This window comes from Apium graveolens, chromosome 8 (genome assembly GCF_009905375.1).
Source record: "Apium graveolens cultivar Ventura chromosome 8, ASM990537v1, whole genome shotgun sequence".
In the NCBI taxonomy this organism is placed as follows: Eukaryota; Viridiplantae; Streptophyta; class Magnoliopsida; order Apiales; family Apiaceae; genus Apium; species Apium graveolens.
The window spans coordinates 41,446,534-41,734,891 of record NC_133654.1 but is presented as its reverse complement, the minus strand read 5'-3'; the positions used below and the strand labels follow the sequence as shown (position 1 = coordinate 41,734,891).

The 288,358-nt window shown below is 36.5% G+C and overlaps 1 protein-coding gene and 1 non-coding gene across 2 annotated transcripts; one reads left to right on the top strand and one right to left on the bottom strand.

Moving 5' to 3' along the window:
- The first annotated feature begins 89,205 nt into the window (after positions 1–89,205).
- Positions 89,206–197,112, top strand: LOC141679514 (uncharacterized). Its single transcript, XM_074485996.1, has 5 exons — positions 89,206–89,212; positions 93,539–93,921; positions 94,003–94,254; positions 196,816–196,887; positions 197,065–197,112. Exons 1-5 carry the CDS (start codon positions 89,206–89,208, stop codon positions 197,110–197,112), a joined length of 762 nt encoding a protein of 253 aa, XP_074342097.1.
- Positions 134,595–134,701, bottom strand: LOC141681799 (small nucleolar RNA R71). The gene has a single exon (XR_012559222.1). It is a non-coding gene; the product is annotated as a small nucleolar RNA R71 (small nucleolar RNA).
- Positions 197,113–288,358: the final 91,246 nt, after the last annotated feature.

Sequence of the window (288,358 nt, the reverse complement as noted above, 5' to 3'; positions counted from 1 at the left end):
ACCGACTGACAAAGTCAGCTCATTTCATTCCTATCAATGAGAGATACACAGTCGATAGACTGGTGGACGTTTACCTTAAGGAAATAGTGACGCGACATGGAGTCTCAGCGTCCATTGTCTCAGACCGAGACCCCAGGTTCAACTCCAGATTTTGGAGGAGCTTTCAGGAGTGTGCGGGGACCAAGTTAAATATGAGTACCGCGTACCATCCCCAGACGGATGGGCAGAGTGAAAGGATCATCCAGACACTAGAGGATATGTTGAGAGTCTGTGCAATAGACTTTAAGGGGAGTTGGGATGATCACTTGCCGTTGATCGAGTTTTCTTATAACAATAGCTTTCATGCTAGCATCGGAATGCCGCCTTATGAGGCCCTGTACGGAAGAAGGTGTCGATCTCCCTTATACTGGGATGAAGTAGGAGAGCGGAAGATGCTCGGACCCGAAATGGTCCAAAGGACCAAAGATATAGTGGATCTTATCAGAGGGCGACTTGTAGCAGCCCAAGACAGACAGAAGAAATATGCAGACCTAGCCCGAAAGGACAAGGAATATGAAGTAGGGGACTTAGTACTGCTAAAGGTATCCCCTTGGAAGGGATTAATGAGGTTCGGAAGGAAAGGAAAACTAAGCCCAAGATACATTGGACCTTTTGAGATATTAAGACGGATTGGAAAGTTAGCTTACGAGCTAGCCTTACCCCCTAACTTGCAACAAGTTCATAATGTGTTCCATGTGTCAATGCTAAGGAAGTATCATCGGGATGCCAGACACATAGTGGAGTACGAGCAGGTGGATATGCAGCCAGATCTAACTTACGTGGAGAAGCCAGTAAGGATTATAGATAAGAAGGAGCAGGTGCTTCGGAACAAAGTGATCAAGCTAGTCAGAGTACTATGGCAGAATCATAATGTGGAAGAATCAACTTGGGAACTAGAGAGCACAATGCTAGAAAAGTACCCCCATTTGTTTTCTGTTTGATTCCGGGACGGAATCCTTTTAAGGAGGGGAGACTATAATAACCCCCAAAATTTTTAACTTTTTGTAACCCTTGTGAATAGTGTTTTAGCTGAATGAGAAAACTTTTCACGCCACACTATGTAGGGGTTCTGTTATGGATATTCTAGGATATAATTAGTACTCTATGTAGTATATAAGTGTATGTAAAGATCGTCAGAATCCAATTCCGAACACTTTGGTTTTTCCCGGAAATCCACTAGATACGGAGAGAATTGAGTATAAGGTAACGGGATAAAAAAGATTTAAATTAAAGGATTATGATAGAGGATCATAAAAAGAAATATAATGTATTGAGAAAGGTTAAGGGAACCTAAGTAATAAGATCCCGGGTACGATCCTTCAAACGATAAACGAAAATAAAAGTTAAGCGAACCGTATAACAGATCAGCGGTCATTAGGCAAACAATTAGGAAGTTAATCAAAGGGATTAGAGAGGATGATGTCACCCAACCAATGAGAAGGGGACAAGGAGGGGAGGATGACATCATGAGGATGACACAAGCATGACATGGGAAGGAAGGAGGTGTGGTTGAATGAGAACCACACAAGTTCAAGGGCAACAAGGTAATTGACTAAATCAAACACAAAAACAAATCAACCAAGCCAAGCAAAATCATTTTTTCATCAAAATCAAAAAGAACCAAGGCTTTGTTCTTGAGAGCTCTCGGCTTTTTACTATTCAAAAGGGCAAGAATTTCAAAATCAAAGATCCAAGCTTCCTAAATTGGTGAGTTAATTCCCTAATCATCTTCATGCTTAGTTAGGGCTATATCATGAGTTTAAGCCATCAATTCCTTCTCCATCTTCTTCATTTAATCAAAGAAGAAGACTATGAATAGTGTTTTCATGTTTTTAACTTGAAATTTTTCTTGTTTTCCTTGAAGATCCAAGCATTCCTAAGACTTCTCAAAGCTTCTTAAGGCTTCCTAGCTCCTCCCACCACTTCAAGGAAGGTATACCATCTCCAAACCCTAGATTCCTATGTATTATAAGATGATTTTGATTAGTAGGGTGATATTGTAGCTTGTTGTTGTGATTAGAGTTTGGGATTTGAAATGGTAGTGAAATGGAATGATAAATGTTGTTGTTTTGATTAAAAGAACTTAAGTATGATTAAAGTTAAGCTTAGGCATAAGTATGAATGTTAAAAATTGAATTGGTTGGGGTTGTTATGATGTGATAAGGATGGATGTTGGTTGTATGTTGGATTTGAGGTTGAATTGGGATGGTTTTGAATGGTTTAAAATTTGGAAATCGCGTAAACATAGCCGTCGTAACGTCCGATTTTCTTTAGACTGTTTTTGTGCATAACATTAGGACCCCAGAACCCCCTGCTATATTATGACCACTGCCATGTTTAGATAGCTCATGTTACGAGCTTCGTTTTGATATGTAGTTCGTTCGATTCCGATGCACGGTTTAGGAGAAACGACCGTTTCAAGTAACGGCATTTCGCGAACGAAACTTTTCCCCTCGCCTTACTTTGAAACATAGGTTAAAGACCAAAAAGGGTTAATTAATGCATGAAACATTTATGGTAAGTGTGTTAGGCAGTTGGTAAGACACTCGCGAAGGAATCGCCTTAAAACTCATAAAGGTTAAATTATTAAAAATGGTGGAGCCGAGGGTACCCGAGTGACTTAAGAGAATCAATAAGCGCAAAATAAGCGGTAGAGTCTAAGTTAGTTAAAGTATAGATTTACAAGTGACTTTGGTTTAATTCCAACTTACTTGTTGTTTATAGGTTACCAGACTCGTCCCGAGCCTTTTTCACCCCCAAGTCGCTCAGGCAAGTTTTCTACCCGTTATAACTGTTGTTGTGATGAATATATGTATTTGCATTATCTTGCGATAGATGCATGTTGGTTAATTAGCAAATGTTGCAATATATTGAAGCATGCTGCTATGGTATATATATATGCATGCCTGTTTCGCATTCTTTCCATATATATCTGTTGATTCAGTTGATAATACCTATGCTAGAGGATAGCGGTAATTTGCATATACCCTTAGTACAGGGACCCAAATGTGAAAACATTTTCTAAAACCGGGAGTCGAGGATCCCGAGTAGATTTTGTATATATGGATATAAATATATATATATATATACTTATATATATATATATGGTCATAGTTTTCAAAACTATTAATCGAATAAGGTTTATTCGATAACTTTAACTTTATTTTATTTATTGAATATTATTTGAATATTCATTCGAGGGCTTATGACTCTTTTATATTAAATGAATATTATTTTCAATATTCATTCGAGGGCTTATGACTCTTTTATATTATTTATTGAATATTATTTGAATATTCATTCGAGGGCTTATGACTCCTTTATATTATTTATTGAATATTATTTGAATATTCATTCGAGGGCTTATGACTCAGTTTATATTATTTAATGAATATTTTTGAATATTCATTTGAGGATCTATGACTCCGATTATTTGCTGAGATTGTTCTTTATTTTATTAAAGAATAAGGTGTAAATAATCAAACTTATTTTCGATTATTCAAATAAAGATAGTACTTTCGTATAAGTATATCTTTGGTTATTTGATATCCATTTCAAATATAAGTTTTAATACTTCTACTTTGATTATTTTTATAAAGAATATTCTTTATGGGAATATTATTTAAATAATAATATTCAGACATTTTCTAAATATACTGGGGACTGATTTACTTCATTTAATCAGCTTTACTCTAAACACTCTTTAAAGTGTTTTCGAGTCTTCAAAATGATTTTTAAAAGTTAGAGCGGATCCCAAAACTCATTTTTATATTTAAGATCTTCCTTTTTAAGGGGATTTAAATACTCGCTCAAAACCTGAGGGATCCGGCTCTGTGGTGTATTTTATATTCGCAACAAGGTTGCAGTTTTGGTTAATGAATTGATTACTTACCCAACGTTCGGGAAGTAAGTCCATCTATTGAGTCGGCATAAGTAACATGGGCTCAGTGGGCGTCCATGATAGTGTAAGTGGCTCAGTGGGAGTCCATCAAATGCATAAGTGGCTGAGTGGCAGTCCAGCATAAGGTCCTATTACGACCAGGGTGATGACCAGTGGGGAATTCGTCCATCTACTAGTAGAAAAGGTTACTTATGGGTATCTTTGCCTGATCAGCAAGATATCTGGTTTATGCCAAATTCTTTTCCTTTCCAAATTTATTGGATATTGCAATTCTGTTCGTACTTTACATGACAGAGGTTTTCAGGAAATTGTATAAAGAAGATGTATATAAGGATATATATATATATCAGAACTTAATGAAGTATATCATAACTTCATCTCCTTTAATAATATTTCAAAGGTTTAATCTATTCAAATCTTGTCTTGTAGTCTCATCTATGTGATGAACTGGTAAAAGCTCATTATTCTTTGAACAGTGGTAGTTCAAGTAGCTTTATAAATGATATAAGTATAGTGAAGTATTTGGTAACTTCATCCCTTGTTTTTACTTATATCTAGTAAGTAATTATCTTACGCATGATAAAAGATTCTAGTAAGTATCCATTTAGATACTTATATTATTGTTATCACTATATATTATCTTGCGAGCTGTAAGGCTCACTCTTGCTTTATTTCTTCATCACACAACAACAGTTAGGAAAGATGGCCAGACTCCAGCAGACCCAGCGCAAGCGCGTGGGAAGCGTCCCGCGTCTTCCCGATGATGTTGTAGCTGCTATAGCTGCAAAGGTAGATCTATTGTAGACCAGACCATCTACTTTTGAGAATAAATTATGTATATTTATAACTTGTGGCAGATAATGGCAATTAACTGTAAATTATCAAGTAATCATTTTGGGTTGTAATAACTTTTAAATTGTGGATTCAAAGACTTGTACTTATTTCAATTTCATCTCTGAGACTATAACAGGTTGTGGTGTGTGTTAGTGTGGGGTCACAGCATGAGGTTATTTATTATTGATTAAGTGAAGTGATATTGTGGAAAGAAAGACCGTGACGACCCGGATCCCCGACCCCGGATCTGGGGGTGTTACAGTCTCAAAACAGTCTTCTTATTATCAGTAGATAATAAGTCAGTAAAGGCCCTCTTAGCAAGTTTAAATGGTGAAATCAACTCACTTGCTAATTGGGGTGCATCAGAGTTACAAAAGCTATAAATAAGTTGACAGATTCTAGCAAAATATACAGTATTTCTATCTTCTGTCATCCTATCCCCTATGAATCCTAGTACAACAGTAGCATAATCAAAGTGAGATTGAGTAATCAGAGCATACCCAATTTGCTAACTGAGGATAGAAATTGCATCAAAGTTTGAACACTTGTTTGCAAAAGTTCTGATGATGCAGTCAAAGAAGAAACTCCATTCCCTCCTAATGTTGGGTCTCTTCAACTGTCCCAGCTTTGCCAAGGTCTTCTCATAGCCCAGAGTTGCCATTAGCTGTTGAAGAGCTGGCTCCTCAAATGTTGAATATGTGCAATTTTCTGGCAGATGGAGTGCTTGTCGAACTGTGGCCAAAGTAACTACATGCTCATCCTCCCCTATTGAAAAGATAATACTTGGAGACCCATGAGCACCACCATCATCATACATGCCACTTCAGTATATCTTAAAATAAGGCATAACTAAGAAAAGTACTTAAAATATGTCATTAATAATGAAGTCTACTATAGAATAAATTTATGTAAGAATCCACCTCAACTGTTTGTGCTCATTTTATGCATCTTTTAACATTCTTTTTCACAGTGGCTTCTCAGTGTACGTGAGTCACAACTGTTATCATAATTTATGCTATTATCAGAGTATTTCTTCAGTAATCAGAGAATGTGAAAAGTCACCAAAAATAAATTTATTTGCTTTTCTAAAGCATATAACTTAAAACCAGCAATGCACTTGGATCTTCCCTTCCATATATTTACTCTAGATCTCAAAGGAGTACCTGACTTCAATTTTCTTTTCTTTTCTTTTGATAAGTGAGGTTTATCAAGCATGTGGTTCATCCTTAAGATTTACTGACATCAGAATTTGACAGATAAGAAGCAAGAATCTAGTTTATGACTTAGTAATAATGTTAGATATATTTGAGATGTCATGTCTAATATGTTTCATGTTTAGTTTTCAGATCTTAACAAACAGGAAATATCAGTACTTACTGGAATCAGTACTTACTGGAAGTCAGAGCTTAAGGGTATCAGGAATTAGATTATCAGAAGATAATATCAGAAGATTGATATCCGAACTTAAGTACTGGAGGACTAACAGTTAAGGAAGAAAGCTAATTTACAGGAAAGAAGATCGGGACTAATACAAAAAGAAGATATGCATGGAAATAGTTAGAGGACTTAAAGAATTGTATAAGATATCTGATTGATATATTTTAGGAGACAGAATTATATTCCATATCAGTTAGAAGTAATCTTGTAACTGTGTACTATATAAACACAGACATAGGTTTATACTATATGTGTTATCATTATCGATAAGATCATACATTGTAACCTAGCAGCTCTCGTGATATTTTTTCATCACTGAGAGAGAACAGCTCCATTATAACAGAGTTTATTATATCCTATATATATGTTTACTGTTACTTGTGTTCGGAATCGGTTTGATTGTATTCTATACTGTATTCAACCCCCTTCTACAGTGTTGTGTGACCTAACAAGTGGTATCAGAGCATATCTGTTAACACACATACAGTAAAGATCCAAAACAATCATGTCTGAAGAAGCAGAAAATCCAACCAAGCCCGCCAAAACTGAAGAAACTCAAAAGACTCAAATCCACGGTCAATATGAGACTATAAGGGTTCCCATACTAAGACTTTCCGAGTACCCCATATAGAAAGTAAAGATGGCTATGTTTCTGGAAGCAACAGATTCAGAATACCTTGACAGAATTAATGAAGCACCGCATAAGCCAACCAAGCTCTCTGTTGTAGTTGAAGATCAGCCAGCAAAGACCATACTAAAGGAGAAAAGTGAGTACACAGCTGAAGATATCTCATCCATTGCCAATGATGCAAAGGTAAGGCATTTTCTGCATAGTGCCATTGATAATGTCATGTCAAACAGGGTAATTCACTACAAGAATGCAAAGGAGATATGGGATGCTTTGGAGACAAGATGTCAGGGAACTGATGCAATAAAGAAGAACATGAGGACTATACTCACTCAAGAGTATGATCACTTTGACTCAAAAAGTGATGAGTCATTAACTGACTTATATGACAGGTTTGTCAAACTCTTGAATGATCTGTCACTGGTGGACAAGGAATATGATCTTGAAGATTCAAATCTAAAATTCCTTTTAGCTCTTCCTGAAAGTTGGGATTTGAAGGCTACTATTATAAGAGACAACTATGCTCTTGATGAAACTACACTTGATGAAATTTATGGTATGCTGAAGACTTATGAACTTGAGATGGATCAATGAACCAAGGGACAAGGGAGAAAGTCAAGGACGGTTTCTCTTAAGGCTGATGAGGAATTCTCAAAAGTGGTTGTCTCAAAGAAAGGCAAAGGAAAAGCTCTCATCACAAAGTCTGATTCAGAATCATCAAGTTCTGATGATGATGATTTAGAAACTGAAAGTTTACCTGAAGTAGATGCTGATGAAGAGATGATGAAATTGTGTGCTCTTATGGTGAAGGGTATCACAAAGATAGCCTACAGGAAATTCAGAAGGGGAAAGAAGTTTTTCAAGAAAGGTGGAAGTACTGATAAGAAGGGTTTCATAAAATCTGAAGGCAGAGGAGGAAAGTCTGACCTAGGAGATTACTCAAATGTCAAATGCTACAATTGTGGTGAAAGAGGCCACATATCTCCTGACTACAAGAAAGGAAAAAGTGACAAAGACAAGGCACTTGTCACAAAGAAGAAAAGCTGGACAGACTCTTCAGATTCTGAAGATGAGGTGAACTATGCCTTGATGGCAAATGCTGATGGCAGCCCTGAAACTGCTGAATTAAAGGTACCTCAAACAACTTATGCCTTTCATACTGATAGTATTACTGAGTTGAGATTATATCTTAAAAACCATGTTTATTACCTATAGAGATAAAACTTTAACATGTGAAAGATTAACTTCTGAAAATCTTGCTTAGAAGAAAAGGAATGATTATTTAGAAAAAGAGTTAGTTGTGTTCCATCAAACTCAGAAAGAGAGAGATGATGCTTTTTATGTTAGAGATGAATTGCTTAAATTGAATAAATCTCTCAAAACTGAGTTAGAAAAAGAAAAAGAGATTATTAGGACTTGGACTAACTCTGGCAGAACAACTCAGAATTTATTAAGTAGTGGAAACTGGAAAGAGGGCTTAGGTTATGGAGATGACAAAAGTGAAAAAGAAACTAAACAAATTGAGCCAATAGTTGTTAAGCAAAATGTTAAGCCAAAGGTAAATCTTGTTAAGTTTGTAGCTAAAACTGTAAAGTCTGATTCTGAAAACATGAAATAGTCCGTGACAGAAGTTAAGGAGAAGTCAACTTCTGACAAATTAGAACAGGATAAACCAGCTGAAGTCAACATAGGCTTAATGAGAAAGAAGCAGCTTAAGCATAAGCTGAAAGAAATAAGGAATGTCAACAAGATTAAGGCAGCTAGGAAAAATAGGAATGGAAAGGAAGGTGTGAATAAAAGCAATAATTATATGCCTGTTCCTAATGCTCCTAGAAAAAAATATTATAACTGTGGAAAATCTAACCATCTTGCTTCTTTTTGCAGGAAGAATAAGAATATAAACTCTTTATCTCCAAAGTCAGGAGTTAAGAGTCAGTCTGTTAGGTTTAAGCCACAAAATCATTGTTTTTATTGTGGTAGTTTATGGCATTCCATTTATACTTGTAAGGAATATCATAGTTTATACTATGATTATTATCAAATAAAACCTTCTTTGAAGAAAGTTACTTTAATTCCTTCTAGTGTAAAATCCGATGCAAAGTCTGATATAAGTTCTGATAAACAGCATGTTAGCATAAATGCTGATATTAAATCCGCTGCAAATGCTAACAAACTTAAAAAGGCCAAAGGATCCAAGCAAGTCTGGGTCCTTAAAACTAACCATTAGTGGTCTTTGTGATTGCAGGGCAATAGGAGAAACATCCTAGTACTGGATAGTGGATGTTCAGGACATATAACTGGAAATAAAGCCCTGGTCTCAAACTTTATGGAGAAAGATGGCCCAGAAGTTTTTTATGGAGATGGAAACATGGGAAAAACTCTAAGATATGGAAATATTAATCTTGGGAATGTCATCATTGCAACAGTAGCTCTTGTCTCAGGACTTAAACACAACCTGCTAAGTGTGAGTCAAATCTGTGACAGAGGTTATCATGTGGATTTCTTTGAAGAACACTGTGAAGTTGTAAGCTATTCTACAGGCAAAGTGGTTCTGAAAGGTTACAGGCATGATAACATTTATGAAGCCATACTTTCAACAAGTACTGATGGTTCTGTAATCTGTCTGTTGAGTAGAGCATCAATTGAAGAAAGCTGGAATTGGCACAAAAGACTCTCTCATTTAAACTTCAACAACATAAATGAGCTTGTAAAGAAAGATCTTGTGAGAGGACTTCTAAAGTCAGTATTTGCTCCTGATCGCCTTTGTGATTCATGTTAAAAGGCAAAACAAAGAAAATCTTCTTTCAAGAGCAAAACTGAGTCATCAATTCTTGAGTCTTATCACCTATTGCATGTTGATCTATTTGGTCCAGTCAATGTCATATCTATTGCAAAGAAGAAATATGCTATGGTTATAGTGGATGAGTTCACAAGGTACACTTGGGTGTACTTCTTACACAAAAAGAATGAAACTACATTTACTCTAACTGATCATGTCAAACAGCTGGATAAGTTGGTCAAAGATTCTGTTAAAATTATAAGAAGTGATAATGGCACTGAGTTCAAGAATTCAATCATGGAAGAGTTCTTCAAAGAGCATGGAATCAAACAGGAATTTTCTGTACCTGGAACTCCACAACAAAATGGAGTTGTAGAAAGAAAGAACAGGACTCTCATTGAAGCTGCACGAACTATGCTTGATGAAGCAAAGCTGCCAACCTACTTTTGGGCTGAAGCTGTTGAGAATGCTTATTTTACATAAAATGTAACACTAATAAACAAGCATGGAAAAACACCATATGAGATGGCGAAGAAAAAGAAGCCAAATCTGAAATACTTTCATGTATTTGGATGTAAGTGTTTTGTTCTTAAGACTCATCCTGAACAGCTGTCAAAATTTGATCTAAAAGCTGATGAAGGAATTTTTGTTGGATATCCACTTTCCACAAAAGCCTTCAGAGTCTACAATTTAAGAACAAGAGTTGTCATGGAATCTATCAGTTTTTTTTATGACAAGAAGATTACCAGACTTGAAGATTTCAATGATCACGATCAGCTGAGACTTGAAAATGAAGACTTATATTCTGATTCTATAAATTCTAATGACTTAAACTCTGAACCTGTAACTACTGATGTCATTGAATCTGTGGTAACAAATCCAAAGGAAAATGCACCTGTCCAGGGGGAGCAAGCTGAAGATCCTATCACATCTCAAGACTCTAAAGAAGCATCAGAACCTGATACTAGCTCTTCAAACTCTGATTTATCTAGTTCTGATGAGTTAAATTCTGATAATTCTGGAAGCTCTGATACTTCAAATCTTGAAGGATCCAAGTAAAATTCTGAAGTCTCAGAGAGCATAACTACAGGGGGAGCATCTGATGAAGACAACATGGATCATGGGGGACGATTCAGTTCTAGAAGTCAAACTAAATCTGCAAGGAAGTGGACCAAATCACATACACCTGACTTAATTATTGGAGATCCTAAAGCAGGTATCAGAACTAGAACTGCAACATCAAATAAATGTCTCTATCATTCCTTTCATTCTCAAACTGAACCAAAGAAAATGGAAGAAGCTCTTCAAGATGTTGATTGGGTGCAAGCAATGGAGGAAGAGTTAAATGAATTTGAAAGAAATAAAGTCTGGACCCTAGTTCCAAGACCAAAGAATAGATCAGTTGTTGGCACAAAATGGGTGTTCAGAAACAAAACTGACAGTGATGACATAATTATAAGAAACAAAGCATGGCTGGTTGCCAAAGGCTATTCTCAACAAGAGGGCATTGATTATGATGAAACATTTGCACCAGTTACTAGATTGGAATCCATAAGAATCTTTTTGGCTTATGCTGCTCACAAAAAGTTTAAAGTCTTTCAAATGGATGTGAAAAGTGCTTTTCTTAATGGATAATTGGAAGAAGAGGTCTATATTGAACAACCTTCAGGCTTTGTAGATTAAAAATTTCCAAATCATGTCTACAGGCTTGACAAAGCACTTTATGGCCTTAAACAAGCTCCTAAAGCATGGTATGAGACTTTAGCTCAATTCCTTCTGGAAAGTGGATTTTACAGAGGCACAATTGATAAAACATTGTTCTACCTCAACCATGGAAAGGACTTACTTTTGGTACAGATATATGTTGATGATATCATATTTGGTTCTACAAATGACAAACTCTGTGAGAGGTTTGCAAAGCTAATACAGTCAAGATATCAAATGAGTATGATGGGAGAACTCGGCTATTTTCTGGGCCTTCAAGTCAAGCAGAATGAAGAAGGTACTTTTATCTGTCAATCCAAGTAAACCAAAAACTTACTGAAGAAATTTGGAATGCAAGATTATTCAACTGCATCCACTCCCATGGCCACTGAAACCAAGTTAGATAAAGATACTAGTTCATCAGTAGATATTACTAACTACAGAGGTATGATTGGCTTTTTACTCAATTTAACTACAAGTAGACCTAATATCATGTATGCTACCTGTCTTTGTACAAGATTTCAGGCTGATCCAAGAGAACCTCACTTAATAGTTGTGAAAAGAATTTTCAAGTACCTTAAGGGTATAGCTGATCTGGGATTGTGGTATCCTAGAGAATCAGATTTTAAGCTAATAGGTTACTCATATGCAGATTTTGCAGGATGCAAAATAGATAGGAAAAGCACTAGTGGAAGCTGCCAATTTCTTGAAGGAAGATTGGTTTCTTGGTTTAGCAAGAAACAGAAGTCAATTTCCACATCAACTGCAACGGAAAAATATATTGTTGTAGGAAGCTGTTTTGCATAGATTCTTTGGATGAAGAATCAGTTACTGGATTATGGGTTAGAATTTTCTAAAATCCCTATTTACTGTGATAATCAAAGTGCTATTGCTACGACAGGTAATCCAGTTTAACACTCAATGATAAAGCACATCAGTATTAGGTACCATTTCATAAGGGAACATGTGATGGAAGGTACAGTGGAATTGCATTTTGTTCCAACAGATTAACAACTAGCAGATATCTTCACAAAACCACTATGTGAAGCTACCTTTACAAGACTGGTAAATGAACTTGCAATGGTTTCAGGTTCTTTCTCTAAATCTGCTTTTTTTTTGTTCTCATACATCAGACTTTATGATCAGTATTTGCAGATTATTTTATTTTCATATAATCTGTGCTTAAAATTGAAATTCATTAAATGCTGATTGTTATCTGATGTGGATCTTTAAACTCTGATAATGTTTTGAATGTTCTGTGACTATTCAATCCAATGAGGATAATTGTGCTAGATGTTGACCTAGTAGTCTTTAACATACTAAAAATCCCATGTTTGAATTAGTTGTTTATGTGGAAACTCATTAACACAAGCAAATTCTGATTTTGAGCTTAGTCAAGTTTACTTTGTTTATGTTGGAATGATAGAGACATTCATTTGATGTTGCAGTTCTAGTTCTAACACCTGCTTCAGGATCTCCAATTATTAAGTCAGGTGTATGTGATTTGGTCCACTTCCTTGCAGATGGAAGTTGATTTCTAGAACTGGATCCTCCCCCATTGTTACAACCGGCATTTTCGTGTAATACTATTTGTAAATTTGGTGCAATTTTAAAACCGAATGCCAATATATTCAACTATTGTATGCTTGTGTGAATGAGAATTTCCGCGTCCTAAATTTGCGTTATGTGGTATATGATTTTTCAAAGCAAAAGTTTATTTATTTCTTTTATTTTTGATTTATAAGGAATATTTTAAACCTTGAATAAATTTCTTTTTAAAAGTTATTTTGTTCACAAATTTCAAAAGTGATCTTATAAAATTTCTAAAAATCCAAGTTATTTTATGGTATAAATTTTATAATTTCTGAACTTGTATTTTATTTTATAAAAATAAATCTTTATAAATTATAGTTGTCATAATTAGCAAATTACATGGTTACCCTTGCATGCAAATCCTTTTCTATTCAATTTAAAGGGCTAAAGAGACAATTCCAACCCCACTACCTCTTATTTTACTAGCCAAATTCCTTCTTCGCCCTTGCATGCAAAATAATCCAAGTATAATTAGACGGTTAGTCTTGTCAATTCTCATTCCCACTCATATTTTGTCAAATCAAAAACCATAAAACAAGCAAATGACATGATCATTCACTCCACTCACACCACACTTTCTCCTCCCTCCATCCTCCCTCTCTCACTCTCGGCCCTCCTCTCTCTCACTCTCGGGTTTTAGCCGAGAATCACCCCCCTCCCCATTTTCTTCATTCCTTAACCAAGCTCCCACCTTCTATACAAGTAAATACTACTTCCCATATCATGATCACATATATTTCAAGGAATTTTGAGTAAAAAGTTTAAGTTTTAAGGTTGCATGTTAAGGTTCTAGTTGGAACTTAAAGTACAATCTTGATTCTTATGGATTTAAGGTTGTTTTTTAAAGGACTACAAGGAATGGTGAAGTGCCAAGTCTTGAGAAGGAAACTCTTGATGTTGAATAGCCATTTCCCTTCCATTTCATTCGGTCATGACCTCAAGGGAGCCGAATGAATGGTCCTTGAGATCATTCTTGTTGCTTTGTTCAATCTTTGTATATTTATGTGATAATGGCATGAATCTTGTAGTGAAAATTTGATGAAACTCTTTGCATGCTAAATGATCATCTAGATATAGCTTATGCTAGGCTTGCATGTCAATTTCATGGTGAAATATATTTAGAAACCATGTTGCTTTGGTTGGTAAAACTCGAAGACATGCATGCATGTGGATTTCTCTTAGAATGTTATAAGATTTTGATCATTTGGAAAGATTTTGTTAGTAAGCTTTAATTTCAGTAGGAATAAGGTGTTAATATTGATTAGTGTTCCTTGATGTATGGTAATAATTCGGGTATATTTTATAAAAAAAACATAACTTGTTATTTTCAAAAACTTGATGATTTGTGAGTTGTGAAATGTGGTTTCTTTGGTTTTGCCATGATTGCACCTTAGGTAAGGATGATCTCCACCAAGATTATTTTGAGTATAAGGGAGTTAGTTCAGTAGATCACCATATTTAAGTCTTGGTTTGGGTATTGGGTTGTTGGTGGTTGAGTTTGTCAAGTTAAAACCTTGGAGAAAGGAGAGTTATAGTCTCTGCAGAAAATTAGTTTAGTACTCTGAGGTTAAGAGTGAGTTTTGACCATGTCATTGATGTGCACTTTGAGGCCCAAGCCATCAGAAGTTAGTATTGGGAGTATATAAAGGGTTCTAGGTGTTGGTTGGAGGTTTGCATGTCGTTTGGTTAGGTGCACAAGTAGAATAACAAAATATGTCCAGCAGGGGACAGTTTTGTTGCAACTTAGAAATAGGGAGATTTGACCATGCCATAGGTAGGCCCTCATTAGGCCCTGTTGGGCCTTAGTTAGAGGGAGTGTCAGAGAAGTTTTTCCAACCATAGTTCATAGGATATGAGTTATAACCATGTGTCACAAGTTAATTCAAGTCAGGGCGTTTTCTGCCCAGAAAAACAGAGGAACCTTGGACCTTTAGCTTAGGCCCAAGAAGGCCCAAACCAGGCCCTTGAGCCACATCAAGTTTGGGAGATGCCCTAAGGTCAGGAGAGTCTTGTGTAAAAGTTTTGAAGGAAAACCTATAGTTTAAGGGTGTCTAATGCACTCAAGAAACCATAGATGTCATTCTGAAATTTGCACCAGTGAGCACGTTGACTTATCACATAGTTTTAGAACACTTAGGAGTGAGATTTAGGTTGACCACCGTAGTTGTAAGATAGTATAAGGTCAGTAGAGAAAAAGGCCCAAGTGAGGGTCAATAGGTCTTGAATAGTTTAGTAAAGGCACATCGAGTTAGGAAGCCAAAATTTGAAGACTTTGTCTAGTTTAGCGACCAAGTGACTTAAGTTGTGAGTCGAGATCATCCAAGCCTAGTGTTGCATTATGGTGTATATGGTGTTTTTTGGTATTAATATATGATATGTGATTACGTGGCTATGTGTGTGCAATTATAATTTAAAGGTGAATATAAATTAAATGCATATAGGCCTAAGTGCCATCCGTGTTTAAATTCGGGTTGTACATAGGTTAAGTTGGTGAGAATATATTATAATGAGGATTATTATTATTGTTGATGTAGGATCTCGAGACGAGGGTAAACTTGCCATAAAAGTCGAGTGAAGCTTCCAGTTGCTCCTACCAGTCAGACCAGACCAGCCTTTCTCAAGGCAAGTGATTCAACTTGTCTTTCGTATTCACTATAAATAGTTCATATATATCGATGCAACTATCCTGAGTCATTTTGATATATTTAAATCAAGCATATCTTATGTTCATCTTTGAATCATATAGAAATGCCATGAACCCTCGAGTACGTATTGCAAAGTAGTCTTATCATGATAGTATATTAAAGTAAGATGAATGCCATGATAAAATAAAGGGTTGTTATAATACTTGATTGATCCTCTTGATTACCATGCTAATGATTCCTAAGTATTGATATCTCATCCTGCTACTTGAACCCCTATAGAACCTCACCTTGAACCCCTATAGAACCTCACCTTGAACCCTGAAAGCCAGATATTTATCAAAGTGATTCCTCATTGATTGATACCCCTCTTTCCTATCTTAAAGCTTGACAATTCTGATATAACCTGAGTTAAAGATCATTTCTTCATACCTTATATCACACCCCCAACTTAAATAGCAAAATAAATATAGCTATTACATCATTTTAATGAAGAATACACAACCAAAACCAAGATCTTACAGTTTAGGGTTTGGAACAGCCCAACACTACCAACTATTACATCTGATTACAAATACCGAGTCCTCACACAACTATTATTACTTATTCTACCTGCGCTCGAACGTAAGCATCAGCATCACAGGTCTTACGGGCAGCCTGCTTGAATCTAACCATAGCTGCTAGCTGTAATATCTGGGTAAAGTAAGAAGTGAGCCAAATGCTCAACAAGTGCTAACAGTACGACACAAAACATAAATTGAGATATACTTTTAATAATGACAATGGAAAGTCATAACCAAAGGTAACGAGAGATGAAAACTATGTGAGATGGCATCATTTTGCTTGCATCAAAACAATTTTAAAATCATGTCTTAATCAAAATCATTTTATGACGCTACGGAGTACAGCCGGTGATCAGCCGCGAAGTAATCCCGAACCTCGCTGGGTTCTAAAACATTAATGGAAATCCCTAGGCAACTTTTAAGCCTAATATAAGTGTGGAAAGGACTCGCGTCTCAGTCCAGATCCACCATTCAAAAAACATTTATCCCCCTTTGGGACTGAAAAATCCACATTTTAATCATTTTAAAAACTGATGCCGATTTATGATAAAATCTCTTTTGACTGTAAACATTTTTATCAAGGGATTATAGATCAACTTGAAACACTGGAAATATGACACTAAATCTCAGGGCCATGATCCACTAGACTTTACTATATTAGGGTAATTGAGAGGTTTCCATAAACAAGAACTTTGACAAGGAAATTGAGCAAGGCTATTGGATAATATGAAAGAATAATGCCAAACTAGGCTTAAAGCAATGGTTGTAGACAAGGTATAGGTATTAGAACATCAAGAAGATAAGCATCACTGGTTCCAAATAGGATAGAGGTGTTAAAATATAAAGAAAGTGATCATCAGCTCAAGATATAACAGGGTATCAAGCTTTAGGGTAAGGATAGGGTTATCAAATAATCATGAATGAATTTAAGAAATGATTGGCTTTTAGGTATCAAGATAAAGTTTCCATCGAGGTTATTTCAAGAGTTGAATCAAAGCATCAGGGTGCAATATCAAGATTTCTCAGGGATCAATAGCATGATAATCAAAAGGATCAATAAAGTATTATAACAAATCTCTATTTTATCATGGCATCCCATTACTTTGGTATACTAGCATGGTATGACTTTTGATCTACTTGCAATAAGTACTTGAGGGTTCATGGCATTTCTATATAATTCGAAGATAAACATAAGATACGCTTGATTTAAATATATCAAAATGACTCAGGATAGTTGCATCGATATATATATATGAACTGATTTTAGTAAATACGAAGGTCAAGTTGAATCACTTGCCTTGAGATAGGCTTGTCTGGTCTGACTGGTAGGAGCAACAACTGGAGCTTCACTCGACTTTTATGGCAAGTTTTCCCTCGTCTCGAGATCCTACATAAATAATAATAATCCTCATTATAATATATTCTTACCATCTCAATCCTATTTACAACCCGAAATTAAACACGGATGGCACTTAGGCCTATATGCACTTTAATTTATATTCACTTTTAAATTATAATTGCACACACATAGCCACATATTCACATATCATATATTAACACCAAATAACACCATATATACCATAATGCAACACTAGGCTTGGATGATCTCGACTCACCACTTTAAGTCACTTGGTCGCTAAACTAGACAAAGTCTTCTAATTTTGGCTTCCTAACTCGATGTGCCTTTCCTAAATTATCCAAAACCTATTGACCCTCACTTGTGCCTTTTGCTCTACTGACCTTATACTATCTTAAAACTATGGTGTCGACCTAATACTCACTTCTAAGTGTTCTAAAACTATGTGATAAGTGATAGTGCTCACTGGTCCAAATTTCAGAATGACAACTATGGATTCTTCAGTACATTAGACACTCTTAAACTACAGGTTTTCCTTCAAAACTTTTACACAAGACTCTCCTGACCTAAGGGCATCTCACAAACTTGATGTGGCTCAAGGGCCTGGCTTGGGCCTTCTTGGGCCTAAGCTAAAAGTCCAAGGTTCCCCTGCTTTTCTGGGCAGAAAATGCCCTGACTTGAATTAACTTGTGACACATGGTTCTAGCTCATATCCAATGAACTATGGTTGGAAAAACTTCTCTAACATACCCTCTAACTAAGGCCCAATTGGGCCTAATGAGGGCCTACCCATGACATGGTCAAATCTCCCTATTTCTAAGTTGCAACAAAACTGTCCCCTGCTGGAAAGATTTTGTGATTCTACTTGTGCACCTAATCAAATGACATGGAAACCTCCAACCAACTCCTAAAACCTTATATATACTCCCAATACTAACTTCTGGTAGCTTGGGCCTCAAAGTGCACACCAATGACATGGTCAAAACTCACTCTAAACCTCAGGGTGCTATACTGATTTTTCTGCAGAAACTATAACTCTCATTTTCCAAGGTTTTGACTTGACAAACTCAACTAACAACAACTCAATACTTAAACCAAGACTTATACATGGTGATCTACTGAAATAACTCCCTTATTCTCAAAATAAACTTGGGTGAGATCATCCATGCCCAAAAACAACAACATGCAACCAAAAATATAACATGCAACTCATGGAAAGCACATAACAAGATTTCGGCTAGGCATAAAGTTTTAAATGCTTGCAAAATCGACTTGCACCTAATACTCATCCTTAATAATCATGAAATATAACTTCTTTTAAGTATTAATAAGAAATTTATCATGAAAACAATCTATTTTAAGCACACATATTTCGAATTTATAGATTTTTAAACATAACTACATGATTTCGAATAGAGTAGCATGCAAAACATGGTTGATCATCATTTTAATGTCTTAAAACTAACATGCATGGCTAAACATAAATATATAATGAAATTTCAGTAGCATGCAAAGGATTTTAAAGCATGATATCTCTATAAAACACTTAGTTAGCACATATACATAATATATCTCATAGAGAGCTATTGAATTCACAAGAATCAAGAGTTTCTCTTTGGAGATCACATAAGAACTACACATGCATCCATGGAACTTCAACTTCCAAGTCACAAAACACTTGGAAAGTATATAAGATGAATGTAGGTAAAAGATTTACACTTGGAAAGATGAAGAATGAATTGAAAAATGGAAGGGGGGTGGGGAATTGGCCTTCGGCCGAGAGCAATGTGGGAGGGGGAGGAGAGAAAATTTGTGGGGTGTTGGAGTGTGGAATGAGAATGACTTCTCCCACTTTGATTTCTTTGTTTTATGCTATTTGGTTTACAAATGATGAGTGGAAGTGAGAACTTACAAAAATGTCCCTTGGTTAAAGTTAGGCCATTTTGCATGCAAGGCTAATGTAGTAATTTGGTAATAATCAAATGAGTTAGTGGGGTTGGAAAAGTCTTGTTTGCCCTTTGAGAGAATAGATGGGTGATTTGCGTGCATGGTCTATTATGTAATTTGATAAATATGAGAACTAAAATTTATAATGATTTATTTTTATAAAATAAAATACAAGTTCAAAAATTATAAAATTTATATCATAAAATAACTTGGATTTTTAGAGACTTTATAAAATCATTTTCAAAATTTGTGAACAAAATACCTTTTAAAAGAAAAGTTTTCCAAAACTTAGAATATTCCTTATAAATCAAAAATAAAGAAATTAAATAAACTCTTGCTTTGAAAAATCATATACTACACAAAGCAAATTTATAATGCAGAAACTTTCACTCATACTAGCGTACAATCATTGAATATATTTTTATTTGACTTTAATATTATACCCAATCCATAAATAATATTACATAAAATGCCGGTCGTAACATCCTCTCCCCCTTAAGGGATTCTGTCCCCAGAATCTAAGAGAAAAGATGAGGATGCTGGGAACGCATATCAGACTCTAACTCCCAAGTCGACTCTTCGACCTTAGGGTTCCTCCAAAGTACTTTTACTAACTTTACTGACTTATTTCTAAGACTCTTTACTTGCCAGTCGAGTATTTTAACCGGTTGCTTCACAAATGACAGGTCTGCCTGAATTTCTACAGGTTCATATTCTATCACATGGCTAGCGTCAGGATTGTACTTCTTAAGCAACGACACATGGAACACATTATGCACATGCCGATACTGAGGTGGTAAGGCCAACTCATAGGCCACCTTTCCCACTTGACTCAAAATCTCAAAAGGACCTATGTATCTAGGTGCTAACTTCCCTTTCTTGCCAAATCTTATCAACCCTTTTCTAGGTGCACCTTCAGCAACACAGCTTCGCCAATTTAGAATTGAACGTCCTTACGCGCTGGATCCGCATACTTCCTCTGTCTATCTTGAGCAGCAAGCAACCTTTTCTGAATTAACTTGACCGAGTCATGCAACTGTTGTACCAAATCCGAGCCGAGAATTCTTCCTTCTCCTACTTCATCCCAACTTGTTGGTGATCTACATTTTCGCCCGTACAAAGCTTCGTATGGTGGCATGCCGATACTGGAATGATAGCTGTTGTTATAAGAGAATTCAATCAACGGCAAATGGTCGTCCCAACTTCTTGCAAAATCGATTGCACAACTGCGCAACATATCTTCAATTGTTTGAATCGTCCTTTTACTCTGGCCATCAGTCTGCGGGTGGTACGCCGTGCTCATATTCAATTTTGTGCCAAGACATTCCTGAAATTGCTTCCAGAATCTCCAGTTAAATCGGGGATCTCTGTCTGAAACTATTGATATGGGTACTCCATGCCTTAGTACGATTTCACGCACATACAGATGAACCAACTTGTCCAGTGACGACTTCTCATTTATTGGAAGGAAATGCGCCGACTTCGTAAGACGATCAACTATAACCCATATTGCGTCATGTCCGGATTTCGTTCGCGGTAGTCCTACTATAAAGTCCATAGCGATATTGTCCCATTTCCATTCTGGAATCTTCAGGGGCTGAATTAATCCGCTTGGTCGTTGATGTTCTACCTTTACTTTCTGACAAGTATAGCACTTCGCAACCCATTCTGCCACGTCTCGCTTCATATTTGGCCACCAAAAGTTCTTCTTTAAGTCTCGATACATCTTGGTGCTTCACGGGTGGATTGAAAATTTCGAATTGTGGGCTTCATGAAAGATCTCATTCTTTAATTCAGGTACATGGGGAATCCATATTCTGGATGAAAACCTTAGTATCCCTTGCTCATCCCTTTGAGTATTAATCTCCTCTCCAGATAACTGTTTCTTCTCTTTTTCCATTACTTCCTCTTGACACTTCTTTATCTTTTCCACTAGTGTTGGCTGAAAGGTCATTGCACGACAAACTTTCTCGACTTTTCCATAAGCACAAAGTTCCAATTCCAATTTTTCGATTTCTCCAGTTAACTCTTTTGATGTTATCATCATATTCAATCTCTCCTTCCTACTCAGAGCATCGGCCACTACGTTCGCCTTTCCAGGATGGTAATTTATCGAGCAGTCATAGTCCTTGATCAATTCCAGCCATCTCTTCTGCCTCATATTGAGCTCTTTCTGAGTAAAAATGTACTTTAAACTCTTGTGATCCGTGTAGATTTCACACTTCTCTCCATAGAGGTAATGTCTCCAAATCTTAAGTGCGAACACTATGGCGGCTAGTTCCAAGTCATGCGTCGGGTACTTTAACTCATGCGGCTTCAACTGTCTTGACGCATATGCGATCACTTTACTGTGTTGCATCAACACACAACCCAAACCCTTATGTGAAGCGTCGCTGAATATTACAAAATTCCCTTGGTCATCTGGAAGTACCAACACCGGAGCTGTTACCAACTTCCGCTTTAACTCTTGAAAGCTATCTTCACATTCTGCACTCCATTCAAACTTTTGATTCTTTCTGGTTAACTTGGTCAATGGCGTGGTAATCTTCGAGAAATCCTTGACGAATCTTCTATAGTATCCGGCCAATACTAGAAAACTTCGCACTTCCGTAGGAGTCTTTGGCCTCTCCCAACTCATAACTGCCTCAATCTTTTCCGGATCCACTTTAACTCCCTCATTTCCAATAACATGCCCCAAAAATTGAACTTCCTTTAACCAAAACTCACATTTGGTGAACTTGGCATACAACTTCTCTTGTCGGAGTATCTCCAATGCTATCCAGAGGTGCTGCTTATGTTCTTCTTCTGACTTAGAATAAATAAGGATGTCATCAATAAATACCATGACAAATTTGTCCAAATACTTCTTAAATACTCGATTCATCAGATCCATAAATGCGGCCGGAATGTTGGTCAATCCAAACGGCATTACTAGGAATTCATAATGCCCATATCTGGTCCTGAATGCGGTCTTAGGAATATCTTCTTCTTTGATCTTTAATTGATGGTATCCCGATCTCAAATCAATCTTCGAAAAGCATTTTGCTCCCTTCAACTGATCGAAAAGGTCATCTATCCTTGGTAGCGGGTAGCGGTTCTTGATCGTCACCTTATTCAACTCCCGGTAATCTATGCATAGACGCATACTCCCATCTTTCTTCTTTACAAACAGAACAGGTGCTCTCCATGGCGACGTACTTGGTCGTATCACTCCTTTATCCAATAATTCTTGTAGCTGGCTCGCCAACTCTTTCATTTCTGCTGGTGCCATCCTATATGGGGCCTTTGAAACTGGTTCCGTGCCTGGAGCAAGGTTGATCTCAAACTCAATTTGTCGATCTGGTGGTAAGCCTGGTAGTTCGTCGGGAAACACATCGGGGAACTCACTAACTACAGGAATATCTTTCATGCTGAGGCTGCCTCTCTCTGAATCCACTACATATGCTAGGAACGACTCACAACCTTTTCTAAGCAACTTCTTAGCCTGAACGATTATAAGAAATAGTTGCTCTTGCCTCTGCCCCTTAAATACTACCTTCTCTCCACTCTTCGTCTTTAAATACACTCTCTTGGTCTTATAATTAATCTGAGCGCTATTCTCTCCTAACCAATCCATTCCTAAAATTATGTCAAACTCTCCCAACTTGAAGAGTATCAAGTCGGCTGAAAACTTATATCCCGAAATATCGATCTCACACTTTGGACAAAATTGATTCACATGAATCTTCTCTTGGTTCGCAATTACCACATTTACTACCTCACTCATAACCATTTTATCACATTGGAGCTTATCAACAAAAGATTCTGATATGAAAGATCTTGTTGCTCCCGAATCAATCAATACTTTAGCTTTGACATTATTGAGTAAAAGTGTACCTGCTATCACCTCAGAATTCTGAACAGCATCTTTCATCTTTAGATCAAATGTCCTTGCTGTTGCTTGCGGGGTTGGTGCGGGTGGTGGAGGTAATGCCAATACCTCAGCTGGCACGCTTGCACTGGTACTTGCCACGTTCATCAGAGCTTTGACTGGTCCTGTTGCCTTACACTCCCTAGCCATGTGTCCAGTCTTCCCACACTTGTAGCACGTAACTCCTGGCTTCGGCATCTTGCACTCATTTGCCAAATGTCCCTTCTGATTGCACCTATAACAGGTCATGCTCAGCTTATTGCATACTCCGGGGTGCCTTCTTCCACAGTGCTTGCATTCCGGTCTTTGGTACCTGTCTTCTCCAACTTGCCCTTGGCTTGCCTGATTGTTCCCTTTTGATTCTTGCCTTTTGCCCAAATTTCCCTTCTTTTGAAAATCCGCCCTTCTGAAAACCAATCCTCTTTACATTCCGATCTTGCGAACTTCCAGCTTCAGACTTTTCTCCATAAAATGGAACCTTCCTCTTCTTGTTATCCCTCTCTTTCCTTGACTGCATCCCATTATTCTCAATCAGAGTAGCTTTCTGTACTACTCCCGCATAAGTTTCAAGCTCAAACATAGCCACCCTATCTCTGATCCAAGGCTCCAATCCTTGCTGAAATTTCTTTGCTTTTTCCTCCTCAGTGCTGGTATACTTTATCACAAACCTTGACAACTCAGTGAACTTCTTCTCATATTCCAATACGGTCATGTTCCCTTACTTCAACTCAAGAAATTTTAGCTCCATCTGATTCTGCATTTACTTAGGGTAATACTTGTCCAGAAATAACTTCTTAAATCTCTCCCAAGAAACCTGCTGAGTGACTTCCATAGCCTTTCCTGATTCCCACCAATAGATAACTTCTCCCTTCAAGAAGTAAGTAGCATACGGCGTCTTCTGATCGTCTCCTAACTATACCAACTCAAAATCCCTTTCCATCTCCTTGATCCATGTGTTAGCTATCACTGGATCAGTGGTATCATGAAATACAGGTGGATTCACATTCTGAAAAGCTTTGAAAGTGACAATTTGTCTAGGTGGTACTGGTGGTTCAGGTGGTTGGTGTGGCTCACGGTTATCTTGGTTTTCAATTCGTTATTGAAGAGTTAGTTGTTGTTGAGCTATAGCATTAGTTTGTTGTTGCAAGGTTTCCAGTAGTCGAAGAATATTTGGGTCTGTGGTGAAGGTGGTTGTTGGGTTCTTCTTTTTGGGAGGCATGATCCTGAAATAAGAGTTGTGTCAAAACAGATATGAATGATAAAATGATTCGAGGGTATCGCATGGCATTCTCATTTTCATATGGGGTCAAGTTTCCAAATTAAGCAGATATGATGATAAAAACATAAAATAACAGTTGAGAGCAAATGGAACAATAGCACATAATTATTGAAATTTTAAAGGTCACAGTACATAGGATTGGGACATAGTCTGATTCTAGGAATAACAGGCTTATTTAAAGGAAAAACGGAAACAACTGGGGATTCCATAGAGTCTGATAGTACAACAACATGAAAGGTAAATGGAAAGAACTAAGGCTCCACTCCATCTGAATGGGGCTTGGTAGTCTTTTCCTCTCGAAGCGTCTTCACAATGCTCTGGAGCTCATCCGCCACCATCTGAATCACATACTGGCTGGTACGGTCCCGGTGCGCTGGCATCTCCTCAAGCTTAGTGTTGACGTACTGAACCAAGGTCTCAAGTCTCGCAGTCATCTGCTCCTTGGGCTTCCCTTCGTAGTTTCGGCTGTCCGGATACACGTTCTTCAGTCGGTCTATCAGTCGGTCGTACTTGCCCTGAAGCATGTCGAACTCGCGCCTCAACTCAGCATACACGGAGAAAGCAATAGTGTCGTCCGACCCAGAGGATGACGAGGAATGCGCCCTTTGCTGACAACCAATAAGAGGAGTATTAATAATAATTTACTTAACCTACTCTCTCGCATAATATCTATAACCTACACACAAATCCTATAACCTATTTGGGTTGTCCAGGGACTCTAAACCGTGGCTCTGATACCAAAACCTGTCACACCCCCAACTTAAATAGCAAAATAAATATAGCTATTACATCATTTTAATGAAGAATACATAACCAAAACCAAGACCTTACAGTTTAGGGTTTGGAACAGCCCAACACTACCAACTATTACATCTGATTACAAATACCGAGTCCTCACACAACTATTATTACTTATTCTACCTGCGCTCGAACGTAAGCATCAGCATCACAGGTCTTACGGGCAGCCTGCTTGAATCTAACCATAGCTGCTAGCTGTAATATCAGGGTAAAGCAAGAAGTGAGCCAAATGCTCAACAAGTGCTAACAGTACGACACAAAACATAAATTGAGATATACTTTTAATAATGACAATGGAAAGTTATAACCAAAGGTAACGAGAGATGAAAACTATGTGAGATGGCATCATTTTGCTTGCATCAAAACAATTTTAAAATCATGTCTTAATCAAAATCATTTTATGACGCTATGGATTACAGCCGGTGATCAGCCGCGAAGTAATCCCGAACCTCGCTGGGTTCTAAAACATTAATGGGAATCCCTAGGCAACTTTTAAGCCTAATATAAGTGTGGAAAGGACTCGCGTCTCAGTCCAGATCCACCATTCAAAAAACATTTATCCCCCTTTGGGACTGAAAAATCCACATTTTAATCATTTTAAAAACTGATGCCGATTTATGACAAAATCTCTTTTGACTGTAAACATTTTTATCAAGGGATTATAGATCAACTTGAAACACTGGAAATATGACACTAAATCTCAGGGCCATGATCCACTAGACTTTACTATATTAGGGTAATTGAGAGGTTTCCATAAACAAGAACTTTGACAAGGAAATTGAGCAAGGCTATTGGATAATATGAAAGAATAATGCCAAACTAGGCTTAAAGCAATGGTTGTAGACAAGGTATAGGTATTAGAACATCAAGAAGATAAGCATCACTGGTTCCAAATAGGATAGAGGTGTTAAAATATAAAGAAAGTGATCATCAGCTCAAGATATAACAGGGTATCAAGCTTTAGGGTAAGGATAGGGTTATCAAACAATCATGAATGAATTTAAGAAATGATTGGCTTTTAGGTATCAAGATAAAGTTTCCATCGAGGTTATTTCAAGAGTTGAATCAAAGCATCAGGGTGCAATATCAAGATTTCTCAGGTATCAATAGCATGATAATCAAAAGGATCAATAAAGTATTATAATAAATCTCTATTTTATCATGGCATCCCATTACTTTGGTATACTAGCATGGTATGACTTTTGATCTACTTGCAATAAGTACTTGAGGGTTCATGGCATTTCTATATAATTCGAAGATAAACATAAGATACGCTTGATTTAAATATATCAAAATAACTCAGGATAGTTACATCGATATATATATGAACTGATTTTAGTAAATACGAAGGTCAAGTTGAATCACTTGCCTTGAGATAGGCTGGTCTGGTCTGACTGGTAGGAGCAACAACTGGAGCTTCACTCGACTTTTATGGCAAATTTTCCCTCGTCTCGAGATCCTACATAAATAATAATAATCCTCATTATAATATATTCTTACCATCTCAATCCTATTTACAAACCGAAATTAAACACGGATGGCACTTAGGCCTATATGCACTTTAATTTATATTCACTTTTAAATTATAATTGCACACACATAGCCACATATTCACATATCATATATTAACACCAAATAACACCATATATACCATAATGCAACACTAGGCTTGGATGATCTCGACTCACCACTTTAAGTCACTTGGTCGCTAAACTAGACAAGGTCTTCTAATTTTGGCTTCCTAACTCGATGTGCCTTTCCTAAATTATCCAAAACCTATTGACCCTCACTTGTGACTTTTGCTCTACTGACCTTATACTATCTTACAACTATGGTGGTCGACCTAATACTCACTTCTAAGTGTTCTAAAACTATGTGATAAGTGATAGTGCTCACTGGTGCAAATTTCAGAATGACAACTATGGTTTCTTGAGTACATTAGACACTCTTAAACTACAAGTTTTCCTTCAAAACTTTTACACAAGACTCTCCTGACCTAAGGGCATCTCACAAACTTGATGTGGCTCAAGGGCCTGGCTTGGGCCTTCTTGGGCCTAAGCTAAAAGTCCAAGGTTCCCCTGCTTTTCTGGGCAGAAAATGCCCTGACTTGAATTAACTTGTGACACATGGTTCTAGCTCATATCCTATGAACTATGGTTGGAAAAACTTCTCTGACATACCCTCTAACTAAGGCCCAATTGGGCCTAATGAGGGCCTACCCATGACATGGTCAAATCTCCCTATTTCTAAGTTGCAACAAAACTGTCCCCTGCTGGACAGATTTTGTGATTCTACTTGTGCACCTAATCAAATGACATGCAAACCTCTAACCAACTCCTAAAACCTTATATATACTCCCAATACTAACTTCTGGTAGCTTGGACCTCAAAGTGCACACCAATGACATGGTCAAAACTCACTCTAAACCTCAGGGTGCTATACTGATTTTTCTGCAGAAACTATAACTCTCATTTTCCAAGGTTTTGACTTGACAAACTCAACTAACAACAACTCAATACTTAAACCAAGACTTATACATGGTGATCTACTGAAATAACTCCCTTATTCTCAAAATAAACTTGGGTGAGATCATCCATGTCCAAAAACAACAACATGCAACCAAAAATATAACATGCAACTCATGGAAAGCACATAACAAGATTTCGGCTAGGCATAAAGTTTTAAATGCTTGCAAAATCGACTTGCACCTAATACTCATCCTTAATAATCATGAAATATAACTTCTTTTAAGTATTAATAAGAAATTTATCATGAAAACAATCTATTTTAAGCACACATATTTCGAATTTATAGATTTTTAAACATAACTACATGATTTCGAAAAGAGTAGCATGCAAAACATGGTTGATCATCATTTTAATGTCTTAAAACTAACATGCATGGCTAAACATAAATATATAATGAAATTTCAGTAGCATGCAAAGGATTTTAAAGCATTATATCTCCATAAAACACTTAGTTAGCATATATACATAATATATCTCATAGAGAGCTCTTGAATTCACAAGAATCAAGAGTTTCTCTTTGGAGATCACATAAGAACTACACATGCATCCATGGAACTTCAACTTCCAAGTCACAAAACACTTGGAAAGTATATAAGATGAATGTAGGTAAAAGATTTACACTTGGAAAGATGAAGAATGAATTGAAAAATGGAAGGGGGGTGGGGAATTGGCCTTCGGCCGAGAGCAATGTGGGAGGGGGAGGAGAGAAAATTTGTGGGGTGTTGGAGTGTGGAATGAGAATGACTTCTCCCACTTTGATTTCTTTGTTTTATGCTATTTGGTTTACAAATGATGAGTGGAAGTGAGAACTTACAAAAATGTCCCTTGGTTAAAGTTAGGCCATTTTGCATGCAAGGCTAAGGTAGTAATTTGGTAATAATCAAATGAGTTAGTGGGGTTGGAAAAGTCTTGTTTGCCCTTTGAGAGAATAGATGGGTGATTTGCATGCATGGTCTCTTATGTAATTTGATAAATATGACAACTAAAATTTATAATGATTTATTTTTATAAAATAAAATATAAGTTCAAAAATTATAAAATTTATATCATAAAATAACTTGGATTTTTAGAGACTTTATAAAATCATTTTCAAAATTTGTGAACAAAATACCTTTTAAAAGAAAATTTTTCCAAAGCTTAAAATATTCCTTATAAATCAAAAATAAAGAAATTAAATAAACTCTTGCTTTGAAAAATCATATACTACACAAAGCAAATTTATAATGCAGAAACTTTCACTCATACTAGCGTACAATCATTGAATATATTTTCATTTGACTTTAATATTATACCCAATCCACAAATAATATTACATAAAATGCCGGTCGTAACACCTTAACACCCTTAATATTCATGAAGCTTATCTTCTTGATGATCCAACACCTGTACCTTGACGAGAAACCATTGCTTTAAGCCCAGTTTGGCATTAGCCCTACATAATATCCAATAGCCTCACTAAATTTTCTTGTCCAAGTTTTATATATGAAAACCTTTCTGTTACCCTAATGGAGTAAAGTTTAGTGGATCATGGCCCTGAGATTTAGTACCATAATTCCCGTGTTTCGAGTTGATCTATAATTCCATGATAAAACTGTTTACTGTTAAAAGAGATTTTCTTATAATTTGGCATCAGTTTTTGAAATAAATAAAATGTGGGTTTTCAGTCCCAAAGGGGGATAAATGTTTTCTTTGAATAGTGGATCTGGTCTGAGACGTGAGTCCTTTCCACACTTATATTAGGCTTAAAAGTTGCCTAGGGATTCCCATTAATGTTCTAAAACCCAGCGAGGTTCGGGATTACTTCGCGGCTGATCACCGACTGTAATCCGTAGCATCATAAAATGATTTTTGATTTAGATATGGTTTTGAAATTGTTTTGATACAAGCAAAATGATGCCATCACCCAAAGTTCTATCTCTTGTTATCATTGGTTATGTCTTTCCATTGTCATTCTTTAATGTATATCTCGATTTATGTTTTGTATCGTACTGTTTAGCACTTGTTGAGCATTTGGCTCACTCCTTGCTTTACCCTGATATTACAGCTAGCAGCTATGGTTAGATTCAAGTAGACCGCCCGTAAGACCTGTGATGCTGATGCTTATGTTCGAGCTCAGGTAGAATAAGAGATAGTAGTTTTGTGTGAGGACTCGATATTAAATCAGTTGTAATAGATGGTAGTGTTGGGCTGTTCGAAACCCTAAACTGTAAGATCTTGGATTTGGTTATGTTTATTTATTTTTAAATAATGTAATAGTTATATTTAATTTTGCTGGTTAAGTTGGGGGCGTGATAGGTTTTGGTATCAGAGCTACGGTTTAGAGACCCTGGACAACCCAAATAGGTTATAGGGTATATATATAGGCTATAGATAGTACGCGAGAGAGTGGGTTAAGTAAATTTATTATTAATACTCCTCTTATTGGTTGTTAGCAAAGGGCGCATTCCTCGACACCCTCTGGGTCAGACTACACTATTGCTTTCTCCGTGTATGCTGAGTTGAGGCGCGAGTTTGACATGCTTCAGGGCAATACGACCGACTGATAGACCGACTGAAGAACGTGTACCCGGACAGCCGAAACTATGAAGGCAAGCCCAAGGAGCAGATGACTGCGAGACTTGAGACCTTGGTTCAGTACGTCAACACTAAGCTTGAGGAGATGCCAGTGCACCGGGACTACACCAGCCAGTATGTCATTCAGATGGTGGCGGATGAGCTCCAGAGCATTGTGAAGACGCTTTGAGAGGAAAAGACTACCAAGCCCCGTTCAGATGGAGTGGAGCCTTAGTTCTTTCCATTTACCTTTTTATGTTGTTGTCATATCAGACTCTGTAGAATTCCCAGTTGTTTCTGTTATTTCCTTTAAATAAGCCTGTTGTTCCTAGAATCAAACTTTGTCCTAATCCTATGTATTGTGACCTTTAAATTTCAATAATCATGCTCTATTGTTCCATTTGCTCTCAACTATTATTTTATGTTTTTATATGCATCGCCATATCTGCTTAACTTGAAACTTGACCTCATAAGTAAACAAGAATGTCATGCGATACCCTCAAATTATTTTATCATTCATATCTGTTTTGACATAACTCTTATTTTAGGATCATGCCTCCCAAAAAGAAGAACCCAACAACCACATCTACCACAGACCCAAATATTCTTCGAATACTGGAAGCTTTGCAACAACAAACCAATGCTATAGCTCAATAACAACTAACTCTACAACAACGAATTGAAAACCAAGATAACCATGAACCACACCAACAACCTGAACCACCAGTACCACCCAGACAAGTTGTCACTTTCAAGGCTTTTCAGAATATGAATCCACCTGCATTCCATGATACCACTGATCCAGTAATAGCTAACACATGGATTAAGGAAATGGAAAGGGCTTTTGAGTTGGTACAGTTAGGAGACGATCAGAAGACGTTGTATGCTACTTACTTCTTGAAGGGCGAAGTCATCTATTGGTGGGAATCAGTAAAAGCTATGGAAGCAACCCATCAAGTTTCTTGGGAGAGATTTAAGAAGTTATTTCTGGACAAGTATTACCCTAAGTACATGCAGAATCAGATGGAGCTTAAATTTTTGGAGTTGAAGTAAGGGAACATGACGATACTGGAGTATGAGAAGAAGTTCACTGAGTTGTCAAGGTTTGTGACAAAGTATACCAGCACTGAGGAGGAAAAAGTGAAGAAGTTTCAGCAAGGATTGGAGCCTTGGATCAGAGATAGAGTAGCTATGTTTGAGCTTGAAACTTATGCGGGAATAGTACAGAAAGCTGCTCTGATTGAAAATAATGGGATGCAGTCAAGGAAGGAAAGGGATAACAGGAAGAGGAAGGTTCCATTGTATAGAGAAAAGTCTGGAGAAAAGTCTAAAGCTGGAAGTTCACAAGATCGGAATGTAAAGAGGATCGGATTTCATAAGGAATTGGGCTGTGTGTTAATGCAACATAGTAAGGTGATTGCGTATGCGTCAAGACAGTTGAAACTGCATGAGTTGAAGTACCCGACGCATGACTTGGAACTAGCCGCCATAGTGTTTGCACTTAAGATTTGGAGACATTACCTCTACGGAGAAAAGTGTGAAATCTACACAGATCATAAGAGTTTAAAGTACATTTTCACTCAGAAGGAGCTCAATATGAGGCGGAGGAGATGGCTGGAATTGATCAAGGACTATGACTGCTCGATAAATTACCATCCTGGAAAGGCGAATGTTGTGGCCGATGCTCTAAGTAGGAAAGAGAGACGGAATATGATGGCAACACCAAAGGAATTATCGGAAGCAATCAAGAGATTTGAACTGGAACTCTGTGATTGTGGAAAAGTTGAAGAAGTTTGTTGTGCAATGACTTTTCAACCAACACTAGTGGAAAAGATAAAGAAATGTCAGGAAGAAGTAATGGGGAATGAAAAGAATCAGCTAACTAGAGAAGAGATTGGTACTCAAAGGGATGAACAAAGGATACTAAGGTTTTCTTCCAGAATTTGGATTCCTCATATACCTGAATTAAAGAATGAGATCCTACACGAAGCCAATAATTCGAAATTTTCAATCCACCCAGGAAGCACCAAGATGTATCGGGACTTAAAGCAGAACTTTTGGTGGCCAAATATGAAGCGGGACGTGGCAAAATGGGTTGCGAAGTGTTATACTTGTCAGAAGGTGAAGGCAGAACATCAACGACCAAGCGGATTAATTCAGCCCCTAAAGATTCCAGAATGGAAGTGGGAAAATATTGCTATGGACTTTATAGTAGGACTATCACGAACGAAATCCGGGCATGACGCTATATGGGTTATAGTTGATCGTCTTACGAAGTCAGCGCATTTCCTTCCAATTAACGAGAAGTCATCACTGGACAAATTGGTTCATCTGTATGTGCGCGAAATCGTACTAAGGCATGGAGTACCCGTATCAATAGTTTCAGACAGAGATCCCCGATTTAACTCAAGATTTTGGAAGCAATTTCAAGAATGTCTTGGCACGAAGTTGAATATGAGCACGGCGTACCACCCGTAGACTAATGGTCGGAGCGAAAGGATAATTCAAACAATCGAAGACATGTTGCGCAGTTGTGCAATCAATTTTGCAGGAAGTTGGGACGACCACTTGCCGTTGATTGAATTCTCTTACAACAATAGCTATCATTTCAGTATTGGCATGCCACCATACGAAGCTTTGTACGGGCGAAAATGTAGATCACCAACAAGTTGGGATGAAGTAGGAGAAGGAAGGATTCTCGGCTCAGAATTGGTACAACAGTTACATGACACAGTCAAGTTAATTCAGAAAAGGTTGCTTGCTGCTCAAGATAGACTGAGGAAGTATGCGGATCCAGCACGTAAGGATGTTCGATTCCAAATTGGCGAAGCTGTTTTGTTGAAGGTGTCACCTAGAAAAGGGTTGTCTAGATTTGGCAAGAAAGGGAAGTTAGCACCTAGATATATAGGTCCTTTTGAAATTTTGAGTCAAGTGGGGAAGATGGCCTACGAGTTGGCCTTACCACCTTAGTATCTGCATGTGCATAATGTGTTCCATGTGTCTTTGCTTAAGAAGTATAATCCTGACACTAGCCATGTGATAGAATATGAACTTGTAGAAATTCAGGCAGACCTGTCATTTGTGGAGCAACCTGTCAAAATACTCGACTGGCAAGAGAAGAGTCTTAGGAATAAGACAGTAAAGTTAGTAAAAGTACTTTGGAGAAACCCTAAGGTCGAAGAATCGACTTGGGAGTTAGAGTCTGATATGCGTTCCCAGTATCCTCATCTTTTCTCTTAGATTCTGGGGACAGAATCCCTTAAGGGGGAGAGGATGTTACAACCGACATTTTCGTGTAATACTATTTGTAAATTTGGTGCAATTTTAAAACCGAATGCCAATATATTCAACTATTGTATGCTTGTGTGAATGAGAATTTCTGCATCCTAAATTTGCGTTATGTGGTATATGATTTTTCAAAGCAAAAGTTTATTTATTTCTTTTATTTTTGATTTATAAGGAATATTTTAAACCTTGAATAAATTTCTTTTTAAAAGTTATTTTGTTCACAAATTTTAAAAGTGGTTTTATAAAATTTCTAAAAATCCAAGTTATTTTATGGTATAAATTTTACAATTTTTCAACTTGTATTTTATTTTATAAAAAAAATAAATCGTTATAAATTTTAGTTGTCATAATTAGCAAATTACATGGTTGCCCTTGCATGCAAATCCTTTTCTATTCAATTTAAAGGGCTAAAGAGACAATTCCAACCCCACTAACTCTTATTTTACTAGCCAAATTCCTTCTTTGCCCTTACATGCAAAATAATCCATGTATAATTGGACGGTTAGTCTTGTCAATTATCATTCCCACTCACATTTTTTCAAATCAAAAACCATAAAACAAGCAAATGACATGATCATTTACTCCACTCACACCACACTTTCTCCTCCCTCCCTCCTCCCTCTCTCACTCTCGGCCCTCCTCTCTCTCACTCTCGGGTTTTAGCCGAGAATCACCCCCTCCCCATTTTCTTCATTCCTCAACCAAGCTCCCACCTTCTATACAAGTAAATACTACTTCCCATATCATGATCACATATATTTCAAGGAGTTTTGAGTAAAAAGTTTAAGTTTTAAGGTTGCATGTTAAGGTTGTAGTTGGAACTCAAAGTACAATCTTGATTCTTATGGATTTAAGGTTGTTTTTGAGAGGACTACAAGGAATGGTGAAGTGCCAAGTCTTGAGAAGGAAACTCTTGATGTTGAATGGCCATTTCCCTTCCATTTCATTCGTCCATGACCTCAAGGGAGCCGAATCAATGGTCCTTGAGATCATTCTTGTTGCTTTGTTCAATCTTTGTATGTTTATGTGATAATGGCATGAATCTTGTAGTGAAAATTTGATGAAACTCTTTGCATGCTAAGTGATCATCTAGATATAGCTTATTCTAGGCTTGCATGTCAATTTCATGGTGAAATATATTTAGAAAACATGTTGCTTTGGTTGGTAAAACTCGAAGACATGCATGCATGTGGATTTCTCTTAGAATGTTATAAGATTTTGATCATTTGGAAAGATTTTGTTAGTAAGCTTTAATTTCAGTAGAAGTAAGGAGTTAATATTGATTATTGTTCCTTGATGCATGGTAATAATTCGGGTATATTTTATAAAAAAAACATAACTTGTTATTTTCAAAAACTTGATGATTTGTGAGTTGTGAAATGTGGTTTCTTTTGTTTTGCCATGATTGCACCTTAGGTAAGGATGATCTCCACCAAGATTATTTTGAGTATAAGGGAGTTAGTTCAGTAGATCACCATGTTTAAGTCTTTGTTTGGGTATTGGGTTGTTGGTGGTTGAGTTTTTCAAGTCAAAACCTTGGAGAAAGGAGTTATAGCCTCTGCAGAAAATCAGTTTAGTACCCTGAGGTTTAGAGTGAGTTTTGACCATGTCATTGATGTGCAATTTGAGGCCCAACCCACCAGAGGTTAGTATTGGGAGTATATAAAAGGTTTTAGGTGTTGGTTGGAGGTTTGCATGTCGTTTGGTGAGGTGCACAAGTAGAATAACAAAATCTGTCCAGCAGGGGACAGTTTTGTTGCATCTTAGAAATAGGGAGATTTGACCATGCCATGGGTAGGCCCTCATTACGCCCTGTTGGGCCTTAGTTAGAGGGAGTGTCAGAGAAGTTTTTCCAACCATAGTTCATAGGATATGAGTTAGAACCAATTGTCACAAGTTAATTCAAGTAGGGGCATTTTCTGCCCAGAAAAACAGGGGAAGCTTGGACCTTTAGCTTAGGCCCAAGAAGGCCCAAGCCAGGCCCTTGAGCCACATCAAGTTTGGGAGATGCCATAAGGTCAGGAGAGTCTTGTGTAAAAGTTTTGAAGGAAAACCTATAGTTTAAGGGTGTCTAATGCACTCAAGAAACCATAGATGTCATTCTGAAATTTGCACCAGTAAGCACTTTCACTTATCACATAGTTTTAGAACACTTAGGAGTGAGATTTAGGATAACCACCATAGTTGTAAGATATTATAAGGTCAGTAGAGAAAAAGTCCCAAGTGAGGGTCAATAGGTCTTGGATAGTTTATTAAAGGCATATCGAGTTAGGAAGCCAAAATTTGAAGATTTTGTCTAGTTTAGCGACCAAGTGACTTAAGTTGTGAGTCGAGATCATCCAAGCCTAGTGTTGTATTATGGTGTATATGGTGTTATTTGGTATTAATATATGATATGTGATTACGTGGCTATTTGTGTGCAATTATAATTTAAAGGTGAATATAAATTAAGTGCATATAGGCCTAAGTGCCATCCGTGTTTAAATTTGGGTTTCAAATAGGTTAAGTTGGTGAGAATATATTATAATGAGGATTATTATTATTATTGATGTAAGTTCTCGAGACGAGGGTAAACTTGCCATAAAAGTCGAGCGAAACTTCCAGTTGCTCCTACCAGTCAGACCAGACCAGCATTTCTCAAGGCAAGTGATTCAACCTGTCTTTCGTATTCACTGTAAATAGTTCATATATATCGATGCAACTATCCTGAGTCATATTGATATATTTAAATCAAACATATCTTATGTTTATCTTTGAATCATATAGAAATGCCATGAACCCTCGAGTACGTATTGCAAAGTAGTCTTATCATGATAGTATATTAAAGTAAGATGAATGCCATGATAAAATAAAGGGTTGTTATAATACTTGATTGATCCTCTTGATTACTATGCTAATGATTCCTAAGTATTGATATCTCATCCTGCTACTTGAACCCCTATAGAACCTCACCTTGAACCCTGAAAGCCAGATATTTATCAAAGTGATTCCTCATTGATTGATACCCCTCTTTCCTATCTTAAAGCTTGACAATTCTGATATAACCTGAGTTAAAGATCATTTCTTCATACCTTAACACCCTTAGTATTCATGAAGCTTATCTTCTTGATGATCCAAAACCTGTACCTTGATGAGAAACCATTGCTTTAAGCCCAGTTTGGCATTACCCCTACATAATATCCAATAGCCTCACTAAATTTTCTTGTCCAAGTTTTATATATGAAAACCTTTCTGTTACCCTAATGGAGTAAAGTTTAGTGGATCATGGCCCTGAGATTTAGTACCATAATTCCCGTGTTTCGAGTTGATCTATAATTCCTTGATAAAAATGTTTACTGTTAAAAAAGATTTTGTTATAATTCGGCATCAGTTTTTGAAATAAATAAAATGTGGGTTTTCAGTCCCAAAGGGGGATAAATGTTTTCTTTGAATAGTGGATCTGTACTGAGACGCGAGTCCTTTCCACACTTATATTAGGCTTATAAGTTGCCTAGGGATTCCCATTAATGTTCTAGAACCCAGCGAGATTCGGGATTACTTCGCGGATGATCACCGGCTGTAATCTGTAGCGTCATAAAATGATTTTTGATTTAGATATGGTTTTGAAATTGTTTTGATACAAGCAAAATGATGCCATCACCCAAAGTTCTATCTCTCGTTATCATTGGTTATATCTTTCCATTGTCATTCTTTAATGTATATCTCGATTTATGTTTTGTATCGTACTGTTTAGCACTTGTTGAGCATGTGGCTCACTCCTTGCTTTACCCTGATATTACAGCTAGCAGCTATGGTTAGATTCAAGCAGACCGCCCGTAAGACCTATGATGCTGATGCTTATGTTCGAGCTCAGGTAGAATAAGAGATTGTAGTTTTGTGTGAGGACTCGATATTAAATCAGCTGTAATAGATGGTAGTGTTGGGATGTTCCAAACCCTAAACTATAAGATCTTGGATTTGGTTATGTTTATTTATTTTTAAATAATGTAATAGTTATATTTAATTTTTCTGGTTAAGTTGGGGGTGTGACACCTATGATCCATGCTGTCTCCATCAGCATTTTCTGATGCTCCCCCTGTAGTTATGCTCTCTAAGACTTCAGAATTTGAGTTGGAACATTCAGGATTTCAAGTATCAGAATTTCTAGAATTATCAGAACTTGATAAATCAGAACTTGGCTCGTCAGAACTTGATGAATCAGAACCTGAAGGGCCAGTGACAGGTTCTGATGCTTCTTGAGAGTCTTGAGTTGTGGTAGGATCTTCAGCTTGCTCCCCCTGGACAGGTGCATTTTCCCTTGGAGTAGTTATCACAGTTGCAATGACATCAGAATTTAACCCGTCAGAACTTACAGGATCAGGATTTAAACCATCAGAATTTATAGAATCATAACTTAAATCTTTATTTTCAAATCTCAGCTGATCTTGATCATTGAAATCTTCAAGTCCAGTAATCTTCTTATAATCAAAAGATACATTGATAGATTCCATGACAACCCTTGTTCTTAAATTGTAGACTCTGAAGGCTTTTGTGGAAAGTGGATATCCGACAAAAATTCCTTCTTCAGCTTTTAGATCAAATTTTGACAGCTATTCAGGATGAGTTCTTAAGAACAAAACACTTACAACCAAATACACGAAAGTATTTCAGATTTGGCTTCTTTTTCTTCACCATCTCATATGGTGTTTTTCCATGCTTGTTTATGAGTGTAGCATTCTATGTAAAACAAGCAGTCTGCACAGCTTCAGTCCAAAAGTAGGTTGGTAGCTTTGCTTCATCAAGCATAGTTCGTACAACTTCAATGAGAGTCCTGTTCTTTCTTTCTACAACTCCATTTTACTGTGGAGTTCCAGGTGCAGAAAATTCCTGTGTGATTCCATGCTCTTTGCAGAATTCTTCCATGATTAAATTCTTGAACTCAGTGCCATTATCACTTCTTATTATTTTACAGAATCTTTGACCAATTTATCCAGCTGTTTGACATAATTAGTTAGAGTAGATGCAGTTTCATTCTTCTTGTGCAAGTAATACACCCAAGTGTATCTTGTGAACTCATCCACTATAATCATAGCATATTTCTTCTTTGCAATAGACATGACATTGACTGGACCAAATAGATCAACATGTAGTAGGTGATAAGGCTCAAGAATTGAAGATTTAGTTTTGCTCTTAAATGAAGATTTTCTTTGTTTTGCCTTTTGACATGAATCACAAAGGCCATCAGGAGCAAAAACTGATTTTGGGAGTCCTCTCACAAGATCTTTCCTTACAAGCTCATTTATGTTGTTGAAATTTAAATGAGAGAGTCTTTTGTGCCAATTCCAGCTTCCTTCAATTTATGATCTAATCAACAGACAGATTGCAGAACCATCAGAACTTGTTGAAAGTATGGCTTCATAAATGTTACCATGCCTGTTACCTTTTAGAACCACTTTTCTTGTAGAATTGCTTACAACTTCACAGTGTTCTTCAAAGAAATCCACATGATAACCTCTGTCATAGATTAGACTCACACTTAGCAGATTGTGTTTAATTCCTGGGACAAGAGCTACTGTTTCAATGATGACATTCCCAAGATTGATATTGCCATATCCCAGAGTTTTTCCCATGTTGTCATCTCCATAAGAAACTCCTGGGACAGCTTTCTCCACAAAGTCTGATAGCATGGCTTTATTTCCAGTCATATGTCCTGAACATCCACTGTCCAACACTAGGATATTTTTCCTGTTGCCCTGCAATTACAAAGACCACTAATGGTTAGTTTTAAGGACCCAGACTTGCTTGGATCATTTGGCCTTTTTAAGTTAGTTAGCATTTGTAGCGGATTTAGTTTCAGAGTTTATGCTAACATGCCGTTTATCAAGATTTATATCAGACTTTGCATCAGACTTTACATTAGAAGGAACAATACGAACTTTCTTCAAATAAGGTTTTATTTGATAATAATCATAGTAGAAACTATGATATTCCTTAAAAATATAAATAGAATGCCATAAACTACCACAATGAAAATAAGGATTTTGTGGTTTAAACCTAACAGACCGACTCTTGATTCCTGATTTAGGAGGTAAAGAGTTTATATCTTTATTTTTCCTGGAAAAAGAAGCAAGTTGGTTAGAGTTTCCACAGTTATAATATTTCTTTCTAGGAGCATTAGGAATAGGCATATACTTATTGATTTTATTCACACCTTCCTTTACATTCCTATTTTTCCTAGGCGGCTTTACCTTGTTTACGTTCTTGATCTCTTTCAGCTTATACTTAAGCTGCTTCTTTGTCATTAAGCCTATGTTAACTTCAGCTGGTTTATCCTGTTTTAATTTATCAGAAGTTGACTCTACCTTAACTTCTGTCTCAATATCTTTCATCTGTTCAGAATCAGACTTAACAGGTTTAGCTACAAACTTAATAGGATTTACCTTTGGCTTAGTAGTCTGTTTAACAATAATTGGCTTAATTTGTTCAGTTCCTATTTCACTTTTATCAACTCCATAACCTAAGCCCTCTTTCCAGTTTCCACTACTTAGCAAATTCTGAGTTGTTCTGCCAGAGTTAGTCCAAGTCCTGATAATCTCTCTTTACTTTTCTAACTCAGTTTTTAGAGATTGATTCAATTTTAACACTTCATCTCTAACATAAAAAGCATCATATCTTTCTTTCTGAGTTTGATGGAACATAACTAACTCTTTTTCTAAATAGTCATTCCTTTTCTTAAAAGCCAGATTTTCAGAAGTTAACCTATCACATGTTAAAATCTGATCTCTATAGCTAATGAATATGGTTTTAAGATAAGATCTCAACTCAGTAATATCATCAGTATGAAAAGCATAAGTTGTTTGAGGTACTTTTAACTCAGCAGCATCAGAACTGCTTTCAGCATTTGCCATCAAGGCATAGATCACCTCATCTTCAGAATCTGAAGTGTATGTCCAGCTTTTCTTCTTTGTGACAAGGGCCTTGCCTTTGTCTCTCTTTCCTTTCTTGCAGTCAGGAGATATGTGGCATCTTTCACCATAATTGTAGCATTTGACATTTGAGTAGTCCCCTCTGTTAGACTTTCCTTCTTTGCCTTCAGATTTTCTGAAACTTTTCTTATCAGAACTTCCACTTTTCCTGTAAACCTTCTTTCCCTTTCTGAATTTCCTGTAGGCTATCTTTGTGATACCCTTCACCATAAGAGCACACAATTTCATCATCTCTTCATCAACATCCATCTCAGATAGACTTTCAGTTTCTTAATCCTTATCATTATCAGAACTTGATGAATCTGAATTAGACTTTGTGATGAGAGCCTTTCCTTTGCCTTTCTATGAGACAACCACTTTGGGGAATTCCTCCTCAGCCTTAAGAGCACCTGTCCTTGACTTTCTCCCATGCCTCTTGCTTCTTTGATCCATCTTAAGTTCATGAGTCTTTAGCATACTATAAATTTCATCAAGAGTAGTTTCATCAAGAGCATAGTTGTCTCTTATAGTAGTAGACTTCAAATCCCAACTTTCAGGAAGAGCTAACAGGAATTTTAGATTTGAATCTTCAAGATCATATTCCTTGTCCACCAGTGACAGATCATTCAAGAGTTTGACAAACCTGTCATATAATCCAGTTAATGACTCATCAGCTTTTGAATCAAAGTGCTCATGCTCTTGAGTGAGTATAGTCTTCCTGTTCTTCTTGATTGCATCAGTTCCTTGACAGCTTGTTTCCAAAGCATCCCATATCTCCTTTGCAGTCTTGCAATTAATTACCCTGTTTGACATGACATTATCAATGGCACTATGCAGCAAATGCCTTACCTTTGCGTCCTTGGCAATAGATGAGATATCTTCTACCGTATACTCCTTTTTCTCCTTTGGTATGGTCTTTGTTGGCTGATCTGCAACTACAACAGAGAGTTTGGTTGGCTTATGTGGTCCTTCATAAATTCTGTCAAGGTATTCTGGATCTATAGCTTCCAGAAACATAGCCATCTTTACTTTCCATGTGGGATACTCAGAAGGTCTCAGAATGGGAACCCTAATAGTCTCATATCGACTGTGGATTTGAGTCTTTGGAGTTTCTTCAGTTTTGGTGGGCTTGGTTGGAGTTTGTTCTTCTTCAGACATGATTGTTTTGGATTTTTACTGTATGTGTGTTAACAGATAGGCTCTGATACCACTTGTAAGGTCATACACACTGTAGAAGGGGGTTGAATACAGTGTATAATACAATCAAATCAAATTAAGAACATAAGTGTGTAACAAAGAATAATCTTATTAATAAAACAGTATTGAACTGGAACTGTTCTCTCTCAGTGATGAACAGTATCACTAAGAGCTGCTAGGGTTACAATGAATAATATTCTCGATAATGATAATACTTCTAGTGTAAACCCTATGTTATGTTTAGATACCACACAGTTACAAGATAATCTCTAATTGATATTGAATATAATTCGGTATCCTAAAATATATCAATTAGTTATATTTTCTTCCAAGTCTTCTATTATTCATGGAATTCTTCTCCATGTATATCTCTTCTTGTTTTAGTCTTGATCTTCTTTCCCTTCAATCAGCCGCCTTCCTTATCTGAAAGTCTTCTTAAGTCCTTATATTATCTTCTGATGAATATCTTTTGATATTGTAAGTTTTGATTTCAGTATATGTACTGATTTCCAGTTAAGTCCTGATTTGTCCTGTTAGTCAAGATCTGAAAACTAAACACAAATCATTATTAGACATAACATCACAAATATATCTAACATGGAATCTATGATGATGGAGGTGAAACTGGATCTCAAGCATCATCTTCTCATCAGGAGAAGATGAGTATCTGGTAACTGTTACTACAGTGAGGCAGGCTCTTCATCTGCCTGAAAACTGCACTTATAACTCAACACCTAGAGAATCTGTTCTTCAGAACATGATGGCAAGCTTGGGATATGAGAAAAGCTTGTCCAAGCTAGGACAGTTGAAGAGGCCTTACATCAGAAGGGAATGGAGCTTCTTTTTTGATTGTATCATAAAGACTTTTGCTAACAAATGCTCCAATTTCGATGCCATTCCAATCATGAGTCAATAAATAGGGTATGCACTTCTTAATCAGACTCATTTTGATTATGCATCTGCTGTGTTAGGCTATATTGGTGACAGAATGAAGGAAGATGCAAATGTAGTATCTTTTTCTATGTCCAGTCAATTAATTTATAGTTATTGTTATTCTGATAAGCCACATGTAACAACCCAAATCCGGGGTCAAGATTTGGTGTCACGAAACAATCTTTACATAAAATAAAAGAATATTCAATTAACCCCTTGAATCCGGATCGTTTACAGGTTATGGTATGAAATAAGAATCTAACCATTTATAACTTAAAATAACTAGAATACAAGTGGAAATACCTTTGACCTAATGCTCTTTCCATATTCTTCTAACTTCTTCAACCTCTCGCAACGGAGATTTCTTCACACCTTCCTTTCCATTCCTATTTTTCCTATCTTCCTTTACCTTATTGACATTCCTAATCTCTTTCAGCTTATGCTTAAGCTACTTCTTTGTCATTAAGCCTATGTTTAATTCAACTGGTTTATCCTATTCTAATTTGTCAGAAGTTGATTTTTCTTTTACTTCTGTCCTAGATTCTTTCATCTTTTCAGGATCAGACTTTACGGTTTTTGCTACAAACTTAACATGATTTACCTTTGGCTTAACAGTCTGTTTGACAATAATTGGCTCAATTTGTTCAGTTCTTTTCTCACCTTTATCATCTTCATAACCTAAGCCCTCTTTCCAGTTTCCACTACTTAATAAATTTTGAGTTGTTTTGCCAGAGTTAGTCCAAGTTCTGATAATTTCTCTTTCCTTTTCTGACTCAGTTTTTAGAGATTCATTCAATTTTAGCACTTCATCTCTAACATACAAAACATCATCTCTTTCTTTCTGAGTTTGATGGAACATAACTAAATCTTTTTCTAAATAGTCATTCCTTTTCTTAAAAGCCAGATTTTCAGAAGTTAACCTATCACATGTTAAAGTCTGATCTCTATAACTAGTGAACATGGTTTTAAGATATAATCTCAACTCAGTAATATCATCAGTATGAAAGGCATAAGTTGTTTGAGGTACCTTTAATTCAGCAGTTTCAGGGCTTCCATCAGCATTTTCCATCAAGGCATAGTTCACCTCATCTTCAGAATCTGAAGAGTCTGTGCAGCTTTTCTTCTTTGTGATAAGTGCCTTGCCTTTGTCACTTTTTCCTTTCTTGAAGTCTGGAGATATGTGGCCTCTTTCACCACAATTGTAGCATTTGACATTTGAGTAATCTCCTATGTCAGACTTTCCTTTACCTTCAGACTTTCTGAATCCTTTCTTATAAGAACTTCCCCTTTTCCTGGAAAACTTCTTGCTTTTCCTGAATTTCCTGTAGGCTATCTTTGTGATACCTTTCACCATAAGAGCACACAATTTCATCATCTCTTCATCAGCATCCATTTCAGGTGAACTTCCAATTTCTGAATAATCATCATCAGAATATGATGACTCTGAATCAGACTTAATGATGAGAGCCTTTCATTTGCCCCTCTTTGAGACAACAACTTTACGAGATTCCTGGTCATCTTTAAGAGCAACTGTCCTTGACTTTCTTCCATGCCTCTTGCTCCTTTGATCCATCTCAAGTTCATAAGTCTTGAGCATACCATAAATTTCATCAAGAGTACTTTCAGTAGGATCAAAGTTGTCACTTATGGTATTAGACTTCAAATCCCAACTTTCAGGAAGAGCTAAAAGGAATTTTAGATTTGAATCTTCAAGATCATATTCCTTGTCCACCAATGAAAGATCATTCAAGAGTTTGACAAACCTGTCATATAGGTCAGTTAATGACTCATCATCTTTTAAGTCAAAGTGCTCATACTCTTGAGTGAGTATAGTCAACCTGTTCTTCTTGATTGCATCAGTTCCCTGGCATCTTGTCTCCAAAGCATCCGATATCTCTTTTACAGTCTTGCAATGAATTACCCTATTTGACATGACATTATCAATGGCACTATGCAGCAAACGCCTTACCCTTGCATCCTTGGAAATAGATGAGATGTCTTCAGTTGTGTACTCACCTTTCTCCTTTGGTATGGTCTTTGTTAGTTGATTAGCAACTACAACAGAGAGCTCGGTAGGCTTATGTGGTCCTTCATTAATTCTGTCAAGGTATTCTGGATCTGTAGCTTCCAGAAACATAGCCATCTTTACTTTCCATATGGGATACTCAGAAGGTCTCAGTATGGGAACCCTAATAGTCTCATATCGACTGTGGGTTTGAGTGTTTTGAGTTTCTTGAGTTTTGGTGGGCTTGGTTGGAGTTTGTACTTCTTCAGACATGATTGTTTAGATCTTTACTGTATATGTGTTAACAGATAAGCTTTGATACCACTTGTTAGGTCACACAACACTGTAGAAGGGGGTTGAATACAGTATTTATACAATCAAATCGATTTAACACAAGTATGTAACAAAGATCAAATATATTGAATAAACTCTATTATAATAAAAACTGTTGTTCTCTCTCAGTGATGAACAAATATCACCAAGAGCTGCTAGGTTACAATGTATAATCTTCTCGATAATGAAAACACATATAGTGTAAACCCTAATTCCGTGTTTATATAGTACACAGTGACAAGATAACTTATAGTTGATATGGAATACCATTCTGTCTCCTAAAATATATCAATCAGATATCTTCTACAAGTCTTCCAGTCTTCTAACTCTTTCCCAACTCTTTCCATGCATATCTTCTTTTGTTTTAGACTCGATCTTCTCCTTTAAATCAGCTTCCTTCCTTAACTGTAAGTCTTCCCGCACTTAAGTTCTGATATAACCTTAAGTTCTGATATTAAGTTCTGACTTCCAGTAAGTCCTAATTTCAGTAAGTCCTGGTATGTCTTGTTTTTTAAGATCTAAAAACTAAACATGAATCATATTAGACATGACATCTCAAATATATCTAACATAGAGTATGGTATGAGACTCTGGCTCAATTCCTTCTGGAAAGTGGATTTTACAGAGGCACAATTGACAAGACTTTATTCTACCTCAACCATGGAAAGGACTTCATTTTGGTACAAATATTTGTTGATGATATCATCTTTGGCTCTGCAAATATAAAACTTTGTGAAAGATTTTCCAAGTTAATGCAGTTAAGATATCAAATGAGTATGATGGGAGAGTTGAGTTATTTTCTGGGACTTCAAGTCAAACAAACTGAAGAAGGTACTTTTATCAGTCAATCCAAGTACACCAGAAATCTACTCAAGAAATTTGGAATGCAAGACAGTTCTACTGCGTCAACTCCCAAGGCCACTGCCACCAAGTTAGATAAAGATAATGGAGCATCAGTAGATATTAATAACTATAGAGGTATGATTGGCTCTTTACTCTATTTAACTGCAAGTAGACCAGATATAATCTATGCTACCTGTCTTTGTGCAAGATTTCAGGATGATCCAAGAGAACCTCATCTAATAGCTGTGAAAAGAATTTTCAAGTACCTCAAGGGTACAGATGATCTAGGATTGTGGTATCCTAGGGAATCAGATTTTAAGCTAATAGGTTACTCAGATGCAGATTTTGCAGGATGCAAAATAGACAGGAAAATCACTAGTGGAAGGTGCCAATTTCTTGGAGGCAAATTGGTTTGTTAGTTTAGCAAGAAACAGAAATCAATTTCCACATCAACTGCAGAAGCAGAATATATTGCTGCAGGAAGCTGTTATGCACAGATTCTGTGGATGAAGAATCAGTTACTGGACTATGGGTTAGAATTTTCTAAAATACCCATTTACTGTGATAAATAAAGTGCTATTGCTATGACAGGAAATCCAGTTCAACACTGAATGACAAAGCACATCAGCATTAGGTACCATTTCATAAGGGAACATGTGATGGAAGGTACAGTGTAATTGCATTTTATTCCAACAGATCAACAACTAGCGGATATCTTCACAAAACCACTATGTGAAGCTACTTTTACAAGACTGGTAAATGAACTTGGAATAGTTTCAATTTCTTTCTCAAAATCTGTTTAGATTTGTTCTCATATATCAGACTTTACAATCAGTGTTTACAGATTTTCCTATCTCAATGTAATATATGATTAAATTGTAACATCTTAAACACTACTTATTATCTGATGTGTTTCCATAAACTCTGAAAGTGTTTTGAATGTTCTATGACTATTTAATCCAATGAGGATTATCTTGTTATGTCCTGACTAAGTAGTCTTTAACAAACTATGTATCCCATGTTTGAATTAGTTATTTATGTGGAAATCAGTAACAAAAGCAAGTTTTGATTTTGATCTTAGTCAAATTTACTTCATGTATCTTATTACTAAGTCACAAACTAGATTATTACTTCTTATCTGTGAAATTCTGATGTCAGTAAAACTTAAGAATGAACTACATGCTTCATAAGCCTCACTTATCTGAATAAAATAAAAGAAAAGAAAAAAATTGAAATCAGGTTCTCCTTTGAGATCTAGAGTAATTTATGTTAGATATATTTGTGATGTCATGTCTAATCTGATTTGTTTAGTTTCAGAACTTACTATCAGAACTTTAACTGGAAATCAGAACTTAACTGGAAATCAGAACTTACTGAAGATAGAAAGTTATCATATACGGATAATATTAACTTAATTTTGGATACGGATAATATCCGCTTTTTCTCGGATACGAATGCGGATATTTCGGACGGATGTCGGAGACATATATGCCCCTACCGTATTGACAATGATTTTAGAACAATTTTTTTTACGAATAAAGCTCAAACGTTATTTTTATATATTTAAAGTGGTAGATATATTTGTGATATCATGTCTAATCTGATTTGTTTAATTTCAGAACTTACTATTAGTACATAACTAGAAATCACAACTTACTGAAGACAGGAAGTTATCAGAATTTAAGCCATCAGGACTTACATCAGAACTTAAGTGCAGATACACTTCAGGGATGAAAAGCGGTTGATTTACAGGAGAGAATCTGGATTAAACAAAAGAAGATATGCTTGGAGAGTTATACAGCTAAAAGAGTACAGTAGATAATCTCTGATTGATGTATTTTAGGAAATATAACATATCATATCAATTAGGAGATATCTTGTAACTGTATAGTATATAAATACAGATTAGGGTTTACACTATATGTGTTATCATTCACGAGCATATTATTCATTGTAACCCTAGTAGCTCTTAGTGATATCATACATCACTGAGAGAGTAGATTAAACCTACTATAACAGAGTTTGATATATTGAATAAACTTATTTTTTGTTACATACTTGTGTTCATAATCGAATTGATTGTAGACACTATATTCAACCCCCTTCTATAGTATCATTGAGGCCTAACAAGTGGTATCATAGCCAATCTGTTAAGCTTACAAACAGTTAAGATCCAAATAAACAATCAATCATGTCTGATCAATCAAAAACACAAGACCCTCAAGAACCTGCAAAGGTTCAACCCATTCAAAATACCAGTAGATATGTAACCATCAGGGTTCCTATGGTCAAGGTGTCTGAATACCCTGTATAAAGTATGAAGATGGCCATATTTCTGGAAGCTACAGATCCAGAATATTTAGACAAAATTTATAATGGTCCACACAAACCGACAAAGCTTTCTGTTGTAGTTGGGAATGAGCCACATAAGATGATTCCCAAAGAAAAGAGAGAACTCACCACTGAAGACATCTCTTCACTAGGAAATGATGCAAAATTAAGACACTTGCTTCATAGTGCACTTGACAATGTCATGTCAAATAGGGTGATTGGATGTAAGACTGCAAAAGAAATCTGGGATGCATTGGAAGTAAGATGTTAAGGAACCAATGCCATCAAAAAGAATAGGAAGACAATACTCACACAGGAGTATGAGCACTTTGACTCAAAATCTGATGAGTCACTAACTGATACATATGACAGATTCACAAAGCTGTTGAATGATCTATCACTAGTGGATAAGGAATATGATCCAGAAGATTTAAATCTGAAATTCCTACTAGATCTTCCTGAAAAGTGGGATTTGAAAGCTACTACAATAAGAGACAACTATGAACTTGCTGATATGTCTCTTGATGAAATCTATGGGATGCTCAAGACTCATGAACTTGAGATGGGGCAAAGAAAGAAGAGGCATGGAGGGAAGTCTAAGACAGTTGCTTTAAAGACTGAAGAAAAGCCAATTGTCTCTAGGAAGGAATAAGGAAAGGCTCTCATCATACAGTCCGATTCAGAGTCATCAGATTCTGATGATAATGATTTATAACCTGAAAATTTATCTGAAGTGGATGTTGATGCATAGATGATGCAATTGTGTGCTCTTATGGTGAAGGGTATCACAAAGATAGCCTACAAGAAATTCAGAAAGGGTAAGAAGTTATCCAGGAAAGGTGGAAGTTCTGACAAGAAAGGGTTCAGAAAGACTAAAGGCAAAGGAGCAAAGTCTGACAGAGGAGACAACTCAAATGTCAAATGCTAAAATTGTGGTGAAAGAGGCCACATCTCTCATGATTGCAAGAAAGGAAAAGGTGATAAAGCCCAGGCACTTATCACAAAGAAGAAAAACTGGGTAGACACTTCAGAGTCTGAAGAAGAGGTGAACTATGCCTTAATGGCAAATGCTGATAGCAGTTCTGATGTTGCTGAACTAAAGGTACCTCTATCAACTCTTGCTTTAGATACGGAAGATATTACTGAGTTGAGACTATTTCTGAAAAACATTTATACTAGCTATAGAGATCAGATTTTAGAGAATGAAAGATTAAAATCTGAAAGTCTAAAGTACAAAAACAGAAATAGCTATCTTGAAGAACAGTTAGTCAAGATGAACACTATTCAGACAGAGAGAGATAATGCTGTGTATGTTAAGAATGAACTGCTTAAACAGAATGATTATCTAAAAACTGAATTAGAAAAAGAAAGAGAAATCATCAGGACTTGGACTAACTCAGGTAGAACAACTCAGAATATTCTAAGTAGTGGAAACTGGAAAGAGGGGTTAGGTTATAAAGATGGTAAAAGTAAGAAAGGGACTTTGCCAATTAAGCCAATTACTATCAAATAGATTGAAAAGTCAAAGGTAAATCATGTTAAATATGTTGCAAAATCTGTTGTGTCCGATTCTGAAGAGATGAAAGACTCTAAAACAGAAGTCAAAGAAAAGTCAACTTCTGACGAATTAAAACTAGATAAACCAGCTTGGGTAAACATTGGCTTAATGACAAAGAAGCAGCTTAAGTATAAGCTAAAAGAGATTAAAAATATGAACAAGGTAAAGGAAGCTAGAAAAAATAGGAATGGAAAGGAAGGTGTGAATAAAAGTAATAATTATATACCTGTTCCTAATGCTCCTAGAAAGAAATGCTATAATTGTGGAAACTCTAACCATCTTGCTTCTTTTTGCAGGAAAAATAAAGATATAAACTCTTTACCTCCTAGATCAAGAGTTAAGATTCAGTCTGTTAGGTTTAAACCACAAAATCCTTGTTTTCATTATGGTAGTTTATGGCACTTTATTTATACTTGTAAGGAATATCATAGTTTGTACTATGATTATTATGAAATAAAACCTTCTTTAAAGAAAATTAGTATAATTCCTTGTAGTGTAAATTCTGATGCAAAGTCTGATATAAAGTCTGATAAAAAGCATGTTAGCATAAACACTGAAACTAAATCCGCTGCAAATGCTAACAAACTTAACAAGACAAAAGGATCCAAGCAAGTCTGGGTCCTTAAAACTAATCAATAGTGGTCTTTGTGATTGCAGGGCAACAGGAAAAACATCCTGGTTCTGGACAGTGGATGTTCATGACATATGACTGGAAATAAAGCCCTGCTATCAAACTTTGTGGAGAAAGCTGGCCCAGGAGTTTCTTATGGAGATAGTAACATGGGAAAGACTCTGGGATATGGCAATATCAATCTTGGGAATGTCATAATTGGAACAGTAGCTCTTGTCTCAGGACTTAAACAAAATCTGCTAAGTGTGAGTCGAATATGTGACATAGGTTATCATGTGGATTTCTTTGAAGAACACTGTGAAGTTGTAAGTAATTCTACAGGCAAAGTGTTTCTGAAAGGTTACATACATGGTAACATATATGAAGCCATACTTTCAACAAATTCTGATGGTTCTGCAATCTGTCTGTTAAGCAGAGCATCAACTGAAGAAAGCTTAACTTGGCACAAGAGACTCTCATTTAAATTTTAATAATATAAATGAGTTAGTTAAGAAAGATCATGTGAGAGGACTGCCAAAATCAATATTTTCTCCTAATGGTCTTTGTGACTCATGTCAAAAGGCAAAACAAAGAAAATCTTCATTCAAGAGCAAAATTGAATCATCGATTCTTGAGCCTTATCACTTACTGCATGTTGATCTATTTTGTCCAGTCAATGTCATGTCTATTGCAAAGAACAAATATTCTATGGTTATAGTGGATGAGTTCACAAGATACACTTGGGTGTATTTCTTGCACAAGAAGAATGAAACTGCATCTACTCTAACTAATCATGTCAGACAGTTGGATAAGTTAGTCAAAGATTCTGTTAAAATGATAAGAAGTGATAATGGCACTGAGTTCAAGAATTCAATCATGGAAGAATTCTGCAAAGAGCAAGGAATAAAGTAAAAATTTTCTGCACCTGGAACTTCACAGCAGAATGGAGTTGTAGAAAGAAAGAACATGACTCTCATTGAAGTTGCACGAACTATGCTTGATGAAGCAAAGCTACCAACCTATTTTTGGGCTGAAGTTGTGTAGACTGCTTGTTTTACACAGAATGCTACACTCATAAACAAGCATGGAAAAACACCATATGAGATGGTGAAGAAAAAGAAGCCGAATCTGAAATACTTTCATGTATTTGGATGCAAGTGTTTTGTTCTTAAGACTCATCCCGAACAGCTGTCAAAATTTGATCTAATAGCTAATGAAGGAATTTTTGTTGGATACAAAAGCTTTCAGAGTCTACAATTTAAGAACAAGGGTTGTCATGGAATCTATCAATGTATCTTTTGATGATAAAAAGATTACTGGACTTGAAGATTTCAATGGTCATGATCAATTGAGATTTGAAAATGAAGATGTAAATTCTGATTTTGTAAATTCTGATGACCTAAATCCTGATCCTGTAAGTTCTGACGGGTTAAATTCTGATGTCATTGAAACTGTGGTAACTGCTCCAAAGGAAAATACACCTGTTCAGGGGGAGCAAGCTTATGATCATACCACATCTCAAGACTCTCAAGAAGCATCAGAACCAGTCACTAGCTCTTCAACTTCTGATTCATCAAGTTCTGATGAGCCAAATTCTGACAATTCTGGAAACTCTAATTCTTCAATTCCTGAAGGATCCAACTTAAATTCTGGAATCTCAGTGAGCATAACTTCAGGGGGAGCATCAGAAAATGCTGATGGAGACAGCATGGATCATGGAGGAGGATCCAGTTCTAGAGATCAACTTCCCTCTGCAAGGAAGTGGATTAATCACACACACCTGACTTAATAATTGGAGATCCTAAAGCAGGTGTCAGAACTAGAACATCAACAACAAATGAATGTCTCTATTATTCCTTTCTATCTCAGACTGAACCAAAGAAAGTGGAAGAAGCTCTTCAAGATGCTGATTGGGTGCAAGCAATGAAGGAAGAGTTAAATGAATTTGAAAGAAATAAAGTCTAGACCCTAGTACCAAGACCAAAGGACAGATCAATTGTTGGTACAAAATGGGTGTTAAAAAATAAAATTGACAGTCATGGCATAATTACAAGAAACAAAGTAAGGCTGGTTGCTAAAGGTTACTCTCAACAAGAGGGTATTGACTATGATGAAACATTTACTCCAGTTACTAGATTGGAAGCCATAAGAATCTTTTTGGCTTATGCTGCTCACAAGAAGTTTAAAGTCTTTCAAATGGATGTGAAAAGTGCTTTTCTCAATGGAGAATTGGAAGAAGAGGTATATGTTGAACAACCTCCAGGCTTTATAGATCCAAAATTTCCAAATCATGTCTACAGGCTTGACAAAGCACTTTATGGCCTTAAGCAAGCTCCAAGAGCATGGTATAAGATTTTAGATCAATTCCTTCTGGAAAGTGGATTTCATAGAGGCACAATTGACAAGACTTTATTCTACCTCAACCATGGAAATGACTTACTTTTGGTACAGATATATGTTGATGATATCATCTTTGGCTCTACAAATACAAAACTTTGTGAAAGATTTTCTAAGTTAATGCAGTCAAGATATCAAATGAGTATGATGGGAGAGTTGAGTTATTTTATGGGATTTCAAGTCAAACAAACTGAAGAAGGTAATTTTATCAGTCAATCCAAGTACACCAGAAATCTACTCAAGAAATTTGGAATGCAAGAAAGTTCTACTGCATCAACTCCCATGGCCATTTCCACCATGTTAGATAAAGATACTGGAGCATCAGTAGATATTAACTGCAAGTAGACCAGATATCATGTATGCTACCTGTCTTTGTGCAAGATTTTAGGTTGATCCAAGAGAACCTCATATAATAGCTGTGAAAAGAATTTTCAAGTATCTCAAGGGTACAGCTGATCTAGGATTGTGGTATCCTAGGGAATCAGATTTTAAGCTAATAGTTTACTCAGATCCAGATTTTGCAGGATGCAAAATAGACAGGAAAAGCACTAGTGGAAGCTGCCAATTTCTTGGAGGCAGATTGGTTTCTTGGTTTAGCAAGAAACAGAAATCAATTTCCACATCAACTGCAGAAGCAAAATATATTACTGCAGGAAGCTATTGTGCACAGATTCTTTGGATGAAGAATCAGTTACTGGACTATTAAGGTTAGAATTTTCTAAAATACCTATTTACTGTGATAATCAAAGTGTTATTGCTATGACAGGAAATCCAGTTCATTACTCAATGACAAAGCACATCAGCATTAGGTACCATTTCATAAGGGAACATGTGATGTTAGGTACAATGGAATTGCATTTTGTTCCAACAGATCAACAACTAGTAGATATCTTCACAAAACCATTATATGAAGCTACTTTTACAGGACTGGTAAATGAACTTGGAATGGTTTCAGGTTCTTTCTCAAAATCTGTTTAGTTTTTGTTCTCATAGATCAAACTTTATGATCAGTGTTTACATATTTTCTTATCACGATGTTATATGTGCTTAAATTGTAACATATTAAACACTGCTTATTATCTGATGTGATTCTATAAACTCTGAAAGTGTTTTGAATGTTCTGTGACTATTCAATCCAATGAGGATTATCTTGTTAGATGCTGACTTAGTAGTCTTTAACAAACTATGTATCCCATGTTTGAATTATTTATTTATGTGGAAATTAATAATACAAGCAAATTCTGATTTTGATCTAAGTCAAATTTACTTCCTGTATCTTATTACTAAATCACAAACTAGATTATTGCTTCTTATCTGTCAAATTCTGATATTAGTAAATCTTAAGGATGAACTACATGCTTGATAAGCCTCACTTATCTGAAGAAAATAAAAGAAAAAAATTAAATCAGGTACTCTTTTGAGATCTAGAGTAAATATGTGGAAGGGAAGATCCAAGTGCATTTCTGGTATTAAGTTATATGCATTAAAAAATCAAATAAATTTTTCTTGGTGACTTTTCACATTCTCTGATTACTGGAGAAATACTCTGATATTAGCATAGATTCTGATATCAGTTTTGACTCACTTACACTCAAAAGCCCTTGTCAAAAGAATTTCAAAAGATGCATAAAATAAGCACAAACAGTTGAGGTGGATTCTTGCATAACTTTATTCTACAGTAGACTTTACAATTCAAGACAGATTTTAAGCATTTTTCTTAGTTATGCCTTATTTCTAAGATATACAGAAGTTTATCAAACTTTAATCTTTATCTGATCATTTGCACATACACACACTATCACTCCATATGAATTATAAAAATTACTGTGGTGATTAAGTTGTTTCTGATAAACAGTTAAGTTTTATTTGCATAAATTCTGAGGAAAGTGCTGATAATGTTCTGATGATTAAACTCTGAAGAAACCAGTCAGTATTTGTGTGAAGAAACACAGAAACAGTCATTCACTTTTTGAGTACAGAAGCCATGTTCTGATGACCGTTAAATTCTGATAATAGTCAAGTTCTGATGCAAATCCTCATGCTTGTGTGGCATTATTTATTTACTTGACTTCTTTTTGGTATTTACTGTAACGGTTATATTTCTCAGAAAAATAATTAGGTGAGATAAAAACAGTCATAATTATTTGTTAGTGGGTTGCATGTTGGTTTTGGTATGTGCAGGTGTGCAATAATTACTGTATGTTTACTGTGCCCACTATTTATGTTTTGACTGATTACACGCTGCCAGGTGTAAAAACTACCGGTTCTAATTCAAAAGAGACGTTACCATATGCAGAGTATAAATATCAGAGATAAAAGATTATACAATATTTTACCCACTCTTTTACTCTATTCTCTCTCGCTCTCTTATTTTCCTACTCTCTTCTTTTGTGACGTTCTCTTACAGGCATTTTATCAAACACTTTGCAAACACAAAATTTTTCACTTGATTTTTCAACAGAAATGGCACCAAAGGATGTTATTTTTAATGGAGCTAAGTTTGTCCCAAACAACTACTCTGCTATCTTGAACAAGGATGAAGCTCCTTCAGAACTTCACTTTGTTCAGGATTTCTTGGCTCACAGTGAGATTGGGTATGTTTTGACCCAACCTCAAGCAATCTCTGGTAAACAAGTGCTGGAGTTCTGGAAGACTGGAATGTTAGGTCACACACACTATAGAAGGGGGTTAAATATAGTGTATAATACAATCACATCGAATTAAGAACACAAGTATGTAACAAAGAATAATCTTACTAATAAAACAGTATTGCAATGGAACTGTTCTCTCTCAGTGATGAACAATATCACTAAGAGCTGCTAGGGTTACAATGAATAATATTCTCGACAATGATAACACTTCTAGTGTAAACCCTATGATGTGTTTATATACCACACAATTACAAGATAATCTCTAATTGATATCGAATATAATTATGTATCCTAAAATATATCAATTAGTTATCTTTTCCTCCAAGTCTTTTATTCTTCATAGAATTCTTCTTCATGCATATCTCTTCTTATTTTAGTCTTGATCTTCTTTCCCTTCAATCAACCACCTTCCTTATCTGAAAGTCTTCTTAAGTCCTGATATTATCTTCTGATGAATATCTTCTGATATCGTAAGTCCTGATTTCAGTATAAGTATTGATTTCCAGTTAAGTCATGATTTGTCCTGTTAGTCAAGATCTAAAAACTAAACACAAATCATTATTAGACATGACATCACAAATATATCTAACAATCTCCCCAACTTGTAAATTAGCATAATATACAAGTTCAATAGATATTTGATGATGTCAAAAACATTAAGTACAAATGCATATAAGAATTTGACTAGATAACTATAACTCACAGTCCTTGTAGCTTTTACCATCCTTAAACTCTGATATCAGCTTTAGCCTGTATATCCTTCAAAATTTAACAGTTTTAGTCCTCGACCTGGCTTCAGTGTGTAGTCTCTTGAATGTCAGGAGTTGTTCTGAGATAGTTCTTCAGAAGAGTTCTCTCAGCATATTCAAGTTCATTTATCATCCTCATTTTTGCATCTTTAAGTTCAACTGTATCTTCTCCTGTCTGAAAGATAACAGCCCTGAGATCATTAATCTTTGCTTTCCTTATTTCCTGATTCAGTTTGATCAGATTAGCTTTGTCAAACTCCAGATTAAATTCAACACCCTTAATACCCAGAAAAATAGTGATCTTGGCGGTATTGGGCTTCATCTCAACTAAATCACCATTGTGAGCTCTGTACTTTGGATAGTATGTTATGTCAGACTTTACAGAGTAAAGTTTCTTCTGCCTATGAATATCAGATATTAAGTATCTGGAAGCACCATCTGTTGACTTGTTCTTCACTTGAAGTAGAAATAAAACATGTTGCAGTTCTTCATAATACTTCAACCGAATTTCATCATTTCTTATCTGGAATACTCTCCCATCTATCATAAAATAAAGCATTATGTCTTCTTTCATCTTGGAGTTGTAGACCATCTGTACAGACTATAATTGATTTAGTCTTTCTGGAGTTATCCCTACTCCTGGTTTAGTAAGAGATGTAGGATCTGAGGTAGAGTTGTTTATTCTTTTCTCATCAGCATTACCCAGTCCTTTTTTATCTCTAGCTTCCTTCCCTTGGATCAATCTACCTTAAAAAACATTTGTTGAAGTCTTCATAGGTTGAGCAAATTGTTGAGCTTTAGTAAACCCAGGTAGTAGAACTGTTGAAGGTTTAACATGAGCAATGTCAGAGGTTTCCTTTTCTTCTGATGTCAAGATAACTTGAGCTCTGTCAGAGGTTTCTTGAATATTCCTTCTCTCCTTCAAAATCATACTTGTACCTTTATCAGCATTTACTTCCAGATCCATGGTTGGCAGATATATCTTTACAGATTTATCAGCTTTTGCCTTACCCTTGAATCTAGGATCAACTTCCACCTGTGATTTGGATTTGGCCTTAGATGCCTCAGTATTTGTCCTCTCTTTGATCACAATACCCTTAGGCTTAGGTGGTTTCTTTGTTGTGACTTGAGTTTTAGACTTTGACTTAGATTTGTCATTTTCAGCTTTCAGTCTAATCTCTTCTTCCTTCAGACTTTCAATATCCATGCCTGGATTGTCCTTTAGGAACAACCTTTTGGAGATCTCTTCATCAAGTTTCAGAGTTTGTTCATCAGAACTTATCCTTTTAGTATCAGAACTTGTTCTTTGACTTATAGTTCCGGCTTCCCTTGATAAAGACCCCTGCCTTGACTTAGACCTCTACTCCTTTCAGAGTTTCCCTGGTCTTTATTATCATCATCCTTACCCTTCAGTGGTTGATCAGTTGTGCATTTGGACTTAATTACTTTCTCCCCCTTTTTGGAATCATCTGGTAGAAGCAGGGAGACAAGCAATTTCATAGAGTTTTGGATTTCATTGAGTTGGTTTTGTTGAGCATCTTGATTCTTTAAAATATCAGATAGTTGAGCTTGCTGCTTTTCTTGAGTCTTTTCTATATACTCAATGCGGTCAAAGGCTGGCTTAAAAAACTTTTTCTTGTCCAATGTGACATTCATGGTTTTCTTAGTCACTGTATCTTAAAGTTTGTCCACCTTGGCTTGAGTTATTGAGTGTTGACCTTGAAGGTTCCTAGTACTCAATGCAGTAACTCTGAGCTGTGCTTTGAAGTCATCATTCATCAGCATCTCATCAGCTTTAGCCAGGTGCTCAGCAAGAACATCTGCAGTAGGAACAAAATCAACTTTGTTCCACTCCTTGATCCACTCTCTTCCTCTGTGAGTTTCACTCCAAGGAACTGGTGCATCCTTTCTCACAAACTTCTTAATCAAATCAGCTTTACCAACTGTTTGTGGAGGTGCATGTCCAGAAGGACCGGCTGCATCAGCATTTATATTTGTAGCAGCTTCACCAGTATTTTCTTCAACAGAACTTGTAGAATCTTCAGTATCAGCATCTTTTAATAGAATGATTGTATGTGAAGAAATAGAAGATTCATCTGCATAGACGTCAGCATCTAGCAATGCAGTTGTTGGTGGAGTGTGCTGAGAAAGATGTGAAGTAGATGGAGCTTCCAGATACAAGACCATAGGCACATCCAAGTTGTTGATATCAATTTCAGCACTTGTTCCTGGGTTGTCAGCATGTACTGGAAAGTTTATTGGAGACACGGGAGGTGTAGGCATTGAAGTAGTCTCTGGCTCTTAGATTTGAGATTTGTGAGCTTCATGAAATTCTGGCTCAGTACTTGGAAGAGATTCAACTACAATAGGTTCTTGTGGGAACAGAGATTCCTGACCCCCTTCCACAGCTGCTGCTTCCATTCCTTCTTCAGAGATTGATTCTTCTATAGCCCTCCTTGCTCTTTGCTTTTTAAGTCTCTTAGCTAGTGGAGAGACTCTGGGAGCTTGATCATCAGAGTTTAGCTTTATAATCCTCTTTAGGGGCCTAAAACTCCCAGTTTCTTGAGCGGTCTGAGAAGAGACCTTCTCAGCTACTTCAGCAACAAGTTCTGATGGTTGAACCTATACCTCATTATCAGAATCATCTCTTAAAATCATCTTCCTTCTTTTCTGCTGTGACTGAGGTATTGTCTTAGTCCTCTTTGCTCTAGAAGAAGAAGGCTTCACCTGATTATGTGATGATGGGTGGTTGGCATGTTATGATATGTGTGTTTATTGAGTGGCAGTAGTAGGTTCTGATGGCTGTTGTGGTTGTGGTTGTTGTTGGTGTGGAACATCAGGATATAATACAGAGTAAGTATCAGCATCAGCATTTACAAGGGCTTGCTTTACTGTTAAAGAAATTCTAAGGGGCCTCAGAACTTTCTTTTTGTTATCAGCAGTTAAAAGATCAGTAAAAGCCCTTTTTGCTAACCGAAAAGGTTCTATGTGAGACTGGTTTAGGAGAGCATACCCAATTTGTTGAGTTAGAATCAGAATGGCGTCAAAATTTGAGCATTTGTTTGCGAACACCTTGGTGATGCAATCGAAGAAAAAGCTTCATTCTCTTTGAATATGTGGGCGTTTAAGTTGGCCCAACTTTGCCAAACTCTCCTCATACCCTAAATTAACCATCATTTGCTGTAGCAATGGCTCCTCAACAGCGGAACTGAACTGGCAGTTCTCAGGTAGATGTAGAGCTTTCCTGACTATTGCTGGAGTAACAACGTACTCCACCTCCTTTGCTGTAAAAACAATGCTTGGAGTCCCATCCTTACCCCCATCATCATAAAGTCACCTTCGCCAGTACGTCAGAACTTGAGTTCCAGATAAAGTGGATGGTTGCGTCAAAGCGAACCCTATTTCACTGTGAGCCAAGAAGTCCTGAACAAAATGAAGTTCCGATGGAGCGTTACTCTTGGTTAGAATGGTAGTGTAGTTGTTGGGGACGAACTTTGCTCCATTAAATATTAGATCATTGGGTGTCATTGAAAAAGAACTGAGAAATAAGAATGCCTGGAAGGTGTTTGGTAAAATGCCTGTGTAAAAATCGTCAGAGAATATAAAGAGAATAAGAGAAAAGAGAGAGAGTATAGAATACAAAAGTAGATAAAAGATTTAAAATCTTTTCTTTCTTTTACTTATACACGCCACTTGACAGCAGTTAAGATGAATTGGAACAGTCTTTACACCTGTCAGCCATTCAGTAGTTAAGACAATAGTTAATGGGCACGGGAAATAAGTAATGATTACTATGCACATACAGTTTTTCAATAAAAAAATTGTTCCCACTAAACAAATGATTATGACTATCGTTATCTCACTTAAACCAATATTCTGATAAAATAGAACCGTTCAAGTATTGACCAAAAATAAATCAAGTAAATAAATACTGCCACGTAAGCATCAGAACTTGATTATTATCAGAATTTAAAAGTAATCGGAATATGGCTTCTGTACTCAAAAAGTGAATGTTTATTTCTGTAATTCTTCACACAAATACTGATATGGTTTCCGCAGAACTTAATCAACAGAACTTCCATCAGAACTTGTCCTCAGAATTTATGCAACTAACACTTAAATTGTTCATCTAAAACAACATTGATCACCACAGTAATTTTCATCATTCATATAAAGTGTAAGTGTGTGCTTTAAGCTAAATATCAGACAAAGAGTAAAGTCTGATTCACTTCTGTACATCTTAGAAATAAGGCATAACTAAGAACTTTGCTCAAAATCTGTCATTAGTCTGAAGTCTACTGTAGAATGAGTTCATGCACGAGTCCACCTCAACTGTCTTGTGCTCATTTTATGCATCTTTTGATATTATTTTTCACAGGAGCTCCTCAGTGTAATTGAGTCACAACTGCTTATCAGAATTTATACTATTATCAGAGTATTTCTCCAGTAATCAGAGAATGTGAAAAGTCACCAAGAAATTTTTATTTTGCTTTTCTAATGCATATTACTTAATACCAGTAATACACTTGGGTCTTCCCTTCCATATATATTTTTCTCTAGATCTCAAAGGAGTACCTGATATTTTTTCTTTTCTTTACTTTTTCTTTTGATAAGTGGGGCTTATCAGCACTTAGTACATCCATAAGATTTACCAACATCAGAACTTAAAAGATAAGAAGCACTATTCTAGTTTTTGACTTAGTAATAAGATACACAAAGTAAACCTAACCAAGCTCAATATCAGAATTTTCTTGTGTTAAAAGATTTCCACATAAAAATTAGGGTTAATTGCACTTTGCACCCTCCTACTATGTTTTAAAAACAAATTTATACCAGAACTTTAAGAAATTCAGTTTGCACCCTCATACTTCAACTTTGGGATTCATTATGCACCCCTTTCCAGAATTTTGTTGAATTGGATAGGGGCAAAATCGGAAATTCAGCAAAAATATTAAGTAAATTAATTTCATATCTTTTAAAATAATGTTAAAAATTGAATTTTGATACAAAATTGTAAGTTTTTAAATTTTTAAATGATAATAGTAATTTGAGTTTTGATTTCATTTTTATATTATTAATTCTAGTATTTTGTAATTCAAAAAAAAATATATTAACAACTAATTTTGATTATATAACTAAATTTAATTAAGTAGAGTAATAAAAGATTTTGAAATTGATATTAAAAAAATGATAATCGAATGTAAAATTAATAGTGTTATTTAAAAATTAGAAATTTATTATTTTATAGTTGCTATAAAATAATATACAATTTTTAATAATATTTGAACAAGCTAACTTTTATTTTGATCAAGTATATTGTTGAATTTCCGGTTTTACCCCTACCCAATTCAACAAAATTCTGAAAAGGGGTGCATAATGAATCCCAAAGTTGAAGTATGAGGGTGCAAACTGAATTTCTTAAAGTTTTGGTACAAATTTGTTTTTGAAACATAGTAGTAGGGTGCAAAGTGCAATTAACCCTAAAAATTACTTCAAACATGGGATCTTTAGTATATTAGAGACTACTAGGTCAACATCTAGCACAATTATCCTCATTAGATTGAATAGTCACAGAAACATTCATATCACTATCAGAGTTTAGAAATTCACATCAGACAACAATTAGTACTTAGGTAAATTTCAATTTAAGCACAGATTACATAAAGATGGTAATATCTGTAAATACTGATCATAAGGTCTGAAGTATCAGAACAGAAACTAAACAGATTTAGAGAAAGAACCTGAAACCATTCCAAGTTCATTTACCAATCTTGTAAAAGTAGCTTCACATAGTGGTTTTGTGAAGATATCTGCTAGTTGTTGATCTGTTGGCACAAAATGCAATTCCACTGTACCCTCCATCACATGTTCCCTTATGAAGTGGTACCTAATGCTGATGTGCTTTGTCATTGAGTGTTGAACTGTATTACCTGTCATAGCAATAGCACTTTGATTATCACAGTAAATGGGTATTTTAGAATATGTTAACCCATAATCCAGTAACTGATTCTTCATCCAAAGAATTTGTGCACAACAGCTTCCTGCAGCAAAGTACTTTGCCTCTGCAGTTGATGTGAAAATTGACTTTTGTTTCTTGCTAAACAAAGAAACTAATCTGCCTCCAAGAAATTGGTAGCTACCACTTGTGCTTTTCCTGTCAATTTTGCACCCTGCAAAATCTGCATGTGAGTAACCTATTTGCTTAAAGTCTGATTCCCTAGGATACCACAATCCTAGATCAGCTGTACCCTTAAGGTACTTGAAAATTCTTTTCACAGCTGTTAAGTGAGGTTCTCTTGGATCTGCTTGAAATCTTGCACAAAGACAGGTAGCATACATAATATCAGGTCTACTTGCAGTTAGATAGAGTAGTGAGCCTATCATACCTCTGTAATCAGTAATATCTACTGATGTACCAGTATCCTTATCAAATTTTATTGCAGTGGCCATATGAGTGGATGCACTTGAACAGTCTTGCATTCCAAATATCTTCAACAAATTTCTGGTGTACTTAGATTGACAAATAAAAGTTCCTTCTTCATTCTGCTTGACTTGAAGGCCCATAAAATAGCTAAGTTCTCCCATCATACTCATTTGATATCTTGACTGCACTAGCTTGGCAAACCTTTTACAAAGTCTATCATTTGTAGAACCAAAAATAATATCATCAACATATATCTGCACCAAAAGTAAGTCATTTCCATGGTTGAGATAGAATAAAGTTTTGTCAATAGTCCCTCTGTTAAATCCACTTTCCAGAAGAAACTGAGCTAATGTCTCATACCATGCTCTTGGAGCTTCCTTAAGGCCATAAAGTGCTTTATCAAGTCTGTAGACATGATTAGGAAATTTTGAATCTACAAAACCTGAAGGGTGGTTCAACATATACTTCTTCTTCCAATTCTCCATTAAGAAAAACACTTTTTATATCCATTTGAAAGACTTTAAACTTTTTGTGAGCAGCATAAGCCAGAAATATCCTTATGGCTTCCAATCTAGCAACTAGTGCAAATGTTTCATCATAATCAATTCCCTCCTGTTAAGAATATCCTTTTGCAACCAGCCTTGCTTTATTTCTTGTAATTATGCCATCACTATCAGTTTTATTTCTGAACACCCACTTTGTACCAACAACAGATCTATTCTTTGGTCTTGGCACTAGGGTCAATACTTTATTTCTTTCAAATTCATTTAACTCTTCTTGCATTGCTTGCACCCAATCAACATCTTGAAGAGCTTCTTCCACTTTCTTTGGTTCAGTCTGAGAAAGAAAAGAATGATAGAGACATTCATTTGATGTTGATGTTCTAGTTCTAACACCTGCTTCAGGATTTCTAATAATCAAGTCAGGTGTATGTGCTTTAGTCCACTTTCTTGCAGATGGAAGGTGATCTCTAGAACTGGATGCTCCCCCATGATCCATGTTGTCTCCATCAACATTTTCTAATACTCCCCCTGAAATTATGCTCTCTGAGTTTGATCCTTCAGAATTTGAGTTTCCAGAATTATCAGAACTTGGCCCATCAGAACTTGATGAATCAGAACTTGAAGAGCCTGTTCTAGGTTCTTATGCTTCTTGAGATGTGGTTGGATCTTCAATATGCTCCCCCTGCACAGGTGTATTTTCCTTTGGCGTAGTCACCACAGTTTCAATAACATCATAGTTTAACCCATCAGAGTTTGCAGTATCAGGATTTAGACTATCGGAATTTACAGAATCAGAATTTAAAACTTCATTCTCAAATCTCAGCTGATCATGATCACTGAAATCTTCAAGTCCAGTAATCTTCTTATCATCAAAAGAGACATGATAGATTCCATGACAACCCTTGTTCTTAAATTGTAGACTCTGAAGGCTTTTGTGGAAAGTGGATATCCAGTAAAAATTCCTTCATCATCTTTTAGATCAAATTTGGATAGCTTTTCAGGATGAGTCTTAAGAACAAAACACTTGCATCCAAATACATGAAAGTACTTCAGATTTGGCTTCTTTTTCTTCACCATCTCATATGGCGTCTTTCCATGCTTGTTGATAAATGTTGCATTCTGAGTAAAACAATCAGTCTGCACAGCTTCAGCCCAAAAGTAGGTTGGTAACTTTGCTTCATCAAGCATAGTTCATGCAGCTTTAATAAGAGTTCTATTCTTTCTTTTAGCAACTCCATTTTGCTGTGGAGTTCCAGGAGCAGAGAATTCCTGCTAAATTCCATGGTCTTTGCAGAACTCTTCCATGATCAAATTCTTGAACTCAGTGCCATTATCACTTCTTATAATTTTCACAGAGTCTTTGACCAATTTATCCAGTTGTTTGACATGATCAATCAAGATAGATGCAGTTTCACTTTTTGTGTGCAAGAAATATACCCATGTGTATCTGGTCAACTCATCTACTATGACCATAGCATATTTTTTCTTTGCAATAGACATGACATTCACTGGACCAAATAGATCAACATGTAGTAGGTGATAAGGCTCAAGAATTGAAGATTCAGTCTTGCTCTTGATTGAAGATTTTCTTTGTTTTTCCTTTTGACATGAATCACAAAGGCCATCAGGAGCAAATACTGATTTTGGCAGTCCTCTCACAAGATCTTTCTTGACTATTTCATTTATATTGTTAAAATTTAAATGAGAGAGTTTCTTGTGACAATCCCAGCTTTCTTCAATTGATGCTCTGCTTAACAGACAGATTGCAGAACCATCAAAACTTGTTGAAAACTTGGCTTCATAAATGTTACCATGCCTGTATCCCTTCAGAACAACTTTTCCTGTAGATTTGCTTATAATTTCACAGTGTTCTTCAAAGAAATCCACATGATAACCTCTGTCACAGACTTGACTAACACTCAGTAGATTGTGTTTAATTCCTGAGACTAGAGCTACTTTTTCAATTATGGCATTCCCAAGATTGATATTGCCATATCCCAGAGTTTTTCCCATGTTTCCATCTCCATAAGAAACTCCTGGGCCAGCTTTCTCCACAAAGTCTGATATCAGGGCTTTATTTCCAATCATATGTCCTGAACATCCACTGTCCAGAACTAGGATGTTTTTCCTGTTGCCCTGCAATCACAAAAACCAATAATGATTAGTTTTAAGGACCCAGACTTGCTTGGATCCTTTGGCCTTATTAAGTTTTTTAGCATTTGCAGTGGATTTAACTTCAGATTTTACAGTATCAGACTTTGCATCAGAACTTACACTAGAAGGAATAATACTAACTTTCTTTAAAGAAGGTTTTATTTGATTATAATCATAGTACAAACTATGATATTCCTTACAAGTATAAATGGAATGCCATAAACTACCACAATGAAAATAAGGATTTTGTGGTTTAAACCTAACAGTCTGACTCTTAACTCCTGATTTAGGAGGTAAAGAGTTTATATCCTTATTCTTCCTGCAAAAAGAATCAAGGTGGTTAGAGTTTCCATAGTTATAGCATTTCTTTCTAGGAGTATTAGGGACAGACTTATAATTATTGCTTTTATTCACACCTTCCTTTCCATTCCTATTTTTCCTAGGTGACTTTACCTTGTTCACATTCTTAATCTCTTTCATCTTATACTTAAGCTGCTTCTTTGTCATTAAGCCTATGTTAACTTCAGCTGGTTTATCCTGTTTTAATTTTTCAGAAGTTGACTCTCCCTTAACTTCTGTCTCAATATCTTTCATCTGTTCAGAATCAGACTTAACAGGTTTAGCTACAAACTTAACAGGATTTACCTTTGGCTTAGTAGTCTGTTTAACAATAATTGGCTTAATTTGTTCAGTTCCTATTTTACTTTTATCATCTCCATAACCTAAGCCCTCTTTCCAGTTTCCACTACTTAGCAAATTCTGAGTTGTTCTGCCAGAGTTAGTCCAAGTCCTGATAATCTCTCTTTCCTTTTCTAACTCAGTTTTTACAGATTGATTCAATTTTAACACTTCATCTCTAACATAAAAAGCATCATCTCTTTCTTTCTGAGTTTGATGGAACATAACTAACTCTTTTTCTAAATAGTCATTCCTTTTCTTAAAAGCCAGATTTTCAGAAGTTAACCTATCACATGGTAAAGTCTGATCTCTATAGCTAATGAATATGGTTTTAAGATAAGATCTCAACTCAGTAATATCATCAGTATGGAAAGCATAAGTTGTTTGAGGTACCTTTAACTCAGCAGCATCAGAACTGCTATCAGCATTTGCCATCAAGGCATAGATCACCTCATCTTCAGAATCTGAAGTGTCTATCCAGCTTTTCTTCTTTGTGACAAGGGCCTTGCCTTTGTCTCTCTTTCCTTTCTTGCAGTCAGGAGATATGTGGCCTCTTTCACCATAATTGTAGCATTTAACATTTGAGTAGTCCTCTATCAGACTTTCCTTCTTTGCCTTCAGATTTTCTGAAACTTTTCTTATCAGAACTTCCACTTTTCCTGGAAACCTTCTTTTCCTTTCTGAATTTCCTGTAGGCTATCTTTGTGATACCCTTCACCATAAGAGCACACAATTTCATCATCTCTTCATCAGCATCCATCTCAGATAGACTTTCAGTTTCTGAATCCTCATCATTATCAGAATTTGATGAATCTGAATTAGACTTTGTGATGAGAGCCATTCCTTTGCCTTTCTATGAGACAACCACTTTGGGGAATTCCTCCTCAGCCTTAAGAGCAACTGTCCTTGACTTTCTCCCATGCCTCTTGCTTCTTTGATCCATCTCAAGTTCATGAGTCTTTAGCATACCATAAATTTCATCAAGATTAGTTTCATCAAAAGCATAGTTGTCTCTTATACTAGTAGACTTCAAATCCCAACTTTCAGGAAGAGCTAACAGGAATTTTATATTTGAATCTTCAAGATCATATTCCTTGTCCACCAGTGATAGATCATTCAAGAGTTTGACAAACCTGTAATATAATCCAGTTAATGACTCATCAGCTTTCGAATCAAAGTGCTTATGCTCTTGAGTGAGTATAGTCTTCTTGTTCTTCTTGATTGCATCAGTTCCCTGACATCTTGTTTCCAAAGCATCCCATATCTCCTTTGTAGTCTTGCAATTAATTACCCCGTTTGACATGACATTATCAATGACACTATGCAGCAAATGCCTTACCTTTGCATCCTTGGCAATATATGAGATATTTTCTGCTGTATACTCACTTTTCTCCTTTGGTATGGTCTTTGTTGGGTGATCTGTAACTACAACAGAGAGCTTGGTTGGCTTATGTGGTCCTTCATAAATTCTGTCAAGGTATTCTCAATCTGTAGCTTCCAGAAACATAGCCATCTTTACTTTTCATATGGGATACTCAGAAGGTCTCAGCATGGAAACCCTAATAGTCTCATATCGACTGTGGATTTGAATCTTTGGAGTTTCTTCAGTTTTGGTGGGCTTGGTTAGAGTTTGTTCTTCTTGACACATGATTGTTTTGGATCTTTACTGTATGTGTGTTAACAAATAGGCTCTGATACCACTTGTTAGGTCACACACACTGTAGAAGGGGGTTGAATACAGTGTATAATACAATCAAATCGAATTAAGAACACAAGTGTGTAACAAAGAATAATCTTATTAATAAAACAGTATTGAAATGGAACTGTTCTCTCTCAGTGATGAACAATATCACTAAAAGCTGCTAGGGTTACAATGAATAATATTCTCGATAATGATAACACTTCTAGTGTAAACCCTATCCTGTGTTTATATACCACACAGTTACAAGATAAGCTCTAATTAATATCGAATATAATTCTGTATCCTAAAATATATCAATTAGTTATATTTTCCTCCAAGTCTTCTATTATTCATAGAATTTTTCTCCATGCATATCTCTTCTTGTTTTAGTCTTGATCTTCTTTCCCTTCATTCAGCCGTCTTCCTTATCTGAAAGTCTTCTTAAGTCCTTATATTATCTTCTCATAAATATCTTCTGATATCGTAAGTTCTGATTTCAGTATAAGTACTGATTTCCTGTTAAGTCGTGATTTATCCTGTTAGTCAAGATCTGAAAACTAAACAAAAATCATTATTAGACATGATATCACAAATATATCTAACATGGAATCTATGATGATGGAAGTGAAACTGGATCTCAAGCATCATCTTCTCATCAGGAGAAGATGATCTGGTAACTGTTACTACAGTAAGGCAGGCTCTTCATCTGCCTGAAAACTGCACTTACAACTCAACACCTAGAGAATCTGTTCTTCGGAACATGATGGCAAGCTTGGAATATGAGAAAAGCTTGTCCAAGCTAGGACAGTTGAAGAGGCCAAAAATGCCCAGCAAGTATATAATTTGAGTTTCAAGCATTAATACCAAAGGAAATTTCCAGAAAAAATCTTTAAACAATTCTATTTATTTGAGTGAGTTGAGCGAATAAACGTTGGCTGTCACCAGCCTTTAACTATAAATCCAAAAGTGACAAGCGATTCCCAGATTCATCCCCTGAATCAGGGATTTATCCGGTTTTGGAATCATAAAACCTTTCGAGAGAGAATGTCGTTAAGGGCGATCAACAATAAATTAGACTGGACACTAGTTCACACTTATACCCTGCTGATTAGTCAGGATACAGTGTAGATCTATACCCAACCGTATAGATCCATTCAGGTACCTAGGCTCTATCGCCCAAGGGTCCGGTCCATCCCCGACCCATATGATCTAGCTCATCACTAGCCCTTACAGTAAACATCCAGCCCGTAGAGTGTTTTGATGTCAAATCATTTTGATTTCAAAACATCCCAATTCTGGGTTCGCAAATAACCCGAAAGAATGCTTATTTGCTCAAGAGAGCAATCGAATTATAGGAATAATAATGAAAAGAACATGCATAATAAGAGTAATTGCAGCGAAATGTAAAACATTTAACTATTCCGAACTTAGAATAGGAACGAAGAAATATTTGCAATATTTTAAAAGAAAGTTCAGGAATACTTGCCTCAATAAGCTTTAATCTCTATTACTAGTTGACTTTGGTTCGACTTGAACGTTCGGCCTTATCGTCAAACTATTATCCCATTCTGGACACGATCCCAACACTCAGGCCCTTCGATTGGAACTTTGTTAATCTCGACATCTAATCGCTAGATCACTCCTAGTCCAACGTCAAATCTCGGGTCTTCCGACTAGGATCTACAGGGTTAAAATACCCTAATTCAGATAATCGCTTCGCTTAACATCACATCACTATCCTATCCTACCCGTACGATTTCATAATCCAACTTATATTTATATGTATTACTTAAATACACATAACAATTATGGTTCACATCTTCGAAACTCGGTTCGGTGTTTATTTTCGGAAAGTACGTATATTCGTTTTTTGAAAATAATAGGGTAATGGATTATAAAATATTTTTATCACAACACACAACTAGGTTCGAATGATATAATTATTTACTTTCATTCGACGTCTCCGATAATTATAGGTTACGTTCCCGTATTTTCGGAATTAATTTCCCGAAAATCGGGCAGCGTCTCTTTTGTTTATAGGCCTACCCGTCGAAACAATTTTGCGTCAATCCACAACAACAATACAATCACGGCAACAACAACCAACCACCATTCGCAATCCCAATCACTGATACAATTCAGTTATTAATTATTTTTAATTCGTATTTTTTATTCGTATTTTTATGTTTTTATTCGTATTTTTATTTTATTCGTAGGATTCAGATAAAATCATCACCGTCCACCATCGGCTCTCCGAGCCTCATCGCCGACGGCGGTAAAATTCGCGGGTTCCCGTTTATTCCGGGCTTCCAATCGCGAATCACACCGATTAAATTGACATTTTCTCGCACATAAATATTTATTTCATAAGTTAATCAATTAAATAATAATAATTTCTTTTTCTGCAATAAAATTGAAATAAACCAATTAATCAGAATTATCTGAATCAAGGCAACAGAGGCAATTAGACCAACACACACGCCGACCACCACGCCGGAAAACATACGGCGGCGGCCAGAAAGAAAGAAAAACGAAGGCGGCAACAAGGCATACTAACACATACACCCACTGCTACACACACAAACAATCATACACGATATACGCACACATAAATTACACACACACAAAATCAAGCCGAAGAAGAAAACAGGGGAGCAGGGGCGGCGAGTCGCTGGAAAAGAAATTGAAGCAGCGGCGGCTTACCAGGCCGAGAAGAACGAAAGAAACGAAATACAAAGAGGAGAGAAAAGGAATTAATCGAGTGAAGATAAGACTGGAGGAAGAGAGACTACGGAGAGAGATACTCGAAAGAAGAGAAAGGAAGGAGAGGCGGTGAGGTCGAGGGAAGGGGGGTGCAGGGTAGAATTAGGTTTTTGTGTTTTATTATATACATTTTTTTCTTTTTATTCTATCCCGCTCCCGTTATTATCCCGTCTCAACAAATCATATATTTATTGATATATGTTGCCTGCGAGAACTCATTAAATAATATCAAAATAATTCTTAAATTTTATAAATATTCTGAAGCAATTAAAACATCAATTTCAAACTTTTTGTTTAAAATATTTTTGAAATACGTAACATTTCTGCAATTAATAATTTAACGAATGAACTTGCGGGTGCTTAAAGGTCAGAAAATTGTCGGAATAATTTTAAAATCTCAGAAATAATCAGAAAGTAATAAAATAAAATTTTCATAATTTTTGAAGAATTCTGAAATTAAATACTCATTTTACAATTAAATACAATCAGAAAATCATTTAAAGATAAATAATTGATAAAATATTATTTTATAAATTTTATAAACTATTAAAAACAAACATTGAAATTATAAAAGTATAAAAATAATTTTTTAAACAATTTTAATATTTATGAGAATAATTATTCAATAAAATCACTTTAAAATGAATTAAATTCATACAGCTCGATAATTAATTATAAAATTAATCTTCGCATCCAACAAATGACAAATAATTAATAATACAGCAACACATAGCCGATAGACCCATCACATATTTTATTTACTTAATAATTTCATAATTATATTTACGTATCGGATCCGAAAATAGGTTACTTAGCTGCTAAGTAACTACAAAGACGATATGATTTTAATACCAAACTTGGGTAATTATCAAAACGGAACTTCCTATAAAACATTTTATACGAAAATAAGGTAGTAATATCTCGCCTTCTGAGGATACAAATTTTAATCGGACTATAAAATGTTTTGCGTATCGAAAATTTCACGCCGGGACTCGTACAGGTCAAACCGTACCCCGGATCGAAAAAGTCAAAACATGAAAAGTGTTCAGAATTACCGAATTAGGTTAGGAAGGAATTTTTGGAAGAGTTTTGGGTTATAAAAACGCAAAAACGATTGAAGTGGGACGATTTCTGGTTCTAAAAAGTAATTTTACAATTATGTGAAATAATCAGTATTAATTCTATAAATCCTTATAAAAATCATATGATGATCCAAAAATTACCAGAAAAATACCAAAACACTCTCTATTTTATTCTGGATAATTAAAGATTAAAATATCTAAATTTTATCAGAAATAAACATCCAAATATTAATATCAATCATCAAATAATTCACCAAAATTCATATAAAATCACATAGTAATTATTTATTGATAAAATAATTACATAATATTTCTCAGACGTTACATCCTTCCCCCTTAAAAGGATTTTGTCCTCAGAATCATGCTAAGGAATAAACCATGATGTTTTCCAAGTATCTCTCTTATAATTTCTCAATTCTCATCACCTTAATCACAACTCAACGACCTCTTACCGTCATCAAATCTATTAGTTACTCACGCAATCCGACTTAAACCGTCATTTTATACATATGGAGCTAAATTACTCTTTTTAGTCATATACATTTGAACATCTTATGAACTCGTTATGCCCGTAACAACAAGGCCAACTCATTCACAATCACTCTATCTATCTCACTGTTTCAAAGGAACTAACTTAATTTACACTGACCTTCTTTTCTTTCCAATTCTAATAGTTCGTGTTCATGAAATTTCTATTTTCACTGACTGTTCTACTTTACCTTTCATGTCTCCTTCTGTTTGGTTAATCTGGCCTATGCTCATTTTTTAATCAAATTCGAGAATCTTTAATCAGTCTCTTGCACTTTCCATCCGTCTACGCCCGATATACTGAGCTCATGGCGTCTAATGCTTCAAAAGTTTCTAAATCTATTCAAAAACTAAAAATAAAGGAAAAATCTTGGAAATTACATTTAACTCATCAATTTGTAGTATATCTCAATTTCTTTCAATCACTATCAAGTTTATAATCAAGCGAGAATCTTTTACTATCTGAAAGAAGAGATATTAATTTGGAACGGAATGAACTAGAACTTTATTTAAAACCCGGTCTCTTGGTACTAATACTTATTTTGTTGTCATATCAAATTAGATATCAATACGAACTTTGATGCTCACAACGTCCCATACTGAAGTCAACATCAATCATCTGTATTATTACCACCTTTGATATCTAACAACAAAGTAAGTATCAGCATAACCCAAAAGATGAATCAAAACCTATTCTTCAATTTCTAACTTTTCTAATTCCTTTATCCACTTTCCAGCAATCTTAGTAATTTTCACTCTTTCTTTTCTACTCTAGAATCTGTCTCTAAATGGACCTTTCCTGGTTGGTAGTTAACCAAGCAATCATAGCTCATAATCAATTATAACCAGAATTCATACCTTTGAAGCTGAGAATGCAGTTGCTACTTTCCAACCCCTCGCATGCATATCTTCAGGCGTTTAACTTGATCTTCCTTAGTCCTTCAATTAGCGAGGATGTTATCAATAAATACAATTACACTATCCAAATACTCCTGGTACATTATGTTCATTTAATCTTCAGACTTACAATTTCTGATAATCGACGCGTAACTTTATACCTCCATTCTCTTTTCCCATGATCACTTTTGTGCACAGCGCAAAACACTCTTTATTTCATTATTCTTTCATTTCATATTTTTGAAGTTTTTCTTTACTAATTATTTCATCCTATTGAGTTATACGATACAGGGCTTTTGACACCAGCTTGACTCTGTGCAGTAACCGATGAGAAATTCTTACCTCATTCTCCGAGGTAACCTTGGTAAATCATTCGTTCGAACCTCCTAGACTTCACTTTAATTTTAAAGAATTCCGACATGAAATTCATTGTAACGTTCTTCTCTCACAGTTTGCCATTCATACCTTTGTTTAATCTTTCCTGGTTACACGGATCTTTGGAACGAATTCCTATTTCCAATTATCGGCATTTCACTTCATTCTACTATCAGTTTTGGCACAACTGATGTTCATGTCTTGCTTATATCCTGGATCATTTTTATCAAATTTCTTTATCATTTTTTTGATTCCACTTCTTTTCTTATTTATTTCTCCATTCTCATTATTCATTATCTCTTTTAAACATAAGAAATTTCCTTTTCTTGATAATATTAAAATGTTCATTATTAGATAAGTCATTTCTGAAGTTAACGTTAGAATGCAGGCTTTTATTTATAATATTTAAATTCTTATTAACAAAATTATTAAAATTCATCGATAGCGATTTTCTTAACCTCGTTTAAATCATCACTGATCGCATATTTGGCTTTCTCCAACTGATCAACATTTCTTTTTCTCCAGTTCACATGCGGACTTCGTCAGTCTCTGTCTTACATCAGATACTTGTATTTGGGATTTTCCCGGTACTTCACAACAACTTCTATTCAATCGTAATTCGATAAGGATGTACATTCACGTCCTTCATGGAGTATTATTACAGAAGGTAATATTTCTTTACTCTATCTTCGATCTTCAGTTCTTGCAAATGTTCTCTCCACTAATTTACAGTAGCTTCCATTAACTCGTCATTCGATATGGGTATACATCCAAGTCCTTCTTGGAACGCTATTATAGATGATAGAATCTCTCTGCTTTATCTTGAACCTTCAGTTCTTGAAAATATTCTTCTCACTAGCATGAACCAATAACTTTATGTTCCTTTTGTCTATTGAAAATGCGTATTCATTTAGATAAAATCTCGCACAGGCTTGCAGTAACATCACACTACTTTTACTAAATTTCTGCTTCTGCTGATGCCATTACTTCCTCCAAATTGCTAATTGTTTTGATTTCGTATCTGAAAATCATGTCAGAGCTTGACTCAATCTAATTAGAATCGATTTCCATTTAACTAACCATTAATTGGTAAAGTTAATCAATTAACTCTTTTAACTGATCAATTAAACCAAGTGCTAACTAGCTAACTGGAATCAAAGACCAATTATATAAAGTCGATTTGGTCATAACAACCTTTTCCAAGAATCGAGATCGCAATCATTTGGAGTACCATCGGGTATCTCAATAACATATAAAGGTATACCTCTTGATTCTTAAAAGTGGGGTAATTTATGAAAATTTGGGCATCACTTCCCTTATACAGTCAACTACCAGTCAGACTCAAGCCGACACCATTAATCAACCAAAGCATCCACAATCATATCCATCCACTTCCATCAACCAAATTCATCAATTCACCATAATTCAAACTATATCATTTTGACCAACATTTGTATGATTAACTGGCATGACATATATCTTTTTGAAATGGGACTAAGGTCTTACACCAACAAATATTAATATAACCATACCTTCCTCGGTTCTTTCAGGATATTAAAAAATGTTATTAGTGAACTTAAAATTTATCTCGTTGTTTTTCAAGGATTTTATTTCGTGATTCTGTTAACTTATTTCTTGTCATTAGCAATCGTGTATAGTTACTTTCAAGAATTATGCCGCATCAAATCTTTTATCTTTGATGATACACCATTAATTTTCTTAATTATTCTGTTTATCTTTTAATAACCACGCACGGTCTCCATTATCATCGTCATAATCTGGTGGAAACTTAATTGTTAGATCAGTATTTCTTAAAAGATTCTATAGTTGAATCACCATTCCTTCATCTCCACTTATGTTTTCGCATCGAACTTTATCGTTGGTCCGGTTATGTATATTAAATTCACCATAACTTATTTACTCATGTTAGGGAACTTCACAATTTCTTGAAGAACACGTTCGAAATTCGATTACATTTAAGATTTCTCCTATCTTGAATCTTCACGACAAATATCTTCCCGCGACGAAGGGATGCTTCACGTATTAACCGCCTATCTGAGTCATTGTTCAGAATTCCCTTGATCTTCGATTGTCATCCCGATACTCGTTCGCTTTGTCTGATGCATACGTCTTCGCCATGTCCACTTGTCGGTGTTTCCATTCTTTCTTGCTCGCAAATGTCCACCATTTATCGGTTTGCAATCATATCCTCCTTTGACACGTAATTCTACCTATCACACGGGACTATTCCATTTCTTTTGTAATCGTCAAAGAACAGACTATATGCAAGAGGAGAGTTTGTGAATAGGATTTTGATTGAAAAACTAAATAAGGAATAACAATGTAACAAACAGTTGGAAGAATCTGTAAATTAATAAATTGAAGGAAGAAGAATGAGTGAAGATTTAGATGTGAATCAGGCAACCATATTCGTATTCAAGATGGCCAGTCTTTCATACTATATGGCATACAACATATGATTTGGTGGCGTCCCACCCGACTCTTCGTCATTTCGATAAAGCGTCGTATCACAACACTGTTTGTCTCAATCAGGAATCAAGAATTTGAGAAGAGAAACAATTCAGAAGGAATACAATAAATTTTCTTTCGTTTTTGCCTCATATGATTTATCGACAGAAGAAGCTCATACGTATTCAAGAATAAAAAAGAACATATGCCATCGTGTTAGAGGAAAGAATGTCAGTGTTGATCACCTTCCACATTTCATCTACGTATGCCTTCCAGAATCATTCGAATAAAAGATTCACAATTTAGGTCACATTATAACTTCGGAATGTCGTATGGAATTGCCTCCACACTAAATGCTTTAATGATTTGATCATAATGGCGTACTTACGAAATTTATAACCACTGCTTCGTCCATTTATGCCACATAAAATAACCATTGATCACATAATGCCTCAACTTTGTCGATAAGAACATTATTATTCTCCAATCACCTAGAAAGATTCTTTCATTTCCTTCAATCACCCTCTAACTGCTCGAATCACAAATCTTATTAATTTTTAATAATTTCATAAATTAGGTAAATAATATTTTAACATGTTGATTCAATTATTAATATTATTAAACAAAATTCATGTTCGTTTTTCAAGGAACTTTAAACTTCCTACCTATTGGTGGGTCTACTTGATCCTTCGAACTAACAATACTAAGTCTAATTCCATTCTTCTTCTTAGGTCATTCTCTGTTTATAATAACAAGAACATAAATAGTAATTCGACAACCAAATTGTGAAACTTATTTATGCAAAAATCTTCTAAATGTTGATTAAGAAAATCTGTTTTGAAATCTCATTTTAAAATTTTGAAAGTCACGTATTTGGTCATCATTACTATATAAGTTACTTGCTATTCTCATAATCCGCTAATGAAATATCTGATTAAAAGAATGCTCATATAAGGGTCCCTCCACTTTGTTACATCTTCTACTTTTTCCTTGGATTTGCTCGCACTTATTAGTCTATGAAACTTCATTTACCGTTGTGTATCATTATATTCATAATTATACTGCAACGCTAACGTCTGGTACTATCTTTGACATTCTTGGCATCGTGTTTGACGTTATACTTACAACCACGCATGCGGTTTAACATTTTGTATGTAGATTGGGTCGCACATTTTTTCTAGTCTTACCTATATCTAGTAAGGTAGATATCATTCCTCGCGCAGCGCCCGATATGTGATAAGAATCTTCTAGCAACGGTGGTGCCTTTGCAACTTTGGCCCTTCATCGGCTTCCATCATCTCGTTGCGTCTGGCGTGGAGCTCTTCCTACTAATTAATTCTAAGGTAAATCTTACTAAAACTCACCTAGCTTCTCTTACACAAGTTCTCACAAGAATCAATCACAATTTATTTAAAACCACGTGAAAAATAGGGTAACATACCCAATCTCCGTCGATCTATCAATTCCTCGTTACTATAGGATCTGAGAACTCAATATATCTATAGTGTTGCTATATTCACCTTACATTTTTCTCAACAATCCTATCTTACTAGTTCCATATCGGATCTGCTAATCCTAATTCACACTCAACTCAACTTAACATGAGCATCCCTAGCTCTTTCCTGTCTTATATGGCCTATCACTCCTATCTTACCCTCACCTATTCTTATTTCAGTGACCAATAACCTGTAGCTCTGATGCACACTTGTAACAACCCAAATCCGGGGTCAAGATTTGGTGTCACGAAACAATATTTACATAAAATAAAAGAATATTCAATTAACCCCTTGAATCCGGATCGTTTAGAGGTTATGGTATGAAATAAAAATCTAACCTTTTACAACTTACAATAACTAGAATACAAGTGGAAATACCTTTGAACTAATGCTCTTGCCATATTCTTCTAACTTCTTCAACCTCTCGCAGCGAAGATTTCTCTAACTTCTGTTGTCTATCAAAGCTATTCACTTTTATCCTTATCTGTTTCTGACAGAAATAAGAATTTACAAAGTAAGAGTGAGCCAAGAATGCCCAGCAAGTATATAATTTGAGTTTCAAGCATTAATACCAAAGGAAATTTCCGGACAAAATCTTTAAACATTTTTTAAATAATTCTATTTATTTGAGTGAGTTGAGTGAATAAACGTTGGTTGTCACCAGCCTTTAACTATAAATCCAAAAGTGACAAGCGATTCCTAGATTCATCCCTTGAATTAGGTTTTTGTCCGGTTTTGGAATAATAAAACCTTTCGAGAGAGAATACCGTTAATGACGATCAACAATAAATTAGACTGGACACTAGTTCACACTTATACCCTGCTGATCAGTCAGGATACAGTGTAGATCTATACCCAACCGTATAGATCCATTCAAGTACCTAGGCTCTATCTCCCAAGGGTCCGGTCCATCCCCGACCCATAGGATCCAGCTCATCACTGGCCCTTACAGTAAACATCCAGCCCGTAGAGTGTTTTGATGTCAAATCATTTTGATTTTAAAACATCCCAATTCAGGGTTCGCAAATAACCCGAAAGAATGGGTATTTGCTCAAGAGAGCAGTCGAATTATAGGAACAATAATGAAAAGAACACGCATAATAAGAGTAATTGCAGCGAAATGTAAAATATTTAACTATTCTGAACTTAGAATAGGAACGAAGAAATATTTGCAATATTTTAAAAGAAAGTTCAGGAATACTTGCCTCAATAAGCTTTAATCGCTATTACTAGTTGACTTTGGTTCGACTTAAACGTTCAGCCTTATCGTCAAACTATTATCCCATTCTGGACATGATCCCAACACTCAGGCCCTTCGATTAGAACTTCGTTAATCTCGACATCTAATCGCTAGATCACTCCTAGTCCAACGTCAAATCTCGGGTCTTCCGACTAGGACCTACAGGGTTAAAATACCCTAATTCAGATAATCGCTTCGCTTAACATCACATCACTATCCTATCCCACCCGTACGATTTCATAATCCAACTTATATTTATATGTATTACTTAAATACACATAGAAATTATGGTTCACATCTTCGAAACTCAGTGCGGTGTTTATTTTCGGAAAGTACGTATATTCGTTGTTTGAAAATAATAGGGTAATGGATTATAAAATATTTTTATCACAACACACAACTAGGTTCGTATGATATAATTATTTACTTCCGTTCGACGTCTCCAATAATTATAGGTTACGTTCCCGTATTTTCGGAAATAATTTCCCAAAAATCGGGCAGCGTCTCCTTTGTTTATCGGCCTACTCATCGAAACAATTCGACGTCAATCCACAACAACAATCCAATCACTACAACAACAACCAACCACCATTCGCAATCCCAATCACCGATACAATTCAGTTATTAATTATTATTTTTATTCATATTTTTATTCATATTTTTATGGTTTTATTCGTATTTTTATTTTATTCGTAGGACTCAGATAAAAATCATCACCGTCCACCGTCGGCTCGCCGAGGCTCATCGCCGACGGCGGTAAAATTCGCGGGTTCCCGTTTATTTCGGGCTTCCAATCACGAATCACACCGATTAAATTGACATTTTCTCGCACATAAATATTTATTTCATAAGTTAATGAATTAAATAATAATAATTTCTTTTTATGCCATAAAATTGAAATAAACCAATTAATAAGAATTATCTGAATCAAGGCAACAGAGGCAATTCGACCAACACACACGCCGGCCACCATGCCGGAAAACACACGGCGGCGGCCAGAATGAAAGAAAAACGAAGGCGGAAACAGGGCATACTAACACATACACTCACTGCTACACACAAACAATCATACACGATATACGCACACATAAATTACACACGCACACAAAATCAAGCCGAAGAAGAAAACAGGGGAGTAGGGGTGGTGAGTCCCCGGAAAAGAAATTGAAGCAGCGGCGGCTTACCAGGCCGAGAAGAACGAAACAAACGAAATACAAAGAGGAGAGAAAAGGAATTAATCGAGTGAAGATGAGACTGGAGGAAGAGAGACTGCGGAGAGAGATAATCGAAAGAAGAGAAAGGAAAGAGAGGCGGTGAGGTCGAGGGACCGGGGGGGTCCAGGGTAGAATTAGTTTTTTGTGTTTTATTATATATATATTTTTTCTTTTTATTCTATCCCACTCCCGTTATTATCCCGTCTCAACAAATCTTAAATTTATCGATATATGTTGCGTGCGAGAACTCGTCAAATAATATCAAAATAATTCTTAAATTTTATAAATATTCTAAAGCAATTAAAACATCAATTTCAAACTTTTTGTTTAAAATATTTTTGAAATATGTAACATTTTTGCAATTAATGATTTAACGAATAAACTTGGGGGTGCTTAAAGGTCAGAAAATTGCCGGAATAATTTTAAAATCTTAGAAATAATCAGAAAGTAATAAAATAAAAATTTCATAATTTTTGAAGAATTCTGAAATTAAATACTCATTTTACAATTAAATGCAATTAGAAAATCATTTAAAGATAAATAATTGATAAAATATTAATTTATGAATTTTATAAACTATTAAAAATAAACATTGAAATTATAAAAGCATAAAAATAATTTTTGAAACAATCTTAACATTTATGAGAATAATTATTCAATAAAATTACTTTGAAATGAATTAAATTCATACAGCTCGATAATTAATTATAAAATAATCTCCGCGTCCTACAAATCACAAACAATTAATAATACAGCAACACATAGCCGACAGACCCATCACATATTTTATTTACTTAATAATTCCATAATTATATTTACGTATTGGATCCGAAAATAGTACTTAGCCGCTAAGTAACTACATAGACGATATGATTTTAATACCAAACTTGGGTAATTATCAAAACGGAACTTCCTATAAATCATTTTATACGAAAACAAGGTAGTAATATCTGGCCTTTTGAGGATGCGAATTTTTATCGGACTATATAATGATTTACGTATCGAAAATTTCACGCCGGGACTCGTACAGGACAAACCGTACCCCGGATCGAAAAAGTCAAAACATGAAAAGTGTTCAGAATTACCAGATTAGGTTAGGAATGCGTTTTTGGAAGAGTTTCGGGTTGTAAAAACGTAAAAACGATTGAAGTGGGATGATTTCTGGTTCTAAAAAGTAATTTTACAATTACGTGAAATAATCATTATTAATTCTATAAATCCTTATAAAATCATATGATGATCCAAAAATTACCAGAAAAATACCAAAACACTCTCTATTTTATTCTGGATAATTAAAGATTAAAATATCTAAATTTTATCAGAAATAAACATCCAAATATTAATATCAATCATCAAATAATTCACCAAAATTCACATAAAATCATATAGTAATTATTTATTGATAAAATAATTACATAATATTTCTCAGACGTTACACCACAAGTGTTCAGTGACCTAATGGAACCTTTAAGTTACATACAAGGGCATTTACTGATTTGTTATCTGCTGATAACAAGAAATACTAAGACCTCTCCAAATACCCCAATCTGTCAAACAGTTCTTAGTCAACACTATCCCAAACACTTACACAGCCATATTCCCAGATGTAGCACCATCACAACCATCCACTACTCAACAACCACAGTCTACCTCACAACAACCAACATTAGCACCTGTTGTTAGCACTTCATAGTCCAAACCCAAATCCAAAACCAAACCAACTCTGGTCCTTCTCAAAAGGTGCCAGTTGTAAAATCTGACACATCCTCCAGACCCAAAACTTCAAGAGCTATATCTGTTCCTCAATCTTCACCAAGGAGAAAGAGAAGGCTGATTCTGAGAGATGAATCAGATTAGGAAGAACAGGTCCAGGTTCCTGCATCAGAACCTGTGACAGAAGAAGCTGAAGAGTCAACTCTTTAGAAGGAGAAAGCACCTAAAGCTTCTGGCATTCAGAAAAGAAAGAGGACTTCACATTCTAATACAGATCATGTCACCCCTCCATCTAGAAGGTGAGCGCAGGTATGCATATTGCACAAACTCAATCTGAGGATACTGAAGATGCTGAGGAAGAGGATCAGGAATCTCTGATCTCATCAGAACCTATTGTAATTGAAGCCCTGCCAGCAGCTGAAGAAGTTCTGATTCAGGAATCTGAAATTCCTTAAGTTCACAGATCATAACCTGTACAAGAATCTGTGATTTCTCCACCTCACTCTCCAATAAAAGCTACAGATGATGTTGAAGAAAAAGAGATAAGTCCTGAAATAGATATTCATAATTTGAATATACCTACTTTTTTATATCTGGAAGCTCCAACTACAAACCAACCAACACCTATTATATCTCCAATTTTACAGGCTGAGATACCAACAACAACAATTCTTGATATTGGAACTGAAGATCAGAATTTAGACAAAGCTGATTCAAAGTCTCCTATAGCCACACACACCTTGTTGTTATCTGAAGATGAGGAGATTCTAGCAAGTTCTGGAGAGTCAGCTCCAGTAAACACTCAAGTGCCTACTGGAAAAGAGGCATTATTCAAGTTTGAGGAAGAGGCTGCTCCAGTTCCATGGGAGGAAACCTTTAGAGGGGTTGAGTGGATACATAAATGGAATGATCCTGATTTTATTCCCAGCCCACATATTGTGCAGAACATGTTTCAAAAGCTGATGAGTTGCTGACAAGTTCTGACTTCAAGCATCAACTAAAGATCACTGCTCTCAGTAAAAGAACTCTACAAGGTCAACACTTCAAGACTCATGCAAAGGTTGATAAACTTCAGGAAACAGCTGATAAGCTAGACATGATGCACAAACTAGACAAGAAGAGGTTTATCAGACCAATTCAAGAAAAAGTGGATGCTATTGAGCTTGTTCAAACCAAGCAGCAAGCCCAACTGGATGAGTTATTACAAAATCAAGCTGCTCATTAGACTCAGTTAAATGAGATCCAATCTTTAGTGGAACTCCTTCTTTCTCTACTCCTGATAAATGATGCCAAAAAGGGGGAGAAGGTCGTTAAGTCCAAATGCTCACCAAGCCAAACACTGAAGAAAAATGATGATCATGGAGATGACCAGGGAAATTCTGAAAAGAGTAGAGGTCAAAGTCAAGGGAAGCAGCTGAGCAAAATTCTCACTCAACAGACAAGTTCTCATCAGAGAATGTCTGGTAGTAAGAACTCTAATAGATCTGCTATGCAAGGGAGGAATAAGGAAGGAAAGAAGCCAACATATCAGGATGTTCCTTTGTTGATCACAAATGCTAATACTTCAAATACTGATGATCAAGTTCTGGAAACTACTTCTGATGTGATAGTCCAAGCTGGAAGCCAAGAGTTGCAGAAGTTTTTGCAGACTTTGAAATTCAAAAGAAAGAAAGCAACATTCTTCTACAAAGATCCCAAAATTCAATTTGTTGATGAAGAATTGGCAAAAAGACTATTCCTTAAGGATAATCCAGGAGTGGTTTTAGAGGAATTAAGAGAAGAAGAAGCTAAATTTGCTGCTGAGAAGAGCAAACCCAAGTCAAAAGCTCCTGATGCTAAAAAGCCACCAAGGCCAAAAGAAAAGGGGATTGTGATAAGAGAAAGATCTGCCACATAGATTCCTAGATCAAGGACTATATCTCAAACTAATACTGATCCCAAAGACAAGGGAAAAGGAAAAGTTGGGGAGACAGTCAAGAAATAGAAGATGAAGATTCCTCAAATTCTGATATATCCTGTGTGCAAGATGGTTCAAGTCTTTGATGATACTGCTACTGAAGATGAAATAGTTGAAACTTTGAAGATAAAGAGGATAATAGGAGAATCTAAGACAACCTCTGACATAGCTCAAGTTGTTCAGAGTGAAGAAGTTCAGAACTTAATAAATCCTGAAGATATTTCAGAACAGCAAGCTCTAGATGAAACTGCAAATCCTGACCAATTCATCAAGACATCAACCTCTGACACTGCTCAAGTTGACATAAACAGCTTAACATTATAAGACAAGAAGAAGCTGCTATGGAACAAGTCTATTCCAGTTCAGCCTAAGACAAATCAGATGTTGAATCAACTTGCAACATTTGGGGTAAAAGCCAAACAAGCTAGAGACACTTCTAGATTAGGTTCTGACAGAGAGAAATTCCAGACTGGGATAGAAGTTGATATTAGAGATCCATTCACATTGACTGACAAGCCATTTGAAGAGATCACATAAGCACCTTGACAAAGTGTTTCTGCCCAAGTAGTGATGGATACTCATGATGATTATGAAGTAAAAGAGAAATTGATCTTATTTCTGATTGATGGAAGAACTTATAGATTATCTGAATCTGATGTGCTGAAGAAATATGTCAAAGAGCTCCAGTATATTCATTATCTACTGGAGGTATATTCTAATGTTACCAGAAAATGGTCAGAATATATTCTGAAGACAATAAGAGATTTACTCAGAATTTCTGTTGCAAGAATGATAGAGTATACTCTAATGATGACTGAGGATGATGGAAGAGAAATTCTTATGAGGAAGAATTCTGCTAAGGTAGAAGTAATTCTGAAAAGATGATGCTTATTCTATAATGAAGATTCTACACATGCAAGGGTAATCAGACTGGGAGATGGACTTGAAAGAAATTCAATTTCTGCACTCAGAGCTTCCATATATCAGATTGGTGATACTGAAGATGAAGAACTGCAGCAAGTCAAGGCTCAGTTACTTGAACTTAAAAGAAATGCAGAGACCAAGCTGGTATTAGACTTTGTAAGGAAACATTATGGATTTAGGCTAATTCAGTGAATTTGGTAAAAGCTGCATGGACTGTAAGTTATATTTAATTGTGCATATAAACTCTCATTGCATTTGTATTTAAATGTTTTTGACATCATCAAATCTATAAACTTGTATATTTTTATAATTTACAAGTTGGGGGAGATTGTTAGATATATTTGTGATGTCATGTCTAATCTGATTTGTTTAGTTTCAGAACTTACTATCAGAACTTAACTGGAAATCAGAACTTACTGAAGACAGGAAGTTATCAGAACTTAAGCCATCAGGACTTACATCAGAACTTAAGTGCGGATATACTTCAGGGATGAAAAACGGCTGATTTACAGGAGAGGATCTGGATTAAATAAAAGAATATATGCTTGGTGAGTTATACAGCTGAAGGACTACAATAGATAATCTCTGATTGATGTATTTTAGGAAACAGAAGATATCATATCAATTAGGAGATATCTTGTAACTGTGTAGTATATAAACACACATTACGGTTTACACTATATATGTTATCATTCACGAGAATATTATTCATTGTAACCCTAGCAGCTCTTAGTGATATCATACATCACTGAGAAAGTAGATTAAACCTACTGTAACAGAGTTTGATATATTGAATGAACTTGTTTTCTGTTACATACTTGTGTTCATAATCGAATTGATTGTAGATACTATATTCAACCCCCTTCTATAGTATCATTGACGTCTAACAATTTATGTGAAAGGGAAGATCCAAGTCCATTGCTGGTATTAAGTTATATGCATTAGAAAAGAAAATTAATTTTTTTTGTGACTTTTCACATTCTCTGATTACTGGAGAAATATTCTGATAACAGCATTAATTCTGATGGCAGTTGTAACTCATTTACACTGAGAAGCCCTTGTCAAAAGAATCTCAAAAGATGCATAAAATAAGCACAAACAGTTGAGGTGAATTCTTGCATAACTTTATTCTACAGTAGACTTCACAATTTAAGACAGATTTTAAGTATTTTTCTTAGTTATGCCTTATTTCTAAGATATACCGAAGTTTATCAGACTTTAATCTTTTTCAGATCATTTGCACATACACACATTATCACTCCATATGAATGATGAAAATTACTGTGGTGATTAAGTTATTTCTGATAAACAGTTAAGTATTATTTGCATAAATTCTGAGGACAAGTTCTAATTATCTTCTGATGATTAAACTCTGAAGAAACCAGTCAGTATTTGTGTGAAGAAACACAGAAATAGTCATTCAATTTTTGAGTACAGAAGCCATGTTTTGATGATCGTTAAATTCTGATAATAGTCAAGTTCCGATGCAAATCCTGATGCTTGCGTGGCATTATTTTTTTACTTTACTTATTTTTAATATTTACTGTAATGGTTATATCACAACCATATTCCCTGATGTAGCACCATCACAACCATCCACTACTCAACAACCACAGTCTACCTCACAACCACCAACATCAGCACTTCATAGTCCAGACCCAAATCAAAAACCGAACCAACCTCTGGTACTTCTCAAAAGGTGCAAGTTGTAAAATCTGACACATCCTCCAGACCCAAAACCTCAAGAGCTAAATATGTTCCTCAATCTCCACCAAGGAGAAAGAGAAGGCTAATTCTGATAGATGAATAAGATGAGGAAGAACAGGTCCAGGTTCCTGCATTAGAACCTGTGACAGAAGAAGCCGAAGAGTCCATTCTTCAGAAGGAGAAAGTAGCTGAAGCTTCTGGCATTCCGAAAAGAAAGAGGTCTTCAGATTCTGATATAAATGATGTCACCCCTCCATCTAGAAAATCAAAATTGAGAAAGGTGAGAGCAGGTGTGCATATTGCACAAACTCAATCTGAGGATGCTGAAGATGCTGAGGAAGGGGATCAGGAATCTCTGATCTCATCAGAACCTATTGTGATTGAAGCCCTGCCAGCAGCTGAAGAAGTTCTGATTCAGGAATCTGAAATTCCTGAAGTCCATAGATCATAACTTGTACAAAAATCTGTGATTTCTCCACCTCACTCTCCAATCAAAGCTACAGATGATGTTGAAGAACAAGAGACAAGTCCTGAAATAGATATTCATAATTTGAATATACCTACTATTCTATATCTGGAAGCTCCAACTACAAAACAGCCAACTCCTGTTACTTCTCCAATTTTACAGGCTGAGATACCAACAACACCAATTCTTGATCTTGGAACTGAAGATCATAATTTAGACAAAGTTGCAACTACTTCAGAGTCTCCTACAGCCACACAGACCTTGGTATTATTTTAAGATGAGGAGATTCTAGAAAGTTTTGGAGAGTCAGCTCTAGTATACACTCCAGTGCCTACAGGAAAAAAGCATTATTCCAGTTTGAGGAAGTGGCTGCTCCAGTTCCATGGGAGGAAACCTTTAGAGGGGCTGTGTAGATGAATAAATGGAATGATACTGATTTTATTCCCAGTCCACATGTTCTGACAAAATATATTTCAAAAGCTGATGAATTGCTGACAAGTTCTGACTTCAAGCATCAACTAAAGGTCACTGCTCTCAGTACAAGAACTCTATAAGGTCAACACTCCAAGACTCATTCAAAGGTTGATAACCTTCAGGAAATTGTTGATAAGCTAGTCATGATGCAAGATGTAGACAAGACGAGGTTTATCATACCAATTCAAGAAAAAGTGGATGCTATTGAGCTTGTTTAAGCCAAGCAGCAGGCCTAACTGGATGAGGTATTACAAAATCAAGCTGCTCAACAGACTCAGTTAAATGAGATCCAATCTTCAATGGAACTCCTTCTTTCTCTACTCCTGACAGATGCTGCCAAAAAGGGGGAGAAGGTCATTAATTCCAAATGCTCACCAAGCCAAACACTGAAGAAAAAGGATGATCACGAAGATGACCAGGGAAACTCTGAAAAGAGTAGAGGTCAAAGTCAAGGGAGGCAGCTTAGCAGAATTCCCACTCAATAGACAAGTTCTCATCATAGAATGTCTGGTAGCAAGAACTCTGATAGATCTGCTATACAAGGGAGGAATAAGGAAGGAAAGAAGCCAACAAATCAAGATGTTCCTTTGTTGATCACAAATACTGATACTTCAAATACTGATGATCAAGTTCTGACAACTACTTCTGATGTGATAGTCCAAGATGGAAGCCAAGAGTCACAGATTTTTTTGCAGACATTGAAATTCAAAGGTAAGAAAGCGACATTCTTCTACAAAGATCCAAAAATTCAATCTATTGATGAAGAATTGGCCAAGAGACTATTCCTTACGGATAATCTAGGAGTGGATTTAGAGGAATTAAGAGAAGAAGCAGCTAAATTTGCTGCTGAGAAGAGCAAACCCAAGTTAAAAGCTTATGATGCTAAAAAGCCACCAAGGCCAAAAGAAAAGGGGATTGTGATAAGAGAAAGATCTTCCACAACGATTCCTAGATCAAGGACTAGATCTTAAACTACTACTGATCCCAAAGACAAGGGAAAAGGAAAAGTTGGGGAGACAGTCAAGAAACTGAAGATGAAGATTCCTCAAATTCTGATGGATCCTGTGTGCAAGATGGTTCAAGTCTTTGATGATGCTGCTTCTGAAGATGAAATAGTTGAAACTCTGAAGAGAAAGAGGATCTAAGACAACCTCTGACATAGCTCAAGTTGTTCAGAATGAAGAAGTTCAGAACTTAATAAATCCTGAAGAAATTTCAGAACAGCAAGCTACAGATAAAAATGCAAATCCTGACCAATTCATCAAGACATCAACCTCTGACACTGCTCAAGTTGACATAGACAACTTAACATTAGAAGACAAGAAGAAGATGATATAGAACAAGTCTATTCCAGTTCATCCTAAGACAAATCAGATGTTGAATCCACTTGAAGCATTTGGGGTAAAAGCCAAGCAAGCTAGAGACACTTCTGGATTAGGTTCTGACAGAGAGAAATTACATATTGGGATAGAAGTTGATATTAGAGATCCATTCACATTGACTGACAAGCCATATGAAGAGATCACACAGAAGCACCTTGACAAAGTGCTTTCTACTCAAGTAGTGATGGATACTCATGATGATTATGAAGAAAAAGAGAAATTGATTTTATTTCTGATTTGATAGCAGAACTTATAGATTATCTGACTCTGATGTGCTGAAGAAATCTGTCAAAGAGCTCCAATATATCCATTATCTACTGGAGGTAAATTCTGATGTTACCAGGAAATGGTTAGAATATATTCTGAAGAAAATAAGAGATTTACTCAGAATTTCTGGTGCAAGAATGATAGAGTATACTCCAATGATGATTGAGGATGATGGAAACGAAATTCCTATGAGAAAGAATTATGCTAAGGTAGAAGTAATTATGAAAGGAAGATGCTTATGCTATAATGAAGATTCTACACATCTAAGGGTAATCAGACTGGGAGATGGACTTGAAAGAAATCCAATTTCTGCACTCAGAGTTGCCATAGATCAGATTGGTGATACTGAAGATGATGAACTGCAGCAAGTCAAAGCTCAGTTACTTGAAGTTAAAAGAAATACAGAGACCAAGCTGGTATCATACTTTGTAAGGAATCATTATGGATTCAGACTGATTCAGTGAATTTGGTAAAAGTTGCATGGGCTGTAAGTTGTATTTAGTTGTACATACAAACTCCCATTGTATTTGTACTTAAATGATTTTGACATCATCAAATCTATAAACTTGTATATTTCTATAATTTACAAGTTGGGGGAGATTGTTAGATATATTTGTGATGTCATGTCTAATCTGATTTGTTTAGTTTCAAAACTTACTATCATAACTTAACTGGAAATCAAAACTTACGGAAGACAGGAAGTTATCAGAACTTAAGCCGCCAGGACTTACATCAGAACTTAAGTGTGGATACACTTCAGGGATGAAAAGGGGCTGACTTACAGGAGAGGATCTGGATTAAACAAAAGAAGATATGTTTGGAGAGTTGTACAGCTAAAGGACTATAGTAGATAATCTCTGATTGATGTATTTTAGGAAACAAAACATATCATATCAATTAGGAGATATCTTGTAACTTTGTAGTATATAAACACAGATTAGGGTTTACACTATATGTGTTACCATTCACGAGAATATTATTCATTGTAACCCCAGCAGCTTTTAGTGATATCATACATCACTGAGAGAGTAGATTAAACCTACTGTAACAGAGCTTGAAATATTGAATAAACTTGTTTTCTGTTACATACTTGTGTTTATAATCGAATTGATTGTATATTCTATATTCAACCCTCTTCTATATTATCATTGAGGCCTAACATAAAGTATTTGAACAATTATATAAAATTTGTATAAATATATTATTTAATTCATATACATACACTCCAAGGTAATAAAATAAATTTCTAATTATATATAATTAAATATTATATAATATAAATATCATATATGTATTTAATTTCAGATTAGAATATCATGGATTCAGATAATATCCGTTTATTTCAGATATAGATAATATCTGCTTTTCTCGCATACGAATGTGAATTTTTTGAACGAATATCAGATTTTTCAAATTGTTTTGACAGCCCTAGGTTTTGGGATAATTATCAAAACCAGGCTTCTTGTAAATACAGTCTTGGTCTCAGTGCTTTGGTTACACAAATTTTGAGAATATAATATAATAGTTTAATCAAAATATCATGTTTCTCGAAAATACGGATTTTGTCGATTTAGCGAAATGAATATTGTATCGAAAATGTACGTTGGGACCCGCACGGTTAAAACCGTACTCCGGATCTAAAAAGTGAAAACATGGAAAATGCTCGGAATATTCAATTAGGTTAGAAAGGAGTTCTTCCGAGACTTCCGGGTTGTAAAAACGTAAAAACAATCGAAGTTGGACGATTTTCGTTTATACAATATAGTTTATAATTATTTGGAAAAATAATTTATTAAATTCATAAATCCTTTATAAAATCATATAAAAACATATAAATTAATAGAAAAATATCAAAATTATCTGTTATGGATAAAAAGCTAAGGTTATTATTTGCTGTATTTATTACTAAGATTCGGGAGCTCAAGGCCTTTAATGGCTGCTCTCGTGTATCGTAGCTTAATTCTGCCTTTACGAGATGCCTACGTATCTCTGTGAATTAGAGAATCAAGCCAAAAAACGTAGTTCTGATTTGTGGGGTGAGGCCCCTTATATAGATGTGGGAGTCCTTGAATTGGACTTGGTATAGGAGACTTGGTGGACAAGCCTCTGAATTAGGATTGACTTAGGAGTCCTAGGAAGTAGGAAGCTGATTCCTTATCCTTTTAGGTCCCCTTGAGGTAATCTATAAGGATTTATATCCTTATCGGGACTCTTCTCAATAGCTGATTTTTCCCTTATTAATTAATTACGAAATTAATTAATAATTAGGGCTTTTGGGCCTTTTTTATTCCATCAGGCCTGATCTGGTCCATCAGGCTTAACCTTTCTGGTCTGAGTATCATATATCTTTTTATTGGGCCTAGCAGCCCACAGCTTGTACAATTAATGCAGTATTTAATTATACAATCATAATTTATTTATCCCTATCATTTGCCCCCCAACTTTTGGGAAACATTGATTAGGTTTCGCAGAAGTTAAGTCTATTCGTTCCCTTACAGGGTTTCATTTTTCCGTAAAGTGTGGAGCGACCTACACATTTACAATGAATTTTTCCTTTTATTCAGGAATTATCTTAATTTCCAGGAATTTTTCCCTTATTTCCGGGATTTTCCCCTAATTTTCTGGGATTTTCCCTAATTTTCTGGGATTTTTCCCTAATTTTCTGGGATTTTCCCTAATTTTCTGGAATTTTCCCTAATTTTCTGGGATTTTCCCTAATTTTCTGGGATTTATCCTTAATTTTCTGGATTTTTCCCTAATTTTCTGGGATTTATCCTAAATTTCTGGATTTTTCCCTAATTTTCTGAAAATATTAGTATTTTTCAGAAATTATTTAAGGAATTTCCTTATTTTTCTGTAATTTTCCAGGAATTTTTTCCTCCCTTTTTCTTCTTTTTTTTTCTTCCTTTTCTCTTTTCTTTTTTTTTTTATGCAGATTTTGACCAGGAATCCATTCGACCAGGATCCTGGTCGAATTAACCTCCATATTGCCCTGGTCGACAGGATTTCGGGTAGGATGGTTTCGATCAGGAATCTTGGTCGAATTTCGGCCAGGATTTTTTCCTAATTTTATATATATATATATATATATATATATATATATATATATATATATATATATATATATATATATCGAGCAGAGAATTTTCGGTCAGGATTTTGGGTCAGAATTCCTTGTTTTGACCGAATTAGCCACCTTTTGTTGCCCAGGTCGACGTAAGTTCGGGCAGGATCCATTCGACCAGGATCTTGCCTTGCTTTCTGGTCGACAGTTTTTCTGTTTTATTCATTCTCGATCAGAATTCTGACCATTTCGGTCAGGAACTAATATTTTGACCGATTTAAGTATCATTTCGTGCCTTGATCGAAGCAATTTCGACCTCCAGTATTTCGATCAGGATTTCCTCATGATTCCTGGTCGAATTGGGTCATATTTCTGATCTTTTTATCCACTTTTCCCTGGGCTTTATTTTTGGGCCACCTTCACTTAGCTGGGCCTTTATTCTTTTGGCCCATTATGACTGGATTTTGGGTTATGGGCTGTTAACCTTAAATATCTGGGCCCTTTTCTGGGCTTTTGTTTTTATTGGGCCCATATTTATTCAACTGGGCTTTTATTTTAAGCCCAAGCTCCAAATCTTTCTGGATTTTTCTGGATCCTTCCAGAAAACTCAAGTTTTCTTCTGATTTTTGCTAGAATTCTCTTGAATTTTCCAGGAATTTCCTGGATAATTCCAGAACCTTCCAACTTTTGGGCCCAAATGGGCTTTTTAAGGCCCATTACCCACTTTCTCTTCCTATATATAGGTGGGGGGAGTGTGCATTCACTTCACACTCTTCACTCTTCACCTTAAACTTTCTAAACTTCTCCTCTCTCAAATCCCCTCATTTAGCTTTCCAGGTCTTTTCCAGTCTTTACTAAATGGCTGACAAGAGTTCCGAGAGGGCGGCCAAGATAGCCTCGGCTTCAAAACGAGATAAGGATATCGAGATCCGCTCTTCTTATATGTCTTTAATTGATATGATTAACACTAGGGGGGATGAATATCCCTCCACTGCACATCTCGACTCTTTTAATCATTGTAATACTTGGCACAACATAGATTTCAATAAACTAAATGCTCGCTATAACGTCCTTCCTCCTCTTAGATTAGTTCCAGTCTCTGGTGGTGACCGTACTTGCCACTGGAGACCCGACACTCTCTTCATTTACACAGATGCCCTTAATGCTGGGCTTAGGTTTCCTTTTCACCCTTTTATTCCTCATCTTTTGGCTGATTTACAAATCAACCCGTGTCAGCTTCCTCCAAATGCCTGGAGGAACATTCTATGTTTTATGGTCTGCTGTCTTAGGGAGGGCTTTCTTCTTTCTGTAGCTATTTTAGGAAGGTCTTTCAGTGTTATAATAGTTCTTCCAGTATCTGTGGCTGGGTCTATGTCAAGCAAAGGCCCAAAAGCAAACATATCTTTAACAGCGCCTCTATTCCTGATAATAATCAAAATTGGAGGAATAGTTTCGTTGGGTTACGTTGGGAGAATGGTGACTGGGGCACACTTTTTCGATCTTCCTTCGGGAAGGTCAGTGATGGTAGCCTCAAATCCATTCACCTAACTCCTGAAGAAACTATTATCTATAATGGGCTTACTCAGGATGATGGCACTACCACCAGCTAGACTCTCTTAGAGGAGTTTTCCCTGATTCACGTGGGACTATCCTCTGTATTTTAACAGGGTATTTTTCTTCCCTTCTTTAATTTATTTTATTTCATGCATTATTAACATCACTCATTTTGTCTTTTGCTTTGTTTCGCAGCTGCCAAAGAGATTAACGAGGACAATGTTCCTCTGGTTGAAGAGACTGCTAGGATGAAGAAAGCTCGGCTCGCAGGCCTTGACACCCGGGGAAAGGCGACAGAGCCTATCTTCTTGAGAAAGCAGAAAGAGCCTATGGGGGAGGCTTCAACTGAAGGAGTTGGGGGCCATAGTGCTCCTATCACTGCTGCTGCCCCTACTGCTACTGCCACAGGCGCCTTCCAGCCTCTCTGGGGATTCCGCCGAGGGGACACCGTGGTTGGTTCCACGAAACATGCTTGGGATTGGTCCTACCATAGCGTGACTCCAAAGGACTTTACTGATGTGGTGGCCACCCCTGACCTTGAGAGGATTAAGCTCATGGGAGCCCAATCTCTGGCTTCGGTATGCCTTCTCTCTTTTAAATTTATCTTTCATTCTTGTAGCATTTTCTTGCCTTATACTTCGTTGATTGCTTTGTTTCAGTCTAACGCCTATTTTCAAGGCGCCGTGAGGCAAGCCGAGTCATGGAAGCGGGCTTCTGATAAGGCCGACAATGCCCTCAGGAGGCAACAGAAGAAGTATGCTACCCTGGAGAAGAAGCTCAAGCGCAAGGAAGAAGAACTCGGAGAGTCCAACGCCGAGCTAGTGGTACTTCGGGCGGAGAAGGATAAAGCCATAGACAACTATCTGGACTCGGAGGAGTTTGCCCAATCCATGAGGATTAGGGATGATTCAGTCTTTCCCGAGTTTTTTAGGACTGGTTGGGACACGGCCCTTGGGACCGTGAACGAGGCTTGTCCTGATATTAACCCGACGGACTATGTCTGCCCTGATGACGAGGCTTTGCTACAGAGGTTTCATACCCGAGTAGTTGTCTCGGATCATGTTTCTCAGGATCCACTCCTTCCCCCTCCCGAGTCTTCTTCCAGACCAGCTGAGGACGATAGCTCTTCCTCCTCCTCCGAGACGACAGAGACATCCAGCGAGAGCGGAGAGGACGATGATATGGATGCCGAGGGTACTTCAGCTCCTTAGAGCTTTTTCAGCCCTGCGTGGCTTGTTGTTTTTTATCCTATTTTCGAGACTTTATTTATCGAATTTTTGTAATATCTATCAGATATATTTCATTTATCACCTTCTATGCTTGCATCCATGCATTTGATTTTTATTTGTTAGGCCACAAACATACTTTGAAGAACTCATGAATTTTGTAAAATTGTCTGGGATTCGTCCCTTACACAAGTAATAATAAACTTCGTAATAAAACTAAAACATATAAATCCTAAGCAAGCAAAGCTTCAAGGTGCTTTTCAACCTACTCGCCATCCTGACGAGTGAAAATCATATCTGGCTGCCCTACACATAGTAAACCTTCAGGTTTTGTGCATGCCAAGTTCTCGGGACTTCAAATCCATCCATAGTCTCTAGCTTGTAGGTTCCTCTACCTTGAACACTCTTGACTCTGTACGGCCCTTCCCAATTCGGGGCAAGCTTCCCTTTTTGTCCTACACCAGATGCTTCTATCTTCCTCAAGACTAGATCGCCTTGTTTAAAAAACCTTTCTTTAACCCTTAGGTTGTAGTAGAATGAAGCCTTTTTCTGATATTCTACTATCTTTGCATGTGCCTTATCTCGCACTTCATCGATCAGATCCAGGGCTAACCTCTGCCCTTCCTTATTTTCTTCTGCGTTGAAAGCCTAAATCCTTGGAGAGGAATGTGATATCTCCACGGAAACTACTGCTTCTGCCCCATATGCCAACATGAAAGGAGTTGCTCCTGTCGTGACTCTACAGGTAGTCCTATAGGCCCATAATATGGGAAGTATCTCATCCACCCAATTATTTCTTGACTTCTCGATCCTCTTCTTTAGTCCATCCAGGATTATCCGATTTGCTACCTCTGCTTGCCCATTGGCTTGCGGGTGAGCCACAGAGGTGAATCGTAATTCAATTTCATTTTCTTCACAATACTTCTTGAATTTCTCATTGTTGAATTGTGCTCCATTGTCAATGACGAGGATACGAGGAATTCTATATCGGCACATAATGTTTTCCCACAGGAATTGTGCAACCTGCTTAGTTGTGATTTTGGCCAAGGGTTTGGCTTCGATCCACTTGGTGAAATAATCAATGGCTACAATCAGAAATTTCCTTTGTGCCGTGGCTATAGGAAAAGGCCCTAGAATATCCATCCCCCACATGGCAAAGGGAATAGGCGAGTTGATAGAGGTCAGCATCTCGGGGGGTTGTCTAACAACTGGTGCATGCTTCTGACAGCGATCACACTTCTTCACATATTCTTTGGCATCAGCCATCATTTCTGGCCAATAGAAGCCTAAACGGGTTATCTTATGAGCCAAGGCCCTGCCCCCCAAGTGCTGCCCACAAATACCTTCATGCACTTCCTCAAGAGCCAAGCGCGCCTCGACGGGCCTGAGACACCTCAAGTAAGGAACCACGAAAGATCTCTTATACAGAATTCCATCTATCAAGGAGTACCTTAGCGCTCGAATAGTTAACTTCCGTGCCTCAGTTGCATCACTTGGCAACCAACCGGTCTGAATGTGAGCCTTGATGGGATCAATCCATGACGTCCCCAAGCCTATGGGAGCCACAAGCTTAACATCTATGCTTCATGTCTTCAAAACACGGAAGTACACACTTCCTAAACTTTCTTCAATCTCAGATGAAGCAAACTTTGATAGCGCATCTGCTTTAGCATTTTCTTCCCTTGGAATGTGTTCAACATGGCATTCATTAAATTGGGTCATCACAGCCCTTACTAGGCGAACATACTTAGCCATCGTATCATCCCTTGCCTCAAATTCTCCCTTTACCTGGGATATGATCAGCTTCGAGTCTCCACGGACCTTTAAGTTTTTGACTCTAAGTGTCCCAGCTAGACCAAGGCCAGCAATCAGGGCTTCATACTCTGCCTCATTGTTTGTGGTTGGGAAGTCTAGCTTCATAGCATACTCAATTAAGAATCCATCAGGGCTTTGCAAAATCAACCCTGCTCCACTGGAATTTGTTTTTGATGCTCCATCAAAATAGAGAACCCAATATTCTTTCTCCTTGTCCCCATTGTCGACTCCCTTGTCTTTAGGTATGGTATCTTCCTGCCCCCCGACTTCTTGGTTGGGTATGGTACATTCCACCACGAAGTCAGCTAGTGCCTGGGCTTTTATGGCCGTACGTGGCTTATACTTGAGTTCGAACTCTCCCAACTCTATTGCCCACTTAATCAGTCTCCTACTTTCCTTGGGACTGTGAATGATGTTTCTCAGTGGCTGATTTGTTAGCACTTCAATCTGGTGAGCTTCAAAATAAGGACGCAGCTTTCTTGAAGCCATTACCAAGGCTAAAGCGAATTTCTCAATAGTTGAATAATTCAACTCTGCACCATGCAAGATTTTGCTGACATAGTATACGGGTTTCTGGACTTTCAGTTCCTCCTTAACCAACACCGCGCTCAAGGCGCTCTCTGAAACAGCCAAGTACAAGAATAAAACTTCACTCAGAACTAGCTTGGCCAACAACGGGGCCTGGCCCATATACTTCTTTAACTCTTCAAATGCCTTCTGATTTTCCTCACTCCATACAAAGTCTTTAATGTTCTTTAATGACTTGAAGAATGACAAGCACTTGTCTCCTGACTTGGAGATGAATCGTCCTAGCGCCGCAACCCTTCCTGTGAGCTTCTGTACATCCTTGACAGTTTTTGGTGGTTCCATATCCAAGATTGCCTTTATTTTATCGGGGTTGGCCTCAATTCCCCTCTTTGAGACCATCAATCCCAAGAATTTTCCAGATCCTACTCCGAAAGCACACTTCGTTGGATTCAACATCATCTTGTGGTACCTTAGGACCTCAAAAGCTTCCCTCAAATGGGTTATATGATCAGTCTTTACTAGACTCTTGACTAGCATGTCATCAACATAGACTTCCATAGTCTTCCCAATAAGATCCTTAAAAATTTTATTCACCAACCACTGATAGGTGGCTCCTGCATTCTTGAGACCAAACGCCATAACAAGATAACAATAAACACCAAAGTCAGTGATAAATAATACCTTTGGAATGTCATCCTTATGCATTTTGATCTGATTGTATTCGCTAAATCCATCCATGAAACTCAGCATCTCATGTCCAGCAGTGGCATCAATCAAAGTATCAATTCTAGGCAGCGGGAAACAGTCTTTGGGGCATGCATCATTCAGATCAGTGAAGTCTATACACATCCTCCACTTTCCATTAGCCTTCTTCACCATTACAGGGTTTGCTAACCACTCCGGAAATTGAATCTCCTCAATAAAACCAGCCTCTAAGAGCTTTTCTACTTCCTGTTTTATAGCCTCTTGTCTTTCCGGGGCAAAATTTCTTTTCTTTTGTTTCACTGTCTTCCGGCTTGGATCCACGTTTAGCTTGTGAGTAATTAACTCCGGGTCTATGCCTGGCATATCAGCTGCTGACCATGCAAATACATCACTATTTTCTTGTAAAAATTTCACTAACTTCCCTCTAAGAGGCTCCTCTAATGTGGCTCCAATGAAAGTCATCCTCTCAGGATTCTCGGGGTCTAAAGGAACCGAAACCAATTCTTCTGCTGGCCTTCCTCTATTCTCATCATTTTCTCGAACATCCATATCTTCAATAGGAAGAACCTGCCCCCCGACTCCATCTTCCCTCAAAGAGGCCACATAACAGCTTCTAGCCATTTTTTGATCTCCTCTCTCTTCTCCAATCCCGTTTCGGGTGGGAAACTTCATGACTGAATGGTAGGAAGAGGGGACTGACTTGAAGGCATGTATCCCTGTTCTCCCCATGATAGCATTATAAGTTGAACTAGCCTTTACCACCACGAAATCCAGCATCTGCGTTGCTTGCCTTGGTTCCGTACCTATGGTGGTTGGCAATTTGATTATCCCTTCCACAGGACATTCTACTCCAGCAAATCCATATATCGGCATGTCAGTTGGTGTCAACTGGGAGTCGTTATATCCCATTCTTAGAAAGGTGTCGTGGAGCAAGATATCCACAGAAGCACCATTATCCACAAGGACCCTCTTAACCGAGCTATTTCCTATTATCGGTGTTATGACCAGCGGGTCGTCATGGGGAAACTTCACACCCTCTAGGTCGGAATCATCAAAAGCCAATGTTACTTCTGTCCTGGCCCTCTTCAGGGCTTCTCCAACAATATGCATAACCTCCCTAGTATATGCCTTTCTGGAATTTTTGGACAATCCAGCAGCAGTTGGACCTCCAAAGATCGTGTTTATCACTGGCCCTCGAGGGCGTCACGGTCCTCCAAAAATTGCATTTATAACCGGCCCTCTGGGTTGGGGATTCCGCCCCTGATCATCTTGGTCCCTCCTACGATCTTCAAAGTTCTTCCTTCCATTATTATTTCTGTCCCCTCCATTTCCAGTATACTTGTTCAACCTTCCTTTTCGAATCAAAAACTCAATTTCATCTTTTAATTGCCTACACTCATCGGTGTTATGGCCAACATCCTTGTGAAACCTGCAATACTTGCTCTTATCTAGCTTGGCAGGATCAGCCTTCAAGGGCTTAGGCCAGCGAATATCTCTATCTTTCTCAATCTCCATCAAAATCTGACTTCTAGGAGCACTCAGTTTAGCGTATTCAGTGAACTTTTGCCCAGGTCCTCCCTTCTTGGGGGTTGAATCAGGGTTTTGTTCGGTTCTAGGATATTTGTCCTTAGCGATATACTCCAGATCAGTTTTTCGCTTCTTGCCTCCAGTGGGCTCATTACTCACTACGGTCTTCCTCATGCTTTCTTCAACCTTGATATACTTCCCTGCCCTCTCTTGGAGTTGCAACATGTTTTCAGGGGGACGTTTGGCCAAGGACATCTTGAAAAACTCATCCCTAGTTCCCTGTTACAGTGCTATCATGGCTACCTTATCATCAAGGTCTGGGACTTTTAAAGCCTCCTTTGTAAAACGATTCAGGTAATCTCTCAAGGATTCCTTAGCTCCCTGCACAAGACTCATAAGAGATGCCGAACTTTTCTCATGGACTCTTCCACTGATGAATTGCTTAATAAAAGCCTGACTTAATTCTCTGAATGATCCAATAGAATTTGGGGGCAGGCGACTGTACCATCTTTGAGCCATACCCGACAGGGTTTGAGGGAAGGCCCGACACTTTATAGCATCATTCACGAGTTGCAGCAGCAGTGCATTAGAGAATGTCCTAACATGATTAGCGGGATCTCCCGTGCCATCATAGGCTTTGATAGTGGGCATCTTGAATTTCCTCGAGATATGGGCATTCATTATCTCTTCTGTGAAGGGTGGAGTTGGATCATCAGGATCTCCAAGGGGAAGGAGATTGCTTGGATCAGTTCTTGGGACAGCAGCCCTTCTTCTTACCGGACCATCCAGGTCTATGACAGGAGGAGGATTTCTCCCCCTAGGAGGTATCTAGGGTCTGGTGGCCTGGTGAGCCTCCAAATCATGCCTCAGCCTTTGGATTTCAGCCTCATGAGCCCTGATCCTCTCCTGCACTTCTTGGGGATTCGCCCCTGGGGTGCTCTGGGGGCGTTGCTTTCCATCGGCCATTGGCTCTTTTCCAGGACGCCTCCTTCTCGGGGCCACTTCATCATCCGAAGATTCAGAGTCTCTCTCAGTGTATGGACCAGAAAATTCCCGATCCTCAGGGATAGGACCCAAACCTCGTATATAGGGGGGCGACCGTCCTCGTGCTTCGCTTCGCCCAGCATATCCGCTTCCTTGAATCGGGGGAGTTGTCCCTTGTAGCTGGGGTTGAGTTGCCCCTGTCTGGGCTTCCTCCTGAGTAGATGCATAAGTTGAATGGGGAGGAACCTCCACGGTTGATGAAATCACCTGGGTTGTCTCTGATGGTGTTCCTTCCTCTAGAGCTCCAATTGTTCTCCGTGTTCTCGCCATGGTTGTTGTTGTGCTTCCCACAGACGGCGCCAAATGTTATGGATAAAAAGCTAAGGTTATTATTTGCTGTATTTATTACTAAGATTCGGGAGCTCAAGGCCTTTAATGGCTGCTCTCGTGTATCGTAGCTTAATTCTGCCTTTACGAGATGCCTACGTATCTCTGTGAATTAGAGAATCAAGCCAAAAAACGTAGTTCTGATTTGTGGGGTGAGGCCCCTTATATAGATGTGGGAGTCCTTGAATTGGACTTGGTATAGGAGACTTGGTGGACAAGCCTCTGAATTAGGATAGACTGAGGAGTCCTAGGAAGTAGGAAGCTGATTCCTTATCCTTTTAGGTCCCCTTGAGGCTAATCTATAAGGATTTATATCCTTATCGGGACTCTTCTCAATAGCTGATTTTTCCCTTATTAATTAATTACAAAATTAATTAATAATTAGGGCTTTTGGGCCTTTTTTATTCCATCAGGCCTGATCTGGTCCATCAGGCTTAACCTTTCTGGTCATAGTATCATATATCTTTTTATTGGGCCTAGCAGCCCACAGCTTGTACAATTAATGCAGTATTTAATTATACAATCATAATTTATTTATCCCTATCATTATCTATACTTTATTTTGGACATATAAAAATTAAAATACTCAAATTTATCACATATAAAGATCCAAACACAAATACCAATTAACAGATAATTCACCAAAATTCACATAAAAATCGCATAATAATTATTTATTAGCAAAAATAATTACACGATATATCTCGGATATTATTGTATACATCAAAATATTGATTAATAATAAAAATATCCTCGATTCCTTGTGGGAATCCTTGTTCCCCGTTTAGGCCGGGGACCGGGGACGAGGATTGCGTTTGAAGTCGGGGACCGGGGGCGGGGATAGGACTACCCAGCCCCGAAATAACCTGACGTCCTTCCATAAAAGATATATTGGTGAATGAGTGTACTCAGGTTCGATTTCCATTAACACCGTTTTTTTTAAAATACTGTACACACGGATAAATCTGTCATTGCACGAGAATAAAAAGTCTCACTAATTTTATAGTCATGTTGCACTATTATATATAGAAGAGATGCGAGACACGAGATATTTCTAAAAATATTCCGGAATAAGTTGTATATAATTTTTGAAATTTCAGTTTACGTGAGTTTTGTTAGAAATAAAGTGTATAGTCTCCAAATAAATTAATTAAGTGTGCGAAAATTACCAATGGAAGCAGTTTGTCCTTAATAATTGTTTACATTGTCAAGTGATGGAATGTCGTGTCATGTTTACAGTTTCTTGCTGATTTTGATGATTCTGGTGATTAAATTTTTTTTGGTTATATGTGATCTCTAACTTAAAGACCCGTTGATGTTCTTAATGTAATTTATAGAAGACTTATATTTATGAGGCGTAACGTGACTGAAACTTGTTATACATAGAAACAACTTTGTTTAATTTTTTCAGTGTTCTCGTGTTAAAATGCATGTACAATATTGTTAAATTCATTATGATGACGTGTAGTTAACAAATATAGACATGTCTTTATTCAGGAGGTACATATAAAAATGTAGATCGTGCGTTGCCGTATTAATATTGGTTAGGCATAATTTTTTCTACCAGAGGGACTACCGAAATGTTATACTAATCGTTTTTGAGTTCTGTTTATGAATAATTTTTACTTTTACTAGGAATGTTATGTATTTAACATTATCTGTAAATATTTTCAGATATCTATGTATAATTTCAAATATTCATGTTTTTTAATTTTTATTCCAACCAACATTGTTCGTATGTTATTGAAATTTTATATATAATATTATGAATTAATTCATATTTTTATAGTAATTTGATATCGTTACATACCGCTTTTATAAAAAGGATTATCTCCAATTTGATTAAAATTTTAAAAATTAAATATTTTATTCAATTTCTAATATCTTTATTATTAATTTCTTTTTAATTTTTTATATATATTGTCATATCGAATTGCACAACTATGAAATATGTAATATTAGTTATAAGAATACACAAATATATATTTTTGTTAAACTAAATATTATTTAATAATTTATTTATTATTAAAGTCGGTACTAACTTACATTTATAATTTTAATATTGAACTTAAAATTTAGATAGTTTTTAATTAAAGCTGAATATTAACGACATAATATAAGTTTTATCAAACATGTCATAAATGTCATTTTATTATCAATATCATAATTGATCAGTTAAAATTATTTAATCTACCCAATTTTTATTCTATTCAAAAAAATTTAGAACTTGTTGATCATTCTCAGTTTTATTACATAAAACAAATTTGTTGCCCTATATTCGTATATCAATGATTCATAGTACAACATTTTCATTATATTTTTACTATTAACTATGATAAAGTGATACATATATGATAAAAATTTTAATGATTTGATTATATATAAGTAAATAAAATTAATTGGCCCTTTTTTTATCACATGACATCAATATAATTTCGGACAGTGTTCAACTTTATTAATCATCTCACCTTAATGTAATGTGTGACATCCCTTTCATTTCCATATTATGAATGATAGACCAACAAAGATATTATAGAAAATGATATTAAGATGTGTAAATCAATGGTTATACTCGCTGAAATTTTATTTTCTTCATGTGACATACATAGACACATAAAATTTGTATCACTAAGAACACATATATCAAAGTAATAATAATAGGTGTACAAACTAATAACTTTTTTTATAATATAGCAGGGTTGCCCAATTAATAGTTTATGTTGTTCTATAATAATATAATGGATAGATAAATAGATCAATAGATAGATAAATATATAAATTCAACTTTTTAAGATTAACTATAAAAAATAAGTTCATAATTATGTATGAGCTGAAAAATAAAGTGTCTTACTATTTATGACACTGGTATATTATCTATATTATTGAAAACTCAAGTAACAATATGGTGCAGTGGTATGAACATCTAAATGTGAATGTATAGTCTCGAGTTTGATTCTAACCAACAACAATTTTTTTAATAAATATTAAATATAGGGAAAAATAGTCATTTCAACTAATGAATAAAATGTCTCATATATGTTATAGGTATATTGGTGTATTATATAGATAACGATATCTTTAACCATTAATTATGAATATCTTCACTACTCGATATGTCATTTTGATGCATTCGTGTTCCCTCGGTCAAGGTAGTCAAAGTTTTGCATCAATGAAGTTATAAGACATCATCAAGTCTATCAGGCTTGAACCACATAAATTTGCATTTTAATCGATGTAAAGAACAAGTTAGCTGAACTATTTGTATAAGTGATATTAATAAATATTAGTAAAGATGTGGTAAATAATAAGAATAACATACATGATTAATGTAGAAACATAACCTTATCATTAAACTTGTTTACATCATTATAAATAATAATATACATGATTATTGATGACAAGATTCGAACCTAGGATGTTATTTTAATCTTTATCAGTATGCAAATACTAATATAAGTGTTTATTATTGATGGATATCGAATATGACCCTTCAGTATTGTATGAACAATAATTTAAATAGGAGCACTTCCTTTAGTTGGAAAAACCTTTTGGCTAAAAACTATTACATATATAATAAAATAACATGAGGGTTTGATGAGCAATTTATTTAATATGACGATTGTGTCCCAACATTAATATCTATATATAATATTTATTTCACCCCTATTCTCACAATTAATATATATTAAATGACGCATCATTAATTTGCTTCATTCTTATGATTATGTATTTAATTATAAATATATAATAATTTAGTTATACATGTGTTATTAATTTAACTCAATAATTCAATTATTAAAATCTATTAAATTTGCATGATTAATAAACATATATACATACATATTCACACATACATACATATGTATATGTATATGCATTTACTTGGGTCCGACTAGGGTGTCAAAAATGAGTACTCAAATTGAAAAATCGGCACGAATACTAATATTTAATTCATATGATTTTTATGCCTCTATATCAATGTCTATCTAATATTTATTTCACATTTATTCTCACAATTAATATATATTATGCTTCATTATTATGTATGTGTATTGAATCATAAATATATACTTTAATTAAAAAAAATATGTAACTCATTTATAATATGTTAAACGCTTAAGCTAATGTACATGTATTATTTATTTATTTAAATTTATTAATTTTGCATGATTAATATACATATATACATACATATTCACACTTACGTAAATGTGTATATGTACTTATTTACTTGGGTCCGACTAGGGGGTCAATAACAAGTACTCAAATTGGATACTCGACCGAGTTACTAACTTCTATAACATTAATTCAGTATGACTCATCAATCACATTTCTGACGTACAAAATATTTTCAATCATATTTCTAATACAAAAAAATATAAAATATTTTCAAAAATGAATAAATTATACATATTTAGAGCATGTCGGTGTCAGTGAGATTTAAAAATATAAATATTAATAATGCGTTAATTGAGAGAATAAGGGTAAAATAAATATTATTTAATTATGCACGGATATGAAAATATGTATAAATCATTGATTTTTTTGATTATTTTATGTGTTTGTATTATTAATGCAGTTATAATTAATTTATGTGTTAAGAATGTGATTTTGAGTAAAAATTTGTACCCCTGTCGAGTATTAAATTCGAGTATTCGCTTTTGACATTTATTTCACCCCATCATTCATTTATTAAAAATTATTAATTATTTGATAATTTGTATGTATATAATATTTATTCCACCTCATCATTCATTTTTAGAAAATTATTAATTATTTTATAAATAATACGTGTATACATACAATAATACATACATACATCCATAAATACATATAATATATATATATGTAAATAAATATATGCATACATTCATACATGGATATATATATATACATACATACATATTTACATGCATACACACATACATACATACATACATAGATACATGCATACACACATACATACATACATGCATGCATACACACATATCACACACACACATAAATATCCATACATATACACGTACATACATAAATACATACTTTTATATTATTATTTGTCATCAATTTAACATCGTCCTCCAATACAATGAAATAGCCAAATATTATATTAAATTATATAAAATAAAAATAGAATAAACTATTTATAGACATATGTATGATTTATACTTCACTATTAATAATTGTATGACATATATCATATACTCTCACCGTCCCATAGGTTGTTAACATCGTCAAGGGGTTTGTTGAGCAAATTAATTTATATTATAATTATACCCCTACATTAATATCTACATAATATTTAATTCACCTCGTCATTCATTTCTTAAAAATTATCAATTATTGTATAATTAATATATACATACATATATATATATATACATGCATGCATACACACACACACATATACACACATATACTTACACACACGTATTTGTTGAGTAAAGTAATTCATATGACAATTATACCCCTACATTAATATCTACATAATAGTTAATTCACATCGTCATTCATTTAATAAATAGTATCGATTGTTGTATAATTAATATGTGCATATATACATACAATAAATATATACATATTTAAAAATTAATACATGGACATACATACACACATACATACTCGTACATTCTTATTTTTCATCAATCTAATCTCGTTCTCCAACATAATGAAATGACAAAATGTTATATTAAATTCAATGTAATAAAAAATAAAATAAACTATTTATATATATATGTATGATTTATACTTCACTATTAATCATTCAATGAGTTATATCATATACTCTCACCATCCCATAGGTTGTTAACATCATTGTTAGACACAGAGATTGAAAAAATGAATCATGTTGGAGAAAAATTAAGAAAGTGGAGGTAAAATTTGGAGCCATTATAAAGATAATATGCTATTTTAGGAAATGTTAACAATCTGTTGAAACATCCCAAAAAAGAAAGTTATTGGGACGACGAGTATCATATGTCATTAAATGAGTAAACTTACAGTACTGACGTCAATTGCCTATATAGTATGGCTCATCAATCATATTTCTAACACATAATTAAATATTTAAAAAACAAATGAATAATTATGTTATATTTAGAGTGATTGATATACATCAGCCACACATAATCACTTGAATTTATTTTACTTTCTCAGCATTAACATATTAAAAATATCATTTTATTATTAAGTGACAAATAATATATACTAACATAATTTATTACTTCCTTCGAATGCACCATTGAAAATATACACCTCAATCACTCGTAACCACTCCTGCTCATATGCATAAACAAATAAATTATTCATACTTTAGGTAACAACATAAATATATCATTACAGCGAAAATAATTTTAATTAGCACAATCTAGAGTATGCATGTGCAATGCACGGGCTGTAAAGCTAGTTACTATTTAAAAGAACTTCAATTTTGCCAAAAATATCAAATTTACATTTGAGTGAAAAAGAGTACAAATGTCATGTTTTCATCAAATTGGACACATATCTTATTATCATTGAAAGTATATGAAAACCTCTACTAACTTATTATTAGTAAAAAAAGAATTAAATATTTCTCCACTGATTCCCTCTCCTCCTTAATTTTGTTTTCTTTCTTCAGTAATTGTCTTTTCTTTTCTCGACTAATTAGTTGTCTTCTTTATTTTTACATCTTATCAATTTCTCATTACCTCTATGTTAGATATATTTGAGATGTCATGTCTAATATGATTTGTGTTTAGTTTTCAGAACTTACCAACAGGACAAATCAGGACTTACTGAGATCAGGACTTACTGAAATCAGGACTTACTGGAAGTCAGAACTTAATATCAGAACTTAAGGTCATATCAGAACTTAAGTGCGGGAAGAATTTCAATTAAGGAATGAAGCTGATTTACAGGAGAAGATCGAGACTAAAACAAAAGAAGATATGCATGGAAAGAGTTAGAAGACTGGAAGACTTGTAGAAGATATTTGATTGATATATTTTAGGAGACAGAATTGTATTCCATATTAATTAGAAGTTATCTTGTAACTGTGTAGTATATAAACACAGACTTAGGGTTTACACTATATGTGTTATCATTATCGAGAAAATTATACATTGTAACCTAACAGCTCTTAGTGATATTTGTTCATCACTGAGAGAGAATAACAGTTCTTATTGTAACAGAGTTTATTCAATATATACTTGATATTTATTACATACTTGTGTTAAATCGATTTGATTGTATAAACACTGTATTCAACCTCCTTCTACAGTGTTGTATGACCTAAGAATTGGTATCAGAGCTTTTCTGTTAACACACACACAGTAAAGATCCAAACAATCATGTTTAAAGAAGCACAAACTCCAACCAAGCCCACCAAAACTGAAGAAACTGAAAACACTCAAACCCACGGTCGATATGAGAATATCAGGGTTCCCATACTGAGACCTTTTGAGTATCCCGTATGGAAAGTGAAGATGGCTATTGTAACGCCCCCAAATCGGGGGTCAAGGAATTTGGTCGTCACTATGAAACCTCAATCCAAATTAACCTGTTTAATCAATAAACAAATGCCAGCGAAATATATTTAGCACAAATGACTCCAAACTAATCCAAGATCTTTTAAGGTTACAGTTCTAGAAACAAGATATCCAAATTCCAAAAATAAATTTTTCACTTTCTTTTGAAACTCTTTTCAATAAATTCCAACTCAAAACTAAACCCACTAGTATAACTTCGAAATGAAGTATACTAGGCCCAAATAAAATATACAACTATAATATAATATAATATAAATAACTTTACACAATAAAACTTACACTAGTCCGCAACCCTGGACCAACCACCTTCCAAAAGCTTCTTCTTTGCTTCCTCGAATTACGCAGCTAACTAGCGCAAGCTAATCCTCACTGGAGGTTAAATTTAAAAACAGGCAAGTATGAGCGGAAGAAATGCTCAGCAAGATCATTATAGCATATATATGGTCGTTTTGATATAAAATTGACATCTGCATTAGAGCAGAACATTTTTAAAATCATAGTTGCTGAATCATAAAATTTGTTAAAGAATCGGATAATTATTAAAACCAAACTTCCTATAAAACACCCCTATGAGAAAATAATGTAAAAATATCCTTTCTCTCGAGAATACGAGTTTTATTGATCTACCGAAATGATTATCGTATCGAAAATTTTACGCCGGGACGCGCACGGGTCAAACCATAATCCGGATCAAAAATTCAAAACACAGAAAATGTCCGGAATTATTAGATTAGGTTAGGAAGGAGTTTTCGAAAGAGTTTTGGGTTGTAAAAACGCAAAAACGGTTGAAGTTGGACGATTCACGGCTTTATAAAATAATTTTATAATTACTCAGAAAATAAATATTAAATCTATAAATCCTTATAAAATCATATAACAATCCAAAAATTACCAGAAAAATATCATAATTATCTATACTTTGTTCTGGACATATAAAAATTAAAATGCTTAAACTTTATCACATATAAACACCCAAATATAAATATCAATCATCAGATGATTCACCAAAATTCCTATAATAATCATATAATAATTATTTATTGATAAAAATAATTGCACGATATTTCCAGAATATTATAAAACAATTTCAATTTACCGATATCAATAAGACCGGCTTTCAAATAACTTTTGAAAATAATATATTAAAGTAAATATTTTCAGGAATTAACAAGGATCGATATAACACTTAACTATTAGCACATTACCATTTAATAACACCAACTTGTCAAACAAGAATAAAATATCCACCATTTTATTTCTTCTAAAACATAAAAGCACATATATATATATTCAAATAATAATTATAATAATTCTAAAAATACGGAATATTACAGCTATGTTTCTGGAAGCTATAGATCCAGATTACCTTGATAGGATTAATGAAGGACCATATAAGCCTACCAAGCTCTCAGTTGCAGTTGTTGATCAACCAGCAAAGTCCATACCAAAGGAGAAAGGTGATTACACAGCTGAAGACATCTCATCTATTCCCAAGGATGCAAGGGTAAGGCATTTACTGCATAGTGCCATTAATAATATCATATCAAACAGGGTAATTCATTGCAAGACTGCAAAGGAGATATGGGATGCTTTGGAGACAAGATGCCAGGGAACTGATGCAATCAATAAGAACAGGAGGACTATACTCACTCAAGAGTATGAGCACTTTGACTCAAAAGATGATGAGTTATTAACTGACTTATATGACAGGTTTGTCAAACTCTTGAATGATCTGTCACTGGTGGACAAGGAATATGATCTTGAAGATTCAAATCTAAAATTCCTTTTAGCTCTTCCTGAAAATTGGGATTTGAAGTCTACTACCATAAGAGACAACTATGACCTTACTGAAACTACTCTTGATGAAATTTATGGTATGCTCAAGACTTATGAACTTGAGATGGATCAAAGGAGCAAGAGGCATGGAAGAAAGTCAAAGACAGTTGCTCTTAAAGCTGAGGAGGATCTCCTAAAGTAGTTGCCTCAAAAAGAGACAAAGCAAAGGCTCTCATCATAAAGTCTGATTCAGAGTCATCATATTCTGATGATGATGATTCAGAAACTGAAAGTTTACCTGAAATGGATGTTGATGAAGAGATGATGAAAATGTGTGCTCTGATGGTGAAGGGTATCACAAAGATAGCCTACAGGAAATTCAGAAAAGGCAAGACGTTTTCCAGGAAAAGTGGAAGTTCTGATAAGAAAGGATTCAAAAAGTCTGAAGGCAAAGGAGGAAAGTCTCATAGAGGAGACAACTCAAATGTAAAATGCTATAATTATGGTGAAAGAGGCCACATATCTCCTGACTGCAAGAAAGGAAAAAGTGACAAAGGCAAAGCACTTGTCACAAAGAAGAAAAGCTGGACAGACACTTCAGATTCTAAACATGAGGTGAACTATGCCTTGATGGCAAATGCTGATAGCAGTCCTGAAACTGCTAAATTGAAGGTACCTCAAATAACTTATACTTTTCATACTGATGATATTACTGAGTTGAGATTATATCTTAAAACCATGTTTATTGCTTATAAAAATAAAAATGATTATTTAGAAAAGGAGTTAGTTTTTCTTCATCAAACTAAGAAAGAAAGAGATGATGTTTTGTATGTTAGAGATGAAGTGTTAAAATTGAATGAATCACTAAAAGCTGACTTAGAAAAGGAAAAAGAGATTATCAGGACTTGGACTAACTCTGGCAGAACAACTTAGAATTTGTTAAGTAGTGGAAACTGGAAAGAAGACTTAGGTTATGGAGATGATAAAAGTGAAACATGAACTGAACAAATTAAGCCAATTATTGTTAAACAGACTAATAAGCCAAAGGTAAATCCTGTTAAGTTTGTAGCTGAAACTGTAAAGTCTGATTCTGAAAAGATAAAAGATAGTGAGACAAAAGTTAAGGCAGAGTCAACTTCTGACAAATTGAAACATGATAAGCCAATTGAAGTTAACATAGGCTTAATGACAAAGAAGCATCTTAAGTACAAGCTGAAAGAGATTAAGGATGTAAACAAGGTAAAGCCACCTAGGAAAAATAGGAATGGAAAGGAAGGTGTGAATAAAAGTAATAATTATATGCCTATTCCTAATGCTCCTAGAAAGAAATGCTATAACTGTGGAAATTCTAACCATCTGGCTTCTTTTTGCAGGAAGAATAAAAATATAAACTCCTTACCTTCTAAGTCAGGAGTTAAGAGTCAGTCTGTTAGTGTTAAGCCACAAAATCCCTGTTTTCATTGTGGTAGTCTATGGAATTCCATTTATACTTGTAAGGAATATCATAGTTTGTACTATGACTATTATCAAATAAAACCTTCTTTAAAGAAAGTTAGCATTATTCCTTCTAATGTAAATTCTGATGCAAAGTCTGATACTGTAAATTATGATAAGAAAAATGTTGACATAAACTCTGATGTTAAATCCGCTGCAAATGTTAACAAACTTAATAAGTCCAAAGGATCCAAGCAAGTCTGGGTCCTTAAAACTAATCATTAGTGGTCTTTGTTATTGCAGAGCAACAGGAAGAACATCCTAGTTCTTGATAATGGATGTTCAGGACATATGACTGGAAATAAAGCCCTGCTATCAGACTTTGTGGAGAAAGCTGGCCCAGGAGTTTCTTATGGAGATGGCAACATGGGAAAAACTCTGTGATATGGCAATATCAATTTAGAGAATGTTATCATTGAAAAAGTAGCTCTAGTCTCAGGACTTAAACATAATCTGCTAAGTGTTAGTCAAATCTGTGACAGAGGTTATCATGTGGATTTTTTTGAAGAACACTATGAAGTTGTAAGCAAATCTATAGGAAAAGTTGTTCTAAAGGGATACAGGCATGGTAACATTTATGAAGCCAAGCTTTTAATAAGTTCTGGTGGTTCTGCAATCTGTCTGTTAAGTAGAACATCAGTTGAAGAAAGCTGGGATTGGCACAAGAAACTCTCTCATTTAAATTTTAACAATATAAATGAACTAGTCAAGAAAGATCTTGTGAGAGGACTGCCAAAATCAGTATTTGCTCCTGATGGCCTTTGTGATTCATGTCAAAAGGAAAAACAAAGAAAATCTTCATTTAAGAGAAAGACTGAATCTTCAATTCTTGAGCCTTATCACCTACTACATGTTGATCTATTTGGTCCAATGAATGTCATGTCTATTGCAAAGAAGAAATATGATATGGTCATAGTAGATGAGTTTACCAGATATACATGGGTGTATTTCTTGCACACAAAAAGTGAAACTGCATCTATCTTGATTGATCATGTCAAACAACTGGATAAGTTGGTCAAAGACTCTGTGAAAATTATAAGAAGTGATAATGGCACTGAGTTCAAGAATATGATTATGGAAGAGTTCTGCAAAGACCATGGAATAAAGCAGGAATTCTCTGCTCCTGGAACTCCACAGCAAAATGGAGTTGTTGAAAGAAAGAATAGAACTCTTAGTGAAGCTGCAAGAACTATGCTTGATGAAGCAAAGTTTCCAACCTACTTTTGGGCTGAAGCTGTGCAGACTGCTTGTTTTACTCAGAATACAACATTAATCAACAAACATGGAAAGACACCATATGAGATGGTGAAGAAAAAAAAAGCCAAATCTGAAGTACTTTCATGTATTTGGATGCAAGTGTTTTGTTCTTAAGACTCATCTTGAACAAATATCCAAATTTGATCTAAAAGCTGATGAAGAAATTTTTGTTGGATATCCACTTTCCACAAAAGCCTTTAGAGTCTACAATTTAAGAACAAGGGTTGTCATGGAATCTATCAATGTCTCTGTTGATGATAAGAAGATTACTGGAGTTGAAGATTTCAATGATCATGATCAGCTGAGATTTGAGAATGAAGCTTTAAATTCTGATTCTGTAAATTCTGATAGTCTAAATCCTAATACTGCAAACTCTGATGGGTTAAACTCCGATGTTATTAAAACTGTGGTGAGTACGACAAAGGAAAATGCACCTGTGCAGGGGGAGCATATTGAAGATCCAACCACATCTTGTTGGATTTTTAACGCAGCGGGGTCATGGCAAAACACTTTTACACATATAAAATCTAAATAAAAGCATACAGATCATGAATAAAAATTCGAGGGATCGAATCTAACCTTTAAAAATAATTCGGAGACAACGATCAGAGATCCTTAGTAGTTGCTCCTCAAGTGTGAAGCACTCCACCGGTATCCACCAAGAAAACGATGTTAAGGAGGAGGAAGAAGGTGGAGAGAATTGGGTTTTCCAAACTTTTTGGGTTTTCGGGTTTCGATGGGGTTAGAATAAAATTAGGGTCTATAATAGCGTATTTATAGGCAAAATTTTCAGCTGAAATTTTCCCATAAATAATATTATTATTATCCCATTTATTATTCTCATTAATAATTAAAACACCTTTTAATTATTAATCCTTTTTCTAAACACTTTAGAAATAATTCCCTCTCTTGATTTAATTTCCAAAAATTAAATCCTTAATTAATAATATTAAGAACTTTTCTTAATTAATTTATAATCAATTAAATCTCATTTAATCAATTATTAAATTTGCCAATTAATTATTTATTTCATAAATAAATAATTATTAGCCATTATTAATTAATTCCTCCACCATTAAATCATTCTCTTTTTATGGTGTGACCCTGTAGGTTCAATATTAAGCCGGTAGTAGAAATAAATAATAATAAAACTATTTTATCATTATTTATATAAATTCTCTAATTTATTAAATATAATTAATTAATTAATCACATTTATTCTACATCGTGAGGGATACTTCTCAGCATATCACGACTATCCGGATAATATGAATTCACTGCTTAGAATACCAAGAACCTATTCAGTGAATAGTTACCGTACAATAAACTCCTTCTACCCTACAATGTCCCGATTAAATACAAGGCATAGTTCTCGTGTCAAGCCTATCTAATTCAATCACTTGCTTACCATTTACTATGTGTAGTTCTATGCAAATTAGAAACTCCTTTCTAATTTCATTCACTCTGGCCAGAGATTCCTGAACTAGCATAAGTGGATCAGCCTTGAACATTCGCTTCCTTCACTGGAAGGGGTAGATCCTTTATTGATCATACACTGTCTTCGTGTACAAATTCCTATACCCAGAAGAGCCCTAATAATTGTCCCTGGAGACTAAGAACTAAACCAAAGCATAGTTTAGTGTACACAAGATGACTATGATGACCTCAAGTCTAAGGATACTTGTACAACTATCACTATGTGAACAACTGCTGACACGTGAGTGAACTCCATCAGTTGTTCAGCTGTGCGAGTCATGTTCAGTGAACTTATTCCATAATAAGCACCTACATACTAGCTATAGTGTCACCACACAAATGTCTATGAGAACAGACATCCTTCATAATGAAGTAAGCATAGTATGTACCGATCTTTGCGGATTATTAATTACCAGTTAGTAATCCTATGACCAGAAACTATTTAAGTTTAGAGTTATCATCTTTTTAGGTCTCACTATTATGATCTCATCATAATCCATAAAAAGCTTTACTCTAAACTATGGTATATCTTATTTAAACACTTAAATAGATAAAGCCCGTAATAAAAACAAAACAAGTATTTATTAATATCAATGAAATCAAAACAGATTACATAAAAGTTATTCCTAAATCCTAATGCATGATTGGACTTAGGACATATTCCTTTCACATCTCAAGAACAACTCATAATTTACTAAGTAGTGGGAACTAGAAAGAGGACTTAGGTTATGGAGATGATAAAAGTGAGAAAGGAACTGAATAAATTGAGTCAATTGTTGTTAAACAGACTGCTAAGCCAAAGGTAAATCCTGTTAAGTTTGTAGCAAAAACTATAAAGTCTGATTCTGAAAAGAGGAAAGAGTCTAGGACAGAAGTCAAAAAAAAGTCAACTTCTGACAAATTAAAACAGGATGAACCAGCTGAAGTAAACATAGGCTTAAAGACTAAGAAGCAGCTTAAGCATAAGCTGAAAGAGATTAGAAATGTGAACAAGGTAAAGAAATCTAGGAAAAATAGGAATGGAAAGGAAGGTGTGAATAAAAGCAATAATTTTATGCCTGTTCCTAATGCTCCTAGAAAGAAATGTTATAACTGTGGAAACTCTAACCATCTTGCTTCTTTTTGCAAGAAAAATAAAGATATAAACTCTTTACCTCCTAAACCAGGAGTTAAGAGTCAGTTTGTTAGGTTTAAACCACAAAATCCTTATTTTGATTGTGGTAGTTTATGGCATTCCATTTATACTTGTAAGGAATATCATAGTTTGTACTATGATTATTATCAAATAAAACCTTCTTTGAAGAAAGTTAGTATTATTCCGTATAGTGTAAAGTCTGATGCAAAGTCTGATATAAATTTTGATTAACAGCATTTTAACATAAACTCTGTAATTAAATCCACTGCAAATGCTAACAAACTTAAAAAGGCCAAAGGATCCAAGCAAGTCCGGGACCTTAAAACTAACCAATAGTGGTCTTTGTGATTGCAGGGCAACAAGAAAAATATTCTAGTGCTGGACAATGGATGTTCGGGACATATGATTGGAAATAAAGCCCTGCTATCAGACTTTATGGAGAAAGCTGGCCCAGGAGTTTCTTATGGAGATGACAACATGGGAAAAACTCTGGGATATGACAATATCAATCTTGGGAATGTCATAATTGAAACAGTAGCTCTTGTCTCAGGACTTAAACACAATCTGCTAAGTGTGAGTCAAATCTGTGACAGAGGTTATCATGTGGATTTCTTTGAAGAACACTGTGAAGTTGTAAGCAATTCTACAGGAAAAGTCGTTCTAAGAGGTTACAGGCATGGTAACATTTATGAAGCCAGACTTTAAACAAGTTCTGATGGTTTTGCAATCTGTCTGTTGAGTAGAGCATCAATTGAAGAAAGCTGGAATTGGCACAAAAGACTCTCTCATTTAAATTTCAACAACATAAATAAGCTAGTAAAGAAAGATCTTGTGAGAGGACTGCCAAAATCAGTATTTGCTCCTGATGGCCTTTTTGATTCATGTCAAAAGGCAAAACAAATAAAATCTTCATTCAAGAGCAAAACTGAATCTTCAATTCTTGAGCCTTATCACCTACTGCATATTGATCTATTTGGTCCAGTCAATATCATGTCTATTGCAAAGAAGAAATATGCTATGGTTATAGTGGATGAGTTCACAAGGTACACTTGGGTGTATTTCTTGCACAAAAAGAATGAGACTGCATCTACTCTAACTGATCATGTCAGACAGCTGGATAAATTGGTCAAAGATTCTGTCAAGATTATAAGAAGTGATAATGGCACTGAGTTCAAGAATTCAATCCTGGAAGACTTCTGCAAAGATCATGGAATTAAACAGGAATTTTCTGCACCTGGAACTCCACAGAAAAATGGAGTTGTAGAAAGAAAGAATAGGACTCTCATTAAAGCTGCACGAACTATGCTTGATGAAGCAAAGCTACCAACCTACTTTTGGGATGAAGCTGTGCAGACTGCTTGTTTTACACAGAATGCTACACTCATAAACAAGTATGGAAAAACACCATATGAGATGGTGAAAAAAAAAGAAGCCAAATCTGAAATACTTTCACGTGTTTGGATGTAAGTGTTTTGTTCTTAAGACTCATCCTGAACAGCTGTCAAAATTTGATTTAAAAGCTGATGAAGGAATTTTTGTTGGATATTCACTTTCCACAAAAGCCTTCAAAGTCTACAATTTAAGAACAAGGGTTGTCATGGAATCTATCAATTTATCTTTTGATGATAACAAGATTACTAGACTTGAAGATTTCAATGATCATGATAAGCTGAGATTTGAAAATAAAGATTTAAATTCTGATTCTGTAATTTTGATGACTTAAATCCTGATCCTGTAAGTTCTGATGGGTTAAGTTCTGATGTCATTGAAACCTTGGTAACTACTCCAAGAGAAAATGCACCTGTCCAGGGGGAGCAAGCTGAAGATCCTACCACAACTCAAGACTCTCAAGAAGCATCAGAACCTGTCACTGGCTCTTCAACTTCTGATTCATCCACTTGTGATGAGCCAACTTCTGATAATTCTGAAACTCTGATACTTCAAATCCTGAAGGATCCAACTCAAATTCTAAAGTCTCAGAAAGTATAACTACATGGGAGCATCATAAAATGCTGATGGAAACAGCATGAATCATGAGGGAGGATCCAGTTCTAGAGAACAACTTCCATCTGCAAGGAAGTGGACCAAATCACATACACCTGACTTAATAATTGGAGATCCTGAAGCAGGTGTCAGAACTAGAACTGCAACATCAAATGAATGTCCCTATCATTCCTTTTTATCTCAGACTAAACCAAAGAAAGTGGAAGAAGCTCTTCAAGATGCTGATTGAGTGCAAGCAATGCAGGAAGAGTTAAATGAATTTGAAAGATATAAAGTCTGGACCCTAGTGCCAAGACCAAAGAACAGATCAATTGTTGGCACAAAATGGGTGTTGAGAAACAAAACTGACAGTGATGGCATAATTACAAGAAACAAAGCAAGGCTGGTTGCCAAAGGCTATTCTCAACAGGAGGGCAATGATTATGATGAAACATTTGCACCAGTTACTAGATTGGAATCCATAAGAATCTTTTTGGCTTATGCTACTCACAAAAAGTTTAAAGTCTTTCAAATGGATGTGAAAAGTACTTTTCTCAATGGAGAATTGGAAGAAGGGGTATATGTTGAACAACCTCCAAGCTTTGTTGATTCAAAATTTCCAAATCATGTCTACAGGCTTGATAAAGCACTTTATGGCCTTAAGCAAACTCCTAGAGCATGGTATGAGACTTAAGCTCAATTCCTTCTAGAAAGTGGATTTCACAGAGGTACAATTGATAAAACACTTTTCTACCTCAACCATGGAAATGACTTACTTTTGGTACATATATATGTTGATGATATCATATTTGGTTCTATAAATGCCAAACTCTGTGAAAGGTTTGCAAAGAAAATGCAGTCAAGATATCAAATGAGTATGATGGGAGAACTTAGTTATTTTTAGGGACTTCATGTCAAGCAAAATGAAGAAGGAACTTTTATCAATCAATCCAAGTACACCAGAAATTTACTGAAGAAATTTGGAATGCAAGATTGTTCAACTGCATCCACTCCCATGGCCACTGCAACCAAGTTAGATAAAGATACTGGTTCATCAGTAGATATTACTAACTACAGAGGTATGATTGGCTCTTTACTGTATTTAACTGCAAGTAGACCTCATATCATGTATGCTACATGTCTTTGTGCAAGATTTCAGGCTGATCCAAGACAACCTCATCTTATAGTTGTGAAAAGAATTTTCAAGTACCTCAAGGGTACAGCTGATTTAGGATTGTGGTATCCTAGAGATTCATACTTTAAGCTAATAGGTTACTCAGATGCAGATTTTGCATGATACAAAATAGACAGAAAAAGCACTAGTGGAAGCTGCCAATTTCTTGGAGGCAGATTGGTTTCTTGGTTTAGCAAGAAACAGAATTCAATTTCCACATAAACTGCAGAAGCAAAATATATTGTTGCAGGAAGCTGTTGTGCACAGATTCTTTGGATGAAGAATCAGTTACTGGACTATGGGTTAGAATTTTCTAAAATACCTATTTACTGTGATAATCAAAGTGCTATTGCTATGACAGGTAATCCAGTACAACACTCAATGACAAAGCACATCAGCATTAGGTACCATTTCATAAGGGAACATGTAATGGAAGGTACAGTGGAATTACATTTTGTTCCAATAGATCAATAACTAGCAGATATCTTCATAAAACCCCTATGTGAAGCTACTTTTACAAGACTCGTAAATGACCTTAGAATGGTTTCAGGTTCTTTCTTTAAATCTTCTTAGTTTTTGTTCTCATGCATCAGACTTTATGATTAGTGTTTACAGATTATCTTATCTTCATGTAATCTGTGCTTAAATTGTAATAAATTAAATGCTGATTGTTATCTGATATGGATCTATATATTCTGATAGTGATTTGAATGTTCTGTGACTATTAAATCTAATGAGGATTACTGTGCTAGATGCTGACCTAGTAGTCTTTAACATACTAGAAATCCCATGTCTGAATTAGTTGTTTATGTGGAAATTCATTAACACAAGCAAATTCTGATGTTGAGCTTAGTCAAATTTACTTTGTGTATCTTATTACTAAGTCACAAAATAGTTTCTTTCTTCTTATCTGTCAAATTCTGATGTCAGTAAATCTTAAGGATGAACTACATGCTTGATAAGCCTCACTTATCTGAAGAGAAGAAAAGAAAAGAAAAGAAAAGTCAGGTACTCCTTTGAGATCTAGAGTACATATGTGGAAGGAAAGACCCAAGTGCATTGCTGGTATTAAGTTATATTCATTAGAAAAGCAAATAATTTTTTTTGGTGACTTTTCATATTCTCTGATTACTGGATAAATACTCTGATAATAGCATAAACTCTGATAGCAGTTGTGACTCACTTATACTGAGAAGCCATTGTAAAAAGGAATTTTAAAAGATGCTTAAAATGAGCATAAACAGTTGAGGTGGATTCTTGCATAAATTTGTTCTATAGTAGACTTCATAATTAATGACAAATTTTAAGCACTTTTCTTAGTTATGCTTTATTCCTAAGATATACTGAAGTTTATCAGACTTTAATCTTTATCTGATATTTTGCTAATGCACACACTTTCACTCCATATGAATGATGAAAATTACTGTGGTGATTAAGTTGTTTTTGATAAACAGTTAAGTGTCATTTGCATAAATTCTGAGGACAAGTTCTGATGGAAGTTCTGATGATTAAACTCTGAAGAAACAAATCAGTATTTGTATAAAGAATCACAGATTCAAACATTCACTTTTTGAGTATAGAAGCCATGTTCTGATGACCGTTAAATTCTGATGTTAGTCAAGTTCTGATACAAATCCTGATGGAAACTCTGATGCTTACGTGGCATTATTTATTTACTTGACTTATTTATGGTAAATACTGAAACTGTCATATTTTATCTGAATATAAGTAGGTGAGATAAAAACAGTCATAATCATTTGGTTAAGTGGGAAACGTGTTTTCCTTGAATCACTGCATGTGCACATTAATTACTGCTTAGTTCTCGTGCCCACTAACTCCTGCTTTAACTTTTTACTGACTGTTCACATGTTGCCAGGTGTAAATTGTCTTCCATGCTTCAAAAATATAGCAGTTATCACATGGGTTGTATAAATAAGAGAGTTAAAAGATTTTCTAATCTTTTACCTACTTTTCTTATTCTCTCATCTCTCTTATTTTCTCTCACCCACTAATATTCTCTGAAGCTATTTTTTTTACAGGACTTTTATCAAACACCTTATGCGTACTCTATTTTCTCACTTAATTCTTACAGAAATGGAACCCAAAGACATCATTTTCAATGGAGCTAAGTTTGTTCCCAACAACAACTTGGCTATTCTTAGCAAGGGTGAAGCTCCATCAGAACTTCATTTCATTCAGGACTTCCTTGCTAACTCTGAGATTGGGTATGCTTTGACCCAACCAAAAGCAATCTCTCGAACTCAAGTGCTAGAGTTTTGGAGAAGTGGCATTGTTAGTCCCTAACAATGCAACAAGAATTACAGAAGAGGGGTTGAATGGAATTCTTAAAACATTTTCACAAAGATATAAAATGTTCTATCTTAATAATATATAATTGTGTGAATTGATTTGTAAACTGCGGAATAATATCTTGGAATGAATTAAGACACAAGTATTTAAAAACACAAGTCTTTAAAAACTTTCTAGTGGATTAGAATGTATCCACCAGAGATATATATTATATCAATAGAACTCTGTGTAGCAATTAGCTCACAGCTGCTTATAAATTTGAACAACTAAATCTACAGAGAAATGCTAAGAGTGCAGCTTATAAATGTTTCTCTGAGAATAATAATCTTGATTAGTTTCTTGTTCTTCTATTTGCTACTTTTTGGTTTATATAACACCAAGATTACAAAGTAATAAGACAAGATAATAAAACAAAAACTATCAAGTCTAATACTGTGCTACTTCATTACTCTATTCCAGCATCTTTGAATATCTTCATAATAGCATGGAAATGGAAATGCTTCTTTGTTCTCTAAAACCCAGTTGAATAGGCTTCCACATTCCATTTTCATACACTCGACGCATGTGATTGTGTTGTCACTGTCAACAGATGTTTTAATTCTTTATCCGTCGGGTTTATGATCGTCTGTCGGGTTGCCTTGTTGATCATCCGTCGAGTGGCATTGTTTTTTATCCGTCGGGTAGCTATCTAGCACTTGACTTCATTTCATTTATGCAGAATTACAAGACATCATTTATGTACAATTAATCAACCTATTCTGCATATCTAGTTAAAGTCAACATGACTTGAGTACTACTACTTAATCTAAACAATGTGTATGCAGAAATGTGCTACAGACTTATTGTTACACAAGCTACTCACTCGATGGATAAGAAATCATCATCCGTCGGGACTATAATCCTTATCCGTCGAGTGCTACATATTTCACTAAGTAAAATATACCAAGGTGTTTTGTTAATGAAATCATCAAGTTCATAACATATCCACAATAATCTCCCCCAATTTATGTCTACTGGAATTGTAGCCATAAATTAAGAGAAACTTGATGATAACAAAACACCCTAAAAATACAACTTTGAAAGTAAGTAGATAAAACCTTAAAGTGCTTCAATTAACAAAATGTACAAATATTTGCTCACAGTCATTTTTAAGGTGCTCCTTTAGCCTGAGCAGATTAGTCTATTTCCTTCAGGATCTGGATCTCTTTCCAAGCTTTTTGTTGTTTTCTTCTATCTGATTTTGGAGTTGTCTGTGGAATTCCAGTTCATCAGAACTAATAGATTTAGCTTTTCTTGCATTTCCAAAAGAGTCTCATTGCTAGAGATGCTCAATTGGTCTTCTAATCTGAAACATCTTCTCACTCCTTTGTCATCCATGAACTCCATCAGCAAGTAGGGCCTTAGATGCACTCTTCTCCCTGTGTAAGGAATAATTAGAGTCTTTGAAAGTGCATCTTTAGCTCTAATACTCCTCAGTTCTTCAATCTTCTTTAGAACCAGTCTTCTTACAGTTACATTGAATCCAAAGTTCTTCTTGAATGATGAATAAACCTTTATCAGTACAACTTGGCTTTCTTCAAGGATCCTGTGAAGTGGCCATTGAATCTCTTTTCCTCCCTTGTACTTGAAAACTAACCTTTCAGGTAGATTCCTGTAGGCATCAATCCCTCTCACTTCTTCTAGTTCATCTAGATAGAGATTTAGATAAGAGAATTCCTTGATGTCACACAAGTATATGTAATCTCCCTTGTTGACTTTGGATTGTGCTTTAGTTAGAGATTTGGATTTGAGAGGTGACAACTTCACTTTCTTGACTGCTTTTGACTTTGTTCTTTTTGGCTTGCTGAGGACTGGTAAATTGAAGTCAGGAATTGGTAGACTCTCCCAGTCTATTGGTTCATCCTTAGGCACAATAAGTTCACCATAAATGTTCCTGTAAGGATCCACCACTTTAATGTCTTCAAATACGACATAGGGTTTTGATGCTTCAGTTGTAGTTGGAGTGGATTCCTTGGAAAACTGATCCTCCAATTCCTTATCAACAAAGTCAAATTTCCTTTTAGTTCTTTTGGCCAATTCCTTGTATCTTTGAGGTTTCTTCTGTTGTGGTTCAACTTGCTTCTTTGGATCTTGAGATTCAGTGATTTTAGATAGCTGAGTAGGAATTTGTTGTGTTGGTTTCACAGCTTATAGCCTGGCCAAGATAGCAGCTTGCTCTTTCTTTTGTTTAGCCTTTTTAGCATCTAGAGCAGCTTGCTTCTTTTCTTACTTCAATCTTGCCTTTTCTTCTCTCTTTACTTGAGCAAATTGAGGATGTCCAGCCACCACACAAATTTCTTTCCCATTCCTGAAAACTTTAGCAATTCTCCTTTTTAAGGCTGAATCAGCTGGATCCTTGTAAAAGGCAATTGACCTTGACAACAGTTTCTTCTCATCAGGCTTAGGTGTCTCATACACTGTATCCAAAGGGTTCTTTAATGATTATTTTGGGTATTTCACCCTTGGCTTCAGAATTATTTCAGCCTTTGTAGATTTGATGCAGGATGGCTGTCCCCTTTCCAGATAGTTCATGCTCATTTCATTCACAGAGATTTGCCTGACTTGAGAGTGATGAATGGCTGACTTTTCTGGCTTCTTTACTTGCCCAAACTTCTTTTGAATGTCCTCCTCAATTTTCTCCCAGTTGATTGGACTCAATTGTTTCTTTTCAGTTGCTCTTATATTGGCTGCTGCTTCATTTATCAGATCAATGTTGTCTGTAACTGGTGGCTTGGTGAAAGCAATTATAGGCACAATTACTTTACTGATTTGAATGTTAAGTTGTTTCTCCCCTTCACGAGGTCCTTTCTCCCCCTTTTTGTTATCATCAAGTTGAGTAGAGGAGGTTTGTGCAGCCACCAGTTTCTGAAGCAAGTCTGTCTGTTGAGCTTGATGTAGATGAATTGCTGTAAGAGATGTTTCCATAGCTGTCATCCTTGTATCCAAGGCATCTATCTTTGTGGCAAGATTAGAATTTTTCCTGAGCTGTCTCTTAATATCAAGCATTGTCAGAAATAGCCTTCTTCATCTCATCAATATCTCCTTTGATGGTGTTGACATCTCTAGCATGTTGGAAGCCTTGAATTTGTTGTAGTTGCAGAGAAGCAAGATGTGCTTGAAGGAGCTTCTTGGTGTTGGCATTTGTGGTGGTTTGAAGAGCAGAATTTGTCTGATTTATGAGTTGAATCTGGGTTGTCTTGAAGTAGTGTTCATCACAATGCTTTGAAAATGCCCATGATGGCATGCCTGATCTTGAGCTAGAACCTACTTCTCCCCATATGTCCAATGTCTCTTCTTCACTATCTCCACCTTCATCTCCAAAGAAATCTGCTGAACCACCAGTCTCATAATCAACATCACCAGCTGTAGAGGGCAAAGTTGTGATGACATCCTTAGCCCTTAGCATTGACTGTGTGGTGTGCACTAAGTTGAGCATCCTTTCTGCATTGTCATTGCCCTGTTCAGCTAGAAGTTGATAAGCTGGAACAGGGTGAGTAAATGTCTCAGCATCAAGGGAGGTGGAATCTATAATAGCTTGAGGTTGCTGAGATAGTCCCTCCCTATCTGCATCCTGGGCATCCATTAACTCACTTGTAATGACATCCATCCTTATAGCTCCTATACCTGCATTTCTCTCATGTTCTCTCTTTTGTTGCATCGAGGTCTCACCTTGGCTCCCCACCCTCACACCCTCACTTTCACCATCTAAGGTGGGACTCCTCTCACTCTCTTTTGCCAATCCTAAAGAACCGGATTGCTTATTTTCACTCTTTTCCTCTCCTTTTTCCTGGGAGGAACCCAGACTCTCACTCATAACACTCTCTTCCCTCAATCCTAAGAGTGACTATACTACCACTAAGTCTTCTGCACTTGAGATAATTGATTAAATTTTAAGCTGTGCAGAGACACTCGACGGATGAGGGATATCCGTCGGGTTAGCAGTTTGACTATCCGACGGATAACTGCTGTTAAGCTTATCCGTCGGGATACAATCACTACTCGAAGGATGAAAAATATCCATCAAGAGAGTAGGAATAAATGAGTTAAGAGTGGAGACTATTGTGGACTATGTGCGTATTGATGAAAATTTTGGTACAGATGTCCAACAGTTCCTGAAAGAATTGGAAAGTGAGCCAACAAATCATCCAAAAGATGATGCTCACTTGCACTAGATTTTGGCTTCCCCAACAGAGTTAAAGAAGGGGAATCAGGAATTGATGTGTTGATCATATCCATATCCAGAGAGTTTGTGGGATAATTTGGTGTTTGGGGTGCTTCTATAACTAAAGATTTTGGCTGTGACTCCACATTTATTGGAGCCACATCAAGCTGACATTGAGAAGGTGCAGTGACTGTGTCTTTAGCACCAGTTTGCACAGTGTGTGAACCCTGTGCATCCCCAAGGGTTTTTGGTTCCTTCTTTCTTGTATAGGTTTGGGGTGAGCTTGTGTCCATTACCCTTTTGGCCTGTGCTCTTGGCTGAGAGCTTTGTTCAATAGCTACATCCTTTTGGGAGGATGCAACTAGCAATAAGCTCATTTCCTTATTAAGCACTGCAGTCTGTTGGGAAACTGCAGTTTGGCTAGGATGGGAAACACTCACCTCTCCAACCTTATCCTTAGGGTTTCTTTGATGTTCACCCTGTCCCTCACCTACCTTACCCACCTTCACACTCCCCTCTTTAGATTTGTTGGATTTTACAACTGGCACCTTTGAGAGATACCAGAGGGGGCTTTCTTTGACTTGGATTTAGAAATTTTAGATGGTTTGGTAGCTTGGGTAGGCAACTGTTGGGTCATTGACACAGTTGCCATAGCTACACTAGATTGCAAAGAAATTTGTGAGGTTGGAATAGTAGACACATATGAACTTACCTCACTTACCTGAGGTGCTTCCATTACAGCGAAATAGAAGAGTGGCACCTTGAAAGGCATATGTCATAGCCTATTTGTTTATTCGAGGATTTAACTCAACTCAAATAAGGATGTAACAAGTAAATAGTGGTTCTATCGTCAGAGAGATCTCTCAAAGTAACATATGTCAAAGGATTAAGTAACATTGTTCGTCTACAGACTTGAGGACTTAATTCACTGGAAGAAGCTCAAGAAATTGATCAAGCCTCAGTGATATAAATCAAGATTGTGGATTTAATCAAGTGACAGAGATCTCGTCAGGGTGTCAATTGATTACAGGGATTTAATCTGAAGAAAATCAAGACATGAAGAAACATCATAGAAGTTAGTCATTCATGAACCAGACAGTACATCGAGTGTCAACATTGAAGTGGTGAAATGGATTCAGTGATTTTCAGAAGATTGTTAGAAGAGTGGTTGCTTTTCAAGATTAGTATTAATTCTCTAATTAATTAATTAAGTCAAATAATTTAATTAAGAAAATAAATTATATCTGCAAAGATTAATTTATTGATTAAATGGATTAATTGATTAATTAATTCTGAATTAATATTTTGGTTTTTCAGAATTGATTTTGAATTTAAATTCAAAATTAATTCAGCAGAACAATCTTTTGTATTAGTATGACAATCGGTATGACAATCAATAGTCATACCGAAAGTCATGCCAGTTCATTTAGATTGTCTTGTCGAAAGTCATGCTAGTTCAATGGATTGTCCTACCAGTTAAAATGATTGTCTTGCTGAGCTAAAAGGATTGTCTTGCCAATTAAAAACACAGGATTGAATATAAAGAGCAGCAGCTGTTTGTTTTTCAACAGAGCATTGAATATCAAAAGAAAAACAGAAGAACACAGAACAAAAAATAGCAGAGAACTTATCGCAATTTCTCAGAACATTTATTTCTAGTATTAATTGTTAAATCTAAACCCCTAGAAATACTCCTCTTGTTCTTGTGTAACTATCTAGCGGATCAAAATCCCTAGAACTTAATCTCAAATTACATTTAGCATTTGATCCTTTTTATTACAAAAATAGAAAAAGTTCATGTCAAATTTATTCTAGATTTGGAATAATTTATTTGAGATTAATCCCTTGTAAACGATACCTGTAATATCCGGGATATAACGTGTAATTATTTTTACTATTAAATAATTATTATGTGTGTTCAGTATCTATTTTGTGAGTTAATTGTTAAGTGATATATGTACTTGAATATTCAAAAATAATATTAATTGAGTATTTTAATTTTTATATGTCCAAAATAAAATATAGATAATTGTCATATCTTCCTAATTATTTTTATGTTGATTTATAGATTTATAAGAATCATATGAAATTTTTAAAATCTTTTTCCGGGTAATTAAAATTTATTTTATAAAAAAACGGGAACCAACCGACGTCAACCGGAACCCGAAACTCTTCCGAGAACTCCTTCCTAACCTAATTGTAATATTTCGAGCATTTTCCATGTTTCGACTTTTTCGATCCGGCGTACGGTTTGTCCTGCGTGGGTCCCGGCACAACATTTTCGATACAATATTCGTTTCGGTAAATTAATAAAACCCGTATTTTCGATAAACGGGAGCTTTTTATTAAACTATCCCAATTATCACTTCGTAGTACGTGTAACTGGGTGCTGAGACCAAGACCGCAGTACAAGCTGTACTGATTTGGATAATTATCCCGAAAACCGATACCGTTTGGATCAGTTTTTATAAATAAACGTACCATTTTATATCCGAAATGATCCAACGGGATACTAATTTTCCGTAATTATAAATAGCCTTTTACCGTATTTTATTTCGTATAAAAATCATTTGCAGACAGATAATTATATAATTTTACAGAGAAAAATCTTATATTCATAAACTGTTCTAAGAATCAAACAGCAAAACGAAGGCGTTACCGATCTCTGTTTTTAAAGCTTGAGTAACCAAAACGAAGGATTTGAGGTGTTCTATCAGATTCTGAGCTTTGTTTCACTGCAGAATCAAAGGTTTAATTTCTAAAAATTTATTTATTTTCAAATTTATTTTATTAAAAATATGAATTTTTGTTCGGAAGATTGTTTGTATGATTTGATGATTGCATGTTGTAGAGCTTGTTTTCCTGATGATTTTCATATGTCATACGTCTGATTTGGAGTTCAATAACATGTTCAAATTTGAGTTTGATTTTCGAATTTTAAAATTAGGGTTTATAACCCGTATGAATGTTCTTAATTGAAATTTGGGGGTTTCTTATTCTGTGATAGATTGATGTTGTGTTATAGTGGGTTGTGTTCTCTGTGAAATTAGCAATCCAGTCGTATAAGTTTCAAGAACCAACGAGGTCTGTAGAGAAGGGAGTTGTGTTTTGAATATTTTCGATGTTCGCCGGAAACCGGCGATGTTCTTGGCCAATTTCCGGCCAAAACATGAATGATTATAATGATTTGATTGCATGAATATGTTCCTGGTGAGGTGTAGTTGTGATCTGGACAGTTTGGCGGCCTGAGGTGGCCAGAATCGTGTTCTCCGGCCACACTCCGGCGAAGTCGACGGCGGGGTTGGTAAAATTGCAAACATGCCCCTGTAGTTTCAAAAACGATGCAGTTAGGTCCCTGAAGTTTCCAGACTTTGCAAAAATAGGATTCCTGTTTTAAAAATGTTTAAAAATCATATTTCCCATTTATTTTTATTATAAAAATTCGTTTTTAATTTCTGAAAATTATAAAAATTATTATTTTAATTCCGAAAATTATTTTTAATTCACAAATAAATCTGAATTAATTAGTTAATTAATTTCAGTTAATTTTTAATTGATTAATTAGTCAATTAATTCAAAAATTAATTGATTAATTGATTTAATTAATAATTAATTGATTTTTAATTAATTATTTAATTAGATTTATTTATTAAAAATGATTTAAAAATTCTGAAAAATAGTTTCGAGCTTTAAAATATTATTCTAAATTATTTTCAAGGCTCGATAATTATTCTAAAATTGTTTCGGAGCCAGAATTGGCCAACCGAACCCTGTTTATTATCCCGAAATTGATCCAACGACCCGTTTTAATTCCGAAAAATGTTTTAAAAATTATTTTAAATACCCGAAAGCACATTTATGACCCGAGACTTCTTTATAAATGATATGTCATTTATTACGTGATGTATTATGTGTTATACGTGACCTGTTGTTTGACTATCGGTCTATATATTCGGTGTTTACTTCGTTATTGCATAGATTTCAATCCGTTAATCGGATTTGGGTAAACCGAAGGGTAGATAGAAGTGTGTGTTGAATAGAACTCTATGAGTTGATGATTGATAGATACTTATGATATGTGAGCAGAAAAGGCAAGGCGTAGAAAAGGAAAACAGATAGTTGAAGAGTAAGACGGTTGTGATTGGAAGTCAGTGCAGAGTAGTAAGCTAATACCAGGCAAGTGTTCTGAACTTTCTCAAGACATTGTAATTCTTGATAGTCTTGTTAATATTGCAAGTGCTTTGAAGCCCGGAAACCTAATCCCTGATTTCAGTTATTGTTCTTGAGCTATGAACCATATTCTTTCTAAGCCATTGATTATTGTAAACCCAAACTCGAACCTCAAGTATACAATACTATTCCATAAATACATGCAAACAAAATCCCAAACACTGAACTGAATTACTTGTACATTCAACCATTGTATCCTATGCTTTGAAAGCCCAAATCTTTAAAACCCTGAAATATTGATTCTTTTGTTATCCAATTCTTTCATTACCCAGCGTTCAAGCTTTTAAACTACTTATTTGATCCTTACAAAGATTGAAAACCTTTCATTGTTAAACACTCATTGTTGTTAATGATTTTGGTTATTGTTTATTATTGCATATTCTGTTATTATGTTAGAATTGGATTGTTTTTATAAAATTGTGGACCAGATTCATGGTCAGACCATATAATGGTCAAGTTAGGCCAATGTGTGCCTTGGATCCAGTAGTTAGAGCAATGCTGTATGCCTTGCTCGGGGTTAGTGTGTGACTGATCAGCAGCCTAACCTTGGCTTTTAAATTAAAAGTATAATATCCAATTCTAAATTATAATCCAATGTTCACTTGATATCATAATCATAGTCACCTGATGATCATTATTCTTAGTTTTATCATTTTGACTTGCTGAGCTAGTTAGCTCATTTGTGCGATGTTGTTTATATTCTTTCCAGTTAAAAAGGAACCAGTTGGTAGCGAGGATCCCCAGTCCAGCGCGAGAGCTAGGGGTTCAGGTTGAGGAAGCTGAGCTAGTAGGCTTCTTTTGGGATAATTTAAGTTTGTAAAAGTTTATATTAATGTTTGATACTCAGTGTGAGTTTGAAATAGTTGGGATTTGAACGGTTTGTAATATATTAGTGTGTTTGGCTTGTGTGCATACTTTAACCTGTTGCGGTCCGTGGTAGTTGATAGGTAGGGTCACTGCATATATTATTATTATCTTTATTATTGTTATAAGCAGGTTATAATTAAGGTGTGTGTGGACCCCAAACTTCTGACCCGGGTTTGGAGGGCGCCACAGGTTTGGTATCAGAGCTACAGGTTATAAGTCACTGACACAAGCCTAGGTTAACGGGAATGGGTAGAGGGTTAATATTAGAAGTAAGGCATAGGATGAGAGAACGTTGAGAGGTTGAGTGCTTCGGTATATCAGGTATTAGTATAGTTTGCGTTATGGAACGAGATTCTTATATTGCGATATGATTTCAGATAGCAGAGATGGCCGACTCTTTTATTCCCGTATCAGCTGATTACTCAGAGCCTTCAGTTGGAGTGCCGTTTTCGCATCCACGTCCTGTTGTTCCACCAGCATTAGCTATTCTACCTCCACCGGTGTTACAGCCTGTGCCACTGCAGGTTATTCCACCTCCAAGCATGAGGCCACCTGTTAGAGGACCCCCACCTGCTGATTCCGGTTTTACTAGTCATTCAGTTACAGGAGTACCTTTTCAGTTCTCTTCTTATCCTGTCCCATATCATCAGTTTGAGGCTTGCCTTATGGAGCAGCGATTCCTTCAGGGTCAGATTCAGGAGTTACTACATATCATGCGTACCAGAGAGGTTGGGAGTGGTGAGAGGCGACTTAGAGAGAGGCTACAGGCATTTCGTAGGACAGCTGCAGTGAGGATTGCTGAGGCTACACATGAGGACATCACCCCTGACTTCCTAGTGGAATGGGCTAAGTGGGTTCTAGAGGAGCTTGAGGAGATTGGAGGTCCAGACTTGCCATGAGTTAAAGACTCAGAGATGGAGATGCGGAGCAGTGTTGTATGGTTATATAGCATGTATAGTAGTGTGTAGTGCATATCAGTAGACTCTTGAGTTGTATTTATAGACTAGCTATGCTGACTAGTGAGTAGGTTGTTGTACCCTTTTTGCTTTTACTTTCGAAGCGTCTTTACGCTTGTACTACCCTAAAACTTTTGATCTATATATATCAGTACATTTTTCCTTTCCAGCACTGTCATTTATTTTACTGTACCTGTTTTACCTTACCTTATTTATTGCACCAGTTATACCCTGTGATGCCATGTACCCTGTTTTCCATAACTGCTTATATTCTGTAAAGAAGCATGCAATTTACTTAATTACCACTATTTTCAAAAAAGAGATATTCCTGTTTTACAAAACTTTTCTTTTATGCAAATATTTGATTCAAAAGCTAAATAAATTGATTGATTCTTTACAGAAAATGCCTCCCAAAAGAAATACCCGAAATGAAGAAACCAACAACAACAACAATCAAGATGATACAAACCCGAATGTGAACCCAGGACCTATGGACCCAGCAATAGCCCAGATTCTTCAAATCTTGGCCAACAAACAGTTCACCTAGCACAACAACAACAAAGACAGACCAATCCCCAGGTAACTTTCAAAACTTTTCAGGCAATAAACCCACCAGAATTCAAGGGTTCCTTAGAGCCAATTGAAGCAAATGTTTGGTTAAAGGAAATAGAGAAGACATTTGCCTTAGTGAAAGTAAAGGAAGAACAGAAGGTTGAGTTTGCAAGTTACTATCTGAAGAATGAAGCCACCTATTGGTGGGAGATGGTGAAGACATTGGAAGGTACGGATGTTATTACTTGGGAAAGGTTCAAGGAATTGTTTCTAGAAAAGTATTTCCCTCAGTTTGTTCAGGATCAAATGGAGCTAAAGTTTTTAGAGTTAAAGCAAGGGAATATGTCGGTAACAGATTATGAGGGGAAGTTTGAGGAATTGTCAAGGTATGTGCCGTCGTATGTTGATACTGATAGAAAGAAAGCTAAGAGATTCCAGCAAGGCTTGAAGCCATGGATCAGAGGGAAGGTAGCTATTTTTGAATTGGATACCTATGCCGGGGTTGTACAGAAGGCTATGATCGCAGAGACAGAGAGTGAGATGTTCCAGAAAGATAAGGAAAGCAAGAAAAGGAAAGTTGAGGGAAGTGAGGGTCAGTCACAAATAGGGAAGTTTCCAAATTTTAAGAAGGGCAAGTTTCAGCCAGGGAGAAATTTTAATTTCAGGAGGCAAAATGCAGGAGACGGAGGCCAGGGCAATCGTCCAGCTAATGTGAATCAGCCGAATCAGTTGAGATTAACTTTTCCAGATTGTCAAGTTTGTGGAAAGAAGCATGGAGGAGTTTGTAACAAGTTGAATGTGGTATGTTTTAAATGCAACCAGAAAGGGCACTATTCAAGGGAGTGCCGAAATCAGCCAGCAAATAAGGATCAGCCTATCCGGAATCCAGCAGTGAAGGCTCCAGTCATTGGATTTACATGCTTTAAATGTGGGAAGCCAGGACATATGGCCAGGGATTGCAAGACACCAGCCCCAGTCAGTAATGCATTAAGGATTATGGGATCTACCTTGATAAGTGGCATTTTATACCACTTAGAACGTCTTAAAATGGCTTAAATTGGTGTCTTGAAATCAAGTATTTTGTGTATTTGATGCGTTTTTCTAGTGTTTATGTATTTCAGGGTATTAGTTGCATTTCGGAGGAGGAATCATCAAGAATAAGCCTTGGCATGTGTTCACCATTGAGAGAGGAAAAGAACGGGCAGATTACGGCGAAGAAACAGAGCAAGCCTGGAATTTTTCCAGTAGGGTCGTGCGCGCCCGCGCAGCAATGCTGAGCGGCCGCGCAGGAGCCTTGCGCGCCAGCGCAGAAATGCTGAGCGGCCGCGCAGGGTCGGGGAAAAAGCTGAATTATTTTAGACTTCTACTTCTGTTTGGCTTCCAACTTCTATGTAATCTGAGTTTTATGGGACTATTATATAAGTAGATTTGAGACGTTTTCATAGAGAATAAGAAGGAGATTATGTTTTACATTGTGTTTTTGTGCAAGAAGCGAAGGAGATAAGGAAGAAGACCGATTTAGTACACTGCAGCGAAGAGGAAGCATATATTCTTGTGATTCTTGTTTCGTTGTAACGTTGGATGCTAGTTTTCTTACTTTGACTTATTTACTCTTGTGACGTACTCTGTTTTAATATAATTAGTTTAGTTATTATTTTCTTGTGTTGTTTATCATGATTTCATATGAACCCATGATGGCGATAAGTTCTATTATGGGCTAATCGTGATCATGGGGTTGCAACGGATTTATTATGGAATTCTTTAGTTAATTGTTTAATACTTTAGTGTGTGATGATTGCATGATATCTAGTATTGGTTGTGCGTATTCATCTTATATGCGTCGCGAACATACAAGATAGGGTGTTAATCTCTTGTGAAGCGACGGTGGATCTTGAGATTTAGAACTTGCCATGCTAGCATAGGTTCGTGTACGTTGTGCATGATTAGTGGGTAACTCTAACAGTTTTATTTGCCCTATGTAATCAAAAGGAATAACTTGTGCTTAAATCGTTGTGTTGTCAATTTCTGTAGACATATAGGAACTCAACATAATTGATGACTATTCAACTTCTATCTTAATTGTGGATGCTTGGTAGAATGGTATTAGTACAATGAAAGTCGGCTTTTATCAGTTTCGTGTTATTCGATTAATGTCATCACTGTCACATGCTAAAGGTAATAACAATGGCTATAGAAGGAAGTAATAATGAAGTTGTGATCTCATGAGTGTTTTATTATTGATAAATTGAAGTGTTAGTTAAGTGGTTAATTAAGTAGTTAATTATAGTTAATATTTAATCAACAATTTTAAGTGTTATTATCTTAACATTGAGAAGTAATCATACATTGGTGAGTGAGTTTAATTAGACAATAACTTAGTCTGAGTCTCTGAGGGAACGAACTAGAAAGTATTCTATATTACTTGCGAACGCGTATACTTGCGTGAATATTAGTGCGTGATTTCGCCCTAACAAGTTTTTGGCGCCGCTGCCGGGGACTCGGCGTATTTGTTTAGTTTATGTACTTACCATCATTGGTCATTAGGACTCAGTGATTAGGACATAGTAGTTACTTACTCTTTTCGGTTGTATTTCAGGTACTTTAGCAAGTGTTTATGCAAACTCGTTCTCGTGCTCGCAAGAGGACCTTAGATACAGCTGAAGAGAAAGACGAAGTTCTTGATACTCCGGAGAAGTTAGATTTTGAGGATTCAGATTCAGGAACTGAGCAGAAAGAACCAGTAAACATGGGAGATCGTATTGTTCAAGCTGATCCAGCTCTTATGGATTTTTCTCGGCCTAAAATTGATGACATTCAGTCAAGCATCCTTCATCCGGCTATTCAAGCTAACACCTTTGAGATCAAGCCGGGCACTATTCAGATGGTGCAGAATTCTGTTTCTTTTGGAGGAGCGGCAACTGAAGACCCCAACATGCACATAAGGAATTTTGTCAAGATCTGCAGCACTTTTAAGTATAATGGCGTGACTGATGAGGCTATCAAGTTGAGGCTTTTCCCATTCTCACTGAGGGATAAGGCAAAAGACTGGTTACATTCTGAACCAGCTGGGTCCATCACTATATGGCAAGATCTTGCACAAAAGTTTCTGGTGAAGTTTTATCCAATGGCAAAGACTGCTGCTATGAGGAGTGCTCTTACTCAGTTTGCGCAGCAACCTACAAAATCTATGTGCGAGGCTTGGGAACGCTACAAGGAAATGTTGAGAAAATGTCCACATCATGGAATGCCGGATTGGATGGTAATCACTGGTTTTTATAATGGTTTGGGGGCCCAATCTCGGCCCATGCTCGATGCAGCAGCTGGAGGCGCCTTATGGGCTAAAAGCTATACTGAGGCGTATAATCTTATCAAGACGATGGCTGCAAATGAGCATCAAAACCCAACTCAGAGGATGACATCAGGCAAGGTAGCAGGTATTCTGGAAGTTGATGCAGCCACCGTTATTGCAGCCCAGCTCCAAGCGCTATCAATAAAGGTTGATTCTTTGGCTACGTATGGAGTTAATCAAATAGCTATGGTTTGTGAGCTTTGTGCAAGTTCTCATGCTACAGATCAGTGTTCTCTTGTCAACGAATCTGTTCAGTATGTGAAAAATTATCAGCGACAACAACAGCCTGTGCCAGCGACCTATCATCCTAACAACAGAAATCATCCAAATTTCAGCTGGGGGAATAATCAGAATGCTATTCAGCCAACATATCAGCAAGGAGTAAGTAAACAGTTTAACCCACCTGGATTCCAGCAACCACAGCAATATGCTACAAGGCAATCATATCCTCAACAGGGAAGTGCAGCTGCACCTACTAGTGCTGATTTTGAGGAACTTAAGCTGTTGTGCAAGAGTCAGGCGGTTTCTATCAAGACCTTGGAAAATCAAATTGGTCAATTAGCCAATGCAGTGCTCAATCGTCAACCTGGCACTCTTCCCAGTGACACGGAAGTACCAGGCAGGAAGGAAGCTAAAGAGCAAGTCAAGGCTATTACCTTAAGGTCTGGAAAAGTAGCTGATGCTGAAAAGGCAAAAGAAGTCGAAGCTGAAGTTAGAGATGAAGAATCTAAGCAAAAGGAGAAAGTGGCGGAACCAAAGAAGACTACTGTTGAACACACTCTGCCTGAGGCTAATACAGGGGAGAAACAGCTTTATCCTCCACCACCTTTTCCTAAGAGATTGCAGCAACAAAAGCTGGATAGACAGTTCGGGAAGTTTCTGGAGGTGTTCAAGAAACTTCACATCAATATACCTTTCGCTGAGGCTCTGGAACAAATGCCTAGTTATGTGAAGTTTATGAAGACTATTCTTTCAAGGAAGGTGAAACTGGATGACCTTGAAACCGTTGCTCTCACGGAAGAATGCAGCGCGGTTCTGCAACAAAAGTTACCACCAAAACTGAAAGATCCAGGAAGCTTCACCATTCCTTACACCATTGGCAATCTAACTTTTGACAAGTGCCTTTGTGATTTGGGAGCAAGCATTAATCTGATGCCATTGTCGATCTTCAAAAAGCTGGATCTGCCTGATCCAAAACCCACATACATGTCGCTACAATTGGCGGACCGTTCCATTACTTACCCAAGGGGCATAGTTGAGGATGTGCTCGTCAAGGTGGATAAGCTCTTCTTTCCTGCTGATTTTATTATTCTGGATTTTGAGGAAGATAAGAAGATTCCCATAATCTTGAGGAGGCCTTTCTTGGCTACTGGCCGTACCTTGATAGATGTGCAAAAAGGGGAACTTACTATGCGGGTCCAAGATCAGGATGTGACCTTCAACGTATTCAAGGCAATGAAATTCCCTACAGAAGATGAGGAGTGCTTAAAAGTGGATGTGATTGATTCTGCGGTTACTTCGGAACTCGATCACATGCTAATGTCTGATGCATTGGAAAAGGCCTTAGTGGGGGAATTTGACAGTGATGATGAAGATAGCAACGAGCAATTACAATATCTGAACGCTTCTCCATGGAAGCGAAAGCTCGACATACCATTTGAATCTCTTGGTACTTCTGACCTTAAGAATGCTGAAGGGAAGCTCAAACCATCAATAGAGGAAGCACCTATCTTGGAGCTCAAACCATTACCTGAACACTTGAGGTATGCTTTTTGAGGTGATTCATCTACGTTACCTGTTATTATTTCAGCTGACCTTTCAGGTAGTGAGGAAGACAAGCTCTTAAGGATTTTGAGAGAATTCAAATCGGCTATAGGATGGACCATAGCAGACATCAAGGGGATAAGTCCTTCATATTGTATGCATAAAATTCTGTTAGAGGAAGGTAGTAAGCCAACTGTGGAACAGCAGCGAAGACTGAACCCGATCATGAAGGAGGTGGTGAAGAAAGAAATTCTGAAATGGCTAGATGCAGGCATCATTTATCCTATTTCTGACAGCTCGTGGGTGAGCCCCGTGCAATGTGTACCTAAGAAAGGAGGTATCACTATGGTCGCAAATGAAAAGAATGAGTTCATCCCTACTCGAACAGTTACAGGATGGAGAGTATGCATGGATTATAGAAAATTGAACAAAGCCACAAGGAAGGATCACTTCCCTCTCCCATTCATTGATCAAATGCTTGACAGATTGGCGGGACATGAGTATTTTTGTCTTCTGGATGGTTATTCCGGGTATAATCAGATTTGTATTGCACCAGAGGATCAGGAAAAGACTACCTTCACTTGTCCATTTGGCACATTTGCTTTTCGAAGAGTTTCGTTTGGGTTATGTGGCGCCCCAGCCACCTTTCAGAGATGTATGATGGCTATATTCTCTGACATGATTGGAAATAACGTCGAAGTGTTCATGGATGACTTCTCCGTCTTTGGACACTCATATGATGAATGTTTGAATAATCTGCGCGCCGTACTCAAAAGATGCGTGGAAACTAATTTGGTGCTTAATTGGGAGAAATGTCATTTTATGGTGCGTGAAGGCATTATCCTTGGGCATAAGGTCTCTAGCAAAGGTCTGGAGGTGGACAAGGCCAAGGTGGGAGTCATTGAAAATCTTCCCCCACCTAATTCGGTGAAAGGAATCCGTAGTTTTCTCGGTCATGCGGGTTTTTATCGGCGATTCATCAAGGATATCTAAGCCGTTGTGCAATTTACTTGAGAAAGATGTGCCTTTCAAATTTGATGATGAATGTTTGGCAGCATTCGAGACTCTCAAGGAGAGTTTGATCACGGCACCAGTTATTACAGCACCAGATTGGACAGAACCGTTTGAGATGATGTGTGATGCGAGTGACTATGCGGTAGGTGCAGTTCTGGGACAGCGCAAGAAAAATCTCTTCCATGTGGTCTACTATGCGAGTAAGATTTTAAATGGGGCCCAATTGAACTACACCACTACTGAGAAGGAGCTTTTGGCTATAGTCTTTGGCTTTGAGAAATTTCGATCTTATCTGCTTGGTACGAAAGTAACAGTATTCACTGATCATGCAGCTATTTGCTATCTGGTTTCTAAGAAGGATTCGAAGCCGAGACTCATTCGTTGGGTGCTTTTACTTCAAGAATTTGAGTTAGAGATCAAAGATAGAAAAGGTACTGAGAATCAAGTAGCTGACCATCTCTCTAGGTTGGAGAATCCCGATTCTACTTCACAAGATAGGACGTTAATCAATTAATCTTTTCCGGATGAGCAGTTGTTTGCAATTCAGGAGGAAGAACCATGGTTTGCAGATATTGTAAACTATCTTGTCAGCAATATAATGCCGCTTAATTTGACATCCGCTCAAAAGAAGAAGTTTCTGCATGAGGTGAAGTGGTATATGTGGGATGAACCATATTTGTTTAGACAGGGAGCTGACTAGATCATCAGGAGATGTATCCCGTTCTGTGAGACGGAGGGGATATTACGAGATTGCCATTCCACGGTTTATGGTGGACACTATGGAGGTGAGAAGACGGTAGCTCGTATTCTGCAAGCAGGTTTTTTCTGGCCTACTTTGTTCAAGGATGCTCATCAGTTTGTTTTAAGGTGTGATCGTTGCCAAAGAGTGGGAAATTTGTCAAGGAAGGATGAGATGCCATTAAATGTGATGCTTGAAGTCGAGGTCTTTGATGTGTGGGGAATCGATTTCATGGGGCCTTTTATCTCATCTTGCAATAATCAGTACATCTTGCTGGCAGTCGATTATGTCTCAAAATGGGTCGAAGTTAAAGCTTTACCGACAAATGATGCAAAGGCAGTGCTAAATTTTCTTTATAAGCAAATTTTCACAAGGTTTGGAACGCCTCGGGTAATCATAAGTGATGAAGGATCGCATTTTTGCAATCGTAAGTTCACTTCTATGATGCAGCGTTATAATGTGAATCATTGAGTAGCTACTGCCTATCATCCACAAACAAATGGTCAAGCGGAAGTGTCTAACAGAGAGATAAAGCGCATTCTAGAGAAGGTTGTTTGTCCGTCAAGGAAGGATTGTTCTTTAAAGCTCGATGAAGCTGTTTGGGCTTACAGAACAGCATACAAAACTCCACTTGGGATGTCACCATTTCAGTTGGTGTACGGTAAGGGATGTCATCTACCGGCGGAGCTTGAGCATAAGGCCTACTGGGCATTGAAGAAATTGAACCTGGATTTAGATGCAGCTTGTGAGAAAAGAATGCTTTAGCTTAATGAACTTGATGAATTTCGACTTCAAGCGTACGAGAATAACAAAATGTATAAGGAAAAGGTGAAGAGGTGGCACGATAGGAAGCTACATCCTAAGTTATTTGTGCCAGGGCAACAAGTTCTGTTATTCAACTCTCGGCTCCGACTTTTTCCCGGGAAGTTGAAATCAAGGTGGTCTGGACCTTTTATTGTCAAAACTGTGTTTCCACATGGAGCGGTGGAAATTTTTGAGAATGATTCGGACCAAGCATTCAAGGTTAACGGTCAGCGGTTGAAGCACTACTATGGGGACATGGCAAACCGAGAGGTGGTTAGTGCCATTTTGTTGACTACTTAAGAAAGGTACGGAACGTCAAGCTAATGACGAAAAAGAAGCGCTGCGTGGGAGGCAACCCATGAATTGTTGTTACAGGAACCCTTAGAAGTTAATAACCTATCCAAAAACACAAAAAAATCAGAAAAAAGGGGCTGAAAAAAAAAATTTCCAGAGACCCTCTACGCGCCCGCGCAGCTATGCTGAGCGGCCGCGCAGCTTGCTACGCGCCCGCGCAGAAATGCTGAGCGGCCGCGCAGGGGTCGAGTTCCAGAAAATTTTTTTACAGTTCAGAAAAAAAAAAAAACACAAAAACCCATCACAGCCCATAAACCCACGAATTCTTTTCCCATTACCCCATGATTTTATCCCTCAACCCCACTCCTAATCTAATTTAACCTACTACACACCCTATATATACATACACCTATCCCACATATCTCCCACAAACTTCCTACACTTAAACCCTCTCATAAACATCAAAAATCAGTTCTTACACACTTTTATTCACAAATCAATGGCACCCAAGAGAGCACGCACTATTGACAGCAGCAGCACAGTTCCTACTGCTGATTCATCAAGGGGTACTGCTGCAAGGCCTCGGTTAACTGACAGAGCTGCGGAGGAGGAGTACACTAGGCTGTTGGGGAAGCCGATTCTGAAGGAGAGGGGGTTTTTACCATCAGGGAGGGATGGTGAGTTGTTACTCATGATTGCAGAGAAGGGGTGGATAGCTTTTTGTGAGTCACCCGAAGCAGTACCGATGAGTGTTGTTCGCGAGTTCTACGCGAACGCGAAGGCTGAAAAGAATGGGTTTTCTGTAGTTCGTGGGCTGACGGTTGATTATCATCCTGCGGCGATTCGCCGTGTGATTGGACAGCGAGAGAGGAAGCCCGAGGAGGAGAACTGGAATGAAAAGACTGTTGAGGATTTTGACTTGGATTTGATTTGTGCGACTCTCTGTCGACCGGGCACAGTTTGGAACCGCAGTCCAGCCAATAATGAGTATCGTCACTTTCCGGCGATCGCCATGAACAGGTATGCCCGTGCATGTAATGCATTTATATGTGCTAATATTTTGCCTTCTTCACATGCACACGAGGTCACAGTTGAGAGAGCACAGTTGTTGTGGGGAATTCTGAATGAGGAATACTATGTGGACCTTGGTGAGTTTATCTACCAAGGAATTCTGAAGTTTTTGAGGGGAGCAAAGCATATGAACATCCCTTATGCATCCACGGTTACGAAGCTATGTCGAGCAGTAGGAGTGAACTGGCCGGCTCATGAGCAGTTGCAGTTGCAAGCAGCTCCGATAGATTCTGGCACTCTGAATGGGATGCAGGAGTGGACCGGTGGTGAGCCTGAGGAGCATGGGCTGGGTTATCGTCTTCCAGGAGGGCGTCCAGCACGAGGTGCTACTATGGCTAGGCCAGGGCGTGGTGAGGCTGGTTCTTCGAGAGCTCAGGAGGGTGCTGGGATGGGTGATGCCCAGTATAGGAGGCTTTCACGGCGGATGGATGCCATGTATGAGACGCAGAGCAGGTTTGCTCAGGAGCTCACCCTTGCGTTAGGGACTGCTTTTCGAGGCCTTGGAGCTGATATCCAGTGGCCAGTTTTTGGTGAGGACTCTGCATACCCGCCGCCTGATACTCCACCCACTGAGGGTGATGATGATGATGACTCCGAGTAGGTATACCCTGTGTTCCTTTCTACTACCTTCACTGGGGACAGTGAAGATTTTAAGTTTGGGGGTGGTAGTTAAGGAATATTTTGTGTGTGTCATATAGCTGCATATTCATGATAGTTAGTTCATATAGTTGCATAATTTTTGCCATATAGTTTTTTTATAGCTTTAGTTGTTTGTCATATCATATAGCTCATGCATATACCATGATCCCTTTTGCAATGATTTATCGACTGAATTGTGATATTGATGCGAGTGTAGTGATAGCATTAAAGTGTTATTAAGTTGTGTAGGTTGATATGCATGCTAGAAGCACTTGTATTTTCACTAAGTCTTAGAGAATGCTTAAGGGCTAGATTGTTGTTATGATCTGATTATTTTCGAGGATAATCTATTTATTATGCTTAGAATTTGATAATAGGTTCTTAGTGGTAAAGGCATGAAAAAGAAAAAAAAATGGAGTAAAAATGGAATTTGTTGCTAGTTGTGGCTAGGCGTCAAATGGCTAGTAGCCGGCTCGCATGTTATGCGAGTAATCTAGGGTTGAGCAAGATGGAGGGAAACGCACTTGCTCAGAAAAGAAAATATATATATATATATATATATATATATATATATATATATTTTGCATAATTGATCAAGAGTGGGCTCTTTTGTATTCGAGTTATTAAGTTCTTAGGGGACTTTGTGCCTAGTGACCTAAGGCTTTTAGAGTCTGGGATCCGCTAACCTAACGCTCGTTACATGGATACCATTGTATAAGTCTTTTGTGGACCTCACTCATTGCACGGTCAAATAAGCATTTGAGTTGTAAATAAAAAGCACGATTCCGTAGTAAGCTCCAGAGTTCTTGTAGTGTTGTATATCACTTTGTGCCTAGAATTTTTATTCTTTGTATAATCGTAGGATTGCCTTGAGGATAGTCTAGTCATAGTAATTGGTCTAGTTCCGAAGCATATCTGTTAAGCATTTGCACACACCACGTTTCTGGCTGTATGTTCGTTTGCATGAGTTAATTGATCTTTAGTGTCTAACTGCATTCGTTGAGACGTGACAATTTGGTTGGTTAATTGTAGTAAGGGGGATCGTTGCATTTTCATATAGATTGCATCCATACATATTTTTCTTTGTTTTGAGTCTGTGATGCTTGAGGACAAGCATCGATTTAAGTTTGGGGGTGTGATAAGTGGCATTTTATACCACTTAGAACGTCTTAAAATGGCTTAAATTGGTGTCTTGAAATCAAGTATTTTGTGTATTTGATGCGTTTTTCTAGTGTTTATGCATTTCAGGGTATTAGTTGCATTTCGGAGGAGGAATCATCAAGAATAAGCCTTGGCATGTGTTCACCATTGAGAGAGGAAAAGAACGGGCAGATTACGGCGAAGAAACGGAGCAAGCCTGGAATTTTTCCAGTAGGGTCCTGCGCGCCCGCGCAGCAATGCTGAGCGGCCGCGCAGCAGCCTTGCGCGCCTGCGCAGAAATGCTGAGCGGCCGCGCAGGGTCGGGGAAAAAGCTGAATTATTTTAGACTTCTACTTCTGTTTGGCTTCCAACTTCTATGTAATCTGAGTTTTATGGGACTATTATATAAGTAGATTTGAGACGTTTTCATAGAGAATAAGAAGGAGATTATGTTTTAGATTGTGTTTTTGTGCAAGAAGCGAAGGAGATAAGGAAGAAGATTGATTTAGCACACTGTAGCGAAGAGGAAGCATATATTCTTGTGATTCTTGTTTCGTTGTAACGTTGGATGCTAGTTTTCTTGCTTTGACTTATTTACTCTTGTGACGTACTCTGTTTTAATATAATTAGTTTATTTATTATTTTCTTGTGTTGTTTATCATGATTTCATATGAACCCATGATGGCGATAAGTTCTATTATGGGCTAATCATGATCATGGGGTTGCAACGGATTTATTATGGAATTCTTTAGTTAATTGTTTAATACTTTAGTGTGTGATGATTGCATGATATCTAGTATTGGTTGTGCGTATTCGTCTTATGTGTGTCGCGAACATATAAGATAGGGTGTTAATCTCTTGTGAAGCGATGGTGGATCTTGAGATTTAGAACTTGCCATGCTAGCATAGGTTCGTGTACGTTGTGCATGATTAGTGGGTAACTCTAACAGTTTTATTTGCCCTATGTAATCAAAAGGAATAACTTGTGCTTAAATCGTTGTGTTGTCAATTTCTGTAGACATATAGGAACTCAACATAATTGATGACTATTCAACTTCTATCTTAATTGTGGATGCTTGGTAGAATGGTATTAGTACAATGAAAGTCGGCTTTTATCAGTTTCGTGTTATTCGATTAATGTCATCACTGTCACATGCTAAAGGTAATAACAATGGCTATAAAAGGAAGTAATAATGAAGTTGTGATCTCATGAGTGTTTTATTATTGATAAATTGAAGTGTTAGTTAAGTGGTTAATTAAGTAGTTAATTATAGTTAATATTTAATCAATAATTTTAAGTGTTATTATCTTAACATTGAGAAGTAATCATACATTGGTGAGTGAGTTTAATTAGACAATAACTTAGTCTGAGTCTCTGAGGGAACGAACTAGAAAGTATTCTATATTACTTGCGAACGCGTATACTTGCGTGAATATTAGTGCGTGATTTCGCCCTAACATACCCCAACAGTGAATGAGACTTTAAGGGCTAGAGTTTTTGACATGTCGGTGAAGGATGCGATCCAGGATACGGATGTCGTGGCAGGTACACTTAATGTGAATTCTTTATGTGCCAAAGTGTTAATAGACTCGGGAGCAACTCGATCGTTTGTTTCACAAGATTTTGTTAGTAAATTAAACTGTCCAGTTGAGTGCTTAAATGAAATAATGACTGTGGAATTAGCAAATCAAGAACGTGTAACTGTAAACCAAGTTTGTGGAAATTATGAGATTGAGATTTCTGGTAGTAAGTTTTGTGTAGATTTGATACCATTTAAGTTAGGAGAATTTGATGTGATATTAGGGATGGATTGGTTATCTAAGCATGATGCTCAGATAGATTGTCGAAATAAGAAAGTAATGGTGAAAACGCCAGACGAAAGAATAATAACGTTCAAAGGTCAGAAACAAATAAAGAAATTCTTAACAATGATTCAAGCCAAGAAGTTACTACGACAAGGATGTGAGCATTTCATAGCATATGGTATCGACAGAAGTCAGGAGCCAGCAAAACTTGAAGATATTCCTGTAGTGAATGAATTTCCAGACGTATTTCCTGACGAGTTACCAGGACTTCCTCCAGATAGAGAAATTGAATTTGCGATCGACTTAGAACCTGGAACAGAACCGGTGTCCAAAGCCCCGTACAGAATGGCGCCTGTTGAGATGAAAGAGCTAGCAAGGCAATTGCAAGAATTGTTAGAGAAAGGAGTAATTAGACCCAGCGTATCCCCGTGGGGAGCCCCGGTATTATTTGTCAAGAAGAAAGATGGAAGCATGAGACTGTGCATTGACTATAGGGAACTCAACAAGCTGACAATCAAGAACAAGTATCCGTTACCCAGAATCGATGATATGTTTGACCAATTGAAGGGAGCCAAGTACTTCTCCAAAATTGATTTAAGATCGGGATATCATCAACTAAAGATCAAGCCAGAAGATATACCAAAGACAGCTTTCAGAACAAGGTATGGGCATTATGAATTTCTAGTGATGTCTTTTGGATTGACCAATGCCCCAGCAGCATTTATGGACCTGATGAACAGAATTTTTAAGGAATATTTGGATAAGTTTGTTATTGTGTTTATAGACGATATTTTAATCTATTCCAAGACGGAAGAGGATCATGCGGAACATGTGAGAACGGCTTTGGAGATTTTAAGGAAAAAGAAGTTATATGCTAAACTGTCGAAGTGTGAGTTTTGGCTACAGGAAGTTCAGTTCTTAGGACACATAGTCAGTAACGAAGGGATCAAAGTGGACCCGATAAAGATCGAAGCAATTACGAATTGGGAGAGACCGAGAACACCCACTGAGGTAAGAAGTTTCCTAGGATTGGCGGGATATTATCGTCGATTTGTTCAGAATTTCTCAAGGATTGCCACATCATTAACAAAGCTTACATGAAAGAATGAAAAGTTTATATGGAACGACAAGTGCGAAGAAAGTTTTCAGGAGTTGAAGCGAAGATTAATCACGGCACCTGTTTTGTCACTTCCAGACGATCAAGGGAATTTCGTAATTTATAGCGATGCTTCTCATAAAGGATTAGGATGTGTCCTTATGCAGCACGACAAGGTGATTGCTTATGCGTCAAGGCAATTGAAACCACACGAACAGAAATATCCTACTCATGACTTGGAGCTAGCAGCTATAGTTTTTGCTTTGAAGATTTGGAGACATTATTTATATGGAGAAAAGTGTGAGATTTTCACGGATCACAAAAGTTTGAAATATATATTTACCCAGAAGGAACTTAATATGAGGCAAAGGAGATGGTTAGAATTGATCAAGGATTATGATTGCTCGATTAATTATCATCCCGGTAAGGCGAACGTTGTAGCAGATGCGTTAAGTCGGAAGGAAAGGTTAAATGTGTTATCTGTACCTGAAGAAATATATAAAGAATTTCAGAAATTAGAATTGGAGGTTAGAATTTGCAAGCCTGAGGAAGCAAAAGTGTACAGTATGATTTTCCAACCGGAGTTATTGGAGAAAATAAAGAAATGCCAGAAAGAGGTAATGGATCAAGATATAAATAGTTTGGTAGGTGAGGAATTATGCACGCAACAAGATGATCAAGGTATTCTTAGGTTTTCTTCAAGAGTTTGGATTCCACCAGTGACGGAGTTAAAGAATGAAATTTTACAAGAGGCACATAGTTCAAGATATTCCATCCATCCAGGGAGTACCAAAATGTACAGAGATTTAAAGAAGAATTATTGGTGGCCAAATATGAAGAGAGAAATTGCAGAATGGGTTAGCAAATGTTATACCTGTCAGAGAGTTAAAGCAGAGCATCAGAGACCAAGCGGATTGCTACAGCCATTGAAGATTCCAGAATGGAAGTGGGAACATATTACCATGGATTTCATAGTTGGATTACCAAGGACAAGGGCTAATCATGATGCCATTTGGGTTATAGTGGATAGACTTACCAAGTCAGCTCATTTTCTGCCTATAAATGAAAGATTTTCGCTCGACAAGTTAGTCCATATGTACCTAAAAGAAATTGTAGTTCGTCATGGAGTTCCAGTGTCTATCGTATCTGATCGAGATCCAAGGTTTAATTCAAGATTTTGGAAGAGTTTTCAAGAATGTTTGGGAACAAAATTGAATATGAGTACGACCTATCACCCGCAGACGGACGGCCAAACTGAAAGAACAATCCAGACAATCGAGGACATGCTACGTGTTTGTGCTATTGATTTCAAAGGAAGTTGGGACGAGCATTTACCCCTGGTAGAATTTGCTTATAACAACAGTTATCATGCCAGCATTGGGATGCCACCTTATGAAGCCCTTTATGGACGCAAATGTAGATCTCCATTATATTGGAACGAAGTAGGAGAACGCAAAATACTCAGACCTGAATTGGTGCAACAGACAAAGGAAGTTGTTGAAATTATCCAGAAGAGATTAATAGCCGCACAAAATTGTCAGAGGAGATATGCAGACCAGTCAAGGAAAGACATGGAATTTGAAGAAGGGAGCTTGGTATTATTGAAAGTATCACCGTGGAAAGGACTAACGAGGTTTGGGAAGAAAGGGAAGCTAAGCCCAAGATATGTCGGACCTTTTGAGATCCTAAAGAGCGTTGGCAAAGTCGCTTACGAATTGGAGTTACCTCCGCACATGGGGCACATTCACAATATTTTTCATGTATCGATGCTTAAGAAATATAATCCAGACTCCAGGCATGTAATAGAATATGAGCCAATAGAGCTTCAGGAAGATTTATCATATGTAGAGAATCCAATAGAGATTTTAGAGGAAAGAGAGAAAGTACTGAGGAATAAAGTGATAAAGTTAGTAAGAGTGTTATGGAGAAACCCAAAGGTTGAAGAGTCACCCTGGGAGTTAGAAAGTGATATGAGAGAAAAGTACCCTCATTTGTTTTCTTAGGAGATTCTGAGGACAGAATCCTTTTAAGGGGGGAAGGATGTAATATCCGGGATATAACGTGTAATTATTTTTACTATTAAATAATTATTATGTGTGTTCAGTATCTATTTTGTGAGTTAATTGTTAAGTGATATATGTACTTGAATATTCAAAAATAATATTAATTGAGTATTTTAATTTTTATATGTCCAAAATAAAATATAGATAATTGTCATATCTTCCTAATTATTTTTATGTTGATTTATAGATTTATAAGAATCATATGAAATTTTTAAAATCTTTTTCCGGGTAATTAAAATTTATTTTATAAAAAAACAGGAACCGACCGACGTCAACCGTTGTTACGTTTTTGGAACCCGAAACTCTTCCGAGAACTCCTTCCTAACCTAATTGTAATATTCCGAGCATTTTCCATGTTTCGACTTTTTCGATCCGGCGTACGGTTTGTCCTGCGCGGGTCCCGGCACAACATTTTCGATACAATATTCATTTCGGTAAATTAATAAAACCCGTATTTTCGATAAACGGGAGCTTTTTATTAAACTATCCCAATTATCACTTCGTAGTACGTGTAACTGGGTGCTGAGACCAAGACCGCAGTACAAGCTGTACTGATTTGGATAATTATCCCGAAAACCGATACCGTTTGGATCAGTTTTTATAAATAAACGTACCATTTTATATCCGGAATGATCCAACGGGATACTAATTTTCCGTAATTATAAATAGCCTTTTACCGTATTTTATTTCGTATAAAAATCATTTGTAGACAGATAATTATATAATTTTACAGAGAAAAATCTTATATTCATAAACTGTTCTAAGAATCAAACAGCAAAACGAAGGTGTTACCGATCTCTGTTTTTAAAGCTTGAGTGACCAAAATGAAGAATTTGAGGTGTTCTATCAGATTCTGAGCTTTGTTTCACTGCAGAATCAAAGGTTTAATTTCTAAAAATTTATTTATTTTCGAATTTATTTTATTAAAAATATGAATTTTTGTTCGGATGATTGTTTGTATGATTTGATGATTGCATGTTGTAGAGCTTGTTTTCCTGATGATTTTCATATGTCATACGTCTGATTTGGAGTTCAATAACATGTTCAAATTTGAGTTTGATTTTCGAATTTTAAAATTAGGGTTTATAACCCGTATGAATGTTCTTAATTGAAATTTGGGGGTTTCTTATTCTGTGATAGATTGATGTTGTGTTATAGTGGGTTGTGTTCTCTATGAAATTAGCAATCCAGTCGTATAAGTTTCATGAACCAACGAGGTCTGTAGAGAAGGGAGTTGTGTTTTGAATATTTTCGATGTTCGCCGGAAACCGGCGATGTTCTTGGCCAATTTCCGGCCAAACATGAATGATTATAATGATTTGATTGCATGAATATATTCCTGGTGAGGTGTAGTTGTGATCTGGACAGTTTGGCGGCCTGAGGTGGCCGGAATCGTGTTCTCCGGCCACACTCCGGCGAAGTCGACGGCGGGGTTGGTAAAATTACAAACAGGCCCCTGTAGTTTTAAAAACGATGCAGTTAGGTCCCTGAAGTTTCCAGACTTTGCAAAAATAGGATTCCTGTTTTAAAAATGTTTAAAAATCATATTTCCCATTTATTTTTATTATAAAAATTCGTTTTTAATTTCTGAAAATTCTAAAAATTATTATTTTAATTCCGAAAATTATTTTTAATTCACAAATAAATCTGAATTAATTAGTTAATTAATTTCAGTTAATTTTTAATTGATTAATTAGTCAATTAATTCGAAAATTAATTGATTAATTGATTTAATTAATTATTAATTGATTTTTAATTAATTATTTAATTAGATTTAATTATTAAAAATGATTTAAAAATTCTGAAAAATAGGTTCGAGCTTTAAAATATTATTCTAAATTATTTTCAAGGCTCCATAATTATTCTAAAAATGTTTCGGAGCCAGAATTGGCCAACCGAACCCTGTTTATTAACCCGAAATTGATCCAACGACCCGTTTTAATTCCGAAAAATGTTTTAAAAATTATTTTAAATACCCGAAAGCACATTTATGACCAGAGACTTCTTTATAAATGATATGTCGTTGATTACGTGATGTATTATGTGTTATACGTGACCTGTTGTTTGACTATCGGTCTATATATTCGGTTTTTACTTCGTTATTGCATAGATTTCCTTCCGTTAATTGGATTTGGGTAAAACGAAGGGTAGATAGAAGTGTGTGTTGAATAGAACTCTATGAGTTGATGATTGATAGATACTTATGATATGTGAGCAGAAAAGGCAAGACTTAGAAAAGGAAAACAGATAGTTGAAGAGTAAGACGGTTGTGATTGGAAGTCAGTGCAGAGTAGTAAGCTAATACCAGGCAAGTGTTCTGAACTTTCTCAAGACATTGTAATTCTTGATAGTCTTGTTAACATTGCAAGTGCTTTGAAGCACGGAAACCTAATCCCTGATTTCAGTTATTGTTCTTGAGCTATGAACCATATTCTTTCTAAGCCATTGATTATTGTAAACCCAAACTCGAATCTCAAGTATACGATACTATTCCATAAATACATGCAAACAAAATCCCAAACACTGAACTGAATTACTTGTACATTCAACCATTGTATCCTATGCTTTGAAAGCCCAAATCTTTGAAACCCTGAAATATTGATTCTTTTGTTATCCAATTCTTTCATTACCCAGCGTTCAAGCTTTTAAACTACATATTTGATCCTTACAAAGATTGAAAACCTTTCATTGTTAAACACTCATTGTTGTTAATGATTTTGGTTATTGTTTATTATTGCATATTCTGTTATTATGTTAGAATTGGATTGTTTTTATAAAATTGTGGACCAAATTCGTGGTCAGACCATATAATGGTCAAGTTAGGCCAATGTGTGCCTTGGATCCAGTAGTTAGAGCAATGCTGTGTGCCTTGCTCGGGGTTAGTGCGTGACTGATCAGCAGCCTAACCTTGGCTTTTAAATTAAAAGTATAATATCCAATTCTAAATCATAATCCAATGTTCACTTGATATCATAATCATAGTCACCTGATGATCATTATTCTCAGTTTTGTCATTTTGACTTGCTGAGCTAGTTAGCTCATTTGTGCGATGTTGTTTATATTCTTTCCAGTTAAAAAGGAACCAGTTGGTAGCGAGGATCCCCAGTCCAGCACGAGAGCTAGGGGTTCAGGTTGAGGAAGCTGAGCTAGTAGGCTTCTTTTGGGATAATTTAAGTTTGTAAAAGTTTATATTAATGTTTGATACTCAGTGTGAGTTTGAAATAGTTGGGATTTGAACGGTTTGTAACATATTAGTGTGTTTGGCTTGTGTGCATACTTTAACCTGTTGCGGTCCGTGGTAGTTGATAAGTAGGGTCACTGCATATATTATTATTATCTTTATTATTGTTATAAGCAGGTTATAATTAAGGTGTGTGTGTGGACCCCAAACTTCTGACCCGGGTTTGGAGGGCGCCATAATACCGTTGTTGTAACACCTTTCAAGTTTAATAATAGTTTTATTTAACTTGAATTTTGTTTCACTTTTTTATTCCGCATTTTATTCGATTAAACGGTATTTTTTGTATTGAACCCCCTTCTACAAACATATTGAGATCTAAAAATTGGTATCAGAGCCTTCTGATTAACGAACAAATCAAGATCCTAGACTTTTGTGATTCTTTCACTCCTTGAATTTTTATTTACTCAAAAAATTCATAATGACTACACAAAAAGTTGGAACCGTTAAAATTCCACTATTTGATAAAGAAAATTATGTTATGTGGAAGAAGAAGATGCTATTGTTTTTACAAGTTGCAAATCCCAAATATCTGGAAGTGTTAAAGAAGGGTCCAAAAATTCTGATGGTTATTGAACCAGAGGTAATAGAAGATGATGTGGTGATTACCAAAGCTAGAACTTATGTAAAGAATCCTGAGGATTTTTCTCCTGCTGAAAAAGAAGAAGCCTCCCTGGATGCTAGCCTTCAATTAATTTTAGTAGATTCCCTTGATCCCTTGATGAATAGACATGTGATGAACTGTAAAGATTCTAAACACATCTGGGAAACTATTGAGGTGATTAATGAAGGAACATAGAAAGTTAGGGAGAACAAGTTAGAAATCCTAACCTCTGAGTATGAATTCTTTAAATCCAATCCAGGAGAAGGAATCACTGAAGTGTTTGAGAGGTACAATGCATTGATCAACAACCTGAACATTAATGGTAAATACTATTCAATCAGGGAGGTCAACAAAAAGTTCCTTTTAACATTGCCAACTCATCTCGAACATAGAATCACTACCATAAGAGAAGAAAGAGATCTGAGTGAGATTTCTTTAGAAAGGCTCTATGGTGTGTTAAAAACCTATGAATTGGAGCAGATTCAGCAGAAGGAAGTCTACGGGAAAGGAAGAGTGGTCAGCACGTCTACTGTTCTAGTAGCTGAAGAACAACAACAACAACCACAACAAGAACAACAATCTCAATAGTCAGAAAGAATGGTACAGTCTTCCAAGGATGAAGAAAATGTGATAGTAGCAGAATTTGATCCTCCTACTACAAATCAATCAGAAGATGATTTTTATTCCTTGGAAGAACTGGAGCAATTGGAAGATGAGTCAATGGCCCTGATTGTCAAGAGATTCTCCAATGTCAGATTCAAGAGGAATCCCAAGTTCAAGTACAAGTCCAACTACAACAGATTCCAGAAAGGTGGATCTTCATCCTCTAACACCAGCAGTGGTGGGTACAAAACATGGATGGTTGATCGAAGCACCATTCGATGCTTCAACTGCAATGAGTTGGGACACTTTGCCACAGAATGCAGGAAGCCAAAACAAGTTAGGAAGAACTCTTATGATTCTAATCAGAAGAGTAAATCTGAAAGGGCTTACCTGGCAAAGGGAAGAAGCTGGGATGATACTGACAGTGACGATAAAGAAGTTGGGAATCTTGCTCTCATGGCTAGTGATGCAAACACCTCATCATCAAGAAAAGAGGTAAAATTTACTGATGCTGAATTAGTTTATCATCTAGGAGGTTCCTTAGATTGTGCTCGTCGTGATAATGAAATGTTAAATCAACAAATCAAAGACCTTGAGAAAGAGGTCAATGAATTAAGACTTATGCACATTAATCAAGATAAATTAAAAGAACAAGTATCTTTTCTAGAGAATAGAGTTGACTGTTATAGACAACTCAAAACTATTCTTAAAGACAAGATCACCGGTCTTGAGACTAAGGTCAAAGCTTACTTTAATTCTTGCTCTAAGGCTAAAGAGTTCTACAATAAGCAAGCTATTAATCAAACAACCAGAGTAGGTTATGATTATAATGTTGCTATTGGAGAATTAGGCAGAAACTCCCCTCCTCATGTATGTGCTAAAGGTAGGGAAGTACCACATGTGCTTAAGGGTGTTGATGAACCCCTTTATAAAAAATCAATTATTGAACCATTTGATGAGACCTCATTTATTATTCAAGAAGAAATCCGTGCTAAAGATCTTGCTAATGAGAAAGTTGTTTCCAAGTCAAGTGTGTCAAAGGTTTCAGTCAAAGTTGTGAAAGCAACTGAGACTAACTCAGAAACACATGAGTTGGATAACAAAAATGCCATGTTTACCATGCGTAAGTTGCCTGTTGTTAATCCCTCTCATAAAGCATGTGGTGTTCCTGATTGTATTTCTTGTGCTTTTAATTTGATGTATGCTTATTTTAATGGTAAGCATGTTTCTAATGATAAGATTACTCCTCGTCAGCATGTGAATAATAGGAAGCATGATAGGTCTAAGACTGCTAGTCCTCCTAAAGCTAGAAAGGAGACATTTGTGCCTAAGCCTAAACAGAAATTTGTCAAGGCTGTTTACAAGGTCAAATGTCCAGTCAGTGAGAAAGTTGAGAACATTAAAGTTAAGAATGTTGTTTTGCCTGAAAAAGGCCAATTTTACAAGTATGTCGGACCCAACCAAGTTTGGGTTCCGAAGAAGGTCTAATCCATTTATATTGCAGGGCATTAAACAGGTACAACCGGTAGTGTGGATTTTTGACAGCGGATCGTCAAGACATATGACCGGAGATAGAGCCCTGCTATCAAATATGGTTGAGAAAGCTGGCCCAGTGGTTACCTTTGGAGATAACAGCAAAGGTTTAACTGAGGGATATGGCTGTTTGCTAGCTAGTAATGTTATCATTGAAAATGTGTATGTTGTGCAATGACTTGAACACAATCTACTTAGCATTAGTCAGTTCTGTGACAACGGCTACAATGTTTTATTCGACAAGCTGAAGTGTCAGATTCTGCACAAGAAAAATGAAAAACCCTCCTTGATAGGAATCCAGAAAGGAAATCTGTTCGTAGCTGACATGAACTCTGGAAGCAATCCTGAAGTCAATTGTTTCTATTCAAAGGCATCATCAGATGAGAGTTGGCTATGGCACAAGAGACTTTCCCATCTCAATTTCAAAACAATGAATTTTCTTGTCAAAAGAGAATTGGTCAGAGGTCTGCCTCAGCTGGAATTCTCCCCAGAAGGACCGTGTGAGGCTTGCCAGAAAGGAAAGTCAAAGAAAGCAAGTCACAAAGGCACTGACATATCCTCCATAACTGGTGTTCTGCAATTATTGCACATGGATTTATTTGGACCAGTTAATGTTCTTTCGATGTCAAAGAAGTGTTACTGTCTTGTGATAGTTGATGACTATTCCAAGTATACGTGGGTTTTATTCTTTCACTCTAAGGATGAAACACCACAAGTTGTGATTGATCATATCAAGTTGATTGAGTTAGATTATATTGTCCCTGTTAGAGCAATAAGGTCAGATAATGGAACATAATTCAAGAATTCACTTCTCAATGGATTCTGTACAGACAAAAGGATTACCAGAAAATTTTCAGCTCCTAGAACCCCTCAGCAAAATGGAGTGCTAGAAAGGAAGAATCGTACATTGATTGAAGCTGCAAGAACGATGTTAAGTGAATCAGGTCTTCCAATGTATTTTTGGGCTGTAGCTGTCAATACTGCATGTTATACTCAGAATCGAACTCTAATCAACAAAGACTTCATGAAAACTCCTTATGAGATTATGAATGAACAAAAACCTTCTATCAAATACTTTCATGTATTTGGTGCCAGATGCTTCGTGCTCAAGGATGGAGATGATCGTCGTGGTAAATTCGAGGCAAAGGCATATGAGGGTATTTTTGTTGGATATGGAAGAAGATCATACAGGGTGTATATCATTGATCAACACAAAGTAACTGAAAGTGTAAATGTTACATTTGATGACACTAAACTCCCTAGTATCTAAACTGAAGATCCTTCTGAGAAACTGAAGTTTGATGATATGTCAGATTCCGAATCAGAACATGATCAAGAACCTGAGGTTGTTACTGGTGAAGAACTTGTTAATCATGATGATACTCAAGGTAATGGTGATGGAAACATTGGCAACAATGGAGATACCACTGCTACTGATGAAGAATCATCAAGTCAACCTGACAACAACTCAGGGGGAGATGCTGAAGGATCAACTAGTAGGACACAACATCCCAATGTGTTTCAAGGTGAATCATCAAGATCAAATCTTCCAAGACAGACTGTCTGGAATAAAGCTCATCTTTTTGAGTTGATTATTGGTGATCCAGATGTTGGAGTCAGAACTAGACGTGTTACTCAAAATGAATGTCTATTCTCAGGATTTCTTTCTGAGATGGAACCTAAGAAGATTGAAGAAGCACTGACTGATCCAGATTGGGTGATTGCTATGCAAGATAAACTCAATCAGTTTGAACATCAACAAGTTTGGAAACTGGTACCTAGACCTACACACAAGAAAGCTGTTGGTACTCGGTAGGTATTCAGGAATAAACTAGATGAAGATGGTGTGGTTATAAGAAATAAAGCAAGACTAGTAGCTAAAGGGTATTCTCAAGCTGAAGGCATTGATTATGATGAAACCTATGCTCCAGTGCTAGACTAGAGGCCATCAGGATATTTCTGGCATTCGCAGCATTCTCTAACTTTAAAGTTTATCAAATGGATGTCAAGAGTGCCTTTCTAAATGGAAAGCTGGATGAAGAGGTGTATGTAGAGCAACCTCCTGGTTTTGAAGATCCAGATCATTTGGATTTTGTGTACTTTCTTTTCAAGGCTATCTATGGACTCAAATAGTCTCCGAGAAAATGGTATGACATTCTCTCTGAATTTCTTATTGAAAATAGCTTTATTAGAGGTGTCATAGACAAAACTCTCTTTTCTAAAAAGCATAAGAATGATACTATATTAGTCCAAGTCTATGTGGATGATATAATATTTGGGTCTACTAATGATAATCTCTATAAGAGATTTGCTAAGTTAATATACAACAAATTTGAAATGAGCATGATGGGAGAGCTGAAGTTCTTTCTTGGATTACAAGTAAATCAAAGGTTAGATGGAACTTTTATTTGTCAATCCAAGTATCTTAAGGAACTCCTCAAAAAGTACAATCTAGAGGATTCTGCATCAGCAAGGACTCCGTCAACTACAAATGTCAAGCTTGGACCATGTGAAAACTCCATTAAGGTAGATGTCACAAGCTAAAGAGGTATGATTGTCTCGTTACTCTATCTTACTGCAAGTAGACCAGATATTATGTATGATACATGCTTATGTGCAAGGTTCCAAGCGGATCCTAGAGATATTCATCTCGTTGCTGTTAAACGAATCTTGAGATATCTTAAGGGAACACCAAATCTAGGTATTTGGTACCCTAAAAAATCTGGTTTTAACCATGTTGGATATACAGATTCAGATTACGCAGGAAGTGTTGTTGATAGGAAAAGCACCTCAGGGAGTTGTCAATTCCTAGGTAGCAGACTAGTCTCATGGTATAGCAAGAAACAGCAAACAGTTTCCAATTCAACGGCCGAGGCTGAATATATTGCTACTGGAAGCTGCTGTGCTCAGATCTTGTGGATTAGGAATCAGCTACGGGACTATGGCTCTGTATTGAACAAAATACCTATTCTATGTGACAATACAAGTGCAATAACCATCACCAACAACCCTGTGCAGCATACAAGGACCAAGCACATTGACATCAGGTATCATTTTATTAGAGAGCATGTCATGAATGGTATTGTTGAACTATTTTTTGTTCCAACAGAAGAACAAATAGCAGATATTTTCACTAAACCTCTTGATGAATCCACATTTACCAAATTAGTTGGTAAATTGGGTATGTTAAATAGCTTTAGTGATTAAACTTGTGAATATCTGAAATATGTTCTTGAATGAATTTACAAATGAATTTTTCATAAATGAAAAATTCATTTGCAAATTTATTTTATCATATTTTGCATAATTTCTTGCTTATTTCTATGTAAGTTTTATTATCTTATCTTATTTATTTATTCTACATGTTAATTTTAATATCACAAAATATTTTATTTTCTCTAAAAATATTTTTCTATGAATTTTATTTGCTAAAATTCAACAGAAATCTATTTTTGGAATAAAATAAAATTATTTCTGAAATATTGCTTTTGTTTTTATAAAATTTATTCTGTAACTATAATTATTAATTCTGTGTATAAGTTAATGTTATACTAGAATGACAATCGGCAAGACAATTGAAATTGTCTTGCTGAAAGTCATTTCAGTACATATATGTGTTTAATTTTATTTTCAGTTTAATTTTATACTGGCAAGACAATCGGTATGACTATCAATAGTCTTGCCAGTAATAAAATTTATATAAGATATATTTCTTTTATTTTGTACTAGAATGACAATCGGTAAGACTATCGATTGTCTTTCTAGTTTATTCTGTTATATTCATGTATTTTATACTGGTATGACAATCGGTATGACTATCAGATTGTCATACCAGTTATATTTTTATTTGTTTTTATTATTATTACCGTTTGCCTGGTATCACAATCGGGAAGACAATCGGTATGACTTTCCTCGATTGTCATACCAGTTGTCTACTTAAGTTTTTTTGTGTTTCTTTTATTTGTAATCAGTTTTTTTCTTCTTCCTTTCAAATTTCAGCAGTTTGTTTCTCTCTCTCTCTCTCTCTCTCTCTATTCGATCAAACACAAACCTCCATTGATACTTCCTTGCTCGAGTTTTTACTCAGCATAACTTTTTCACTCCTGTTATATATATATACACGTATATACATACAGAAGTGCTGCCAATTTTTTTTTTAAAAAAACAATATTTTCAAAATCAAAATCTTTCATTTCATTGGCTTTTGTCTTGTGTGGTTGAGTTATCTGTTTGCATATTTGATTTTAGTGGTCAAGACACATTTGCTTCTAATTTTTTTGAATATAATTGAATTAATTTGAATTATTAATTAATTTTTAATTTGAATTTTCTTAATTTAATTCTTAAAATTCTGACAGTGTGTGTCTTTTTGTATTTGTTTTTAAAATGGCTCTCAATTTCCAAATTGTCTCGCATAATCTTGTTGGTTATTTTAATCCAGAAAAATGTGATGTGGAAAAATTTAAGTCGTGGATTAGATTTTTAAATGACCATTCGATTGTTAGCTCTGCTATTAAATCAAATGTGCTTTTAAATGTCGATCTGCTCAGACTGATTTGCACAACCTCTACTGTGGCCGATGATTTTAAATCTTTTTCATTCACCGTGGCAAATACACAGTATGTAGTTAATGAAACAGTCGTCAATCGAGCGTTAAATTTTCCAATGGACAATTTCTGTAATTTGCCCTCTGAAAATGATATTTCAAACTTTTTCCATGCTATTCACTATCAAGGGGTGATTAACTTAACCAAGTTGTCTAAATCCAATTTGGTTTCTGAATGAGATATTTTCTTCGATACACCTTCCAAAGTGTTTGCCAACTGCACTAAATCCAACTTTCACAACATCACTTCCACTCTGCAGTATATTGGTCTTGCAGTTGTTTTCAATCAAAGGATTAATTTTGGCAAACTACTTTTACCCATTCTTGTGAGACGTCTCACTACTGCTTTACGTGATCATTCTACAAATCATAGGGTTTCGTGCTACTACGCTCGTTTTCTCATGCTCATAGCAGAACATCTTCTCTCACCTGAGCATAAAGCTCTTTTTGCTAACTCTTCAATAACTGAACCCCCTCCAGTAAGCAAAAAGATTTACACTCGCCAAGACACAACCTTCAAATTCATGCAAGTTCCAGTACTTGTATCTGCTTTCATGGCCACTTACATTCCTTTACCTATTTTCAATCTTCACGGTCATGAACAGCAAGCTCAACCTCCAGTGGTTCAAACCACCCAGGCTCAAACATCAGATGTTCTTCCTCTACAGGTAATGATTCCTCACACTCAAAATATTCCTACTTCTGTTGAAAGACCCCCAGTGGTTGATAGGGCTGACCATGAAGTTGTAGAACCGCAGCTTCAATCCCAGGTCATAGAACCAAACACAGAGTCACAACCTATTTCAACCTCTCCCCCACTATCTAAAATGTTGCCTAGAAGGTTAGTAGGAAGTAGTATGTTGTTGGATGTGAATGAACCCTCAGCTCTGCCTCCTCCCAAGAAAAGAAGAACATTTACTGAGGCATCTGAAAGCCCATCCTTGTCCTCCCAACAGGACATGGACTTTGATATGGCCAGTGAACAGTTACTAGAGACATTCTATCAACAGGATGAATCTATTGAAATTTGCCATAGGGCCATGGCATCATGTACTGAGTCAAGCACACTTCCATTACTCACAATGGAAGCATACAGACCAATAGATGATACCCAGGACACAGAGAGAGGAGGGTACATTGAGTCGGTTACAGTGCCTGCCATAGTTACGGTAGAAGAGCAGTCACATGCTTCTGAGGGAAAATCTGACTCTCAGCCACCTTTAATAGAGTCATTTTCTCCCCTCCCAGATCCAACACCTCTGGCTCCCTCATGGGATTCTCCACTCGCAGATTTATCTGGAGAAAGTGGAGGGCAACTCGGTCAATCTATCCCTGAAGCAATTCAGACATCTATTTCACATGAAAAGATAGGTTTGACTGAGGATCGGGACTCGTGAATTCCCATTACACCACCACTGACCTCTCTTGAAGAGGCTAGGGTGATTTCAAATGCAGGTACAGAAGATCAGCATTAGGAAGACTCCTCACGAGCAATAATATTGAGAGATATACAAGCACGTGAGTTGAGTGAATCAAACAGGAGAGATATTCAGGTGAGCGCACACACATACACAAACACTGAAAATCTGTTAGCTCAAATTGCTGAACTGAAAGAACAACTTGCAAAAAGTCAGGCTGAGGCTCAATCATTCAAAGCACAAGTGGCTGAACGGTCTTCTTCTTCCACCTCTGTCAATAATCGGCTGGCTCTCATCAGGACTGAGATATCAGATTTGAAGACCTCTGTTGTACCAAAGCTTAACTCAATCCAGGCATCTCCAACGTTATCAGCTGAAGATATTTCAAACTTCTGTTATCTCCATACAAGAATGACTTCTCTTGAAGACTTGGTTGAAATGAATCATTCACTGGATTCCTCTAGATTTCTGAAGATAGAGACGGGCATGGAACATCTCAATGAAGGGATGAAGCACTTGTACTTCATGATCAAAAATTCTCACTGCCCTAATGAAGAATAAAGGACTTTCTTTGAAGTGCCGTATGGTGGAGACTCAGGCTCTGGAGGTGATGGAGGTCATGGAGGGTCTAGAGGAAAGTCTGTAGAGGATTCCTCAACTAAGGGGGAGAAGAAAGGGACAAGTGGAAAGGGAAAAGAAAAAGATTCGTCTGCTGGAGGCACAGGGAAGGCTGATGATGTCTACTATAGTGGAGAACATGATTACTTTGATATTTTTGACGTTCCCACTGAACCAGTCTTGGAAGATAAAGATGGTTTCTTTGAAGCTGAGGAGGAAAGTGCTTTTGGAGAATGGGAAGAGGAAGCTCAAGTGGATCCTGTTTTTGAGAAAGAGTTTCAGCAGCAGCACTCAGAGTTGAAAAGAAAAGAAGCTGAACTCAAAAAGGTATCCCAGATCATTGATATGAGGAAAAATATTGAACGAACAGAAACTCTTGAAAAGCAACGTCTTCATGACATTAAAGCTAAAGAAAGGAGAAGAGATGTCAAACTGAAGATTGGTGAAAAATGGGATGAAGCTAGGAGAGTACTTGATATGCCCCAGCTGAGCACAAACAATGATAGGCAGTTTCTACATCTTCTGGACAAGCTGGAGATCTCTAATCCAAACAATGATGTGTACATGAATGCTATAAAGACTGAAATCTCAAGGATCACAGCTGCCTTTGACAGATCTCTAAATAAAATGAGCATATTTGTATATTGTCAAAGTGAAGGATCTTTCAAGGTATCACTTCATCTGTTTGAGAATCGTTCTTTATCAGAGATTTGGGTTCTTCTCAACAAAGTCAAAAGAAGCTCAGAACTGAATGAAGTTCTTTGAGAAAGGCTCAAAGAGTTTGCCAGCAGGGCTAGTCCTCAAGTGGTCAACAATCCTCATCAGGTAAGATTCTTTAAGTCTGACTGTCTTCAAATCTACCAGCTCGATTCACAATCTCTTAAAGACTACTCTGCTAAGCATCTTGTCTGGATGGAACATCACTTAAGAACTGCTGGATATTCATCCATGTTGAAAACTCAAGCAGCTGATCTGATTTAAGCTTATTGTGAAAAGAATATTAAAAGGTACAATCAGTTCAAGAATAAGCTAAAGTCATTTGGAGTTCAACCAGTCAGACCAACCAGCTTCACTTCTGAAAAGGATCGTGTCTTTGACAAGGAGTTGCTTCAAGATTTGGAAGAAGGTGAATTCGGAAGGTAAGACAACTGAATTCAATTAGCACAAAACTTAATGTAATATGATTAGAGCTTTATGAATCAAGATAGACTAATGTAGTTATATGTTCAGTCTAGAGGAACATCTATCTTGTATTCACTTGTAAATTTCTTTTGGAATCTGGAAAATGTTAAATATAATCCAGAACTTTTCTGCTATTTACTTTGCATTACTGTTTATATCTTTTTCTTATTTGTTAGTTGAGTTATCCTCTAGGTATTTGTTGTTATTGTCTAACAAACAAATAGGGGGAGATTGAAAGGCATATGTCATAGCCTATTTGTTTATTCGAGGATTTAACTCAACTCAAATACGGATGTAACAAGTAAATAGTGGTTCTATCGTCAGAGAGATCTCTCAAAGTAACATATGTCAAAGGATTAAGTAACATTGTTCGTCTACAGACTTGAGGACTTAATTCACTGGAAGAAGCTCAAGAAATTGATCAAGCCTCAGTGATATAAATCAAGATTGTGCATTTAATCAAGTGACAGAGATCTCGTCAGGGTATCAATTGATTACAGGGATTTAATCTGAAGAAAATCAAGACATGAAGAAACATCCTAGAAGTTAGTCATTTATGAACCAGACAGTACATCGAGTGTCAACATTGAAGTGGTGAAATGGATTCAGTGATTTTCAGAAGATTGTCAGAAGAGTGGTTGCTGTTCAAGATTAGTATTAATTCTCTAATTAATTAATTAAGTCATATAATTTAATTAAGAAAATAAATTATATCTGCAAAGATTAATTTATTGATTAATTGGATTAATTGATTAATTGGATTAATTGATTAATTAATTCTGAATTAATATTTTGGTTTTTAAGAATTTATTTTGAATTTAAATTCAAAATTAATTCAGCAAGACAATCTTTTGTATTAGTATGACAATCAGTATGACAATCAATAGTCATACCGAAAGTCATGCCAGTTCATTTAGATTGTCTTGCCGAAAGTCATGCCAGTTCAATGGATTGTCCTACCGAAAGTTCTACCAGTTAAAATGATTGTCTTGCTGAGCTAAAAGGATTGTCTTGCCAATTAAAAACACAAGATTGAATATAAAGAGCAGGAGCTGTTTGTTTTTCAACAGAGCATTGAATATCAAAAGAAAAACAGAAGAACACAGAACAAAAAAATAGTAGAGAACTTATTGCAATTTCTCAGAACATTTATTTCTAGTATTAATTGTTAAATCTAAACCACTAGAAAAACTCCTCTTGTTCTTGTGTAACTATCTAGCGGATCAAAATCCCTAGAACTTAATCTCAAATTGCATTTAGCATTTGATCCTTTTTATTACAAAAATAGAAAAAGTTCATGTCGAATTTATTCTAGATTTGGAATAATTTATTTGAGATTAATCCCTTGTAAACGATACCGTTGTTGTAACACCTTTCCAGTTTAATAATAGTTTTATTTAACTTGAATTTTGTTTCACTTTTTTATTCCACATTTTATTCGATTAAACGGTATTGTTTGTATTCAACCTCCCTTCTACAAACATATTAAGACCTAACACACCTCTCTGTGATGGTTTGCCCTATTCAAATCTGCAATAATTCTTCTCTCTTGAACCTAACAATCTAATTTGTTGTTTGGGTTCTCAAGCACAATTTCCTCAGAGAGGTGGTTAGATAGCATCATGAAAAATCTAGCATAGTAAACATTTTTACCCCTCTTTTTTAACTCCCCTAATTTAAACCCCAACTCAAACAAAACAAGATCACTAAAATTAAAGAACTTATCTGTAACTAGCATGTAAAGCATGTTAAGCATATAAATATTGACATAATCAAAATTACTGACTTTACCAAAAAAGACCTTGGTAACTACATCACACATGAAACTACATTCTTTCCTAAGACCCAACATCCTAATATCACTTAACTTAGAAGTAGAGAGTGCATAGTTCATGGAATTAAGCATATTAACAATATTAGTATATGTGTATGGTGAGGTCACATTATTATCAGGAATTTTGAAACATGCTTTAATAACATCACTATTGATACATAATTCCTTACCTTTAATAGTGAGTGTGATGGTCTTATCAGTAGAGTTTTATGTAGCAGTCATCCACATCTCTTCAACAACCTCACAGAAGATGGTGGGTGATTCTAGCATTGCATAGTTGAGTTTGCAGTTCTTCACAAAATCCATCATTTTGTGGTAGTCACTTGAATGTTGAATCCCCTTGTTTACTAGAGCAGTGAAGTTGTTTTTCTCATATATGTATCCAGTTTGTGATATGATCTTGACTACTGGTGCCATTGTTAGAGAGTGGAAATTGCAGAGATAGAGATGGTAGTAGCTTTAGAGAAAGAGAGAATTTAGAGCAGATGATTTGAGAATGATAAAAGAAAAGCAATGAAAATTAATTATGCTTTTATACTGTCTCAAAAATAACTGTTAAAAATAATAAAGTGAAATAAAGTAACCAATAAGAATTACCCAAAATAGCCGTTTAAAAAATAAACTATAAAAATTCCTTCAATTATCCGTCGTGTTATACTTATAAACTGTAAGTATACTCGATGGATAATGTTCAGAGAATTAACAGCTAAGATTCAGACAATTCGACGGATGAGGATAAATCAGTTATCCGTCAAGTCATAAAATATTCTAGAATAATAATTGATTTTATTAATAAAAATGTATACCGACGGATGATCAAACTCGATGGATAACGATCATTCGTCGAGATGTAAATTTTGACTTAGCTAAAATTTCATCCAAGACTGAAAAATCAATTAAATTTCTGGCTGCATTACAACTTGCAAATTATCTGAAAAGATTTAAGATTAATTTAGCATACCTAACTCACTTACCAACCTTGAAAAGGTGGATTCATCCAGTGGCTTGGTAAATATATCTGCAAGCTGCTTTTCACTTGGAACAAAATGTAGTTCCACAGTACCATTCATTACATGTTCCCTTATGAAGTGGTACTTGATGTCTATGTGCTTTTGTCCTTGAATGTTGTACTGGATTTTCAGTGATGGAATTGGACTTGTGTTATCACAGAAATTAGAAATTCTTTCCACTTGCAGACCATAGTCTAGCAATTGGTTCTTCATCCACAAAATCTGTGCACAGCAACTGCCAGCAGCAATATATTCAGCTTCAGCTGTAGAAGTAGAAACTGAATTTTGCTTTTTACTGAAACAGGACACAAGCTTGTTTCCTAGAAATTGACAGGTTCCTGTTGCACTTTTTCTATCAATTCTACAACCTACATAATCTACATCTGAATAACCAGTTAGATCAAAACCAGAATCTCTAGGGTACCAAATGCCAAATTTTGGAGTTCCATTGAGATATCTGAAAATTCTCTTAATAGCTACTAAGTGAGATTCTCTAGGATCAGCCTGAAATCTAGCACACAAACATGTAGCAAACATTTTATCTGGTCTACTAGTTGTTAAGTACAGAAGTGAGTCAACCATGCCCCTATTGTAATAACCCCAATTTTTGGAAAATTTTGAAATCCTTATGAATAGTGATTTTGCAGATTATGCTGAATGAGAAAACTTTTCATGCCACACTATGTAGGGGTTCTTTTATTGATCTTCTGAGATATTATTAGTACTCTATGTGGTATATAAGTGTATGTAAAGATCGTAAGAATCCAAATCCGAATAGTTTGATTTTCCCCGAAAATCCACCAGATATCGAAAGAATTGAGTATAAGGTAACATGATAAAAAGGATTTAAATTCAAGGATTTTAATAGAGGATCATAAAAGGAATATAATGTATTGAGAAAGGTTAAAGGGAACCCAAGTAATAAGATCCCGGGTATAATCCCTCAAATGATAAACGAGAACGAAAGTTAAGCGAACCGTATAACAGATCAGCGGTCATTAGGCAAGCAATTAGGAGTTAATCAAGGGGTTAGTGGAAGATGATGTCATCACACCAACAAGAAGAAGACAAGTGTGGAAGATGACATAAGCATGGTGACTTAAGCAAGACAAAAAGGAGGAATTGGTTGGTTGATTGTGGACCATTCATTCTTTGCCAAGGTAAAAAGTTAATTAAACAAACAAGGTGGATCAACCAAGCCAAAAACAAATCATAACAACAAAAAACACAAAACACTCCATTTCTTCAAGGAAGCTCTCGGCTTCTTTTATCAAAAATGAAGATCCAAGCTCCACCACTTACTATTTGGCAAGGTATTTATCTAAGCTTCCCCATGGATAGTTACATACTTCCTATAAGTTTAAGCTTCTAATTCCAAGCCAATCTTTTTTTATAAATCAAGGAAGAAGATGGTGAATAGTAACTTTCAAAAAATAACTTTAGTTTTCTTGAATTTTTATGAAAGTTTAAGGTTATACAAGCAAGGATCAAGGTTCTTTTAGGCATTCAAAGCTCTTGTGTTGTGTTAAGAAGCTTCAAGAAGGTATAAACTCCAAACCCTAGCTTTTATAGTATTTAGGAATGGTTATGATTGATATAGGATATGTGAAGCATGATGCTTGTTTGTTTAAAGTTTGGTTGAGTTGTAGAGGATAGTTGGTTTTGTAATGTTTTGGAGTTATAATTCTTGGAGTATTGATTAATGAACTTAAGTATAGCTTAAATTCAAGTTTAAGAATAAGTATAAATTGTTAATGTTGAGTTGATTGGGGCTGTTATCATGTAGTATGGATGGAGTTTTGATTGGGTTGTGAATTGGGATTGATTGGTGGTTGTTTTGGAATGGTTTAAATTTGGGAAATCGCGTAAACATAGCCGTCGTAATATCCGATTTACTTTAGACTGCTTTTGTTCATAACATTAGGACCCGAGAACTCCCTGCTAGGTTTTGACAATTGCCATGTTTAGATAGTTCATGTTACGAGCTTCGTTTTGATATGTGGTTCGTTTGATTCCGATGTACGGTTTAGGAGAAACGGCCGTTTTAAGTAACGACGTTTCGCGAACGAAACATTACCCCTCGCCTTACTTTGAAACATAGGTTAAAGACCTAAAAAGGGTTAATTAGTGTATGAAACATTTATGTAAGGTGTAATAGGAAGTTGGTAAGACACTTGCGAAAGAATCGCCTTAAAACTCGTAATGGTTAATTTATTTAAAATGGTGGAGCCAAGGGTACTCGAGCGACTTAAGTGAATCGTTAAGCGCGAAAGCGAACATTAGGACTCTAAATGGTTAAAGTCTAGTTTCTTAAGCGACCGGGGTCTAATTCCGACTTATGTTGTTATTAATAGGTTATCAGACCCACTCTAAGCTTAAGTCTATCCGGGAGCACTCATGCAAGTTTTCTACCCGTTATATTGTTGTTGTGATGTAAATATATTGATGCATTATCTTGAGATAAGTGCATGACTGTTATTAGCAAATTCTTGCGATATATTGTAGCATGTGATATGGTATATATGCATGCCTGTTTCATATTCTTGATTTATATATTTGTTGGTTCAAATACTTATAGTTGCATAATACCTATGCTAGAGATAAGCGGTATTTGAGTTTACCCTTAGTATAGGGGATCAAAAGGTGAACATATTTCTAAACCGGGAGTCGATGTTCCCGAGTATAATATATATATATTTTTATATATATATGGTTATAGTTTTCAAAACTATTAATCGAATAAGGTTTATTCGATAACTTTAACTTTATATTATTTAATGAATATTACTTGAATATTCATTCGAGGACTTATGACTCCTTTATATTATTTAATGAATATTACTTGAATATTCGAGGACTTATGACTCCTTCATATTATTTAATGAATATTACTTGAATATTCATTCGAGGACTTATGACTCCTTTATATTATTTAATGAATATTACTTGAATATTCATCTGAGGGCTTATGACTCAGTTTATATTATTTAATGAATATTATTTGAATATTCATTTGAGGATCTATGACTCCGATTATTTGTTGAGATATATTCTTTATTTTATTAAGGAATAAGGTGTCGATAATCACACTTATCTTTGATTATTCAAATAAAGATAGTACTTTCATATAAATATATCTTTGGTTATTTAATACTCATTCAAATATAAGTTTTACAACTTCTACCTCAATTATTTGTATAAAGATTATTCTTTATGGGAATATTATTTAAATAATAATATTCAGATATTTTCTAATATATTGGGACTGATTTACTTCATTAAATCAGCATTACTCCAAACACTCTTTAAAGTGTTTTCCAGTCTTCAAAATGACTTTTAAAAGTTAGAGCGGATCCCAAAACTCATTTTTATATTTAAGATCTTCCTTTTAAAGGGGATTTAAATACTCGCTCAAAATTTGAGGGATCCGGCTCTGTGGTGTATTTTATATTCGCAACGAGGTTGCTGTTTTGGTAAATGACGTTCGGGAAGTAAGTCCATCTATCGAGTTGGCATAAGCAACATGGGCTCAGTGGGCGTCCATGATAGTGTAAGTGGCTCAGTGGGAGTCCATCAAATGAATAAGTGGCTGAGTGGCAGTCCAGCATAAGGTCCTATTGCGACCAGGTTGATGACCAGTGGGGAATTCGTCCATCTACTAGTAGAAAAGGTTACTTATTGGTATCTTTGCCTGATCAGCAAGATATCAGGTTTATGCCACGGTTTTCTCCTTTCCAAAATTCATTGGATATTGCAACTCTGTTTATAATTTTCATAACAGAGGTTTTCAAGGAGTGTATGAAATGTATATATATATAGGTGTATATATATATCGGGACTTAATGAAGTATCTCGTAACTTCATTATTTATAATGATATTTCAAGGATTAAATCTATTCAAGTCTTATCTTGTAGTCTCATCTGGGTGATGAACTTTTGAAACTGATTATAACTTGAACGGTGGTAGTTCAAGTAGTATTCAGATATAAGTATTTGGAGTATCTTGTAACTTCATCTTTTAAACTTATATCTAGTAAATAATTATCTTATGCATGACAAAGATTTTCACAAAAACGTTGAGACAAGGTTAAATATATGAGATCACCTTGCAACGATATTTTTATACAGTTATAAACTGGAACTCTATGTATATTATGCATGGAAGAGGACTTCCAAGATTTTGAAAAGTATATATGTATATATATACTGAATATTTTGCGACTTCATCGCATTAAGATATCAAACTTGGTTCATTTCTTTTGACCAAGACTTTCATGAGTACTATGAGAAGGCTCATATATTGTTAATCATTATACATATTATTTTGGTGGGCTTGCTGCTCACCCTTGCTTTCTTCTTTTATCACACAACAACAGATAGAAAAGATGAACAGGACCAAGCTCCCAATTCGCGAGCGGATAGGAAACGTTCCGCAGTTTCCTATAGGCATTCATGTCGCTGTAGTTGAGGTAGGAACTACCAATAGGCTAGACTTCAACTTTTGATGTACCAGATTTATGTATATATATGAATTGTAATAATGACAAAGAAATGTAAATTTATTCAGAAACCCTTTTAAGGTGTATTGGCAGATAATTGTGGAATAAAATGACTTGTGATTATTTTTGGATATTCATCTCTGAGACTATAACTTGTGGTGTGTGTGTTTATTGTGGGGTCACAGTACAGAGTAGTTGATTGTTTATTAAGATTGGGTGTTATTAAGGGAAATGGAACTCGTGACAACCCGGATCCCCGACCCCGGATTTGTGGGTGTTACAGAAGTGGTATCAGAGCTAAGCGTTATAAACCTCAGAGATGATGTGACGTTAAAATAATAAGTTCACTAAGATAATAAGAACTCTTGCCAAGTTCATAGTCGGACTACCTAACGTAGTACTGACAGTTAAAACCCTTATGGGAACCCTTGTAAATATCGTGATAGAAACATAGTTCGTTATCGTATATGGTAGCGGGACTCCGAACCCTGAGGTTGAGAAGCTACAATGTGATGATGTTTTATTAAGTTATTGGAGATCAGATTGTGGATCCAATAGAGCGTCCTAACGCAGGACCGGATGATGTTCATATTGAGGATGTAGTGGTTGAGGATGTTGTCCTAGATGGGATTATTGCTGAGGAGGATCTCGTGGAGGATCCTAACAAGAATGAATAAAGGACCACTGAGGAATTGATGACCATGGTTAGGGCGACTACCAGAGGTAGGATCGGCCGGTCACTACCAGAGGTTCGTTCAAGTTTGTAAAGATAGTAGCCCCTTTAACGCGGCTTACTCATAAGACTGAGAAGTTTGAATGGAAAGAGAAATGCGAGAACAGCTTTTAAGAACTGAAGCAATGATTGGTGACGGCCCCTATGATGGCATTGCCGGATGGAAAAAGGAGATTTTGTGATGTGTAGTGACGCTTCGCATAAGGAATTAGGGTGCTTCTTATACAGCACAACAAGGTAATCGCGTACGCGTCAAGACAATTAAGGGAATATAAAATTCGATATCCCCACCCATGAGCTTGGGCTCGTGGCAATAGTTTTGCCCTAAAGATTGGAGGCACTACTTGTATGGAGAGAAGTGCGAGAATTACCTAAGCCATAAGTGCTCTAGTACATTTTCACGCAGAAAGAGCTCAACATGCGCCAAATGAGGTGGTTAGAGCTAATCAAGGATTACGATTATGAGATTCTTTATCATTCGGGGAAGCCAATGTGGTTGCTAATGCCCCTAGTATAAAAGAGAGACTCAAGATGAAAATGTCTTTGAGAGAGTTGATAAGAGATTTTGAGAAAATGGAAATAGAAGTGAAGGTAACCGGAGCCGGTACCGAAAAGCTGTTTGAAATTGCAATACAGCCCGAATTATTGGAGAAGATCATATTGTACCAAGAAAAAAATGATGAATGAAGGCAGAGATCCAACAAATAGATAAGAGATTAATACCGAGAAAGAGGATAAGGGAATAATGAGATATTCCTACAGAATTTGGGTTCCAAATGTTCAAGAACATAAAGATGAGATCTTAGATGAAAGCTAGTTTGAGGAATAAGATTTAGAGCAAACCCTGAACGTGATAGTCAGGGAGGTCGCCATCAAGATAGAAGGAACCCATAACATGATGAAATGGAAAATGAGGATTTAAAATATGTAGGATGACCCCGATTATGGGGAGGAGGAGGGAATGTTCAGACTAAGGAAACAGAAGTCGAGTAAGGAAAGGAGACCCGAGACGGTACTCCTATACGAAAAATTTATGGACCTGTCTAGACAGAACTTAGACTATTATCCCCAACCACCACCCTGAGGAAACAATGCGGTGAGAAATTCTTTCAGGACCTTTAAGTCGCTAAGCTCTCAGAGTTCCAAGGAACAAGCTGACCCAGTCGAGGCAAAAGCCTGGCTAAAGGGAATATAGGAATCATTTGAGATTCTAAATGATTGACAAATCACAAAAGACTGTTTTGTCACTTACCCTCCTAAGAGAGAGGCCACCCGCTAGTGAAAGGCCCAGGAAGGCACGGAGCAAGAGATTATAATAAACTGATTTAAGTTCAGTCAATTGTTTTCAGGAAAGTACTTCCCAAGGTTATGTAGATAGTGTAAAAGCTTTAGAGCCAGAACAAAGGCAGACGAGTATGATGAATTATGAATCTAAGTTGTAAAAGTTATCAAGATTCATTCTGAGGACACGAATCCAGAATGACGGGATGTTTGAAATCAATGCTTATGTTGTGTTGGTTCATGAAATAATGATAAGAGAAAGGAAAATAAAAAGAAACTGAAGTGGAAAGGAATATAAAGGCAATAGAGTTTGAGGTATGATAAGGGAGTTGGGTATGAAGAAACCCTAAAGACTCATAGCAATATAAATAGAAGAGTATGTATTCATCAGGATGAGGGTGATTCACCATGAGTTAAAATTGATGGTTGAAGGCATAATAGATACATATATTTTATCCCCTGTAAGTTGGGAGGATTCGAGGAAACCTTGAGATAATTCGAAGGATAAATAATGAGACGCGGATAGACTGAGGAGACAAGGAAGTAAGAAATTAGGAAAATTGGATGAAGGAAGTGACCTTCAAGAATGTGAAGTGTAAGACCGGTGGCTCGATACCCAGAAAGGGAGACGCCAGGTATGAAAGATATCCCAACATTGAGGTGACTGTTGAGATAAACGACAAAAGTAAATAAGGAATTATTAAGAAGAGGTTCACGTTGAACATGACCAATATCTTCCAGAACATCCTTGTTATCGTTACCAAATTAGGCAAGAAAAGCGGATAACCGTTGTTATCTTTTGGAGGCCATATTGATTGACCTCATTTTGAATACAGATGTTATTGTGAAATTAGGCATATACTATCGAGGTGGGAATGATTGAATAAGACACCCCTACCAGGGATATATGACTTGATTTATCCATGGAAGGATGCATGTACCCTTTTTAAGGTAGAATTAAGGATAGAACATCGGTAACTTAAAATGAATCCTAGGGGAATGCATAAAGGTTGGCATTTCACCCTTAATAGGGATAGTATGAGTTTTGACAGTATGAATTGGAAAGGATTAAGGTAATAACAACCTTTAAGCATCAGTGGGGAAATTCTTCAGAAACATATAGACAATGGTTCTAGTATTAGTAAAGGGTATTTCGATATGCCCTGTATCTAGGGAATACAGGAGGAACGATTCAAGGATAACCTTAGAGGTTTTACAAGGAGAAAGGTAATATTCAAAATTCTCAAGAATAAAAATATTGATAAAGGAAATGTGACGTAATTATAATGATGCCAAGTGGGGCACGTGTTATACCACGAGAAAGTATGGATCGAACCAGTAATGGTCGAAATTGTTCAGGGCAATTAGGACTTAAGATAAAAAGATGTTCTAAGTATGATTAAAAGTCAGTCGTGATAGTGATTAACCTCTAAAGACTGAGGCAAAAACTTATGGAAAAATGGTGATAATTTTTTTTTATTTTTACTCATCAGACTTTAAGGAAAACATCTTCACATAAGCTGTGATTGAAATGAGGTAGAAAATTATTTGGAGGTGGTTAAAATGACATTGACTGTAAGGAAATTTTACTATCAGGAAAGGCCAAAGAGGTGGCCGACACTTTAAAGGTAAGAGGATAATTATAGGCGCTTGTGCCAAAAGAATACAGTGATGATGGTTAAAGCTATGAAGGTTGTATTATGGTTTGGAAGATTGACATTCCTTCTGATGACTGTGCAATACTCAACCGTAATAGTAGTTGGGTAAAGGTTTAATTCGTGTAATCGCCATGAGCGGGCTATCTATCTTAGAAGGTACTATCTTGAGATAAGCCAGGACCATGTTTCAAGAAGGACTAAACGAACCTTTGAGTTAAGTCTTCTATTGAAGGCATATGATTAAGAAGGGTATTAACCTGCTATCGTTGCTTTGATTGAAACTCTTCTGCAATTTTATCTGCTTCATGTCATGAATGTATGCCAGGATCTGGAGTGTTCTTCATGAATTATGAATGGTGATTATGTTAACTCCTTAGAAGAATTTGATAAGGTAGGTATGGACTTTGTATGGTTAGATATGAAGATTTCGTGGAAAATGAATGACTACAGTAGGTCAGTGGTAGACCATAGTAATGCTCCAATGAGTCTATGAATAATGAGACAAGGACAACTGTGAGAGTTGTACTGTAATGAATGTTGAGATTGAGTACCACTAATCGGGTCATGGTGATGTATAAGTTATCATTGAATAGACTAATTAAGTAGATTATTTACCTATTGAATATTTATTCCTCCTTATCAATAGAGGGTCGTATGACTATACGAGGAAGGTTGCGATGCAAGCATAGAATTCTAGTAACGATGATGTCTAGAATGAGATCCCAGATTCGATTTTCAATGTCGAGGGAGTTTCAAAGGTGATTGTGTATAAGCTCGAGGAAAAGCATGGGTCCATAGAATGATGGACGGAATAGCAAAAATATTTAAGCATGTGAAATGCGATGCGATAATACTTGATGTTGATATATATACGTATATGATTTGTTCTCCTATGACAAACCTCTATAGTTCAAAGGTAGATTCCAAGCCAGATATTTTGTGGCAGTATATTTTATATATATACAATTCTCTTCAGTTCGTTCTTTTCTCTCCTTTTCATTTCATGTAAGTTGAGAAGAACAACCCTTCCAGAAGGGGAGGTATTGCCGAATGACTATCTATCTGTGTGATAGAAGCCTAGTAGGATACCACATGTTGTTTAATTACTTGTCAAGTACTAAAGGCTGGCCACCTTCTGTACTAACTACGCGATATAACAAGTGTTCATGATCATAGTGATCTCTCAATAAATTCTTTTACTTCTATATGAAGGACTAAGCTTTCTAAGATAGAAGCAGCTGAAAAAGGAGTAGTAAACTTGTGGTGGTATTCGGAATGGAAACACATTCGTGATACTAAGGTTGACGTGGTTATTAAAAGGTTATAGAACGCTAACGAGCAAAAGTATAACCAATATAATATTAGGAACGGAAGGTAGTAGCGATTACGAACTGGAAAAGAATGGGTATTGAGAAGCAAAAGCTCTAATGCTAAAAGCTATAATGAGAGTCTGTGCAATAGACTTGAAAGAAATCGGAATGATCACTTAACACGGATTGAGTTTTCTTATGACAATAGATCATATGTAATTATCGAGTTGTCGCCTTATGAGATCCTTGAGGGAAGACAATGTCGATCTCCCTTATGTTAGGATGAAGTTGTAGAGCGCAAGATGCTCGGACCCGCAGTAGTCCAAAGGACCAAGGATATAATAGATCTAATCAGAAGACGGCTAGTAGTAACCCAAGATGGACATAAGAAGTATGTTGATTTGACACGAAAGGACAAAGAATAGGAAGTAGGGGACCTAGTGTTGTTAAAGGTATCCCCTTGGAAACCCTTGGAAAGGATTGATGAGATTCGGAAAGAAAGAAAAGCTAAGTCCACAATTTGTCGGACCCTTGGATATATTAAGAAGTATTAGGAAGTTAGCATATGAGCTAGCCTTACCCCAGAACATGTAGCAAGTCATAACGTGTTTCGCGTATCAATGTTAAGGAAGTGTAATTCGGATGCCAGATAAATAGGGGCATATGAGCGCATAGACATGCAACCAGACGTAACCTATATGGAGCGACCAGGAAGGGTTATAGATTGAAAAAGGAACAAGTGCTTAGGAGAAGGGTTATCAAACTATTCAGAGTTTGATGGAAGAACCACAATATGGGAAAATTTACTTGAGAGTTAGAAAGTGTAATGCTAAGAGAGTATCCCTATTCATTTTCTATCTGATTCCGGGACGAAATCCTTTTAAGGAGGGGAGACAGTAATAACCCCAATTTTTGGAAATTTTTGAAACCCTTATGAATAGTGATTTTGCAGATTATGCTGAATGAGAAAACTTTTCATGCCACACTATGTAGGGGTTCTTTTATTGATCTTCTGAGATATTATTAGTACTCTATGTGGTATATAAGTGTATGTAAAGATCGTCAGAATCCAAATCCGAACACTTTGATTTTTCCCGAAAATCCACCAGATATCGAAAGAATTGAGTATAAGGTAACAGGATAAAAAGGATTTAAATTCAAGGATTTTAATAGAGGATCATAAAAGGAATATAATGTATTGAGAAAGGTTAAAGGGAACACAAGTAAAAAGATCCCGGGTATGATCCCTCAAACGATAAACGAGAACGAAAGTTAAGCGAACCGTATAACAGATCAGCGGTCATTAGGCAAGCAATTAGGAGTTAATCAAGGGGTTAGTGGATGATGATGTCATCACACCAACAAGAAGAAGACAAGTGTGGAAGATGACATAAGCATGGTGACTTAAGCATGACAAAAAGGAGGGATTGGTTGGTTGATTGTGGACCATTCATTCTTTACCATGGTAAAAATTTAATTAAACAAACAAGGTGGATCAACCAAGCCAAAAACAAATCATAACAACAAAAAACACAAAACACTCCATTTCTTCAAGGAAGCTCTCGGCTTCTTTTATCAAAAATGAAGATCCAAGCTCCACCACTTACTATTTGGCAAGGTATTTATCTAAGCTTCCCCATGGATAGTTACATACTTCCTATAAGTTTAAGCTTCTAATTCCAAGCCAATCTTTTTTTATAAATCAAGGAAGAAGATGGTGAATAGTAACTTTCAAAAAATAACTTTAGTTTTCTTGAATTTTTATGAAAGTTTAAGTTTATACAAGCAAGGATCAAGGTTCTTTTAGGCATTCAAAGCTCTTGTGTTGTGTTAAGAAGCTTCAAGAAGGTATAAAATCCAAACCCTAGCTTTTAGTTTTGAGTATTTAGGAATGGTTATGATTGATATAGGATATGTGAAGCATGATGCTTGTTTGTTTAAAGTTTGGTTGAGTTGTAGAGGATAGTTGGTTTTGTAATGTTTTGGAGTTGTAATTCTTGGAGTATTGATTAATGAACTTAAGTATAGCTTAAATTCAACTTTAAGAATAAGTATAAATTGTTAATGTTGAGTTGATTGGGGCTGTTATGATGTAGTATGGATGGAGTTTTGATTGGGTTGTGAATTGGGATTGATTGGTGGTTGTTTTGGAATAGTTTAAATTTGGGAAATCGCGTAAACATAGCCGTCGTAATGTCCGATTTACTTTAGACTGCTTTTGTTCATAACATTAGGACCCGAGAACTCCCTTCTAGGTTTTGACCATTGCCATTTTTAGATAGTTCATGTTATGAGCTTCGTTTTGATATGTGGTTCGTTTGATTCCGATTTACGGTTTAGGAGAAACGGCCGTTTTAAGTAACGACATTTCGCGAACGAAACATTACCCCTCGCCTTACTTTGAAACATAGGTTAAAGACCTAAAAAGGGTTAATTAGTGTATGAAACATTTATGTAAGGTGTAATAGGCAGTTGGTAAGACACTTGCGAAAGAATCGCTTAAAACTTGTAATGGTTAATTTATTTAAAATGGTGGAGCCAAGGGTACTCGAGCGACTTAAGTGAATCGTTAAGCGCGAAAGCGAACATTAGGACTCTAAATGGTTAAATTCTAGTTTCTTAAGCGACCGGGGTCTAATTCTGACTTATGTTGTTATTCATAGGTTATCGGACCCACTCTAAGCTTAAGTCTATCCGGGAGCACTCAGGCAAGTTTTCTACCCGTTATACTGTTGTTGTGATGTAAATATATTGATGCATTATCTTGAGATAAGTGCATGACTGTTATTAGCAAATTCTTGCGATATATTGTAGCATGTGATATGGTATATATGCATGCCTGTTTCATATTCTTGATTTATATATTTGTTGGTTCAAATGCTTATAGTTGCATAATACCTATGCTAGAGATAAGCGGTATTTGAGTTTACCCTTAGTATAGGGGATCAAAAGGTGAACATATTTCTAAACCGGGAGTCGATGTTCCCGAGTATAATATATATATTTTTATATATATATGGTTATAGTTTTCAAAACTATTAATCGAATAAGGTTTATTCGATAACTTTAACTTTATATTATTTAATAAATATTACTTGAATATTCATTCGAGGACTTATGACTCCTTTATATTATTTAATGAATATTACTTGAATATTCATTCGAGGACTTATGACTCCTTTATATTATTTAATGAATATTACTTGAATATTCATTCGAGGACTTATGACTCCTTTATATTATTTAATGAATATTATTTGAATATTCATTTGAGGATCTATGACTCCGATTATTTGCTGAGATATATTCTTTATTTTATTAAGGAATAAGGTGTCGATAATCACACTTATCTTTGATTATTCAAATAAAGATAGTACTTTCGTATAAATATATCTTTGGTTATTTAATACTCATTCAAATATAAGTTTTACAACTTCTACCACAATTATTTGTATAAAGATTATTCTTTATGGGAATATTATTTAAATAATAATATTCAGATATTTTCTAATACATTGGGACTGATTTACTTCATTAAATCAGCATTACTCCAAACACTCTTTAAAGTGTTTTCGAGTCTTCAAAATGACTTTTAAAAGTTAGAGCGAATCCCAAAACTCATTTTTATATTTAAGATCTTCCTTTTAAAGGGGATTTAAATACTCGCTCAAAACCTGAGGGATCCGGCTCTGTGGTGTATTTTATATTCGCAACGAGGTTGCTGTTTTGGTAAATGAATTGATTACTTACCCAACGTTCGGGAAGTAAGTCCATCTATCGAGTCGGCATAAGCAACATGGGCTCAGTGGGCGTCCATGATAGTGTAAGTGGCTCAGTGGGAGTCCATCAAATCCATAAGTGGCTGAGTGGCAGTCCAACATAAGGTCCTATTGCGACCAGGGTGATGACCAGTGGGGAATTCGTCCATCTACTAGTAGAAAAGGTTACTTATTGGTATCTTTGCCTGATCAGCAAGATATCAGGTTTATGCCAAGGTTTTCTCCTTTCCAAAATTCATTGGATATTGCAACTCTGTTTATAATTTTCATAACAGAGGTTTTCAAGGAGTGTATGAAATGTGTATATATATAGGTGTATATATATATATCGGGACTTAATGAAGTATCTCGTAACTTCATTATTTATAATAATATTTTAAGGATTAAATTTATTCAAGTCTTATCTTGTAGTCTCATCTGGGTGATGAACTTTTGAAACTGATTATAACTTGAACGGTGGTAGTTCAAGTAGTATTCAGATATAATTATATTGGAGTATCTTGTAACTTCATCTTTATATGAGATCACCTTGCAACGATATTTTTATACAGTTATAAACTGGAACTCTATGTATATTATGCATGGAAGAGGACTTCCAAGATTTTGAAAAGTATATATGTATATATATACTGAATATTTTGCGACTTCATCGCATTAAGATATCAAACTTGGTTCATTTCTTTTGACCAAGACTTTCATGAGTACTATGAGAAGGCTCATATATTGTTAATCATTATACATATTATTTTGGTGGGCTTGCTGCTCACCCTTGCTTTCTTCTTTCATCACACAACAATAGATAGAAAAGATGAACAGGACCAAGCTCCCAATTCGCGAGCGGATAGGAAACGTTCCGCAGTTTCCTATAGGCGTTGATGTCGCTGTAGCTGAGGTAGGAACTACCAATAGGGTAGACTTCAACTTTTGATGTACCAGATTTATGTATATATATGAATTGTAATAATGGCAAAGAAATGTAAATTTATTCAGAAACCCTTTTAAGGTGTATTGGCAGATAATTGTGGAATAAAATGACTTGTGATTATTTTTGGATATTCATCTCTGAGACTATAACTTGTGGTGTGTGTGTTTATTGTGGGGTCACAGTACAGAGTAGTTGATTGTTTATTAAGATTGGGTGTTACTAAGGAAAATGGAACTCGTGACAACCCGGATCCCCGACCCCGGATTTGGGTGTGTTACACCTATAACCTGAAATATCCACATACTTTTCAATAGTGTTTAATTCAAGCTTAGTTGTAGTGGCCATGAGAGTTTTTGCAGATGTGCAATCCATTAGATCAAACTTCTTTAAAAGATCATAAATGTATTTAGTTTGACTAATGAATATTCCATCACTCACTTGCTTAACTTGCAAACCAAGGAAGTAAGTTAGTTCTCCCATCATACTCATTTCATACTTACTTTGCATCAATTTGGCAAACTTTTTGCAAAGTTTTTCATCTGTAGAGCCAAAAATAATGTCATCTACATAAATTTGAACAAGTATACTAGAGCCATTAACATTTCTAAAGAAAAGAGTTTTGTCTACAGTACCTCTAGTGAAGTGATTCTCTAAAAGAAACTTTGACAAAGTGTCATACCACGCTCTAGGTGCTTGATTCGGTCCATAAAGTGCTTTCAAAAGATAGTAAACATATTCTGGAAAATTTGGATCTTCAAAACCAGGAGGCTGATTGACATAGACTTCCTCCTCCAAATCTTCATTCAGAAAGGCACTTTTGACATCCATTTGATAGACTTTGAAATTGGCATGGGCTACATAGTCTAAGAAGATTCTGATGGCTTCAAGTCTTGCAACAGGAGCAAATATTTCATCAAAATCTATTCCTTCTTGTTGACAATAGCCCTTAGCAACCAATCTAGCTTTGTTCCTGATTACTATACCGTTTTCATCCATCTTGTTTCTGAATACCCAGTTGGTGTCTATTGGATTCTTTCCTTTAGGCTTGGGCCCCAGCTTTCACACTTTATTCCTCTCAAATTGGTTTAGTTCCTCCTGCATAGCTAAAATCCAATCAGGATCCAACAAAGCTTCTTCTACCTTCTTAGGTTTTTCCTTAGAAAGAAAGCTATTGTATAGACATTCTTCTTGAGTTGCTCTCCTTGTTTGAACTCTAGAAGATACATCACCAATGATGAGCTTAAAGGGGTGATCCTTTGTCCATTTCCTTTGTTGAGGTAGATTAGCTCTAGATGAAGAGGCCTCATTGTTGTCTTGATGTGTGATTGAGTTTTGATTATTTGAAACTCCCCCTGAGTTAATGGATCTTTGATTTGAGAAGGGAGATCTTTCTATAGGTGATCTATTCTGACTCTCAGCTTCTTTTGATGACCCGATGGATGGTGAATTTTGAGTACCAACGAATGAGGTTGGTTGTCTCCCGACGGATAAGGCAGATTGTCTCCCGACGGATGAAACATTATGCAACTCGACAGATGTTGAATTTTGTGCTTCATTGGTAGTAGATTTTTCTGTATTATCCTTTGATATGGTTTCTTGATCACTTTCATCATCATTGTCATCACTAACCATCTCCACATTGTCAAATTTGAGGCTCTCATGGTAATCTCCATCTTGCAGTCCTTCAATCTTTTTATCATCAAACACAACATGTATTGATTCCACAACACTGTTGGTTCTTAAATTGTAGACTCTGTATGCTTTACCAACAGCATATCTAACAAAAATTCCTTCATCTGCTTTAGCATCAAACTTTCCATTCTGATCAGTTTGATTTTTCCAGATATAACATTTACAGCCAAAGACATGAAGAAAATTTAGAGTTGGCTTCTTGTTCTTGAACAATTGATAGGGAGTCATGCATTTTGCTTGATTAATCAGAGAAATATTCTGAGTGTAGCATGCAGTATTTACAACTTCAACCCAGAAATATGTTGGTAATTTAGATTCTTCAAGCATTGTCCTGGCAGCTTCAATAAGTGATCTGTTCTTCCTTTCTACCACTCCATTTTGTTGTGGATTTCTTGCTGCTGATAACTCATGCAAAATCCCATATTCTTCACAAAATGCTCTCATTACAGAATTCTTGAACTCAGTTCCATTGTCACTCCTGATTCTTCTAACTTTGAAATCAGGATGATTATTGACTTGCCTATGTGATTGATGATGATTTCACCAGCCTCATCTTTAGACTTTATGAAATATATCCAAGAGAAATTTGAGAAATCATCTACAATTACTAGGCAAAATCTTTTCCTTGAGATGGACAACATATTGACTGGTCCAAACAAATCCATGTGTAGCAGTTGTAAACGTTCTTCAATTGTTAAATCAAGCTTCTTTCTGAATGATGCTTTGATCTGCTTTCCTTTTTGGTAGGCATCACACAATCCATCCTTAGAAAACTCCACTTGAGGAATGCCTCTAACCAGTTCTTTCTTTACTAGTTCATGCATGGTCTTGAAGTTTATGTCACACCCCCAACTTGACCAGCAAAATTAAATATTACTATTACATTATTAAAAATAAATAGACATAACCAAATTCAAGATCTTACAGTTTAGGGTTTGGAACAGCCCAACACTACCATCTATTACAGCTGATTTTAAATATCGAGTCCTCACACAAAACTACTATCTCTTATTCTACCTGAGCTCGAATGTAATAACCCCCAAAATTTTGAACTTTTTGTAAACCTTATGAATAGTGTTTTTGCTAAATGAGAAAACTTTTCATGCCACACTATGTAGGGGTTCTGTTTTGGATATTCTGAGATTTTATTAGTACTCTATATGGTATATAAGTGTATGTAAAGATCGTCAAAATCCAATTCCGAACACTTTGATTTTTCCCGGAAATCCACTAGATACGGAAGAAATTGAGTATAAGATAACAGGATAAAAAGGATTTAAATTAAAGGATTATAAGAGAGGATCATAAAAGGAATATAATGTATTGAGAAAGGTTAAGGAAACCCAAGTAATAAGATCCCGGGTATGATCCCTCAAACGAGAAACGAGAACGAAAGTTAAGCGAACCGTATAACAGATCAGCGGTCATTAGGCAAACAATTAGGGAGTTAATCAAGGAGGTTAGGGATGATGAGGTCATCCAACCAATAAGAAGGGGGCAAGTAAGGGAAGATGACATCATAAGCATGACATAAGCATGACATAAGGGGAAGGAGATGTGGTTGGTTTATGACCACACAAAGACAAGGTTAATAAGGTAATTAATCAAAACTAATCAAAAGAAAATCAACCAACCAAAACAAAACAAAGCAAACACAAAAATCATTTTATTTCTCTTCACCAAGAAGCTTGCTCTCGGCTTTTTCCATTTTCAAAGAGAAGAATTTTCAAAATCCAAGTTCCAAGCTTCCTAAATTGGTAAGATAATTCTCTAGTACTCCTTATGCATAGTTATGGCTATCTTATGAGTTTAACCCTCCAATTCATTCTTAATCTTCTCCAAGAACTCAATGAAGAAGACAATGAATAGTGATTTCAAGGTTTTTAACTTGATTTTTCTTGTTTTTCCTTTAAGATCCAAGCATCTCTAAGACATCTCAAGGCTTCTTAAGGCTTCCTAGCTACTCACATCACTTCAAGGAAGGTATATCATCTCCAAACCCTAGCTTTACTTTGTATATTAGGATGATTTTGATAGTTATGGTAAAGAGTAGCTTGAAGCTTGTTTGTTTAGAGTTTGGGTTGGAATGGTGGTGAATTGAATGTTGAAATATTATGGTTTGGTTAAAGGATTTAAGTATAGTTTAAATTCAAGTTTAAGAATAAGTATAATTGTTAATATTGAGTTGATTGGGGCTGTTGTATTGTGATATGGATGGACTTTGGTTGTATGAATGGATTGGGGTTGTTTGGTGATTGAACTGGAATGGTATAAAATTGGGAAATCGCGTAAACATAGTCATCGTAATGTCCGATTTACTTTAGACTTCTTTTGTTCATAACATTAGGACCCGAGAACTCCCTGCTAGGCTTTGACCATTGCCATGTTTAGATAGTTCATGTTACGAGCTTCGTTTTGATATATGGTTCGTTTGATTCCAATGTACGGTTTAGGAGAAACGGCCGTTTTAAGTAACGACGTTTCGCGAACGAAACATTACCCCTCGCCTTACTTTGAAACATAGGTTAAAGACCTAAAAAGGGTTAATTAGTGTATGAAACAATTATGTTAAGTGTGTTAGGCAGTTGGTAAGACACTCGCGAAGGAATCGCCTTAAAACTCGTAATGTTTAAATTATTAAAAATGGTGGAGCCGAGGGTACTCGAGTGACTTAAGAGAATCAGTAAGCTCAAAGCGAGCGTTAGAGTCTAATTTGGTTAAAGTATAGATTTACAAGTGACTTTGGTTTAATTCCAACTCACATGTTGTTTATAGGTTACCAGACTCGTCCCAAGCCATTAATAACTCTCAATCGCTCAGGCAAGTTTTCTACCCGTATGATTGTTGTTGTGATGTACATGTGTTTATGCATGATCTTGCGATAAATGCATATTTGTTATTAGCAAATTCTTGCGATATATTGTAGCATGTGATATGGTATATATGCATGCCTGTTTCATATTCTTGAATTATATATCTGTTGGTTCAAATGCTTATTAGTTGCATAATACCTATGCTAGAGATAAGCGGTTTTTGCGTATACCCCTAATATAGGGGATCAAAAGGTGAACTTTTTCTAAAACCGGGAGTCGAGGCTCCCGAGTATAATATATATATATATATAAATAGTTTTTAAAACTATGAATCAAATAAGATTTATTTGATAACTTTATTTTATTAATAGATATTATTTTGAATATTCATTCGAGGACATATGACTCCGCTTATTTTATTTATTGAATATTATTTTGAATATTCATTCGAGGGCTTATGACTCCGTTTATTTTATTAATGAATATTATTTTGAATATTCATTCGAGGGCTTATGACTCCAAGTTATTTACTAATTAATATTCTTTATTTTATTAAAGAATAATGTGTCGGTAATCAAACTTACTTTTGATTATTCAAATAAAGATATTACTTTCGTATAAGTATATCTTTGGTTATTTAATAGTCATTTCAAGTATAAGTTTTACAACATCTACTTCAATTATTTTTATAAAGATTATTCTTTATGGAAATATTATTTAAATAATAATATTCAGATATTTTTTTATATATTGGGACTGATTTATTTTATTAAATCAGCATCACTCCGAACATTCTTAAAAATGTTTTACGAGTCTTCAAAATAATTTTTAAAAGTTAGCGCGGATCCCAAAACTCATTTTTATATTTAAGATCCTCCTTTCGAAGGGGATTTAAATACTCGCTCAAAACCTGAGGGATCCGGCTCTGTGGTGTGTTTTATATTCGCAACAAGGTTGTTGTCTTGATAAAAGAATTTTGATTACTTACCCAACACTCGGGAAGTAAAATTCTTGGAACAAGTTAATCCATTAACAGGCATCGCCTGGGAAATATCGGTGAGTTTTCCTTTCCAACTAGATACGACTTCTTGGTGGAGCCGTATCAACAAGTTTCTACTTGGGGAAAGGGGGGACGAGCTTTACGTTTCAGAGTCATGGATTTCATCTGAACTAGGAGTGGCGTAAGTGGTCGAGTGGCGCCGGCCCAGCCTTATTATATTGGCCCAAAATGGCCTGGAAGTTCCGCTAAGACGGACCATTCCTTAGGAGTCCAGTGTTCGGTTGACAAGTAAATCCGACAGGTTCTCCTCTACATGTAGAAAATGGTGGGGTTGTACTACTGTGACTGATCATCATAAGTGGTCTTCCTGGCGCGACAAACTCCCGTAATGAGTTCATCATCCAGTTGGATAATTCTGCAACACTACCCGTAGCATTTCGATTGAAAGGCTACGAATGGGTGGTTGCCGAAGCATTAACAGGGTCAAACAGTTTTATTGGTATTTCCATTGAATGAAGTATCTCGTAACTTCATTTCTTTTAAAAATATTTCAAAGATTGAATATATTCAAGTTTTAATTTATGGTCTCATCTATGGGATGACCTCTTGAATCTTATTATACTTTGAACAATAGTAGTTCAAGTAGATTTCTAAAAATGGTATAAGTATAGTGAAGTAATTGGTAACTTCATCTTCTTTTAAACTTATATCCAGTAAGTAATTACCTTACACATGATAAAGGATTCTAGTAAGTATCCATTAAGATACTTGTATTATTGTTAACACTATATATTATCTTGCGAGCTGCAATGCTCACTCTTGCTTCATTTCTTCATCACACAACAATAGTTAGGAAAGATGGCCAGGCTCAAGCAGACCCAGCACAAGAGCGTGGGAAGCGCCCCGCGCCTTCCCGTTGAGATCGTAGCTGCTATAACTGCAGAGGTAGATCTATCTGTAGATCAGACATTCTACTTTTGGGAACCAAATATTGTATAATTATAACTTGAGGCAGATAATGGCAATTAACTGTAAATTTATCAAGTAATCATTTTGGGTTGTAATAACTTTTAAACTGTGGATTCAAAGACTTGTACTTATTTCAATTTCATCTCTGAGACTATAACGGGTTGTGGTGTGTGTTAGTGTGGGGTCATAGCATAAGGTTATTTATTATTAATTAAGTGAAGTGATATTGTGGAAAGAAAGACCGTGATGACCCGGATTCCCGACCCCGGATCTGGGGGTGTTACAGAAATGGTATCATAGCTAAGCGTTATAAACCTCAGAGATGATGCGACGATATAATAACAAACTCACAAAGATAATAATAACTCTTGCCAAGTTCATGGTCGAACTACTTAAAGTAGTGCTGACAGTTAAAACCCTTACGGGAACCCTTATAAGTATCATGATAGTAACTTAGCTCGTTTAATGTGTAGGCGCATGAGATAGAGGACCCTGAGATGTTCGAGCATGAGCATGATGAGGCACTGCTAGATGTCGAGGATCAGGAGGAGCCTGAAATGGAGGAGGATGAGGAGGACCCCTCAGAGGAGTTAGAGACAGAGGTCATTACTATTTCAGATTAGGAGGACCCAGATGAGGTCCCAGTAGCTGAGGAGCGTGTCGGACCTATGGTAGTGTACACTGGTACCCCTTTACCCACACTCCCGGTGGTCAGAGCTCCTACCACTCCACCACTATCTTGGAGCCCCTATGATGACAGCTCAGAGACCCATACTCCCGAGCCTAGGCAGACCGAGGAGGCACCCCCAGCGGCTCCGGATTCACCACCTCTCGACCCTGCCCATAGGCAGTCTTTGTTAGCCCACGGCTATGTTCAGGATGTATTGAGGACCCGAGTGGCCGTTGCTGAGGCCCGGCTGGATGAGGTCAGGAGGGAGTTGGATGCGGAGAGGGCGGGTAGGCGTATCCGAGCTTATGAGACTAGGGCTGCTATACCCCGATCCTTGAGGAGGGAGCTGACGGGGATAGAGCTCACGTCCCAAGCGAGACTCAGATCGCTCCAGGGGGACAGGCATGGTAGGATCTCCAGGCGGCAGGCCGACTATATCTTCCGTCATGCGATGGAAAGGGTATGAGAGCTGACCCGCTCCGGTGTGTGATTCAGGACTGATGATGGGATAGTCTAGTTGTCTAGTTAGTTGAGGCCTTAGTAAGAGCCAATTTTCCGGGATAGTTGACTTGTATATAGCATCCCTTTTTCTGACTAGACAGATAGACTCTTGTGTATCACTTTTGGGGACAGATGGTTGTAGCACTGTTGTACTTTTGACCAGATCAAACTATGTATTTCTCGCATTATGTATATATTTGTTTCCTTTCAGTTCAGTTCCTTAGTGACGAGATCACTATTTTTATCATTATTATTACTGCACTTCTTATTAGAACTGTCATAAAATAATAAAATTGCGAGATACATTCTCCCCATTATAGAATTGTGCAAGGCACAATGTTGTGTATGATTGTGACCTAACGTTGAATTTCCCAATAAATTTTTTTATCAGTATCATGCCGCCAAGAAAGATTGGAACTAGGGAAAACCCTGGATCTGAGGACCAGGGAAGCCATAACCAGGATGATAGGAACTAGGAACACAGTGAAGAGGAAGATGAGGATTATGTGGAATAGGATGACTCCCTGTATGAAGAGGAAGAGGAAACATATGATGTTGAGGGATTTGAGATAGAGGCTGAGGAAGGAGAAACTGAGGTTGAGCAACCAATACCAAACCCAGGCATGGATCCCATGGGCCAGTTCATGCAACTACTAAGGAAGAACTTGGAACGTCAACCCAACCCACCCCCTCAAGGAAATAACAATGCTGTGGTAAACTCTTTCAGGGCTTTTAAGTCCCTTAAGCCCCCTGAGTGAAAGGAATATGTCCTAAGTCCAATCATGTATTAGGATTTAGGAATAACTTTTATGTAATCTATTTTGATTTCATTGATATTAATAAAGACTTGTTTTGTTTTTATTACGGGCTTTATATATTTAAGTGTTTAAATAAGATATACCATAGTTTAGAGTAAAGCTTTTTATGGATTATGATGAGATCATAATAGTGAGACCTAAAAAGATGATAACTCTAAATTTAAATAGTTCCTGGTCATAGGATTACTAACTGGTAATTAATAATCCGCAAAGATCGGTACATACTATGCTTGCTTCATTATGAAGGATGTCTGTTCTCATAGACATTTGTGTGGTGACACTATAGCTAGTATGTAGGTGCTTATTATAGAATAAGTTCACTGAACATGACTCGCACAGCTGAACAACTGATGGAGTTCACTCACGTGTCAGTAGTTGTTCACATAGTGATAGTTGTACAAGTATCCTTAGACTTGAGGTCATCATAGTCATCTTGTGTACACTGAACTATGCTTTGGTTTAGTTCTTAGTCTCCAGGGACAATTATTAGGGCTCTTCTGGGTATAGGAATTTGTACACGAAGATAGTGTATGATCAATAAAGGATCTACCCCTTCCAGTGAAGGAAGCGAATGTTCAAGGCTGATCCACTTATGCTAGTTCAGGAATCTCTGGCCAGAGTAAATGAAATTAGAAAGGAGTTTCTAATTTGCATAGAACTACACATAGTAAATGGTAAGCAAAGTGATTGAATTAGATAGGCTTGACACGAGATCCATGCCTTGTATTTAATCGGGACATTGTAGGGTAGAAGGAGTTTATTGTACGGTAACTATTCACTGAATAGGTTCTTGGTATTCTAAGCAGTGAATTCATATTATCCGGATAGTCGCGATATGCTGAGAAGTATCCCTCACGATGTAGAATAAATGTGATTAATTAATTAATCATATTTAATAAATTAGAGAATTTATATAAATAATGATAAAATAGTTTTATTATTATTTATTTCTACTACTGGCTTAATATTGAACCTACAGGGCCACACCATAAAAAGAGAATGATTTAATGGTGGAGGAATTAATTAATAATGGCTAATAATTATCATAAATAAATAATTAATTGGCAAATTTAATAATTGATTAAATGAGATTTAATTGATTATAAATTAATTAAGAAAAGTTCTTAATATTATTAATTAAAGGATTTAATTTTTGGAAATTAAATCAAGAGAGAGAATTATTTCTAAAGTGTTTAGAAAAAGAATTAATAATTAAAAGGTGTTTTAATTATTAATAAGAATAATAAATGGGATAATAATAATATTATTTATGGAAAATTTCAGCTGAAAATTTTGCCTATAAATACACTATTATAGACCCTATTTTATTCTAACCCACATCGAACCCGAAAACCCAAAAAGTTTGGAAGACCCAATTCTCTCCACCTCCTTCCTCCTCCTTAACATCGTTTTCTTGGTGGATACCGGTGGAGTGCTTCACACTTGAGGAGCAACTGCTAAGGATCTCTGATCGTTGTCTCCGAATTATTTTAAAAGGTTAGATTCGATCCCTCGAATTTTTATTCACGATTTATATGCTTTTATTTGGATTTTGTATGTGTAAAAGTATTTTGCCATGCCCCCGCTGCGTTTAAAATCCAACAATGGTATCAGAGCATAGGTTGTATGCATATAGATCTGTGGTAAAAATTTCATAATTTTATGTGCTTGTATGAATTAATTATGATTTTTACAAGTTATATTATGGATTAATTTTGTCTGATGAGAAATCGTTTCTCAGAATAATTTTGAATGTTGATCTGGGTTCTACAAGTGTTGTAGATCGTCTGGGTATTTTTTTCATAATTTTATGATTTATAGATTTTTTATTATGAATTTTTGAAGTTCTTGCAATTAAATTCGTAATTAAATAATCATATATATAAAAAATATAATTTGTAAGTATGTTTGTATATATCTGCTGCTTTTGTCTGCTGTTTGTGTGATGCACGGAAAGAAAGAGAAGTCAGGTACACAGATGTCTGTCATGCACGCAGTTCGAGACAGAAAAGCAACGGCGGCTGCAAAAAAAAAATATATAGGGCTGTAACGCATTCCGGGAATGCGTTACACACCTGTGGCGCATTCACGGAATGCGTTACACCCTTTAATGGCTTAAAAGGGGTGTAACGCATCACCGAAATGCGTTACAGGGCTTGTAACGCGTTCCTGTAATGCGTTACAACCCTCTGTTGATTTTAAAATTGATTTTCTGGGAGTTTCGTAACTCCGTTTTGGGCGTGCAATATACCGTTGGATTCGTTTTTCCGAGACGGATCTAATGGAGTGATCAATTTTAGTTTATATAAAAGTTTTGAACTGTTTATATTTCCATGAAGTGTTTTAAAGCTATTTTTGACTGTTTTTAATTGCTTTTAAATGCTTCATGTGATACATAGAGATGTATAATGCTTAGACTAATGTGCTAGATGATATAGCATGCCTACCTTGATGTTTATTCATGTTGATATATGTGATATATGCTTAGTTTATCATGCGATGGTAGATTTAGGTGAACTTAAATGAACATAAGGCGTTTGTTAGACAACCTAGTATAGTGAAATTGTTTCATAACCTTAATAACAATATTATGAATACAATCATGAGATTCTTGTGTTTGTGAAACACGTAATTGAATATGAATTTTCGATAAGAGAGAAAGGATGATTCTGTCAACAACAGATTTCTATCTGTAAGAAAGGGTTATTAAGTGACGCCTCTTGACAATGCTCCACCCGATCTGGGAATCATCTGATTATTGATTATTGATTTAATATATTTAATTTAAAAGGAAGAATTTCTTTATAATATGATTATGATTGTAACGTAATATAATCCCTCTAAAATTAAATAATATCAAGTAGTAATTGGCCAATGACACAACGGGCTTGTGTCGGTTATAGCCTTCCAACATGATAGAAAGTAGTTCTTATTTTTGAATCATTGTCGTTTCGTGCCACAGCCGAGGGCTTTGATTTCGAAATAAGAAATACTTGTCTATTACATAGAGATGTGTACATTGAATAAGAATCTAAAGGTCGTTACGTGCCACAGCCGTGGGCCTTTGGGGACTGATTCAATTATACAGAATGTTGGGTTAGACTTGGCTTAGAATATTGAGATTGTCGTGCCACAGCCGTGACTCAGTTATTCAAGAGGCTAAAGTTTGATTAGGGAATAACATAAGATGTAATTGACAATAGTTGTCTGCCTATTGAACATTACATGGCGTTTTGTGCCACAGCCGGGGTTGTGTAATGGAATGTAGGATCCCTATTCCCACTAGCATTATGAATGCTTAATTTTTCACGTAGAGGGTTGAATAAATTAGGAAAACTAGTGGGAGCCACTTATGAATAAAGACCCGATTCATATAGTGTTTTTTAAAATGAAATCGAATATTTGCTAAGTGTTGTTATGTGTTTATCATTTACAGATTTACTTTGTACATTATGTCTTCTGCACTATCACTCAGGAGCATACTAGATGCTCACAAATTGACTGGTCCTAATTATGCTGACTGGCTTCGAAACTTGAGAATTGTTCTCAGGATTGAGAAGTTGAAATACGTGATTGACTCACCTAAGCCTACTGAACCTGCTAATGAAGCACATAATGATGAACATGTTGTGTATCGTAAGTGGATAGATGATGCAAATGTTGCTAAATACATCATGCTAGCTTCCATGAACATTGAGCTACAGAAGCAACATGAGCATATGGATGCTCACACTATCCTCATGCATCTACAAGAGTTGTATGATGTGGCAGGGAGGACAGCTCGATATGAGATATCGAAGGAGCTGTTCGGTTGTAGGATATCTGAGGGATCATCTGTGAATGACCATGTACTTAAGATGATCAATTTGATTGAACGTCTTGGACAACTTGGTTTTGCCATGGATGGGGAGCTGAGCCAAGACTTGGTCTTGCAATCGCTTCCGAGTTCATTCTCGCAGTTTGTTATGAACTTTCACATGAATAAGTTGGATGTCAGCCTGCCTGAACTCCACAACATGTTGAAGACTGCGGAATCGAATTTTCCCCTAAGAAGAGTTCTGTTCTTCTAATTGGTGAAGGTTCCAATCCTAAGAAAAGGAAGAGGAACCCTTCCAAGAAGAAGAAAGTAGGTGAGAAAACGCCGGTTCCACCAAAAACTGAAGACCCCAAGAGCAAAGTTGTTTGCATTCACTGTAACAAGGTGGGGCACTAGAAGAGGATCTGCAAGGTTTACCTTGCAGAATTGAAGAAGAAGAAGAAGGGTAGTGAGACTACCGCTTCTGATTCAGGTATGTTCATGATAGAAGTGAATATGTCATTAAATCAAATTTCTACTTGGGTATTAGATACCGCCTGTGGTTCTCAAATCTGCAATTTATTGCAGGGACCAAGGAGTAGGACTCTTGAGGAAGAGGAGGTGATTCTACTGATGGGAAATGGAGCAAGAGTTGCTGCTGAAGATGTAGAATCATTTCATTTACATATGCCTACGGGCAAGACTATTGTTTTAAATAAGTGTTATTTTGTTCCCTCGATTGTGAGGAATATTATTCCCATGTTAGACTTGGGTGGATTTTCATTTATTATTGAGAATAATGAATGTTCTATTCTTAGAGATAATATTCTTTATGGACGTGGTACTTTAAATAATGGTCTGTATAAATGTGACATAATTTACTTCAGATTGAACAAACTAATAAAAGAAAAGGGATGATGAAAATCTCACTTCATAGTGGCACTGCAGTCTCCATTTTGTAGACATGGAGAGAGGGCTGCAAATTTGCTAGGAATGGTACACACAGATGTATGTGGACCAATGTCTAGCAAGCCATGGGTGGATTTTCATACTTCATTACTTTCATAGATGATAGATCTAGATTCGGATATGTGTTTGATGAAACACAAGTCTGAAGCCTTTGAAAAGTTCAAAGAGTATAAGTATGAAGTGGAGAAACAAACCAAACATAGTATTATAATTCTTCGATTAGATCGAGGTGGTGAATACTTTAATGGAGTGTTTCTAGATTATCTCAAAGTAAATTGTATAGTCTCCCAATGGACTCCTCCAGATTAGTATCTGAAAGGAGAAATCGAACTTTGTTAGAAATAGTTCGGTCCGTGATGAGCTATACAAATCTTCCAGTATTCCTATGGGGTTATGCATTGGAAACCTCAGCATATTTACTGAATAAGGTGCTTTCCAAATCTGTTCCTCAAACTCCGTATGAGATATGGAAAGAAAGGAAACCGAGTCTTGAACACGTTAAGATTTGGGGATGTCAAGCTTATGTCAAGTAACTTGACCCAGATAAGCTGGAATATCGATCCGTAAAATGTAGTTTTGTGGGATATCCTAAAGAGACTTTAGGGTATTACTTTTGCACCGATCATCGGGTGTTTGTCTCTAGACATGCTACCTTCTTGGAAAAGGAGTTTATCCTTGAAGGAAACAGTGGGAGCAAAATTGAACTTGATGAAGTTCAAGAAGCACAAACTACTACGGATCAAGTGGAAACACCTGTTCTGACTGAACAACCTTTTGTGGAATAGCCCATTCATAGATCAGGGAGAGTGTCTCGCCAACCTGAGAGGTAATATGGCCTTGTCATTGAGAATGACAATGAGTTGTCGATCATTGATGATGACGAACCTGTGACCTATAATGAGGCTATGAGTAGTGTTGACTCAAAGAAATGGCATAGTGCCATGAAATCCAGAATAGAATCTATGTATATGGTATACAAAAGATAGATTATAGCAGATGGCCAGGTGGAGACCTATAAGTCCAGGCTTGTGGCAAAAGGATTCAAATAAAGGCAATGGATTGACTTTGATGAAACCTTTTACCTGTAGCCCTGTTAAAAATCAGTTCGGATTTTGCTTGCGATGCTGCTTACTACGACTATGAGATCTGGAAATTAGCCAGATGGTTTTATTTCCAAGAGAAATGAAAACCTAGTGTGTAAGCTACTGCGAACCATATGTGGTTTAAAGCAGGCTTCTCGAAAGATGGAACATTCGTTTTGATGAGACAATCAAAGAGTTTGATTTTATCAAAAACGAAGATGAACCATCGGTCTACAAAAGGGTTAGTGGGAGCGCGGTAACATTTCTTGTATTGTATTGAATTAGAGTTGACACACATAACAACATTGCAGACCCACTCACAAAGCTACTTTATGAAAGTCACTTTGATCGTCATAAAGACAAGATGGGTATTAGATACCAGAGTGATTGGCTTTAGTACAAGTGGGAGATTGAAAAGAATATGTCCTAAGTCCAATCATGTATTAGGATTTAGGAATAACTTTTATGTAATCTGTTTTCATTTCATTGATATTAATAAAGACTTGTTTTGTTTTTATTACAGGCTTTATCTATTTAAGTGTTTAAATAAGATATACCATATTTTAGAGTAAAGCTTTTTATGGTTTATGATGAGATCATAATAGTGAGACCTAAAAAGATGATAACTCTAAACTTAAATAGTTCCTGGTCATAGGATTACTAACTGGTAATTAATAATCCGCAAAGATCGGTACATACTATGCTTGCTTCATTATGAAGGATGTCTGTTCTCATAGATATTTGTGTGGTGACACTATAGCTAGTATGTAGGTGCTTATTATAGAATAAGTTCACTGAACATGACTCGTACAGCTGAACTATTACGACCGGCATTTTATGTAATATTATTTGTGGATTGGGTATAATATTAAATTCAAATAAAAATATATTCAATGATTGTACACTAGTGTGAGTGAAAGTTTCTGCATTATAAATTTGCTTTGTGTAATATATGATTTTTCAAAGCAAGAGTTTATTTAATTTCTTTATTTTTGATTTATAAGGAATATTCTAAGCTTTGGAAAAATTTTCTTTTAAAAGGTATTTTGTTCACAAATTTTGAAAATGATTTTATAAAGTCTCTAAAAATCCAAGTTATTTTATGATATAAATTTTATAATTTTTGAACTTGTATTTTATTTTATAAAAATAAATTATTATAAATTTTAGTTGTCATATTTATCAAATTACATAAGAGACCATGCATGCAAATCACCCATCTATTCTCTCAAAGGGCAAACAAGACTTTTCCAACCCCACTAACTCATTTGATTATTACCAAATTACTACCTTAGCCTTGCATGCAAAATGGCCTAACTTTAACCAAGGGACATTTTTGTAAGTTCTCACTTCCACTCATCATTTGTAAACCAAATAGAATAAAACAAAGAAATCAAAGTGGGAGAAGTCATTCTCATTCCACACTCCAACACCCCACAAATTTTCTCTCCTCCCCCTCCCACATTGCTCTCGGCCGAAGGCCAATTCCCCACCCCCTTCCATTTTTCAATTCATTCTTCATCTTCCCAAGTGTAAATCTTTTACCTATATTCATCTTATATACTTTCCAAGTGTTTTGTGACTTGGAAGTTGAAGTTCCATGGATGCATGTGTAGTTCTTATGTGATCTCCAAAGAGAAACTCTTGATTCTTGTGAATTCAAGAGCTCTCTATGAGATATATTATGTATATATGCTAACTAAGTGTTTTATGGAGATATCATGCTTTAAAATCCTTTGCATGCTACTGAAATTTCATTATATATTTATGTTTAGCCATGCATGTTAGTTTTGAGACATTAAAATGATGATCAACCATGTTTTGCATGCTACTCTTTTCGAAATCATGTAGTTATGTTTAAAAATCTATAAATTCAAAATATGTGTGCTTAAAATAGATTGTTTCCATGATAAATTTCTTATTAATACTTAAAAGAAGTTATATTTCATGATTATTAAGGATGAGTATTAGGTGCAAGTCGATTTTGCAAGCATTTAAAACTTTATGCTAGCCGAAATCTTGTTATGTGCTTTCCATGAGTTGCATGTTATATATTTGGTTGCATGTTGTTGTTTTTGGGCATGGATGATCTCACCCAAGTTTATTTTGAGAATAAGGGAGTTATTTCAGTATATCACCATGTATAAGTCTTGGTGTAAGTATTGAGTTATTGTTAGTTGAGTTTGTCAAGTCAAAACCTTGGAAAATGAGAGTTACAGTTTCTGCAGAAAAAAATCAGTATAGCACCCTGAGGTTTAGAGTGAGTTTTGACCATGTCATTGGTGTGCACTTTGAGGCCCAAGCTACCAGAAGTTAGTATTGGGAGTATATAAAAGGTTTTAGGAGTTGGTTGGAGGTTTGCATGTCATTTGGTTAGGTGCACAAGTAGAATCACAAAATCTGTCCAGCAGGGGACAGTTTTGTTGCAACATAGAAATAGGGAGATTTGACCATGTCATGGGTAGGCCCTCATTAGGACCAATTGGGCCTTAGTTAGAGGGTATGTCAGAGAAGTTTTTCCAACCATAGTTCATAGGATATGAGCTAGAACCATGTGTCACAAGTTAATTCAAGTCAGGGCATTTTCTGCCCAGAAAAACAGGGGAACCTTGGACTTTTAGCTTAGGCCCAAGAAGGCCCAAGCCAGGCCCTTGAGCCACATCAAGTTTGTGAGATGCCCTTAGGTCAGGAGAGTCTTATGTAAAAGTTTTGAAGGAAAACTTGTAGTTTAAGAGTGTCTAATGTACTCAAGAAACCATAGTTGTCATTCTGAAATTTGCACCAGTGAGCACTATCACTTATCACATAGTTTTAGAACACTTAGAAGTGAGTATTAGGTCGACCACCATAGTTTTAAGATAGTATAGGGTCAGTAGAGCAAAAGGCACAAGTGAGGGTCAATAGGTTTTGGATAATTTAGGAAAGGCACATCGAGTTAGGAAGCCAAAATTAGAAGACCTTGTCTAGTTTAGCGACCAAGTGACTTAAGTGGTGAGTCGAGATCATCCAAGCCTAGTGTTGCATTATGGTATATATGGTGTTATTTGGTGTTAATATATGATATGTGAATATGTGGCTATGTGTGTGCAATTATAATTTAAAAGTGAATATAAATTAAAGTGCATATAGGCCTAAGTGCCATCCGTGTTTAATTTCGGGTTGTAAATAGGATTGAGATGGTAAGAATATATTATAATGAGGATTATTATTATTTATGTAGGATCTCGAGACGAGGGAAAACTTGCCATAAAAGTCGAGTAAAGCTCCAGTTGTTGCTCCTACCAGTCAGACCAGACCAGCATATCTCAAGGCAAGTGATTCAACTTGACCTTCGTATTTACTACAAATAGTTCTTATATATCGATGCAATTATCCTGAGTCATTTTGATATGTTTAAATCAAGCGTATCTCTCGCTTATCTTCGAATTATATAGAAATGCCATGAACCCTCAAGTATGTATTGCAAGTAGTTCAAAAGTCTTTTCATGATAGTTAAATGCCATGATAAAATAAAGAGTTGTTATATTACTTGATTGACCCTCTTGATTAGGATGCTGTTGATTCCTAAGTATTGTGATCTCATCCAGATACTTGAACCCCTATAGAACCTTACCTTGAACTCTGATAGTCAGAAACTTACCAACATGATTCCTCAATGATTGATACCCTCTTTCTTATCCTAAAGCTTGTCAATTCTGATATATCCTGAGCTAAAAATCATTTCTTCATACCTTAACACCCTTAGTATTCATGAAGCTTACATTCTTAAAGATCCAGCACTTGAACCTTGATGAGAAACCATTGCTTTGAGCCCAAATTGGCATTACCCTTCATATTATTCATTAGCCTCACTAAATCCTCTTGTCCAATTTTTGATATATGAAAACCATTCAATTACTTGAATAGAGAATAGTTTTGTGAATCATGGCTCTGATATTCAGTACCTTGTTTCCCGTGTTTCGAGTTGATCTATAATTCCTTAATAAAAATGTTTACTGTTAAAAGAGATTTTGTTACAATTCGGCATCAGCTTTTGAAATAAATAAAATGTGGGTTTTCAGTCCCAAAGGGGGATAAATGTTTTCTTTGAATGGTGGATCTGGACTGAGACGCGAGTCCTTTCTGCACTTATATTAGGCTTAAAAGTTGCCTAGGGATTCCCATTAATGTTTTAGAACCCAGCGAGGTTCAGGATTACTTCACGGCTGATCACCGGCTGTAATCCGTAGCATCATAAAATGATTTTGATTAAGACAAGATTTTAAAATTGTTTTGATACAAGCAAAATAATGCCATCTCACATAGTTTTTATCTCTCGTTACCTTTGGTTATGTCTTTCCATCATCATTCTTAAAATTATATCTCAATTTATGTTTTGTGTCGTACTGTTAGCACTTGTTGAGCATTTGACTCACTTCTTACTTTACCCTGATATTACAGCTAGCAGCTATGGTTAGATTCAAGAAGACTGCCCGTAAAACCTGTGATGGTGATGCTTATGTTCGAGCTCAGGTAGAATAAGTAATAATAGTTGTGTGAGGACTCGGTATTTATAATCAGATGTAATAGTTGGTAGTGTTGGGCTGTTCCAAACCCTAAACTGTAAGATCTTGGATTTGGTTGTGTATTCTTCATTAAAATGATGTAATAGCTATATTTATTTTGCTATTTAAGTTGGGGGTGTGACAGGTTTTGGTATTAGAGCTACGGTTCAGAGTCCTTCGACAGCCCAAATAGGTTATAGGATATGTGTGTAGGTTATAGATAATATGCGAGAGAGTAGGTTAAGTAAATTATTATTAATACTCCTCTTATTGGTTGTCAGCAAAGGGCGCATTCCTCGTCATCCTCTGGGTCGGACGACACTATTGCTTTCTCCGTGTATGCTGAGTTGAGGCGCGAGTTCGACATGCTTCAGGGCAAGTACGACCGACTGATAGACCGACTAAAGAACGTGTATCCGGACAGCCGAAACTACGAAGGGAAGCCCAAGGAGCAGATGACTGCGAGACTTGAGACCTTGGTTCAGTACGTCAACACTAAGCTTGAGGAGATGCCAGCGCACCGGGACCGTACCAGCCAGTATGTCATTCAGATGGTGGCGGATGAGCTCCAGAGCATTATGAAGACGCTTCGAGAGGAAAAGACTACCAAGCCCCGTTCAGATGGAGTGGAGCCTTAGTTCTTTCCATTTACCTTTCATGTTGTTGTACTATAAGACTCTATGGAATCCCCAGTTGTTTCCGTTTTTCCTTTAAATAAGCCTGTTATTCCTAGAATCAGACTATGTCCCAATCCTATGTACTGTGACCTTTAAAATTTCAATAATTATGTGCTATTGTTCCATTTGCTCTCAACTGTTATTTTATGTTTTTATCATCATATCTGCTTAATTTGGAAACTTGACCCCATATGAAAATGAGAATGCCATGCGATACCCTCGAATCATTTTATCATTCATATCTGTTTTGACACAACTCTTATTTCAGGATCATGCCTCCCAAAAAGAAGAACCCAACAACCACCTTCACCACAGACCCAGATATTCTTCGACTACTGGAAACCTTGCAACAGCAAACCAATGTTATAGCTCAACAACAACTAACTCTTCAACAACGAATTGAAAACCAAGATAACCGTGAGCCACACCAACCACCTGAACCACCAGTACCACCTAGACAAATTGTCACTTTCAAAGCTTTTCAGAATGTGAATCCACCTGTATTTCATGATACCACTGATCCAGTGATAGCTAACACATGGATCAAGGAGATGGAAAGGGCTTTTGAGTTGGTACAGTTAGGAGACGATCAGAAGACGCCGTATGCTACTTACTTCTTGAAGGGAAAAGTTATCTATTGGTGGGAATCAGGAAAGGCTATGGAAGTCACTCAGCAGGTTTCTTGGGAGAGATTTAAGAAGTTATTTCTGGACAAGTATTACCCTAAGTACATGCAGAATCAGATGGAGCTAAAAATTTCTTGAGTTGAAGCAAGGGAACATGACCGTATTGGAATATGAGAAGAAGTTCACTGAGTTGTCAAGGTTTGTGACAAAGTATACCAGCACTGAGGAGGAAAAAGCAAAGAAATTTCAGCAAGGATTGGAGCCTTGGATCAGAGATAGGGTGGCTATGTTTGAGCTTGAAACTTATGCGGGAGTAGTACAGAAAGCTGCTCTGATTGAGAATAATGGGATGCAGTCAAGGAAAGAGAGGGATAACAAGAAGAGGAAGGTTCCATTTTATGGAGAAAAGTCTGAAGCTGGAAGTTCGCAAGATCGAAATGTAAAGAGGATTGGTTTTCAGAAGGGCGGAAATTTTCAAAAGAAGGGAAATTTGGGCAAAAGGCAAGAATCAAAAGGGAACAACCAGGCAAGTCAAGGGCAAGTTGGGGAAAACAGGTTCCAGAGACCGGAATGCAAGCACTGTGGAAGAAGGCACCCCAGAGTATGCAATAAGCTGAGCATGACCTGTTATAGGTGCAATCAGAAGGGACATTTGGCAAATGAGTGCAAGGCAACAGGACCAGTCAAAGCTCTGATGAATGTGGCAAGTACAAGTGCAAGTGTGCCAACTGAGGTATTGGCATTACCTCCACCACCCGCACTAACCCCGCAAGCAACAGCAAGGACATTTGATCTAAAGATGAAAGATGCTGTTCAGAATTCTGAGGTGATAGCAGGTACACTTTTACTCAATAATGTCAAAGCTAAAGTATTGATTGATTCAGGAGCAACAAGATCTTTCATATCAGAATCTTTTGTTGATAAGCTCCAATGTGATAAAATGGTTATGAGTGAGGTAGTAAATGTGGTAATTGCGAACCAAGAGAAGATTCATGTGAATCAATTTTGTCCAAAGTGTGAGATCGATATTTCGGGATATAAGTTTTCAGCCGACTTGATACTCTTCAAGTTGGGAGAGTTTGACATAATTTTAGGAATGGATTGGTTAGGAGAGAATAGTGCTCAGATTAATTGTAAGACTAAGAGAGTGTATTTAAAGACGAAGAGTGGAGATAAGGTAGTATTTAAGGGGCAGAGGCAAGAGCAACTATTTCTTACAATCGTTCAGGCTAAGAAGTTGCTTAGAAAAGGTTGTGAGTCGTTCTTAGCATATGTAGTGGATTCAGAGAGAGGCAGCCTCAGCATGGAAGATATTCCTGTAGTTAGTGAGTTCCCCGATGTGTTTCCCGACGAACTACCAGGCTTACCACTAGATCGACAAATTGAGTTTGAGATCAACCTTGCTCCAGGCACGGAACCAGTTTCAAAGGCCCCATATAGGATGGCACCAGCAGAAATGAAAGAGTTGGCGAGCCAGCTACAAGAATTATTGGATAAAGGAGTGATACGACCAAGTACGTCGCCATGGGAGCACCTGTACTGTTTGTAAAGAAGAAAGATGGGAGTATGCGTCTATGCATAGATTACCGGGAGTTGAATAAGGTGACGATCAAGAACCGCTACCCGCTACCAAGGATAGATGACCTTTTTGATCAGTTGAAGGGAGCAAAATGCTTTTCAAAGATTGATTTGAGATCGGGATACCATCAATTAAAGATCAAAGAAGAAGATATTCCTAAGACCGTATTCAGGACCAGATATGGGCATTATGAATTCCTAGTAATGCCATTTGGATTGACCAACGCTCCGGCCGCATTTATGGATCTGATGAATCGGGTATTTAAGAAGTATTTGGACAAATTTGTCGTGGTATTCATTGATGACATCCTTATTTATTCTAAGTCGGAAGAAGAACATAAGCAGCACCTCTGGATAGCCTTGGAGATACTCCGACAAGAGAAGTTGTATGCCAAGTTCACCAAATGTGAGTTTTGGTTAAAGGAAGTTCAATTTTTGGGGCATGTTATTGGAAATGAGGGAGTTAAAGTGGATCCGACAAAGATTGAGGCAGTTATGAGTTGGGAGAGGCCAAAGACTCCTACGGAAGTGCGAAGTTTTCTAGGATTGGCCGGATACTATAGAAGATTCGTCAAGGATTTCTCGAAGATCGCCACGCCATTGACCAAGTTAACCAGAAAGAATCAAAAGTTTGAATGGAGTGTAGAATGTGAAGATAGCTTTCAAGAGTTAAAGCAGAAGTTGGTAACAGCTCCGGTGTTGGTACTTCCAGATGATCAAGGGAATTTTGAAATATTCAGCGACGCTTCACATAAGGGTTTAGGTTGTGTGTTGATGCAACACAGTAAAGTGATCGCATATGCGACAAGACAGTTGAAGCCGCATGAGTTAAAGTACCCGACACATGACTTGGAACTAGCCGCCATAGTGTTCGCACTTAAGATCTGGAGACTACCTCTATGGAGAGAAGTGTGAAATCTACACGGATCACAAGAGTTTAAAGTACATTTTTACTCAGAAAGAGCTCAATATGAGGCAGAGGAGATGACTGGAATTGATCAAGGACTATGACTGCTCGATAAATTACCATCCTGGAAAGGCGAACGTAGTGGCCGATGCTCTGAGTAGGAAGGAGAGATTGAATATGATGATAACATCAAAAGAGTTAATTGAAGAAATCCAAAAAATTGGAATTGGAACTTTGTGCTTATGGAAAAGTCGAGGAAGTTTGTCGTGCAATGACCTTTCAGCCAACACTAGTGGAAAAGATAAAGAAGTGTCAAGAGGAAGTAATGGAAAAAGAGAAGAATCAGTTATCTGGAGAGGAGATTAATACTCAAAGGGATCAGCAAGGGATACTAAGGTTTTCATCCAGAATATGGATTCCCCATATACCTGAATTAAAGAATGAGATCCTTCATGAAGCCCACAATTCGAAATTTTCAATCCACCCGGGAAGCACCAAGATGTATCGAGACTTAAAGAAGAACTTTTGGTGGCCAAATATGAAGCGAGACGTGGCAGAATGGGTTGCGAAGTGCTATACTTGTCAGAAAGTAAAGGCAGAACATCAACGACCAAGCGGATTAATTCAGCCCCTGAAGATTCCAGAATGGAAATGGGAAAATATCGCTATGGACTTTATAGTAGGACTACCGTGAATGAAATCCGGACATGACGCAATATGGGTTATAGTTGATCGTCTTACGAAGTCGGCGCATTTCCTTCCAATAAATGAGAAGTCGTCACTGGACAAGTTGGTTCATCTGTATGTGCGCGAAATCGTACTAAGGCATGGAGTACCCGTATCAATAGTTTTAGACAGAGATCCCCGATTTAACTCGAGATTCTGGAAGCAATTTCAGGAATGTCTTGGCACAAAATTGAATATGAGCACGGTGTACCACCCGCAGACTGATGGCCAGAGTGAAAGGACAATTCAAATAATTGAAGATATGTTGCGCAGTTGTGCAATCAATTTTGCAGGAAGTTGGGACGACCATTTGCCGTTGATTGAATTCTCTTACAACAACAGCTATCATTCCAGTATCGGCATGCCACCATACGAAGCTTTGTACGGGCGAAAATGTAGATCACCAACAAGTTGGGATAAAGTAGGAGAAGGAAGAATTCTCGGCTCGGATTTGGTACAACAGTTGCATGACTCGGTCAAGTTAATTCAGAAAAGGTTGCTTGCTGCTCAAGATAGAGAGAGGAAGTATGCGGATCCAGCGCGTAAGGACGTTCAATTCCAAATTGGCGAAGCTGTGTTGCTGAAGGTGCACCTAGAAAAGGGTTGATAAGATTTGGCAAGAAAGGGAAGTTAGCACCTAGATACATAGGTCCTTTTGAGATTTTGAGTCAAGTGGGAAAGGTGGCCTACGAGTTGGCCTTACCACCTCAGTATCGGCATGTGCATAATGTGTTCCATGTGTCAATGCTTAAGAAGTACAATCCTGATGCTAGCCATGTGATAGAATATGAACCTACCTGTCATTTGTGGAGCAACCGGTTAAAATACTCGACTGGCAAGTAAAGAGTCTTAGAAATAAGTCAGTAAAGTTAGTAAAAGTGCTTTGGAGGAACCCTAAGGTCGAAGAGTCGACTTGGGAGTTAGAGTCTGATATGCGTTCCCGGCATCCTCATCTTTTCTCTTAGATTCTGGGTGCAGAATCCCTTAAGGGGGAGAAGATGTTACGACCGGCATTTTGTGTAATATTATTTGTGGATTGGGTATAATATTAAAGTCAAATAAAAATATATTCAATGATTGTACGCTAGTGTGAGTGAAAGTTTCTGCATTATAAATTTGCTTTGTGTAGTATATGATTTTTCAAAGCAAGAGTTTATTTAATTTCTTTATTTTTGATTTATAAGGAATATTCTAATCTTTGGAAAAATTTTCTTTTAAAAGGTATTTTGTTCACAAATTTTGAAAATGATTTTATAAAGTCTCTAAAAATCCAAGTTATTTTATGATATAAATTTTATAATTTTTGAACTTGTATTTTATTTTATAAAAATAAATTATTATAAATTTTAGTTGTCATATTTATCAAATTACATAAGAGACCATGCATGCAAATCACCCATCTATTCTCTCAAAGGGCAAACAAGACTTTTCCAACCCCACTAACTCATTTGATTATTACCAAATTACTACATTAGCCTTGCATGCAAAATGGCCTAACTTTAACCAAGGGACATTTTTGTAAGTTCTCACTTCCACTCATCATTTGTAAACCAAATAGCATAAAACAAAGAAATCAAAGTGGGAGAAGTCATTCTCATTCCACACTCCAACACCCCACAAATTTTCTCTCATCCCCCTCCCACATTGCTCTCGGCCGAAGGCCAATTCCCCACCCCCCTTCCATTTTTCAATTCATTCTTCATCTTCCCAAGTATAAATCTTTTACCTACATTCATCTTATATACTTTCCAAGTGTTTTGTGACTTGGAAGTTGAAGTTCCATGGATGCATGTGTAGTTCTTATGTGATCTCCAAAGAGAAACTCTTGATTCTTGTGAATTCAAGAGCTCTCTATGAGATATATTATGTATATGTGCTAACTAAGTGTTTTATGGAGATATCATGCTTTAAAATCCTTTGCATGCTACTGAAATTTCATTATATATTTATGTTTAGCCATGCATGTTAGTTTTGAGACATTAAAATGATGATCAACCATGTTTTGCATGCTACTCTTTTCGAAATCATGTAGTTATGTTTAAAAATCTATAAATTCAAAATATGTGTGCTTAAAATAGATTGTTTCCATGATAAATTTCTTATTAATACTTAAAAGAAGTTATATTTCATGATTATTAAGGATGAGTATTAGGTGCAAGTCGATTTTGCAAGCATTTAAAACTTTATGCCTAGCCGAAATCTTGTTATGTGCTTTCCATGAGTTGCATGTTATATATTTGGTTGCATGTTGTTGTTTTTGGGCATGGATGATCTGACCCAAGTTTATTTTGAGAATAAGGGAGTTATTTCAGTAGATCACCATGTATAAGTCTTGGTTTAAGTATTGAGTTGTTAGTTGAGTTTGTCAAGTCAAAACCTTGGAAAATGAGAGTTATAGTTTCTGCAGAAAAAAATCAGTATAGCACCCTGAGGTTTAGAGTGAGTTTTGACCATGTCATTGGTGTGCACTTTGAGGCCCAAGCTACCAGAAGTTAGTATTGGGAGTATATAAAAGGTTTTAGGAGTTGGTTGGAGGTTTGCATGTCATTTGGTTAGGTGCACAAGTAGAATCACAAAATCTGTCCAGCAGGGGACAGTTTGTTGCAACTTAGAAATAGGGAGATTTGACCATGTCATGGGTAGGCCCTCATTAGGCCCAATTGGGCTTTAGTTAGAGGGTATGTCAGAGAAGTTTTTCCAACCATAGTTCATAGGATATGAGCTAGAACCATGTGTCACAAGTTAATTCAAGTCAGGGCATTTTCTGCCTAGAAAAATAGGGGAACCTTGGACTTTTAGCTTAGGCCCAAGAAGGCCCAAGCCAGGCCTTGAGCCACATCAAGTTTGTGAGATGCCCTTAGGTCAGGAGAGTCTTGTGTAAAAGTTTTGAAGTAAAACTTGTAGTTTAAGAGTGTCTAATGTACTCAAGAAACCATAGTTGTCATTCTGAAATTTGCACCAGTGAGCACTATCACTTATCACATAGTTTTAGAACACTTAGAAGTGAGTATTAGGTCGACCACCATAGTTTTAAGATAGTATAAGGTCAGTAGAGCAAAAGGCACAAGTGAGGGTCAATAGGTTTTGGATAATTTAGGAAAGACACATCGAGTTAGGAAGCCAAAATTAGAAGACCTTGTCTAGTTTAGCGACCAAGTGACTTAAGTGGTGAGTCGAGATCATCCAAGCCTAGTGTTGCATTATGGTATATATGGTGTTATTTGGTGTTAATATATGATATGTGAATATGTGGCTATGTGTGTGCAATTATAATTTAAAAGTGAATATAAATTAAAGTGCATATAGGCCTAAGTGCCATCTGTGTTTAATTTCGGGTTGTAAATAGGATTGAGATGGTAAGAATATATTATAATGAGAATTATTATTATTTATGTAGGATCTCGAGACGATGGAAAACTTTCCATAAAAGTCGAGTGAAGCTCCAGTTGTTGCTCCTACCAGTCAGACCAGACCAGCCTATCTCAAGGCAAGTGATTCAACTTGACCTTCGTATTTACTACAAATAGTTCTTATATATCGATGCAATTATCCTGAGTCAATTTGATATGTTTAAATCAAGCGTATCTCTCGCTTATCTTCGAATTATATAGAAATGCCATGAACCCTCAAGTATGTATTGCAAGTAGTTCAAAAGTCTTTTCATGATAGTTAAATGCCATGATAAAATAAAGAGTTGTTATATTACTTGATTGATCCTCTTGATTAGCATGCTATTGATTCCTAAGTATTGATATCTCATCCAGATACTTGAACCCCTATAGAACCTTACCTTGAACTCTGATAGTCAGAAACTTACCAACATGATTCCTCATTGATTGATACCCTCTTTCTTATCCTAAAGCTTGTCAATTCTGATATATCCTGAGCTAAAAATCATTTCTTCATACCTTAACACCCTTAGTATTCATGAAGCTTACATTCTTAAAGATCCAGCACTTGAACCTTGATGAGAAACCATTGCTTTGAGCCCAAATTGGCATTACCCTTCATATTATTCATTAGCCTCACTAAATCCTCTTGTCCAATCTTTGATATATGAAAACCATTCAATTACTTGAATAGAGAATAGTTTTGTGAATCATGGCTCTGATATTCAGTACCTTGTTTCCCGTGTTTCGAGTTGATCTATAATTCCTTAATAAAAATGTTTACTGTTAAAAGAGATTTTGTTACAATTCGGCATCAGCTTTTAAAATAAATAAAATGTGGGTTTTCAGTCCCAAAGGGGGATAAATGTTTTCTTTGAATGGTGGATCTGGACTGAGACGCGAGTCCTTTCCGCACTTATATTAGGCTTAAAAGTTGCATAGGGATTCCCATTAATGTTTTAGAACCCAGCGAGGTTCGGGATTACTTCGCGGCTGATCACCGGCTGTAATCCGTAGCGTCATAAAATGATTTTGATTAAGACAAGATTTTAAAATTGTTTTGATACAAGCAAAATGATGCCATCTCACATAGTTTTTATCTCTCGTTACCTTTGGTTATGTCTTTCCATCATCATTCTTAAAATTATATCTCAATTTATGTTTTGTGTCGTACTGTTAGCACTTGTTGAGCATTTGGCTCACTTCTTGCTTTACCCTGATATTACAGCTAGCAGCTATGGTTAGATTCAAGCAGACTTCCCGTAAGACCTGTGATGCTGATGCTTATGTTCGAGCTCAGGTAGAATAAGTAATAATAGTTGTGTGAGGACTCGGTATTTGTAATCAGATGTAATAGTTGGTAGTGTTGGGCTGTTCCAAACCCTAAACTGTAAGATCTTGGATTTGGTTGTGTATTCTTCATTAAAATGATGTAATAGCTATATTTATTTTTCTATTTAAGTTGGGGGTATGACATGAACAACTGATGGAGTTCACTCACGTGTCAGCAGTTGTTCACATAGTGATAGTTGTACAAGTATCCTTAGACTTGAGGTCATCATAGTCATCTTGTGTACACTGAACTATGCTTTGGTTTAGTTCTTAGTCTCCAGGGACAATTATTAGGGCTCTTCTGGGTATAGGAATTTGTACACGAAGATAGTGTATGATTAATAAAGGATCTACCCCTTCCAGTGAAGGAAGCGAATGTTCAAGGCTGATCCACTTATGTTAGTTCAGGAATCTCTGGCCAGAGTAAATGAAATTAGAAAGGAGTTTCTAATTTGCATAGAACAACGCATAGTAAATGGTAAGCAAAGTGATTGAATTAGATAGGCTTGACACGAGATCCATGCCTTGTATTTAATCGGGACATTGTAGGGTAGAAGGAGTTTATTGTACGGTAACTATTCACTGAATAGGTTCTTGGTATTCTAAGCAGTGAATTCATATTATCCGGATAGTCGCGATATGCTGAGAAGTATCCCTCACGATGTAGAATAAATGTGATTAATTAAATAATCATATTTAATAAATTAGAGAATTTATATAAATAATGATAAAATAGTTTTATTATTATTTATTTCTACTACCGGCTTAATATTGAACCTACAGGGCCACACCATAAAAAGAGAATGATTTAATGGTGGAGGAATTAATTAATAATGGCTAATAATTATTTATATATGAAATAAATAATTAATTGGCAAATTTAATAATTGATTAAATGAGATTTAATTGATTATAAATTAATTAAGAAAAGTTCTTAATATTATTAATTAAAGGATTTAATTTTTGGAAATTAAATCAAGAGAGAGAATTATTTCTAAAGTGTTTAGAAAAAGGATTAATAATTAAAAGGTGTTTTAATTATTAATAAGAATAATAAATGGGATAATAATAATATTATTTATGGAAAATTTCAGCCGCAAATTTTGCCTATAAATACACTACTATAGACCCTATTTTATTCTAACCCACATCAAACCCGAAAACCCAAAAAGTTTGGAAAACCCAATTCTCTCCACCTCCTTCCTCCTCCTTAACATCGTTTTCTTGGTGGATACCGGTGGAGTGCTTCACACTTGAGGAGCAACTGCTAAGGATCTCTGATCGTTGTCTCCGAATTATTTTAAAAGGTTAGATTCGATCCCTCGAATTTTTATTCACGATTTATATGCTTTTATTTGGATTTTGTATGTGTAAAAGTGTTTTGCCATGCCCCCGCTGCGTTTAAAATCCAACACTGAGTTCCACGGATCAGCCGACCCAGTTGAGGCAAGGGCCTGGTTAAAGGAAATGGAGAAATCCTTTGAGATTCTGAGTACCGATGAGGCACAGAAGACTGTATTTGCTACCTACCTTCTGAAAGGAGAGGCCAACTACTGGTGGGAGGCCAAGAAAAACATGGAGACAGATGCTATTATAACCTGGGAAAGATTCAGTCAGTTGTTTCTGGGAAAATATTTCCCGAGGTTTATGGAAAACCAGATGGAGCTCAAGTTCTTGGAGCTAAAGCAGAATAACTTATCGGTAGCAGAGTACGAAGCGAAATTTACTGAGTTATCAAGGTTTGTGCCGGAGTTTGTGAGCACCGAGGAAAAGAAAGCTAGGAGGTTTCAGCAGGGACTGAAACCGTGGATTCAGAATAGGGTGGCAATCCTTGAGCTTACAGATTATGCCACTCTGGTGCAAAAGGCAACAATTGTAGAAGCCGGAAGTGAACAGATGCAGAAGGAAAGAGAGAAGAAGGGAATAAAGTGGAAAAGTATGAGCATGGGTGGAGGTTCCGCAGGAAGGAGCTTCCCAGCTAGATTTAATCGAGGAGCAGTGTCCTTACCGGGAAAGAACACTGGGTTTAAGCGGCCAATGAGCGTGAATGTGAGCCAGAGCGGCCAGAAGTCAAGAATGTCCTATTCCAACAAGTCTCGATCCCCATTGCCAGCCTGTAACACTTGTGGAAGAATGCATTCTGGGGAATGTAAGGGAAAGCCCGTAACCTGCTTTAAATGTGGGCAAGTGGGCCACTATTCTCACAAATGCCCTTCGTCAGCCCCTGCCGTCATTCCAACCACCACTTGTCATCAGTGTGAACGCCCGGGTCATTGGAAGAGGGAATGCCCAATGAACAAACCAGAAGCTTCAGGAGCCAGCAGAGCTGCCTCCAATAAGCCACCTACTGCGAGGACTTTCAACATGACAGTCCAGGATGCTATGAGAGACTCATATGTGATAGCAGGTACCCTTTCCCTAAATTCAGTCAGTGCAAACATTTTATTTGATTAAGGAGCAACTAAATATTTTATATCAAAGGACCTTGCGCGTAAGTTAAAACTTAAGGCTGAACCCTTGATAGAACCCTTACAAGTAGAAATAGCCAATCATGAAATTATTCCTGTTAACCAGATTCACCCCGCCTGTGAGATAGGCATAGGGGAACAATCTTTTAGTGTTGATCTGATCCCTTTTAAATTAAGGGAGTTTGATGTAATTTTGGGAATGGACTGGCTATCTAGCAATGATGCTCAGATAGACTATAAGGGGAAGAAAGTTAAGTTAAATATCCCAGGAAAGAAAGAAGTTATATTTAGAGGAAAGAGGAAGACGCAGTAATTTTTGACTATGGCCCAGGCCAGAAGGATGCTACGAAAAGGAAATGAGGCCTACCTAGCCTATGTGGTGGACACGCAGAAGGAGGTGCCCAACTTACAAGATATTCCGGTAGTCAACGAATTTGAAGACGTATTCCCACAAGACCTTCCGGGATTACCACCCGATAGAGTGATTGAATTTGCTATTGAGTTGGCCCCAGGGACGGCGCCAGTTTTAAAAGCACCTTACCGGTTAGCCCCGTTAGAAATGAAGGAATTAGCTATCCAATTGCAGGAACTCTTGGATAAGGGTATGATAAGACCCAGTGTGTCTCTGTGGGGAGCACCAGTTTTATTTGTTAAGAAGAAAGATGGGAGCATGAGGTTGTGCATCGACTATCGAGAGTTGAACAAGTTAACCATAAAGAACAGGTACCCTTTACCTAGAATAGACGATCTGTTCGACCAGCTAAAGGATGCTGTTTATTTTTCCAAGATTGACCTGAGAACTGGATATCACCAACTAAAGATTAAACCCGAAGATATTACCAAGACAGCGTTCCGTACCAGGTATAGGCATTATGAGTTCTTGGTAATGTCCTTTGGATTAACCAATGCCCCAGCGGCTTTCATAGATTTAATGAATAGAGTATTTAAGAAGTACTTGGACAAGTGTGTGATAGTTTTTATCGATGATATTTTGATCTACTCAAGGACTGAGGCAAAACATGCAGAGCATTTGAGTATAGCTCTAGGAATACTCAGAGAGGAACAGTTATATGCCAAATTCTCGAAGGGTGAATTCTGGCGGAATGAAGTACAGTTTTTAGGACATGTGATCAATAAAGAAGGAGTATTGGTCGACACCTCCAAGATAGAGGCGGTCTCAAATTGGGAAAGGCCAACCACACCCACAGAGGTAAGGAGTTTCATAGGATTGGCCGGCTACTATCGTAGATTTTTACAGGACTTTGTGAAGATCGCAGCCCCTTTGACACGACTTACTCGTAAGACAGAGAAGTTTGAATGGACGGAGAAATGCGAGAACAGTTTTCAGGAATTAAAGAAAAGGTTGGTAACGGCCCCGGTGTTGGCATTGCCAGACGGAAAAGGAGATTTTGTGATATATAGTGACGCGTCGTACAAAAGATTAGGGTGTGTGCTTATGCAGCACGGTAAAGTGATTGCGTATGCATCGAGACAACTGAAGGAATACGAGATTAGATATCCTACTCATGACCTTGAGCTCGCAGCAATAGTTTTTGCCCTAAAAATTTGGAGGCACTACTTGTATGGAGAGAAGTGCGAGATTTTCACAGACCATAAGAGCCTCAAGTACATATTTACGCAGAAAGAGCTCAACATGCGCCAGAGGAGATGGTTAGAGCTAATCAAGGACTATGATTGTGAGATTCTCTATCACCCGGGGAAAGCTAACGTGGTGGCTGATGCCCTTAGTAGAAAGGAAAGACTCAGAATGATAATGACTTCGGAAGAATTGATAAGGGATTTCGAAAGAATGGAAATAGAAGTAAAGGTAACCGGAACTGGAACTGAAAAGCTGTTTGAGATATCAATGCAGCCAGAGTTATTGGAAAAGATTAGATTATGCCAAAAAAAAATGATGAATGAGGGCAGAGAGTCAATGACTGGAGAAGAGATCCATACTGAGAGAGACAATAAGGGGATAATGAGGTATTCCTACAGGATTTGGGTTCCAAATGTTCAAGAACTTAAAGCCGAGGTTTTGGATGAAAGCCATAGTTCAAGGTATTCCATTCATCCGGGAAGCACCAAGATGTATAGGATTTGAAGGAATATTACTGGTGGCCCAACATGAAGAGGGATGTAGCAGAATGGGTAAGCAAATGTTTGACTTGCCAAAGAGTAAAGGCAGAGCACCAGAGACCCAGTGGACTTTTACGACCCCTGGAGATTCCCGAATGGAAATGGGAACAAATAGCGATGGATTTTGTTGTAGGCTTGCCAAGGACGAAAGCCAATCATGATGCCATATGGGTAATTATAGACCGACTGACAAAGTCAGCTCATTTCATTCCTATCAATGAGAGATACACAGTCGATAGACTGGTGGACATTTACCTTAAGGAAATAGTGACGCGACATGGAGTCCCAGCGTCCATTGTCTCAGACCGAGACCCCAAATTCAACTCCAGATTTTGGAGGAGCTTTCAAGAATGTGCGGGGACCAAGTTAAATATAAGTACCGCGTACCATCCCCAGACGGATGGGCAGAGTGAAAGGACCATCCAGACACTAGAGGATATGTTGAGAGTCTGTGCAATAGACTTTAAAGGAAGTTGGGATGATCACTTGCCGTTGATCGAGTTTTCTTATAACAATAGCTTTCATGCTAGCACCAGAATGCCGCCTTATGAGGCCATATACGGAAGAAGGTGTCGATCTCCCTTATACTGGGATAAAGTAGGGGAGCGGAAGATGCTCGGACCCGAAGTGGTCCAAAGGACCAAAGACATAGTGGATCTTATCAGAGGGCGGCTTGTAGCAGCCCAAGACAGACAGAAGAAATATGCAGACCTAGCCCGAAAGGACAAGGAATATGAAGTAGGGGACTTAGTATTGCTGAAGGTATCCCCTTGGAAGGGATTAATGAGGTTCGGAAAGAAAGGAAAACTAAGCCCAAGGTACATTGGACCTTGGGAAGTTGGCTTACGAGCTAGCCTTACCCCCAAACCTACACCAAGTTCATAATGTGTTCCATGTGTCAATGCTAAGGAAGTATCATCGGGATGCCAGACACATAGTGGAGTACGAGCAGGTGGATATGCAACCAGATCTGACTTACGTGGAGAAGCCAGTAAGGATTATCGATAAGAAAGAGCAGGTGCTTCGGAACAAAGTAATCAAGCTAGTCAGAGTGCTATGGCAGAATCATAATGCTGAAGAATCAACTTGGGAACTAGAGAGCGCAATGCTAGAAAAGTACCCCCATTTGTTTCTATTTGATTCCTGGACGGAATCCTTTTAAGGAGGGGAGAATGTAATAACCCCCAAAATTTTGAACTTTTTGTAACCCTTATGAATAGTGTTTTTGCTGAATGAGAAATCTTTTCATGCCACACTATGTAGGGGTTCTGTTTTGGATATTCTGAGATTTTATTAGTACTCTATATGGTATATAAGTGTATGTAAAGATCGTCAAAATCCAATTCCGAACACTTTGATTTTTCCCGGAAATCCACTAGATACGGAAGGAATTGAGTATAAGGTAACAGGATAAAAAGGATTTAAATTAAAGGATTATAAGAGAGGATCATAAAAGGAATATAATGTATTGAGAAAGGTTAAGGAAACCCAATTAATAAGATCCCGGGTATGATCCCTCAAACGAGAAACGAGAAGGAAAGTTAAGTGAACTGTATAATAGATCAGCGGTCATTAGGCAAACAATTAGAGAGTTAATCAAGGAGGTTAGGGATGATGAGGTCATCCAACCAATAAGAAGGGGGCAAGTAAGGGAAGATGACATCATAAGAATGACATAAGCATGACATAAGGGGAAGGAGATGTGGTTGGTTTATAACCACACAAAGACAAGGTTAATAAGGTAATTAACCAAAACTAATCAAAAGAAAATCAACAAACCAAAACAAAACAAAGCAAACACAAAAATCATTTTATTTCTCTTCACCAAGAAGCTTGCTCTCGGCTTTTTCCATTTTCAAAGAGAAGAATTTTCAAAATCCAAGTTCCAAGCTTCCTAAATTGGTAAGATAATTCTCTAGTTCTCCTTATGCATAGTTATGGCTATCTTATGAGTTTAAGCCTCCAATTCATTCTTAATCTTCTACAAGAAATCAATGAAGAAGATAATGAATAGTGATTTTATAACACCCTCCAAATCCGGGGTATAGATTTGGGGCATTATTAACAACAATTACCAACTATACTTGCACAAGCGGAATATAAATACAATAATTACCCCGAACTATCACTACTCAGGATCTTTTAAGGGTTGAGTTTGAAAACAAGAATCATGCACTACACTTTATTACAAACCCAACTAAATAAAACTTGTCTCAAGAACTCCCTTTGTTACAAAACTTTATTCTATCTACAGTTTCACTACACAATCTTTTATTCAAACTACACAAAACTTTTATTCAACCCAACATTACTACTTATCCTGCTACACCTGATCTGGCACTTCAAAACTCTCTTCGGGAATAGGAAGGAACACTCTTGGTATAAGAGGGTCCCGCTGCTTGACTCGCTTCTTGACTATGCGGGTCCTGATGGGTTTCATTCTCTACCTTAACTGTAAAACAATAGGAGTGACAATAAAAGAAATGAGCCAAAATTGCTCAACAAGCCTGCAACAATATATATATATATTATAAAGAGAGAGAAATAAATGAACCAATAAGCTGCTGGTTTGAACAACCATCTGTATCTGTATATGATAATAATTTGCCAACACTGGCGAATGCCAAATGAACAAGACTGGAACAAGAACCAACATATGCACTATAACCTGCTGATCAGTCAGAATATAGTGCGGATCTATACCCAACTGCATAGACCCAACCAACATTAGGAGTACTCAGGCAACTATGGCCTATTAAATAATGGTCTGGGTAAAACCCAGTCCGTAAAGTAACCATCCAGTCCAAGGCTTAGCATCCGGAATAATCGGAATGCTATTGATATATCCCAACACCAGGATATACCAGACTATATGTAACAAGGGTAAAGGAATTGAAATATGAACAGGGAATTCAATAAATTGGGTAAATCAAGCATTGAAATGAAATGGAACAAGTGATAATAAGTAGGTAACAGTGTATATGAACAATGATTATCAAAGAGAATCGATACGATAGAAAGGAAATATAAATCACTATTCTGAATTTAGAATAGGGGAAAACTTGCCTTGCGCGTACTTAACCTGGTTTAACTCACTGCCTTCTGACCCTAGCTTGCTTTGTCTTGCTAACACTGAACAAATCATGGAAAGATAGGTGTTTAGATAATTTACTACATACGTGTATCTTGAATTGATATCACGCAACCTTATCAGTCTACCCATGCGTTTCTATCTGACTCGCATATATATATATACATACATTTATACAGCACATCTATTCACATAATCACATAAAGCACGTAGCACGTAAAGCACATAATTAATTTCTAGATTTATAATTATTTTTAGAATCAATTCTGGACTTATACCTGCATTACTAGTCGTATCTGATTTTATTATAATTTTTCGGGATTTATTCGGCTCAATTATATCCCTACTAGGACCTATAAACTATTAATTATCACCAAACCATTCTCTTTTGGAGGAAATTATAACTCACGACTATTTTTATTGGATTCGTCTCATTTTTCTGAGTCTAGAGGTCTTCGTTTTGCTCAAATCGGACTAACGGTTGAATTATTATGAATTAAACAAGATTTAATTAATTAATAATCAATTATAAATAATTAATTATAATTAAATAATCTTTAATTATACTTTTAAATAATTATTTAATAATTATTTTATTTTAAAATAATTAATCCCTAATTATTAGGATTAATTACAATTTACTACACTTATTTACAAATTATTAACACTTACCCGATCATATCAATTATTTACAAATAATCAATCGATACAACTAACTGATACAATACTTATCGAATAAATAAATATTATTCGAATCATAATTCAACGAGCAACTACTCGTATAAATACGAGCTACTCGCGAATTCTCGAATAACTAACGCTCGAATAATAATTCTTATTATCGAATCACTATTCGCAATATTAACTAATTATCGGATCAATAATTGTATTATTTAATCCTTATTTATTAATTAATTACCTAATTATTAATTAATTACCTAATTATTACTTAATTAGATAACTAATAAATAATTAGATAAATAATTAAATAATTAATTAAATAATTAAATTCGAATTTATAAATTAATAAAATAATTCAGAAATTAATACTATTTTTCAGAATTTAGAACTAATTTTTAATTAATTATTAGAATTTTTAAAATCTGATTTTGATTTACTAAAATATAAATAAATAATTAATAAATCAAAAACACAATTCAGGGAATTGGTTTCAGGTTTTGGGGATCAAACCCGGGTTGATTTCCGGGTTGGAACCGGGTCGAACCCGGGTCGACGAAGAACACTCCTGGTTGCCCAGAAACCCGACGCCGGCGGGGATTTTCCGGTGAAAATCCGGCGAACCAAAACAACGTCCAAACACCACGGTTCCAAGCTGGTTTTGCTTCGTTCTTCACCGAAAACACCACAGGGACGTCCTCCTCTCTCCTTCGTCCTTCCTCCCCGTCGAACCAGACCGGCGAACACGAACAGCGGCGGCGTCGCCGCTTCTCCGACAACCAAGAAATGGACACCAACAGGCACAAAACCGGTGCCGTTCGACTCGCAAAACAACGATCTAACTGCTCGTAATCATCAAAACATCCAACAACAACTCAATCACAAACCCGAATTCAAGAACTAAACCCGAAAATTACGAAATTAAAAACAAGAAATCAAACAACAAAAATGATTACATAATTGAAAACTACGAATCACAGGCTTCAAAACGAGTACTCACACGTTCGATTTGGATGCCGGAATCACGATCAAAATTGACTTTGATTCTCCTGCCCTGTTCTTCACTCAAACCCTAACCCCTTTTCTTTTTATTTTTTTTTTCTGATTTTTAATAGTAATTAACTGAATAATTAATTATAAATCTGATATTTATATTTATGAAAATAATACCCCTAAATAAAATTAAGGGTCTAATTACACTCCTAATAAAAATATTTGGCCCCAATTTTTATAATTTTTGGGTATTAATATTGAATTTTTAAATATCCAATAAATACAAAATAAATGCTAAAAACTCCCAAAAATTATGAATATTACAAAAATGCAAAGAAAAATGATATATGATAATTTCATGATCATATAAAAATAAAAATGTGATTTTTGTGGGGTTTTTGGTACCCGAAGGGGTCCGGAAAAAGTCGTTTTTCGCGAAAAAGGTCAATTGGTAAAACGTCTATGGGTTCAGAATAGCGATACGGTATAGGGCATTTTTGGCAAAATAGGGCCAATGATTTTGTTTGAAATACGGGCTTTTAAAACATAGTTTTGAGCTGTACAGGTTTTGATATAATATATATAACTGACGATAGAACGCTCAATAAATATCCAAAACACGTTTGGATCAAAACAACCAACACATAACACATAGCAGTCAGGGTTCAACAACTTAACACATTTAATCACATAATAATACACATAATTTATTATTATTATAATATAATACAAGCGTAATTCCTCGGTCGTTACATTCTCCCCCTTAACAAGATTCTGTCCTCAGAATCTAATTATGCAAATAACTGAGGATACTTTTCTAGCATTTCACTTTCAAGCTCCCAGGTTGATTCTTCAACCACTGGGTTTCTCCATAAAACTCTCACTAATGACACAGACTTATTTCTTAATACCCTCTCTTGCCTATCTAGAATTCTTATTGGCTGTTCTACATATGACAAATCTGCCTGAAGTTCTACTGGTTCATACTCTATTACATGCCTTGTATCAGGATTATACCTCTTAAGCATAGATACATGAAATACGTTGTGAATGTGCTGCATATGGGGTGGTAGAGCTAACTCGTACGCAACCTTCCCAATTTTCTTCAAAATCTCAAATGGTCCAACGTATCGTGGCTTCAATTTCCCTTTATTGCCAAATCTGGTCAATCCTTTCCATGGCGATATTTTGAGCAATACATGTTCTCCTTCCTGATAATCCATATCCTTCCTGGCTTGGTTTGCATATCTGCTTTGTCTGTTTTGTGCTGCCTCGATTCGTTTTCGAATAAGATTAATCTTTTCTTTTGTCTGCTGAATTAATTCTGGACCCAAAATCTTGCGTTCTCCAACTTCATCCCAATACATGGGTGATCAGCATTTCCTCCCATATAATGCTTCATACGGTGGCATTCCAATACTGGCGTGATAGCTATTATTATAAGAAAATTCCACTAGGGGTAAATGTTCATCTCAACTGCCTTCAAAATCGATCGCACAAACTCGTAGCATGTCTTCAATCGTTTGAATTGTCCTTTCACTTTGGCCGTCAGTTTGCGGATGATAAGCTGTACTCATATTCAACTTCGTTCCTAGACATTCTTGAAATTGTCTCCAAAATCTTGAATTGAAACGAGGATCTCGATCCGATACAATTGATACTGGTACTCCATGACGCATCACAATTTCTTTGAGATACATGTGCACTAATTTGTCGAGCGAAAATCTTTCATTAATTGGTAGAAAATGTGCCGACTTCGTAAGTCTGTCAATGATTACCCATATCGCATCATGATTTGCCCTAGTCCTCGGTAGTCCTACCACAAAATCCATTGCTAGATGTTCCCATTTCCATTCTGGAATGTCTAATGGTTGCAATAACCCACTCGGACGTTGGTGTTCTGCTTTAACTCGCTGGCATGTGTAGCATTTACTCACCCATTCTGCTATCTCCTTCTTCATATTCGGCCACCAAAAGTTTTCCTTCAAATCGCGATACATTTTCGTGCTTCCTGGATGAATGGAATACTTCGAATTGTGCGCATCTCGCATAATTTCTTCTTTTAATTCTGCCACGTTAGGGATCCAGATTCTTGACGCAAAACGTAAAATTCCTTCATTATCTTTCTGAGTTGTAATCTCTTCTCCTGTTAAGTTGTCGTCTTGACTCATCACTTCTTCTTGACAACGGCGAATCTTTTCCAGCAATTCTGGTTGGAAAGTCATAGTGTAGATAGTTTCTGCAGATTCATTGGGAATACGAATTTCGATTTCCAATTTGTCGAATTCCCTGGCCAATTCTTCGCATGAAGTCAACCGATTCAATCTTTCTTTTCTGCTTAGCGCATCTGCTACAACATTTGCTTTTCCTGGATGATAACTGATTGTAACATCGTAATCTTTAATCAATTCCAGCCATCGACGTTGTCGCATGTTTAGTTCCTTTTGCGTGAAGATATACTTCAGACTTTTATGATCCGTGTAGATTTCACATTTTTCACCGTACAGATAATGTCTCCAAAGCTTCAATGCAAAAACAATTGCTGCCAATTCCAGATCATGCGTAGGATATTTCTGTTCATGAGGTTTAAGTTGTCTCGACGCATATGCAATGACGTTACCATGTTGCATCAACACACATCCTAAACCACGATATGAAGCGTCACTGTAGATAACAAAATTTCCTTGCTCGTCTGGCAATACTAATACTGGTGCCGTCACCAACCGATTCTTCAACTCTTGAAAACTTTCTTCACACTTACTATTCCATTCGAACTTTTCACTTTGTCGAGTTAACTTGGTCAGCGGTGTAGCTATCTTCGCAAAATCTTTGACAAATCTTCGATAATATCCTGCCAAACCTAAGAAACTTCGAACCTCTGTCGACGTCTTTGGTCTTTCCCAATTCAACACAGCTTCAATCTTTGTTGGATCAACTTGAATGCCTTCTCTGCTGATGATGTGCCCTAGAAACTGCACTTCTTTCAACCAAAATTCGCATTTGGAAAATTTTGCATAAAGCTGCTCCTTCTGTAATATCTCCAATGTCGTTTTTAAATGCGCTGCATGCTCTTCTTCCGTCTTTGAATAGATCAAGATGTCATCAATAAATATAATGATAAACTTATCCAAATACTTCTTGAATATTCGATTCATCAAATCCATAAACGCTGCAGGTGCATTCGTCAATCCAAAAGCCATCACAAGAAATTCATAGTGTCCGTACCTTGTTCTAAACGCTGTCTTTGGAATATCTTCGGCCTTGACCTTTAACTGATGATAGCCTGATCGTAGGTCGATTTTCGAAAACCATGCTGCTCCTTTTAGTTGATCAAATAAATCATCAATGCGAGGTAAAGGATATTTATTCTTGATAGTGAACTTGTTCAGCTCACGATAATCAATACACAGTCGCATACTACCATCCTTCTTTTTCACAAACAATACTGGCGCACCCCATGGGGATACACTTGGCCTTATAATTCCTTTGTCAAGAAGTTCTTGCAACTGCTTTGCTAATTCCCTCATTTCTACAGGTGCCATTCGATATGGAGCTTTCGAAATTGGTTCAGTCCCTGGCGTCAAGTCAATAGTGAATTCGATTTCTCGATCTGGTGGAAGTCCTGGTAATTCGTCCGGAAAAACATCAAGAAATTCACAAACTACAGGAATATCTTCAATCTTCAAATTTCCCTTATCCATATCCCGTACATAGGCTAAATAAGCTTGACATCCTTGACGTAGCAATCTTCTCGTCTGCATTATTGATAGGAATTTCTGCTTTTGCTTCTCACCTTTAAATATTACCGTTTCATTTTCTTCAGTTTACAATTTCACTCTCTTATTCGTACAGTCAATTTGAGCATTATTACTAGACAGCCAATCCATTCCTAAAATAATATCAAACTCCCCTAACCTAAAAGGTATCAAATCAACTGAAAAATGACATCTCCCTATCTCAATATCACAGCTCGGACATACTCGATCTACTGCAACCTGATCATTATTCGCTAATTTTATGACTAACACTTCATCCAACCACTGAATCTCACAATCTATCTTAGAGATAAAGGCTTCAGAAATAAAAGATCTAGTAGCTCCTGAATCAATCAATACTAAAGCATTTACGGAATTTACAGGGAGTGTACCTGAAACCACATTCGGACTCTGTACCGCTTCCTTCATTGACATGTTGAAAGTCCTTGCTCTGGGCTGATTTTGCTGTGGTAGTGGAGGTGGAGGTAATGCTAAAATTCTTGGAATACTGGCAGCCATTGCAATTCCTCTGCAGTCTTTGGTGATATGTCCTTTTCTCCCACATTGGAAACAAGTAACTTCTGCCTTTCCCATTGGACATTCTCCAGAATAGTGTCCCCTTTGCTTGTACTTGAAACACGTAACATTTAGCTTGTTGCAAACTCCTGTATGCTTTCTACCACACGTTCTGCAATCAGGTATAAGCGGTCGGATAAGTCTCTGCTGAATTGGGGCTGGAAGTCGATTTCCCATCCTCTGATTGTTCTGCTCTGGCCTTTTGAAATTTACTTTTCCCCGAGCTTGAAATCCCGGCCTTTTGTTGAAACGATTCTAAAAATTTCCTGGTCCTTTCTCTTTCTGAGCTGCTTCGCTTTCTCCTTCAATAATCATAGCCTTCTGAACAACAGCCATATAAGTTGTCAATTCAAACACAGCTACCCTGCTACGAATCCATGGTTTCAGTCCTTGCTGAAATCTCTTGGCCCGCTTCTCGTCCGTATCCACCTGCTCTGGAACAAACCTTGCCAATTCAGTAAACTTAGTCTCATAATCCGCAACCGATAAGTTGTCTTATTTCAGCTCCAGGAACTTGATCTCCATCTGGTTCTTCATAAAACGAGGAAAATATTTCTCCAAGAAAAGATCAGTGAATCTGTTCCAGGTCACCACACCTTCTTCCAAAGCTTTCTTTGATTCCCACCAGTAATTAGCTTCGCCTTTTAGAAAATAGCTAGCGAAATCTGTCTTCTGCTCTTCCTCAACCTTTACCAACGAAAAAGGTTTTTCCATCTCTTTCAGCCAAACTCTCGCTTTTGTAGGATCTGTGGAACCCATAAATTCCGGTGGCTTCACCGACTGAAATTGCTTGAAAGTAGTCGTAGGTGCTGCTGGTGGTATTTGATGTCCTGGATGAGCGGCTTGCTGTAACATCTGTTGCTGGAACTGCTGTTGCTGCTGCTGCATTTGTTGTTGCATCATCAACATCTGCTGTTGCATGAGATTAAACATCTGATCCATCTGTTTATTATTGTTTTGGCCCTCGGTGTTTCCATTCGATGAGTCGGGCTGCGCTTTTCTCTTAGGTGCCATTTTTCTGGTAAATAAATAATGGATCTTATTTAATAACAGTATATTAAACATATATTAAAACAGTCGATTCGAGAAAATAAAATAACTTATTAAATAACTGAATAGATAAAACAGTATGATATGTTAAATTTTTTTTTTTTTTTTTATAACATGATCGTGAATAAAACTACATTTGTAAATATGCAATGGTACTGAAATAAATGTAAATGCTTAAATGACTGGAAATAAAATAAAGAAAACGTGCAAAAGATTATCTCATATATATATATAAGTAGAACACCAGCTACAGGTGTCAGTGCTTGATACAAAAACCTATGATATAACAGTCGTACTGCTACTACTATCAGTCAGAGTCAGTAGCTACACTCATACAAACTAGTCATACAATACTATGCTGCCTCTATCTACAAAATATACATAATACAACACTCATTGATCTACTGGTCTCAAAATCCTGGTGGTACGTGGCTCAACTCCTCCTGCACTGCCTCTAGCACTGCCTCGGTAAGTCCCAATGCTCTACGATATGCTGTCTCCGCACTAAGATCCTGCTGTCTCAAATCAGTAAGCTGCTGCGAACTAACCCGGTGAATATGATGTAGTCTCTCTCTCAGTATATAATCCGGTCGTAATGCTCTGACAGGACCATCCGTCTGTGTCTCATACAATCCAAGGATCTCTCTATACTGGTTCTGCCATCTAATTCTCTCCTCCCTCTCTGCCTGAAAGCGCTGGTAAGTCACGGTATGATGCTCATGAAGATCAGTGCTGGAACCTCGAGAAGGTAATGGTCCATCCACCACGATCTCATCTATAAACTCCGGCTGAGGAAACTGATAAACTCCTGGAACAGGTGCATAAATGGCTAATGGGGCAGGAAATAAGACAGGCTGCTCCATAGGCGCATACACTGGCGGCTCTGCCTCTGGCTCCATATGTGGCAGCTCTGGAATCTCGACTGGTGGCATAGGAATCTGAGGCTCTAAATCCTCCCACTGCGGAAGATCAACCATATCAGGAATATCAAACATCGGAAACTCTAATGGTGGAATATCTGGTATTTCTGGCTCAACGTATGGAAAATAATCTGCAAAACCTGGTACCTCCGGGGGAAGTGGTATCTCTGGTGCTGGCTCAGGTGGCAATGGAGGTAAGATCTGCCCTGACACTGGGGCTACTACCTGTGCATCCACTGGATCTGTCTCGGTCCTCTCCGTAGATGATGATAAAGAAGCCATCTAATATACATAAAAAATAATAACACAAAAACAATCAAATCACAATTCTATAACTCATAACTTCTAATCACATAGACTAACAGTCCTAACACTCTTACTCTCATCCTATCTTATTTTCCTATCTTATCTTAACCCTAACATTCTTGTTTTCCAAGGTCAATCCTAAGCTCTGATGCCAACTATAACACCCTCCAAATCCGGGGTATAGATTTGGGGCATTATTAACAACAATTACCAACTATACTTGCACAAGCGGAATATAAATACAATAATTACCTCGAACTATCACTACTCAGGATCTTTTAAGGGTTGAGTTTGAAAACAAGAATCATGCACTACACTTTATTACAAACCCAACTAAATAAAACTTGTCTCAAGAACTCCCTTTGTTACAAAACTTTATTCTATCTACAGTTTCACTACACAATCTTTTATTCAAACTACACAAAACTTTTATTCAACCCAACATTACTACTTATCCTGCTACACCTGATCTGGCACTTCAAAACTCTCTTCGGGAATAGGAAGGAACACTCTTGGTATAAGAGGGTCCCGCTGCTTGACTCGCTTCTTGACTATGCGGGTCCTGATGGGTTTCATTCTCTACCTTAACTGTAAAACAATAGGAGTGACAATAAAAGAAATGAGCCAAAATTGCTCAACAAGCTTGCAACAATATATATATATATTATAAAGAGAGAGAAATAAATGAACCAATAAGCTGCTGGTTTGAACAACCATCTGTATCTGTATATGATAATAATTTGCCAACACTGGCGAGTGCCAAATGAACAAGACTGGAACAAGAACCAACATATGCACTATAACCTGCTGATCAGTCAGAATATAGTGCGGATCTATACCCAACTGCATAGACCCAACCAACATTAGGAGTACTCAGGCAACTATGGCCTATTAAATAATGGTCTGGGTAAAACCCAGTCCGTAAAGTAACCATCCAGTCCAAGGCTTAGCATCCGGAATAATCGGAATGCTATTGATATATCCCAACACCAGGATATACCAGACTATATGTAACAAGGGTAAAAGAATTGAAATATGAACAGGGAATTCAATAAATTGGGTAAATCAAGCATTGAAATGAAATGGAACAAGTGATAATAAGTAGGTAACAGTGTATATGAACAATGATTATCAAAGAGAATCGATACGATAGAAAGGAAATATAAATCACTATTCTGAATTTAGAATAGGGGAAAACTTGCCTTGCGCGTACTTAACCTGGTTTAACTCACTGCCTTCTGACCCTAGCTTGCTTTGTCTTGCTAACACTGAACAAATCATGGAAAGATAGGTGTTTAGATAATTTACTACATACGTGTATCTTGAATTGATATCACGCAATCTTATCAGTCTACCCATGCGTTTCTATCTGACTCACATATATATATACATACATTTATACAGCACATCTATTCACATAATCACATAAATCACGTAGCACGTAAAGCACATAATTAATTTCTAGATTTATAATTATTTTTAGAATCAATTCTGGACTTATACCTGCATTACTAGTCGTATCTGATTTTATTATAATTTTTCGGGATTTATTCGGCTCAATTATATCCCTACTAGGACCTATAAACTATTAATTATCACCAAACCATTCTCTTTTGGAGGAAATTATAACTCACGACTATTTTTATTGGATTCGTCTCATTTTTCTGAGTCTAGAGGTCTTCGTTTTGCTCAAATCGGACTAACGGTTGAATTATTATGAATTAAACAAGATTTAATTAATTAATAATCAATTATAAATAATTAATTATAATTAAATAATCTTTAATTATACTTTTAAATAATTATTTAATAATTATTTTATTTTAAAATAATTAATCCCTAATTATTAGGATTAATTACAATTTACTACACTTATTTACAAATTATTAACACTTACCCGATCATATCAATTATTTACAAATAATCAATCGATACAACTAACTGATACAATACTTATCGAATAAATAAATATTATTCGAATCATAATTCAACGAGCAACTACTCGTATAAATACGAGCTACTCGCGAATTCTCGAATAACTAACGCTCGAATAATAATTCTTATTATCGAATCACTATTCGCAATATTAACTAATTATCGGATCAATAATTGTATTATTTAATCCTTATTTATTAATTAATTACCTAATTATTAATTAATTACCTAATTATTACTTAATTAGATAACTAATAAATAATTAGATAAATAATTAAATAATTAATTAAATAATTAAATTCGAATTTATAAATTAATAAAATAATTCAGAAATTAATACTATTTTTCAGAATTTAGAACTAATTTTTAATTAATTATTAGAATTTTTAAAATCTGATTTTGATTTACTAAAATATAAATAAATAATTAATAAATCAAAAACACAATTCAGGGAATTGGTTTCAGGTTTTGGGGATCAAACCCGGGTCGATTTCCGGGTTGGAACCGGGTCGAACCCGGGTCGACGAAGAACACTCCTGGCTGCCCAGAAACCCGACGCCGGCGGGGATTTTCCGGTGAAAATCCGGCAAACCAAAACAACGTCCAAACACCACGGTTCCAAGCTGGTTTTGCTTCGTTCTTCACCGAAAACACCACAGGGACGTCCTCCTCTCTCCTTCGTCCTTCCTCCCCGTCGAACCAGACCGGCGAACACGAACAGCGGCGGCGTCGCCGCTTCTCCGACAACCAAGAAACGGACACCAATAGGCACGAAACCGGTGCCGTTCGACTCGCAAAACAACGATCTAACTGCTCGTAATCATCAAAACATCCAACAACAACTCAATCACAAAACCCGAATTCAAGAACTAAACCCGAAAATTACGAAATTAAAAACAAGAAATCAAACAACAAAAATGATTACATAATTGAAAACTACGAATCACAGGCTTCAAAACGAGTACTCACACGTTCGATTTGGATGCCGGAATCACGATCAAAATTGACTTTGATTCTCCTGCCCTGTTCTTCACTCAAACCCTAACCCCTTTTCTTTTTATTTTTTTTTCTGATTTTTAATAGTAATTAACTGAATAATTAATTATAAATCTGATATTTATATTTATGAAAATAATACCCCTAAATAAAATTAAGGGTCTAATTACACTCCTAATAAAAATATTTGGCCCCAATTTTTATAATTTTTGGGTATTAATATTGAATTTTTAAATATCCAATAAATACAAAATAAATGCTAAAAACTCCCAAAAATTATGAATATTACAAAAATGCAAAGAAAAATGATATATGATAATTTCATGATCATATAAAAATAAAAATGTGATTTTTGTGGGGTTTTTGGTACCCGAAGGGGTCCGGAAAAAGTCGTTTTTTTCGCGAAAAAGGTCAATTGGTAAAACGTCTAGGGGTTCAGAATAGCGATACGGTATAGGGCATTTTTGGAAAAATAGGGCCAATGATTTTGTTTGAAATACGGGCTTTTAAAACATAGTTTTGAGCTGTACAGGTTTTGATATAATATATATAACTGACGATAGAACGCTCAATAAATATCCAAAACACGTTTGGATCAAAACAACCAACACATAACACATAGCAGTCAGGGTTCAACAACTTAACATATTTAATCACATAATAATACACATAATTTATTATTATTATAATATAATACAAGCGTAATTCCTCGGTCGTTACAGATTTCAAGGTTTTTAACTTGATTTTTCTTGTTTTTCCTTTAAGATCCAAGCATCTCTAAGACATCTCAAGGCTTCTTAAGGCTTCCTAGCTACTCACATCACTTCAAGGAAGGTATATCATCTCCAAACCCTAGATTTACTTTGTATATTAAGATGATTTTGATAGTTATGGTAAAGAGTAGCTTGAAGCTTGTTTGTTTAGAGTTTGGGTTGGAATGATGGTGAATTGAATGTTGAAATCTTATGGTTTGGTTAAAGGATTTAAGTATAGTTTAAATTCAACTTTAAGAATAAGTATAATTGTTAATATTGAGTTGATTGGGGCTGTTGTAGTGTGATATGGATGGACTTTGGTTGTATGAATGGATTGGGGTTGTTTGGTGATTGAATTGGAATGGTATAAAATTGGGAAATCGCGTAAACATAGCCGTCGTAATGTCCGATTTACTTTAGACTGCTTTCGTTCATAACATTAGGACCCGAGAACTCCCTGCTAGGCTTTGACCATTGCCATGTTTAGAAGTTCATGTTGCGAGCTTCGTTTTGATATGTGGTTCATTTGATTCCGATGTACGGTTTAGGACAAACGGCCGTTTTAAGTAACGACATTTTGCGAACGAAACATTACCCCTCGCCTTACTTTGAAACATAGGTTAAAGACCTAAAAAGGGTTAATTAGTGTATGAAACCATTATGTTAAGTATGTTAGGCAGTTGGTAAGACACTCGCGAAGGAATCGCCTTAAAACTCGTAATGGTTAAATTATTAAAAATGGTGGAGCCGAGGGTACTCGAGTGACTTAAGAGAATCAGTAAGCGCAAAGCGAGCGTTGGAGTCTAATTTGGTTAAAGTATAGATTTACAAGTGACTTTGGTTTAATTCCAACTCACATGTTGTTTATAGGTTACCAGACTCATCCCAAGCCATTAATAACCCTCAGTCGCTCAGGCAAGTTTTCTACCCGTATAACTGTTGTTGTGATGTACATGTGTTTATGCATGATCTTGCGATAAATGCATATTTGTTATTAGCAAATTCTTGTGATATATTGTAGCATGTGATATGGTATATATGCATGCCTATTTCATATTCTTGAATTATATATCTGTTGGTTCAAATGCTTATTAGTTGCATAATACCTATGCTAGAGATAAGCGGTTTTTTGCGTATACCCTTAATATAGTGGATCAAAAGGTGAACTTTTTCTAAAACTAGGAGTCGAGGCTCCCGAGTATAATATATATATATATAAATAGTTTTTAAAACTATGAATCAAATAAGGTTTATTCGATAACTTTATTTTATTAATGGATATTATTTTGAATATTCATTCGAGGACATATGACTTCGCTTATTTTATTTATTGAATATTATTTTGAATATTCATTCGAGGGCTTATTACTCCGTTTATTTTATTAATGAATATTATTTTGAATATCCATTCGAGGGCTTATGACTCCGAGTTATTTACTAATTAATATTCTTTATTTTATTAAAGAATAATGTGTCGGTAATCAAACTTACTTTTGATTATTCAAATAAAGATATTACTTTCGTATAAATATATCTTTGGTTATTTAATAGTCATTTCAAGTATAAGTTTTACAACATCTACTTCAATTATTTTTATAAAGATTATTCTTTATGGGAATATTATTTAAATAATAATATTCAGATATTTTTTTATATATTGGGACTGTTTTATTTTATTAAATCAGCATCACTCCGAACATTGTTAAAAATGTTTTGCGAGTCTTCAAAATGATTTTTAAAAGTTAGAGCGGATCCCAAAACTCATTTTTATATTTAAGATCCTCCTTTCGAAGGGGATTTAAATACTCGCTCAAAACCTGAGGGATCCGGCTCTGTGGTGTGTTTTATATTCGCAACAAGGTTGTTGTCTTGATAAAAGAATTTTGATTACTTACCCAACACTTGGGAAGTAAAATTCTTGGAACAAGTTAATCCATTAACAGGCATCGCCTGGGAAATATCGGTGAGTTTTCCTTTCCAAATAGGTACGACTTCTTGGTGGAGCCGTATCAACAAGTTTCTACTTGGGGAAAGGGGGGATGAGCTTTACGTTTCAGAGTCATGGATTTCATCTGAACTAGGAGTGGCGTAAGTGGTCGAGTGGCGCTGGCCCAGCCTTATTATATTGGCCCAAAATGGCCTGGAAGTTCCGCTAAGACGGACCATTCCTTAGGAGTCCAGTGTTCGGTTGACAAGTAAATCCGACAGGTTCTCCTCTACATGTAGAAAATGGTGGGGTTGTACTACTGCGACTGATCATCGTAAGTGGTCTTCCTGGCGCGACAAACTCCCGTAATGAGTTCATCATCCAGTTGGATAATTCTGCAACACTACCCGTAGCATTTCGATCGAAAGGCTACGAATGGGTGGTTGCCGAAGCATTGACAGGGTCAAACAGTTTTATTGGTATTTCCATTGAATGAAGTATCTCGTAACTTCATTTCTCTTAAAAATATTTCAAAGATTGAATATATTCAAGTTTTAATTTATGGTCTCATCTATGGGATGACCTCTTGAATCTTATTATACTTTGAACAGTAGTAGTTCAAGTAGATTTCTAAAAATGGTATAAGTATAGTGAAGTAATTGGTAACTTCATCTTCTTTTAAACTTATATCCAGTAAGTAATTACCTTACACATGATAAAGGATTCTAGTAAGTATCCATTCAGATACTTGTATTATTGTTAACACTATATATTATCTTGCGAGCTGTAATGCTCACTCTTGCTTCATTTCTTCATCACACAACAACAGTTAGGAAAGATGGCCAGGCTCAAGCAGACCCAGCGCAAGAGCGTGGGAAGCGCCCCGCGCCTTCCCGTTGAGATCGTAGCTGCTATAGCTGCAGAGGTAGATCTATCTGTAGATCAAACATTCTACATTTGGTAACCAAATATTGTATAATTATAACTTATGGCAGATAATGGCAATTAACTGTAAATTTATCAAGTAATCATTTTGGTTTGTAATAACTTTTAAACTATGGATTCAAAGACTTCTACTTATTTCAATTTCATCTCTGAGACTATAACGGGTTGTGGTGTGTGTTAGTGTGGGGTCATAGCATAAGGTTATTTATTATTAATTAAGTGAAGTGATATTATGGAAAGAAAGACCGTGACGACCCGGATTCCCGACCCCGGATCTGGGGGTGTTACATCGAACATAAGCATCAGCATCACAGGTCTTACGGGCGGTCTACTTGAATCTAACCATAGCTGTTAGCTGTAATATCAGGGTAAAGCAAGGAGTGAGCCAAATGCTCAATAAGTGCTAAACAGTACGATACAAAACATAAATCGAGATATACATTAAAGAATGACAATGGAAAGACATAAACAATGATAACGAGAGATAGAACTTTGGGTGATGGCTTCATTTTGCTTGTATCAAAACAATTTCAAAACCATATCTAAATCAAAAATCATTTTATGACGCTACGGATTACAGCCGCGAAGTAATCCCGAACCTCGCTGGGTTCTAGAACATTAATGGAAACCCCTAGGCAACTTTTAAGCCTAATATAAGTGTGGAAAGGACTCGCGTCTCAGTCTAGATCCACTATTCAAAGAAAACATTTAGCCCCCTTTGGGACTGAAAACCCACATTTTATTTATTTCAAAAACTGATGCCGAATTATAACAAAATCTCTTTTAACAGTAAGCATTTTTATCAAGAGATTATAGACCAACTTGAAACACGGGAATTATGGTACTAAATCTCAGGGCCATGATCCACTAAACTTTACTCCATTAGGGTAACGGAAAGGTTTTCATATATAAAACTTGGACAAGAAAATTTAGTGAGGCTATTGGATATTATGTAGGGGTAATGCCAAACTGGGCTTAAAGCAATGGTTTCTCATCAAGGCACAAGTGATGGATCATCAAGAAGATAAGCTTCATGAATACTAAGGGTGTCAAGGTATGAAGAAATGATGTTTAACTCAGGTTATATCAGAATTGTCAAGCTTTAAGATAAGAAAGAGGGGTATCAATTAATGAGGAATCACTTTGATAAATATCTGGCTTTCAGGGTTCAAGGTAAGGTTCTATAGGGGTTCAAGTATCAGGATGAGATATTAATACTTAAGAATCATCAGCATGTTAATCAAGAGAATCAACCAAGAGTTATAACTACCCTTTCTTTTATCATGGCATTCAAAATTACTTTAATATACTATCATGATACGACTTTTGAACTACTTGCAATACGTACTCGAGGGTTCATGGCATTTTTATATGATTCAAAGATAAACATAAGATACGCTTGATTTAAATATATAAAAATGACTCAGGATAGTTGCATCGATATATATGAACTATTTACAGTGAATACGAAAGAGAAGTTGAATCACTTGCCTTGAGAAAGGCTGGTCTGGTCTGACTGGTAGGAGCAACTGGAAGCTTCACTCGACCTTTATGACAAGTTTTCCCTCATCTCGAGATCCTACATAAATAATAATAATCCTCGTTATAATATATTCTCACCAACTTAACCTATTCACATCCCGTAATTAAACACAAATGGCACTTAGGCCTATATGCACTTAATTTGTATTCATCTTCAAAATATACTTGCACACATAGCCACATATACTCACATATCATATTTTAATAGCAAATTATACCACATACACCATAATGCAACACTAGTCTTGGATGATCTCGACTCACAACTTAAGTCACTTGGTCGCTAAACTAGACAAAGTCTTCAAATTTTGGCTTCCTAACTCGGTGTGCCTTTACTAAACTATCCTAGACCTATTGACCCTCACTTGGGCCTTTTGCTCTACTGACCTTATACTATCTTGCAACTATGGTGGTCAACCTAAATATCACTCCTAATTGTTCTAAAACTATGTGATAAGTGAAAGTGCTCACTGGTGAAAATTTCAGAATGACATCTATGGTTTCTTGAGTGCATTAGACACCCTTAAACTATAGGTTTTCCTTCAAAACTTTTACACAAGACTCTCCTGACCTTAGGGCATCTCCCAAACTTGATGTGGCCCAAAGGCCTGGCTTGGGCCTCAAAGTGCACATCAATGACATGGTCAAAACTCACTCTAAACCTCAGGGTACTAAACTGATTTTCTGCAGAAACTATAACTCTCCTTTCTCCAAGGTTTTGACTTGACAAACTCAACCACCAACAACCCAATACCCAAACCAAGACTTAAACATGGTGATCTACTGAACTAACTCCCTTATACTCAAAATAATCTTGGTGGAGATCATCCTTACCTAAGGTGCAATCATGGCAAAACAAAAGAAACCACATTTCACAACTCACAAATCATCAAGTTTTTGAAAATAACAAGTTATGTTTTTTTTATAAAATATACCCGAATTATTACCATGCATCAAGGAACACTAATCAATATTAACACCTTATTCCTACTGAAATTAAAGCTTACTAACAAAATCTTTCCAAATGATCAAAATCTTATAACATTCTAAGAGAAATTCACATGCATGCATGTCTTCGAGTTTTACCAACCAAAGCAACATGTTTTCTAAATATATTTCACCATAAAATTGACATGCAAGCCTAGCATAAGCTATATCTAGATGATCACTTAGCATGCAAAGAGTTTCATCAAATTTTCACTACAAGATTCATGCCATTATCACATAAACATACAAAGATTGAACAAAGCAACAAGAATGATCTCAAGGACCATTCATTCGGCTCCCTTAAGGTCATGGCCGAATAAAATGGAAGGTAAATGGCCATTCAACATCAAGAGTTTCCTTCTCAAAACTTGGCACTTCACCATTCCTTGTAGTCCTCTCAAAAACAACCTTAAATCCATAAGAATCAAGGTTGTACTTTGAGTTTCAACTAAAACCTTGACATGCAACCTTAAAACTTAAACTTTTTACTCAAAACTCCTTGAAATATATGTGATCATGATACGGGAAGTAGTATTTACTTGTATAGAGGGTGGGAGCTTGGTTGAGGAATGAACAAAATGGGGAGGGGGTTGGTCTCGGCTAAAACCCGAGAGTGAGGGGGAGGAGGGCCGAGAGTGAGAGAGGGAGGAGGGAGGAAGGAGAAAGTGTGGTGTGAGTGGAGTGAATGATCATGCCATTTGCTTGTTTTATGGTTTTTGATTTGACAAAATGTGAGTGGGAATGAGAATTGACAAGACTAACCTTCCAATTATACTTGGATCATTTTGCATGCAAGGGCAAAGAAGGAATTTGGCTAGTAAAATAAGAGTTAGTGGGGTTGGGATTGTCTCTTTAGCCCTTTAAATTGAATAGAAAAGGATTTGCATGCAAGGGCAACCATGTAATTTGCTAATTATGACAACTAAAAGTTATAAAGATTTATTTTTATAAAATAAAACACAATTTCAAAAATTATAAAATTTATACCATAAAATAACTTGGATTTTTAGAAATTTTATAAAACCACTTTTGAAATTTTGTGAACAAAATAACTTTTAAAAAGAAATTTATTCAAGGTTTTAAAATATTCCTTATAAATCAAAAATAAAAGAAATAAATAAACTTTTACTTTGAAAAATCATATACCACATAACGCAAATTTAAGACGCAGAAATTCCCATTGACACGAGCATACAATAGTTGAATATATTGGCATTCGGTTTTAAAATTGCACCAAATTTACAAATAGTATTACACGAAAATGCCGGTTGTAACATCCTCTCCCCCTAAAGGGATTCTGTCCCCAGAATCTAAGAGAACAGATGAGGATACCGGGAACGCATATCAGACTCTAACTCCCAAGTCGATTCTTCGACCTTAGGGTTTCTCCAAAGTACTTTTACTAACTTTACTGTCTTATTCCTAAGACTCTTCTCTTGCCAGTCGAGTATTTTGACAGGTTGCTCCATAAATGACAGGTCTTCCTGAATTTCTACAGGTTCATATTCTATCACATGGCTAGCGTCAGGATTATACTTCTTAAGCAACGACACATGGAACACATTATGCACATGCTGATACTGAGGTGGTAAGGCCAACTCGTAGGCCACCTTCCCCACTTGACTCAAAATATCAAAAGGACCTATATATCTAGGTGCTAACTTCCCTTTTTTGCAAAATCTAGACAACCCTTTTCTAGGTGACACCTTCAACAAAACAGCTTCGCCAATTTGGAATCGAACATCCTTACGCGCTGGATCCGCATACTTCCTCTGTCTATCTTGAGCAGCAAGCAACCTTTTCTAAATTAACTTGACTGTGTCATGCAACTGTTGTACCAATTCTGAGCCGAGAATCCTTCCTTCTCCTAATTTATCCCAACTTGTTGGTGATCTACATTTTCGCCCGTACAAAGCTTCGTATGGTGGCATGCCAATACTGGAATGATAGCTATTGTTGTAAGAGAATTCAATCAACGGCAAGTGGTCGTCCCAACTTCCTGCAAAATCGATTGCACAACTGCGCAACATGTCTTCGATTGTTTGAATTGTCCTTTCGCTCTGACCATCAGTCTGCGGGTGGTATGCCGTGCTCATATTCAACTTCGTGCCAAGACATTCTTGAAATTGCTTCCAAAATCTCGAGTTAAATCGGGGATCTCTTTCTGAAACTATTGATACGGGTACTCCATGCCTTAGTACAATTTCGTGCACATACAGATGAACCAATTTGTCCAGTGACGACTTCTCGTTAATTGGAAGGAAATGCGCTGACTTCGTAAGACGATCAACTATAACCCATATAGCGTCATGCCCGAATTTCGTTCGCGGTAGTCCTACTATAAAGTCCATAGCAATATTTTCCCATTTCCATTCTGGAATCTTTAGGGGCTGAATTAATCCGCTTGGTCGTTGATGTTCTGCCTTCACCTTTTGACAAGTATAACACTTCGCAACCCATTCTGCCACGTCTCGCTTCATATTTGGCCACCAAAAGTTCTGCTTTAAGTCCCGATACATCTTGGTGCTTCCCGGGTGGATTGAAAATTTCGAATTGTGGGCTTCGTGTAGGATCTCATTCTTTAATTCAGGTACATGAGGAATCCAAATTCTGGAAGAAAACCTTAGTATCCCTTGCTCATCCCTTTAAGTATTAATCTCCTCTCCAGTTAACTGATTTTTGTCTTTTTCTATTACTTCTTCTTGACATTTCTTTACCTTTTCCACTAGTGTTGGCTGAAAAGTCATTGCACGACAAACTTCTTCAACTTTTCCACAATCACAAAGTTCCAGTTCAAATCTCTTGATTTCTTCAGATAATTCCTTTGGTGTTGTCATCTTATTCAGTCTCTCTTTCCTACTTAGAGCATCGGCCACAACATTCGCCTTTCCAGGATGGTAATTTATCGAGCAGTCATAGTCCTTGATCAATTTCAGCCATCTCATCTGCCTCATATTGAGCTCCTTCTGAGTGAAAATGTACTTTAAACTCTTATGATCTGTGTAGATTTCACACTTTTCTCCGTAGAGGTAATGTCTCCAAATCTTAAGTGCGAACACTATGGCGGCTAGTTCCAAGTCATGCGTCGGGTACTTCAACTCATGCGGTTTCAACTGTCTTGACGCATACGCAATCACCTTACTATGTTGCATTAACACACAACCCAATCCCTTATGTGAAGCGTCGCTGAATATCACAAAGTTTCCTTGGTCATCTGGAAGCACTAATAAAAGAGCTGTTACCAATCTTTGCTTCAACTCTTGAAAGCTATCCTCACATTCTGCACTCCATTCAAACTTTTGATTCTTCCTGGTTAACTTGGTCAATGGCGTGGCGATTTTCAAAAAATCCTTGACAAACCTTCTATAGTATCCTGCCAATCCTAGAAAACTTTGCACTTCCGTAGGAGTCTTTGGCCTCTCCCAACTCATAACTGCCTCAATCTTTGCCGGATCCACTTTAACTCCTTCAATTCCAATGACATGCCCTAAAAATTTAACTTCCTTTAACCAAAACTCACATTTGGTAAACTTGGCATACAACTTCTCTTGACGAAGTATCTCCAATGCTATCCAGAGATGCTGCTTATGTTCTTCTTCCGACATAGAATAAATAAGGATGTCATCAATGAATACCACTACAAACTTGTCCAAATTCTTCTTAAATACTCGATTCATCAGATCCATAAATGCGGTTGGGGCGTTGGTCAACCCAAACGACATTACTAGGAATTTATAATGCCCATATCTGGTCCTAAATGCTGTCTTGGGAATATCTTCTTCTTTGATCTTTAATTGATGGTATCCCGATCTCAAATCGATCTTTGAAAAGCATTTTGCTCCCTTCAGCTGGTCAAAAAGGTCATCTATTCTTGGTAGCGGGTAGCGGTTCTTGATCGTTACCTTATTCAACTCCCGATAATCTATGCATAGTCGCATACTCCCATCTTTCTTCTTTACAAACAGAACAGGTGATCCCCATGGCGACGTACTTGGCCGTATCACTCCTTTATCCAACAATTCTTGTAACTGGCTCGCCAACTCTTTCATTTCTGCTGTGCCATCCTATACGGGGCCTTTGAAACTGGTTCCGTGCCTGGAGCAAGGTTGATCTCGAACTCGATTTGTCGATCTGGTGGTAAGCCTGGTAGTTCGTCTGGAAACACATCGGGAAACTCGTTAACTACGGGTATATCTTCTATGTTGGGACTGCCTTTTTCTGAATCCACTACATAAGCTAGGAACGAATCACAACCTTTTCTAAGTAGCTTCTTAGCCTGAACGATTGTAAGAAATAGTTATTCTTGCCTCTGCCCCTTAAATACTACCTTCTCTCCACTCTTTGTTTTTAAATACACTTTCTTGGTTTTGCAATTAATCTGAGCGTTATTCTCTCCTAACCAATCCATTCCTAAAATTATATCAAACTCCCCCAACTTGAAGAGTATCAAGTCGGCTGAAAACTTATATCCCGAAATATCAATCTCACACTTCGGACAGAATTGATTCATAGGAATCTTCTCTTGGTTCGCAATTACCATATTTACTACCTCGCTCATAATCATTTTATCAAATTGAAGCTTATCAACAAAAGTTTCTGATATGAAAGATCTTGTTGCTCCCAAATCAATCAATACTTTATCTTTGACATTATTGAGTAAAAGTGTACCTGCTATCACCTCAGAATTCTGAACAACATCCTTCATCTTCAGATCAAATGTCCTTGCTGTTACTTGCGGGGTTGATGTAGGTGGTGGAGGTAATGCCAATACCTCAGCTAGCACGCTCGCACTGGTACTTGCCACGTTCATTAAAGCTTTGACTGGTCCGATTGTCTTGCACTCCCTAGATATGTGTCCAGTCTTCCCACACTTGTAACACGTAACTCCTGGCTTCGGCATCTTGCAGTCATTTGCCAAATTTCCCTTCTGGTTACACCTATAGCAGGTCATGCTCAGTTTATTGCACACTCCAGGGTGCCTTCTTCCACAGTGCTTGCATTCAGGTCTCTGGAACCTATTTTCTCCAACTTGGCCTTGGCTTACCTGATTGTTCCCCTTTGATTCTTGCCTTTTGCCCAAAATTCCCTTCTTTTGAAAATTTCTGCCCTTATGGAATCCGATCCTCTTTACATTCCGATCTTATGAACTTCCGGCTTCAGACTTTTCTCCATACAATGGAACCTTCCTCTTCTTTTTATCCCTTTCCTTCCTTGACTGCATCCCATTATTCTCAATCAGAGCAGCTTTCTGTACTACTCCCGTATAAGTTTCAAGCTCAAACATAGCTACTCTATCTCTGATCTAAGGCTCCAATCCTTGCTGAAACTTCTTCACTTTTTCCTCCTCGGTGCTGGTATACTTTGTCACAAACCTTGACAACTCAGTGAACTTCTTCTCATACTCCAGTATCGTCATGTTCCCTTGCTTCAACTCCAAAAATTTAAGCTCCGTCTGATTCTGCATGTACTTAGGGTAATACTTGTCCAGAAATAACTTCTTAAATCTCTCCCAAGAAACTTGCTGGGTTGCTTCCATAGCTTTTACTGATTCCCACCAATAGATGACTTCGCCCTTCAAGAAGTAAGTAGCATACGGCGTCTTCTGATCGTCTCCTAACTGTACCAACTCAAAAGCCCTTTCCATTTCCTTAATCCATGAGTTAGCTATTACTGGATCAGTGGTATCATGGAATGCCGGTGGATTCACATTCTGAAAAGCCTTGAAAGTGACAACTTGTCTAGGTGGTACTAGTGGTTCAGGTGGTTGGTGTGGTTCATGGTTATTGTAACACCCCCAGATCCGGGGTCGGGAATCCGGGTCGTCACGGTCTTTCTTTCCACAATATCACTTCACTTAATTAATAATAAATAACCTTATGCTATGACCCCACACTAACACACACCACAACCCGTTATAGTCTCAGAGATGAAATTGAAATAAGTACAAGTCTTTGAATCAACAGTTTAAAAGTTATTACAACCCAAAATGATTACTTGATAAATTTACAGTTAATTGCCATTATCTGCCACAAGTTATAATTATACAATATTTGGTTCCCAAAAGTAGAATGTCTGATCTACAGATAGATCTACCTCTGCAGCTATAGCAGCTACGATCTCAACGGGAAGGCGCGGGGCGCTTCCCACGCTCTTGCGCTGGGTCTGCTTGAGCATGGCCATCTTTCCTAACTGTTGTTGTGTGATGAAGAAATCAAGCAAGAGTGAGCATTGCAGCTTGCAAGATAATATATAGTGTTAACAATAATACAAGTATCTGAATGGATACTTACTAGAATCCTTTATCATGTGTAAGGTAATTACTTACTGGATATAAGTTTAAAAGAAGATGAAGTTACCAATTACTTCACTATACTTATACCATTTTTAGAAATCTACTTGAACTACTACTGTTCAAAGTATAATAAGATTCAAGAGGTCATCCCATAGATGAGACCATAAATTAAAACTTGAATATATTCAATCTTTGAAATATTTTTAAAAGAAATGAAGTTATGAGATACTTCATTCAATGGAATTACCAATAAAACTGTTTGACCCTGTCAATGCTTCGGCAACCACCCATTCGTAGCCTTTCGATCGAAATGCTACGGGTAGTGTTGCAGAATTATCCAACTGGATGATGAACTCATTACGGGAGTTTGTCGCGCCAGGAACACCACTTACGATGATCAGTCGCAGTAGTACAACCCCATCATTTTCTACATGTAGAGGAGAACCTGTCGGATTTACTTGTCAACCGAACACTGGACTCCTAAGGAATGGTCCGTCTTAGCGGAACTTCCAGGCCATTTTGGGCCAATATAATAAGGCTGGGCCGGCGCCACTCGACCACTTACGCCACTCCTAGTTCAGATGAAATCCATGACTCTGAAACGTAAAGCTCGTCCCCCCTTTCCCCAAGTAGAAACTTGTTGATACGGCTCCACCAAGAAGTCGTATCTAGTTGGAAAGGAAAACTCACCGATATTTCCGAGGCGATGCCTGTTAATGGATTAACTTGTTCCAAGAATTTTACTTCCCGAGTGTTGGGTAAGTAATCAAAATTCTTTTATCAAGACAGCAACCTTGTTGCGAATATAAAACACACCACAGAGCCGGATCCCTTAGGTTTTGAGCGAGTATTTAAATCCCCTTCGAAAGGAGGATCTTAAATATAAAAATGAGTTTTGGGATCCGCTCACTTTTAAAAAATATTTTGAAGACTCGCAAAACATTTTTAAGAATGTTCGGAGTGATGCTGATTTAATAAAATAAATCAGTCCCAATATATAAAAAAATATCTGAATATTATTATTTAAATAATATTCCCATAAAGAATAATCTTTATAAAAATAATTGAAGTAGATGTTGTAAAACTTATACTTGAAATGACTATTAAATAACCAAAGATATACTTATACGAAAGTAATATCTTTATTTGAATAATCAAAAGTAAGTTTGATTACCGACACATTATTCTTTAATAAAATAAAGAATATTAATTAGTAAATAACTCGGAGTCATAAGCCCTCGAATGAATATTCAAAATAATATTCATTAATAAAATAAACGGAGTCATAAGCCCTTGAATGAATATTCAAAATAATATTCAATAAATAAAATAAGCGGAGTCATATGCCCTCGAATGAATATTCAAAATAATATCCATTAATAAAATAAAGTTATTGAATAAACCTTATTTGATTCATAGTTTTAAAAACTATTTATATATATATTTTACTCGGGAGCCTCGACTCCCGGTTTTAGAAAAAGTTCACCTTTTGATCCCCTATATTAAGGGTATACGCAAAAACCGCTTATCTCTAGCATAGGTATTATGCAACTAATAAGCATTTGAACCAACAGATATATAATTCAAGAATATGAAACAGGCATGCATATATACCATATCACATGCTACAATATATCGCAAGAATTTGCTAATAACAAATATGCATTTATCGCAAGATCATGCATAAACACATGTACATCACAACAACAGTTATACGGGTAGAAAACTTGCCTGAGCGACTGAGGGTTATTAATGGCTTGGGACGAGTCTGGTAACCTATAAACAACATGTGAGTTAGAATTAAACCAAAGTCACTTGTAAATCTATACTTTAACCAAATTAGACTCTAACGCTCGCTTTGCGCTTACTGATTCTCTTAAGTCACTCGAGTACCCTCGGCTCCACCATTTTTAATAATTTAACCATTACGAGTTTTAAGGCGATTCCTTCGCGAGTGTTTTACCAACTGCCTAACACACTTAACATAATGGTTTCATACACTAATTAACCCTTTTTAGGTCTTTAACCTATGTTTCAAAGTAAGGCGGGGGGTAATGTTTCGTTCGTGAAACGTCGTTACTTAAAACGGCCGTTTCTCCTGAACCGTACATCGGAATCAAACGAACCACATATCAAAACGAAGATCGTAACATGAACTATCTAAACATGGCAATGGTCAAAGCCTAGCGAGGAGTTCTCGGGTCCTAATGTTATGAACGAAAGCAGTCTAAAGTAAATCGAATATTACGACGGCTATGTTTACGCGATTTCCCAATTTTATACCATTCCAATTCACTCACCAAAAAACCCCAATCCATTCATACAACCAAAGTCCATCCATATCACACTACAACAGCCCCAATCAACTCAATATTAACAATTATACTTATTCTTAAAGTTGAATTTAAACTATACTTAAATCCTTTAATCAAACCATAAGATTTCAACATTCAATTCACCACCATTCCAACCCAAACTCTAAACAAACAAGCTTCAAGCTACTCTTTACCATAAATATCAAAATCATCCTAATATACACAGTAAAGCTAGGGTTTGGAGATGATATACCTTCCTTGAAGTGATGTGAGTAGCTAGGAAGCCTTAAGAAGCCTTGAGATGTCTTAGAGATGCTTGGATCTTAAAGGAAAAACAAGAAAAATCAAGTTAAAAACCTTGAAATCACTATTCATTGTCTTCTTCATTGATTTCTTGGAGAAGATTAAGAATGAATTGGAGGCTTAAACTCATAAGATAGCCATAACTATGCATAAGGAGTACTAGAGAATTATCTTACCAATTTAGGAAGCTTGAAACTTGGATTTTGAAAATTCTTCTCTTTGAAAATGGAAAAAGCCGAGAGCAAGCTTCTTGGTGAAGAGAAATAAAATGATTTTTGTGTTTGCTTTGTTTTGTTTTGGTTGGTTGATTTTCTTTTGATTAGTTTTTTTTAATTACCTTATTAACCTTGTCTTTGTGTGGTTATAAACCAACCACATCTCCTTCCCCTTATGTCATGCTTATGTCATGCTTATGATGTCATATTCCCTTACTTGCCCCCTTCTTATTGGTTGGATGACCTCATCATCCCTAACCTCCTTGATTAACTCCCTAATTGTTTGCCTAATGACCGCTGATCTGTTATACGGTTCGCTTAACTTTCCTTCTCGTTTCTCGTTTGAGGGATCATACCCGGGATCTTATTACTTGGGTTTCCTTAACCTTTCTCAATACATTATATTCCTTTTATGATTCTCTCTCATAATCCTTTAATTTAAATCATTTGTATCCTTTTACCTTATACTCAATTCCTTCCGTATCTAGTGGATTTCCGGGAAAAATCAAAGTGTTCGGAATTGGATTTTGACAATCTTTACATACACTTATATACCATATAACAGAATATCCAAAACAGAACCCCTGCATTGTGTGGCATGAAAAGTTTTCTCATTCAGCAAAAACACTATTCATAAGGGTTACAAAAAGTTCAAAATTTTGGGGGTTATTACAGTCTCCCCTCCTTAAAAGGATTCCGTCCCGGAATCAAATAGAAACAAATGGGGGTACTTTTCTAGCATTGCGCTCTCTAGTTCCCAAGTTGATTCTTCCACATTATGATTCTGCCATAGCACTCTGACTAGCTTGATTACTTTGTTTCGAAGCACCTGCTCCTTCTTATCGATAATCCTTACTGGCTTCTCCACGTAAGTCAGATCTGGTTGCATATCCACTTGCTCGTACTCCACTATGTGTCTGGCATCCCGATGATACATCCTTAGCATTGACATATATAACACATTATGAACTTGGTGTAGGTTTGGGGGTAAGGCTAGCTCGTAAGCCAACTTCCCAATCCGTCTTAATATCTCAAAAGGTCCAATGTACCTTGGGCTTAGTTTTCCTTTCTTTCCGAACCTCATTAATCACTTCCAAGGGGATACCTTCAGCAGTACTAAGTCCCCTACTTTATATTCCTTGTCCTTTCGGGCTAGGTCTGCATATTTCTTCTGTCTGTCTTGGGCTGCTAAAGCCGCCCTCTTATAAGATCCACTATGTCTTTGGTCCTTTGGACCACTTCGGGTCCGAGCATCTTCCGCTCCCCTACTTCATCCCAGTATAAGGGAGATCGACACCTTCTTCCGTACAGGGCCTCATAAGGCGGCATTCCGATGCTAGCATGAAAGCTATTGTTATAAGAAAACTCGATCAACGGCAAGTGATCATCCCAACTTCCTTTAAAGTCTATTGCACAGACTCTCAACATATCCTCTAGTGTCTGGATGGTCCTTTCACTCTGCCCATCCATCTAGGGATGGTACACGGTACTCATATTTAACTTGGTCCCCGCACATTCTTGAAAGCTCCTCCAAAATCTGGAGTTGAATCTGGGGTCTCGGTCTGAGATAATGGACGCTAGGACTCCATGTCGCGTCACTATTTCCTTAAGGTAAATGTCCACCAGTCTATCGACTGTGTATCTCTCATTGATAGGAATAAAATGAGCTGACTTTGTCAGCCGGTCTATAATTACCCATATGGCGTCAAGATTGGCCTTCGTCCTTGGCAAGCCTACAACAAAATCCATCGCTATCTGTTCCCATTTCCATTCGGGAATCTCCAGGGGTCGTAAAAGTCCACTGGGTCTCTGGTGCTCTGCCTTTAATCTTTGGCAAGTCAAACATTTGCTTACCCATTCTGCTATATCCCTCTTCATGTTGGGCCACCAGTAATATTCCTTCAAATCCCTATATATCTTGGTGTTTCCCGGGTGAATGGAATACCTTGAACTATGGCTTTCATCCAAAACCTCGCTTTAAGTTCTTGAACATTTGGAACCCAAATCCTGTAGAAATACCTCATTATCCCCTTATTGTCTCTCTCAGTATGGATCTCTTCTCCAGTCATTGACTCTCTGCCCTCATTCATCATTTTTTCTTGGCATAATCTAATCTTTTCCAATAACTCTGGCTGCATTGATATCTCAAACAGCTTTTCAGTTCCGGTTCCGGTTACCTTTACTTCTATTTCCATTCTTTCGAAATCCCTTATCAATTCTTCCGAAGTCGTTATCATTCTGAGTCTTTCCTTTCTACTAAGGGCATCAGCTACCATGTTGGATTTCCCCGGGTGATAGAGAATCTCACAATCATAGTCCTTGATTAGCTCTAACCATCTCCTCTGGCGCATGTTGAGCTCTTTCTGCGTAAATATGTACTTGAGGCTCTTATGGTCTGTGAAAATCTCGCACTTCTCTCCATACAAGTAGTGCCTCCAAATTTTTAGGGCAAAAACTATTGCTGCGAGCTCAAGGTCATGAGTAGGATATCTAATCTCGTATTCCTTCAGTTGTCTCGATGCATACGCAATCACTTTACCGTGCTGCATAAGCACACACCCTAATCCTTTGTGCGACGCATCACTATATATCACAAAATCTCCTTTTCCGTCTGGCAATTCCAACACCGGGGCCGTTACCAACCTTTTCTTTAATTCCTGAAAACTGTTCTCGCATTTCTCCGTCCATTCAAACTTCTCTGTCTTACGAGTAAGTCGTGTCAAAGGGGCTGCGATCTTCACAAAGTCCTGTAAAAATCTACGATAGTAGCCGGCCAATCCTATGAAACTCCTTACCTCTGTGGGTGTGGTTGGCCTTTCCCAATTTGAGACCGCCTCTATCTTGGAGGTGTCGACCAATACTCCTTCTTTATTGATCACATGTCCTAAAAACTGTACTTCATTCTGCCAGAATTCACACTTCGAGAATTTGACATATAACTGTTCCTCTCTGAGTATTCCTAGAGCTATCCTCAAATGCTCTGCATGTTCTGCCTCAGTCCTTGAGTAGATCAAAATATCATCGATAAAAACTATCACACACTTGTCCAAGTACTTCTTAAATATTCTATTCATTAAATCCATGAAAGCCGCTGGGGCATTGGTTAATCCAAAGGACATTACCAAGAACTGATAATGCCCATACCTGGTACGGAACGCTGTCTTGGAAATATCTTCGGGTTTAATCTTTAGTTGGTGATATCCAGTTCTCAGGTCAATCTTGGAAAAATAAACAGCATCCTTTAGCTGGTCGAACAGATCGTCTATTCTAGGTAATGGGTACCTATTCTTTATGGTTAGCTTGTTCAACTCTCGATAATCGATGTATAGCCTCATGCTCCCATCTTTCTTTTTAACAAATAAAACTGGTGCTCCCCACGGAGACACACTGGGTCTTATCATACCCTTATCCAAGAGTTCCTGCAATTGGATAGCTAATTCCTTCATTTCTAATGGGGCTAACCGGTAAGGTGCTTTTGAAACTGGCGCCGTCCCTGGGGCCAACTCAATAGCAAATTCAATCATTCTATCGGGTGGTAATCCCGGAAGGTCTTGTGGGAATACGTCTTCAAATTCGTTGACTACCGGAATATCTTGTAAGTTGGGCACCTCCTTCTGCGTGTCCACCTCACATAGGCTAGGTAGGCCTCATTTCCTTTTCGTAGCATCCTTCTGGCCTGGGCCATAGTCAAAAATTTCTGCGTCTGCCTCTTTCCTCTAAATATAACTTCTTTCTTTCCTGGGATATTTAACTTAACTTTCTTCCCCTTACAGTCTATCTGAGCATCATTGCTAGATAGCCAGTCCATTCCCAAAATTACATCAAACTCCCCTAATTTAAAAGGGATCAGATCAACACACCTATGCCTATCTCACAGGCGGGGTGAATCTGGTTAACAAGAATAATTTCATGATTGGCCATTTCTACTTGTAAGGGTTCTATCAAGGGTTCAGCCTTAAGTTTTAACTTACGCGCAAGGTCCTTTGATATAAAAGATTTAGTTGCTCCCAAATCAAATAAAACGTTTGCACTGATTGAATTTAGAGAAAGGGTACCTGCTATCACATCTGAGTCTTTCATAGCATCCTGGACTTTCATGTTGAAAGTCCTCGCAATAGGTGGCTTATTGGAGGCAGCTCTGCTGGCTCCTGAAGCTGCTGGTTTGTTCATTGGGCATTCCCTCTTCCAATGACCCGGGCGTCCACACTGATGACAAGTGGTGGTTGAAATGACGGCAGGGGCTGACGAAGGGCATTTGTGAGAATAGTGGCCCACTTGCCCATACTTAAAGCAGGTTACTGGCTTTCCCTTACATTCCCCATAATGCATTCTTCCACAAGTGTTACAGGCTGGCAATGGGGGTCGAGACTGGTTGGAATAGGACATTCTTGACTTCTGGCCGCTCTGGCTCACATTCACGCTCATTGGCCGCTTAAACCCAGTGTTCTTTCCCGGCAGGGACACTGCTCCTCGATTAAATCTAGCTGGGAAGCTCCTTCCCGCGGAACCTCCACCCATGCTCATACTTTTCCTCTTTATTCCCTTCTTCTCTCTTTCCTTCTGCATCTGTTCACTTCCGGCTTCTACAATTGTTGCCTTTTGCACCAGAGTGGCATAATCTGTAAGCTCAAGGATTGCCACCCTATTCTGAATCCACGGTTTCAGTCCCTGCTGAAACCTCCTAGCTTTCTTTTCCTCGGTGCTCACAAACTCCGGCAGAAACCTTGATAACTCAGTAAATTTCGCTTCGTACTCTGCTACCGATAAGTTATTCTGCTTTAGCTCCAAGAACTTGAGCTCCATCTGGTTTTCCATAAACCTCGGGAAATATTTTCCCAGAAACAACTGACTGAATCTTTCCCAGGTTACAATAGCATCTGTCTCCATGTTTTTCTTGGCCTCCCACCAGTAGTTGGCCTCTCCTTTCAGAAGGTAGGTAGCAAATACAGTCTTCTGTGCCTCATTGGTACTCAGAATCTCAAAAGATTTCTCCATTTCCTTTAACCAGGCCCTTGCCTCAACTGGGTCGGCTGATCCGTGGAACTCAGGGGGCTTAAGGGACTTAAAAGCCCTGAAAGAGTTTGCCACATCATTGTTATTTCCTTGAGGGGGTGGGTTGGGTTGACGTTCCAAGTTCTGCCTTAGTAGTTGCATGAACTGGTCCATGGGATCCATGCCTGGGTTTGGTATTGGTTGCTCAACCTCAGTTTCTCCTTCCTCAGCCTCTATCTCAAATCCCTCAACATCATATGTTTCCTCTTCCTCTTCATACAGGGAGTCATCCTGTTCCACATAATCCTCATCTTCCTCTTTATTGTGTTCCTGGTTCCTATCATCCTGGTTATGGCTTCCATGGTCCTCAGATCCAGGGTTCGCCCTAGTTCCAATCTTTCTTGGCGGCATAATACTGATAAAAAAATTTATTGGGAAATTCAACGTTAGGTCACAATTATACACAACATTTTTCCTTGCACAATTCTATAATAGGGAGAATGTATCTCGCAATTTTATTATTTTATGACAGTTCTAATAAGAAGTACAGTAATAATAATGATAAAAACAGTGATCTCATCACTAAGGAACTGAACTGAAAGGAAACAAATATATACATAATGCGAGAAGTACATAGTTTGATCTGGTCAAAAGTACAACAGTGCTACAACCATCTGTCCCAAAAGTGATACACAAGAGTCTATCTGTCTAGTCAGAAAAAGGGATGCTATATACAAGTCAACTATCCCGGAAAATTGGCTCTTACTAAGGCCTCGACTAACTAGACAACTAGACTATCCCATCGTTAGTCCTGAATCACACACCGGAGCGGGTCAGTTCCCATACCCTTTCCATCACACGACGGAAGATATAGTCGGCCTGCCGCCTGGAGATCCTACCATGCCGGTCCCCCTGGAGCGATCTGAGTCTCGCTCGGGACGTGAGCTCTAACCCCGTCAGCTCCCTCCTCAAGGATCGGGGTATAGCAACCCTAGTCTCATAAGCTCGGGTACGCCTACCCGCCCTCTCCGCATCCAACTCCCTCCTGACCTCATCCAGCCGGGCCTCAGCAACGGCCACTCGGGTCCTCAGTACATCCTGAACATAGTCATGGGCTAACAAAGACTACCTATGGGCAGGGTCGAGAGGTGGTGAATCCGGAGCCGCTGGGGGTGCCTCCTCGGTCTGCCTAGGCTCGGGAGTATGGGTCTCTGAGCTGTCATCATAGGGGCTCCAAGATAGTGGTGGAGGGGTAGGAGCTCTGACCACCGGGAGTGTGGGTAAAGGGGTACCAGTGTACACTACCATAGGTCCGACACGCTCCTCAGCTACTGGGACCTCATCCGGGTCCTCCTCATCTGAAATAGTAATGACCTCTATCTCTAACTCCTCTGAGGGGTCCTCCTCATCCTCCTCCATCTCAGGCTCCTCCTGATCCTCGACATCTAGCAGTGCCTCATCATGCTCACGCTCGAACATCTCAGGGTCCTCTATCTCATGCGCCTACACATTAAATGAGCTAAGTTATTATCATGATACTTATAAGGGTTCCCGTAAGGGTTTTAACTGTCAGCGCTACTTTAAGTAGTCCGACCATGAACTTGGCAAGAGTTCTTATTATCTTTGTGAGTTTGTTATTATATCGTCGCATCATCTCTGAGGTTTATAACGCTTAGCTCTGATACCATTTCTGTAACACCCCCAGATCCGGGGTCGGGAATCCGAGTCGTCACGGTCTTTCTTTCCACAATATCACTTCACTTAATTAATAATAAATAACCTTATGCTATGACCCCACACTAACACACACCACAACCCGTTATAGTCTCAGAGATGAAATTAAAATAAGTACAAGTCTTTGAATCCACAGTTTAAAAGTTATTACAACCCAAAATGATTACTTGATAAATTTACAGTTAATTGCCATTATCTGCCACAAGTTATAATTATACAATATTTGGTTACCAAAAGTAGAATGTCTGATCTACAGATAGATCTACCTCTGCAGCTATAGCAGCTACGATCTCAACGGGAAGGCGCGGGGCGCTTCCCACGCTCTTGCACTGGGTCTGCTTGAGCCTGGCCATCTTTCCTAACTGTTGTTGTGTGATGAAGAAATGAAGCAAGAGTGAGCATTACAGCTCGCAAGATAATATATAGTGTTAACAATAATACAAGTATCTGAATGGATACTTACTAGAATCCTTTATCATGTGTAAGGTAATTACTTACTGGATATAAGTTTAAAAGAAGATGAAGTTACCAATTACTTCACTATACTTATACCATTTTTAGAAATCTACTTGAACTACTACTGTTCAAAGTATAATAAGATTCAAGAGGTCATCCCATAGATGAGACCATAAATTAAAACTTGAATATATTCAATCTTTGAAATATTTTTAAAAGAAATGAAGTTATGAGATACTTCATTCAATGGAATTACCAATAAAACTGTTTGACCCTGTCAATGCTTCGGCAACCACCCATTCGTAGCCTTTCGATCGAAATGCTACGGGTAGTGTTGCAGAATTATCCAACTGGATGATGAACTCATTACGGGAGTTTGTCGCGCCAGGAACACCACTTACGATGATCAGTTGCAGTAGTACAACCCCATCATTTTCTACATGTAGAGGAGAACCTGTCGGATTTACTTGTCAACCGAACACTGGACTCCTAAGGAATGGTCCGTCTTAGCGGAACTTCCAGGCCATTTTGGGCCAATATAATAAGGCTGGGCCGGCGCCACTCGACCACTTACGCCACTCCTAGTTCAGATGAAATCCATGACTCTGAAACGTAAAGCTCGTCCCCCCTTTCCCCAAGTAGAAACTTGTTGATACGGCTCCACCAAGAAGTCGTATCTAGTTGGAAAGGAAAACTCACCGATATTTCCGAGGCGATGCCTGTTAATGGATTAACTTGTTCCAAGAATTTTACTTCCCGAGTGTTGGGTAAGTAATCAAAATTCTTTTATCAAGACAGCAACCTTGTTGCGAATATAAAACACACCACAGAGCCGGATCCCTTAGGTTTTGAGCGAGTATTTAAATCCCCTTCGAAAGGAGGATCTTAAATATAAAAATGAGTTTTGGGATCCGCTCTAACTTTTAAAAATCATTTTGAAGACTCGCAAAACATTTTTAAGAATGTTCGGAGTGATGCTGATTTAATAAAATAAATCAGTCCCAATATATAAAAAAATATCTGAATATTATTATTTAAATAATATTCCCATAAAGAAAAATCTTTATAAAAATAATTGAAGTAGATGTTGTAAAACTTATACTTGAAATGACTATTAAATAACCAAAGATATACTTATACGAAAGTAATATCTTTATTTGAATAATCAAAAGTAAGTTTGATTACCGACACATTATTCTTTAATAAAATAAAGAATATTAATTAGTAAATAACTCGGAGTCATAAGCCCTCGAATGAATATTCAAAATAATATTCATTAATAAAATAAACGAAGTCATAAGCCCTCGAATGAATATTCAAAATAATATTCAATAAATAAAATAAGCGGAGTCATATGTCCTCGAATGAATATTCAAAATAATATCCATTAATAAAATAAAGTTATCGAATAAACCTTATTTGATTCATAGTTTTAAAAACTATTTATATATATATATATATATATTATACTCGGGAGCCTCGACTCCCGGTTATAGAAAAAGTTCACCTTTTGATCCCCTATATTAAGGGTATACGCAAAAACCGCTTATCTCTAGCATAGGTATTATGCAACTAATAAGCATTTGAACCAACAAATATATAATTCAAGAATATGAAATAGGCATGCATATATACCATATCACATGCTACAATATATTGCAAGAATTTGCTAATAACAAATATGCATTTATCGCAAGATCATGCATAAACACATGTACATCACAACAACAGTTATACAGGTAGAAAACTTGCCTGAGCGACTGAGGGTTATTAATGGCTTGGGACGAGTCTGGTAACCTATAAACAACATGTGAGTTGGAATTAAACCAAAGTCACTTGTAAATCTATACTTTAACCAAATTAGACTCTAACGCTCGCTTTGCGCTTACTGATTCTCTTAAGTCACTCGAGTACCCTCGGCTCCACCATTTTTAATAATTTAACCATTACAAGTTTTAAGGCGATTCTTTCGTGAGTGTCTTACCAACCGCCGAACACACTTAACATAATTGTTTCATACACTAATTAACCCTTTTTAGGTCTTTAACCTATGTTTCAAAGTAAGGCGAGGGGTAATGTTTCGTTCGCGAAACGTCGTTACTTAAAACGGTCGTTTTTCCTAAACCGTACATCAGAATCAAACGAACCACATATCAAAACGAAGCTCGTAACATGAACTATCTAAAAATGGAAATGGTCAAAGCATAGCAGGGAGTTCTCGGGTCCTAATGTTATGAACAAAAGCAGTTTAAAGTAAATCGGACATTACGACGGCTATGTTTACGCGATTTCCCAATTTTATACCATTCCAATTCAATCACCAAACAACCCCAATCCATTCATACAACCAAAGTCCATCAATATCACACTACAACAGCCCCAATCAACTCAATATTAAAAATTATACTTATTCTTAAACTTGAATTTAAACTATACTTAAATCCTTTAACCAAACCATAAGATTTCAACATTCAATTCACCACCATTCCAACCCAAACTCTAAACAAACAAGCTTCAAGCTACTCTTTACCATAACTATCAAAATCATCCTAATATACAAAGTAAAGCTAGGGTTTGGAGATGATATACCTTCCTTGAAGTGATGTGAGTAGCTAGGAAGCCTTAAGAAGCCTTGAGATGTCTTAGAGATGCTTGGATCTTAAAGGAAAAACAAGAAAAATCAAGTTAAAAACCTTGAAATCACTATTCATTGTCTTCTTCATTGATTTATTGGAGAAGATTAAGAATGAATTGGAGGCTTAAACTCATAAGATAGCCATAACTATGCATAAGGAGTACTAAAGAATTATCTTACCAATTTAGGAAGCTTGGAACTTGGATTTTGAAAATTCTTCTCTTTGAAAATGGAAAAAGCCGAGAGCAAGCTTCTTGGTGAAGAGAAATAAAATGATTTTTGTGTTTGCTTTGTTTTGTTTTGGTTGGTTGATTTTCTTTTGATTAGTTTTGGTTAATTACCTTATTAACTTTGTCTTTGTGTGGTTATAAACCAACCACATCTTCTTCCCCTTATGTCATGCTTATGTCATGCAAATGATGTCATTTTCCCTTACTTGCCCCCTTCTTATTGGTTGGATGACCTCATCATCCCTAACCTCCTTGATTAACTCCTTAATTGTTTGCCTAATGACCGCTGATCTGTTATACGGTTCGCTTAACTTTCGTTCTCGTTTCTCATTTGAGGGATCATACCCGGGATCTTATTACTTGGGTTTCCTTAACCTTTCTCAATACATTATATTCCTTTTATGATCATCTCTTATAATTCTTTAATTTAAATCCTTTTTATCCTGTTACCTTATACTCAATTCCTTCCGTATCTAGTGGATTTCCGGGAAAAATCAAAGTGTTCGGAATTGGATTTTGACGATCTTTACATACACTTATATACCATATAGAGTACTAATAAAATCTCAGAATCTCCAAAACAGAACCCCTACATAGTGTGGCATGAAAAGTTTTCTCATTCAGCAAAAACACTATTCATAAGGGTTACAAAAAGTTCAAAATTTTGGGGGTTATTACAGTTATCTTGGTTTTCAATTCGTTGTTGAAGAGTTAGTTATTGTTGAGCTATAGCATTGGTTTGTTGTTGCAAAGTTTCCAGTAATCGAAGAATATTTGGGTCTGTGGTAGATGTGGTTGTTGGGTTCTTCTTTTTGGGAGGCATGATCCTGAAATAAGAGTTATGTCAAAACAGATATGAATGATAAAATAATTTGAGGGTATCGCATGGCATTCTTGTTTACTTATGAGGTCAAGTTTCAAATTAAGCAGATATGGAGATGCATATAAAAGCGTAAAATAACAGTTGAGAGCAAATGGAACAATAGTGCATGATTATTGAAATTTAAAGGTCACAATACATCTGGATTAGGAAAAAGTATGATTCTAGGATCAACAGGCTTATTTAAAGGAAACAACGGAAACAACTGGGGATTCTACGGAGTCTGATAGTACAACTACATGAAAGGTAAATGGAAAGAACTAAGGCTCCACTCCATCTGAACGGGGCTTTGTAGTCTTTTCTTCTCGAAGCGTCTTCACAATGCTCTGGAGCTCATCCGCCACCATTTGAATGACATACTGGCTGGTGCGGTCCCGGTGCGCTGGCATCCCCTCAAGCTTAGTGTTGACGTACTGAACCATGGTCTCAAGTCTCGCAGTCATCTGCTCCTTGGGCTTCCCTTCGTAGTTTCGGTTGTCCGGGTACACGTTCTTCAGTAGGTCTATCAGTCGGTCGTACTTTCCCTGAAGCATGTCAAACTCGCGCCTCAACTCAGCATACACGGAGATAGCAATAGTGTCGTCCGACCCAGAGGGTGTCGAAGAATGCGCCCTTTGCTGACAACCAATAAGAGGAGTATTAATAATAAATTTACTTAACCTACTCTCTCGCGTATTATCTGTAGCCTATACATATATCCTATAACCTATTTGGGCTGTCCAGGGACTCTAAACCGTAGCTCTGATACCAAAACCTGTCACACCCCCAACTTGACCAGCAAAATTAAATATAACTATTACATTATTTAAAAATAAATAAACATAACCAAATCCATGATATTACAGTTTAGGGTTTGGAACAACCCAACACTACCATCTATTACAGCTGATTTTAAATATCGAGTCCTCACACAAAACTACTATCCCTTATTCTACCTGAGCTCGAACATAAGCATCATCATCACAGGTCTTAGGGGCGGTCTGCTTGAATCTAACCATAGTTGCTAGTTGTAATATCAGGGTAAAGCAAGGAGTGAGCCAAATGCTCAACAAGTGCGAAACAATACGATACAAAACATAAATCGAGATATACATTAAAGAATGACAATGGAAAGACATAACCAATGATAACGAGAGATAGAACTTTGGGTGATGGCATCATTTTGCTTGTATCAAAACAATTTCAAAACCATATCTAAATCAAAAATCATTTTATGACGCTACGGATTACAGCCGGTGATCAGCCGCGAAGTAATCCCGAACCTCGCTGGGTTCTAGAACATTAATGGGAATCCCTAGGCAACTTTTAAGCCTAATATAAGTGTGGAAAGGACTCGTCTCTCAGTCCAGATCCACTATTCAAAGAAAATATTTATCCCCCTTTGGGACTAAAAACCCACATTTTATTTATTTCAAAAACTGATGCCGAATTATAACAAAATCTCTTTTAACAGTAAGCATTATTATCAAGGGATTATAGACCAACTCGAAACACGGGAATTATGGTACTAAATCTCAGGGCCATGATCCACTAAACTTTACTCCATTAGGGTAACAGAAAGGTTTTCATATATAAAACTTGGACAAGAAAATTTAGTGAGGCTATTGGATATTATGTAGGGGTAATGCCAAACTGGGCTTAAAGCAATGGTTTCTCGTCAAGGCACAAGTGCTGGATCATCAAGAAGATAAGCTTCATGAATACTAAGGGTGTTAAGGTATGAAGAAATGATCTTTAACTCAGGTTATATCAGAATTGTCAAGCTTTAAGACAAGAAAGAGGGGTATCAATTAATGAGGAATCACTTTGACAAATATCTGGCTTTCAGGGTTCAAGGTAAGGTTCTATAGGGGTTCAAGTATCAGGATGAGATATCAATACTTAGGAATCATCAGCATGTTAATCAAGAGAATCAACCAAGAGTTATAACTACCCTTTCTTTTATCATGGCATTCAAAATTACTTTAATATACTATCATGATAAGACTTTTGAACTACTTGCAATATGTACTCGAGGGTTCATGGCATTTTTATATGATTCAAAGATAAACATAAGATACGCTTGATTTAAATATATCAAAATGACTCAGGATAGTTGCATCGATATATATGAACTATTTACAGTGAATACGAAAGACAAGTTGAATCACTTGCCTTGAGAAAGGCTGGTCTGGTCTGACTGGTAGGAGCAACTGGAAGCTTTACTCGACCTTTATGGCAAGTTTTCCCTCGTCTTGAGATCCTACATAAATAATAATAATCCTCATTATAATATATTCTCACCAACTTAACCTATTCACATCCCGTAATTTAACACAAATGGCACTTAGGCCTATATGCACTTAATTTATATTCACCTTCAAAATATACTTGCACACATAGCCACATATACTCACATATCATATTTTAATACCAAATAATACCTCATACACCATAATGCAACACCAGGCTTGGATGATCTCGACTCACAACTTAAGTCACTTGGTCGCTAAACTAGACAAAGTCTTCAAATTTTGGCTTCCTAACTCGGTGTGCCTTTACTAAACTATCCTAGACCTATTGACCCTCACTTGGGGCTTTTGCTCTACTGCCTTATACTATCTTGCAACTATGGTGGTCAACCTAAATCTCACTCCTAAGTGTTCTAAATATATGTGATAAGTGAAAGTGCTCACTAGTGCAAATTTCAGAATGACATCTATGGTTTCTTGAGTGCATTAGACACCCTTAAACTATAGTTTTTCCTTCAAAACTTTTACACAAGACTCTCCTGACCTTAGGGAATCTCCCAAACTTGATGTGGCTCAAAGGCCTGGCTTGGGCCTCAAAGTGCACATCAATGACATGGCCAAAACTCACTCTAAACCTCAGGATACTAAACTGATTTTCTGCAGAAACTATAACTCTCCTTTCTCCAAGGTTTTGACTTGAAAAACTCAACCACCAACAACCCAATACCCAAACCAAGACTTAAACATGGTGATCTACTGAACTAACTCCCTTATACTCAAAATAATCTTGGTGGAGATCATCCTTACCTAAGGTGCAATCATGGCAAAACAAAAGAAACCACATTTCACAACTCACAAATCATCAAGTTTTTGAAAATAACAAGTTATGTTTTTTTTATAAAATATACGCAAATTATTACCATGCATCAAGGAACACTAATCAATATTAACACCTTATTCCTACTGAAATTAAATCTTACTAACAAAATCTTTCAAAATGATCAAAATCTTATAACATTCTAAGAGAAATCCACATGCATGCATGTCTTCGAGTTTTACCAACCAAAGCAACATGTTTTCTAAATATATTTCACCATGAAATTGACATGCAAGCCTAGCATAAGCTATATCTAGATGATTACTTAGCATGCAAAGAGTTTCATCAAATTTTCACTACAAGATTCATGCCATTATCACATAAACATACAAAGATTGAACAAAGCAACAAGAATGATCTCAAGGACCATTCATTCGGCTCCCTTAGGGTCATGGCCAAATGAAATGGAAGGGAAATGACCATTCAACATCAAGAGTTTCCTTCTCAAGACTTGGCACTTCACCATTCCTTGTAGTCCTCTCAAAAATAACCTTAAATCCATAAGAATCAAGGTTGTACTTTGAGTTTCAACTAAAACCTTGACATGCAACCTTAAAACTTAAACGTTTTACTCAAAACTCCTTGAAATATATGTGATCATGATATGGGAAGTAGTATTTACTTGTATAGAAGGTGGGAGCTTGGTTGAGGAATGAAGAAAATGGGGAGGGGGTTGGTCTCGGCTAAAACCCGAGAGTGAGGGGGAGGAGGGCCGAGAGTGAGAGAGGGAGGAGAAAGTGTGGTGTGAGTGGAGTGAATGATCATGCCATTTGCTTGTTTTATGGTTTTTGATTTGACAAAATGTGAGTGGGAATGAGAATTGACAAGACTAACCTTCAAATTATACTTGGATCATTTTGCATGCAAGGGCAAAGAAGGAATTTGTCTAGTAAAATAAGAGTTAGTGGGGTTGGAATTGTCTCTTTAGCCCTTCAAATTGAATAGAAAAGGATTTGCATGCAAGGGCAACCATGTAATTTTCTAATTATGACAAATAAAAGTTATATAGATTTGGTTTTATAAAATAAAATACAAGTTCAAAAATTATAAAATTTATACCATAAAATAACTTGGATTTTTAGAAATTTTATAAAACCACTTTTGAAATTTGTGAACAAAATAACTTTTAAAAAGAAATTTATTCAAGGTTTAAAATATTCCTTATAAATCAAAAATAAAAGAAATAAATAAACTTTTGCTTTGAAAAATCATATACCACATAACGCAAATTTAAGACGCAGAAATTCCCATTCACACGAGCATACAATAGTTGAATATATTGGCATTCGGTTTTAAAATTACACCAAATTTACAAATAGTATTACACGAAAATGCCAGTTGTAACAGTTTAGATGGGATAGCTTCTTGTGCCATAACCAACTTTCATCCTGACTTGCTTTTCTGAGAAGACATGTAACATATTCTGCATTTGATGAGTTGAAGTCAGCTAGGTACACATTTCCTTTTCTCACTCCACTGAGAACCACTTTGTTGCTCCTCTTGTTAGTCACAACACAGGCTTCTGAGTTGAAGGTTACTGAATTTCCTTTATCACAAAGCTGGCTGATAATCAATAAATTGTGCTTGAGACCATCCACTAAGTCAACCTCTTCAATGATGATATTGTTTTTTGAAATCAAGCCATATCCCACAGTATAACCCTTGCTGTCATCTCCAAAAGTAATAGTTGGGCCAGCTCTCTCCTTGAACTCTGTGAGCAGGGTAGAATCACCAGTCATGTGTCTTGAACAACCATATCCAAGTACCATAGATTCTTTCTGTTTCCCGGCACACATCAAAATCAAATCAAGTTGATTTTGTTACCCAAGTTTCCTTGGGTCCCGCCTTGTTAGCTTTCTTTTTCTGTTTCTTAGGTTTGATCTCATTTGACTTGGGGATATCAGATTCATCCTTAGTTATTTGCGTTGGACCTTTGAAACCATTCATTATAGCAGAATTATCATGCATATTTTGATTAACAGGGAATGGCATGCTATTAGTAAACATGTTATTCCAGTAAGGCATGCTAAATGGCATTTGTGGCATACTAAATGCAACATAATAAGGATTATATGCAAATGGTATATTAGCAAACTGTGCATTCATATTCTATGTAGCCATAGCATTCATAGGCATAGAAGGCATGGCATTCATGTTGGGAAAATGAGGTGGCACAGATATGGAAGTAGGCATGGCAGTTTTGCAATTAACAGACAAATGATTTACACTACCACATTTAACACAGATTTTTCTTGGGGCGTATTTATTAGGTGTGTAGTTGTTATGCTTGTTAGTTCCTACTTTTCCATTTCTATTATTTTTCCTTTTAGCCTCTGTTTTAACCTCAATTCTTTCCAGTCTGTCACTCAATTGCTTGACAGTCATATGACCAACATTAGCCTTTTTCTCCTTCTTCACGTGACTGGATTCTCCTGGAACAAAGTTCTTGGAAACTGATCCATATTTCACATTTAACTTGACAAGTTTGGCTTTACTGACAGGCTTGCTCACAGTCGACGGATGAGGATTTATATCCCTCGACGGATAACCCTTTTTGTTATCCGACGGATGACCCTCATTATCCGTCGAGTCTACATCTGTTAGCAATCCTTCCACCAAATAGGATTCCAGCTTCTACTTATTCTTTTTCCAGGCTGCATCACAAAAGGACTCAATACCTTGAACTTTGGTGATTTAAGCATGAACATCTCTAGATGTTTTCCTTGCCTTAATCACCTCCTGTTCTCATTCAAGCTGCTTCTTCAAGATCTCTTCTTTCTTCAAGGACTCAGTTAATTCATCCTTAGCAATTTTACACTCAATTCTTAATTTTTCAAATTCAATGAACTAAGACTCTAGCACATTATTCCTCTCACTTAAAAACAAATTGTTTTCTTTGATTTTAGCATTTTCCTTAGTAAGAGACTAAAGTGTAACACGCAAATGATATAATTCTGTAGACATATCATTTATGGCATCATTACACTCAGCTTTAGATAAATGTGCAAGATTGGTGGTGATTACCTGATTACTTGAAGAACTTGTCTCTGTTTTATCAGACTTGGCCATTAGGGCTAGATTGATAGAGCTGACATCTTCATCTTCATCCAGACCATCTACTGCCCAGTCATTTTCTTGTGTAATGAAGGCTCTTTCCTTTTATTTGAGCAACTCACAGTATTTCTGTTTATAATCCACAGGCTCAAACTTTTTCTTGCTGGAATCGGACTTTCTACACTCATTGGCAAAGTGCCCTGCCAAGCCACATTTGAAATATTTGAATTTAGATTTATCAATCATGTTTCTATTTGGCTTGGCTGCTCCAAAGTTCTTCTTGAACTTGAGCTTGGCAAATCTTCTGGAAAGAAATGCTAGATGTTCCTCAATATCTTCCATGTCATCGTGGCTCAAAAAACATTCATTTTCTGCAACCAGCCCCTTGCCCTTATTTTCACAGACAATTGAAGTTGATTCAACAGCTTTCATCTTCATCTCCTCCTCTTTCTCTAACTCAGCAACTAGTGCAATGGATCCTCCTTTCTTCTTTCCTCTCTCCATCCTCTCAGCTTGCTCTATTTCAAGCTCATAAGTTTTCAGGATGCCATACCATCTCTCCAAAGTAAACTCCTTGTAATCTTGAGAGTTTCTCAATGAGACTGTCATAGGTTTCCATTCCTTTGGAAGAGATCTAAGGAACTTAAGATTGGAGTCTTTTGTTTGATAGACCCTTCCATGCAACTTCAGAGCATTTAGTAGTTTTTAAAACCTACTAAAAATGTCAGTGAGAGACTCACTTTCTTCACTATTAAAATGCTCATATTGCTGAATGAGTAGTTGCATCTTATTTTCCCTTACTTGCTCAGTGCTATCACAGATAATCTGTATAGTATCCTAAACTTCCTTGGCAGTTTTGCAATTGATGATGTTGTCAAATATGTCACCATCAACTCCATTGAAAGGATATTCATGACCTTCTTATATTTCCTGACTTGTTCAATATCAGGATCAGACCATTCATGCCTAGGCTTGGGGACAAATGGCTCATTTCCAGTTGCATCTCTCATTGGTACATGAGGGCCTCTTTTTATGCAATCCACATAGGCCCCATCTTGAGAAAGTAAATGAAGATGCATCTTTACCTTCCAGTGATGGTAATTGTCTTTGTCCAGAAAAGGAATCTTGACTCCATCATCCTTCTTGTTCATCTTGTTGTTTTGTTGTGATCTTTAAACTCTTTGTTTATCAAGAGCTAGCTCTGATACCAATTGTTAGTCCCTAACAATGCAACAAGAATTACAAAAGGGGAGTTGAATGGAATTCTTGAAACTTTTTCACAAAGATATAAAATGTTAATAAGATATAAAATGTTAATAATATAAACTTCTTAATAATATATAACTGTGTGAATTGATTTGCAAACTGCAGAATAATATCTTGGAATGAATCAAGACACAAGTAATTAAAAATACAAGTCATTAAAAACTTTCGGGTGGATTAGAATGTATCCACCAGAGATATATATTATATCAAGAGAACTCTGTATAGCAATTACCTTACAGCTGCTTACAAATTTGAACAACTAAGTTTACAGAGAAATGCTAAGAATGCAGCTTACAAATGTTTCTCTGAGAATAATAATCTTGCTTAGTTTCTTGTTGTTCTATTTGCTACTTCTTGGTTTATATAACACCAAGATTACAAAGTAATAAGATAAGATAATAAAACAAAAACTATCAAGTCTAATACTGTGCTACTTCATTACTCTATTCCAGCATCTTTGAATATCTTCATAATAGCATGGAAATGGAAATGCTTCTTTATTCTCTAAAACCCAGTTGAATATGCTTCCAGATTCCATTTACATACACTCGACGCATGTGACTGTGTTGTCACTGTCAACGGATGTTTTAATTCTTTATCCGTCGGGTTCATGATCCTCCGTCCGGTTGCCTTGTTGATCATCCGCCGAGTGGCATTGTTTTTTCTCTGTCGGGTAGTAATCGAGAACTTGACTTCATTTAATTTATGTAGAATTACAAACATCATTTATGTACAATTAATCAACCTATTCTGCATATCTAGTTAAAGTCAACATGACTTGAGTACTACTACATAATCTAAACAATGTGTATGCAGAAATGTGCTACAGACTTATTGTTGAAAGATATGTGTCCTAAGTCCAATCATGTATGAGGATTTAGGAATAACTTTTATGTAATATGTTTTGATTTTATTGATATTAATAAAAGACTTGTTTTGTTTTTATTGCGGGCTTTATCTATTTTAAGTGTTTAAATAAGATATGCCACAGTTTAGAGTAAAGATTTTTATGGATTGTGATGAAATCATAATAATGAGACCTAAAAGATGATAACTCTAAACTTAAATAGTTCCTGGTCGTAGGATTACTAACTGGTAATTAATAATCCGCAAAGAGCGGTACATACTATGCTTGCTTCATTATGATGGCCGTCTGTTCTCATAGACATTTGTGTGGTGACACTATAGCTAGTATGTAGGTGCTTATTGTAGAATAAGTTCACTGAACATGACTCACACAGCTGAACAACTGATGGAGTTCACTCACGTGTCAGCAGTTGTTCACATAGTGATAGTTGTACAAGTATCCTTAGACTTGAGGTCATCATAGTCATCTTGTGTACACTGAACTATGCTTTGGTTTAGTTCTTAGTCTCCAGGGACAATTATAAGGGCTCTACTGGGTATAGGAATTTGTACACGAAGATAGTGTATGATCAATAAAGGATCTACCCCTTCCAGTGAAGGAAGAGAATGTTCAATGCTGATCCACTTATGCTAGTTCAGGAATCTCTGGCCAGAGTGAATGAAATTAGAAAGGAGTTTCTAATTTACATTAATTAGAACTAAGCATAGTGAATGGGAAAGCATATGATTAAATAAGATAGGCTTGACACAAGTTCCATGTCTTGTATTTAATCGTGACATTACAGGGTAGAAGGAATTGATTATGCGGTAACTATTCACTGAATGGGTTCTTGGTATTCTAAGCAGTGAATTCGTATTATCCGGATAATCGCGATATGCTGAGAAGTATCCCTCACGATGTAGAATAAATATGATTAATTAATTAATCATATTTAATGAATTAGAGAATTTATATAAATAATGATAAAATAGTTTTATTATTATTTATTTCTACTACCGGCTTAATATTGAACGTACAGGGTCACACCATAAAAGAGAATGATTTAATGGTGGAGGAATTAATTAATAATGGTTGATAATTATTTATTTATGTAGTAAATAATTAATTGGAAAATTTAATAATTGATTAAATGAGATTTAATTGATTATAAATTAATTAAGAAAAAGTTCTTTATATTATTAATTAAGAATTTAATTTTTGGAAATTAAATCAAGTGAGAGAATTATTTCTAAAGTGTTTAGAAAAAGGATTAATAATTAAAAGGTGTTTTAATTATTAGTTAATTGGTTAATAAGAATAAAGGGTTAATAATAATAATATTTTATGGGAAAATTTTCAGCTGAAAATTTTGCTTATAAATATACTATTATAAACCCTAATTTTGCCTCAACCTAAAAAAGTTAAGCAAACCCTAATTCCCCCACCCCTTCCTCCTCCATTACATTGATCTATTGGTGGATACCGGTGGAGTGCTTCACACTTGAGGAGCAACTGCTAGGGATCTCCGCTCATCGTTCTTGGATCGCTTTTAAAGGTTAGAAATCGATCCCATATGATTTAATCACGATTTGTATGCCTTTATTTGGATTTTATATCAAGAAAATTGTGTTACCATGCTCCTGTGATGTATAAAATCCTACAATGGTATCAAAGCTTAGGTTGTATGCATATAGATATGTGATAAAAATTTCAGAATTTTCTGATCTTGTGTGAATTTATTATGATTTTTGCAAGTTATATCATGGATTAATTATGATTGATCAGGAATCGTTTCTCAAAATTGTTTTGACTGTAGATCTGGGTTCTACAAGTGTTGTAGATTGTCTGGGTATTTTTTTCATAATATTCTGATGTGCGGATTAATTATTATGAATTTTTAAAGTTGTTTTATTAAAATTCGTAATTAAATATACATATATATGTAATCCGTTAGTATATATGTATATTAGTATCCTGCTGGTTTTTAAAGGACAGTACTGATGTTGATGGAGGCACGACCTCCAATGTTTTGTATGGCGGCGGCGGCGGCTGTTTAAAAAAAAAATCGGCTGAAGTCAGGAAAGGGGAAGGACCGCGCGGCTGGCTAGCACGCGTGAGGGTCACGCGCTCCAGGGCCACGCGCGGCGCGTATCAGACACGCACGGTCAACGGTCAGCGCTTGTGCTAATGTCATGCTGACATCATCAGAAGACATCATGCTGACGTCAGCTCAGCGTTTGGGGCGCGTGTGCGCGTGGGGGCGCGTGGCTTACTGTCAGACACGCGCCTGACAGCGCGTGTGCGTGTGGCTGAGCTTCTCGAGGCGCGTGAGGGCGCGTGGGTGGTCAGATTGGGGCGTGCTTGGTGCCGTTGGATTCGTTTTTTCGAGACGCATCTAATGGTATATTATATTGTATTTTCCAGAAATTGTTTCTGACTATTTATAGCTAACAGTTGTGTATTAAAGCTGTTTTTAACTGTTTTAATTACTTTTAAATGCCTCATGTGATACATAGAGATGTATAATGCTTAGAATAATATGCTACATGATTTAACATGCCTACCTTTACGTTTATTCATGCTTATATATGTGATATATGCTTAACTTATCATGCGATGATAGATTTAGGTGAACTTAATTAACATAAGTTGTATCTAAGACAATCTAGTATAGTGAAATTGTTTCATGACCTTAATATAAATATTATGAATATAATCATGATATTCTTGTGTTTATGAAACACATAATTGAATATAAATTTTCAATATTGAGAGAAAGGATGATTCTGTCAATAACAGATTTCTATCTGTAAGAAAGGGGTATTAAGTGACGCCTCTTGACAATGCTCCCCCCGATCTGGGAATCATCTGATTATCGATTATTGATTTGAAATATTTAATTTAAAAGGAAGAATCTCTTTATAATATGATTATGATTGTAATGTAATATAATCCCTCTAAAATTAAATAATATCAAGTAGTAATTGGCCAATGACACAACGGGCTTTTGTCGGTCAAAGCCTGCCAACATGGTAGAAAGTAGTTCTTATTTTTGAATCATTGTCATTTCGTGCTACATCCGAGGGCTTTGATTTCGAAATAAGAAATACTTGTCTATTACATAGAGATGTGTGTATTGAATTAAAATCTAAAGGCCGTTACGTGCTGCAGCCGTGGGCCGTTGGAGACTGATTCAATTGTACGAAATGTTGGGTTAGACTCGACTTAGAATATTGAGTCTGTCGTGCTAAGCTGTGACTCAATTATTCAAGAGGATAAATTTTTATTAGGGAATAACATAAGATGTAATTGACAAGAGTTGTCTGCCTATTGAACATCACATGACGTTTCGTGCTACAGCCGAGGTTGTGTGATGGAATGTAGGATCCCTATTCCCACTAGCATTATGAATGCTTAATTTTCACTTAGGGGTTGTATAAATTAGATAAACTAGTGGGAGATACTTATGAATAAAGACCCGATTCATATAGTGTTTTGAAATGAAATTGAATATTTGCTAAGTGTTGTTATGTGTTCATCATTTACAGATTTACTATATACGTTATGTCTTCTGCACTATCACTCCGGAGCATACTAGATGCTCACAAGTTGAATGGTCCTAATTTTGCTGACTGGCTTCGAAACTTGAAAATTGTTCTCAGGGTTGAGAAGCTGGAATATGTGCTTAACTCACCTAAGCCTACTGAACCTGCTAATGATGCACATAATGATGAACATATTATGTATCGTAAGTGGATAGATGATGCAAATGTTGCTCAATGCATCATGCTAGCTTCCATAAACATTGAGCTACAGAAGCAATATAAGCATATGGATTCTCACACTATCCTTATGCATCCATAAGAGTTGTATGATGTGGCAGGGAGGACAGCTCGATATGAGATATCGAAGGAGATGTTCGGTTGTAGGATATATGAGGGATCATCTGTGAATGACCATGTACTTAAGATGATCAATTTGATTGAACGTCTTGGACAACTTGGTTTTGCCATGGATGGGGAACTGAGCCAAGACTTGGTCTTGCAATCACTTCCGAGTTCGTTCTCGCAGTTTGTTGTGAAATTTCACATGAATAAGCTGGATGTCAGCCTGCCTGAACTCCACAACATGTTGAAGACTGCGGAATCGAATTTCCCCCCTAAGAAGAGTTCTGTTCTTCTAATTGGTGAAGGTTCCAATCCTAAGAAAAGGAAAAAGAACCCTTCCATGAAGAAGAAAGTAGGTGAGAAAAAGCCGGTTCCACCAAAAGCTGAAGACCCCAAGAGCAAAGCTGTTTGCTTTCACTGTAACAAGGTGGGGTACTGGAAGAAGAACTACAAGGTTTACCTTGCAGAATTGAAGAGGAAGAAGGGTAGTGAGACTACCGCTTCTGATTCAGGTATGTTCATGATCGAAGTTAATATGTCACTAAGTCAAATTTCTACTTGGGTATTAGATACCGCCTGTGGTTCTAATATTTGTAATTTGTTACAGGGACTAAAGGGAAGTAGGACTCTTGCAGAAGATGAGGTAATTCTACGTATGGGCAATGGAGCAAGGGTTGCCGCCATATCTGTAGCATCATTTATTTTACATATGCCTACGGGCAAGACTATTATTTTGAATAATTGTTATTACGTTCCCTCTATTGTGAGGAATATTATTTCTATTCCTATGTTGGATTTGGATGGTTTTTCATTTATTATTAAGAATAATGAATGTTCTATTCTTAGAGATAATGTTCTTTATGGACGTGGTACTTTAAGTAATGGTCTGTATGTATGTGACGTAGAGCATAATTTACTTTAGATTGAACAAACTAATAAAAGAAAAAGGGATGATGAAAATCTCACTTTCTTGTGGCACTGAAGACTTGGTCATATTAGTGAAAATATACTGCGGACATTGCATAAGGAAGGGTTACTTGACCCCTTTGATTTTGAATCATATCCTACATGGGAGTCTTGTCTATTGGGTAAAATGACCAAATCTCCATTTAGTGGACATGGAGAGAGGGCTGCAGATTTGCTAGGATTTGTACACACAGATGTATGTGGACCAATGTCTACGCAAGCCATTGGTGGATTTTCATACTTCATTACTTTCATAGATGACCAATCTAGATTCGGATATGTGTATTTGATGAAACACAAGTCTGAAGCCTTTGAAAAGTTCAAAAAAATAAGCATGAAGTGGAGAAACAAACCAAACATAGTATTATAACTCTTCGATCAGATCGAGGTGGTGAATACTTGAATGGAGAGTTTCTAGATTATCTCAAAGAAAATGGTATAGTCTGTGGCGCCCTCTAAACCCGGGTCAGAAGTTTGGGGTCCACACACACACACACACTATTTATAACCTGCTTATAATAATAATAAAGATAATAATAATAATATGCAGTGACCCTACTTACCAACTACCACGGACCGCAACAGGTTAAAGTATACACACAAGCCAAACACACTTACTTATATTACAAATATTTGAATCCCAACTATTCCAACTCAGAACTGAGTATTAAACATTATTACAAACTTTTACAAACTTAAATTATCCCAAAAGAAGCCTACTAGCTCAACTTGATCAACCTGAACCCCTAGCTCTCGCGCTGGACTGGGGGATCCTCGATACCAATCGGTTCCTTCTTAACTGGAAAAGAACATAAACAATATTGCACAAATGAGCTAACTAGCTCAGCAAGTCACAATGACAAAACTGAGAATAATGATCATCAGGTGAATATGGTTATGATATCAAGTGAACAATAGATTATGATTTAGAATTTGATATTATATTTTCATTTAAAAAAAACCAAGGTTAGGCTGCTGATCAGTCACGAACTAACCCCGAGCAAAGCACACAGCACTGATCTAACTACTGGATCCAAGGCACACATTGGCCTAACTTGAACATTATATGGTCTGACCACGAATCTGGTCCACAATTTTATACAAACAATCCAATTCTAACATAATAATAGAATAAGCAGTAATAAACAATAAACAACATCATTAATCAACACTGGACGTTCAATAAAGAAAATGGTTTCAATCTGCATAGGGATCAATATGGCAGTTTCAACGCATGGATGCTACGTAATGAAAGAATTGGATATCAAAGGAAATAATGTTTCAAGGATTTAGCCTTTCAAAGCATAAGATACAATGGTTTGAGTGTGTAAGCAATCTGGTTTAGTGTTTGATATTTAGTTTGTATGTATTTGTGGAGTAGTATCGTATATTTGTTGTTCCTATTTGGGTATACAACAATCAATGGTCTAGAAAGAATCAGGTTTACGGCTCAAGATCAATAACTGGAATCATGGTTTAGGGTTCAGTGCTTCAAAGCACTTGCAATATTAAACATGACTATCAATCACTACAATATCTCGAGAAAGTTCAGAACACTTGCCTGGTACTAGCTTACTATACTGCACTCGCTTTCAATCACCACTGTCTTACCCCTCGACTACCTGTTTTCCTTTCCTACGCCTTGCCTCTTCTGCTCACATATCATAAGCATCTATCAATATTCAACTTATACGATTCTATTCGACACATACTTCTATCTACCCTTCGTTTTACCCAAATCTGATTAACGAATTATAAGTTACGCAATAAACAAGTAAACATCAAATATATAGACCGACAGTTAACCACCAAGTCACATATAACACATAACACGTCACATAATCAATGATATAACATTTATAAAGAAGTCTCAGGTTATTAACAGGCTTTCGGATATTTAAAATGATTTTTAAAATATTTTTCAGAATTAAAACGGGTCGTTGGATCAATTTCATAGTAATAAACAGGGTTCGGTTGGCCAATTCTGGCTTCAAAACAATTTTATAATTATTATCGAGCCTTAAAAACAATTTAAAATAATATTTTAAAGCTCGAAACTATTTTTCGGAAATTTTAAATCATTTTTAAATAATTAAATCTAATTAAATAATTAATTAAAATCAATTAATAATTAATTAAATCAATTAATCAATTAATTCTCGAATTAATTGACCAATTAATCAATTAAAAATCAACTGAAATTAATTAACTAATTAATTCAGATTTATTTTTGAATTAAAAATAATTTTTGGAATTAAAATAATAATTTTTGGAATTTTCAGAAATTAAAATCGAATTTTTATAATAAAAATAAATAGGAAATATAATTTTTGAATAATTTTAAAACAGGAATCCTAAATTTGTAAACTCTGGAAACTTCAGGGACTGAACTGTTTCTTCCCCAAAAGTTCAGGTACCAAACTGCAATTTTACACCCCCGTCGCCGGAAAATACAGGGGTGTCCGGAGAACACGATTCCGGCACCCTCACCTCACCACAAGCTCCAGATCACATCTACAGACAACCAGCAACTTATTTGTGCAATCAAATTATTCAAATAACCCCAGACTTGTCCGGAAATTTGCCAAGAACATCGCCGGTTTCCGGCGAAACATCAAAAACTTAAAAAGACAACTCCCTACGATTCAAGCATCCTCTGTTAACGAGCTATATACCAATTGATTGCAAATTTCATAAGGAACATAACCCACTATAAATCAACAGCTAATAACCCCTAAATCAAAAAGCCCCAAATTTCAATTGAAAACATTCATACGGGTTATAAACCCTAATTTTAAAATTCGAGAATTAAACCCACTTTATGAGCATGTTACTGAACTCCAAATCAAACGTATGACATATAAAAATCATCAGGAAAAAAAGCTCTACAACATGAAATCATCAAATCATACAAACAATCATCAGAACAAAAATTCATATTTTTAATAAAAATAATTCGAAAATAATTAAAAATATATAAAATCAACCTTTGATTCTGCAGTAAAACAGGTTCTGGAATCTGATAGTACTCCTTGAGACCTTTGATTTGGTTACTCCAACTTTCCAAACGGATATCACTAACACCTTGAATTTGTGGTTTGATTTTCAGAAGGGTTTATGAATATATGAATTTTCTCTGGAAATTTATATAATTACTGACTGCAAATGATTTTTGATACGAAATAAAATACGGTAAAGGCTATATATAATTACGGAAAATCAGTATCCCATTGGATCATTCCGGATATAAAACGGTACGTTTATTTAAAAAAACTGATCCAAACGGTATCGGTTTTCGGGATAATTATCCATATCAGCACAATTTGTACTGCGGTCTTGGTCTCAGCGCCTGGTTACGCGTACTACGAGGTGATAATTGTGATAGTTTAATAAAAAGCTCCCGTTTATCGTACATACGAGTTTTATTAATTTACCGAAATGAATATTGTATCGAAAATGTTGCGCCGGGACCCGCGCAGGACAAATCGTACGCCGGATCGAAAAAGTCAAAATATCGAAAATGCTCAGAATATTGCAATTAGGTTAGGAAGGAGTTCTCGGAAGAGTTTCGGGTTCTAAAACGTAACAACGGATGATGTCGGTTGGTTCCCGTTTTTATAAAATAGATTTTAAATACCTGGAAATTTTTTTTATAAAATTCATATGATTCCTATAAATTCATAAATCAACATAAAAATAATTAGGAAGATATGACAATTATCTATATTTTATTTTGGAGATATAAAAATTAAAGTACTCAATTAATAATATTTTTAAACATCCAAACACATTTAACACTTAACAAATAATTCACAGAATAGATACTGAACACATATAATCATTATTTATTAGCAACAATAATTACACGATATATCCCGGATATTACATCCTTCCCCCCTTAAAAGGATTCTGTCCTCAGAATCTCCTAAGAAAGCAAACGAGGGTACTTTTCTCTCATATCACTTTCTAACTCCCAGGTTGACTCTTCAACCTTTGGGTTTCTCCATAATACTCTTACTAGCTTTACCACTTTATTTCTCAATACTTTCTCCCTTTCCTCTAGAATCTCTATCAGACTCTCTACATATCACAAATTTGCCTGAAGCTCTATTGGCTCATATTCTATTACATGCCTGGAGTCTGGATTATACTTCTTAAGCATTGATACGTGAAAAACATTATGAATGTGCTCCATGTGCGGAGGTAACGCCAACTCGTAAGCTACTTTGCCAACACGCTTTAGAATCTCAAAAGGTCCAACATATCTTGGGCTCAGCTTTCCTTTCTTTCCAAACCTCATTAATCCCTTCCACGGTGATACTTTCAGTAATACCGAGCTTCCTTCTTCGAATTCCATGTCTTTTCTTGACTGGTCTGCATATTTCCTTTGATGGTCCTGTGCGGCTATCAATCTCTTCTGGATAATTTCAACCACTTCTTTTGTCTGCTACACTAGTTCAGGTCCAAGTATTTTGCATTCTCCTACTTCGTCCCAATATACTGGAGATCTGCATTTGCGTCCATAAAGGGCTTCATAAGGTGGCATCCCAATACTTGCGTGATAACTGTTGTTGTAAGCAAATTCTACCAGAGGTAAATGCTTGTCCCAACTTCCTTTGAAATCAATAGCACAAACACGCAATATATCTTCAATCGTCTGGATCATTCTTTCACTCTGGCTATCCGTCTGTGGGTGGTAAGTCGTACTCATATTCAGTCTTGTTCCCAAATATTCCTGAAAACTCTTCCAAAATCTTGAATTAAATCTTGGATCTCAATCAGATACAATAGACACAGGAACTCCATGACGAATTACGATTTCCTTCAGGTACATATGGACTAACTTGCCGAGCGAAAATCTTTCATTTATAGGCAGAAAATGAGCTGACTTGGTAAGTCTATCCACTATAACCCAAATGGCATCATGATTAGCCCTTGTCCTTGGTAATCCAACTATGAAATCCATGGCAATATGTTCCCACTTCCACTCTGGAATCTCTAATGGTTGTAGCAATCAACTTGGTCTTTGATGTTCGGCTTTAACTCTCTTACATGTATAACATCTGCTAACCCATTCCGCAATTTCCCTCTTCATATCTGGCCACCAATAATTTTTCTTTAAATCTCTATACATTTTGGTACTCCCTGGATGGATTGAATACCTCGAATTATGTGTTTCCTGTAAAATTCATTCTTCAGCTCTATCACCGGTGGAATCTAAATTCTTGAAGAAAACCTAAGAATACCTTGATTGTCCTTTTGTGTGCACAATTCTTCACCTACCAAACGATTTATATCTTGATCCATTACATTATCCTGTCACTTCTTTATTTTCTCTAACAACTTTGGCTGGAAAGTCATATTGTACACTTTTGCTTTATCAGGCTTGCAAACTCTAATCTCCAATTCCAGTTTCTGAAATTCCTTATGCTACAACATTCGCTTTACCGGGATGATAATTAATTGAGCAGTCGTAATCCTTGATCAATTCTAACCATCTCCTTTGCCTCATATTAAGCTCCTTTTGTGTAAATATATACTTCAAACTTTTGTGATCCGTGTAAATCTCACACTTTTCTCCATACAAATAATGTCTCCAAATCTTCAAAGCAAAAACTATAGTTGCTAGTTCCAAATCATGAGTAGGATATTTCTGTTCATGTGGTTTCAATTGCCTCGATGCATACGCAATCACCTTATCGTACTGCATCAGAACACATCCTAGTCCTTTGTGAGAAGCATCGCTATAAATTACAAAATTACCTTGATCATCTGGAAGTGATAAAACAGGTGTCGTGATTAATCTTCGCTTCAATTCCTGAAAACTTTCTTCGCACTTGTCGTTCCATATAAACTTTTTATTTTTCCGTGTAAGCTTTGTTAATGGTGTTGCAATGCTTGAGAAATTTTGAACAAATCGATGATAATATCCCGCTAATCCCAAGAAACTTCTTACCTCGGTGGGTGTTCTCGGTCTTTCCCAATTTGTAATTGGCTCAATCTTTGCTGGGTCCACATTGATTCCCTCATTACTGACTATATGTCCTAAGAACTGAACCTCCTGTAACCAAAACTCACACTTCGAGAATTTAACATATAACTTCTTTTTCCTTAAAATCTCCAAAGCTGTTCTCAAATGTTCCGCATGATCCTCCTCCATCTTTGAATAAACCAAAATATCGTCTATAAACACAATAACGAACTTGTCCAAGTATTCCTTGAAGATTCTGTTCATCAGGTCCATAAACGCTGTCGGGGCATTGGTCAATCCAAAAGACATTACTAAAAATTCATAATGTCCATACCTTGTTCTGAAAGCTGTCTTTGGTATATCTTCTGGCTTGATTTTCAGTTGATGATATCCCGATCTTAAATCAATCTTGGAGTACTTGGCTCCCTTCAATTGGTCAAACATATCTATTCTGGGTAACGGGTACTTGTTCTTGATTGTAAGCTTGTTGAGCTCTCTATAGTCGATGCACAGTCTCATGCTTCCATCTTTCTTCTTGACAAATAATACTGGGGCTCCCCACGGGGATATACTGGGTCTGATTACTCCTTTCTCTAATAATTCTTGCAATTGCTTCGCTAGCTCCTTCATTTCAACGGGCGCCATTCTGTACGGGGCCTTGGATACTGGTTATGTTCCAGGTGCTAAATTGATCGCAACTCAATTTCTCTATCTGGGGGAAGTCCTGGTAACTCATCGGGAAACACGTCTTGAAATTCATTCATTACTGGAATATCTTCAAGTTTTGCTGGCTCCTGATTTCTGTCAATCACATATGCCACGAAATGCTCGCATCCTTGCCGTAGTAACTTCTTGGCTTGAATTATCATTAAGAATTTCTTTACTTGCTTCTGGCCCTTGAACGTTACTATTCTTTCATCTGGCGTCTTCACCATTACCTTCTTATTTCGACAATCTATCTGGGCATCGTGCTTAGATAACCAATCCATTCCTAAGATAACGTCAAATTCTCCAAACTTAAATGGTATCAAATCTACACAAAACTTACTACCAGAAATCTCAATCTCACAATTCCCACAAACTTGATTAACAGATACTCGTTCTTGATTTGCTAATTCCACAGTCATTATTTCATTTAAATACTCAACTGGACAATTTAACTTACTAACAAAATCTTGTGAAACAAATGATCGAGTTGCTCCCGAATCTATTAACACTTTGGCACATAAAGAATTCACATTAAGCGTACCTGCCACGACATCAGTATCCTGGATAGCATCCTTCACAGACATGTCAAAAACTCTAGCCCTTGGATTCTCACTCACTACTGGGGTAGATTCCATAATCCTCAATACATTACTGACTGGGGCTGGTGTCTTGCAATCCCTATCTATATCTCCCGGCTTTCCACATTTAAAGCATGTAAATATAATGGCTGGAACCTTAACGGCTAGATTCCGGATAGGCTGATCCTTACTTGCTGGTTCTTTTGCTGGCTGATTTCGGCACTCCCTTGAATAGTGCCCTTTCTGGTTACACTTGAAATAAACTACATTCAATTTATTACAAACTCCTCCATGTTTCTTTCCACATACTTGACAATCTGAAAAAATTAACCTCAACTTATTCGGCTGATTCACATTAACTAGACGGTTGCCCTGGCCTCCGTCGCCTGCATTCTGTCTCTTGAAATTAAAATTCCTCCCTGGCTGAAACTTGCCCTTCTTAAAATTTGGAAACTTCCCTGGTTGTGACTGACCTTCATTCCCTTCAAATTTCCTTTTCTTGCTTTCTTTCTCCTTCTGTGATATCTCACTCTCTGTCTCTACGATCATAGCCTTCTGTACAACTCCTACATAGGTATCCAATTCAAAAATGGCTACCTTTCCTCTAATCCATGGCTTCAAACCTTACTGGAATCTCTTAGCCTTCTTCCTGTCAGTATCCACATATGACGGCACATACCTTGACAATTCCTCAAACTTACTCTCATAATCTGCCACCGACATATTTCCTTGCTTTAATTCTAAAAATTTCAACTCCTTCTGATCCTGAACAAACTGAGGAAAATACTTTTCTAAAAACAATTCCTTAAACCTTTTCCAAGTCATAACATCTGTACCTTCCAATGTCTTCACCATCTCCCACCAATAGGTGGCCTTATTCTTCAAATAGTAACTTGCAAACTCAACCTTCTACTCCTCTTTAACTTTCACTAAGGTGAATACCTTCTCTATTTCCTTTAACCAAACATTTGCTTCGATCGGCTCTAAGGAACCCTTGAATTCTGGTGGGTTTATTGCCTGAAAAGTTTTGAAAGTTACCTGGGGATTGGTCTGTCTTTGTTGTTGTTATGCCAGGTGAACTGTTTGTTGGGCCAAGATTCGGAGAATCTGGGCTATTGCTGGGTCTATGGGTCCTGGGTTTGCATTCTGGTTTGTATCATCTTGGTTGTTATTGTTGTTGTTGTTGGTTTCTTCATTCTGGGTGTTGGTGCAGGTATTTCTTTTGGGAGGCATTTTCTGTAAAGAATCAAACAACTTATTTAGCTTTTAAATTAAATCTTTTGCATAAAAGAAAAGTTTTGTAAAATAGAAATATCTCTTTTTGAAAACGGTTGTAACAGTTGGACTAAGTAAATTACATGCTTCTTTACAGAATATAAACAATTATGGAAAACAGGGTACATGGTATGACAGGGGTATAACTGGTGCAATAAATAAGGTAAAATAAAACAGGTGCAATAAAGTAAATGATAGTGCTGGAAAGGAAAAGTACTGATATATATAGATCAAAAGTTTTGGGTAGTACAAGCGTAAAGACGCTTCGGAAGTAAAAGCAAAAGGGTACAACAACCTACTCACTAGTCAGCATAGCTAGTCTCTAAATACAACTCAAAAGTCTACTGATACACACTACACACTACTGTACATAACCAAAACAGCACTGATCAGCATCTCTATCTCTGGATCTCTGACTCAACTCCAAGGAAACTCTGGTCCTCTTAGCCTCTCAAAGTCCTCCATCACCTCAGTAGCCCATCCCATCAATGTATCAGGGCCACTGCCAGGTAGTGTAGCTCCATGTAGCCTAGCCTCAAGAACCCTCCGTGTCACATGAATCTCCTCTCGAAGCTCCCTCACACCATGATCAACATTGGTAGTCCTAATGATATGTTGTAGCTCTCTGATCTGGGCAAACAAGGAATCACGGTCCAATAGAAGAGCCTCATACCGGTAGTAAGGAACTAGGGGCAATTAGACTGGAATGGGGCACTCGCAACTGAATGCCTAGTGGAATCTGAATCAGCTGGTGTAGGTCCTCTGATAGGTGGACTCATGCCTGGGGGAGGAATAGCCTGCAGTGGTACGGGCTGCAACACCGGTGGAGGTAGAATAGCCAATGCTGGTGGAACAATAGGACGTGGATCTAATAATGGTGCTCCAACTAAAGGCTTTGAATGATCAGCTGATACGGGCATGAAAGAGTCGGCCATCGCTGCTATCTGAAATCATATCACAATATAAGAATCTCGAACCACGACGCGAATTATACTAATACCTGTTATACCGTAACACTCAACCTCTCGACATTCTATCTTTCTATTTCTTACTTCTAATCCTAACCCTCTACCCATTCCCGTCAACCTAGGCTTGTGTCAGTGACTTATAACCTGTAGCTCTGATACCAAACCTGTGGCGCCCTCCAAACCCGGGTCAGAAATTTGGGGTCCACACACACACACTATTTATAACCTGCTTATAACAATAATAAAGATAATAATAATAATATGCAGTGACCCTACTTACCAACTACCACGAACCGCAATAGGTTAAAGTATACACACAAGCCAAACACACTTACTTATATTACAAATATTTGAATCCCAACTATTCCAACTCAGAACTGAGTATTAAACATTATTACAAACTTTTACAAACTTAAATTATCCCAAAAGAAGCCTACTAGCTCAACTTGATCAACCTGAACCCCTAGCTCTCGCGCTGGACTGGGGATCCTCGGTACCAACCGGTTCCTTCTTAACTGGAAAAGAACATAAACAACATCGCACAAATGAGCTAACTAGCTCAGCAAGTCACAATGACAAAAATGAGAATAATGATCATCAGGTGAATATGGTTATGATATCAAGTGAACAATAGATTATGATTTAGAATTGGATATTATATTTTCATTTTAAAAAAAAACCAAGGTTAGGCTGCTGATCAGTCACGCACTAACCCCAAGCAAAGCACACAACACTGCTCTAACTACTGGATCCAAGGCACACATTGGCCTAACTTGACCAATATATGGTCTGACCATGAATCTGGTCCACAATTTTATAAAAACAATCCAATTCTAACATAATAGCAGAATAAGCAGTAATAAACAATAAACAACATCATTAATCAATATTGGACGTCCAATAATGAAAATGGTTTCAATCTGTATAGGGATCAATATGGCAGTTTCAAAGCATGGATGCTAGGTAATGAAAGAATTGGATAGCAAAGGAAATAATGTTTCAAGGATTTGGCCTTTCAAAGCATAAGATACAATGGTTTGAGTGTGTAAGCAATCTGGTTCAGTGTTTGATATTTAGTTTGTATGTATTCGTGGAGTAATATCGTATATTTGAGGTTCATATTTGGGTATACAACAATCAATGGTCTAGAAAGAATCAGGTTTACGGCTCAAGATCAATAACTAGAATCATGGTTTATGGTTCAGTGCTTCAAAGCACTTGCAATATCAAACAGGAATATCAATCACTACAATATCTCGAGAAAGTTCAGAACACTTGCCTGGTACTAGCTTACTATACTGCACTCGCTTTCAATCACCACTGTCTTACTCCTTGACTACCTTTTTTCCTTTCCTACGCCTTGCCTCTTCTGCTCACATATCATAAGCATATATCAATATTGAACTTATACGATTCTATTCGACACATACTTCTATCTACCCTTCGTTTTACCCAAATCCGATTAACGGATTGGAAGTTACGCAATAAACAAGTAAACATCGAATATATAGACCGACAGTTAACCACCAAGTCACATATAGCACATAACACATCACATAATCAATTATATAACGTTTATAAAGAAGTCTCGGGTTATAAACAGGCTTTCGGATATTTAAAATGAATTTTAAAACATTTTTCAGAATTAAAACGGGTCGTTGGATCAATTTCGGAGTAATAAACAGGGTTCGGTTGGCCAATTCTGGCTTCGAAACAATTTTATAATAATTATAGATACTTGCAAACAAGTTTAAATAATATTTTAAAGCTCGAAACTATTTTTCAAAATTTTTAAATCATTTTTAAATAATTAAATCTAATTAAATAATTAATTAAAATCAATTATTAATTAATTAAATCAATTAATCAATTAATTTTCGAATTAATTGACCAATTAATCAATTAAAAATTAACTGAAATTAATTAAATAATTAATTCAGATTTATTTTTGAATTAAAAATAATTTTTGGAATTAAAATAATAATTTTTCGAATTTTCAGATTTTAAAATCGAATTTTTATAATAAAAATAAATAGGAAATATGATTTTTGAATAATTTTAAAACAGGAATCCTAAATTTGCAAACTCTAGAAACTTCAGGAACTGAACTGTTTCTTCCCCAAAAGTTCAGGTACCAAACTGCAACTTTACACCCCCGTCGCCGGAAAATACAGGGGTGGCCAGAGAACACGATTCCGGCACCCTCACCTCACCACAAGCTCTAGATCACATCTACAGACAACCAGGAACTTATTCGTGCAATCAAATCATTCAAATAACCCCGGACTTGGCCGGAAATTTGCCAAGAACATCGCCGGTTTCCGGCGAAACATCGAAAACTTAAAAAGACAACTCCCTACGATTCAAGCATCCTCTGTTAACGAGCTATATACCAATTGATTGCAAATTTCATAAGGAACATAACCCACTATAAATCAACAGCTAATAACCCCTAAATCAAAAAGCCCCAAATTTCAATTAAAAATATTCATACGGGTTATAAACCCTAATTTTAAAATTCGAGAATTAAACCCTCTTTTGAGCATGTTATTGAACTCCAAATCAGATGTATGACATATAAAAATCATCAGGAAAACAAGCTCTACAACATGAAATCATCAAATCATACAAACAATCATCCGAACAAAAATTCATATTTTTAATAAAAATAATTCGAAAATAATTAAAAATATATAAAATCAACCTTTGATTCTGCAGTAAAACAGATTCTGGAATCTGATAGTACTCCTTGAGACCTTCGATTTGGTTACTCCAACTTTCCAAACGAATATCACTAACACCTTGAATTTGTGGTTTGATTTTCAGAAGGGTTTATGAATATATGAATTTTCTCTGGAAATTTATATAATTACTGACTGCAAATGATTTTTGATACGAAATAAAATATGGTAAAGGCTATTTATAATTACAGAAAATCAGTATCCCGTTGGATCATTCCGGATATAAAACAGTACGTTTATTTATAAAAACTGATCCAAACGGTATCGGTTATCGGTTTTCGGGATAATCATCCAAATCAGTACAATTTGTACTGCGGTCTTGGTCTCAGCACCTGGTTACACGTACTACGAGGTGATAATTGTGATAGTTTAATAAAAAGCTCCCATTTATCGAAAATACGAGTTTTATTGATTTACCGAAACGAATATTCTATCGAAAATGTTGCGCCGGGACCCGCGCAGGACAAACCGTACGCCGGATAGAAAAAGTCAAAACATGGAAAATGCTCGGAATATTGCAATTAGGTTAGGAAGGAGTTCTCGGAAGAGTTTTGGGTTCTAAAAATGTAACGACGGATGACGTCGGTTGGTTCCCATTTTTATAAAATAGATTTTAAATACCCGGAAAAAGATTTTATAAAATTCATATGATTCCTATAAATTTATAAATCAACATAATAATAATTAGGAAGATATGACAATTATCTATATTTTATTTTGGACATATAAAAATTAAAATACTCAATTAATAATATTTTTAAACATCCAAACACATTTAACACTTAACAAATAATTCACAGAATAGATACTGAACACATATAATCATTATTTATTAGCAAAAATAATTACACGATATATCCGGGATATTACATAGTCTCCCAGTGGACTCCTCCATATACTCCATAGTTGAATGGGGTATCTGAAAGGAGAAATCGAACTTTGTTAGACATGGTTCGGTCCATGATGAGCTATGCGAATCTTCCAGTATTCGTATGGGGTTATGCATTGGAAACCTTAGCATATTTACTGAATAAGGTGCCTTCCAAATCTGTTCCTCAAACTCCATATGAGATATGGAAAGAAAGGAAATCGAGTCTTAAACACGTTAAGATTTGGGGATGCCCAGCTTATGTCAAGAAAGTTGACCCAGATAAGCTGGAATCTCGATCCGTAAAATATAATTTTGTGGGATATCCTAAAGAGACTTTAGGGTATTACTTTTCACCGATCATCGGGTGTTTGTCTCCAGACATGCTACCTTCTTGGAAAAGCAGTTTATCCTTGAAGGAAACAGTGGGCGAAAAATTGAACTTGATGAAGTTCAAGAAGCACAAACTACTACGGATCAAGTGGAAACACCTGTTCAGACTGAACAACCTTCTGTGGAACAGCCCATTCGTAGGTCAGGGAGAGTGTCTCGCCAACCTGAGAGGTATTATGGCCTTGTCATTGAGAATGACAATGAGTTATCAATCATTGATGTTGACGACCCTGTGACCTATAAGGAGGCTATGAGTAGTGTTGACTTAGAGAAATGGCATAGTGCCATGAAATCCAAAATGGAATCTATGTATACCAATCAAGTATGGACTCTGGTTGAGGCGCCTGAAGGTGTAAAGGCTATTAGGTGCAAGTGGGTATACAAAAGAAAGATTGGAGCAGATGGCCAGGTGGAGACCTATAAGGCCAGGCTCGTGGCAAAAGGATTCAAACAAAGGCAAGGGATTGACTTTGATACAACTTTTTCGCCTGTAGCCCTGTTAAAATCAATTTGGACTTTGCTTGCGATTGCTGCTTACTACGATTATGAGATCTGGCAAATGGACGTGAAAACGGCCTTCCTCAATGGGGAACTTGAAGTGGAAGTGTATATGACATAGCCAGAGGGTTTTCTTTCCAAGGGAAATGAACACCTAGTGTGTAAGCTGCTGTGAACCATATATGGTTTAGGGCAAGCTTCCCGTAGATGGAACATCTATTTTGATGAGACAATCAAAAAGTTTGGTTTTATCAAAAACATAGATGAACCATGTGTCTACAATAAGGTTAGTGGGAGCGTGGTAACATTTCTTATATTGTATGTGGATGACATACTTCTTATAGGAAATGATATACCGATGCTGCAATCAGTCAAAGTATGGCTATCGAAGAACTTCACCATAAAGGACTTGGGAGAAACATCCTACATTCTCGGTATGAAGATCTATAGAGATAGATCTAGAAGAATGATAGGTCTTACCCAGGGTCCATACATCCAGAAAGTGCTTAAAAGGTTTAGCATGGAAAACTCCAAAGAGGTCTCATACCGATGAGCCATGGAGTGTCCCTCTCCGGAAAGATATCTCCTAAGAAACCGGAGGAAAGAGAGCTTATGAGTAAGATTCCTTATGTTTCAGCAATAGGATCTATCATGTACGCGATGTTGTGTACTAGGCCCGATGTTGCTTATTCAATTAGTGTGACGAGCAGATATTAGTCCAATCCAGGTGAAGACCACTGGAAAGCAGTGAAGAACATCCTTAAGTACTTGCGAAGGACTAGGGACATTTTTCTTATTTTTGGTGGTGAATCTGAGTTGAAAATAGAGGGTTATACTGACTCTAGTTTTCAATCAGAAAGTGATGATAGCAAATCCATGTCAGGGTACGTGTTTACTCTGAATGGTGGTGCGATTAGTTAGAAGAGTTCCAAACAGTCTACAATGACTGACTCCACAGCGGAAGCAGAATATATAGCTGCAAGTGAGGCTGCAAAAGAAGCCGTTTGGATGAGGAAATTTGATTCTGAGTTGGGAGTTGTTCCTAGTGTTGAAGAGCTTATTGTGTTGTATTGTGATAACAACGCAGTAATAGCACAAGACAAGGAACCTAGGTCTTATAAAAATTCCAAACATGTCCTGCGGCGCTTTCATCTGATTAGGGAGATTGTTGAAAGAGGATATGTCAACGTCGAGAGAGTTGACACACATAACAACATAGCAGACCCTTTAACAAAGCCACTTTCTCAAAGTCACTTTGATCGTCATAAAGACAAGATGGGTATTAGATACATGAGTGATTGGCTTTAGTACAAGTGGGAGATTGAAAGAGATGTGCCCTAAGTCCAATCATGTATGAGGATTTAGGAATAACTTTTATGTAATCTGTTTTGATTTCATTGATATTAATAAAAGACTTGTTTTGTTTTTATTGCGGGCATTATCTATTTTAAGTGTTTAAATAAGATATACCATAATTAAGAGTAAAGATTTTTATGGATTGTGATGAGATCATAATAATGAGACCTAAAAGATAATAACTCTAAACTTAAATAGTTCTTGGTCGTAGGATTACTAACTGGTAATTAATAATCCGCAAAGATCGGTACATACTACGCTTGCTTCATTATAGAGGTTGTCTGTTCTCATAGACATTTGTGTGGTGACACTATAGCTAGTATGTAGGTGCTTATTATAGAATAAGTTCACTGAACATGACTCACACAGCTGAGCAACTGATGGAGTTCATTCACGTGTCAGCAGTTGTTCACATAGTGATAGTTGTACAAGTATCCTTAGACTTGAGGTCATCATAGTCATCTTGTGTACACTGAACTATGCTTTGGTTTAGTTCTTAGTCTCCAGGGACAATTATAAGGGCTCTATTGGGTATAGGAATTTGTACACGAAGATAGTGTATGATCAATAAAGGATCTACCCCTTCCAGTGAAGGAAGAGAATGTTCAATGCTGATCCACTTATGCTAGTTCAGGAATCTCTGGCCAGAGTGAATGAAATTAGAAAGGAGTTTCTAATTTAGATTAATTAGAACTAAGCATAGTGAATGGGAAAACATATGATTAAATAAGATAGGCTTGACATAAGTTCCATGCCTTGTATTTAATCGTGACATTGCAGGGTAGAAGGAATTGATTGTACGGTAACTATTCACTGAATGGGTTCTTGGTATTCTAAGTAGTGAATTCGTATTATCCGGATAGTCGCGATATGTTGAGAAGTATCCCTCACAATGTAGAATAAATATGATTAATTAATTAATCATATTTAATGAATTAGAAAATTTATATAAATAATGATAAAATAGTTTTATTATTATTTACTTCTACTACCGGCTTAATATTGAACCTACAGGGTCACACCATAAAAGAGAATGATTTAATGGTGGAGGAATTAATTAATAATGGCTGATAATTATTTATTTATGTAATAAATAATTAATTGGCAAATTTAATAATTGATTAAATGAGATTTAATTGATTATAAATTAATTAAGAAAAAGTTCTTAATATTATTAATTAAGAATTTAATTTTTGGAAATTAAATCAAGTGAGAGAATTATTTCTAAAGTGTTTAGAAAAAGGAATAATAATTAAAAGGTATTTTAATTATTAGTTAATTGGTTAATAAGAATAAAGGGTTAATAATAATAATATTTTATGGAAAAATTTCCAGCTGAAAATTTTGCCTATAAATATTCTATTATAAACCCTAATTTTGCCTCAACCTAAAAAAGTTAAGCAAACCCTAATTCTCCCACCCCTTCCTCCTCCATACATTGATCTCTTGGTGGATACCGGTGGAGTGCTTCACACTTGAGGAGCAGCTGCTAGGGATCTCCGCTCATCGTTCTTCGATCGCTTTTAAAGGTTAAAAATCGATCCCATATGATTTAATCACGATTTGTATGCCTTTATTTGGATTTTATATCAAGAAAATTGTTTTACCATGCTTCTGTGATGTATAAAATCCTACAATTGTTACACAAGCTACTCACTCGATGGATAATAAATCATCATCCGTCGGGACTATATTGAGTCATCTGTCAGGACTATAATCCTTATCCTTCGAGTGCTACATATTTCACTAAGTAAAATCTACCAAGGTGTTATGTTAATGAAATCATCAAGTTCACAATATATCCACAACAGGAATGTATGATGATGGTGGTGCTCATAGGTCCCCAAGTATTATCTTTTCAATAGGGGAGGATGAGCATGTAGTGACTTTGGCTATAGTTCGACAGGCTTTACATTTTCCAGACAACTGTGTCTATAATTCAACAGTTGAGGAGCCATCTCTTCAACGGATGATGGCCAATCTGAGGTATGAAATGACTTTGGCAAAGCTGGGTCAATTGAAAAGACCTCACATAAGGAGGGAATGGAGTTTCTTCTTTGACTGCATGACAAAGGCCTTTGCCAACAAATATTCTAATTTTGATGCAATTCCAATTCTCAGTCAACAAATCGGGTATGCTCTCATTAATCAAACTCATTTTGATTATGCAAGTGCTATTTTAGGATTTATTGGGGATAGGATGACAGAAGATAGAAATACAGTTTACTTTGCTAGATTTTGTCAGCTTATTTATACTTTTGTTGCTCTGATGCACCCCAACTAGAAAGTGAGTTAATTGAACCATTTAAACTTGCTAAGAGAGCCTTTACTGGCTTATTATCTACTGATAATAAGAAGACTGTTTTGAGATTCCTCCAAATTCCTACATCTGTCAAATAAGTCTTGGTAAATTCTGATCCAGCCACCTATGCTGCCTTATATCCTGATGTCCAACCATCCCAACCTCCATCAGCACCTCCAACCACTACACAACCAACTACCTCTCAACCTCAACCAACTCAACCTACCATCAGAACTTACTTCCAACCATCAGCTCAATCTTCACAATAACAACCATCTACTAAAGCATCAAGATCCAAACCTTCTAGAACAAAGTCTGTTCCCCAACCTCCACAAAAGAGAAGGAAGATGATTCTCAGGGATGAATCTGATAGTGAAGAGGAAGCACAGGTTCATGCATCAGAAACTGTGACTGTTGAAGCTGAAACTGTGGTTTTTAGAAAGATACAGAAGCTGAATGGTCAACACAACAAATAAATATTGAAGCTGAGGATACAGGTAATTTGAGGAGAAAGAGATCTGCTAGTTCTGATGCTCAAGCAATTCCTTTATTATCAAGGAGATTGAAGAAAATGAGGGCTAGGAGGCATTTGGCTAAGCCTCCATCAGAAGATATTGAAGAAGCTGAGGAAGGGGATCAGGAATCTCTGATCTCACAGCCAATTGTACTTGAAGCTTTGCCATCTCGAACTCAAGCTCAAGATACTGTGCTCACACCTCATTTCTCTCCTGTTCATGACAAAGCTACAGATAATATTGAAGAACAAGCTGCAAGTTATGAAATAGATATTCATAATCTGAATATTCTTACTATTCTTTATCTGGAAGCTCCCACAGCAGCTCAGACATTTCCAACCCATTCTCCAATCTTAAATGCTGAGATACCATCCACACCAATTCTTGATCAAGAACCTGAAGATCAGAATTTAGATGAGGTAGTTCCAGAATCTCCCATTGCCTCACATACACTTGTCTTATCAGAGAATGATGAGTCTTCTTCAAGTTCTGAAGACAGTGTTTCTGTTGCTACTCCTGCTCTCATTCTGGGAAAGGAAGCACTTATTGAGAAATTTGTTGAGCAAGCTGCTCCTATTCCTTGGGAAGACTCACTGAGGTGTGGAGTGGACCAAGAAGTGGAATGAAACTGATTTCATTCCAAGCTCTAAAGTTCTGAAAGAGCACATTGCTAAGGATGATGAGCTGATGACAAGTTCTAATTTCAAGACTCAACTTAAAATCACAGCTCTAACTACCAAAAGCCTTCAAGGTCTACACTCTAAAACTCAAGTAAAGGTTAATAAACTACAAGAATCATCTAATAAGCTAGATATGCAGATCAAGCTTTACAAGACAAGGATATCTGATCTATTGAGAAAGTTGAAGCAATTGAGAAAATACGAGAGAAGCAACAGGCCCAAATTACTGAGGTCCTGCAAAATCAAGTTTCTCAGAAAGCTCAATTGGATGAAATCCAATCTTCAGTTGAACTTCTTCTCTCTCTCCTACTACCTGATGATTCCAAAAAGGGGGAGAAGATAGTTAAGCCCAAATGCTCTAATGATCAAGTACTGAAGAAGACAAGTTCTGAAGCTGCTCAAACTGAAAATCTGATAGCAAGTACTGATAATCAAAATCCGATATCAAGTTCTGATAAGCAAAGTCTGATGACAAATCCTGATGTTCTGATACAAGGTGGAAGTCAAAACTCTCAAAAGCTTATGCAAACTCTGAAGCTAAAGGGGAAACAGACTATAGTCTACTATAAAGATCCCAAGATTCAAACACTTGATGAGGAAATTGCTAAAAGATTATTTCTGAAGCATAATCCTGGAATGGATTTGGAAAATCTCAAGGAGGAAGAAGCTAGATTTAAAGCTGAAAAGACAAATCTAAAGCCAAAAGCTTCTGTTGCAAAGAAACCTCTAAGGCCTAAGGTAAAAGGCATTGTGATCAAGGAAAAGTCAAATACTGAGGCATCAAAGCCCAAGACTAGATCACAGACTAAGATTGATCTCAAAGATAAAGGGAAAGGAAAAGTTGATGAACCAATAAAGCCACAGGAGATGAAAATTTCTCAAATCCTGATAAAACATGTGTGCAAACTGGTTCAAGTTACTAATGATACTCTTGCTGAAGCTGAAGATGTTCAAACTCTGAAAAGAAGGAAGATTTCTGAAGAATCAAAGACAACCTCTGACAAGGCTCAAGTTGTTCAGAGTGAAGAACTGCAAGCTATAACAGAAACAACAAGTTCTGATAAAGTCATCAAGATATCAACCTCTGACAGTGCTCAAGTTGATTTAGACAAGATGGAAGTAGCTGATAAAAAGAAACTTCCGTGGAAAAATGTCAAACCATCAGATCCAAAGAAAAGCCAATTACTGTCTGATTTCATGACTATTGGGTTAAATGCTAGAGAACCAAGACACAGCGCTCGACTAGGTTCTGATGAAGCTAAGATCAAGACAGGAGTTGAAGTTACTACTAGAGATCCATTTCTATTGACTGACAGACTTCTTGAAGATGTTACAGAGAAACACCTTGATAAGGTTATCTCTGTTCAAGTGATATTGGATGCTCATGATAAGCACAATGTCAAGGAAAATCTGATTCTATTTCTTGAAGATGGAAGGACATATCAGATGTTAGAATCAGATGTGCTAAATAAATCACTGAAAGAACTTCAATTCTTTCATTACCTTTTAGAGGTAAAGTCTGATATTACCAGGAGATGGTCAAATTTCATATTAAAGACCATAAGAGATAAAGCTAGAATTTCTGGTTCAAGGGTTACAGAATTCATTCCTAATATTGTTGAAGATGATGGAAGTGAAATTCCAATGAAAAGGATCCTGCTAAACTTGAAGTGATACTGAAAGAGAAATGTATATGCTACAATGAAGATTCTTCACATCCAAGGGTAATAAGACTGGATGATGGTTTAGAAAGAAACCATATCTCTACTTTAAAGACTGCAATCTACCAGATTGGAAGTCAGAGTGAAGAGATGAAGCAAGTCAAGACTACACCATCTCAAGTCCTGAGGATTAAAGAAGAAAAGCTGATATCAAACTTTGTCAATAATCACTTTGGATTCAGATTGACTCAGTGAGATTGGTAAAAGCTACAAGAACTGTAAGTTGTAGTTAGTTATCTAGTTAAACTCTTATTTGCATTTGTACATAAATGTTTTTGACATCATCAAATCTATTAACTTGTATATTTTACATAATTTACAAGTTGGGGGAGATTGGTAGATATATTTAAGATGTTATTTCTAATATAATTTGTGTTTAGTTTTCAGAACTTAACAACAAGACAAATCAGGACTTACTGAAATCAGGACTTACTGGAAGTTAGAACTTAATATCAGAACTTAAGGTCATATCAGAACTTAAGTGCGGGAAGAATTTTAATTAAGGAATGAAGCTGATTTACAGGAGAAGATCGAGACTAAAACAAAAGAAGATATGCATGGAAAGAGTTAGAAGACTGGAAGACTTGTAGAAGATATCTGATTGATATATTTTAGGAGACAGAATTATATTCCATATCAATTAGAAGTTATCTTGTAACTTTGTACTATATAAACACAGACTTAGGGTTTACACTAAATGTGTTATCATTATCGAGAAGATTATACATTATAACCTAGCAGCTCTTAGTGATATTTGTTCATCACTGAGAGTAAACAACAGTTCTTATTGTAACAGAGTTTATTCAATATATACTTGATATTTGTTACATACTTGTGTAAAATCGATTTGATTGTGTAAACACTGTATTCAACCTCCTTCTACAGTGTTGTGTGATCTAACACTCTACCCCATTTGGTGGTGTCTATTATCGTAAAAGCACACTCATCGCACATGGAGATTCAAGATTTTTAAGATAAAAATTAACATGATTGATATCAACGGGTATATTTAAATTTTTTGAGTATGCTCCTCTTAACAGTGACACGCCCCTTGATGGGACGATCAATTTTAACCTACTCCGCCACTGCCTCTATTATTTGGCCTGAAAAGTATTTCAGAGTACGTACCCATGTACTTAGACCCACGAGAAGTAATATTTGAATGGGATTTTTACGATTCTTCTGATAGCCAGTATGAGAAGATCTGGTGCAATGATGGCCAGAAACCAACAAAGACACGCCATAACAGGGAATCATCCCCGAAACTCGAATTTGAAAAATTTTAAAAAGTAAACCCTTGGGAAATAGAAACGAAGATTTGTAAACAAGAGGTATACATCCAGAAATTAAAAAATGAATTAGAAAGGAGCTCAACACAAATGAGTGGTAACATGCCTAAAAAAGAAGTAAATATATCAGCTATGCAAGGTTAAAAAAGGCGGGGAATGAAGCAGTGGATTAAAAACCTAAGACTTGAAAGTAATTTTTTTTGTACAATCACGTATCGTTATGCCTGTAATTTTGGGCATATCCTATTTCCAAGCCAGAGATGGAAAGATAGGAAATCACGACCCTGACATTCTCCCAAGGGATCTGACGACATTTATTCAATCATGCTGCTTGGGCGATTCAAGTTCTCAAGAAAGATAGTGTCAGGGATTGTCTCCATAGTGGAAGAGATTATTTCATCAAGGCTACGGAGGAGGTCAACAATCACGGGAAGAACTAACCATCAAGAACATGAAAGATGATACAAAAAAAGTTCCAACTAACAAACTTTGACGAACCCTTGGCATGATTATTAAAGTGCTTAAAGATTTCTAAGGGAAGAACTTCAAAGGAGCTGAAGAACTACTAAACTAAAGTAGAACAATGGAGAGGAATTCTAAGAAGTGAAGGATGGTGTGAAAATGAAAGTTTAAGATCAGACTCTTATATAGGATGGCTAACAAGTTACCTAACATATAAAGCAAAAATTGACCTACACACCCAAATTACAAGTCATCTAGCAGGTAAATGAAGCTTTTACCTGTACCTACAGGTAAAAGATTTTCAAGAAAAGAAATGGCATATTCGATGAACATGCACTTTATCTTAATAAATTTGAATTTTTATTTAATAAATAATAATATGTTATTATAGCTATAAAGGAGTTATAATAAAGGAAGGCTTGGAGTTTACAAAATTAGAGTGGGAGCTAAATTTCATTAAAAATCAGATTTATAGGCCGATTGCGCAGTCTGCACTATTTGTCCCATATTTGGAGTTCTAGAAGTTTGATTCTACAATTTAGCAGCCCACGAAAATTTTATGAACATGTGTTGGTTTTCTTGGGATTTCTTTGATATATTAATTATGAACTAAATTGTAGGAGTTAGGATTTTTATATAACCCTAGTATGGGATTGTTGGTGTTTTGATAAGAAGTATTATATGTAGTCTGCAATTTATTCATTCAAGTGCTTTTCATGTTAATACATGGTATTGTCTGATCAACTTTAGTAGGATATCGAGTTAATTATAATACTGAGAGGGTTATAGTTAATTGAAACATTACTTGAATGGTGTATAATTATATCTTTTGATATTAATTTTATTATGATATAGACATATATTGTTACCTTGCATATGTGGTGTCCTCCAAACCCGGGTCAGAAGTTTGGGGTCCACATCACACACACACTATATATAAACCTGTTTATGTAATAATAATATATGCAATGACCATACTTACCATAACCACGGATCGCAACAGTTCAAAGTATGTCCATAAGCCACAATCTTATTTATTACAAATGTACCAAATCCCAAATTTATTTATCTTACATCTGAAGTCAAGCTTTATTACAAACTTTTAACACATAAAAATTCACACAACTTCCACTAGCTCATTCCATTTCAACCTGAAAACCTAGCTTGCACACTCGACTAGGGATCCTCGCTACCACCAGTTTCCTTCTTAACTGGAAAAGAACATAAACAGAGTGAGCTAACTAGCTCAGCAAGTCATAATAACGGCACTGAAATTAAATAATGATCAATTAAATGACATAGGGAATTAAGTTTCCTAATAAGCAATGATTAGAGTTGGATATTCACTTTCATTTTTAAAAACCAAGGTTAGGCTGCTGATCAGTGACGCACTAACCCCGAGCAAGGCTCCCAGCTTTGCTCTATATATTGGATCCAAGGCGCACATTGGCCTATTATGACCACGAATCTGGTCTGACCACGAATCTGGTCTATATTTAATAAGAATCCTATTTTATAATAATAACATGATAAACAATATAATTCAATAAACTGAATCATAAACAACATTTATCTTGAAGCATAAGGTGATTCACAATACCATAAAGATATAACAAGGTAAACAGGAAGATTGACT

What these genes read in the sequence shown, in the direction of transcription:
- LOC141679514 (XM_074485996.1), top strand. An exon ending in GAGCCCAATCTCTGGCTTCG is followed by an intron (nt 93,922 to 94,002) that starts GTATGCCTTCTC and finishes GCTTTGTTTCAG; the next exon opens with TCTAACGCCTATTTTCAAGG. An exon ending in ATGCTTATGTTCGAGCTCAG is followed by an intron (nt 196,888 to 197,064) that starts GTAGAATAAGTA and finishes GGGGTGTGACAG; the next exon opens with GTTTTGGTATTAGAGCTACG.